The sequence below is a fragment of the Scyliorhinus canicula genome, chromosome 3, assembly GCF_902713615.1.
Source record: "Scyliorhinus canicula chromosome 3, sScyCan1.1, whole genome shotgun sequence".
Taxonomy (NCBI): Eukaryota; Metazoa; Chordata; class Chondrichthyes; order Carcharhiniformes; family Scyliorhinidae; genus Scyliorhinus; species Scyliorhinus canicula.
Genome location: NC_052148.1, coordinates 174187033 through 174475390, shown reverse-complemented (window position 1 = coordinate 174475390; position 288358 = coordinate 174187033). Strand labels below are relative to the sequence as shown.

At 48.6% G+C, this 288358-nt stretch overlaps 2 protein-coding genes across 2 annotated transcripts in view; one reads left to right on the top strand and one right to left on the bottom strand.

Annotated features, from left to right (window-relative positions):
• The window catches only part of bmp3 (bone morphogenetic protein 3), a 21074-nt gene extending 19891 nt beyond the window's left edge, over positions 1-1183 (top strand). Inside the window, exon 3 of the mRNA XM_038791781.1 lies at positions 361-1183. Coding sequence (XP_038647709.1) covers positions 361-552 — 192 coding nt within the window. The 3' untranslated portion in view covers positions 553-1183. The remainder of the gene's footprint in view (positions 1-360) is intronic.
• A 62573-nt stretch (positions 1184-63756) lies between these two features.
• prkg2 (protein kinase cGMP-dependent 2) lies at positions 63757-285382 on the bottom strand. Its single transcript, XM_038791780.1, has 19 exons — positions 285280-285382; positions 188908-189441; positions 174861-175027; positions 172943-173056; positions 171409-171514; positions 159947-160010; positions 155012-155089; positions 144504-144598; positions 141589-141657; positions 137789-137887; positions 130323-130470; positions 112057-112193; positions 94659-94748; positions 94379-94520; positions 89541-89704; positions 82396-82518; positions 76645-76707; positions 71910-71976; positions 63757-64372 (listed from the first exon to the last, which is right to left on the bottom strand). The coding sequence occupies exons 1-19, from the start codon at positions 285303-285305 to the stop codon at positions 64277-64279; spliced, it is 2382 nt and encodes a 793-aa protein (XP_038647708.1). The 5' UTR covers positions 285306-285382; the 3' UTR covers positions 63757-64276.
• Between the last annotated feature and the right edge of the window lie 2976 nt (positions 285383-288358).

The window sequence follows — 288358 nt, the reverse complement described above, 5'->3', positions numbered from 1 at the left end:
AAGCATTCGTGAGACAAGATCGGCAACATTAAACTGTGCAAATTTTCGCCAAGTTATTTGTAAATGTTGAAAAATCATGCTAAATGTTCTCTAGTACAAATTATATAGTAACTTTAAGGAGTCTGTTTTGTACAGTTAAACCCTGTGAACCTCAGGGGAGAGAATTTCTTTATCCAGAAACCTGAATCCTGAACCTGTAAAAGGATTTTGTTCAAAGGAATATGGAGTGGGCCATTCAATATTTGGAGCCTGTTCAACCATTGGGAATCAAGGAGCCAGTACACAATGCTTATTTTATTTACTAGATGCCAGCCATGAAAAAAAGTGTTTCTGTAAAATCTTTTCCCCCTCTTCTTTTAGTCGCTGAGACCTTCAAACCATGCTACGATTCAGAGTATAGTGAGAGCAGTGGGAGTTGTTCCAGGGATTCCAGAGCCTTGCTGTGTACCTGAGAAAATGTCATCATTAAGCATCCTCTTTGTCGATGAAAACAAGAATATTGTCTTGAAGGTCTACCCAAACATGACAGTGGAGTCATGTGCCTGCAGATAACCCCACTGGAGCATACACATTGATTCTGAGTTTGCACTGCTGACATCTTTGTTTTTTTCTTTTTCATTCTGAATGACAAAAGGGAAGTCTTCCATCAAATGAAAACTGAATGGTGCCTTTAAATGAAAGGAAATGAAAGATAATTTATCGTTTTATTTACAAACCCATTCACCTGCGTCCAGCATGCAGTTTTCTGAACCACAACAAGTTGAAGCAGTAGAGGTCTGTGTCTGGAATTCAGAATTCTGAGACAGAACTGCATTTATTGTAGATTTATCTTCAGTTCTTAAAGACTCATAAATATAAATTGCCATTGCACTTCAAAAGTTACTGTGTTTCATGGCTGTTTTATGACTCCCCCCCCCCTCCCCCCCCATCTTCCACCCACATCCCATCCAGCCAATCACAGCGTGTGATGAACATTTTATTTTAATCTTTGTATTTTATTGCAGTACTCGGAAATAATTAAATAATTTGAAATATAAAGCAGCTACATGAATCAATGCAAGTGCATTATTCGGAAACAATCAATTTCATAGAATCATAGAATTTACAGGGCAGAAAGAGGCCATTCGGCCCATCGAGTCTGCACTGACCCTCTCAAAGAACACCCTACCGAGGCCCACGACCCACCCTATCCCCGTAACCCAATCTAACTTTCTTGGACACTAAGGAGCAATTTAGCCTTCCACCTAACTGGCCAATCCACTTAACCTTCACATCTTTGGACTGTGGGAGGAAACCGGAGCACCCGGAGAAAACCCACACAGACACAGGGAGAAGGTGCAAACTCCACACAGACAGTTACCCGAGGCTGTAATTGAACCGGCGACCCTGGAGCTGTGAGGAAGCAGTGCTAACCACTGTGCCACCATGCCGCCCTTTATTTGCTAAAATACCTTACTACGACAGTAAAACATGTTCAGTGCACAATATTTTATTTAATGTTAATAAGCAACATTTTAAATGCAAACTGTGAAGATGTTGCATGATCTGAAACAGTCACTTCAAATAGGTAAGGGAACACAGTCTCTCGGGTTATAGAATGTTTGCTGGAGCCGTTAAATAGAAATCAGATGTAGCTACAACAAACCAGCAGATCTACAATGATTCAGAAGCACCCATTCCAGTTCCAACTGGCCAAATGAGACATCTCTGTCAGGACTGATGCAAGCACATCATTGTTAGCCCCAGGAATCAAATTGGGGACAAGTAAATGTGTGACCAACTAGTAAAAGATAAACAGATGTTCCATTTCTCTGGCCTCCTGAATTGGCCTACTTACTACCAAATCAATAAAAAAAAGAAGGGAGAGATGTAAGACTATAATTTCTAGAATACTTACTCTCCCCACTCACTGCTGTCGATGGCCTATTCAATTCATAACAAAGTACATTACAATAATGTAGTAAATCTAATTGGCTCCAAAATTAGTCAATTAACTGCTAGTCAAATCAAAACTGATACCTGTTTAGCTCAATTTATGGTTCTATTTTTCGCTGTAACCTAGAGTTTTAATATTGTTTTAAGAACGATTTATTTACAAATAAATCCCCTCCAACTTAAGCCTTTAATCAGACTACACAGACTGGAGTAGGCTCAAAAAAATCAAAATCTGTCCTTCATTAAGTATGCTTAATATATGCTGCTTTTTTCGAGTAATATACTTATTGATGTTAAGTAAGTCATTTGTGAATATGTCATACCTTTGTACGTTTTTAAAGAATAGAAAACATCTATTTTATCATTAAAATGAGATATTGAGGAAGAATTAAAAGTGGTTTAACTTTTGCGTCTGGTACAATTGGTAGACATTTGTCTATCAGGTATTATGCAGGTAAGCAGCACCATCGGTATCCGCAGGTTACCCCAGCAATGGTACTCAAATTTACCTTTCAGTGAGTACCACTTAAAAACCAGGCTACATATCCATTTTCCAGTTGTAAAAAAAATAGAAGTCCCTGAAACGGACAGTGCTTATTTTTTATTGCAAACTTTACAGTGAGCAGCAATGTATAACTTCCGTCGCCTTTTGTTTTATTTTCACTGAGTTGGACTTAAACTTGGGCTCCAATTTTGCCTGAAACCACTGTCTTATATCATTCATTTCTTTGCGCAAGGATAAATTTACGTGATAATGATCTCAAAAGTGTGAATTATTAGGATTTAATTAAACTTATTGCATTCCACTTGTCAGTCCAAATTTACAAATATTTGATGGGAGAAGTAAAGACACTTATCCAGACCTTACCTGGAACTAATTTTCTTCAAGTAAAATGAATTGAAACATCAAGCATGACTTCAGTCTCAATGGACTTGAGAGGTCTGGCTAGATCCTCTAGATGCACCAATAAACCAAGTGGAAACAACCAAAGTTGTTAACATTGACCCTTGAGCATGGTGTCTTACATGGTAATATTTTAATGAGTATGCTTATAATCCAATAGAGGTATTCTATTTCTGTTTAGATAATGTATCATTTCCAATATTATTTTATGCTAACCATCCATATTGCCTGTTATGTGGGTTTACCCCCATGTTGATCCCAAAGATGAGTTCAAGATCAAGTGTCAACTGTTTTCACCACTTTATAACAGTAAAAAATCTTTATTTCTTTATATGAGTATGCAATAATCAGACATTTGTTAGAGGAAAATATTTTATAATCATTTCAGAAAAAGTAATCACACATGTAATTTTTCAATAATTTTTTAAAATTCAAATATATTTTCGCTATTTAACTAGGTATGTATTTGAATGCATTGTGTAATTGTAATACATGTTTTGTATATAGTTCTATATTAGACTTGCTACAAAAGTGGTCATGTTTATTAAATTGCCAAAATCAATTGCCAATTGAAAAACAAGTTAATTAAATTAATGTTTCCCATTTCTCGCCTTCAGATTTAAATAGTTGATACTCGGTTAAACTAGCGTGAGACAAATTGCATGCTTTTCTCTTATAAAAAAATTAATATATATATAGTATGTAGTGTTACATAGACATCTGTGAAGAGGTTTGTGTGTCATTCTGTTTTTCAAAACTTAAGCAAATTTGCCAACTTAAAAAAGCAACTCAATTTTAAATCGTATAATTCTTCATTATTAAAAGGTTACAATTAATAATGTTAACTTTGGCCATAAGGCAGCAATATTTAAAGATTGACGAAATTAAATGGCTTTGTATTGTTTAAATGAATTTGTATGTCTATCAACATATATCACAATATATTTTCAATTTTCCTGTGATTTGGTCAATGTATTACTTTGATTTAACTCCAGCAGGTTTTAAAAAATTCAACATTTCATTAATTCGTAAAGAATTTCCTGCAAGCATTTAGTTGATATGTAATATTGTACAATATGTTTTAAAATACTACATATTTGTATATGGTAAGAAATCCTGTTGAAATGCCTTTTTAATTTATTTCATGTTTGGCTGCAGTTTACTTTCCCCTTTTTTGCAGTTTCACCATTTGGTTGCAGTAATGTTTATTAAAAAGTAATAATATGAGCTTCAGTATCCTAAACACTACAAAGCATCTGAAATGAAACTGTGAAGGGCACTTGTCACTACTGATGTCTGAGCTTTCTTGTTTAATAGTGTTTTGCTGCATTAATGGATACCTTCCTTGCAATCTTTGGAAATGAATAAATTTAGTTAAGTAACAAAAAGAAAAATCACCATTATCTCCTTGCTGTGTTTTATCAAAGCTAAGGCCTGTACACCTCAGGTATGGTTTACAAAGCTTGCTTGTTTTCTCTCTGTGGTTCTGTTCTGTTCGAGCTTTTTTTTTACATACAACTAGTTCTTATACCTTATTCCCTTCTTGTTTATTTCTCTAATTGTTTTGAAAGGTAACTTCCCATCTCCTAATGTTCTCCCCTTCTGAAGGCACTGGAGTATAGTACAAAGGGCAGATGCTACTGAGTGCCAGCAGGATAGTATTATAGTCAAAATTGAGAGATCATTGCACATCAAGAACACCAGTTGAGTCACCCTTTCGTAACTATATGGCCCCACCAATTGACCTGGCTAAAATCAGCAAATTTACAACACGGGGGATTAAATTTGAACTTTCTTGATATGCATGACTCAGTTCCATACTGGGTGGTGCATTTATCTAACTATGGCTTCAGGTTAGTCATTCAAGTCTTTTAATAGCTAACATTGTTCTGCCCTTGAGTAATCAAAAGCTGAATTAGAATGATTTTCTAGTACTTATACTTTTGGTTGATGAAGTAATTGAAAAGCCGTATTGGTCCCAGTATAGAGTAGGATATTTCTAATATTATTATAAAATGATTTGATTACACCAAAATATGTAACCAGTTGGCATGGGTTGCATTAGATGGATAGGCCTGAAGTTGATTGAAAGCGATGAGAAAAATAATGGGCTGGATTCTCCGCTGGCGCAACGCTCCGTTTTGCCGGATGCCCGGGGGTTTCCCGCTGGTGTGCGGCTGCCCCACAATGGGAAACCCCATTGACCAGCCGATGTAATGGAGCATCCCGCCGGCGCGCTGAAACAGAAATGTGGCACGGCGGGGCAGAGAATCCAGCCCAATGTTTTTTAAATTTATCCAATTAAGGGGCAATTTAGTGTGGCCAATCCACCTACCCTGCACATCTTTGAATTGTGGGAGTGAGACCCACGCAGACACAGGGACAATGTGCAGAGTCTACACGGACAGTGACCCGGGGCCAGGATTGAACCCGGGTTCTCAGCGCCATGAGGCAGCAGTGCTAACCACTGCACCACCATGCCACCCAGAGAAAAAGAATGTAGGTGTAAGGTCTTCCTCATTGACAAACACATTTGCTCACCAAGTCCGTATCGAACATTAAAAGGGAAGATATTTTACCAATGACAATTATTGACTTTACATTCAAATCTATGTAAAGATACCAGAAAAAGGGTAATCAAATATTGGAATCACCTTATGTCAACACATCAGTCATTTTAAATATGCATTATTAGTTAGTACTTGGAACTCTATTTAAAATTTGAATGTTCCATGCCTTCAAAAGGACGTTGTTATGTTGAAGAGTGCAGAGATATGCTTTGATATTCAATAACATTACCATCAATAAATTCCCCATTATCCCCATTCTGGGGGTTAACATTGACCAGAAACTGAGCTGGACCCGCCACACAAATGCAAGAGCAGGTTAGAGGCTGGAAATTCCACACTGACTAACTCACCTCCTGACTCACCAAAGCGTGTCTACAGGGTACAAGTCAGGAGTGTGATGGAATACTCTCCCAATAGTCTGGATGAGTCAAGGAATGACAGCAATCAGGAAGCTCGACACCATACAATGGGAAATCCCATTGGCCAGCGGGAGAATCCCGTTGCCAGCGGTGGATCATCGCCGAGAAATACTCAACTGCTGAGGCGGAGAATTCACCCATTGACTCGCTCCATCACCAATGCCCAGTGTCAGCAATATATACCATCTACAAAGTACACTGTTGTAACTTACAAGGATCCCTTGACAGCACCTTCTGTACTCACAACATCCACCACCTAGGACAAGGGCAGCAGATGCACGGAGACACCATCATGTAGAGGTTTTCCTCCAAGTCACACACCATTTTGACCATTGTGCCATTCCTTAACTGCCGCTGAGTCAAAATCCTAGAAATCCCTTCCCAACAGCACTATGGGTGTATCTACATCACGTGGACTACAGTAGTCCAATAAGGCGGTTCACCACCATCTTCAGAAGGCCAATTAAGGATGGGCAATAAATGCTGACTTAGCCAGCAATGCCCGCATCCCAAGAAATAATATATTTTTTAAAAGATTTGAGTGTTAAAGATTATTCCTAGAACTAGGGCTCACAAATTGCTTTCATCAAAAACAAGGTGGTTGAAATAAGGTCTATCAAACAATTCTGTAGAAGAGCAATGCATGAAATAATGCACATTAAAGGTTATTCAGAACAGCAGTAACAGAGATGCCTTGAACATTTTCATCTCCAGCATCTTCTACGCTGCCACAAGTTATATCAATCAGTCTGCAGTACATCCATGTTTCAGCTCACACCTTCATCACATTCACCATGAATTTCAAAGAACAGTAAGATAATCTTTGAAAGTTTGTGCAGTTTCCAGGATTCGCCAAAGTCCATGGTGTCACTGGCTGCATGTACAGTTGTATCCTGCCTGCTCCTGCTCATAATGCAATGGCTCTAATGATTCACAAAGTTTCCACTCGGTGATTGACCACCTCATCTATGATCATCTGCACAAGAACATGCAGGTCACTCTCTGTTTTCAGAACATCTGCAGTGCTAGACCAATGCCATAAAGGTCATAGAGGTCACAGAACAAAAAACTGTCAACCAGGGAGACAGCAACATCATCCATGTCCACTGCAAACCTACCTCTTCCTGGGCTGATAACCACAATTGGCTCCAGGAGAGGCTTGGGATGTCCAGATCCTCCATGCATCCCCTGGGGGGGGGGGGGGGGGGGGGGGTGAATAGGGTGCGAGGAGCGGCCTCCAAGGCCGTCATGAAACTCGGCCGAGTTCACGACAGCCTTCCCGATGCCGCGCAGGAGCGGAGAATTCCGCCCATTGTGTCCAATTAATTACCTGAACGTGGCCCATCAAAATCTCTACAAACCATTCTGCACCTGCCATTTTTTTGTCGTCATTCTTTTTTTCCAATTAGGGGGCAATTTACTGTGGTCAATCTACCCACCCTGCATATCTTTGGGACATGGAGGTGAGACTCACGCAGACACAGGGAAAATGTGCAAACTGCACACAGACAGTGACCCGGGGTTGGGATCGATCCTGGGTCCACGGCACCGTGAGGCAGCAGTGCTAACCACAGCGCCACCGTGCCGCCCTTTATATTCATTTATGAGCATCGCTGGCAAGGCCAGCATTTGTTCCCCATCCATAACACTCCTTGACAAGCTGGTAGTAAGTTGTCTTTTCAAATCACTGCAGTCTATGTGGTGGAGGTAGAACCATGGTGCTGTTAGGACGGAAGTTCCTGGATTTTGTCCCATTTATTCTAGGGTGTTGGTGAGCTTCTTGAGTGTACATCAAGCTGCATTCATCCATGCAATTGGAGAGTGTGTTGTCACACGCCCGACTAGTGATTTGTAGATGGTGGGCAAACTTCAGACTGTTTGGAGGTGAATTCCTCACCATAGAGTTCCAGCTAATATAAAAGCCCAAATATCTCAACAGGACACTCCCCAATCTATTTTATTTGAAAGTCTTGTAATTAGTATTTAAATGGCTGGTCCGGGTAAATTTCTGATCAATGTTAAAGCCCCAATAGTGGGGGCTAATCAATAGTAAATGCAATGGTAAAGCCCATTGAATGACAAGGGGTATTGGTTAGACTCTTGCTTTTTAAAGATCGTCATTGCCTGGCACTTGTGTGTCCCAAATGTTACTTGCCCCTTAGCAACCCAAGTCTGAATTTTGTCCAGGTCTTATTGCATTTAGGCACAGACTGATTCGGTATTTGAGGAGTCACGAATGGTACTGAACGTTATGAAATCATCAGCCAATAATCTCCAGTTTTGATCTTATGATGGAGGAAAGCAGTTGAAGATGGTTGGGCCTGGGGCACTAATCCTGAGGAACTCCAGCAGCCATGCCATGGGGCTCAGATGATTGGCCCCCAACAACGACAACCACCTTCCTTCGTGCGTGAACAGAATGCTCCGCCATTCAATCCGATCGTGGCTGATCTAATCTCAGTCTCATCTCCACCTTCCTCGCTGCTCCCCACAACCCTTTATCCCACTACTAATTAAAAACCTATCTACCTCTTCCTGGTGACTCTGCAACCACTGCGCTCTCAAGTGGAGAATTCTACAGATTCCCGACTCTTTGAGTGAAGTAATCCTTCCTCATTTCAATTTTAAATCAGCCACCCCCTCGCCGAACACTATGGCCTCTTGTTCTAGAACATCCATCAAGGGGAAAGATGGCTCTACGTTTAACCTGTCAATCCCCTTTAACATGTTATATATCTCAATTAAATCTCCTCTCATTCTTATAAACTCCAAGTGTAGGCCTGAACTACTCAATCCCTCTTCAACAGACAAGTCCTTCGTCCTTGGAATCAGTCCGGTGAATCTTCTCTGAACCATCTCAAATGCATTTATATCCTTCCTCAAGTAAGGGGACCAAAAGTGTGGGCAGTACTCTAGATGTGGTCTCACCAATCAATGTCCGATACAGTTGTAACAGCACCTCCCTACTTTTATACTCTATTCCATTGGCAATCAATGTCAAAATTCAATTTGCCTTCCTTATTTGCTGTTGCACCTGCAGACTAATTTTCTGTGATTTTTGCATGAGGGCACCCAGACCCCTCTGCACCAAAGCATTTTGAGGTTTCTAATAATAATCTTTATTAGAACAAAGAACAATACAGGACAGGAACAGGCCCTTCGGCCTTCCAAGCTTGTACCGGACATGATACCCCACTTGGCCAAAACCTTCAGCACTTTCTAGTGCCATATCCCTCTATACCCATCCTATCCATGTGTTTGTTGAGATGTCTTTTGAACGCTATTAACGTATCTGCTTCCACAACCTCCCCTGGCAACGCGTCCCAGACACTCTGTGTAAAAAGACCTGCCTCAGACATCTCCTCTAAACTTTGCCCCATGGACCTTAAACCTATGCCTCCTAGTGACTGGCCCCTTCACCCTGGGAAGGAGTGCCTGCCCATCCACTCTATCCATACCTTACATAATCTTATAGATCTCTATCAGGTCACACTTCAACCTCCGCCGTTCTAATGAAAATAGTCCAAGTCTGTTCAGCCTCTCCACGTAGCTACCACCCTCCAGACCAGGAAATATTCTGGTAAACTTCCTCTGCACCCTCGCCAAAGCTTCCACATTCTTCTTGTAGTAGGGCAACCAGAATTGTGCGCAATATTCCAAGTGTGGCCTTACCAAGGTTCTTTCCAACTGTAGCATGACTTACCAGTTTTTATACTCGATGCCCCGTCCAATGAAGGCAAGCATACCGTATACTTTCTTCACTACCTTGTCCACTTGTGTTGCCACTTTCAAAGATCTGTGGACCTGTACGCCCAGATCTCTCTGACTTTCTATATTCCTAAGAGTTTTGCCATTTACGGTATATTTCCCCTCTATGTTAGACCTACCAAAATGCATTACCTCACATTCATCCGGATTAAACTCCATTTGCCATTTCTCTGCCCAAGTCTCCAACCTATATATGTCCTGCTGTATCCTCTGACGATCCTCAACACTATCTGCTACTCCACCAACCTTAGTGTCATCCGCAAACTTACTAATCAGACCAGTTACATTTTCCTCCAACTCGTTTATGTATACTACAAACAACAGAGGCCCCAGCACAGATCCCTGTGGCACCACTAGTCACAACCTTCCATTCGGAAAAAACACCCTTCTACTGCTACCCTCTGCCTTCTGTGACCGAGCCAGTTCTGTATCCATCTTACCACCTCACCTCTGATCCGGGGCAAAATTCTCCAACCCCACGCAGGGTCGGAGAATCGCCTGGGGGCGCCTAAAATTCCGCCCCCGCCGTGGCAGATATTTTCCGCCACCCGGGAAGTGGCGGGCGGGGGCAGGAACCTCGCCCCGCCGATCGGAGAGGCCCCTGCGGCGATACAGGCAGTCTGAGCGGGGGGCCCCAATCGCGGGCCAGGCCACCGTGGGGGTACCCCCCGGGGTTCGATCGCCCCCCCCCCCGCCCCCCCAGGACCCCGGGGGCCTGCTCCCGCCGCTGGGAGGCCTCTCCCGCCGCCGAGGTTTAAACCACCTCTGGAACGGCGGGCTCAGCGGCGCGAGCAGGCCCCCGGGGTCCTGGAAGGGGGCGGGGGGCGATCGGACCCCGGGGGGGTGCCCCCACGGTGGCCTGGCCCGTGATCGGGGCCCCCCGCTCAGACTGTGGGCCAGTGCCCTGGCTGCACTCTTTCTCCTTCCGCACCGCCACGGCCTCCGCCATGGCGGAAGCGGAAGAGAACCCCGCATCGCGCATGCGCCGGCAGTGACGTCAGCGGCCAGCTGCCGCTGACATCACTGCCGGCGCATGCGCGGACCGGCAAAAGCCTTTCAGCCAGCCCCGCACCGGGGGCGCCGGTGTTTTGCGCGGGTCTTCTGGTGCTAACCACTCCGGCGCGGGGCTGGCCCCCAAAGGTGGGGAGAATTCCCCACCTTTGGGGAGGCGCGACCCCTGAGTGGTTGGCGTCACTCCCCTACTCCGGCACCCTACGTCACGCCGGGTAGGGGAGAATGCCGCCCCCGGTGTGACTTCATCTTTTGTACCAGTCTGCCATGAGGCACCTTGTCAACGGCTTTACTGAAGTCCATGTATACAACATCCACCGCCCTCCCCTCATCAATCATCTTTGTCACCGCCTCAAAAAACTCGATCAAGTTTTTGAGGCACAACCTTCACTTCACAAAACCATGCTGTCTATTGCAAATTAGTCCATTTGTTTCCAAATGAGTATATATCCTGTCCCTGAGAATTCTCTCCAATAATTAATCTACTACTGACGTGAGGCTCACCAGCCTACAGTTTCCAGATTATCCCTGCTACGTTTCTCATACAGTGGTACCACATTAGCTATTCTCCAGTCCTCTGGGATCTCACCTGTAGCCAGTGAGGATACAAAGATGTCAGTTAAGGCCCCAGTAATTTCCTCCCTCGCTTCTCTCAATATTTTGGGGTAAATCAGGCCCAGAAGACGTATTGACCTTAACGTCTTTTAAAACACCCAGTACCTCCTCTTTTTTGATGTCAACATGACTCAGACTATCCACATAACCTACCCAAGAATCATCTTCCATAAGTAATTGTCTTTGGTGAACATTGATGCAAAGTATTTATTTAGTAGCTCGCCCATTTCCTCTGGCTCAACACACAGATTCCCCCCACTGTCCTTAAATGGTCTAATCCTTTCCCTGGCCAACTTCTTGCTTTTTACATCTGAATACAAAGCTTTGGGATTCACCTTAATCCCATTTGCCAAGGACTTTTCATGACCCCTCCTAGCCCTCCTAATTTCCTGCTAAAGTACCTTTAGTGTCACAAGTTGGCTTACATTAACACTGCAATGAAGTTACTGTAAAAAATCTCCTAGTCGCCTCACTACGGAGCCTGTTCGGGTACACTGAGGGTGAATTCAGAATGTCCAATTCATCTAACAAGCACATCTTTCGGGACATGTGGCAGGAAACCGGAGCACCTGGCGGAAACCAATGCAGACACGGGGAGAACGTGCAGACTCCGCACAGACAGTGACCCAAGCGGGAATCGAACACGGGCCCCTGGAGCTGTGAAGTAACAGTGCTAACCACTGTGCTACCTCAATTTAGATAATAAGTTGCTTTTTTAATCTTTTGACCAAAATGGATAACCCCCATTATAAATTACAACTGCCAAATTTTGGCCCATGCACCTCATTTATCCATATCCATTTGTAAATTTCTGATTTCCTTCTTGCAACTTATTTCTTCATTGCAACTCGCTTTCCCACCTATTTTAGTGTCATCTGCAAACTTAGCTATAGCACCTTCCATCCTTGCATCCAAATAATTAATATAAATTGTAAATAATTGGGGGCCGAGGACCGAACCCTGTGGCAGTCCATTAGTTACAGCTTACCAACAAGAAACAGACCCATTTATCCCCACTCTCTGATTCCTGTTGGTTAACCAGTCCTCTATCCAAGCTATTATATTACCCCTAAGTTTTCCATGATTAATGTTCCGTACCCTTGTTTGATTCCATGGTGTAATATGAAGTTCACATGCTTTGTCCCTTTCTTTCATTATCTGGTAACAATTAGTCTCATCATTAACCTGTTCTCCTGTTTTAAAAAAAAAATTCCATGGAACTGAACCCGGTCCCCCACTATTTAGTTTAAAGCCCTTTCTACAATCCTAGTTATTCGGTTTTCCAGGATACCAGTCCCAGCATGATTCAAGTGCATCCCAATGGAACAGCTCCCTCTTTCCCCAGTACTGGTACCAATGACCTATGAATTCAAGCTAATTTCTCCCTCACCAATCTTTGAACCATGCATTAACCTCTTTAATCTTATTGAACCTATGCCAATTAGCTCGTGGCTCAGGTAATAATACACAGATTATTACCTTGGTGGTTCTGCATTTTAATTTAGCACCTCGCTGCTCGTATCTCTGCAGAACCTCTTTCCTCATTCTACCTGTGTCATTGGTGCCGACATAGACCACGCAACTCGATCCTGAATCTTTCCCCTCCCACTCCAAGATCCTCTGCAGCCAGATGTCCTTAACCCTGGCACCAGACAGGCAACACAGCCTTCAGAACTCTCAATACTGTCCATAGAGAACAGTGTGTATTCCCCTAACTATACTATCCCTGACTATGACTACGTTCCCCCCCACTCTCGTATTACGGTGCTAAGGTCAGCTTGTTCGTCTTTCCTGCAAATCTCCGCTCTCATCCACACAGGGTATGGTATGTCTCTAATCAGTGGAGGGTTTTTCCCTTGTTCCCATTGACTTTAATTTCACAAAGGTTCCTTGGAGCCACACTTGGTAAAATGCTGCCTCCAGAAATTAACTCTCTGTCATTACGTGGGCTATGGCTGTAACGGGGTGTGGAGCCAAGCTTTCTTAACTTCTAGAAGACATGTCATCAAAGCTGTTCAGGAGGGTGGCATGTGGCGCAGTGGTTAGCGCTGGGACTGGGCGCTGAGGACCTGGGTTCGAATACTGGCCCTGGGTCACTGTCTGTGTAGTATTAGCACATTCTACCCATGTCTGTGTGGGTTTCACCCCCGCAACCCAATAGCTGTGCAGGTTAGCTGGATTGGCCATGCTAAATTGCCCCTTAATTGGGGGGGAAAAAAAATTGTGTACTCTAAATTTATTTTAAAAGATCAAAGCTGTTCAGTATTGTTTCCCCCATTTAGCCAGGAAAAGTAAACTGTGCTTTTAAGCTGAGCTCATCCCCAGTAGATCAGCTGCTTGTCCCAGATACTCATTTGTATTTGCTACTTGGTTACAAAATACCAATGAGGCTCTACCTGGGTACTCAATGGTTTAACTCTAACTCAGGCAAACCAGTGATAATCCTGCTCCACTCACCTCTCATCCCTATTACACCTGATTAAAAAACTGTCCATTTGTTTCTAACTGTTGTTTAGTTCAAGTAAGCTGAATATTCCATTTTGTTGCATTTTGTAGCTTTAATCACATTTCTAATAAATTAAGTAGACTTTTTCTAGTCTATTTTCTTTATGTCATTAGATGCAATGCTACTTAAAATTTCCTATACAGTACCTTACTTTTCATTTCCCCCAGGTACTGATTAATCTTATAATCCTGTAAACTATTCTCACTGTAACAAATATTAATCCATGTTATACCATAAATTATTTAAAAATGTGTTGTTACCATCTCCGTAGAGACTGTAAACATTTAAAGAGAAACTCGAATTCCCAGTTATTAACTGAAATAAATTACGCCACAAGATTTTATGTTTTGAACAAAAGGTTGCAGTAAAACATTAATTAAACATTACGAGTGCTTTTAATTTAACACCATATTTCATAAACCCATAGCATTTAAGCCCCAAAACCTCAACATAACAGTCCCTGATTTATTTTATTTCCACCCACGTGTATCATGTGCATGCATGGTCACGGACCCGGCAATTCTCCATCCGTAATTGCAGGTAAAGCCGGGCTTTACGTGGCTCGGCTGCGAGCCCCCCGCCAGGCGGAGCATCGGTGTGGGGCCGCCGCCGAATTTCTGGTCATAAATCTAGACACATGCTCCGGACATAGCCTCAAAATTGGAGAATCAAGCCCATTGTGTTCAATTTAGTAAGATGGTATAGTTAAAGGGAGGAAACAGGGGCTGAAGCAGTCAGAATTGGAGTTTCAATTCAGTTTTGATGTGTCTTTGAACAGACTAACAGCTGCTCTCAATGCAGTTTACTTAAAAAGATTTTTGCCTGTGAACAGAACAGAGGCTCTGGAAAGACTGGCAGTTTATACAGTAGTTTGACACAGGCAAGAGTCTGCAAGCTATTTCCTGGAGGCTCTCAAAGTTATTTATCCAAGACATCTCTTTACAGCAGGTATTCCTAGGTTGGTTAACTATATTTAAAAATGGATATTGACCTGAGATGGGTTTTGCTTGAGTGGGGATAAAAGATCGCAGTTAGGATTTAGTGTGTCATTGTCTTTCTGAAGCATTGTTCAACGGGTAAATTTAAGCTATTTTCTTGTGTGGTGATAAAGTTATTTTAATCCTGTGTTAGTAAGAAAGTTTATTTTAAGCCTCCACCGAATTCTCTATTTGTGCATGGAATCACTATTGGAGCAAAGTATCCTTTCCTTACAGTCTTACTAATTTAAAATATTGGGGTTTCTAGTTATCCTAGCAACTGTTGGGGTCTGGGATCGCAATAATGCTCCACTGACACCCTTCTCAACCTATTATGCCACCTTCAGTAACTTATGTACTTACATACCCAGATCCTTCTGTTCTCCATCCTCTGGACTCATGTTTTCCTGCCAAAATTAATCACTTCACATTTCTCTGCATTGAACTTCAACTGCCAACTTACTATGTCCTTTTGAAATTGTAGCTATCCTCCGTCCAGTTCACAATTTTTCCCTTATTTGGATAATCTGCAAATGTTGAAATTTTGCCGTTTACACCATTAATATATATCAGGAGGAGCAGGGGTCCTTCCCCACATCGACCCCTGGGGAACCCATGTATATTCCTCCATTTTAAAATATAAGGTTGTTGTGATCCAATGAAATTGGATCTGTTACGTTAACTAAATACTTCAAAATGAAACTGGAGTTAAGATAAACCTCAACCAGGACATTCAACAGAATTATGGAGTGTCATGGTTCAGAGCATGCACCCACAAATAATGAATAATATGAGAAAGGTATATCTGGTTGAGGGTATTTTGAACTGCACTTAAATGGCACTTTTGTTGCTCGTGTTCCGTTGTCATTGTTTGGATTTAGTTTGACATTCCAAAATTTGCTTTCTTGACCCTGAGCCACTGGGCAAGTCTCACATCCAGGCCAGCTGCAGGAGGGAGCTGTACAGCAGCGAGCAGGGACAGCAGTCACACGCTTTGAGGCATCCGATCCTAATCTCACTGCACCGAAGATAAATCTCCAACAGACAATTTATCAGGCCTAGGAAATGGATATGATTGATCCCCAAAATGAGAACTGATTATGCTCTAATACTCAAATGTTTGAGGGTTTTGAATTGCAGATTGAGAACACATGTTTTATTGCAAAGAAAATATGACTTTAAGAAATCTTTATTGAATTAACAAAAGAAGCATGCCGTTGCGTACATTTCTTGGGTTTTTTTTGAGCATGAGGATTAGATCCTCTAATCTAGAAATCTGCAAAGGAAAAATGGTAAGATTACTGTCCCAAATTTTTGTAAGCAATACATTTTATCAGCAAGACTCATTACTCGGCTTATGAAATCCTTGTAACTCAGCCTTTGTGTGCTGAAGTTGTCAATACATGAAATTCTTAAGGCCTGTTCACATTCAAGGGCCGAGTGGGCCAGACTTTCCTCACCCCCAGGGTGAGGGGCTGGGAGGCACATGGACCAGCAAAATGTCCCAAAATAGATGGAAGCCTGTTATTCTCCCGCCACTGTTAATGTTTCCTGGAAAAGCCAGTATGGTGGGTACAGACGACATTTCATGGTGGCAGGCAGGTAGGCAATTGAACCTGTTAAATGCCAGTTAATGGGTCATTTCTGGCGATACATAGATTTTCTTCAGGCGCACACACGAAGAACAGAGCTTCAGATCCTCACCAGCTATGAGGAGGCTGGAGGTCATCGGCAGGTCATTGCAGGATCCTCATGGCAAACACTGGGCTGGATTCTCTGCAGCCCCGCGCCGAAATCATGTTTGGCGCGGGGGCGGAGAATCCATTTTTACGCTGAAATCAGGCCCGGCGATTCTCCGGGATCTGAGAATCGGCGTGTTCGTGGAGTACTCCGCGCGGCTGGGGACCGCCCAGCGATCTTCCACTCCCAACCGGCCGAGTTCCCGACGGCATGGCTCTAATCACCTATCGCCGTTCGGGAAGCTCACCGCACCGCACTCCCTGGGGGTCCTCACTGTTACTTCTGCGGTCAGCAGAAGCACCCCCGCTAATGCTGCCCGGCCCGCACCGCGATCTGCAAATCTTGTGGCAAGAAAGGCCACTTTGCAGCGGTGTGACAGTCCCGGACGGTTGCCGCTTTCGCGCCCCCGTTCCCCTCGCCTCAGCCGATCGCACAATGGGCCCTGCCGTCCGCTTCCCCCAACCCCACGTGCGATCAGTGGGCGCCGCCAACTTCATCCCCCACCGCCATGTGCGTTCCATGGGCACCGGCATTTTGTCCCAACCCCACAACGTGCGCTCCATGGGCGGCGCCGTTTTGTCCGCCGCCATCTTCTCCCACACAGGTACTCCAGATGCCGCCATTTTGTCCTCCCGGGACGGGGCCACGGGACACGGGTCGCTACCGCTCCTCGTCGGACTCATCTGACTCGACTGCTGATCGCCCGCTACTCGCCTCCGTTACGCTCGACCAGTCGCGTCCTCGCAACCTGGCACCCTCTTCCACATCGGTGCTGGTCAACAGCCACGTGACCCCCTGCCTCATCGACTCCGGGAGCACCAAGAGCTTCATCCACCCGGACACGTAAAGGCGCTATTCCTTTGCGGTCCATCCCGCCAACTGGCAGATCTCTCTCGCCTCCAGTTCCCACTCTGTCCTGATCCGGGGTTTCTGCCTGGTTAAACTTACTGTACAGGGCGTGGAATTCGACTGTTTCCATTCTCCCCAACCTCTGCGCGTCACTCTTACTAGGCCTGGATTTCTAATGCAATCTCCAGAGCCTCACCCTCAAATTCGGCGGACCCCTACCTCCCCTCACCTTTTGCGGCCTCACGACCCTCAAGGTTGAGCCTCCGTCCCTCTTTGCCAATCTGACCGCAGATTGCAAGCCCGTCGCCACCAGGAGCAGACGGTACAGCACCCAGGACAAGGCCTTCATCAGGTCCGAAGTCCAGCGGCTACTTCGGGAGGGTATCATAGAGGCCAGCAACAGCCCTTGGAGAGCCCAGGTGGTAGTGGTTAAGACTGGGGAGAAGCACAGGATGGTCATGGACTACAGCCAGACCATCAACCGGTACACGCAGCTCGACGCGTACCCCCTCCCCCGCATTTCTGATATGGTCAATCAGATTGCACAGTACCGGGTCTTCTCTACTATTGACCTTAAATCCGCCTACCACCAGCTCCCCATTCGTAAATCGGTCCGTCCCTACACTGCCTTCGAGGCAGACGGTCGTCTGTACCAATTTCATAGTGTCCCCTTCTTCGTCACGAATGGAGTCACGGTATTTCAACGAGAACTGGACCGAATGGTTGACCGGTACGGATTGCAGGCCACCTTCCCGTACCTCAACAATGTCACCATCTGCAGCCATGATCAGCAGGACCATGACGCCAACCTTTCTAAATTCCTCCACACCGCATCTCTCCTTAATCTCACGTACAACAAGGAGAAGTGCGTGTTCCGCACAGACCGCTTAGCCATCCTCGGCTACGTAGTCCAAAACGGACTACTGGGGCCCGACCCCGACCGCATGTGCCCCCTCATGGAGCTTCCACTCCCCCACTGCCCCAAGGCCCTCAAACGCTGCCTTGGGTTCTTTTCTTATTACGACCAGTGGGTCCCAGAATACGCGGACATGGCCCGCCCATTTATCCAGTCCACACTTTTCCCCTCACGGCCGAGGCACAACAGGCCTTCGCCCGTATCAGAGCAGACATAGCCATGGCCGGCATGCGGGTGCTTTGGTGTGGCTGTTTGGTGGTGTGGGAAGTGAAGGGATGTGGTATGGTGGTGTCCATGCCCCTGGCCAGCGTACCCCTCCCCCCAACTAGCCTGTGAAACGTGTTTTGATAAGTGTGTCCTTTGCGTCCTGGCCCTGACAATGGCATTGTGCGGCCTCCCATGCCTGGCCAGGCCCCATGTCCCACTCATTATCCCCCTCCCCATCATCCTCCTTGTCTGACAAGGCCTGTCCTTCCTCCTCATCCTCCTCCAGCACATCGCCCCTCTGCTGGGCTATATTGTGGAGGACGCAGCAGACCACAATGATGCAGGCTACCGTCCTGGACTCGTACTGTAGGGGCTGCCACCTGCCCCTCTGTAGTCCGCTCCTTGGCTGCAGTTTCGGCCTCCTCTCTGAGCCGCACAAGTGAGCCGCCCCCATTCACGCTGCCACGCTGCATGCAGGGCAGCGGTCATCGCCATGGCAGCCACACCATAGGTTGATGCCCAAAAGCCATAATTCTCTGCAGGGGGTGAAAGGCAAACATGTAATCATGGCGCATACACGCGTGCCTAACCAGGTGCCATGGGCTACATGGTGGCCTCGGTTGTCACCACACACCCCAACCACGCATGCCCCCCACACCCGCACCCCGGGCCCATCGGTGCCCCCCCGGTCTTGGCTCCCGTCCATGCTGCCAGGGGGACCATTGGATGGCACTGCTCTCACTGGGGTCTGCCGTCGGCATGGCCCTGGATGGTCCCCCGGTGGGTGCTTCCAGTTGGGTGGGGTGGTGGGGGGAGTACCCATTGTTACTGCATGCACCCAGGGGCGGGGACGGCTGGCTAGCAAGCTGACTCCGTATTGGCGGTTGGTGCCTGGGCACTGCCCTTGTCCTGTTGGGGCTCCCTGTATGCTCGTCCTGTCCCCCCCCCCCCCCATTTCCTGCCCCTCCCCTCCCCCAATCCCCCACAGCCAGCACGGCCGGTGTCCAAGCTGGGACTCCTACATCCTCTCTCAGCCATCCCAGCCAGCATGCCAGGATTACGATTTTGTTTGCCACATTAGAAACACACCCGTCAGGAAATCGGCCCATCCGATTCGCTGAATTGCTGAGATCCCGGAGAATCAGTCGTCAGGCCCGATAATGAGATGCGCACTGTGCTTCCGCACCGCACGGCAGGCACCGCAATCGCTTTTTGCGATTTCGGCGTCACCCAATGGAGAATCCAGCCCAAGGGTTGCCAGATCAGAGAACAGGGACTGGATTCTCCGCCCCGCCGCGTCACATTTCTGCCCCGGCCCGTCGGCTGGTCAATGCGGTTTCCCATTGTGGGGCAGCCCCATGGGGTCGGGATCCCCTGGGCGCCGGCAAAACGGAGAATGGCGCCGGTGGAGAATCCCGCCCCAGACTTCACTTCCAAAAGCCATCCTGCAAATACCCTGGGCGGGATTCTCTGTCAGCCGACGCTGGAATCAGGAAACACGATTGGGCGGAGAATCAGGTGTAAGGCATAAATTGTGACTGTTGCCGGGTGCCTGACAGAATGCCATGTTCTGGTGCCTTGAAGTGGCGTCATTGCGTTTTACTCGGCACATACAGTACTACAGTACAGTAAACGACTTTGGCATATTATTGGCAGGTTTGACCTGGTATTCTCCGGGGCTCCCGCAATGCGCCTCCTCCGCCAGGAGGGATTACCGATACTGAGTATTACTTGTGGCTTTAAAAATTGGGAAACAAGCACCGTGGTTGCTGCGAGCGAGGGGGTACGAAAATTGTCCAACATTGACATAGTGTGCTGACAGTTGTGCCATTGGCCGAGGGGCTTCTGGCAGTGTAGGGGCGTAGTGGGGCGTCCAGGAAGTGGGCCATGGGGTCGGGGTGGATGGTCATAGACCACTATTTCCTCAGCCTGCAAGGCAATCATGCACCTGCGCATGCTGCTGACTGCCCACTATGAACTTACTGCCAAAGGTCATATGGGTGTCTCCCCAGGCAACCCCTGAGGCAGCCTCTGGCCCCAGGTGACCCATCAACAGGATGAGCATGCTCCAGCGCAACCAGTGCCATCTTGTTGGCTGGGATGATGTGTGTGGGGAGTGAAGTGTACTTTTCTGTACAACACTAAAGGGGGGCAGCACAGTGGGTAGCACTGTTGCTTCACAGTTCCAGGGTCCCAGGTTCGATTCCCAGCTTGGGTCACTGTCTGTGCAGAGTCTGCACATTCTCCCTGTGTCTGCGTGGGTTTCCTCCGGGTACTCCGGTTTCCTCCCACAAGCCCCGAAAAATGTGCTGTTAGGTAATTTGGACATTCTGAATTCTCCCTCCGTGTACCCGAACAGGCGTACAAGAATGTGGTGACAAGCGGCTTTTCAAAGTAACTTCATTGCAGTGTTAATGTAAGCCTACTTGTGACAATAAAGATTATTTATTTTATTTTGATTTGAATTGGAAATTGTTCAAACAACAGTTCCAACACTATTTAGAAGTTAGTGACTTAAGTGCTGCACCAGATGCCAGAAGAAATGCTTTACTTCTGTCCCTGGCAGGACAGCAAGCAATCAAAATCTTCAATTCCTTTCATTTTAATGCTGGTGAAGATAAATCGAAGTTTGATCAAGTTATAGCGAAGTTCGATGGACATTGCAAGATGCAGACCAATGAAATTTTAGAAAGATTAAAATTTCACAAAAGAGTTCAAAAAGTTGGGGAACTGGTGAATAACTTCATCACAGATCTCAAACTTTTAGCTAAAACTCTTAGTTACAACTATGTAGATATCCATGATTCGCTTGTGAAAGACCAAATAGTTTATGTCATACTTGATACTGTCAGAGAAGCTGTAATTCGACAAAATGATTTAACGTTGCAAATCGCGATTGATAAGTGCATCTCCGTGGAACAGACCAAAAGTCAGTATTTCGCATTTTATCCCAAGGAAAAAAGCACTAATTTATACCACGAGTCAGAGAAAATCAAAATGGTTTTGCAGGCAAAGCAGAAGACTGTGAGGAGCGGTAGCTATCCCTCGCACGCATTTTCGGGCTCTGGACATTCTACGCACAGAAATACGAGACGTCGAAGAAGAAGTCTGCGCATGCACGTACATCACTAATACGTCACGACGACAACATGATTATGTGTCACAGGTGTGGTAACGCCCACTTAATGGGAAACTGCCCTACTTTTGGTAAACGATGTTTGAGATGTCAGAAGTTAAACCATTATACTTCTCAGTGTCAATCATCCGCAAGTTACATTCCTCCTGCACAGAAAAAATATTACAAAGTGAGAGCTGTGGACAAAAAAAGAAGAAATCAACACACAAGAAGATTTCAAAGAAGATGATGATATTTTCTTTCTTCGTTGGTATGGTTGAAGCGTCCATGAAGAATGATCTACAAGCAAGTAAAAATAATCTTCAAGCAACAAAGCCAACTCATCATAAAAATGAAAAGGATCTTCAAGCAACAAAAGATCAAAGAGTCAATGTCAATTAGCAACGAATGGATGACTACTGTGTATATTAATACAATTCTAATTTTTCAAACTTGACACAGGTGCCTCAGAGAATCTTCTGAATTCCAAGGACTTGTCAATGATCAAAAGTCATTCTGAAATAATATCTCCAGAGTGCTCATTAAAAGATTACAATGGCAATCCAATTTTCTCACATGGTTTGTGTTACCTGAGTGTCACAAACAGGGACATTCATAAGCAAATCAGATTCAAGATTGCCAATGATACTCGTTCTTCTTTACTTGGTGCACAAGCGTGTAAAGATTTACAGCTCATTTGAAGAATTTTTCTCAATACGTGTCAGTCGACTACACTCAAAGATGATATTGAACAACTCTTCCAGGAATACCCTGATGTATTTCAATGTGTAGGTACGTTAACTTTTCAGAACAAGATACAACTGAAGAAGGATGCTAAATCGGTAATCTATCTACCTAGATGTGTACCTGCTCCTCTTAAAGACAGATTAAAGGCTGAACTGTCATGATTCCAAGTTCAAGGTGTCATATCAAAAATTACTCAACATACTGACTGGGTTCGCTCCCTAGTCTGCATTAAAAAACCTACAGGTGAGATAAGAATCTGTATTGATCCCAAAGATCTCAATCGTAATATTAGAAAGAGAACATTATCCAATACCAAAGAAGGAAGACATTACTGCAGAAATGGCCAATGCCAGAATTTTTATAAACTTGATGTGTCACAAGGTTTTTGGCAGATGCAACTTGAGGACTCCAGTAAACTCCTCTGTACCTTTAACACCTTTCGGAAGGTACTGTTTCAACTGAATGCCCTTTGGAATCATATCAGCTTCAGAAATTTTTCATCGTACAATGGAAGGAATGACCGAGAACATTGAAGGTGTTCATGTTTATGTTGATGACATAATTGTTTGGTCAACCACACCTGAAGAGCATATGAAACATCTTCGGGAAGTATTCAAAAGAATACACAAATATGGTCTGAAACTAAACCAGGTTAAATGCATGTTTGCCGCCTCCTCTTTAAAATTCTTAGGTGCCAACATCACAGCTGATGGAATCAAGCCGGATGAAGATAAAGTGCAAGCCATCAACGTGATGTAAATTCCTAAATTTACATTGGATTTTTTTACGTTTGGATTTCTAGGATTTGTCAACTTTCTTGGAAAGTTCATTTCGAATCTAGCTAACAGAACAACTGCACTACATCAACTGATCAGAAAGAATACAGATTTTGTTTGGACTGAAAAACATACTGACGAATGGACAGATTTAAAACAACAATTGTTACCAGCTCCGTGGTTATCATTTTTTGATCCTACAAGACTGACTAAAATCTCAACGGATGCTAGTCAAAATGGCACAGGTGCTGTTTTACTTCAACAAGACCATTTCAATAATTGGGTTCCTATTCCTATGCGTCAAGATCCATGACTATGATTGAGTGTAGATACGCCCAAATTGAAAAGGAGTGTCTTGGGCTAGTTACTGGGATTACCAAATTCCACAATGTTTATGGTTATGGCCTACCCAAGTTCACAATAGAAACTGACCATCGCCCAATTGTACACATCATTGAAAAACATGTAAATACTATGACTCCCAGACTTCAGCATCTGATGATGAAATTGAGAAGGTATGATTTCACTCTAAAATATACCCCAGGTAAAAAGTTAGTAAATGCTGACACTTTATCTAAATCAGTCGACAGTGAAATTCTTCCAGAAGAATCGATCAAGGATATTGATTCTCAACTGCAATTATTCAGAGAGTTACTTCCAGCCGCTGATTTAAAATTACAACAAATTTGAATTGAAACACTAAAAGATACTACTTTGATGAAAGTCATATATCATCTTCAACAAGGATGGCCTCAAGGTAATTGTCCGCAATACCAAAGCATTCAGTCAGAACTGACTATTGTGGATGGTATTTTGCTGAGACAAGATTGCATTGTTATTCCACACAGCATGAGGTCTGAAATGCTTTCTAGACATCATGGGGGTCATTTAGGCATTGAGAAATGTAAACGTAGTGCCAAACAATCAATCTGGTGGCCAGGTTTCAACAATGATACCTTGGACATGACATCATCATGTTCAATGTGTTAGTCACATCAAAATCATCAATGCAAAGAACCAATGCAACCACATGATATAGTTTAATGGATTAAGGTTGGTGCTGATCCCTTTCACTTATTTGGCAAGGACTACCTCATTGCCATTGACGATTTTTCCAATTTTCCCGAACTAGTGAAATTGAGCGACATAACATCCAGTACTGTATAAAGGCATGCAAGAAAATATTTGCCAGGCATGGTATTCCTCGTATTGTCATGTCTGACAATGGTCCATGTTTTTCGAGTCATGAATGGCAAGAATTCTCATCGAATTACAATTTTGAACATGTAACTTCAAGCCCTCATTTTCCACAGTCCAATGGAAAAGCGGAGAAAGGTGTCCACATTATGAACCAGCTGCTTAGCAAATCAAAAGATTTACAATCTGATTTTTATCTAGCTTTACTCAATTACAGGACATCACCTCAATCGACAGGATTATCTCCATCTCAAATGTTATACAACAGGAATTTAAGACAATTCCACCTCAGTTAAATTTTCATGATCCTGAACAACATCGTACTGTGAAGAAAAGACAACAACAGAAAATGAAACAAAAGCAATATTTTGAACTACATTCAAAAGAATTGTCTAATCTATCTGACAATAATACTGCTAGATTAAGACTTCCTGAAGGAGGTTGGTCTGACATGGTTCACATCATTAGGCAATTTTCTCCAAGATCTTATCTGATTAAAAACTTCAGATGGAAACATTCTGAGAAGAAATCGCAGAGATCTACTTCAAGTCACAGATACTGCGAAGGTTTTTCCTAATCTTGATTTGAATCACACAATTTCAAAACAAATTGAACAGCAACTGCATTCAAATATGACGATCCATAAAAACTTCTTCATCACCTTTGACATTAAGAAGATCGACAAGGAAAAGACCCAATCATCGGAACTTGTGAACTTTTTCATAATTAAAAAAAATAAAATAAAAAATAATAAATAAAATCGCTTATTGTCACGAGTAGGCTTCAATGAAGTTACTGTGAAAAGCCCCTAGTCGCCACATTCCAGCGCCTGTCCGGGGAGGCTGATACGGGAATCGAACCATGCTGCTAACCTGCTTGGTCTGCTTTAAAAGCCAGCGATTTAGCCCAGTGAGCTAATCTAGTGATTGCTGTACATTGTATACACTGCATTTCATATATAAACTTTTCTTTAAATATTTGCAAGAAAATGTTTTAAAAAAGTGATCTCTGTACATCAATATACATGCTCAATGTATGTAAAACTAGTACAGTCATTTCAACACTAGGGGGCGTGAAATCACGCCCGGCGTGGGGGTGGAGAATAGCCGTTCACGCTGGAAATCCGGCCCAACGGCGCTTCTGCGATTCTCCGCGGATCTGCCAGTCCTGCGCGCGCGGTCGGGGGCCTTTGGAACAGGCCCCCAGGGCGATTCTCGGCGGACGACTGGCTGAACCCCCACTGGCATGGTTTACATGTGGTTCCATCCGGCGGGAGCTGGAAACCGTGGAGGTGGTCCTGGTGGGGGCGGGGGAGAATCTGACTCCGGGGGGGACCTCAACGGTGGCCAGGCCCATGATCGGGGACCACCGATCGGTGGGCCATCGCGATCTGGGAGGGACCTACCTTCCTGCGCACATGCATGGCTGTGTGGTTTGTACAGCAGGGCCCCGCCGGCAGATAGAGCCGCAGGGCGAATGGCAGGGCCCTGTTAGCCACCTGGAAAATGGAGAATCACCCCAGAACTTCGAGGTAAAAGTCCGGAGTGTTTCTCACTCATTTTACGGTGGGCATGGGGACTTGGTTCCCAAAAGGGAGAATCCCGCCACTAATGTCTCACTGTGAGGAGATACAAAAAGGACTTTCCCTCACTTTCTGAGAGATTTTGCATCAGGAGATTGAAGAGACAAGACATAGAATAGCTAGAGAGAGAAGTTAGAAGTTATTTCATTATTACATTGTATAGTTAGTTATCTTTACTATATTTTATTTCTTTACTAGTTGAGTATTAAGTAAAAAGGACTCACAAATATTATTTATGTTACTCAATAAATTAGTTTATCTTTACAAGATGACTCTTGGTCATTTGATCAACTCGGCCGGTTCAAGAGAGTAATATACTATATAACGCAAGGTAATATAACAGGAGGAGTCTTCATAAACTGAGAGCCAACCCATTGAGGTTCAAACCGAAGTTACCTCTATTGCTGAAGCACCTGTTAGTGAATTGTGTCGCTCTCAAAGGATTAAGAAGCCCCCGGACCAACTTACCTTATAAGAGAGTGTTTTGAGAGACACTTGTATATTCCTTCAAGTTATTCTTGCAATCATCAATATTCATTTCTCCCAATGTGGGCTATTTTTAATTAAGTTTTTATTTCAGGAATATTACCCCTACTAGCATGGAAAAGAAAAAGCATAAATCTGGGTCACTAAAACGCAAAGAACAAAAAGAAGCAGAAAGGAAGGAACCAGCCAAGCGATGCAGGCCTATTACAGAGTTTATAATACCACAAGCACAATCCACATCAATATCCAGTTCTGCAACAAATAATCAAGAAGCAAGAAATAATGCTCATGGTGATGATGCAATGACATGCGAGTTACAAGAACAGAGAAGAGCTACTTTGAATGTAGAGACAAATACAAGTGCATCCATTACTAATCAACCCAGGCCCAATATTTCTTCTGGCTTCCTTGTTCCAGTATCTGTACTGCCTGTAGTTGCAATATCTGAACACATAGCTTCAACTAGTGACAGGGAATCAGATATTCCTTCAAGCATAAATGACTTGGTTTCTGAAGCACATCCTGTAAATGAACCTACGCAAGAAAATGAAAGATCAATTACTGGAATCTTCCAATATCCATCACGAGCAAAGCTTAAACAGTTTTTTGCTGAACATCCACTTCAGCCACTTGATGATCTGCCATTTGATGCTCGTTTGTATGAGAGGAAAATTATGAATGACTCAGTCCCAAGAAAATAGATAACATATAACAAAGAAAATAGATGCTTATATTGTTCATACTGCTTAGCCTTTGAGTTTCCCAACACTTGTAATCCATCACCCTTTGTACGTGGCTTTAGTGACTACAGGCGTATTAGCCAGAGCTTGACTTTACATGAATCGACAACAACACATGTCAGAAATGCTCAGCAATATATCAGTGTGGTTAATGATGGCACCTTAGATCAATTTTTTACAGCATCACTAATTAAAAGGAAAGAATAAGTATTGAAGCAGAGAAGTATTGTCATGAGGATTTAAGACATCATAAGGATGTTAGGCAAGCAAGCACTTCCGTTTCGAGGTCACAGAAATGAATCGGCCTACACTCTAGATAATGAGGTTCTGAATCATGGCAATTTTTTAGCTACAGTGCAGTTGATGGCAAAATATGACCCCATTATGGCAGCTCACGTTTCTGCAGTGCAAAACAAGTCTAAACAAAGAATCAAACGATTAGAGCAACAAGGAAAGGCTCAAAGTAAAGGCCATGGTGGACTTGTTACGTACCTGAGTAAAACAACTATAAAGATGTTAATCAAAATTATGAAGAATATGATACAAGAAAGAATTAGTCATGAAGTTTCTCAAGCAAAATATTATTCTATTCAGGTTGATTCAACACAAGATAATTCATCCATTGATCAGTTTAGCATTATTATTCGGTATGTGCTTAAAGGTATTATCTGTGAGCGACTACTTTCAGTTGTGCCAAGTAACGATGGTACAGGACAGGAACTTTTTGATCTATTGATTGAAACATTACAGCATCTTAAAATTGACCCCCCCAAAATGTTTATCTGATAGCACAGATGGCGCTGCAAGCTACCATGGCCAGTATAATGGTTTACAAAGTAAAATTGCTGATGTGGCTGATCAACATGTTCATATATGGTGCTATGCCCATGTCTTGAATTTGGTGATAACTGAAACAACAAAATGTTGTGTGCCTGCAGTTTCTTTTTTCAATTTGCTCCAGAATATAGCAACTTTTGTGAAAGCATCATACAAGAGAATGGCTGTATGGATAGAAATTGTTGGAAAACATCTAGGACAAGAAAAAATGAAATGATTAAAGCTAATTGGTGAGACCAGATGGTCAGGAAAATCCAATGCAGCAATAACTATATTTGAACGTTTTGATGATGCCGCTGCCAGTACTTTCGTAAATCTATTGACATGCTTATCAATGATACAAGATTCAGAAAAGTTTGATGCAAAAACAAAACATGAAGCAAATGTTTTACTTCAAAGTCTTCTAAAGTTTGAAACCATATTGACAGCATTTACTTACTTGTATATATTTGAAACTACAACCCCGTTATCAAGTTATCTACAGACAAGTGGTTTAGATATGTTTACTGCATGGAGTTTGGTAGATTCAGCTACAACAAAGTTGAAGGAACAGACAAGAACATTTGATAACATTCACAGCAAGGCTTTGGAATTTGTAAATAAATGTAATGACAGGATTTCACAGATGAATATGGATGAAAATCAAACATGGGAAATTGATGCGTTGGAAACAGCATTGCCAGTTAAGAGGCAGAGGAAGAAGAAAAGAATGGCAGATGAGCTTATTGATGATGAAAGAAATTCCTCAGATTCTCTAGCTGATTTTCGAGTAAATGTGTTTAACCTAATAATGGATCGCATTGTCCAGTCACTAGAATCACGCTTTGTACAACACAAACAGTTGTATAGAGATTGGTCCTGCTTGGACCCAGCAAAGTTTAAAACTATTGCAGAGAAGGGCCTTGAAGATGAAGCATTGGAAGGTATTATTAAGCTGTTTCCACAAATCAGCAAAGATCAAGTAATATTGGAATTGTTTTCTTTTGCTTCAAACTTTGATGTATTAAAGCTATTGCTTAATGATGGTGAGAATATGGATTCCAGTTGCAACAATTGCAAAATTTGCAGCACTTGCCCATCGTGTGTACTAAAAATTCTGGCATCCAACAGACTTTATGACAAGGCATATGATAACCTTTATGAACTTTATAAAGTCATCTGCACACTATCAGTTACTCAAGTCCAATGTGAGAGGACATTTCAAAGCTAAAGATCATAAAGACAAGGTTAAGAAATTCGCTGTCTGAGGAGAATTTGGAATCATACATGTCGCTATCCATTGAAAAGGAATTGTTAAATGAATTGGATGCAGAAGCAATTATTGGCAGATTCGCACAATCATCTAGCGAACACAAACGATTGCTCTTAATATAGTGGACTGCGTGCAATGCTCTATTGTGCTTTTGAACTATCTGTTAATGTGTAAATTGTGCAGTAAACTATTTAAAAATATCAACCAATTACTTAAAATTAAAAAAAATAAATAAAAAATTCAATTATAACATTCTGTATTTACATTTGGTATCTACTGCCAGTAATACGTACAGCACATGTACACTGTAATTACTAAGAAATACACATTTTTCCCACAAAAAGTTTAATTTTTTCCATATGTATTTTTTGAAAATTTTATTTATTCGTTATGAAAATTAAATGATAGCATTGTAGTTGTGGGTGGGCCCCCATTGTCTCCTGACAACCAATATTTTTAGACCCAGTCCGCCACTGATTCCAACCAAGAGGATGGTTCCGAGAAGAGCAGCGCCGAGGTTCCCAGATCTGGACATCATGCTGGATGCTGTGGAGGAGCGAGGTGTGACATGCTGTTCCCCGGGAAGGAGGCTGCCACCCGCCGATGTCAACTGGACCTGTGCAAAGGTGGCCGAGTCAGTGAGCGCTGTGGGACCTATCGTGAGGAGCAGCCAAAAATGCCGAAAGAAGCTGGTCGTCCTTCTCAGGCCGGACCGGGTGAGTCACCACCTATATGCCCCTGGCACCACCCCCATCCCACACACCCCTCAACCCCCATGCGGCCCCAACTAGGCGCACAGCTAGGCAGTGCTCCATGAGGATGGGACAGTCCAGTCAGGGTGTGTCACCCCCTCCGTGCCCCTGGCATCACCCCCATCCCTCAAGGACCCCCCCCCACCCCGTGCTCCCAGAGGGAGATCAAACTCCAGCTACATGGATGCCCCTTTGCACCCCATCCTGAAGCACATCCCAACACATGTACCATTCACTATGGCCAGGTGCCCTGCACACACAGACCACCACCTGCAGACCACTTGTGCAGGCCCCGTCCTGTTGTCTCACACTGTACATCATCTGTCCCCCAAGGAGAAAAGGACCCACAGCCACCAGGAGCAAGAGAGGACAGGAGGTGACCCGCTGAACCCGCAGGTCCTCACCATCACGGAGCAGAGGGCGATAGACCTGGCGGTGAGAGAGCGGGCAATTGCTCAGGCGGAAGGCGGCATGAGACAAACAAGGCGCCTCCAATGAATTGCAATGTCCTTATGGCACATGAGTAACCCTTCTCCCCCACACCATACCTACCTGAGACCATGCATCTTGTCTTTTTCCGCGCAGTATCACCTCCCAAGGGGGGAGGGCCTTCCGGGATCCCTCGCACGCCCAAGCCGCATCCCCAGAACTCACCTGCCGATGATTCAGGACTGTCCGGGGCTCGACACCCCCAGTCACATCCCTGCAACACTCTGGAGCACCAGTCCGGTGAAGACACCGATTTCTCATTACTGCTGTCATTGGCACCCTCCACCATCCCAGAGTCACTCACCTCGGTGGGTCATTTTAGTGATGAGGCTCCTGGGGCACTATCTGGTGTGCACGGCACGCATGCTGCAGTACATTCATAGCTGGGAGCTAGGAATCCCCCAGGGGGCAGGCTAGCTGCCGTCCAGATGGATCTCAGGCGTCTGGAAAGGGCAATCTCATCAATGCTGGAGATGCAGGCGCAGAGCGAGGAACTACAGGAGGGAGTGTCCGCAACTTTCTAGCGCCTACAGGTGCAGTTGGAGCTATTCAACCACCTGCAGGAGCAGAAGGCGGTGCCAACAGTGCACGCCACCCAGGCAAACACTGCAGTGGTGGTGTCCATGGTGGAAACCTTGGGTGCAAGAGTCATGGTAATGGGTCAAGGTGTCCAAAGCCTGGGGCATGCTGTGCAGCCAGTGGCTGAGGCACAGAACAAGGTAGCCCTATCAAAGGCAGCCATGTAGCAGAGCCTCATGGACACCAGAGCATAGCCCAGTCACAACAGGCCATGATTGTGGGCAGTGAGAGCATTGGCTGGGCGCTGGCTGACCTGGGCCAGTCACAAAGGGGCACAGCACAGTGTCTGAGGATATGGCCTCTGTGCTCCATGGCCATTAGCATTGGAACCCTGGTCAAGAGAAGAGTGGGCCTCCAGGACTGCCAGTGCCAGATGATGGTGGAGCATCCCAGTCGCTGGAGATCCAATTGGCAGTGGGAAGGTCAGGGTGGCACTTCTTCACCTATGATATTCGATATTTGGGCAGGCCCATCCAGGCCCGGCTGCTCCAGAGGTCAGCTGCCAAAGGGGACCCAGGTCACAGGGCAGGATACACAGCAGGCCGCCTCCACTTCCGATGTACCACCTGGGGACCCACCTAGACAGAGCATTAGGACATGTAAGATTAGAAAGGTCGGCACCAGTTAAGTTGGCACGGGTGCAGCACACAGGATAGCGTTAGGGGCCAGGGCACAGCTATTGTACATAGTGTTGTCACCAATAAACACTTGTTCATTGACATTCTGAATTGCCCCGGTCCTCTATCTGAAGGGTGTGAGGGATGGGCTGGGTTGAAATGGTGGGGTGGGGGTAGTGGGGTAACGGTGGGAGGCCACTGGCATGGGTGGGGTCCCCGGACAGTCCGACGTGCCCCCAGGTGTCACCCTCGGAGGTGGCAGGGGGCAGGGCCAGAGATGTGGGAGTGCCATGTGGTAGTGCCTACCCAGTGACTGACCCATCACCACTCACCACCCCATGACCCCTTCTCCCCACCCACTCTGGACCCCATCCCCACCAACACAGGAGGTCTGTGGGCCCGTGACATAGAATGGCCAGCACACTTGCAGGGATCATGTAGAACGTGATACTGAAGGCAAGAGTCAGACATTGTCAGAAGTGAAGAAGTAGGCCATTCAGCCCATTGAATCTGCACCAACATTCTGAAGGGACACCCCATCTAGGGTCAGGCCCCACCCTATCCCCATAACTCATTAATCCTACCTAATCCTTTGGACACGAAGGGACAATTTAGCATGGCCAATCCACCTGCACATAGAATCATAGAATTTACAGCACAGAAGGAGGCCATTCAGCCCATCGTGTCTGCACCGGCTCTTGGAAAGAGCACCCTACCCAAGGTCAACAACTCCACCCTATCCCCATAACCCAGTAACCCCACCCAACACTAACGGGCAATTTTGGACACTAAGGGCAATTTATCATGGCCAATCCACCTAACCTGCACATCTTTGGACCTGAGGAGGAAACCGGAGCACCCGGAGGAAACCCACGCACACACGGGGAGGATGTGCAGACTCCGCACAGACAGTGACCCAAGCCGGAATCGAACCTGGGACCCTGGAGCTGTGAAGCGATTGTGCTATCCACAATGCTACCGTGCTGCCCTGCATCTTTGAACTGTGGGAGGAAATGAAGCACCTGGAGGAAACTCACGCATGCACGAAACCCACGCAGATACGGGGAGAAAGTGAAAAATATACACAGACAGTCACCCGAGGCCCCATCCCATGGACCAGATCCACTGATATTGCCAGCACAAGGCCAACAGCCTGTAGTGAAGCTGGTGGGAGGCTCGGAGGGAGGTGGAGGTACTGGGGTGAGGGGTGATGGAGTGCAGGAAGGGGGCACTGGGAGGCTGGATAGCAATACGGAAGGGGGAGATATGGGGAGGTTGGGACAGGGAGGCTGGTCTGCCAGTCACCAGGCCAACTAATCGGCAAACCTGGAGGTGATGAGGTTTCCCAAAGCGTGCCAGCCTTGGAGCACACGTTGGGCTCCCTGTGCTTGCCCGGGCCCTATGCCCTGGCCATACTCTGCATCCTCCTCATCGAAGGAAGCCTGGCATTCCTCATCCTCCCCCTCCAGCATGTCGCCCCTGTGCAACGTGATATTATGCAGGATGTAGCAGGCCAGCACGATGTGGGAAAACCTGCTGGGGCTATATTGGGGAGCCCTGCCAGGCATAAAGATCGCATCTTTGGAACGCCAATGCACCCAAAATGACACTCCTAGTCGCTGCATAGGTGTCATTGTAATGGTTCTCCATGTTGGTCTGGGGCCCCTAGGGAAGTGTCATTAGCCACGACCGCAGCAGATACCATTTGTCACCCAGGAGCCAACCCGTTACCCGAGGATGCACCTTGAAGGTGTCGGGCACCTTTGAGTGTGCCAGGATAAATGCGTTATGCAGACTACCTGGGTATCGGGCACAGACGTGCATGATGTGCAGCCAGTGGTCACACACCAGCTGCACATTCATGGAGTGGAAGCTGTTCTGATTGATGAAGGGCATCCCCTGATGTGCCAATACCCGTAGAGGGACATGTGTCTCATTGATCACCCCCTGGACCCGAGATGGCGATGAATCCCGCCTCCTGGGAAACCAGGTGTGCTCGGTCCACATTGGAGTTAATATAGTCCACTGCCTGGGCATATGGGGCATCCATGACAGCGCAGATGCACCTGTGTACCGAAGTCCATTCTCTGCAGGGGGAAAAGGGCAGACATGTTGCATGGTGAGTACTCCTGAGCCCATCTGGGTCCAACAGACTACACGATGGCCCTGGGTTGTGCCGCAGCCACAGTCTCCACTTTGCCTTCCACAATGCACCCTTGGCCCCATCGGTGCGTGGCCCCACCCCATGTCCCGGTAGGCAGGGTTACCGGTGGCTGGTGCTACCCATGTCAACTATACACTCTGTACACACTGTGTGATACCCCACCAGCAGGATGGCATTGGGTCGTGGGGTGGGGGAGTCACAGTGTGCCACCGACCGCCTCCATGTTTGGTGGCATGCATGTGAACAGGGCCCACGGATGGAGCTGGGCGAGGGGGGTTTGGCAGCTGCTGGGACTGTTGCTGTAATATGCTGTGGGTCTTGTGTGTGGCACACGGGCTGTGGCAACCATTCCGAGGGCAGGATCGAGGGGAGCAGGAGCACAGTAGGCAGGCAGGACTTGGAGACGGCTGGTGGTCCTGCAGAGTGGGTAAGCTGATAGTGTTATTGGTGGGGCCTCTGCCCTGAGACAGGCAGTGTCCTAGTGGAGATTCCAGAGGCCACAGTGGAAATATCCACTGTCTGGGATGCACTCTGCTCATCGCCTGCTTCCCCTACAGTGGGGAACCGAGGAGTGCCAGTACCTGGTGGCCACTGGGTGCACATGGCCATGCCCATCCCGTTGGTAGGTCAGCTGGGGTCTGAGGGGATGGCCTGGGAGGGCACCCATATGACCGGTGGCACTATGCACATTTACATTTCAGCAGCCACAGTGTCCGGTCCTTGTTTTCAAATACCACAAGTGAACCGCAAGCATCACTTCTGCCTGGCGGGGAGAAGCATTATGCCTGGAGAACACTGGGCCAAACCCGGTTATGATGATGTATGCAAATGCAGGTTTTGCAAGCCAATGCCGGCACGGGGCTCGGAGCACGTTGGCGCCGCAGGCGAAAGTATGGCGATCGGTTCGGTGCCCGGCGCCAGTCTCGATTTTTGCCTGATGCCCAATTCTCCACCCGACCTCGATTCACAATTCCGGCATCGCAAAGCAGGGAATCCAACCCAATGTCTTTGTTGGATAAAAGTTTAATGCTTCTGCATTGAGCTAAAGTGGAAACAGTAACATTTCACCATTAAGTTGTCTCCTTTCAAATGTGGTTCGAATTTTGTCTTTAACTTAATATTTCTAGAGGATGCCTTTATGGACTAGAAATGTTTATATGTCAGGGCAAAGGGAGGCTCAAACAAGCATTAAGCCTGTCATTTACGTCCAAGGTTTGAGGCACAGCCCCCAGAAGCCTGTAAATCCTCAGTTACAAGTAGGAGGAACAACGCTCTTCGAGTGCAGAGTGTGCTTTTTGCCACATTAACAGGATGTGCAGTGAAGTCGGAAAGATGAGGTTATTCAATCTGAGAGATCAGGGTACTCGCAGAGGATTCCACTGCACCATTCATGACAGCCAATGGTAAATAAGCTCAATGCTGTATACACTACCATGAACAGGGAACTGGTGTACAAGTGAACAGCAAACTGGCAAGAAAAGGGCAGAATGTATCTTTGGGATGGCGAAGGTTGCTTGCTGCAAAGTGTTGCCTGCTCCATGTAGCTTTAATCAATGCAAACCCCAAATTTTTAAAAGGCTGACAGTCACATCTTTCAAAGCCGTAACTTCTCAATTTGTGGTCAGTCAATTTAGCAGATTGAGGAACTGCAGACTCTTTCCCAGGTTACAATGGGCATGTGTTCCTTTAACTTCCAACCGCCCATTGCCTCTTCTCTGCTCCGAGAGGCAGAATCCCAATCTGGAAAAAATCCTCCTCTGTCAATTCTCCCCAAATATTGCACGAAGCTCTGGTGAGATGTGTAACCAGCCTATCTAGCTAGGTCAGTGCCATCTACCTATAATAGGGCAACCTTCCCTGGGAACGTCTTGTCCTCCAGCTTCCAGAGGGCAAGAAGAACCAAAAGGAATGCCCATCAGATATTAAAAATCACAGCATAATTCTCTTGACCAGTAGGTGGTGACATCTAGTACTGATATTCCCCATATCCAATGTTGCTGTCTCGTCATCATCCAGACCGATCAGCAAGAGTTTCAAACCTGAAAACCTGCCTTAAAAACCCCCAAAACAGTCGGTTTCACTGACAGTTGCTGCTAGTAGGAACTACTGCCACTGACCTCTGGGCAGTTTTGTGGCTTTCCACTGGATCTTTAACCCCAAAGCTGTTGGAAGGTCAGAAGCAGCAGTTCCCCTCCCAGCAGCAGTGAAACTGATAATTCCAGTGTTTTTTTAAAGCTGGGCAACTAAAAGGCTGCCCAGAGTACTTCCCCGCTGTCAGCCACTGCTCCAGCCACTGTACTCCAAAGGTGGCCACAGCCAGAGCAAAGGTTGGAATGAGTCGATGAGCGTTAGGGGCAGCAGGGTAGCATGGTGGTTAGTATAAATGCTTCACAGCTCCAGGGTCCCAGGTTCGATTCCCGGCTGGGTCACTGTCTGTGTGGAGTCTGCACGTTCTCCCCCTGTGTGCGTGGGTTTCCTCCGGGTGCTCCGGTTTCCTCCCACAGTCCAAAGATGTGCGGGTTAGGTGGATTGGCCATGCTAAATTGCCCATAGTGTCCTAATAAATAGTAAGGTTAAGGGGGGGTTGTTGGGTTACGGGTATAGGGTGGATACGTGGGTTTGAGTAGGGTGATCATGGCTCGGCACAACATTGAGGGCCGAAGGGCCTGTTCTGTGCTGTACTGTTCTATGTTTCTATACCTCACCATTATACAGGTACAAACATGCTGCTTAACCCAAAGTGCAGTGAAAATGTTTCCCAGTGTCTGCATTGACGAGAGTACTTAATTAAAAGCATGTTTTCCTTTCTTGATGCACCTTCTGCACATGCACACCACCAATAAGCACACTATTAGAGCAAATAGAAGGCTGGAGGAAACAGTTCTCTGTTGGCCGTCGTCAGAATCGGGAAACGCAATCTGGCGGAGACTAGCCGTCACCTCAAAATCAAGGCTGACGCCGGGTACCCATCGGAATTCCATTCTCCTGTGCCTTAACAGTGATGTCAATGCATTCTACACCACATGCATAATAAACCCTGTTGGCATATCATTAACAGGCCAGTCCCGGTGTTCTCCGGGGCTCCCGCGATGCTCCGCCTCCGCTAGGAGGAATTACCAATGGCAAAGTTCACTTGTGGTTTTAAAATTCGGGAAACAGGCACAGTGGCTGCTAAGGGGAGCGTAGGACATCTTCCCAGAGGCGTGACCGTGGGCTGCTGGTTCTGCTGCTGATAATGGATGGTTGGGGGTGGAATGACCAACGCACAGGCTGTGGCATCGGAGTGACCCCCAAGACCGGGGTATTCAGGCACGGTCCTCCATTCCGTGGCCCATGGTTTGCGTGATTTCGGAATCCAACTTGGAATGGTTGGCATCTGTCTTGGCGCCGCAGCCTGGGGGATGCACTGAGGCTGTACGAGCTGGAACTGCTTGACGAGTACCCTGCAGCAGTGGAGCCTGTCCCAGAGGCACAGTAAGTAGCCAGTGAGGATGGAGAGCCGCCTGCCCAATAGGCCGAGGAGGAGGTGGGAAGGAGGCGCCACAGCGTGCCTCGTGTGTACCGGCAGCACCTGTCATTCAAGGACGTGCCACACTGGGAGTTTTGGCAAAGACTCCAACTGAGCAGGGGCACCGTACAACATATCTTCCAGACCATGGCGCACCTGGAACTGTGGGGGTATGGGGGAGGACATTCACTCCCGGTGGCCGTAAAGATGAAGATCATCCTGAACTTCGGCATGGGGGCCTTCCCAAAATCCCGCAAACCTTGGTGCACAGGTGAGCGTCTGCGCCGTCACGGAGACCCTGTGTGCCCATTCGGCACAATATATCAATGTGGACCAAGCCCACCAGGATGCTCGGGCAGCGGCGTATGCCACCATCACTGGATATCACAGGTTCAGGGGGTGATTGACGGGATATCTATCCCCTACCAGCACCGACGCATGAGGGGGTGGTCATTACAAACCAAAAAGGGTTCCACTTCATGAATGTGCAGCTGGTGTGTGACCATGAGGTGTACATCATGCACGTCTGCGCCCAATACCCAGGTAGCGTGCATGCTGTCTTCATCCTGGCACACTCGACAGATCCCGACACCTTTGAGGCTCTCGCTCAGGTGAGGGGTTGGCTCTTGGAGGACAGTGGTTATCTGCTGCAGTCATGGCTAATGATGCCATCTGGAGGCCACAGGCCGATGCGGAGACCTGCTACAACGACGCTCAAGTGACCAGGGCCTTGATCGAGTGGTGCATCAAAGCCCTTAAGATGCAGTTCATGTGCATAGACCCTCTGGAGAGGCCCTCCATTATAGCACTAGGCGAGTCTCCCAAATCGTGGTGGCCTACTTCATCCTCCACAACATCGCGCAGCAGAGGGGGTGATGTGCTGAAGGAGGGGGATAAATGCCAGGCCTCGTCTGACAAGGAGAATGCAGGGGAGGGCCAAGATGGGCAGGGCAGGGCCGGGTACCGGCGCGGTGAACGGTGGCTGACCTGGGGCCCTGCCACGTGCCCTCCTCCAACTGCTACCCTTCCCCCACTGCATCCAGCTCAGCCCAGACCAGTCCATCCCTCACACCCTTCTGACAGAGCAGCGAGACAGATTGAAATGTTTGTGAACAGGTGTTTATTGTGAACAGGGGAACATGTATTTACAAATACTCCTCTAATTGCACCTGGAGGCGTTGGATGATTGCTGACACCCCCTCATGTCGTCCCCAGCTCTGTGTCTGCAGCTCCAACATTGACGTGACCGCCCTTTCCAGAAGCCCTTCCAGAAGCCCTTACCTCCAACCTTCTAACTCCCCGGGGTTCTTACCTCCATCTGATTCACAATAGCACGTGTGTGGCGCGCACCAGATAATGTCCCAGGAACCTCTTCACAACATGCCCAATCGAGGTGAGTGTCTCTGGGATGGTGGAGGGGGTTGGAGACAGCTGTGATGGGAGGTCAGTGTCTTCCCGGGACTGGTGTTCCGTGGTTTAATTGGCTGATGTTTTGCGGGCTCGTGCCATTGTCCATTGCCGCTTCTCCGCTTGTGTTGTGGCCAGGGGTGGGGGGCACCAGGTGGGCCCACCTCATCACCAGGTGATCCTGCAAACACAAGATGTGACCATGGTTGGATCGTGGGTTAGGGTGGTGGTATGGGGAAGGTGGAGTCCTGTGGTTGGGGTGGTGTGAGGAAGGTGGGGTGCTGGAGTTGGAGTAGTGTGGGGCTAGTGGCGTGCGTGCCATAGGGACACCGCAATTCAGCGCGGACTCACTTGGTTCCCCGATGCTGACCTCCGCCTTGGCGACTGCCCTCTCCCCAGGCCACCAACCAGGTCCAGTGCCCGCCCCTGCATGACGGTGAGGGACTGCAGGTCTGAAAGGCCCCCTCCAGTGTTCTCACTCTCCCTGCGGTATTGCGCCACCTTCTCCTGCGGGGTGGGAGCAGGGAAACATAATGCACAGTGTTAGGCAGTCTGATGTGGCAGCAGAGAGGGTGGGCATCTAGTGGCCTTTGTGAACAGGACACCTGGCCATGGCGTGTGGGAAGGGTTGGCATGTGATGCAGGGTGGGTGCGAACAGACTGTCAGCGGGTGGGATTCGGTCGCCCTCCAGGTAGGGGGTTGGAGGGATGGGGTGTGGGGGATGGGTGAGATGGAGGGTGCGGGGATGCAGGTGTATGGGGGGGGGGGGGGGGGGGGGGGGGGGAAATTGGTACTAGGGACACGGTTCTGTTTACCCATGGTGCTCATGACCTCTGGCACTAGAGTCCAGGCCCGGTGTATGGCGGCACCTTCTCAACACCGGGAAACAGGGTGCCCCGCCTCTCCTCCGCAGCATCCAGGGAACCGCGGTGCTGCTCTTCATACTGCCATCTTGTTGGCTGGAATTAATGTGTATGGGGAGCGGAAAGCTTACATGGGGCTGCAGCTTGTCAGCCTCTCAAGTGCCAATCCCGATCCCGGCAAATTGGACATCATTTTTCATTGGAATTGCTCTAGTTCCACCTGGTGCCAGTGCCAGCCAATTAACAGATCCTTAATTGCTCAGGACCAGTGCCTCTTCCGTGGTTGTGGAACACCACGGATTCAGGAGCAGACGTGCATGGTTACACACCAGCAGCACCTTTATCCAGTGGAACCCCTTTTGGTTTGCGAAGGTGAGCCTGTAATGGGCCAGTGACCGTACTTCCCATCATGCTTCCCATTGAACACCCCCTGGACTTGGGGCATCTCGGCCGTGGCAGCGAACCCCTCCTGCCCAGGCATCCCGATGGGCTTGATCCACATTGAAATTGATGGTTTGTGCCTACTGGACATACTGGGCCTCAGTGACCTCAGTGATGGTGCAGATGCACCTGTGCACCGAGCTCTGTGAGATCCCTCACAGGTCCCCACTTGGCACCTGGAAGGAACCCGTGGTGTAAACGTTCAGGGCGACCGTCACCTTGACGGCCACCGGGAGCGGGTGTCCTCCCCCATACCCTCGCGGTGTAGGTGCGCCATGATCTGGCAATTATGTTGCACTGTCCCTCTGCTCAGCCAGGCTCTTCGATGGCATGGCCGGCCCGACAGGTCCTCGAATGACAGGCACGACCAATACACTCGAGACCTCATACGGTGCCTCCTTCCCACCTACTCCTAGGCCTGCTGGGTGGCCAGCTCCCCATCTCACCGGCTGGCTCCTGTTCCTCTGGGACAGGCTCTGCTGCAACAGGGTCCCCCTCGAGCAACTCCAGCTCATAGAGCCTCAGTGCATCCCCCATGTCCCACTCCCTCCCCCATCCCCACACCCACCGCTGACCGTTCCCCTGGCACCCTGTTCCACACCACTGGCCCTGTCAGTGCCCGGAACTGTGAGGGCCTCTGGCCCTGGTGCCTGTCCCTACTGTCAGCATACCGTTAGCTGCTGCTACCCATGCCAGTGGTACACTCCATAGCCCCCATCTGGCACCCTTCTTCAGGGGCTATTGTATCCGCTGCCCTTTGGTGGATGGTAGTATGCTGCCCCGCTGGCGGGTGGTGGCCAGTTGGGGGAGGAGTTGGTGGGGCTGGGGGTGGAATGTGGGGATGGTGGAATGGGCGAACCCATACGGCAGGTGTCACACTGCACAACCACGGGCCACGGTAGGCAGTCGGTGGGATGCGCAGCAAATGGCTGACTTGCTGGCCGCGGCAATGGTGGGCCGTGCCCTGGACACCCAGGTCCCATAGGGGCTTACCCTGACTCCATGGCCCATCCCCTGGTCACCCCCGCTGTCCCCCAACCACCCCGACAGATACCCCCTTAGCCAGCCATACCAGTGGCAGATCCGGCAGCCCACGGTCAGGCCTCTGCATGTCCTGCCTCCTCTCTCTCCCTCATCGGCCTCGGCGTCTGTTTCCCAACCTTTGAAACCACAAGTGAAACATGCCTTTGGTAATTTCTACCGGTGGAGGTGAAGCATCTTAGAGGACCCGGAAAATACCGGGTCAGGCCCGCTAATGATATACGAACGGCGTTTACTGTATGTGCGGAGTAGAACGCATTGATGCCGCTGTTGAGGCACCGGAGCATGGCATTCTGGCGGGCACCTGACACCGCTACAATTTTAGATTCATGACCACTTCTCCACCCAACCTTCTTTCCCAGTTCCGAGGTCAGCCAACATCGTATTTTGTATATTCCAGATCATTGCATGGCAGTTTAGGAGGTACAGGGTGTGTGGAGGGGGTGGGGAGGCCATTGTGAGTAGAAATTGCCCTATGAGAGTATGGGAGAGGCTTGATGGATCCTTTGCTGCGTTCAGTCTTTGCGAGTTTCATATATAAAGCAACAGCAAACATTCGAGAGGGGCACATCTCTGATATCACAAAACGTTCCTTGTGTAATAGCTGTAAAATATTAATTGATCCAATTCGCTGTAAAATAATTAGCAACACCTGGACGTTTACTTGTTCCAAAGGTATCTTTTGTGGCATAAAGGAGTGTCCAGTTACCACCCACTGAATGCAGATGGTGGGCTAGTGTTAAGATGACCTTTTGTTGTTTGCTGCATGGCGCAGTCACTTACGAAACAGTTTCAGATTAACGATGTGACAGCTATATTTATTCTGACTCAAGTCAACCACTTTACTGTTTGTATGCTGGTTACTAGGGAGGGTGTTGGACAGCCTACATGCAGTTCAGTGTTTGAGTTAGAATTAGACCGAAATTAAAATGACCTCCTTTGAACAATTAATGAATTTCAAACCCCATTTTGTCCGCTCAGTGGAGGAAATGGTAACTAAACAAAATTGTTGCATGTTCTGTACCCATGATGTTGTGTTATTGTTATTCTACTGATGCAAGGAAGGGAGAGAGATATTTCTTTGACACAGTATTCTGTTTATTCTAGCGGCTGGGGTTATGCTTTAAAAAATGTTATGGAACATGTAGTACAAAACAAATTTGAAGCAGTAGATGTATTATTCTGTCCCCTGTCTCAGAGAGCTGCCAGCCAATCTAAAGGCCTACAAGTCTAAAGGCCTAAGTGAGGATCAAGGTAAATGTTGGATGGGGTTGGCATCACTGTGGGGACAGGAGGGGAGGCTCTGGAAGAGGGGTTCTTGGGTCAGTGGACGGGAGCATCCTAGAGGGCAGGCGTTGGGTGGAGGCAAATGAGAAAGGAGCCAGTAAAGGAGGGACCCCTCCCCCTTTCCCATCCAAGCACGCTAACCTGCCGGGCTTTCCCCACATTCTTCACCTCTTCCTGCTGGTGTTAAAATTGAGGCTGGGTAGCGAACCCTCCTTAAGTGGTCTCTGGTAATTTAAGGGCCTCGATTTGGGTGAGGAAGGATGGTTGGGCAGGGTGGCTGGGCTGCCCTATCCCTTACCCGTCAAACAATTGTGAACAAGTTGGAGTGGACAGTGCACGACCTACCTGAGGAGGTTTACAGGCCACCCCAGCCTGCAAGCCCACTGGATAGGGCCATTCCAACCATTGACGCAGAGGAGATGGCTGGAGTACCAAATGAATACTTTGCATACGTTTTTACAAAAGAGGATGTTGCCATACGGTCTGGAAATGTTAACTCGTTTTTCTCCCCACAGATGAAATGAAATGAAAATCGCTTATTGTCACGAGTAGGCTTCAATGAAGTTACTGTGAAAAGTCCCTAGTCGTCACATTCCGGCGCCTGTTCGGGGAGGCTGGTACGGGAATCGAACCGTGCTGCTGGCCTGCCTTGGTCTGCTTTCAAAGCCAGCAATTTAGCCCAGTGTGCTAAACCAGCCCCGCCAGACCTGCTGAGTTTTTCTAGAAACTTCTGTTTTTATTTCCAATTTCCAGCATCCTCAGTATTTTGCTTTTATATTATTATATCTTTGAAATACTACATGTGGCCATACTGGATAGGCTGACTTAATTTAAAGTTGATGGGTTACCAGAAGCGAATGGATGAATTTGAGGATGCTTTTAAAAAATTGTTTCATGCGATGTGAACTTCGCTGGCTAGGCCAGAATTTGTTGTCCATCCCTACCTACCCTGGAGAAAGTGGTGGTGAGTTGCCTTCTTGAACCACTGCAGTACATAAGTTGTAGAAGCATCCACAGTTCTATTTGGAAGGGAGTTCCAGGATTTTGACCAAGTGACAGTGAAGGAACGGCAATGTACTTCCAGGTTAGGATGGTGTAGGGCTTGGAAGGGAACCTGTCGATGACGGTGTACCCATCTTGCAATTTCTGGCCTTGCCCTTCTTGGTGGTAGATGTTGAAAGGTGCTGTTGAAGGAACCTTGGCGAGTAGCTGCAGTGCATCTTGTAGATGGTGCACACGGCTGCCACTGTACATCAGTGCTGGAGGGTGAAATGTTCAAATTGGTGGTTCGGGTGCCAATCAATTGAACTGCTTTGTCCTGGATGGTGTTGAGATAATTGAGTGTTGATGGAGCTGTTCTCATCCAGGTAAGTGGAGAGTATTCCATCGCACCCTGACTTGTGCCTTTTACATGGTGGATAAGCTTTGCTGAGTTTGGAGGTCAGTTACTCTCCACAGAATTCCCAGCCTCTTGCAGCCAATACATCTGTATGCTAGTCCAGTTCAGTTTCTGGTCAATGTTAATCCCCAGAATGTTGATAGTGGGAGATTCAGTGACGGTAATGCCATTGAATGTCAAGGGGAGATGGTTAGATTCTTTCTTGTCATAGATGGTCATTGCTTGGCACTTGTTTGGTGTGAATTTTACTTGCCACTTATTGGATTTGATTATTGTCATGTATTCCGAGGTACAGTGAAAAGTATTTTTCTGCGAGCAGCTCAACAGATCATTAAGTACATGAAAAGAAAAGGAAATAAAAGAAAATACATAATAGGGCAACACAAGGTATTCAATGTAACTACATAAGCACCGGTATCGGATGAAGCATACAGGGTGTAGTGTTAATGAGGTTGTTTAGAAGTCTGGTAACAGGGGGAGGAAGCTGTTTTTGAGTCTGTTCGTGCATGTTCTCAGACTTCTGTATCTCCTGCCCGATGGAAGAAATTGGAAGAGTGGGTAAGCCGGGTGGGAGAGGTCTTTGATTATGCTGCCCGCTTTGCCCAGGCAGCGGGATGTGTAGATGGAATCAATGGATAGGAGGCAGATTTGTGTGATGGACTGGGCTGTGTTCACGACTCTCTGAAATTTCTTGCGGTCCTGGGCCGAGCAGTTGCCATACCAGGCTGTGATGCAGCCAGATAGGATGCTTTCTCTGGTGCATCTGTAACAGTTGGCAAGAGTTAATGTGGACATGCTGAAGTTCCTTAGTTTCCTGAGGAAATGTGCTTTCTTGGTGGTAGCGTTGACGTGGGTGGACCAGGACAGATTTTTGGAGATGTGCACCCCTAGGAATTTGAAACTGCTAACCATCTCCACCTTGGCCCCGTTGATGCTGATAGGGGTGTGTACAATATTTTTCTTCCTGAGGTCAATGACCAGCTCTCTAGTTTTGTTGGCATTGAGGGAGAGATTATTGTTGCTGCACCACTCCACTAGGTTCTTTATCTCCCTCCTGTATTCGGACTCGTAATTCGAGATCCGGCCCACTATGGTCGTATTGCCACGCAGTCATGTGTGGACAGGGAGTAGAGTAGGGGGCTAAGTATGCAGCCTTGCGGGGCCCCGGTATTGAGGACTATTGTGGAGGAGGTGTTGTTGTTCATTCTTACTGATTGTGGTCTGTTGGTCAGAAAGTCGAGGGTCCAGTTGCAGAGTGAGGAGCCAAGACCTAGGTTTTGGAGCTTTGATATGAGCATGTCTGGGATTATGGTGTTGAAGACGGAGCTGTATTCAATAAATAGGAGTCTGATGTAAGAGTCCTTGCTGTCAAGATGCTCTAGGGATGAGTGCAGGGCCAGGGAAATGGCATCTGCTGTGGACCGGTTGCAGCGGTATGCAAATTGCAGTAGATCAAAGCGTTCTGGGAGTATGGAGGTGATGCGCTTCATGACCAACCTCTCGAAGCACTTCATTACGACTGAAGTCAGTGCCACCGAACGGTAGTCATTGAGGCATGTTGCCTAGTTCTTCTTTGGCACCGGTATGATGGTGGTCTGTGACTCTAGCTTGGTCTGATATTCTCTCTTGGCATCTCGGATGGCTTTGTGGAGGTCGTACCTGGATTTCTTGTATAGGTCAGGATCGTCTGACTTGAACGCCTCAGATCTGTCCTTCAGTAGGGAGTCAATCTCGCGGCTGAGCCATGGTTTCTGGTTGGGGAACGTACATCCTGCTTTCATTGGCACACAGTCGTCCACACATTTGCTGATGAAGTATGTGATGGTGGTGGCATACTCATTTAAGTTGGTTGCTGAGTTCTTAAATATTGACCACCCCACTGTTTCTAAGCAGTCACGTAAGAGCTCTTCTGTCTCCTCGGACCAACACTGCACGACCTTCTTAGCTGGATTCTCCCACTTAAGTTTCTGCTTGTATGCCGAGAGAAGGAGCGCCGCCTGATGGTCTGATTTCCCAAAGTGCGGTCGGGGGATGGAACGGTAGGCGCCCTTGATTTTTGAGTAGCAGTGGTCAAGAGTGTTGTCGCCCCTGGTGGGACAGGAGATGTGCCGGTGGAATTTTGGCAGTACGCTCTTGAGGTTGGCTTTGTTGAAGTCTCTGGCCACAATGAACAGGGCCTCCGGGTGTTCTGTTTCGTAGTTGTTTATAACTGTACAGTTCGTCCAGCGCCTTCCTCACTTCTGCCTGGGGTGTGATGTAGACCGCTCTGATAATGGCTGAAGTAAACTCACATGAAAGATAGTATGGGCGGCACTTCACAGTCAGGTATTCTAGGTCCGGGGAGCAGTAGGTCGCCAGGGTCGCCACATCCAAGCACCAGGAGGAGTTGATGAGGAGGCAAACCCCTCCACCCTTCGCTTTGCCTGATGACGCAGTGCGGTCCGCCCGGTGAATTGAGAGACCTTCAGGTTGTATGGCACAGTCCGAGGCAGGGGTGAGCCATGTCTCTGTGAAACTGAACACACAGCAGTCTCTTACTTCCCTCTGAGAGATAAGTCTAGCGTTAAGTTCATCCAGCTTGTTTTCGATCGCCTCGACGTTAGCCAGGTTATGCTGGGGAGAGGGGATATCAGCACAAGCCTGAATATTGTACAGGTCTTGCTGCATGGACACAGACTGCTTCTGTATCTGAGGAGTCACAAATGGTGCTGAAAATTGTTCTACCATCTGTGACCATCCCTACTTTGGAACTTATGATGGAGGGAAGGTCATTGATTAAGTAGCTGAAGATGATTAAGTCTAGGACATTACCCTAAGGAACTCCTGCAGTGATGTCCTGGGACGGTGATGATTGGCCTCCAAAGGCCACAGCTATCTTCCTTTATGTTAGGCATAAGATCATAAGACACAAGACATAGGAGAAGAATTAGGCCACTCGGCCCATCGAGTCTGCTCCGCCATTCAATCATGGCTGATATTTTTCTCATCCCCATTCTCTTGCCTTCTCCCCATAACCCCTGATCCCCTTATTAATCAAGAATCTATCTATCTCTGTCTTAAAAACACTCAGTGATTTGTCCTCCACAGCATTCTGCGGCAAAGGGTTCCACAGATTCACCACCCTCTGGCTGAAGAAATTCCTCCTAATCTCTGTTTGAAAGGATCGTCCCTTTATTCTGAGATGGTGTCCTCTGGTTTTAGTTTTTCCTACAAGTGGAAACATCCTCTCCACGTCCACTCTATCCAGGCCTCGCAGTATCTTGTAAGTTCCAATAAGATCCCCCCCTCATCCTTCTAAACTCCAATGAGTACAGACCCAGATACAACAGTTCCTCATACGACAAGTTCTTCATTCCAGGGATCATTCTTGTGAACCTCCTCTGGATCCTTTCCAAGGCCAGCACATCCTTTCTTAGATACGGGGCCCAAAACTGCTCACAATACTTCAAATGGGGTCTGACCAGAGCCTTATACAGCCTCAGAAGTACATCCCTGGTATTGTATTCTAGCCTTCTTGACATGAATGCGAACATTGCATTTGCCTTCCTAACTGCCGACTGAACCTGCACATTAACCTTCAGAGAATCGTGAACAAGGACTCCCAAGTCCCTTTGTGCTTCTGATTTCCTGAGCATTTCCCCATTTAGAGAATAGTCTGTGCCTAAATTCCTCCTTCCAAAGTGCATAACCTCACACCTTTCCATATTGTATTTCATCTGCCACTTCATTGCCCACTCTCCTAGCCTGTCCAAATCCGTCTGCAGCCCCCTTGCTTCCTCAATACTACCTGCCCCTCTACTTAAACCAGCGGAGAATTTTCCTCCTGAATCCCACTGCCGTCAGTTTTGATGTCACACTCAGTCAAATGTAACTGTGATGTCACGGGCAGTCAGTGTCATCTCACCTTGAGGTTAGCTCCTTTGTCCATGTTTGGATTAAGGCTGTAATGAGGTCAGGAGCTAGTGTCCCTGTTGGAATCCAAACTGAGGATTACTAAGCAGGTTATTGCTCACAGTGTAAGTCCTGTTAGATAGCACTTTAGATGACCGCTTGCATTACTATTCTGATGATCAAGAGTAGACTGAAGGGGTGGCAATTGTCTGGGTTGGATTTGTACTGCTTTTTGGTGGACAGGACATACGTGGGCAATTTTTCAATGTTGTCAGGTGAATTCCGTTTTCAGCCTTGTTATTTGTACTGACATGGGGCGGGATTCTCCCCTACCCGGCGGGGTGGGGGGTCCCGGTGTAGCGGAGTGGCGCCAACTACTCCGGCATCGGGCCTTCCCAAAGGTGCGGAATTCTCTGCACCTTTGGGGGCTAGGCCCGCGCCGGAGTGGTTGACGTCACCCCGACTAGCGCCAAAACCGGCGCCAACAGCCTTTGACGCCCGCCGGCCGGCGTCGGGGGGTGGCTGAAAGGCATTCGCCGGTTCGCGCATGCTGCCACTGACGTCACCACCGGCGCATGCGCGGTAGGGGGGTTCTCTTCCACCTCCGCCATGGTGGAGGCCGTGGCGGCGGCGGAAGAAAAAGAGTGTCCCCACGGCACTGGCTCGCCCGCCGATCGGTGGGCCCCGATCGCGGGTCTGGCCACCGTGGGGGCACCCCCCGGGGTCCGATCGCCTCGCTCCCCACCCAGGACCCCAGGGGCCCACTCGCACCATCAATCCCGCTGCCACCAGAGGTGGTTGAAACCACGGCGGCGGGATTGGCCTCTCAGCGGCGGGACTTCAGCCCATCGCGGGCCAGAGAATCGCCGCAGGGGGCTCGCCGATCGGCACGGCGCGATTCCCACCCCCGCCAATTCCCGGGTGGCGAAGAATTCCGACCACGGCGGGTGCGGGATTTTAGATGGCCCTGAGCGATTATCCGACCCTGTGGGGTGTCGGAGAATTTCGCCCATGTATTCTGATTGGAAATATTTGTGGAGCCTCCTCCTCCAATCGGTTGTATAATTGTTCATCTTTCACAACTGGATGAGGCAGGACTGCAGAGTTTTGATCTGATCCATTGGTTGTGGGATCGCTTGGTTCTGTCTATCCCTTGCTGCTTCTGCTGTTTGGTATGCAAGTAGTCCTGTGTTGTAGCTTCATCAGATGGACAGGTCACTTTTAGGTATGCCTGTGCATGCTCTCCTGCACTTTTCATTGAAGCAGGGTTGAGCCCCTGGCTTGATGGTAATGCAAGAGTAGGGATATGGCAGGCCATGAGGCTACTGATTGCTGTTATGTACTGCGGCTGCTGATGGCCCACAGAGTCTCATGGACGTCCAGTTTTGAGTTGCAAATCTGCTCGATGTAGCACTGTAGTGCCCTAAAACATGATGGAGGTTACCCTCAATGTGAAGAGGGGACCTCATTTCTACAAAAACCATGTGGTGGTCACTCCTACCCATACTGTCATGGGCAGATTTATCTGTGAAAGATAGTTGGTGAGGAAAAGGTCAGGTAGGTTTTTCCCGATTGCCCTCACCACCTGCTCTAAGCCCAGTCTAATATCCTTGCCTTCAGGACTCAATCAGCTCGGTCAGTCGTGGTACTACCGAGCCATTCTTGGCGATGAACATTTGAAGTCCCCCACCCACAGTACATTCTATGCCCTTGCCATCCTCAGTGCTTCTTCCAAATGATGTTAAATATGGAAGAGTACTGCTTCATCAGCTGAGGGGAGTAGTCGGTGGTAATCAGCAGGAGATATCTTTATGTGTGTTTGGCCTGATGCCATGAGTCTTCATGGGGTCCAGAGTCAATGTTGATATCTCCCTTCTACCTACATATCACTGTTCCTCCACCTCTGGTGGTTCTGTCCTTCTGGTGGCACAAGGAATACCCAGGGATGATGTTGGTACATTGTGTGACTATGAAAAATGAAATGAAAATCTCTTATTGTCACGAGTAGGATTCAATGAAGTTACTGTGAAAAGCCCCTAGTCGCCACATTCCGGCGCCTGTTCGGGGAGGCTGGTACGGGAATTGAACCACGCTGCTGGCCTGCCTCGGTCTGCTTTAAAAGCCAGCGATTTAGCCCAGTGTGCTAAACCAGCCCCTATGTCAGGCTGTTTAACGAATCTGTGAGGCAGCTCTCTCAATTTTGGCAAAAAGCTGCCATATGTCAATAAGGAGGACTCTCGGGCAGGGGTTGTTTTCATCATTTCTGATTCCTAGGTCAATACTGGGTAGTAAGTCCAGTTTCAAACCTTTTTCACTTTGCAGCAGTTTGGTATAACTGAAAGACTTGCTCGGCCATTTCAGAGGGCGTTTAAGAATCAACACATTGCTGTGGGTCTAGAATAGCATGCCGATCAGACCAGGTAAAGGTGGCAACATTCCTTCCCCAGAGGGCATTCAGAAAAGAAAGGTTTATGTGGCACTTTTCAAAACAACCAGATCCCTCAGTCACTGCTGTAATGAAGAGCGTCAGCTAATTTGCTCACAGAAAACTCCCCCAATCAGCGATGCAATAATGAACAGATAATTAATCTGTTGTGATGTTGATTGGCATAGAAGTATTGGCCTGAACACCAAGGATAACTTCCCCATTTTTCTGTGACATAGTGTCATGGAATCCTTTACATCCAGCCAAGCATAAACTGGGGCCCCAACTGAAAGATGGCACCTTCGATAGTGAAGCACACCCTCAGTATTGCACTGGCGCATCAGCCTTGATGATTGTGCTGAATCTTTGGAGTGGAACTTTAATTCAGAACTTGGTGACACAGAGGCGAGCATGCTACCAACAGGGCAGCATGGTAGCCACAAGTGGGTAGTGTTGTGTAATGCTTCTTCACGTAGCATAGCTGCTTCCTTGATGTATACTCTGACAAAGGAAGGTTCAGACTTGGCGATAGCTTTAACACATTTATTGAACAGTTAACAATTCTCCTACTTGAGTTCGACTCTCCTGCTGATCTTGCTAGAGTAACTCAGTCTAACTAAACAGTCTGCTCTAAGCCATGCGGTGGGTGTGATGCTTCTGACCTGCCCCTGTCTCTCTGAGTGTCGCCTATGGAAAGAGAAAGTGCATGTGTGCCCTGTCCTTTTATATGGGTAGCCCCCCCTGTGGTAGTGTCACCTCTGGGTGTGTCTTGATTGCCCATTGGTCGTGTCCTATCTTACTGACCAATTGGTTGAATGTCTGTGTGTCATGATGTCTCTGGAGCTCCCTCTAGTGTTTATTTAGTCCCAGTGTATTTACATTAACCCTTTGTGTATTTACAGTGATGCATATCACCACAGATAGCACTGTTGCTTCACAGCTCCAGGGTCCCTGGTTCGATTCCTGGCTTGGGTCAGTGTCAGTGCGGAGTCTGCACATTCTCCCTGTGTCTGCATGGGTTTCCTCCAGGTGCTACGGTTTCCTCCCACAAGTCTTGAAAGACGTGCTGTTAGGTCATTTGGATATTCTGAAATCTCCCTCCGTGTACCCGAACAGGTGCCAGAATGTGGCGACTAGGGGCTATTCATAGTAACTTCATTGCAGTGTTAATGTAAGCCTACCTGCGACAATAAAAATTATTATTGTTATCTGAGCCATAGAAAAATAAGGGTGGAAATTGTGGAGGTACGGTTTATAACCTTCCAATTCTCTTTAAATACGAGAGTGGTGTTCTAATATTGGATGCAGGCAGCTGACAGAAGCAAGATTTCATGTGGAGCTAGCTTACACAGGAGCTTGGGGTGTGCTGATCTTTGAAGCACTCCAAATATGACTCCTGATGTTGTGCGAAGGGAAGGGTGTGAGGGGAGTGGAAATTATTCAAACAGGAAAGGCCATGACCTGAAACATTATTGGCAGCATTCTCCGTGGGGCAACCCTGAAATGGGGAAAGGCCATAGGTGGAAAATCGGTCGTAAATCCAAAATCATGGTGGGCACCGGCCGTACACCAGATTGCCATGCTCCGGTGCCTCGATAGCGGCACCAATGCATTCTACTCGCACATACAGTAAACGGCACTTACATATCATCAGCGGGCCCTACCCGGTGGTTCTCCTGGGCCACCTCGATGCTCCACATTTGCTGGGAGAATTACAAATGGCGAGTTTCATTTGTGGTTTTTAAAATCGGAAAACAGGCACCATGGCTGATGAGGGAGAGAGAGGTGGTAAGACAGGCATGTTGTGTTTGGTCTTCTATACCGTACAAGGATTCCATGCCAACAGGGAGGCCCGATACGCCCAGTCGCCACAATATATCAAATTCAATGTGCTCCGAGCACATCTGGATGCCCGGGCAGCTGGGTACGCCATCATCACCTAGATGCCCCGTGTCCAGGGGTTGATGGACGGGGTGCATGTCGCCCTATGTGCACCGGCCTATAACAGGCCAGTCTTCACAGATCGAGAGGGGTTCCATTCGATGAAAGGGCAGCTTGTCTATACCCATGAGCTGCTCATCATGTGCCCGCTACCTGGGCAGTGTGTACGACACCTTCATCCTGGCACACTCAACAATCCCCCCCCCCCCCCCCCCCCCCACCCCCGGCTGAGGGGTTGGCTCCAGGTCGACAGGGGTTATCCGCTGCGGTTGTGGCCAACACCATCTATCCAGAGGCCACAGACCAACGCAGAGGCCTGCTTCAGTGATGCCTGTGCACAGGGCTATGATCGAGTGGTGTTTTGATATCTTGAAGATGCGGCTTAGGTGCCTGGACCACTGTGGAGGGGCCTTCCAGTGTATCACTAGCAAGGTATCCCACATAGGGCCAGCAGGGTAGCATGGTGGTTAGCATAAATGCTTCACAGCTCCAGGGTCCCAGGTTCGATTCCCGGCTTGGTCACTGTCTGTGTGGAGTCTGCACGTCCTCCCCCTATGTGCGTGGGTTTCCTCCGGGTGCTCCGGTTTCCTCCCACAGTCCAAAGATGTGCGGGTTAGGTGGATTGGCCATGCTAAATTGCCCGTAGTGTCCTAATAAAAGTAAGGTTAAGGGGGGGGTTGTTGGGTTACAGGTATAGGGTGGATATGTGGGTTTGAGTAGGGTGATCATGGCTCGGCACAACATTGAGGGCCGAAGAGCCTGTTCTGTGCTGTACTGTTCTATGTTCTATGTTCTATCGCGGTGGCCTGCAGAGGGGGATGAATGCCAGGCCTCATCCGACGAGCAGGCAGTGGGGGGGAGCGAGGATGGGCAGAACATGGAGCCCAGGCCAGGCAGGCAAGGGAGGCCGCACAATGTATGCACCAGGGCCGACACACACGGGACGCTCTAATCGCCTCCAGATTCAACAACTAGGGGGACTGGCCAGCAGCACGGACATCCCAACCCCATCCCCGCCCCGGCCGACCAAGCCCTCCCATGAACACCCTCCCTGCGCAACATGCCACCCTTTGCAACCCCCTCTGTGAATCGTACCTGCCTCACTACGGGATGTGGGCCCTGGGTTGACAATAACAGCGGGTCTGATCCATGTGATGGAGAATGATGACAACCCGCTCTGCGATGACCTCTGGTTCTCCGCATCATTCAACAACATCTGACTCCTGACCAAAGTAGCACTTCCCACATTCCACCTGGGTGATCATTGCATGCGAGGTGGCCATTCCACCATACGGTCCCATCAGATCCCTGGTGTGTCGGTGCTGGGGGTGGTTGGGGGGGGTGGGGGCAAGAATGAGATGAGGGTGGGTGAGCGCTGGCTGAACTACAGTCCCTGGGCCAAGCCCACCCCCCAATGTTTGCCCACCCACAACCCCTGCAGCCAACCCAGACCAGCCCATCCCTCACACCCTTCTGATAGAGCACCGAGGCAGGTTGTAACGCTGTGTAGAGGTGTTTAATGTGAACAAATATATAGCTTTGTGCCCTCGCCCCTATCATTATACTGTGCCATGCACCCGTGCCAACTTAACTGGTGTCTACCTTTTTGGCCTTATGGGCCCTAAAGCTACATCCAGGTGGATCCCCAGATGGTACATCAGGAGTGGAGGCGGCCTGCTGCGATTCCCACCCTGTGACCTGGGTCACCTTTGGCGGCCGCCTTCTGGGGCGACCGGGCCTGTATGGGGTTGGCTGCCTCTTGGGTGCCTCATGTGGCGTGGTGCCACCTTGTTCTGCCCACTGCCCATCAGATGTGCCAAGGACAGGAGGGGGCGGGGGGTGGGGGGGGGGGAATCCGAGGTGCTGTGCTGTTCCGGCACCTCCCTTGCGGGCCCCACCATCTCCGCATCCCTTGGGGTGCCCGATGGCCCCATGGACTATTCCATGGGACGGGGATGTGGGCGGAGCTAACCCCTGAGGCCTCACCGTCACCTGGCACTGCCAGTCCTGGAGGCCCACGCCCACACCAACCTTGGTCTCGATGCTCGCATCCATGGAGCACAGGGAGTGGACCACCTCCGTCTGGGACTGCACCACATCACCCATTGACTAGGCCACCACCTTCTAGGTCTGTGCCACATCAGCCAGTGACTGCACCATCTCCCTCTGGGTCTGTGCCACATGTCAGACTGCACCATCTCCCTCTGGGTCTGTGCCACATGTCAGACTGCACCATCTCCCTCTGGGTCTGTGCCATGTCAGACTGCACCATCTCCCTCTGGGTCTGTGCCATGTCAGACTGCACCATCTCCCTCTGGGTCTGTGCCATGTCAGACTGCACCATCTCCCTCTGGGTCTGTGCCATGTCAGACTGCCCCATCTCCCTCTGGGTCTGTGCCATGTCAGACTGCACCATCTCCCTCTGGGTCTGTGCCATGTCAGACTGCACCATCTCCCTCTGGGTCTGTGCAATGCTGCTGTCGCCCTTAGCCATGGCCCGCTATGACTGGGCCACGATCAGGAGAACCTCTGCAATGTCCAGGTGGCCCTGGAACATAGCTGCCTGTGATAGGGCTGCTTTGCCCTGGGCTCAGCCAGTGCCCACACTGAGTCCCCCAGGCCTTCGACATCCTGACACATGGCCAAAACCTTTGCCCCCAAGGCCTTCAACGCAGATGCTATTCGTGAGGCTTCGGCCTGCGTGGCACGCATGGTTCGCACCATCGCCTGCTCCTACAGGTGGTTCGACTCTTCCAACTGCATCTGCAGGTGCTGGATCATTCCGGATACCCCCTCATGTAGTCCCTGACTCTGCGACTGTATTTCCACTATAGACGGGACCACCCATTCCAGAAGCCCGAAACCCGTCTGGATGGCGGCTCGTGCCTGGAGTCGGGACGCCCTGCAGCCTTCCGCCCCCTCGGGGGTTCCTACCTCCACCTGCTGTACCGCACCAGATGTGCACCAGATAGTGCCCCAGATATTCATCAGATAGTGCCCCAGATGCGCACCAGATAGTGCCCCAGATAGTGCCCCAGATGTGCACCATAGTGCCCCAGATGTGCACCAGATAGTGCCCCAGATGCGCACCAGATAGTGCCCCAGATGTGCACCAGATAGTGCACCAGATGTGCACCAGCTAGTGCCCCAGATGTGCACCAGATAGCGCCCCAGGATCTTCTTCACTAAAGTGCCCAACCGAGGTCAGGGTCTTTGGGATGGTGGAGGGTGTTGGGGACAGACGGGAAGTCAGTGTCGTCCCCATCTGGTGCTCAGGGGTGTCTCGGGCTGCAGGTCGAGGGCTCCCATCCATGTCGGTGCCCTCCGCCTCCTCGCTGCTCTCCTTCTGGGATCAGGGATGGGGGGCACCAGAAGGGCCTGCCTCATTGCCAGGTGATTCTGCAAGACACAAGACAAGATGCATGTTTGAATTGCAGGTTGGGATGGTGGTGGAGGGGCAGTGTGGAGGGGGGGGGGGGTTGGTGGTGGGGGGGGTGTGGGAGTGGTGGAGGGGCACTGGGGGAGGGGTGTGTGTGGGAATGGAGTAGGGTGCAGTGTTGGGGGAGGGTGTCGGTGATGGTGGAGGGAGCCATGGGGGGGTGGCGGTGTTGGAGGGGGTCGTGGGGGGGACTGTGGGGTGGTTGGGGTGTGTGGGGAGGGTGGAGGGGTGGTGGTGGTGGCTTGGTCCAGGTTGAATGGGGATGCCGGGATATCCAGGACCTCCGTAACCTCCCAGATGCACCTGTGGGCTGTAGATTATGAGATGACACACAGATTCACACTCGAGCTCTGGAATGACCCAATGGCATAGAAGTTCAGGGTTGCGGTGCCCTTCATAGCCACCAGGAGCTGGTGTCTTCCTTCTTCATGGGGTGCAAGTCCATGAGGCCCTGGTACAGGTGCCGCACTGTCTCCCTGCTGAAACACAGTCTTCTACGGCACATGGTGTCCACCAGCTCATTGAATGACTAATGACACCTGTACACCTTAGGTCGTCGCTGGCCTCCCCTTCTGGGTCGCGACTCAGCCTGATGGGCGACAGGATCTTAAGGGCGTGTGGTGGTACTGCACATGGGGTGCCGCCTCAAGCCTGTGTCAACGCTGCTGCCTTCTCAGGCATCTGCCCACCTTGACTGTCACCAGCAACACGAGGGCAACCTCTGTGGGATGCACAACAACAAATATATTTTGATTTGGGTGGAACTAGGGAACGAGAGAGACCAACAATCAGTTCGGGTATCAATCCCGGACCCTCAAGCCCCTCAAGACCCCCTGCCCCCACACCCTTACATGTCCCGCCTTCTCCTCTCAGAGTGCCATCCAGCAAGCCAGTTGTACTGGCAAATCTTGCTCTGCACGTTCACTTCCGGCATGTCAGGAGCCCCGAGACACAGACCCCAGGCCTCTGCTGGGAATATTAGGTAGGCAGCACTCTACCCTGATCCACACACTTACCCTTTGGTCGGGAGAAGGTCCTCAGTGCTGAAGGCCTGCTCTTTAGTTTCTGATTGTTGGCAGCTGCCTCTATGATCTCGATGCTGCTAGAGTTCAGGCACAGCAGCCGGTCCGCCGGTCGGCACCACACTGGTCAGGGGTCACTCAACGCAACACCGCAGGCGATTCTCCAGGCATGATGGGCCGAGTGCCTGCCAAGTTAGGCCGAGTCCCGCCACCACCGTTCTCGTATGGTCCTCCCCGGCGGAACTTCGTCGTTCATGTTGCCGGGGGGGGCGACCTGGTTGGGGAAGGGGGGTCTGACCCCGGGGGTGGGGTGCACCACAGTGGCCTGGCCTGCAATCGGGGCCTACCGATCGGTGGACGGGTTTATCCCGGTGGGGGCCTATGTTCCTCCGGCAACCCACATCATGCGCGAACGTGCGCCGGCCGTGGTGTGTATGCGCGAACCACCTGCGTCGCCCGTGCTGACGCCCGAATCAGCAGCTGGAGCAGCGTGAGGCTCTCCATCGTTGATCCTGGGGGCCAGATGACGTTGTTGTAAAACGCATCGGCGTTTGCGACGGCGTCAACACTTAGTCCCAGGATCGGAGAATCCTGCCCCATAGGTTTTCAAAGAGAGCTGGATACATATTGAAATTGCTGAATTTAGAGAGCTACGGAGATTGGGCTGGGGAATGTGACTAGCTGGGTAGCTCTTTTGGGAGCCGGTGCAGACCTTCCGTGCTATAAATAAACAAACATCAAACTAATTCTTCATTTGAAATAGCCTTCGGCTTTGAAGCTAGAGGCTGCTCACAGTCAAACGGAGTGAAATTGACTTTCAGGATAGAAGCCATAGCAGGGCTCTGACCTCAAAGTGTTTGGTTGGACAGACAGGCTACAGCTGTGGTTGTCCTTGCTGTGGGTCGTCATAAAATTTAAGGCCTCACCGACGCAAAGACCCTCACTTCCCCCGGCCCAGGAGCAAACTAGAATATTTCAGCCTCCTGACCAAGCCCAAGCCCCCTGAGTGTCCCCCCCCCCCCCCCCCCCCCCCCCCCCCCGAGCAGGGGACAGCAGCTCAGGTGCCCTTGAGCTGCATACTGGAAAATGGAAATAGCTACTCACCTCCTCCCTTCCCCTCAGAAGCCATTGCCCTGGCTTCATGTTTTTAAAATGGAGTACTGAACGATGCCCATGTGATTCCTCACTGGGGAGTCGTGTGATTCCAGGGAGACTGCTGCATTCGACTTCAATTTCGCTAATGAGATTGAAATGAATGCAAATGAGGATTAATGATATTCTCACCACTTTTGGTCAGGTTCCGGAACTTGCCATCAGAAGCGGGCCGGGTGAATTGCAAACCGGTTCACGCCTGGCGCAAATCTCAATTTTAGCCTTTCCCGCTATTCACCTGCCAAGCCCCGACCCACGCCGGGCGCAACGCGGTGGTTAAATCGCACCCAATATTCATAGAATCTCCAAGTACTGAAGGCCATTTGGCCATTAGAGTCTACACTGACCCACTGAAAAAGTTCTCTAACTAGGTCCACTCCAATGCCCACCCACCCTTATCCCCATAACCTAACCGGCACATTCCTGGGCCCTAAGGGGCAATTTGGCATGGCCAGTCCACCTAACCTGCACATGTTTGGGCTGTGGGAGGGAACTGGAGCACCGAGAGGAAACCCACACCAACAAGGAATGTGCAAACTCCACACAGAGGCAGCCCAAATCTAACCCGGATTTGTGATGCGGTGAGGTAGCTGTGCTAACCACTGTGCCGCCCCAAATTAGCCTCCATTGGAAAAAACTAATGTGAGCTGCTGGTGCTGACTGGTTCGTGGGCAGCTAACCAATTCCTCCTTTGGCAGGTATCCAAGGTGTGCCCATTTAACAATGGATGTCCACCATTGCTATTTCTGGCCAAGTTTGTTAGCAGAATACAGTTGTGATAAAATATTATTTCACTCAGTAACAAGCTTGTATCTGATCTGTTCAGACAACCTGGCCCTAAAATTCCTGTGGAGCTATTTTACTGGTGAAGGAGAGCTGGATCCCTGCTCAGCCACATCGGAAGGACACATCAATGCTGTTCTTCCCAACTAAAAGCGGCAGAAAGGTGGAGTGGTGCCATGCCATTCCAACATAGTGGAAAAAGCATGGGAAGGGTATTTTTAGACAAAGAGCAGCCAGAACTGTGTTTGGAAGATAATTGATCGCATCTTGCATCGTTACCTTTGGGCATACAAGGGCAGAAGGGCTCATTCCCTTTGAGTTCACTTCCTTAGTTCACAGGAAGTGAACTAAGCAGTGCCTATCAGCCTGTCCCAAAACAACACTCCCAGGAAAGGCCCCAGGGAAAGCAGGTGAATATACCACTTGCATTTTCTTCATCTTCCATTTTTGAAATATGAAAGTCCATCTCTGAATAAAAATACCATCACAATTTTTTAAAATCGAAAGTTTATTAAAAATATATAAACCAAACTTCGAATACAAAAGCATAATTTTTCCTTTACGCTGACAAGAAGAAATAATTACATTTGCACTTCATTATGATATAGGAACACCAGCTAGAGTTTACCATAACAGACTTGTACCTTATTAATAACTTATTTTAGAAATAAATGTTTTGTTTTAGCAATTTTTGATCATTCAAAAATGGCAAATAGTATACCGTCTTCATACTATCTTCACTTTTATTCTTTGTTGATACTCATTTATGTGCATAATTGGATTTCATTCTTAACATTCTATCTATGTGAATTCGATAAAGAGTGGGGAATGTGCTCCATATAACCCTATTGGACCACTTGCTACATAAATTACATGTTGTACAACCTTTCTCCCCATAATGATATTATATAAAAGTCATGTTTACAAAATACGGCAGAACTTTATGTCTGTGAATCCCTTTTTGTGAACAATATTCATAAACAATATAATAAAGATCTGGGCGGGATTCTCTGAGGCCCCGCCGGGTTGGAGAATCGCCGGGGACAGCATGAATCCTCCCTGCCGCTGGCTGCCGAATTCTACGGCCCCCTACGCTGATTCTCCGGCCTGCGATGGGCCGAGCGGCTGCCCATTTTCGGCCGTTTCCGCCCGCGTAAATCAAATCAGGTCCGTACCGGCGGGACCTGGCCCTACGAGCGGCCTGCAGAGTCCTCAGGGGAGGGGGGGGAGGGGGTGCGGGTGGATCTGGCCCTGGAGTGTGCCCCCACAGTAGCCTGGCCTGCAATCGGGGCCCACCGATCCGCGGGCGGGCCTGTGCCGTGGGGGCACTCTTTCCCTCCACACCGGCTGCTGTGAACCTTCGCCATGGCCGGCGTGGAGAAGTACCCCCCTGCGCATGTGTTGGGATGACACCAGCACACGCTGGCGCTCCCACGCATGCGCCAACTCGCACCGGCCGGCGGAGGCCCTTCGGCGCCAGTTGGCGGGTTGCCAAGCCCTTCCACGCGGCTGGCACGGCGCCAACCCCGCCGGCGCATGCCGAGCCCCTGAAGGTGCGGAGGATTCCGTACCTTCCAGGCGGCCGGACGCCAGAATGGTTCACGCGACTCCTCGCCGCCGGTACAGCCTACCCCACCGGATGGAGGAGAATCCTGCCCCTGATATTTTATACATTGATGGTGGCATGATAGAACATTTTATAGGGTTGTACTTAGACATAACACACACACACCAAGTTTGATGAGTTACCACAAACAACAATGTTAAATGTGCACATGAAATACCATTGTCATATTTCAGGTAATTGATGACACAAGGAATATTTTCGTCTTTTTGGTGCTCCTGAAAATTGAGGGTAGGGGGATCATGTTTTTGAATTCCTGACACGCACACTCTAAGATGGAACCATTTACCCTACGCTTGTATCATGTAAAATCTCAGAGTCCCTGTCATGTGCCAGTTTGTAATTTCCATTCAAAAGATCACGGGCGGAATTCTCCGCAACGGCCGATGCCGTTGTGAAACCCGGAGTGTTTCACAACGGCATCTGAGGCCGCTCCTCACCACCTATTCTCTCCCCCCCCCCCCCCCCCCCCCCCCGGGGGGCTAGGAGCGGCGTTTTGTGAAACTCGGCCAGCGGGCCTGAACGCTGGTGTCAAGGCGGCGCGCCGATAATGACGCGGCCGGCGGCAGCTAATGATGTCAGCCGCGCATGCACGGTTGCCGTCTTCCCCTCTGCTGCCCCGCATGACGTGGCGGCTTGATCTTGCAGGGCGGCGGAGGGGAAAGAGTGCGTCTCTTGGAGACGCCGGCCCGACGATCAGTGGGCACCGATTGCGGGCCAGTCCCCTCCCGAGCATGGCCATGGTGCGCGATCCCCTCTCCGCCCCCCACAGGCCCCAAACTTACCTTTCGCGCTATGTTCACGCCGGCAGCGACCAGGTGTGGTTGACGCCGGCGTGAACAGGTCGGGAACGGCAGGCCGCTCGGCCCATCCGGGACGGAGAAAAAAGGGCTGGATTTTGGACCTTGTGCAGACCTTTAAAAATTACATCCGGGACCCAATTCAGAGATTCCTGGCCCCATTCCTGATGCTCCCCAATTTTCACCAGCATAGGAAAAGGGTACAAGCTAGTGTGAGTCACCAAGCTGTGTCCTGCACTCCAGTCCTGGCCGGCTCCATTGCATTCATACCCTTCATGTCAACCTCCGTTACTTTGATGCCCATTCACTCAATATAGACTTTGTACAGAAGCAGCGAACCTGATAAGCATGTGTGAAAAATCTTTTTTTTTAAATGATGGCTCATTCATAGAAAATAATTTTGCTATGGCCCTATAAAGTGTCAGCCATCAAGGTTCTTTAAAGTATCAATAAAGTAACTACTAACTCTGTGACCACCTCTAAATTCCGAATGTTGTGGTTGGGCCCTTCTCCAGTTATCACCCTTCCCCAAACGGAAATTCCATATTTACAGGCACTTTTTCCCGAGGCAGGCAAGCTAAGTCAGGAAATTTTCTGACTCCCGTTACCCGGCTCGAAGATTAAAGTTCATCCCAAAGTCTCCAGTCTGCTTAAAGGGGTAGATTCAAATGGTTATATTCCAGTCTCTGGGTTAATCCAAATTTTTGTAATTCTTTTTCATTTTCTGGGAACCTAGAATTCTGACTCTGGGTGGAAAAGCACATTATATTGTGCTTAATTGGGTAATCAGTGAGAAAGAAAGCTGTTTAGGTCACTTTAAAAACAATAACTAATCCTTTACTCTTTAGTTAACCTTGGAGGGCAATTAAAGTTGGAACGCAAAACAAAAAATAAATTAACATACTTCTGGCTAAGGTACAAATGAGCTATTTTTATAATCAGTACATCTGAACTGTGGTCAATTGCTATGTCCTTCAGCACTGGCCAAGTAGTACACAGCCTAGGTTAAAACACAAACTAAATGCCTCCCTGTCAGATCAGTGTGTCTCCATTAGCATCTGCCGAAGGCTTTAATTACCCTATCAACAGAATAATCCGTTCACAGTCACTGATGTTTTCAATTGCTGCACATGCTCCAAAAATCCACGGACCATGGTTTCAGTGACTCTCCCATTGCTGGTGTCACTGAGGTTGCGGATTCAGAGGAAAGACACTTCATATTGTTAGGGCCAATGGATACCTGCACATTCACAGCAGCCACAAGCCCCATGCAGTGAGAAACTCCGGTATGTGTCCTCCATCAGGGCAGGGAGGATTAGGTATAATGCTGTTCATAGAACATAGAACATAGAACAGTACAGCACAGAACAGCCCCTTCGGCCCTCGATGTTGTGCCGAGCCATGATCACCCTACTCAAACCCACGTATCCACCCTATACCCGTAACCCAACAACCCCCCCCCCCCCTTAACCTTACTTTTTTTTAGGACACTACGGGCAATTTAGCATGGCCAATCCACCTAACACGCACATCTTTGGACTGTGGGAGGAAACCGGAGCACCCGGAGGAAATCCACGCACACACGGGGAGGACGTGCAGACTCCGCACAGACAGTGACCCAGCCGGTCTTGTCAACTTGGATCAAGTATGACATAGATTCAATTTGAATTGGTTTTTGGAGCAAGCAATGAGATACAAGGAGGGCTTGCCCTGTCCACTCTGTGCATTGGTTTTGTAACTCTCAGAAAGGAAAAATATTTTAAAAATATATATCCTGGTGTTCTATTCCACGAGATTGCAGCCAACTCTCCTTTGGCCCCTTTGTGTAAAGGCGGCAGGCACAAATCTTCAAAATATATTTTTCCCTTTCTTTGGGTGCCCAGGCAGTTTGACCTGGACATGGACTACATCCTAAGAAAAGACCAGTAAAAGTTGGAGATGGCTGGTACTGGTCAGAACCGGAGTTCCATTTTAAGGTATACTAGACCAGTTTGAACCAGTTATTTCCCAAGTTTTACTGTTTTTCCCTTCTGATGCTACTATCACGTCTCGCAATATATCATCCTCAAAGGGAATGCTTCTCCAGTCCACAATCATTTGATGCTTTTGGCCTTTGTAAGAGGTGCACAGTGGTTCTACCCAGTTACAAAGCTGACTGGGAACCTCTGGAATTGATGTGAAACTGGCTTAACTGGATCTCTTTTCTGGTGAGTTCCCCTGAACTCCGAACTCCCAGTGAAGTCATGACTTAAAGGATTTAAGGGTAATTCATTATTCACCTGTAAATGCTTGCTGAACACTGTAAAGAGACAGTACAGAAGCTTTGGTCACATAATAAAGACTTCTTGACTATTGAGGTTATAGCCAAGTCTTTTGAATAAATTGGGCAACTTAGAATTGGTGGATTTTGTTTGCACATTTTAATTGAAATTTAATTGAAATTGCTGTACTTATGAAGATTGATCAATTGATCCTGAAGCAATGCTTTAATTCTAATAAAGGAAAGTGCTTCGGGAAGAAAATGTTAGGTCATTTTTAGAAATGTATGAGGCAATGTTAGAAGCATCGGAACAGAAATGTTATGAATGTTTAGCAAGAAGTAAAAATCTTTGTGTAACGTGTGCAAATACAGCTGGTTAGATTGGATATACGTTAGTAGAAGATAAAAATAAATACTTGTAGGATAAATGCAAGGTATTAGGAAACAATGTCTAAAGTCAGGCACAATTGTTCTAGTACCCCGCTTGCCATAAATGTACTCTGGAGGTAAAATCAGAAACATGCTTACACAGTCGGATAGGTCTTCAAACAAAGACAAAGCTGCTGCCTGATCAAGGACATGACAGAACCATAGAATCCCCACATTGCAGAAGGAGGCCATTCGGCCCATCGAGTCTGCACCGAGCCTCAGAAAGAACACCCCATCCAGGTCCCCCCATCCCCGTAACCCAATAACCCCATCTAATCTTTTGGACACGAAGGGACAATTTAGCATGGCCAATCCACCTAACCTGCACATCTTTGGACTTTGATAGCTTGGAAATTTAGGTATGTGTAAACCGGGAAGAAACATTGCATACAAATGCTACTACTGACTGCACCTGTACATCTGTTCACACTGGCTATTCAGCATTTGCATATGAGCAACCTATCCACCTGGTGAAACCATTTTGGCACAACTTGAAGAAGTGTTTGCACAAGGCGCATGTTGACTTAATGGATTTCAGCAGCTTTTTAAATAGAAATATTTTGCCAGTTAAGGTAATGCCAGAATAATGTTTATACTGATTTCTTAAATAAACTTTTTAAAGTTAATTCCTTTCTTCTTGACAACGTTCAGTGTTTACATTATTCGCAGATGCTCGTGCAGGTTGATTGATAACAACGCCACACGTTAGAAAATGCATATAATGGGAAATTGTCCAGGTTGCTTTATGAACATTGATAAGAGTCACAGCTGCTGTCTTTTTTATCCCCAATCAGTAGGGAACTTGGCACAGATCTAAAAATCCTTGTCCCAGCCTGAAAATTCATCTGGGGGAATATCTTTATCAGGAGGATAGGTGTCAAAGTATCGACAATCGGTAGGACCTGTAAGCTTGGGAAACAAGAAAGAAAAAAACTGTTACTCAGTGATGGAACCATCAATTCACCAGACACGTGTTTCCGATATGAATCTAGGCTTTAATCAACTTACTTCAGAGCCAGCCTGTTACCTGTTGATGAACTCTCTGTGAACTGCAGGCTGACTCTGGACAAGGGTATTATACAGCAGCACTAGGGGGAGGAGTCGTGGGCGGAGCCAAGGGTGGAGCCCTGTACAAGCTCCTGAGCATTCCCAGAGCTACTCCCCCTAGTGGTTGGGTAATGCTACTGCGCTTACAAATATACAGTGTGAATTTACCATGTTATATTCACCACACTCAGCACTTAACCGTCGCGAACCCCCCACCCCCGAAAAAAGCTTTTAAATAATTATGTTAGTTATCAATGATTCTCATTGGTAACTAAAAACAATGTTAGGTTTGGTCCTTTTGGTCCATAGGTTCTTTCTATTTGTACATAAAATCTCCCACTGTAACTTCAACAATTGTCGCGCTTCTGCCTTCAACAAAAATGCTGCTCTCTTGCTCAATTCATTTAAAGATAGACAAGAGGAAAAAAAATTACAACATGGAAGCACGCTATTTGACTCAATTAGTCTGCGCTGGTGTTTGTGCTCCACAACCCTCGTCCTGTTCAACTTCATCAAACTCGTCACCATATGCTTTTTTATTTTCCCCTCTGCTAATCTAGCGTCCTTTTCAATGTATCACTGTTACACCACGGGCCTAGTTTTTATGGGGTGACAGGGGGGAGATGGCGAATTGCTCACCCCACCGTTGGAAAAGTCAGTCATGAACCCGTCGACTTTATGAGAGACCATTTTGCGGCATCAAACCCTGCAGGCGGCCGTACCATGTTGAGGGTCAGATTTCCACCCCTCAGTGGGGAAAAGTCCCTGGCCGAGATTCCCCATCGGCCGAGGCTGGAATCGGGAAATTTATGGGGAGGGGAATTGGTTCCGACGCCGAAATTGTGGCGGCTGCCAATTTCATGCCAGATTGCAATTCTCCGTCCACCACGGCAGCAGCATCAATGCGTTCCACTTCGGACACACAGTAAACACTGTTGGCATATCATTAGCAGGCCTGACCCAGTATTCTCCGGGGCCTTCGTGATTCTCCTCCTCCACTGGGGCACAGTCCCAATGGCGAGTTTCACTTGTGCTTTTAAAAATTGTGAACCAGGCGTTGTGGCTGATGAGGGTGAGAGAGGAAGTAGGACATGGAGAGGCGCGACCATGGACTGCCGGGTCGGACACTGACCGGGCTAGCTGGGATGGTGACGGGGAATGGGAGTGTTGCCGGGGTGTTTCCCTCAAGGGGCTGGGGCAGTGCCCAGGCACGGACCGCCATTGCTGCAGCCTGCAAGTTAGCTACCTTGCTGCGCACCCCACTGTCCATCCACCTTGGCCTGTGGTTCTGCAGAGTGACACTGACTATTTGGGTGCCCCAGCCCTGCACTCCAGCCCCCTCCCTCCACCCCCACTAGCCCCACACCCCGGCCCCAGTCTCCCACATCCTGCACTCCACCCTCCACACCTACCAACCCCGCACCCACCCTCCCTCCACCCCACCATCCTCGCACCCACCCTTCACCCCCCCCCACCCCCATAACCCACCCTCTGCCATTCCCCCACCCCCCACAACCGGTTGCCACCTGCCAGCGGAGCATCAGGTAGCCCACCCAGGACAATGCTCACTATAGCCCCTCTGGGGGCAGGCACCGGACAGGTGAAGCAGAGCGATCCGCTGGCAAAAGCAGCATCAGCTGACGGCACCACTGGCAACAGGGTTGGGAGTCGACAGGGCCAGGGGTGCGGGAATGGGGGTAACGTGCATGAACAGGTTCCGCAGTGCCAACCAGGGCACCATGAAGCCTGTTGGACCTGGTTGGACACAGGGGTACGCACCATGTTAACACGTCAGCCATTCACCCGCTGCAGTCAACAGATATTGGAATACTACCAGCAATGATGGCCTTCCTCCTAGTTTCCGCAGCCGTGTGGGGACGCCCTGCAGCTGTACGAGCTGCTCGAGGAGAAGGAAGCTGCAGTAGCGGAGCATGCAGCAGTGGAACAGGAGGCAGCTGCTGAGGATGGAGTGCCGGCCGCCCAACAAGCCAAGGAGGAGGTGCAGCATGGGGCCTCGTGTGTACCGGCAGCACCTGATATTCAAGGACCTGCCAGACCGGGCATGCCTTCGAAGACTCTGGCTGAACATGGAGACAGTGCGACATATCTGCCAGATCATGGCATATCTGGCACTGCGGGGGAATGGAGGAGGACACCCGCCTCCGGTGGCCGTCAAGGTGACGGCCGCGCTTAGTTTTTACCGCCACTGGCTCCTTCGAGGTGCTGAGTGGGGACCTGCCTGGGATCTCACAGATCTGCGTTCATCTGTGCCATCACAGAGGCCCTAGATGCCCAGTTGGCACAATATATCCATTTCAATGTGGACCGAGTCCACCAGGATGCCCGGGCAGCGGGGTTCGCTACCATCACCGACATGCCCTGGTCCAGGGGGGTAATTGACGGGATGCATATGGTCCTACGAGCACCTGCATATGACAGGCCGCTCTACAAAAACCTAAAGGGGTTCCACTTGATGAACGTGCAGCTGATACGTGACCATCAGCTGTGCATCATGCACGTCTGCTTCCGACAACCAGGCACACTCGACGATTCCCAGCCTCTTTGAGACGCATTCTCCCCCCCCTCCTCCCCCCCCCCCTGACTGGGGGTTGGCTCCTGGGTGACAGGGGTTATCCACTGCAGTCGTGGTTTTACCCACTACAACGCCGCCCATGCAGCGACCATGGGTGTGATCAAGCAATGCTTCGGCATCCTGAAGATACAGTTCAGGTGGCCTGGTACACCCGGGAGAGACCCTCCAGTGTGGTGCTGAGAGGGTCGCCCACATCGTGGTGGCCTACTGCGTCCTCCTCAACATCGCGCAGCAGAGGGGCGACGTGCTGGAGGAGGAAGATGAATGGCAGGCCTCCTCTGATGATGACAATGTGGGGGAGGGTGAGGATGGGCACGATATGGGGACCAGTCAGGCATGGGAGTCCGCACAACGTGTGCACCAGGGCCAATGTGCACGGGACGCTCTGATCGCTTCCAGGTTCACCGACTGGGCGGGGGACTGACCAGGGGCATGGACACCACATCTCCCCACCACCTGCAACCCCCTCCATCAAATATACCTGCCGGCCTATCGGGATGTGGGACCTGGGTTAGCAGTAATAGCGGGTATGGTCCACGGGATGGAGGATGGTGACAACCCACTCTGTGGTGAGCTCTGGTGCTCCGCATCATTTGACAACGCCTTGTACTTTCCACCGTCCACCTGGGTGATCCCTGCAGGCAAGCTGGTCATTCCATCACACGGTGCCATCAAATCCCTGGGGTGGTGGAGGTAGGGAAGGTCATAGGGGGAAGATGGGGAGTCCAGATCACCCACAATGTCTGCCCATTTGCATCCCTCCCCGCGCCCCTTTTCTGGCCAGCCCAGACCAGCCCATCACTCACACCTATCTTTCAGAGCACCGAGTCAGGTTGTAACAGTGATAACAGGGGCGCGATTGTCCACTCCCACGCCGGGTGGGAGAATCACGGGAGGGCCGCTCTGGCACCCCCTGCGATTCTCCCACCCATTCCCCCCCGCGAAATGGCGTGTCGCAAAACACGACACGCCGTTCGGAGAATCGCGGGTATCCGCGATTCTCCAGCCCGGATGGGCCGAGCGGCCTGCCGTTCCCGACCTGTTCACGCCGGCGGCAGCCACACCTGGTCGCTGTCGGCGTGAACACAGCGCAAAAGGTGAGTATGGGGTCTGTGGGGGACGGAGAGGGGAGCGAGCACCTCGGCCGTGCTCGGGTGGGGACTGGCCCGCGATCGGTGCCCACCGATCGTTGGGCCGGCGTCTCCAAGAGACGCACTCTTTCCACTCCGCCGCCCCGCAAGATCAAGCGGAGGGGAAGACATCAACCGCGCATGCGCGGGTTGGAGCCGGACAACCTGCGCATGCGCGGCTGACGTCGTTAGGCACCGCCTGCCGCGTCATTCTCGGCGCGCCGTCTTGATGCCAGCATCAAGGCCCAGCAGCCAAGATTTACGGAACGCCGCTCCTAGCCCCCTGGGGGGGGGGGGGGGGGGGGGAAGAATAGGGGGCGAGGAGCGGCCTCCGACGATGTCATGAAACACTCCGGGTTTCACAACGGCACCGGCCTTTGCGGAGAATTCCGCCCCAGGTGTTTAATGCAAACAAATATATACATACACATGCCTTAGCCCCTATCGCTGTACTGTGCCCCACACCCATGCCAATCGGATTGGCTGGCAGCTTCTGTAGTCTCAGCAGCACCAGGCTTCAATAGTGGGCACTGCTGAGGCTGCAGGCAGAACCATGGAGATTGTTGCGAGATCCCAAACTAAGGCAAGTCTGGGATTTTTGGGAAGAGAGAGGTTAGACAACCTATTTGTATGTGTGTGTGTGTGGGGTGGGGGGGGTGTGTGGTTTGGAGGCTCGGCAGAGTGGCACACAGTGAGAGGCTATCACCTGCAGGTGGGATGGGGTTCCCCTGCTGTACACAAGAAACCCGCCCCCTCCCTAAAGGAGTGTAACCCCCTTCCCTCTTTTTCACCTCAGATGGTTAAAAGAAAGAACTTCCCACACCTGCCCGTCTACCCATGCTAACCAAAGTGTGGCGTGAGCAGCATAATGTTTGGGTCAATTGGTTGTTAACAAGCTCAATTTGCCACGAATGACATTTTTTAAATTGGTAGGCAGGCAGTGAATTTTGGCGCCTGTCTGTTCAGTGCATTATGGGACATCGACGCATTGACATCGGGTTCATGGTCCGATGTCATCATGCCAGATTTTTCACACGCAGTCCCAATTTGCAAATGTAAAATGCCGGACTATATATTTGCGAGTTCCACATTTCAACCACTCTCACAATGAACAAGCTTCTCTTGAAATATTTACTGGATTTATTCGCAACTGCTTTATGTTTATTATTATTGTTGGACATCCCCACAAGCTTTCTCAATATCTCCCTATCATAATTTATACTGAAACCACTTCGTCATTTTAATGATCTCTGGTCGGAAACTGGAGCAAAATGCCCTTTATATTTAGTATATGTAAATTATAATCTCTCAGTTCTGATCATAGAATTTACAGTGCAGGAGGAGGCCATTTGGCCCATCGTGTCTGCACCGGCTCTTGGAAAGAGCACCCTGCCCAAGCCACACCTCCACCCTATCCCCATAACCCAGTAACCCCACCCAACACGAAGAACAATTTTGTACACTAAGGGCAATTTAGCATGGCCAATCCACCTAACCTGCACATCTTTGGACTGTGGGTGGAAACCGGAGCACCCGGAGGAAACCCACGCAGACACAAGGAGAACGTGCAGACTCCGCACAGACAGTGACCCAAGCCGGAAATTGAACCTGGGACCCTGGAGCTGTGAAGCAATTGTGCTAACCACTGTGTGGCCGTGCTGCCCACTATTATTCTTGCAAATCTTTTATCACTGTACAGTAACCGAATTTCCAAAATATTCCCTTCATCAATCACTTTTTCTAGTGTGGTTTACATCATTAAGAAATCATTGTACAATTAAAGGTTTGAATTGTTTTCCGTAAATTTATTATTCATTACCTGGTTGTTTGTTTTGGAAAGTATGAGTGGAGACATTAGTGTTTAGAACAGGGGTGGGCAAACTTTTCCGTGCAAGGGCCACATTCAGAAATTCACAATTCACAAAGGGCCGCATAGTATATTAAGTAAAATAATTACTTCACCCGGTTATGATTCTGGGCGCCTCATATAGAACATAGAACAGTACAGCACAGAACAGGCCCTTCGGCCCTCGACGTTGTGCCGAGCAATGATCACCCTACTAAAGTCAACGTATCCACCCTATACCAGTAAGTAACCCAACAGCCCCCCCCATTAACCTTAAAAAAAATTTTTTTTTAAATAAATAAATAAATAAAAAACTTTTTTTTTTTTTTTAATGACTTGGTGGGCCGCAGAAATACCTTTGGCGGGCCGCATGCGGCCCGCGGGCCGTAGTTTGCCCACCCCTGGTTTAGAATGAGCAGTTTTATACTTTGGTTTCCAAAGCCCGGATTCGAAATTGGCCAAATCAACTTAATGATCTCAAAATGGGGTTAGTCGACTGGACGCCCCGTGAAGGCTAACGCACTGGCCATCCCTCACTCCATTTCTACTCCCCACTCAATGACTTCCTGTGGGCGGCAGAACATCCAAGCCACTTTATATTGTGTCAATCTGGACTCAACACGTTGCAATGATTCATCCGTTCGTCGGTTTACAGCTCACAAACGGCACAAAAATGATGCCCGAACAATTTCAATATAGAAATGGGAATGTGACTTTTGTGCACTCAATGGTCAACAGCCCAAAGGTTCAATCCAATCCTCCAGTGTCGGGTAATGCTGTTGGTGGTATGTTGATGGTATGGTGGAAAAGCTAGGGGCTTTTCACAGTAACTTCATTGAAGCCTACTTGTGACAATAAGCGATTATTATTATTATTATTATTATTACATTTGTCAGGGATAGAGTAGGTTACCCACTGCTGTGTTCCACCAACACACATTTACCCCGACCCAATAAATTGCCCTCTTCCCCTTCAGTCCAGGTTTTCTACCATCCTAAACATGCATTACAGCTTCCCTGAATGCGATTGCTAATTTCACTAAAATAATAGTGCCAACTTTTCACTTCTGCTCTGGTGGTGAGCAAATCAACAATATTTGCGTTTATCGACATCAATGGAATTAGAAAATGAACCCTACCATTTTTATGTTACCTGCTTGAACTGTTGCAGACTCGGAAGCTCATCCTGCCACAAGGGGTAACTATTGTTTGCAACAGTAGGAAAATTGTTCTTTACTATTACTGCCAAAATGATATTGGGTAGGAATAGGTGGATAGGCAGTTCCTCGCTGAGCTAGTTACTCCCAATTGAACACCATTTATTTTGAAGGAACAATGTAACAGAGAACAATAACCTGCAAAATCATGACTTCTTCTGAAGGGGCTGGTTTAGCACAGGGCTAAATTGCTGGCTTTGAAAGCAGGCCAACAGCATGGTTCAATTCCCGTACCAGCCTCCCCGAACAGGCGCCGTAATATGGCGACTAGGGGCTTTTCATAGTAACTTCATTTGAAGCCTACTTGTGACAATAAGCGATTTTTATTTCATTAGGGACAGCACGGCGGCACAGTGGTTAGCACTGCTGCCTACGGCGCTGGGGACTTGGGTTCAAATCCCTGCCCGGGGTCACTGTCCATGTGGAGTTTGCGCATTCTCCCCGTGTCTGTGTGGGTTCGCCCCCACAACCCAAAAAAGATGTGCAGGATAGGTGGATTGGCCACGCTAAATTGCCCCTTAATTGGAAAAAAATAATTGGGTACTCTAAATTTATTTATTTTTTTAAATCATGACTTCTTATGTCAGAAGTAAAATATTAATTTGCACAAATACCTCTCTTTTTAACGGTGATGATAATGTTCTAGCTTTCAATCCTTCCCAGTTGAAACCACTGAACCATCTGCGATGGAAGAAAATGAAATATGTTATTAGAATACAACCTTTATTTAATAAATCTAAACAATTTCTCCTTTTATTATACTCAAACTTACATTTTTGAGCTAAACTGTGTAACTTTCATGTTCCACCAACACACATAAATATACTAAATTTACTAAAAATAGTTCCAAATATTTTGGTGTAATTTTTTTATTTGTTCATGGGATGCGAGTGTCACTGGATAGACCAGCATTTGTTGCCCATCCCTAATTTCCCTTGAGAAAGTGGTGTTGATCCGACTTCTAGAACCACTGGCGTCCATGTTGTGCAGGTACATCCACATTGCTGTGAGGAAGGAAAGACCAAATTTTTGATTCAGTGATAGCGAAGGAATGGCAGATGATACAGTTTCAAGTCAGGATGGTATGTGGCTTGGAGGGAAACTTGCGGCTCGCAATGTTCCCATGCTTCTGCTGCCCTTGTCCTTCCAGGTGATAGAGGTGATGTTGACGATGGTGGTCTTGGCGATTTGCTGCAGTATGCACAGTTGGCATGTTACTCTAATGGTGCAAAGGGTGAATGTTTAACATGGTAGATGGTGTTTTGATCTAACAATCTGCTTTGTCCTGTGTTTTGCTTCTTGAGTTGCACTCATCCAAGCAAGTGGAGAGTATTCCATCATGCTCTTGACTGTACCTTGTACATGATAGACAGGCTTTAGAGAGTCAGGAGGTGAGTTCTGCACTGTAGAATTCCCAGCCCCTGGCCTGTTTTGGTTAACCACAGTGTTTATATGGCTGGACCACAAATTTCTGGTCAATGGTGACCCCCTCACCCCCCCCCCCCCTTCCAGGATATTGATGGTGGGTGATTCAGCGATGGTAATGCCATTGAGTGTCGCGAGCAGGTAGATAAATTCTCCTTTGTTGATGGCCATTGCTTGGTTCTTGCGTGGTATGAATGTTACTTGCCACTTGTCAGGACAAGTCTGAACATTGACCAAATTTTGCAGAATGTGGGTACAGATTCCATCAGTATTTGAGGAGTCACAATTGATACTACACACTGCAATTATTTTTCTCAGGTTCAAATTATGATATCTGTTTTCTATTGCCTTAACTGTGCTATTATTTCTGGTTGAAATGAGTCCATCTGAATACAGTCAGATTCTTGATGGGCTGAAACCAATCTTTTGAAATTGGTTTAAAATGATTGTTTTAGTTGAAGAAACCAGGGGATGCTCCTGCCCCCCCAGCCCAAACAAGAAGTCCCGTTTGCGTCGATTGGTGCAAGTCCTAAGAAATGGAGACCTGGTGCCTTGCACTCTGAGCAGGGACAAGGGGGTGAGTACCCTCCCTACACTTGTCTCCAGGGTGCCCAGGGTGTCTTCTGGGGAGGTTGGGATCAGAGACACTTGGACTGGGCTGCAGGGGCTCAGGTCAGGGGTCTTTCCTGGGATAGGGGTCATCTGTAGCTTTTAAAATCTTTAAACAGTCTTTCAGTTTGTCAAGATCAAATGTCTGTGAGATGAAGGTAAACGTCTTCCCATTAATGTGGTGGAAATCTTTGAAGTGTTTTTATCACAGTCAATTTCATTGCCCTGGAAGTCTAAAAGCTTTGAGCTGAATTGCTTACATTCAATTTCACGACCATTGCTGTTTAAAAGTCTCTTGATTGTCAGGGCGAGGAATTTCGAAGGCCTACCGTTATTTACTTATATGAGTTTACAGGGGTTCGGGGGGCAATTTCTCCGAGCCTCCGTGGGTCCGACGCCTTCCCGCGATTCTCCACAGACCGGAGAATCGCCACCAGTTGCGCGCATACGGTTGATGAAGCGTTAGTCAGGGGCGATTGAAAGAGGCCTCCGTGGCGATACTCCGCTGGCAACTGGCTGAGTACCCGTCGGTGTGGTTCACTTATGGTTCCACCCAGCGGGCTCTCGGAGTGGCGGCTGCAGACAGTCCGCGACTGACCTGGTGAGGGGGGTGGGGTGATCCGTCACGGGGGGGGAGGGGGGCCTCCAGGACAGTCAGGCTCGCGATCAGGGGCCACCTTTCGGCGGGCGTGCGATCGGGGGAGGGGCCTATTTTGTGGGGGCTGGCCCACTTTGTGGGTCTGTCATGTTGCGCAGACCCCCGGCTGCAGGCGGCCGCTGCGCGTATGCGCGGACCCGCGGCGGGAAGTGCAGGGACCCGTATCGGCAGCCGGAGCTGAGAAGACTATTCCGGGGTCCTGCAAGCCCCCTTTAAAATGGAGAATCACTCTGGACTTTCTAGAAAAAAGTCCAGAGTGATTCGTGCCCGTCTTCCCGTGGGCGTGGGGACATAGCTCCATTATCAGAGAATTCCGCCCATTAACTCGGAAGTGCTTCCATATGAGGTTCTTTCGAACCAAAGTTTTTTTCAAAAGGTCTCTCTTTGTTCTGAAGAGCTTCCTGGAGTGCAGCCCCTGCACCCTCTTTAGGAGGTTTTTCAGAACAAAGGTGGGGGGGGGGGGGCATTAAAACAATATTCTGAAATCGGGGCGCACTTAAAATGGTGCCACAATCTCTGCGAAGCAGGACCTGTCAGCGAGATTAGGCCCTGTTCCTCGCAGGTCCAGTGAAATCCCCGATCCTCATTAAAAAATGTCAATGTGCCACTGAATGGCACGTCAGCTTCGCTCTAAGCGCCAGAGGGAATAGGTCCTGAGAGCACTTTGCCTGAAAACGGGAAAATTGCGACCCGCGGCTGCTTCTAGCAATTACATTTTATTTTCTTGATGTAAAATAAATTGCAGATGTAGTAAAAACCATGAAAATAATTCAGTTTACCACACTGGGTGGAGCAAAAATTGTTTCCTTTCGGAACATGAATTGCTTTTTAAGATACTCAGTAATTATTTAACTGTCCATGAGTTCTGTTGCTTACTCCTGCACAAAACAAAGAAGATGAATTTGTGAATGTATAGATCTATGGGATTGTTTTTCATAACGGCACCATATTTTCCAGAAAAAACTATTTTCAATGCAGCATGCTATTGAGTTGTCTGAATACACAACTGACAGAGCCAGAATAGTGGTTGTCAGCAAAGCGCCACATGGAGACCCTTCATGTTATGGTTCAATACTGACATAAATCACTTAGGGATACTCACAGCAATAACATGACTGGTGAATCCCAGCCAATTTATATATCACTCCTCACAGCCCGGGGTACTTCAAAAAGGAAATTGTATTGATACAAAATGCATTCTGTCCCTCTTTAGTGTTTAAGCAAAAAGAAATTCCACCTCGTTTTTGATGTCATTATTTATCTCCCTGTCAACTTAATTGTGTCCGTACATCAGAGACCAGTCCACAAAATGAATGGGAAATGAATGGAACTAACCTTTTGGGCCTGTTAAAATCAATATCTCTGCTGGCAACAGAGCTCTCATATTGCTAAATAAACATGCATTTTTTTCAGCTTGCGTTAGTTACTGCCAAGGTGATTCGTCATTCACTCTCGCACTGTCCAAATTCTAGCTTCTACTATTTTATTGAATTACTTATCTTCAGGAAGCTAATGCCTTTGGTTTAATATCCTCCATCCTTAAGAGAAAATTCATAAAGAAATATGAATGTGATCACAAGGGGGCTATAGAAATGATTCTTATAAGTTCTGTGCCTTTGTTGTAATTGATTCATTATTTCAAAATAAAAATTGAAAGATCAATGAAGGGGAAAAAACTGCCAAAGGTGACATCTGGGAATTGCTTATCTAACTGCCCAACTTTCAATAGAAAATATAAAACGTGAGCTGTCCAAAATGCAAGTACATAAATACTTCACATCACACACAATGATGCAATTGCTCTCAGCACTCAAACAATAACTCTCAGTTTAGGTCAGAGATTTATCTTCACTTGGATTGGCTTCTTTGTTTGTGGTACAAGGGGCACATCCAATTTCCAATTATGCAAACTATATTGCATTCGTACCCATCTTGGAACTGCCCATGGCTTCTTTAAAATAATATTTTTCTGAGTTGATCACCAAACCGTCAATTTGCAGAGATGTTAAAACTTTAAAATCCTCTGAACCTAGCACCAAGCTGTCTCTAAACCACTGACTTCCAGGTGTAATTGAGACGAGACAAGTGATAGTCAGTCAACCAGCTCCCACGGGTTGACAACGTCAATATTTTAATGAGTTTGCAGTCTCTGATTTAACTTGTATGACGGCAGGCTGGTCTCTCAGGTCTCCAAGACCTCAGCTGAAGAGAATAACTATGCAGAGAAGGTCAGTGCTTCCGACCCTCCACAAGCTCCTAACCCATCAAATTACCTCGATCGCGAATCGCCGTACACTCCACACCTCACAGAGTCAGAGATTGGATCTTCTCCTGGGGTTGGGGAATCGGACTCCCTCCCGTGGGGTCAGGGATCTGGTTCCCCCTTCACAAGACCACGCGGAGCAGCAGGCACTTGCCCACAGCTGCAGCCTCTACCAGAGTGCTCCCACTTGAGTGGAAACCAAACCTGTCAACCGGATAACCTCTGGGCAGGGAAGATGTCTAAGCAAAACTGCAGATGCTGTGGAGTCAAAACTCCACAGTATGCAGGGACCTTCCAGGCTCCCTGTCAGAATCCCTGTCGACACAACCTGTTTTGGTCAGGGTTCAAACCAATGTCTTTAAAAGTTTGGTCATTGTTAGACGATAAAAGTTACCTGTGCTTCTTTATATCATTTATTCCATTTTTCAGATTTCCTAGACGTTCAGTTGGGTTTTGTCTGCAGTAAAAGATAGCACAGAACAATAAATAATTTATTTCTTTCAAATTTTCCCTCCCTCTACTTTTCCCACCACAGTCCCCTGGAATGGCTGTCTCGTGCTGAGCTATGGTTTCATAGGTCCTGCAGCCTTCCAGTACTTATTCTTTATGTGTGAGCATCGACAGTGAAGGTTGGCAGGGTACTTGACGTAGGGCCCACAGCCAAGCTCAATCATGTCTCCAGAACCAAGCACCCTTGTTTCTTAGCAGATGCTTGTCAGAAACAGGAACCCTAGATCCTGTTCAAAAAATCACTTAAAATGGGCATAACCCTCTGTTAAAACAGTAAACGGTGAAAGATCATAAAAGGTCGGTCCATTAATATCATTCCTGGCCTCGAGGTTGACATTTCCCTTTGACAGCCCAGGGGCCTGAGATTATTTTGGCATGCTACCATTGACTCGGGCAAAACTAGCTGTATGAGGATCTACAAATACACAGTATGCTATGCAATGCTATCGGTTATATTACTGAATCAGCAACAGAGAGCTCAAATTCCAAAACAGAAAACTAGAACATCGAATTTAATAAATCTAGTTCATTGACGGTTGGCACCATCAAATGTGTCAACGAAAATCACCATGAAACATTTCAAATTGTCATAAAACAAGTGATTCCCCAACATCCTTCAGAGAAAGGGATGTGCCTCCAATCGCACACGAAGTAACTCACCCGCGGTGGTATTTTACTGGTTCTGCAATGTGGCTTTGACAACAAGACTGGGAGTAAGGTTGGATTGGAGGGGGTTGAGTTTGCATTGAGTTCCTGTCTCAGGCCGATCCTGCAGGATCGAACAGATAAGGACTGACCGCTCAACAAAGGCAAGTAGTCCATTTCAATTTGCAAATGCCCACTTCCGGGCTGACTGGGGATGTTGCCGTGATCTCCCTGGAGATGGACTGAACCCCCACCGAGGCCAAAGTCCAGCAGATGCTTGGAGGCAACTTGCCAATTGTTGGCTGCAGGGCCCATGAGGCTTCCTTTACTTACACCCCTACCAGAGCTGCAAGAATCAGCTGACCACAGCTGCAGATGTAATCCATCCTGTGGAGGAGTCTTCCTCCTGCAGTGCAGGCCTGGCACCTTTGGTCAACATTTATTTTAAAGAAATGGAACCCTCTTTCAGATGACATTCAAGGTGGAGACACCATCATGGTCCCTCTGCTACAGAGGCAGTGCCAATGACTGCCCTTGAGGCTGCTATCCCTCCAAAGCTGTGCACCTTCTTATAAATATAAATTTACATCACCATACTCAGATTACCCTTCATAGAATCTGACTTCAAAGATCATCAAAGCAATGTTCGCTGTCAAATGCCTGCTTACCAATTATGATTCTCTCTTTAAATGAAGTTACTTTATGGTAAATCTGGGGTAGAGGCAGGATTCTCCGACCCTACGTGCCGGAATTGCGCCCGACACGGGGGCGGAGAATAGCTGTGCACGCCGGAAATCTGGCGCGATGACACTTCCTCGATTCTCCGTGGACCCACCAGTCGCGCAAGCGCGGTGGACGCAGCGCCGGTCGGAGGCCGTTAGAACAGGCTCCCGCAGCGATTCTCCGCGGTCGACGCCAGGCCCGCGTTTGGGGGCCACCGATTGGACGGCCATCGCGATCTGGGAGGGATCTACCTTACTCCGCGCGGGCCGGCTATGTAGCTCCGCCATGTCGGCGGCGCCTGCGCCGAGGTGGGCCACCGTGCATATGCGCGGAACTGCTTGCAGCCGCCGTGCGCATGCGCGGCCACACATTTGGGACAGCACGGCCCCGCTGACAGCCAGAGCCGCGGGACGCATGCCAGGGCTGTCAGCCCCCTGGAAAAAGGAGAATCACCCCGGATTTTGAGGAAAATGTCCGGAGTGATTCTCGCCTGTATTCTAGCGGGCGTGGGGACTTGGCCCCAAAAGGGAGAATCCCGCCCAGGATTTCTTCTGTGCAGTAAAATGGTAACAATATTGCCCACTTCACAATTACAATTTAGTTGCACATAGCAGAGATGAAATTTTAGTATCAGGGAAGATGTTTAGTTGCCATAAAATATATGTAGGTAGAAAATAGAAGCAGGAGGAGGCCATTCGTCCCTTCGAGCCTGCTCCACCATTACGATCATGGCTGATCATTGAGTTCAATACCCGGATCTCGCCTTCCCCCCATATCCCTTGATCCCTACTAGATACATCTTCAAAGAATTCCAATAGATTTCTCAAGCATGATTTCCCTTTCATAAATCCATGCTGACTTCATCTGATTATACCACAGCTTTTCAAATGCTGTGCTATGTAATCCTTGAAAATGGACTCTAGCGGACTTATGGTGGCGGCCATGGTGTGAGTGATCGGACAGTTGACAGCTCCCGCTAGTGGTGTTTTTTTTGTCCTTTTCCCTGATTAACGGGTGGATGTTTTGATGGAAAAAGGTGCAGGAGTGGTGGAGGAAGAGTATATGCCCGATATTCTGCTTTCAGGACCTCATGGGCTGGTTTAGCACACTGGGCTAAATAGCTGGCTTGTAATACAGAACAAGGTAGCAGCGCGGGTTCAATTCCCGTACCAGCCTCCCCGAAAAGGCGTCGGAATGTGGCGGCTAGGGGCTTTTCACAGTAACTTTCATTGAAGCCTACTTATGACAAGAGGTGATTATTATTATCCCTCTTTTATCAATGTTGATTGTACCACTGTGTACCACGGCCACTGGCTGTTCACCCTCCTTTCCAGAATGTCCTGGAACCGCTCCGAGACATCCTTGACCCCAGTACCAGGGAAGCAATCATCCTGGAATCTCGTTTTTGGCCACAGAAAGGTCTATCTATTCCCCTTGCAATTGAATCCCCTATTATCTATTGCATGCCCACAATTTTAACTCCTCCCCTCTGCAGCAGAACCGACCATGCTGCAACGTGTTTGGTTGTTGATGCTTTGCCCTGAGTGGTCATTCCCTTCAACAGTATCCCAAGTGGTATATCTGTTTTGCAGGCGAATTATTACAGGATATTCGTGCACTGCTTGCCTAGCTCTCTTGCTCGCCTGGTGGTCATCCATTTCCTGCTTGTCTGTGGAGTTTGAGAGGTGTGATCACCTCTCTACGCATGCTATCAACAATACTCCCTGCCTTGCAGATGCTCCACAGTGTTCCCAGCCGCTGTTCCAACTCTGAGACTTGGGCTTGCAGGAGCTGTAGCTGGAGACACCTGCACACATGGTGGTCCTGGGAACTGGAAATGTTCCTGGCCCCCCACATGGAGCAAGAAGAGCAAACCACGGCTTGGAGTTCTACTGCCATGTCTTATCTTTTAAATTAAATTTATCCTTTTATCCACATAATATTAACTAGTATTAACTAATATTAACTAGGGCCCTTCTTCTCTGTCCTTGTTATTCTAGAATATATATATATTTTCATAAATTTAGAGTACCCAATCATTTTTTTCCAATTAAGGGGCAATTCAGCGTGGCCAATCCACCTACCCTGCACATTTTTGGGTTGTGGGAGCAAAATCCATGCAAAAACGGGGAGAATGTGCAACTCCACACAGAGAGTGACCCAGAACCGGGATTGAACCTGGGACTTCGGCGCCATGATATTCTAGAATAGATTGACCCATCTACAGTTTAATTAAACATCTGAGGGCTGATTTTAAGCCAACTGCTTAACAGAAACTGGATGGTTCCCATACGTTGTAATTTTAACGTGCTAAAAAACAGTAGGTATTTTGTTAAACATGCGATCAGACTCTGATGACATGAGAACCAATTTTAATCTAAAGACTGCATGCAAAGGTTCCTGAGGCTCCTCCACCATACCAACCTGGGAGCAAGAGGAGCCAACAGCAGAAGAGGCCAATAAAGGTGTTTGACAGGAATGCTTCTCCTGCCCCACAAGGAAACGTTTTGCATGCACTGCCTCTAAGTTCCTTGATGTGGAGATGTCGGCGTTGGACTGGGATGAGCACAGTAAGTCTTACAACACCAGGTTAAAGTCCAACAGGTTTGTTTCAAACACGAGATTTTGGAGCACTGCTCCTTCCTCAGGTGAATGGATAGGTATGTTCCAGAAACATTTATATAGACAAAGCCAGAGATGCTAGACAATGCTTGGAATGCGAGCATTTGCAGGTAATCAAATCATTACAGATCCAGAGAGAGGGATTATCACAGGTTAAAGAGGTGTGAATTGTCTCAAGGCAGAACAGTTGGTAGGATTTTGCATGTCCAGGCCAGATGGTGGGGGGTGAATGTAATGTGACATGAATCCAAGATCCCGGTTGAGGCCGCACTCATGCGTGCGGAACTTAGCTATAAGTTTTTGCTCAGCAATTCTGCGTTGTCGCGTGTCCTGAAGACCGCCTTGGAGAACACTTACCCGGAGATCAGATGCTGAGTGCCCTTGACTGCTGAAGTGTTCCCCGACTGGAAGGGAACATTCCTGCCTGGTGACTGTCGCACGATGCCTGTTCATTCGTTGTCGCCGTGTCTGCATGGTCTCGCCAATGTACCACGCTTCGGGACATCCTTTCCTGCAGCGTATGAGGTAGACTACCAGTCGGGGAACACTTCAGCAGTCAGGGGCATTCAGCCTCTGATCTCCGGGTAAGCGTTCTCCAAGGTGGTCTTCAGGACACGCGACAACGCAGAATTCCTGAGCAAAAACCTATAGCTAAGTTCCGCACGCATGAGTGCGGCCTCAACCGGGATCTTGGATTCATGTCGCATTACATCCACCCCCTCACCAAAGTTCCTTGTCCTTCTCTTGACCAAACTACACTCCCAAACCCCCTTCGCTGTGAGCCATTCCTTCAGATCTACGAGTAGTGCCCTCCGCCTACCCAAAGTTCTGTTTCTTCCAGGTAGACAGCTGGCACTTGCAGCCAGGTTTGAGTGATTACATTTCTTGGGCCTCGCACTGCAGAAGACCTAATAGTATGTCACTTCCTTCACCCTGCACAACTCCCTGACAGAAAATCAATCCTTTGATTTGAATAAGTCCACCATATCATGAAATAGCATGCACAATTGATTCAATTTAAGTTAACATGGACATGATTTAATTAACATAGTCAGATTTTTCCTCACGTGACGCAAAAATGTTAGACATATGTTGAATGGTAGAGCACAGAGGGAGGCCATTCAGTTCATCATCATATGCCAGTCCATTAAAATAGCTATATTAAAATAGCTACCCAGTTAGTCACACTCCTGTGCTGTCACTCCATAGTCTTGTAAATTTTCAAGAACGCAGTTTGAAAATCCCTTATCTGAAATGCTGGGGGCCGAGTTTGTATAGGATTTCGGAACTTTTCCGGATTTCAGAATATACTGCGCATGCGTGGCATGCATTGGGAACTGCACATGTGCGGAATGTTAGGATCTGCGCATGAGCAGCACGTGTTGGGAACTGCGCATGCACGGAACGTTGGGAACTGCAGCATGTTCGAAAAGTACAGATTTCAGAAGTTTTCGGATAAGGGATGCTCAACCTGTATATCCAATTCTTTTTTAAAAAAATAATTTGAGAATAGATACCAGCTGACAAGTTATTTTTATAATAGTTTATGGTAATGCCTCTGGTGTTGATGAGTAGTACTTTCTGAATTATTCTCTTCATTGCTGGTTTATGAATTACACAGCACTGGAATAAATAATTTTCTTACTTGCACAGCCTACGAATAATGTCTTCAGGGCGTTTTGATATTTTCTTAGGAAAATCCAGTTTTTCTACCCCTTTAAGAATCAAGTTGTAGGTCATCATCTGGTCATAGCCAGAAAATGGTGGGCTGTTAAACAAAGGTGAAAAGGGTCATTAATGCTCAGGCAATATACTGCAGGAATCCTAAACCAAATGTATATATATAACTGAGGAATTTCCACAACCGCTCACTGGCCGAGAGAACTTCTGAAATGAATCACAATAAAAAATCCAAAATATTGAAATATTTAAGAATTTGTGACAGGAATTGTATTTTCTATGGCTCTTTATTCACTGGGGAAGAAATTCAACATTATTATGACAATTCTTTGGATATAAAATAAATACTGGGATGACAAATATCACATTGCGATTTGTTACGTCTCCCCTGGAAATGAACCCTCTGCCAAAATGGATGTCAGTGACATGGAACAGAGATCCTGCCTGAACCAGGCACTTGATGCCCATTATATGCAAATCAGAGTTTTATCATCAGTTGTAGCATCTTGATTGAAACTGGTCCAAAAAAGAGGCAGCTCCACCCAATTGATTTAGCATTGATGGCCTAATTAGCTGTCATTAAGGAGATGGTTGGCGGGCCATTAAAAGACAGCCAAAATGTTTAATAGTTAAGTTTCTACCAAGCCACGAGGAGCCGCCTCTACTGCACTCCCCTCCCAAACCAGCCCCTACACTGCCACCCAGTCCTGGGAGTTTGTCAGGTTCCAGGTAATGGGTTGCATCAGGATGTCCAATTTGTATCTTCAGCTGTCTTGTTTCATGCAACTGATTCATAAGCATAAGGCCCGAGGTCAAAATCTGATCAGACATCAGAGTGACATATTTGGGTGAAACCTCTAATCATATCACCAATTTTGGTTTGGAACCTGGCATCATTTGAAATTCTCCCCTGTTAAGGAAAAATATATTGTTCAATAAGCATGCAAAGGTCGTGTAATAATGTGGAGTGTAAGATTCCCCCCCCGTGCACTATATATAATGAAGTGGTAAAGCTGTTTATAAAGATTGAGTTTTTCATTTCACTGTACATGGAAGAATCTTTTTCTATTCCCACAATGTTCCATTGAGGAACTTCTTTTCAATATATTTCTTTTATATCACAAGAGTATACCGAGTAATGTTAATAGAAAAAAAATTGAGTCCTAGACAAATATGAGATTTTTGTTTAAATGCTCAGTTTATGGAAATGAGTGTGCACGTGAAGAAATTCTGGGCTAGTTAAAGTATCCCCCTCCCCCAATTCGGAATGGGAACATCAATCAGCTCTGGGATCAGACATCCGCCGCTCCAACATCGTATTGGGATAATGGGTCAGCACAATAGCATTGTGGATAGCACAATTGCTTCACAGCTCCAGGGTCCCAAGTTCGATTCTGTCTTGGGTCACTGTCTGTGCGGAGTCTGCACATCCTCCCCGTGTGTGTGTGGGTTTCCTCTGGCTGCTCTAGTTTCCTCCCACAGTCCAAAGATGTGCAGGTTAGGTGGATTGGCCATGATAAATTGCCCTTAGTGTCCAAAATTGCCCTTAGTGTTGGGTGGGGTTACTGGGTTATGGGGATATGGTGGAGGTGTTGACCTTGGGTAGGGTGCGCTTTCCAGGAACCGGTGCAGACTCGATGGGCCGAATGGCCACCTTCTGCACTGTAAATTCCATGATAATGCCTGGTCCTGCGACCTCGTTTGAAGAGCATCTGACCTAATTGAAGGCCAACCCTGTGAATCAGGCTTACTTCCAGGCAGGAATCCGTCAGGACCAAAAAGCATCACAGACTGCAGCCATACTCCTGGGTTTCCTGCTCAGAACTTCACTCCGTCTGAAACTGCCTACATATTACCCACCCTAGTAAATAGCCAGACTGACATATTTGATTCTGTGCTGTGTATTTTCAAAATCAAGGTCGCAACCTGTTGGTGGGTCATGGGCAGGTGTCGGGAGGATTACAGAGCAATTGATTGTGGCGTTCCCAATTGCAGGAAGAAGTGCCCAACAGCAGTGACTGGCTTTCAACAATGCCGGCCGTCCCGCGCATGCGTGCCCTCTCAACTAGATCGAGCAGTGTGCAGCCCCGGAACCCGGCAGAGCAAACCACCTCCTCCTGATGTCAGCGTGCTATCCCAGGACCAGATTTTTAAAAGATTGACGGAGTCTTTGCACCTGAAGCGGCAGCAGCGAGCAGTCAGCAGTACACTGATGTCATGTGCTCCAGGCACAAAATTGGAGGAGAGATTCCTCCATCTTATAGCTGCCAGGAAGCAAGCAACAGGACTGAAGAACTGAAAATGGACAGTTTCAGAATAAGGAAGAGAGGGCCAGAGACCCAAACAGGCCAGGATCTCACAACTGAATCTGCGGGAGATAGCTGCACAGGAGAGTCCAGGGTAGTACAAAGTAGTGGTGTGTGAGCTACTCAGGAGAATCCACAGCAGGATAAAGCAGTGGTGATGTGAGCTTCAGGGCCTCTGATGAACAACCCATTAAGAATAAGCTGAAATCAGACAAAGCAAAATAAAGATGATTTCTTGAGGTATGGCTTTATTAATTGTGCCAATGCAAATCAGAATGCGAAGCCCATGTGTGTAATGTGCAGGGAAGTACTGGCAAAACTTCAAAAGCATTGGACGACAAAGGCATGCAAGTTAGAGGACAAACCTAATGATTTTGTTCAAAGGATGCAGTGAGAACTTAAATCATTAGCTGCAGTCTTTAGCAGAAACTTAACATTGATTGACAAAGCAAGTGAGATTGTGGGGACCAAGGGGGCTCATCTGTCGTATTAAAGGTAAGCAATAATGGTGGGTCAAGATGTTTGGGTGGCATAGGTTGCGAAGGTTGGCCGACGTGGGTCATGAAGGTCGGTTGGTAAAAGTGGGTCCCAAGGGAAAAAGTTTGAAAAACACTGGTGCCAGCTATGTCGAGCCCACAGGCCAAGGAGTGATATACCGAGAGCACATTGCAAATGAAAACATTTTCTTTTTCACAGGTTTCAACTTTTAGCTGTCAGGTGACCACACATGAAATGATAGCAGATGGCACAGCTCAACACGTGCCTGTCTGTTGACCCAGACCTTGAGAAGGCTGATACCCGTGGCATTTCTGGGTGTGTCTTCCTGGGCCAGCAGAAAAGGAGCTGTTTATTTTTGGTGGATGTGGCCAAACTGGCAATTTTGGTTACTGATCATGGTGACAAACCTTTTCTGCAGTTGCATGACATGTGATCGGTGTGCTTCTACAGAACTTTCCAGAAAAAAAGCAATTAATCAGGCACGTCTTTCTCTGTGATTGCGTTTGGAGTTTCTGGAACAGGATCTATCAGGGAGAAAGGTTCCCATCAGCAGGGTGTGCGCTGCAACAAGATCATTTCACTTCCCTCTGCAGCTGAAAGGATTGGGATGCTGAAGGAATGGGACATTGGTTGGCCAGTCTGATCTGCCTAATGTTCTTCTCCACTATCCGCGGCCTTCAAAATGATTGCCTGGTTGATCACCCATTGACAAAAGTACTTGAACCAACAAAGGAATGTGGAGATAAAAAGAAATCACCAAACACTTGGTCAAGACTGGTGAATGATAAGGGTGTCATGGCACTCATTATGCCTGTGGCAGCTCTTTAATAGAACTGTCCAATGAATTCCACTTTCCTGGACCTGGGCCCTTTAAATAGGACAAGCATTATTTTGTTTTCAATGTTCTCTCCCTCAAGGTCCACCCCTTACCTTCTCTCCAGCACCCCTCTCCCGTACCAGCCTCCCCGGACAGGTGCCGGAATGTGGTGACTAGGGGCTTTTCACAGTAACTTCATTGAAGCCTACTCGTGACAATAAGCGATTTTCATTTTCATTTCATTTTTCCTTGCATCCCACGTGCACATTCTGCATACATTTCTTATGATCATCTTGAACAGAGGGTGGAATTCTCCGTTTCTGAGATTAAATGCGGTGGTGGGGGGCTCTGATGTCACCTTTCCCACTGGCAAGAATGACAGGATCCCCTGCCAGATGCTGTGCTTGGAAGCTCATTAATTATGCACAGGCGAGTACTTTTCCGAATCTCCTGGCGGGCCAGAGGCTGATTCGGCCGCCCGCCCTCAGCTGGCGGGCTCAAAGGTCCCGCCGCCATATTTAAACACCAGTCCAGCACACTCTCATCACCCTCTCTGGTATGTTATCTGTGTTGGTCTAACATCGACTGCAACTGGATGCAGTGAAACGGGAAACAGGCTTCCGACACAGGAGAAATGAAATGAAAAAATGAAAATCGCTTATTGTCACAAGTAGGCTTCAATGAAGTTACTGTGAAAAGCCCCTAGTCGCCACATTCCGGCGCCTGTCCGGGGAGGTTGGTAAGGGAATTGAACCGTGCTGCTGGCCTGCTTGGTCTGCTTTAAAAGCCAGCGATTTAGCTCAGTGAGCTAAACCAGCCCCTGGTCCAACACTGTTTTATTGAGCCTGCTGTTTGCTGTACATAATCTGCTGTGGGTTGACACTCTATTAACCTAACTGATAATCTCCTACTGGCTTGACCAGACTAGCTCTCTACCACATGGTGATGATGTTCACTGGCTTGTTCACTGTTCACTCCTTTGCCATGTCCTGTGTGAGAGGGAGAGTCTTAATGCCCTCTGGGCTTTATAGTGGTGGTGTCCTGTCTGGTGATTGGTTGTTCTGTGACATTGGTTATCCTGTGTGTCAATCACTGCCTGTCTGCATCTTATGATATACATGAGTGGATATTATGACACTCTCCAGCCCACCTGACTTCACCAGTCCATGCAGGATGTCGGCAACCCAGAGGCAAAAGGAGAGCAGCCTCAAGAAGAAGGCCGCTCCAGTTTTCAGTGTCAAGGCCCTTAAAGCCCTTATTTGGGGAGAACAGTCCCACCAGCATATGTTCTACCTCATGAATGGCACAAAGAAGCACACAAACTGATTGCACCTCTCCGCCCTGGGAGACTGCTGCCCAGGAGGTCAGTTTGGCTACTAACCGCCTGCAAAGTGCCATCCAGTACAGGGAGGGGATGAGTGATCTGGTCATTAGGATAGTCAGCAGCAGGGTAGAAAATAAGAATTACTGGAGACAAAAACACCAAACTTGATGTTTTTTGCCCTCTACAATCCTGGTAGTTGCATTACCCAATGACATTTGACTATTGCAATAAATTCCGATCAAATGATCTACAACAAACTCAGAAATAACACAAGAAAAACCCCAGTGTTGCAGAGCTTTGAGAATCGCTGGTCCAAAGCCAACTTTCAGCTTCTGAAGCACATTAGTTAACACGTGTCTCAAATGACTCATCCACCATATCCCCAAATTTTGCTTCTAAAATAAATCTAATTTGCATTTGAATGATCTTGATTCTCAATATTGTCATGGGAGGATCCCTTTCAGAAATGTTTTTGTCTTATCACAAGGCTTGTGATGTCATCGTGTGGGTGGAGCTGGGCTGTGGCTCTGGGAGTTGGTTTTATTTTCGCTTTGAGTTTTGCCTGGTTTTGTATTGCACGGGTTGAAAGAACTGTCTCTCTATCTGTATTTTAAAAGCTGTTTCCAGGTTACTTGATAACTTGAAAAGAGATAACTGCTTTCCGGAAGGAATTAAAACCTGCTGTTTGAGAAGGGAAACAGAGTATCAATGCCAAGTCTTAAAGACAGTAAGAGTGCCGTATGCTGGGCCACAACTTTGAAAAGGGGTTTCTGGTTTCTACTTGGATCTTGTTATTAAATTGGAACAGTAAAGGGGGATTCATTAAGGGTTATACATAGAGTAATGTAGCTGTGGGTCTCTATGTTTGGTAGTTGATAAAAATACTGTGTGTGTTTATAAAAATAGTAACTAAATTCATAGAATAAAGCTTATTTTTTGATTAAAAGCGCCTATGACCTCTGTTGAATAACACCTGAAAGGCAGACCCTTATATTCATCGTAACCAAAATTAATAAACAGTTGTAGGTCAGGTGAACTCCATGATATACTTTGGAGTTTTCTAAACCCTGGCCCATAACGCTATCCCTTTTTAAAATATAAATTTAGAGTTCACAATTCATTTTTTCTAATTAAGGGGCAATTTAGCGTGGCCAATCCACCTACCCTGCACATCTTTGGGTTGTGTGGGTGAAACCCACGCAAACACGGTGAGAATGTGCAAACTCCACATGGACAGTGACCCAGAGCCGGGATCGAACATGGGATCTCGACACCGTGAGACAGCAGGGCTAACCCACTGTGCCAATGTGCTACCCTCCATAACACTATCCCATGGACATATGGTCAATTATACCATCTAACAGTGACAGTGGTGGTGGGGGGGATATTTTGTGTCCATGATCACGCGAGCAGAAATGGCGATGGTGGGGGGGCACAAAATCCCCCGAGAATCGGGAAATTAGATTCTCGCTGGTGAGATCTCTATTCCTATTAATCTCCGCCCCTTGCCAATGACATAATGAGGCTCTTGCCTAGAAAGGACGGGAACCTTATTTCCATACATTTTAATAAATTTCCATCTCGGTAAAGGACTTTCCAGTCACATTATCCCCCCTCACTAATATTCAGTCACGTCGGTGACACTCACAACATATAAGAACGGGAATCAGTCGAGGGGAACCTGCCAGTGGTGCCAAGGTAAGTAGGAGAGCTCCCAATACCTCCGTTGTGGGGTTTCTCCACGTCCATGGTGGGAGTTGGGGAGTTCATTTTCAGCGCTGATTGGGGTGTCTTTTAAAGATGGGGCCCCATCTCAGTCTGCCCAGTGTCTGAGATCAGTTAATTCAGCACACACCAGGCAGCACGGTGGTACAGTGGTTAACACTGCTGACTCATGGCGCCGAGGACCCGGGTTTGATCCTGGCCCCTGGTCACTGTCCGTGTGGAGTTTGCACATTCTCCCCATGTCTCACCCCCACAACCCAAAGAGTGCAGGGTAGGTGGATTGGGCACGCTAAATTGCCCCTGAATTGGAAAAACTATAAATATTTTAAAAAATTCGGCACACACCAAGCAACTTGAAAAAAATGAACTTTCTACTTTTGTGCCTATCTCTTCATGTCCAGTGCTTGCTGATAGAATCGGTTATATAAAGGATTGTTTACCTTCCAGTAAGAAGCTCAAAGACAAGAATTCCCAGTGACCAGAAATCTACACCAAAATCATGGCCCTTATTTAGAATAATCTCAGGTGATACATATTCAGGAGTGCCACAAAACGTCCATGTTTTCTGACCTTTACCAATCTTCTTAGCGAATCCAAAGTCAACCTGGAAACAAAGAATCAGTGAAACTTATTCACCCAGTTATCTAAAACATGCATTCCACAATCATGGTGGTCATGAAGCGATGCTGACCTGTGATCCACATTGGCCACAACACTTGCCATTGACTCAATCGATTTTCTGTTATCGGGGAGGGGGAGGTTTATTATTATGTATGGCACTGACAGCTGCCCACACCTTTCAGGAACATCTGGCACACCCCAATGCTGGAAAGATAGACCAAGAATTCCGGCTCAACTTGCTGGTTTTTAAAAATGGGATTGGGGTTAAATTCCAGTTCAATTTCCTGGTATACCTGATCCGACTGATCTGAAGCTCGCTTCTTCTGTGGACTGGTAGAATCATAGAATTTACTGTGCAGAAGGAAGCCATTCAGCCCATTGAATCTGCACCAACCCACTGAAAGAGAGTTTCACGCCTCCACCGTATCCCATCTAACCCCATCTAACCTTTTGGACACTAAGGGGCAACTGAGCATGGCCAATCCACCTAACCTGCACATCTTTGGACTGTGGGAGGAAACCGGAGCACCCAGAGGAAACCCACGCAGACATGGGGAGAAAGTGCTAACTCCACAGAGACAGTGACCCGAGGTCAGAATTGAACCCGGGTCCCTGGAGCTGTGAGGCAGCAGTGCTAACCACTGTGCTACCATGCCACCCCAAATGATACAAGAACTCCCTATACAGGGAATGCCTGGTCCTGCTGTCTCCTATATCACTGGTCTTCTATTGATATCACAGTGAAAAGAATAGCGAACAATTAAAAATACCCAAATGCAAATTATTTATTCTTTAAAGGTATTCTACTTAAAATGGTCAAAATAAAATAAGCAGACTGTGATAGCCAGCAGAATGCCTGATCCTTCAGTAGCTGGGCAGTTGAACACAAAACTCAATTATCTTCTTAGTAAACTCTCAGGGCCTTGTGGTTGAGTAGTAACTTCATTGCAGTGTTAATGTCAGCCTACTTGTGACACTAATAAAGATTATTATTATTATTGTAAATTTGTTTTACACTGCCTTGATTGCTCAACCTGCTGTTGGGAAAGACCAACTGGAGGCTGGCAGCTGGCTCATTCCTCCCACAGTCCAAGGACGTGCAGGTTAGGTTGACTGGCCATGCTAAATTGCTCTTAGTGTCCAAAAAGGTCAGGAGGGGTTATTGGGTTATAGGGATGGGGTGGAAGTGAGGGCTTAGGTGGGTCGGTGTAGACTCGATGGGCCGAATGGCCTCCTTCTGCAGTGTATGTTCTATGCTGTGCTATGACTTAGTCATGAGGGTGGGTACCCGTTATGTACACTACTTACTGACTAATTGAGGAATGGTATTCTTGGGAGACTGGTGTTAGTTGTTAATGAGAACAATAGAACATAGAACATAGAACAGTACAGCACAGAACAGGCCCTTCGGCCCTCGATGTTGTGCCGAGCAATGATCACCCTACTCAAACCCACGTATCCACCCTATACCCGTAACCCAACAACACCCCCTTAACCTTACTTATTAGGACACTATGGGCAATTTAGCATGGCCAATCCACCTAACCCGCACATCTTTGGACTGTGGGAGGAAACCGGAGCACCCGGAGGAAACCCACGCACATACGGGGAGGACGTGCAGACTCCGCACAGACAGTGACCCAGCCGGGAACTGAACCTGGGACCCTGAAGCTGTGAAGCATTTATGCTAACCACCATGCTACCGTGCTGCCCCAAATAATGATGGCACACCCTGTGAACTCGGGGGCGCGATTTAATGGAAGGTTTCTAAGTGTGTTACCGAGTGGAATCTGCTGCGAGCTTCCTGACGTTCGACCTGGAGAGGCCGTCACTGGTATCAAAACGATAATTGGTCCACTTATTAGGCTGCACGCGCTTTGGGCCACAAATGGTGGTCCCGTCGGTTGGTTCACTGGGACCGGACCCGCCAGCTCCCCACCAAAAAGGGGGAGCAGCACTTCAACCGATCCTGCTGTGCAAGCCCCACTCAGCTCGCAACCAAGTCACCGAGGAGACCACCCTCACAATTCGCGGATGCCAACCTGGCCAGATTGTAGGACTTGGTTGAATGCAGATGGGATGCCCTGTTCCCACAAGGGGCTTGGAGGGTCAGCCACAGGGCAGCCAGTGTCGCCTGGGAAGAGGTGGCAGCAGCCGTCAGCTCGGGGAGCGTCACCAGGTGGACCAGCACCCAGTGCCATAAGAAGATCAATAGCCTTCACCGGGCCGCAGGTATGGGTTAGCACCGGCTACCTCTCCGATGACCATGCACCTGGCACCAACCCACCCAGCACCATACCGTGCCCCGGCCCCACCCATGTCCAGCAGTGCTCCCACCCATACCACTCCCCACTCCCTCCACAATGAACGTACAGATCACGATGCCCTCTCTGTGTCCTCACAGGAGGAGTTGGTCCACAACAGATAGGAGAGGGCCCAGCGTGGTGCCGGACATCAGAGTCCTCGCCCCCTATGAGTGATGGGCTTTGGAGTGACGGGTATGACTGTCACCAACGTAGAGGTTGGCGTATGGCACAGGGTGAGGATCCACCGGCTGCCACCCAGGTGACCTGTCACACGTGAGTTGTTAATGCCATGCAGAATGGTCCACCCCTCCCACTGACCAGATGTCCATTATCCCGTAGGATCTCCATCCGATGGTGCCAACCATCCGGGTCCCCCTCTACCTCCCATGTGGACACCTCGGAGGGGAGCTCCAAGGAGTCCACCATATTCGCGGCACAGCTGTCATCCCCACCCTCCACCAGCACAGAGACAAACACCTCGGTGGGCGACAGTAGTGGTCAGGCTTCCGGGTCACATTCTGGTGAGCACCACACAGCTGCTGATGCACATCAGGAAAGGCAGGAACCCCTAGGCGAGACAGCAGTTAGAGGTCTGCTGGATCCCAGAACCCAGCTCGGTTGCTGTCAGATGCTGAGCCTCTGGGCCAGGTTTACCAGGAGTGAATCAGTCAATAGGGTGCCACATATTCCTCCACCTCCAGCTCGTCACCGCGGGTGCCTTGCCAGGTTGTGGAGGGAACAGCAGATCATCACAAAACCAAGCAAGGTACAGAGGCCAGGGCGATCTAATATGATGGAACAAGTTCATTAGGTGGATCCACACCTAATCGCAGTAGATAGGTTGGTGGAGGTAATGGCTGTCGAATTTGATACACAGTTCGGTAAGCATTTTGAGAGGCATGGGAGGCAAATGATGGAGACCCTCAGAAAGTCGGTGGATGATGCCTTAGTGCAGCTAAAGGAGGCGTTGGAAAAGACATCGGAGACAGTGTGACAGAATGGCCAGATGTTGAAGGGGGTGGAGGAGAGGCTGCCACGACAGTGATCAGTTGGTCTCCCGTGATGCTGAGCTGTGGGGAGTGGAGGAAACAAATAAGGCCCTGAGAGCGAAGGTCGATGATCTGGAGAATAGGTCGAAGTGGCAGAACCTGAGGATCGTGGGTCTGCCTTCGCAGATGGACGGTCCAAGGCCGACTGAATACTTCGAGTTGATGTTTAGGAAGTTGATGGGGAAGGAGGATCAGGGTCCCCCCATGGAGCTAGATCAGATCCACCGTTCGCTTCGGCCGAAGCCACAGGGGATTGAACCATTGCAAACGGCGATAGTGTGTTTTCACAGCTATTTATCGAAAGAGAGGGTCCCAAAATGGGCCAAGGAGAATTGAAAGTTGCAGTGGGAAGGTAGCAGTATCCACATATACCAGGACATTGGGTGGGATTGGCAAGAAGGCGGGAGGCCTTTAACAGGGCGAAGGCGGCGCTCTACAAGAGTGGTGTTTGGTTTGGTGGTGCCTGTTGTGGTTTCTGTTATGTATATCGTTGAAAAAGCGGAATAAAAATATTTTTTAAAGAAACACTCTAAAACTGCTGAAAGTAGTCCACGGCATTTATAAATGAAAATGTGCAGTCATACATTTTGTTATTAGTGAATCATTGGCCTTACAAGGTCCAAATATAGAAACAACAGGTGGAATTGTTGAGAAAGATCACCATAGTTTGATGTAACATGGCATCATGTTCATCTACAAGACTGATTCTGATTGGTGTAGCTGTTACAATGCTGCACTGAAACATGCCTCAGAGATAGAATGAGGTTCTTTAAAAATGTTCTTTCGATATTAGGATTTCAGGACTATTTTGTTTATGACAATCCAGCAGACCTGATGGACGTCCTTCTCACAAGTTGACCAGACTTTTTGATTTAAATTTCACAAGGCTTCATGGTGATATTTAAACTCACCACTTCTGGGTTGCTAGTCCAGGACAACCAAAATCACCCTAGTGCACCCAAATTGGCGGCACGGTAGCACAGTGGTTAACACTGTTGCTTCACAGCACCAGGGTCCAAGGTTCAATTCCCAGCTTGGGTCACTGTATGTGCGGAGTCTGCACGTTCTCCCTATGTCTGCGTGCGTTTCCTCTGGGTGTTCCGGTTTCCTCCTACAAGTCCTGAAAGACGTGCTGTTAGGTGAATTGAACATTCGGAATTCTCCCTCTACGTACCCGAACAGACGCCGGAATGTGGTGACTGGGGCTTTTCACAGTAACTTCATTGCAATGTCAATATAAACCTACTTGTGACACTAATAAAGATTACTATAAATATATCTCATTCTTAAGAATCAACTCACCAATTTTATGTACCCTCCAGTATCAATCATCAGATTCTCTGGTTTCAGGTCCCTATAGATGACTCCAATGTGATGCAGGTAATCAAATGCTTCAGTCACACACGAAATACAAAACTTTGCTGTGAACTCATCAAAGGAACCTCTGCCGCAAGAAGAATGTATTGAGGCACATGGTCAGTGAGACATGTTGTATAAGATAGACTTCAATCAAAGTTCAACAAGGCTTGCTTTAGAAAGACAAGAAGTATTATATATGTACACCGATATCTGGTCAGCTCACCTGTCCCGAAGGGTGCTCCAGACCTCTCCACCAAGGCAAGCTTCCAACAGCATGTAAACATACTTGTTGTCTTTAAAACTGCGAAATAGTCTACAAGGGCAGGAAGGGAGAAACAGATGAGATGCAGCTTGCAAAGCTCGTTCAAAAACTTTACAGGAATATACTGTGCGAGTGCATTAACATCAATGCAATAGGTTTTGCACATTTGTGATCAAATTTAATTGCAAACAATTGCAGCCATATTGCAAAATTAGCATGTGAGTATTGCTGAAAAGAGAGAGACCTGTTATCGAAGCTTTTCAACTTGCACTCATCAGCACAAACACAAGAATGCCAAATTTTAAATGATCACAACCATTTATATTCCAAGGGGGAAAGGTGCTGATTGGTAGGCTGTCCAAAATACGCATTTGGGATTATTATAAAGACAAAATGACTGGCCATTTCATCCTAGAAATATTAGTTTGACAAACGTTCAAACACGTAAACAGAGCCTTAATCAGAACATTGGTGATATTTTTTAATATCAGTGAAGAACTAGACGTTCCTTTTAACGAATGTTGAAAATGTTAAATGCAGTACAAAAATCCAGAGTGTCCCCATGTGCCCCACTGAAGTATACCTAAAAAACTAAAAGATAAAATTTTATCAACAAAAATGCATAAAGGATAAGCATTATAAAGACAGCACTTAAGATTATGACATTCGTTGCACCCCTATTGTTGTGATTGTTACATTATACTTTCTCACTTATCTCCCTGTGCTGATTCAATTGTGTGAATTAACACTGTATCCAATTGTTGCCCAGAGTGTATTTGCAAAGTATTTGTTTTTAACGGTTTAGATACTATTAAAGAACAATCCATTTTTCTTCCCATTGTCTCCCTTTGAAACTCTCCCAGATGTGATACAAGGAGAACACAGTGATTGAGCCACTCTTAAACCACTGTCAGACCAGCTTTCAATTTTTCTGCTGGTAACCCAGTGAGAGCAGGCTGGCTGCTTCCCATTTTACAGTGCAAACAACGCAGTAAATTCAGTCATTAAACTTGATCTCTGTCCTATTTAATGCTGCGCACTGTTGCTTCAAAATATGATTCCACAGTCCTGTATAATCAATGGAGCTAGAAATTGTAGCTACATACGAATTAGGAGCAGGAGTAGGCCATTCAGCCCCTTGTGCCTGCTCTGCTATTCAATAAGACCATAAGACATAGGAGCAGAATTAGGCCACTTGGCCCATCGAGTCTGCTCCGCCATTCAATCATAGCTGATATTTTCTCATCCCCATTCTCCTGCCTTCTCCCCATAACCCCTGATCTCCTTATTAATCAAGAACCTATCTTTCTCTGTCTTAAAGACACTCAGTGAATTGGCCTCCACAGCCTTCTGCGGCAAAGAGTTCCACAGATTCCCCACCCTCTGGCTGAAGAAATTCCTCCTCAGCTCTGTTTTAAAGGATCGTCCCTTTAGTCTGAGATGGTGCCCTCTGGTTCTAGTTTTTCCTCTCCACGACCACTCTTTCCACGCAGTATCCTGTAAGTTTCAATAAGATCCCCTCTCATCCTTCTAAACTCCAATGAGTACAGACCCAGAATCCTCAACCGTTCCTCATACGACAAGTTCTTCATTCCAGGGATCATCCTTGTGAACCTCCTCTGGACCCTTTCCAAGGCCAGCAAATCCTTACTTAGATACGGGGCCCAAAACTGTTCACATACTCCAAATGGGTTCTGACCAGAGCCATATACAGCCTCAGAAGTAAATCCCTGGTCTTGTATTCTAGCCCTCTTGACATGAATGCTAACATTGCATTTCCCTTCTTAACTGCCGACTGAACCTGCACATTAACCTTAAGAGAATCGTGAACAAGGACTCCCAGGTCCCTTTGTGCTTCTGCTTTCCGAATCGTTTCTCCATTTAGAGAATAGTCTATGCCTTAATTTCTCCTTCCAAAGTGCATAACCTCACATCTTTCCACATTGTATTTCATGGTTGATCTGATTTTGACCCCGACTCGATCTGCTAGGAGTATTGGAGCTGCCAACCAGGAAATCTTGCTCAATTAACATCTTTGGGGGCTGCATTTCCCTCCACTTGCCATCAGGTGGTATTACAGCATAGGAAGGTGGTACATTGTGTGGGGTACCTGATGCCAGACTTTTCTGCTGGTAACCCAGTGAGAGCAGGCTGGCTGCTTCCCATTTTACAGTGCAAACAATGCAGTTAATTCAGTCATTAAACTTGATCTCTGTCCTATTTAGTGCTGTGCACTGCTGCTTCAAAACATGATTCCACAGTCCTGTATAGTCAATGGAGCTAGAAAATGTAGCTACATACGAATTAGGAGAATGCGACTGAAATTGCTGCTCTCCTGATCCCAGTACTATTAAGTAGGACATTCAGTCACTTGATCTTTGACTGCTCTGCAGATTTTAAGTGACAGTGGGTATGGACCCAGAAAACACAGACAATTTTCCGACCTCCTGCCAGTCTACAGCACACAGTCCAGGTACTGCCAGCAGATAGATAGTGCTATTTCCCACACGGCAATGAGAATCCTTTGTTGTCCTTTCTGGAGGGAGAGAGTCAGAAAGTAGCTATGTTTCAAACATACAAATGTACAAATTATGTGTACATCAGGATTTTCAAACTCAGGGTGGGGACCCGTGGGTGGGTTGCGGGCAGGTGTCGGGAGGGTTACGGAGTGATTGATCGCAGCATTCCCGATCACGGGAGAAGTGCCCAATGGCTGTGGCCAGCTTTTAAGAATGCCGGACGCGGGCAGTCCCTGATGGACTGTGGTGATTGAGGGGGTGGTAAGTGTAAGGCTGGGCGTGCATGGGGTGGGGCAGACAGGGGCTGACGGGCGGCCACATGGGCATGCGATGCTAATGATGGTGGCCCCAGCTTGCAGCTCCGCTCTGGTGCTTGCCCTCTTTGCGGTGCTTGGCTCCCCCCTCCGCCACCAATCGGCAGTATGTGACCTGCGGCTCCATGGTCAAGCTGCGCAATGGCCAGCACAACATCCACTTGCACTCCCACAGCATAAAGTACAGGTCCGGAAGTGGTCAGCAGTCTGTGACTGGGATGAATGCAGCTACTGGACAGTGAGCGAGAAGCCAGGCTAGGTTTGTCAGTGAGAAATACCGATCAAATAAGGCCAGTCAATATGGCTGACACATGTCAACATGGGAAGAAACCTGTACAGTCATCACTTTGTGTTGACACTCTCTGGAAACCAGGAAGTCAGAGCTTTTATTAAGAATGGAGAAGGAGATGACTTGGATGTTTGGATAGTGCAATTCAGTGGAACCAGGAAGAAATAGTGTGACATTGTGTGTGTTTGACAAGTTACTTCATCTCCTCTAAAGTCGTAGTTTGTAAAGTAAAAACAAGTTGGAATATTTTCTATACTTGTTTAAATTTCTAAAGAAATGGGAATATATTTAAAACAAAGTTTGTGTGTAAATGTAAGGATGCACATGTTCAACTGAAATGTTTAATTTTCAGTCGTAAAAAGTCATAAACTTGGAAAAATCGGGTATTGGAAATAAAGTTTCAAAGTTTAAAAAAAGGTGTGTGACTGGTTTTTAAGTTGAGAATGTCAGATACGACTGGTCTTTAAATATGGACGATGGACTCTTTCCACCAGAAGCGGCGCCAGAGAGAAGGTCACGCATCCGGCATGTACACTGCGCCACACACCATGTATGTCTGTGCTTTGGGTGTAAACTCATGGAGGAGAGATTCCTCCATTTTGTAGCTGACAGCAAGCAAGCAACAGGTCTGTGGGAAGAACTGAAGATGCGTTATTTTATGATAAGAAGAGAGGGCCAGAGACACAAACAGGGTAGTGTCTCACAACTGAATCTGCTGGAGAGAGCTTCTCAAGAGAGTCCACAGCAGGACAAAGCAGTGCTGGTGTGAGCTGCATACAGAGCTCATATCATAGACTTTACAATACAGAAGGAAACCATTTGGCCCATCGCGTCTGTACCGGCCCTTGGAATGAGTACCCGACCTAAGCCCACACCTCTACCCTATCCCCGTAACCCAGTAACCCCACCCAGCCCAAATGTTTTGGACACTAAGGGCAATTTAGCATGGTCAATCCACCTAACCAGCACATCCCACAGGATGGGCTACATCCTAGAGTTCTGAGGAAGGTGGCTGAAGAAATAGCAGAAGCGTTGGTTGAGATCTTTCATAAATCACTGGAGTCAGGGAAAGTCCCGGATGATTGGAAGATCGCTGTTGTAACACCCTTGTTCAAGAAAGGATCAAGACAAAAGATGGAAAATTATAGGCCAATTAGCCTAACCTCGGTCGTTGGTAAAATTCTAGAATCGATCGTTAAGGATGAGATTTCTAAATTCTTGGAAGAGCAGGGTCGGATTAGAACAAGTCAACATGGATTTAGTAAGGGGAGGTCATGCCTGACGAACCTGTTAGAATTCTTTGAAGAGGTGACAAGTAGGTTAGACCAGGGAAACCCAGCGGATGTGGTCTATCTGGATTTCCAAAAGGCCTTTGATAAGGTGCCACACAGGAGGCTGCTGAGTAAGGTGAGGGCCCATGGTGTTCGAGGTGAGCTACTGGCATGGGTTGAGGATTGGCTGTCTGACAGAAGGCAGAGAGTTGGGATAAAAGGTTCTTTTTCGGAATGGCAGCCGGTGACCAGCGGTGTCCCACAGGGTTCAGTATTGGGGCCGCAGCTGTTCACCATATATATTAATGATCTGGATGAAGGGACTGGGGGCATTCTAGCGAAGTTTGCCGATGATACGAAGTTAGGTGGTCAGGCAGGTAGTGCTGAGGAAGTGGGGAGGCTGCAGAAGGATCTAGACAGTTTGGGAGAGTGGTGCAGGAAATGGCTGATGCAATTCAACGTGAGAAAATGTGAGGTCTTGCACTTTGGAAAAAAGAATCCAAGCATAGACTACTTTCTAAACGGTGAGAAAATTCATAAAGCCAAAGTACAAAGGGATCTGGGAGTGCTAGTCGAGGATTCCCTAAAGGTAAACATGCAGGTTGAATCTGTGATTAAGAAAGCGAATGCAATGTTGTCATTTATCTCAAGAGGGTTGGAATATAAAAGCAGCGATGTGCTACTGAGCCTTTATAAGGTTCTGGTTAGGCCCCATTTGGAGTACTGTGTCCAGTTTTGGTCCCCACATCTCAGGAAGGACATACTGGCACTGGAGCGTGTCCAGCGGAGATTCACACGGATGATCCCTGGAATAGCGGGTCTAACATATGATGAATGGCTGAGGATCCTGGGATTGTATTCTTTGGAGTTTAGAAGGTTAAGGGGAGATCTAATAGAAACTTACAAGATAATACATGGCTTAGAAAGGGTGGACGCAAAGAAACTGTTTCCGTTAGGCGAGGAGACAAGGACCCGTGGGCACAGCCTTGGAATTAGAGGGGGTAAATTCAGAACAGAAATGCGGAGACATTTCTTCAGCCGCGGAGTGCAGTGGAGGCCGGGACGCTAAATGGCTTCAAGGCAGAGATAGATAAATTCTTGATGTCGTGAGGAATTAAGGGCTACGGGGAGAATGCTGGTAGGTGGAGTTGAAATGCCCATCAGCCATGATTGAATGGCGGAGTGGACTCAATGGGCCGAATGGCCTTACTTCCACTCCTATGTCTTATGGTCTTATCTTTGGACTGTGGGAGGAAATTGGAGCACACGGAAGAAACCCACACAGACACAGGGAGAACGTGCAGACTCCACACAGACAGTGACCCAAGCCAGGAATCAAACCTGGGACCCTGGAGCTGTGAAGCAACTGTGCTAACCACTGTGTTACCGTGCCACCCAGCTCCAGGGCCTGTGGTGCACAACCAATTGAGAAGAAACTGAAATCAGGAATAAAGTAGTATAAAGATGATTTTTTTTGAGGTGTGACTTTGCTAATTCTGCCAATGCAAATCAGGATGCAAAGCCCGTGTGTGTTATACGCAGGGAAGTACTAGCAAATTAAATTTTAAAACCTCTCAAGACTTCAAAGGCATCTGAAGACTAAGCATGGTGAGTTTGAGTCGAACTTCTTGTTTGTTTTCAAAGGATGCAGTGGGAACTTAAATTGTCAGCTGAAGTCCTTAGCAAAAATGTAACATTGAATGAAAAAGCACGGAAGATTGAATGAAACAAGCAGGCTCATCTGTCTCATTAAAGCTAAGCAATAATGGTGTGTCACAGAGGTCGGCCAACATTGGTCGCGAAGGTCGGCCGGCGTGGCCCCAAAGGTCAGCCAGCGTGGGTCCCGAAGGTCAGCTGGCGTGGGTCCTGAAGGTCGGCTGGCGTGGTCCTGAATGTCGGGCAGCATGGGTCCCGAAGGTCGGCCGGCGTGAGTCGTTAAGGTCAGCCAGCGTGGGTCCCGAAGGTCAGCTGGCGTGGGTCCTGAAGGTCGGCTGGCGTGGTCCTGAATGTTGGGCAGCATGGGTCCCGAAGGTCGGCCGGCGTGGGTCCTGAAGGTCGGCCGGCGTTGTCCTGAATGCCGGGCAGCATGGGTCCCGAAGGTCGGCCGGCGTGGGTCGTTAAGGTCAGCCGGCGTGGGTCCCGAAGGTCAGCCGGCATGGGTCCTGAAGGTCGGCTGGCGTGGTCCTGAATGCCGGGCAGCATGGGTCCCGAAGGTCGGCCGGCGTGGGTTGTTAAGGTCAGCCGGCATGGGTCCCGAAGGTCAGCCGGCATGGGTCCTGAAGGTCGGCTGGCGTGGTCCTGAATGTCGGGCAGCATGGGTCCCGAAGGTCGGCCGGCGTGGGTCGTTAAGGTCAGCCGGCGTGGGTCGCAAAGGTCAGCCGGCGTGAGTCCCGAAGGTTGACTGGTTGGTAAAAGTGGGTACCGGGAAAAAAGGTTTGAAAAACACTGGAGTAGGTCATTTGGCCCCTCGAGCCTGCTCCGCCATTCAGTAAGATCATGGCTAATCTGATTGTAGCTTCAACTCCACATTCCTGCCGACCCCCGATTACCTTTCACCCCCTTGTTAATCAGGAATCTATCAACTCTGCCTTGAAAATATTGAAAGACTCTGCTTTCACTGCCTTTTGTGGAAGAGTTCCAAAGACTCTGGACCATCTGAGAGAAAATATTTCTCTTCACCTGTGTCTTAAATAAACAACCCTTATTTTTAAACAGTGACCCCTAGTTCCAGATTCTCAGACAAGAGTAAACATCTTCTCCACATCCCACCCTGTCATAACCCTCAGGATTTTAAAGGTTTTGATCAAGACGTCTCTTATTCTTCTAAACTCTAGTGGATTCAAACCTAGCCTCTCCAACCTTTCCTACCTTTCCTCAGAAGACAACATGTCCATTCTTGGTATTAGTCTCGTAAATCTTCTCTGAACTACTTTGAACATATTTAAATATTTCCATAAATAAGGAGACCACTACTGTACACAATATTCCTGATGTGCTCTTGTTAATGCCCTGTACAACTGAAGCACACTCTCCTGACTTCTGTGATCAATTCTCCTCACAATAAACAGTAACATTTGATTAGCTTTCCTAAATATTTGCCGTACATTTATCCTAGCCTTTTGTGATTAATGCACTAGGACACCCAGATCCCTCTGAACCTCACTCGCCATTGAGAAAATAAGCTTCTTTTTATTCTTCCTGCCAAAATGAACAATTTCACATTTTCCCACATCATACTCCATTTGCCAGATGTCTCCATGTCCCTGTCTAGCCTTCTTAAGTCCTCTTCACAATTTACTTTCCGATTGTAGTGTCATCAACAAAAATAGCAACCATACCTTCAGTCGCTTCTTCCAAATCATTTATATAAATTGTCCCAGCACACACCCACTTGTCACATCCTGCCAACTAGAAAACGTCCGATTTATGCCAACTCTGTTTTCTGCTTGGTAGCCAATCTTCAATCCATGCCAATATGTCACCCCGACACCATGAATTTGTATTATCTGCAATAACCTTTAGTGTGGCACCTTTTCAAATACCTTCTGTAAAACTAAATACAGTATATTCACCGGTTCCCCATTATCCACAGCACATGTGATGCCTACAAAGAACTCCAATAAATTGGTTCAGCATGATTTCACTTTCACAAAATCATGTTGACTCTGCCTGATTGTCCTGATTTTTTACAAGGTCCCTGCTATAACATCTTTAATATTGATTTCTAACATTTTCACTGACAGATGTTAACTGATTGATAGTTTCCTACTTTCTTGCTTTCTGTCTCCCTCTCTATTTGATTAAAGGAGTTAATTTGCTATCTTCCAATCTAATGGAACCTTCCCTGAAATCTAGGGAAGATTGGAAAATTCAAACTAATGCAACTATCTCATCAGCCACTTCTTTGTATGGGCTGCACGGAAGCACGGTGGTTAGCACTGTTGCTTCACAGCATCAGGGTTCCAGGCTCAATTCCCGGCTTGGGTCACTGTTTGTGCGGAGTCTGCATGTTCTCCCTGTGTCTGCGTGGGTTTACTCCAGGAGCTCCGGTTTCCTCCCACAAGTCCCAAAAGACGTGCTGTTGCTGAATTGGACATTCTGAATTCTCCCTCAGTGTACCCGAACAGGCGCCGGAGTGTGGCGACTAGGGGATTTTCACAGTAACTTCATTGCAGTTTTAATGTATGCCTACTTGTGACACTAATAAAGATTATTAATATGATTATTATTATTATTCAAGACTTTAGGGTGGCCATAAGGTGGCACTATGGCACTGGTGACTCACAGTGTCAGGACCTGTGTTCAATTCCGGTCTTGGGTGACTGCCTGTGTGGAGTTTGCATGTTCCCCCCGTGTCTCCATGGATTTCCTCCGGGTGCTCCGATTTTCTCCCACAGTCCAAAGATGTGCAGGCTAGGTGGAGTGGTCATGTTAAATTGCCCCTTAAGTGTCCAAAGAAGTGCAGGTTGGTAGGCTAATCATCTTTATTATGGTCGCAAGTAAGCAGCACGGTAGCACAGTGGTTAGCACTGCTGCTTCACAGCTCCAAGATCCCGGGCTTGGGCCATTGTCTGTGCGGAGTCTGCACATTCTCCCTGTGTCTGTGTGGGTTTCCTCTGGGGGGCTCCAGTTTCCTCTCACAAGTCCTGAAAGACATGCTGTTAGGTGAATTGGACATTCTGAATTCTCCCTCTGTTTACCCGAACAGGTGCCGGAGTGTGGCGGCTAGGGGATTTTCACAGTAACTTCATTGCAGTGTTAATTTCAGCCTGCTTCTGACAATAAAGATCATTATTATTGTTATACTTTCACACCCCCAGGGGACTACCTCTACAACCTTAGTTCCTCCTGATGGATGGATTGTTGGACATTTGAGAGACTTTTGAACACTGCAACTAGGATGACAACAGCCTGAGCCTGCATGGCATCAAGCAAAAGTTTAATGGATTCAGTTAGGTGGATTGGCCATGATAAATTACCCTCAGTAACCAAAAAGGTTAGATGGGGTTACTGGGTTACGGGGATAGGGTGGAAGTGAGGGCAGCACGGTAGCATGGTGGTTAGCATAAATGCTTCACAGCTCCAGGGTCCCAGGTTCGATTCCCGGCTGGGTCACTGTCTGTGCAGAGTCTGCACGTCCTCCCCGTGTGTGCGTGGGTTTCCTCCGGGTGCTCCGGTTTCCTCCCACAGTCCAAAGATGTGCGGGTTAGGTGGACTGGCCATGCTAAATTGCCCGTAGTGTCCTAATAAGTAAGGTTAAGGAGGTGTTGTTGGGTTACGGGTATAGGGTGGATATGTGTGTTTGAGTAGGGTGATCATTGCTCGGCACAACATCGAGGGCCGAAGGGCCTGTTCTGTGCTGTACTGTTCTATGTTCTATGTAAGTGGGTCGGTGCAGACTCAATGGGCTGAATGGCCTCCTTCTGCACTCTATGTTCTATGTTCCCCAAGCCTGGAAATGGGCTGGGGTGATTTGGGAGGGGAGTGATGGAAATTAGGGTTTAATTTGGATGGCATGGTGGCAATATCTTACCCGAGGTGCCGGAGGCCCACCTATCTTTGCGCTAACTGAGGCCCACTGCCGCTGGTATTTTACTGTTTTATCAGTGGTGGGGGATGGGGTGATCATACCACATGGCAAGGCCCAATGGAGGCCCTCCCCACTGTACTGCCCACCCTAGCATGTTTCACACACACCCCCCCCCCCCCATCCACCGAACCCCACCTCCCTCACCGGAGCCTCCCTGTCCCACACACCTTCTAATCAAGCGATAATCATTATTGGGGGACTGCTGGTAATTCCAGAAGTGGCCACTTTTCCTGGTGGCGCTGAGCAGGCTAGACCAGGCATTTTCAAAGTGGGGGTCGCGACCTGCGGATGGGTCATGGGCGGGTGTCAGGAGGGTTGCAGAGCTGTCCATCGCGGCATTCCCGATCGCGGGAATTCACGCGCAACAGGAGGGGAACTGAAGAAAGGGATTAGGAGAGCTAGGAGAGGGCATGAAAAATCTTTGGTGGGTAGAATCAAGGAAAGCCCCAAGGCATTTTACACATATGTGAGAAATATGAGAATGACTAGAGCGAGGGTAGGTCCGATCAAGGACAGTAGCGGGAGATTGTGTATTGAGTCTGAAGAGATAGGAGAGGTCTTGAACGAGTACTTTTCTTCAGTATTTACGAATGACAGGGGCCATATTGTTGGAGAGGACAGTGTGAAACAGACTGGTACGCTCGAGGAGATACTTGTTAGGAAGAAAGATGTGTTGGGCATTTTGAAAAACTTGAGGATAGACAAGTCCCCCGGGCCTGACGGGATATATCCAAGGATTCTATGGGAAGCAAGAGATGAAATTGCAGAGCCGTTGGCAATGATCTTTTTGTCCTCACTGTCAACAGAGGTGGTACCAGGGGATTGGAGAGTGGCGAATGTTGTGCCCCTGTTCAAAAAAGGGAATAGGGATAACCCTGGGAATTACAGGCCAGTTAGTCTTACTTCGGTGGTAGGCAAAGTAATGGAAAGGGTACTGAGGGATAGGATTTCTGAGCATCTGGAAAGACACTGCTTGATTAGGGATAGTCAGCATGGATTTGTGAGGGGTAGGTCTTACCTTATTGAATTCTTTGAGGAGGTGATCAAGCACGTGGATGAAGGTAAATCAGTGGATGTAGTGTACATGGATTTTAGTAAGGCTTTTGGATAGGTTCCCCATGGTAAGCTTATGCAGAAAGTAAGGAGGCATGCGATACTGGGGAATTTGGCCAGTTGGATAACGAACTGGCTAACCGATAGAAGTCAGAGAGTGGTGGTGGATGGCAAATATTTAGCCTGGAGCCCAGTTACCAGTGGCGTTCCGCAGGGATCAGTTCTGGGTCCTCTGCTGTTTGTGATTTTCATTAATGACTTGGATGATGGAGTTCAAGGGTGGGTCAGTAAATTTGCAGATGATACGAAGATTGGTGGAGTTGTGGATAGTGAGGAGGGCTGTTGTCAGCTGCAAAGAGACATAGGTAGGATGCAGAGCTGGGCTGAGAAGTGGCAGATGGAGTTTAACCCTGAAAAGTGTGAGGTTGTCCATTTTGGAAGAACAAATATGAATGCGGAATACATGGTTAATGGTAGGGTTCTTGGCAATTTAGAGGAGCAGAGAGATCTTGGGGTCTCTGTTCATAGATCTTTGAAAGTTGCCACTCAAGTGGACAGAGCTGTGAAGAAGGCCTAAGGTGTGCTAGCGTTCATTAGCCGAGGGATTGAATTTAAGAGCTGTGAGGTGATGATGCAGCTGTACAAAACCTTGGTAAGGCCACATTTGGAGTACTGTGTGCAGTTCTGGTCGCCTCATTTTAGGAAGGATGTAGAAGCTTTGGAAAAGGTGCAAAGGAGATTTACCAGGATGTTGCCTGGAATGGAGAGTAGGTCTTACGAGGAAAGGTTGAGGGTGCTCGGCCTTTTCTCATTAGAACGGAGAAGGATGAGGGCGATTTGATAGAGGTTTATAAGATGATCAGGGGAATAGATAGAGTAGACAGTCAGAGACTTATTCCCCGGATGGAACAAACCATTACAAGGGGACATAAATTTAAGGTGAATGGTGGACGATATAGGGGGGAGGTCAGAGGTAGGTTCTTTGCCCAGAGAGTAGTGGGGGCATGGAATGCACTGCCTGTGGAAGTAGTTGAGTCGGAAACATTAAGGACCTTCAAGCGGCTATTGGATAGGTACATGGATTACAGTAGAATGATGGGGTGTAGATTAATTTGTTTTTAATCTAGGACAAACATTCAGCACAACATCGTGGGCCGAAGGGCCTGTTCTGTGCTGTAATTTTCTATGTTCTAACATCCGGCTTTCAACAATGCCGGCTGTGAGCGGCGTTACAAATGGTGGCCGCGAGCAGCTAAAAAGATGCGGGCATGTGTGACCACTCAGCAGTGCGCATGTGGCCCGGACGTGTTGGGACCTGAACCCGGGGTCAAAGTGCGATTACGGCATGGTGGTGGCTGACTGCATGATGATCACCGATGATGAACAAAGCTATGACCTCAATCTGTTTTGCGTCCCTCAACATTACTCAAATGATCTGGAGAGAGTATATATTACTAATGGTTTAATCATGGACAGAACTGAACGTTTGGCAAGGGATATAATGAAAGTCATGAGAAATCATCACATCATCGCCCTTGGTGTACTGAAGGGTGGCTATAAGTTCTTTTCTGACTTTTTAGACTACATTAAGCATTGAATCTAAACAGTGACCAGTCAATCCCAATGACAGTGGACTTCATCCGCTTGAAGAGTTATTGTAATGATCAGTCAACAGGGGAGCTACTCAGAGTTTACCAACTGAGGTATGAAATCCACGGTCTCCTCCTCGAGAAAGTGTCCTCTCTGGCTGATTTGTTTGCTAATGAAACTTGGATGCTAACTATGTCTTACCTTGCAGACATCCATTCAATTCTAAATTAACTGAACCTCAAATTGCAAGGGAAGGATGATGATTGCTTTTGACACTGTGAAGAAATCACAGCTTTCCAAAACTCATTAAAAGTTTGGCAATTGCGAGTGCAAAGCCAACATTACTACTTAATAATCTTTTACTGTTACAAGTAGGCTTACATTGACACTGCAATGAAGTTACTGTGAAAAGCCCCTAGTCGCCACATTCCGGCGCCTGTTCAGGCACACAGAGGGAGAATTCAGAATTCTCAGTCGGTACGGAAATTGAACACATGCTGCTGGCCTTGTTTTGCATTACAAATCAGCTGAGCTAAACCTTAATATGTTCCCCACACTGCTATGACACAGTGAAGAAAACAGCATGAGTAAGGAAACTGTAAATGGACTGGTGAGCCTGACTCCAAAATGAAGCTGACTGAACTTCTGTGCCTCAACTTTGACAGCACATTAAAAACATGGCACAATTCAATGACACTGTCAGCGTTCTGGAGTAGCGTCTCCGAGAAGTACCCGGAGCTGAGTAAAACAAGCATTTTGTTATTTTTGTCCTTCACAATGACCTACAATGTGTGAGGTTGGTTTTTACATCCTTACAAAGATGAAGACAGCACAAAGGAACCCGCTAAATCCTGCATCTGATATGTGCATAGCCCTCTCCTCCTGTGAACCTGATTGGAGTGAGATAATGAGGACCTAGCTGTCTCACACCTCTCGCGTTAAAGGTAAGAGAAAATGGTGGGTCACGAATGTTGGCCAGCGTGGGTCGTGAAGGTCAACCGGCGTGGGTCGTAAAGGTCAACCGGCGTGAGTCGCAAAGTTTGGCCGGTGTGGGTCACAAAGGTCGGCCGGTGTGGGTCCCGAAGGTTGGCCAGTTGGTAAAATGGGTCCCCGGAAAAAAAGTTTGAAAAACACTGGGCTAGAGAGTTGTTAACCATTTGGTTGGCCAGCAGCTCTCAGAGTTGGCACATCATCCTAGATAGGCATGGAAGTCACAACCTGAGCCAATTCACGGTACGGTAGCCACAAAACTGGCTTGGAGCTTCGAGCCTCCGACCTTTAAGATAGGAGGAGGTGCCACTGCCTCTGCTTAAAATTCCAGCTATTGAGTAGCTTCAACTAGTGATGTGATGAAAGTTGAGAGATTGGTTATGAGACACAACATCATGGTCATATCTACCATTGACCAGAAACTGGACTGAACTAGCCATATAAATACTGTGGCTTCAAGAGCAAGTCAGAGGCAAGAAATCCTGCAGCAACTAATTCACCTCCTGATTCCCCAAAGTCTGCTCACCATCTACAAGGCACAAGTCGGGAGTGTAATGGAATACTCTCCACTTGCTTGGATGAGTGCAGCTCCAACAACACTCAAGAAGCTCAACACCATCCAGATCAAAGCAACTCACTTGATCGGCAACACACAAACATCCAGTCTCTCCACCACCGACGCACAGTAGCAGCTGTGTGTACTACCTACAAATGCACTGCTGTAGCTCACCAAGGTTCCTTAGACAGCACCTTCCAAACTCACGATCACTACCATCTCGAAGGACAGGTCAGCAGATACATGGGCACACCACCATCTGGAAGTTCCCCTCCAAGTCACTCACCACTCTGACTTGGAAATATACTATCGTTCCTTCCTTCACCGTCGGTGGGCCAAAATCCTGGAATTCCCTTCCTAACAGCACTTTGTGTGTACCTACACCACATGGACTGCAGCGGTTCAGGAAAGCAGCTCATCATCACCTTATCAAGGGCAATTAGGAATAGGAATGGGCAATAAATGCTGGTCTAGTCAGCGAAGCCCACAGCTTGTAAATGAAAAGAAAGATGGTCCTGTATGAGTGGGAGACCTCATTCCTCTTACCCATCACCTGTACCAAGGGCTGCAGTAGTACACTAGAGATCTTTGGTACATTTTCTCTGGCCTGTTGATCCATTTTCACTGTCCTCCTGCTCAGAGACTCTCTCCCAGCCATTTCCAGCAACTGTTGCTGCCAAAGTGCATTTCCCCTTTAGGCAGTGTCGGCTACCTTCAGTGGTGCTGGCACTTCCATGAACTCTGGACTCTGCTAAGGTGTGAAGCCACTCAGCAGAGTCTTTAACACTGGGGTGCAGGCTGGAATCAATATCATCTGTAGGTGGTGCAAAGTTTCTGCATTGCAATGGAAAAGTGTCATTCACGTACAAACTGCCACAAGCGGTCTCCAGCAGACGCCATCTTCCTTGCCCTCATCACTGGAGCATCTTGATAACAAAGACTCCTATATCAGATGCCAATTCATTGACTACAGCTCCGCCTTCAACACCATGATCCAAATCAAGCTCAAAACCTCAACCGACGACTCACTCCTCTCTCTGCAACTGGATCCTCGACTTCCTGACCCATAGACCACAATCAGTAAGGATAAACAACAACACCTCCTCCATGATAGTACTTAGCTCCCTATTATACTCCCTATGCACACACAACTCTGTGGCAAAATTTGGCTCCAGCTCCATTTGCTGACGACAAAACCGTAGTGGGTCGGATCTCGAACAACGATGACTCAGAATACAGGAGGGAGATAGAGAACCTTCTGGCGTGATGTAACAACAACAATCTCTCCTTCAATGTCACCAAAACTAAGAGCTAGTCATTGACTTCAGGAAACGGAGTATCGTACACACCCCTGTCTGCATCAATGGGGCCGAGGTGGAGATGGTTAACAGTTTAAATTCCTAGATGTGCACAACACTAACAATCTGTGCTGGTCCACTCATGTCGACACTACGACCAAGAAAGCACAACGGCGCAAGGGAATTCAGCTTGTCTATATTGACTCTTGCCAATTTTTATAGATGCACCATAGAAAGCATCCTATCTGGCTGCATCACAGCCTGGTATGGCAACTGCTCAGCCCAAGTCTGTGAGAAACTACAGTGAGTCGTGAACACAGCCCAGTCCATCACGGGAAACCACTTCCCATCCGTTGACTGTCTACACCTCCTGCTGCCTTGGGAAAGCGGGCAGCATAATCAAAGACCCCACCCAACCGGGTTATTCACTCTTCCAACTTCTTCCATCGGGCAGGAGATACAAAAGTCTGAGAACACGCACTAACAGGTTCAAAAATAGCTTCTTCCTGCTGTTACCAAACTCCTGAATGACTCTCTTATGGACTGAACTGATCTCTCCATGCATCTGCTCTACTGAGTAGCACTATCCCTCTGTATGCTTCACCCGATGTCCATGTCTGTGTACTTACATTGTGTATTTATGTGTGACCTATGTATTTTTTTGATATATGGAATGATCTGGCTGGACTGTACGCAGAACAGAGCTGGCACGGTGGTCTAGTGGTTAGCACGGCTGCCTCACGATGGCCCACAACCCAAAGATGTGCAGGGTAGGTGGATTGGTCACGCTAATGGCTTGGATAGGATGGACGTAGGGAAGTTGTTTCCATTAGCAGGGGAGACTAGGATGCGGGGGCACAGCCTTAGAATAAAAGGGAGTCACTTTAGAACAGAGATGAGGAGAAATTTCTTCAGCCAGAGAGTGGTAGGTCTGTGGAATTCATTGCCACAGAGGGCGGTGGAGGCCGGGACATTGAGTGTCTTTAAGACAGAAATTGATAAATTCTTGATTTCTCGAGGAATTAAGGGCTATGGGGAGAGAGCGGGTAAATGGAGTTGAAATCAACCATGATTGAATGGTGGAGTGGACTCGATGGGCCGAATGGCCTTACTTCCACTCCTATGTCTTATGGTCTTATGGTCCTAATTTGTCGCTAAATTGGAAATATTAAAAATATATATATTTTTAAAAATGGACTGTGCACAGAACAATACTTTTCACTGTACCTCGGTGCACGTGACAATAAAACAAATCCAATCCCCACACCCGCTTTTGGGCCTCTTCCAATTTTAACCCTGTAACCTCAGGAAACGACTCTCCCACAATGTGGCCATAATTGCATTGCCTGTTGCTGCCTTTTAGTGTTCCAAAGCAGGACATGCCTTATTTTACTGAAAGCAGGATCCAGAAAAGAAATATTAAATTTATGCTCAAGTGAAAAAACATTAATCTGATTTTCTGTTCAAAAACATAAAATGTTTTCTCTCCTTGTCCCTGTTCATATATAGGAGTGCTTGTGCTGACATTATTTTAAATTACTTGTCAAAATGAAAAGAGCATTTCCATTCAAAATATAAGAGTTCTGACATTATTTGTTAATCAAATTAATACGGACATAAGATTGAAAAAAAAAATTGCGCTAGGATGCCAGGATATTATTCAATAGTGAACCCTGCAGAGGAGAGCTGAACACAAAATCTGGCACTGACAGAGTTATGCAGGAACCATGTAATGGTTGTAGATTACTTTTCAAACAGCATGTTGATAAAAAGTAAAAGAAAGTCAAATTAAACTCGATTTTTCACATAATTTATTGTCAGATTTTAAACAGAATTGTTATCAGTCTGCCTGGAATATTCTTTTAATCATCCTTCAGAAAAACACCTACCTCACAATAAACGGAGAACATGCCTCTTCTAGAATCTTCTTCTCCGAATGTATGTGCTCCTGCTGTCTTGTGTCCACTATGTGTTTTTTCTTTATGCACTTCACTGCAAAGGTCACATTTTCATTCTTCATTTTGACCTGTAAAAAAAGATAGCTAATTGTTTACTGTTTCAGGTTTAAGGATTTGTTTTACATGGTGAAGAAGCGCTCATGAAAGCACAAATTCTCACCTTCACTGCAGGAGAATGGATTGATAATTGGACAGTTCCTATAACAGGGATGCATTCTGCTCCTGCAGTGAAGATGAAAATTTATGTTGAGCTGTGCTTTTGCCACTAAGTAATCAAAATAATTATTTTCCATCACATGTTGTAAAGGGCGTTAACCAAAGCTCAAGCACAAAGTGCCCTCATAAAGAATCAAAGAGTAATGCAAAGATATTGCATAAAAAATGGACATGGATCAGGTCATTTAAGGTTTTAACTATTCTAAACTGAAGTTTACAGGACCATCAGATGTTTACAAGTTCAAATTTATTATAACCCCATTCTCAGATGTCCAAAAGCAGTCCGGGTATTTTACCTTTGTGTGCATTGACTTGAACTGCCAAATAATTTGTGGATTTATTCTTCAACCTCTCCAAAGTTCAACCAAGCAAGCACTTCACTTGGTGAGACGAGGTCATGTACGAATTATTCAGATAATTCTATAGTAAGGTGAATGTAGGGAACAATCATTATTCTGGGCTCATTTCATTCAGTCCACATTATTTAAAAGTGTGAGGGGTGATTTGATTGAAGGGGCGATTTTTAGCCCACGATCGCCTTCAGAGAGAACAGTGACATGGGCAGAAAATCTGGAGAGAATCGGGAAACCCGATTTTCTCTGGCGAGATCGTGTTTCCTGATTTTCCCCGCCTCTCGCTGGTGATGTCATGAGTTTCATGCCCTCAAAGGGCGGGAACATCAGTTAAATTGATGATAAATTTTAATATTAACGGGCCTCCTATCCACATGATCTCCTGAATAAATATTCATACCTCGCTGAGCAGCACGGTAGCACAAGTAGATAGCACTGTGGCTTCACAGCGTCAGGGTCCCAGGTTCGATTCCCCGCTGGGTCACTGTCTCTGTGGAGTCTCCACGTTTTCCCCGTGTCTGCGTGGGTTTCCTCCGGGTGCTCCGTTTCCTCCCACAGTCCAAAGATGTGCGAGTTCGGTGGATTGGCCATGATAAATTGCCCTTAGTGACCAAAAAGGATCGGGGGGGTTATTGGGTTATGGGGATAGGGTGGAAGTGAGGGCTTAAGTGGGTCGGTGCAGACTCGATGGGCCGAATGGCCCCCTTCTGCACTGTATGTTCTGTGTTCTATGACGCGATGGTTTACAACAGCCTTTTAAATATGGGATTCAATCGAGGGGATCCCTCTGGGGGCACAGAGGTAAGTGTAGCCCCTTGGGGGGGAGGGACATAGCCAGGCAGTGTCCTGGCACTGCCCCTTAACTTGGCAGTGGCACCTTGGAAGTGCCAACCTGTGCCAAGTGGCAGTGACAGGGATGGGTCCCCATCGTCGACCCATGAGGGGGGTAGGGGTTCCATTTATGTGTGGCGGTGAGGAGGGGAGGGGTACAGCGGGCAATAAGGGGGGAGATTGCAGGAACAGGAGTGAATGGCCATTGAGGGGAGGGGGTGGCATTGCCGGCAACACGTCTGTAGTTGGGGACGTTCACTGATTGTCTGGCATGTAGGAGGGGGGGGGAGCCTTTGATGATTGTCTGGTGGAGCTGCCAATGATTGGCCAAGGGTTGGGGGGGGGGGGTGAATAAACCTTCACTTATGATCAGGGCGCCCTTTAAAGAAAACGCCCCCGATCTCTGTGAGCCAAGTGCCAGCTTTATCAGGCTCCTCCCCACCAGAGTGATGGCGTTTAAACCACGCCCACTCATTTTTTTTCTTTAAAGAGGCTTAAGATCTGGAGTGAGAACTTGTCTGTACAGCTGGAGAGCTACAAGCCAATTTTCATTCTGAGCTTGACACTTTGAAACTATATGGTAAGATTCCGCCCATAATACCCTGAAAGGTATGAATAAGGTGGAGGTTGAAAGGATGTTTACTCTCGTGGGTGAGTCCAGAACGAGGGGGCACTGTTTTAAAAATAGGGATCACCCTTATCGGCCAGTGGTTTGGAGAATTTTTTGCTCCCAGAGGGTTGTGCAGCTTTGGAACTCAAGTGGGGGTCACTGAATATTTTTACGTCAGAGGCAGGTAGATAGATTTCCTGTAGGCCAGGGAATCAAATATTAGCTGTGATAGATGGGGAATGTACGACTCAACATATACAGGACAGTCATGATCTCATTGAATGGCAGAGCAGGGCTCAACGGGCTCAATGGTAGGCCATTTTGCTCCTATTTTGTATGTTCGTAAGTACATAAGTCCACTACTGTTTTTGGAAGGATTTCTCGAAGCTTCAACGGTTGACTTATACACCATGACTTATGCTATCTTTGTGCAATCATGTAAAATAAAGGAAACGCCATGTGAGCTTACATCAACAGGTCACCTTCCCTGATTTAAACAAAGGGAAACATTTTACTGGACCTATGGAGGTGGGAATGGAGGAGGGGTTTGGGGCCAGTAAAAAGGCACGGGCCTGTGTTGGGTTGGCACATTCACTGCCGACCAGTTTTTGCCAGATGCGGGCGATAGTACAGATCAATGGTAGACCGGTTAATAAGGTAGTTGAAGCAGCCAAATGTCAGATACTTTCCTACCTTTTTCTGATTTTACCAGTGACACACTAGGTGCACGGAGTCGGAGGGTGGGACTTTCTGGCCCCAACTCCAACGGGGCTGGAAATCCCAACCCCAGGTCAAGGGAATTCTGGATGCTCGCCAAATTTTAGGGTCCCGCCTGCACAGATTCCTGTTGCTGGCGCGACCGGAAAATCCCGATCTGAGGCTCACCTACTTGTGCAAGGTGAGATCTGAGCAACAGCTGAGCTGTGAAGGGAACTGACGGCCATTTTGTGGAGCCGCCTGCAGTCTGTGTATTCAAGAAGCAACAGTACTTTGGATGGAGGCACAGCAGAAGGTGGCACCAAAGTGAGGAGCTGATAGTGGAGGTGCTTCAGAGATTCACAGCAGCCACTGGCAGCGGTACAAGGTTTATAAGGGCCTCATTTCAGTGGGTTTGATTATGGGATCAAGGCTTTCAGACTTCGACTCCTCCAGTGAGGAAGTGAGTGGCACAGAGATGGGAATGCGGCAGTGGCCACCGGAGCTCCATCAGGTTGAGGAAGTCATTGGATATGGACGAGAAGGTCATACCGAGACAAGAGGCCGGCCTCATAGTTGCAGACGACACTACGCAGGTAAAAAGAGTTCATTGTCAGAGGCTCAAGGAGCTGATCTGAGGAGACTGTGAACCTCCAGGGTGGTGGTGGTGGAGCTGTGTAGTGTGCTGCAACAAGGGTTAACGCTTTGGGAAATGGTGGGCCCAATGTCTATAGCTCATCATTCTTAGCTGTGATTCATGCCAGGAATTGTCTGGAGATCGATGTGACATCTATCAGTCAGTGACGCACCGGTTGCTCAAAAGAGGTCAAAGGTGCCACGTACCATTGGGCTAGTCGACATATCAGTTTACTACCACCAAGGGACAGGTCGGCACTAAAATTGTTCAAAATGGTTGAAGGAGACTATGTACCTCTATTTTAACGATTTTTAATTTTAGTAGTCCAGGTTTACCATGGCTTGGGCTGAAAGTAGGTGAGAAGGAATGGATCCCGGGACCATCCAAAAGCAGCCACTGACCGAGGAAGCAAGAGAAAGGCAGCGATCTGCAGGTCCGACTAAAACGACGGTTTCAAATCTCCTCTCCCCAGCATACTCTGGAATACGTCCAAGCAATCGAAAACAAGCTGGATGAATTTAACGTTAGACCTACCTCTCAGAGGGACATGAGAGATTGCTGTGTGCTCTGTTTCACAGACATGGCTCACCCCTGCCTCACCAGACTGTGCCAAACAACCTGAGGGCTTCTCAATTCACCAGATAGACTGCATGGCATCCTCGGGCAAGGTGATGGGTGAAGGAGTTTGCCTCCTCGTCAACTCCTCCTGGTGCTCAGATGTGGCGACCCTGGCATACTGCTGCTCCCGGACCTGGAATACCTGACTGTGAAGTGCTGTCCATACTACCTTCCACGGGAGTTCAATTCTGCCATTATCACGGCAGTCTACATCCCACCCCTCACAGAAGTGAAGAAGGTGCTTGATGAATCGTACACCACTATAAACAAAAGTGAAACTGAACATCTGGAGGCCTTGTCCATCGCGGCCGGGGGCTTCAACCAGGCCTACCTCAAGAATGTCCTACCAAAATTCCACCACCACATCTCCTGTCCCACCAGGGGTCCTAACATCCTTGACCACTGCTACGCCAACATCAAGGGCACCTACAGCCCTATCCTCCGACCACATTACGGAAAATCAGACCATAAGTTGGTGCTCCTTCTCCCGGCATACAAGCAGAAACTTAAGCAGGCAGATGCGGTTAAGAAGGTCGTGCAATATTCGTCTGAGGCAACGGAAGGGCTCCTACGTGACTGCTTGGAGTCAGTGGACTGGTCCAGATTCAAGAAGTCAGCAGCCAACCTAGACAAGCTACCACCGTCACAGACATCATCAGTATTTGTGTCAAACACTGCGTGCCAAAGAAGGTAGTACATGTGTTCCCCAACCGGATACCACAGTTTAGCCAGGTGATCCGCTCCCTAGTCCAGGTCTGAGGCATTGAAGACGGGTGACCCAGTCCTCTACAAGAAATCTAGGTACGACAGTAGGAAGCGTGGTGGAGAACATGCCCCTGTCTACATCAATGGGAATGAAATAGAAAGGGTCGAGAGCTTCAAGTTTTTAGGTGTACCGATCACTAACAGCCTGTCTTGGTCCCCCATGCCAACACTATAGTTAAGAAAGGCCACCAACGACTCTACTTTCTCAGAAGACTAAGGAAATTTGGCATGTCAGCTACGACTCACCAACTTCTACAGATGGACCATAGAAAGCATTCTTTCTAGTTGTATCACAGCTTGGTATGGAGCCTGCTCTGCCCAAGACCGTAGGAAACTACAAAAGGTTGTGAATGTAGCCCAGTCCATCACGCAAACCAGCCTCCCATCCATTGGCTCTATCTATAATACCCGCTGCCTCAGAAAGGCAGCCAGCATAATTAAGGACCCCACGCACCCCGGGCATACTCACTTCCACCTTCTTCCGTCAGGAAAAAGATACCAAAGTTTGAGGTCACGAACCAACCGACTCAAGAACAGCTTCTTCCCTGCTGCCATCAGACTTTTGAATGGACCTACCTCGTATTGAGTTGATCTTTTCTCTACACCTTGCTATACCTGTAACATTATATTCTGCAGTCTCTCTTTCCTTCCCTATGTACGGTATGCATTGTTGGTGCAGCATGCAAGGAACAATCCTTTTCACTCTATACTAATACATGTGACTATAATAAATCAAATCAAATCAAAGTCATCAGGGATGTCAAAAGACAATACCAGCTAGAGTCGCAGACTAACGACACAAATACTCGTCGGTTGTGGCAAGGCTTAAACAATATAACAGGCGACAAAGCAAAACCGAGTAGAATCTCTGGCAACAGAGTACCCCTCCCAGATGTACACATTGCATTCTATGCTCATTTCAAGCAGGACAGCATTCGGGCAGCAGGGTAGCATGGTGGTTAGCATAAATGCTTCACAGCTCCAGGGTCCCAGGTTCGATTCCCGGCTGGGTCACTGTCTGTGTGGAGTCTGCACGTCCTCCCCCTGTGTGCGTGGGTTTCCTCCGGGTGCTCCGGTTTCCTCCCACAGTCCAAAGATGTGCGGGTTAGGTGGATTGGCCATGCTAAATTGCCCGTAGTGTCCTAATAAAAAGTAAGGTTAAGGGGGGTTGTTGGGTTACGGGTATAGAGTGGATACGTAGGTTTGAGTAGGGTGATCATGGCTCGGCACAACATTGAGGGCCGAAGGGCCTGTTCTGTGCTGTACTGTTCTATGTTCTATGTTCTAAGACAACTAACCGTTGCCAACTACCCCAGCAGCCTCAGACACACCCATACCCACTGTCACAGCCTGCAAAGTCAGATCGGCCTTCTTGAAAGTGAACCCATGGAAAGCAACGGGTCATGACGGAGTCCCTGGTCGTGCATTCAGATTCTGCGCGGACCAACAAAGAACAAAGAAAAGTACAGCACAGGAACAGGCCCTTCAGCCCTCCAAGCCTGCGCCGACCATGTTGCCCGTCTAAACTAAAATCTTCTACACTTCTGGGGTCCGTATCCCTCCATTCCCATCCTATTGATGTATTTGTCAAGATCCCCCTTAAACGTCACTATTGTCCCTGCTTCCACCACCTCCTCCAGCAGCGAGTTCCAGGCACCCACTACCCTCTGTGTAAAAACCTTGCCTCGTACATCTCCTCTAAACCTTGTCCCTCGCACCTTAAACCTATGCCCCCTAGTAATTGATCCCTTACCCTGTGAAAAAGTGATATTTGTAGACAATTACTCCGCGAATGTTTATATTGGATTGCATGTCATCACTCAAAATCACACTGCGTGACAGCATTCTGAGCTGCCTCATCCTCTGCTGCTGTCCCTTGTTGTCATCCTGTGCTTGGATCATCCTCTGCCAATTACCATCCTCCTACAGATAAGCCTCCAAAATCACTGGGTCCACGAGGCCCATCTTGTCTGCCAGAGGTGAACCATGGGCACAATGCAGATAAAGATTTTGTCAGCGCAGTCTAAATAATCCTCCTTTCTGACTTGAGCACTTTTCACCAAAGCAGGTCCCAGGACTGTGTGTCAACCTCACCCTGGTGCCCACTTACCCCACTGTAGACAAAACCCTCCTTGATCTCTACACATACCTGTTCCTGTTGTCAATGGATGTCCATGGACACTCTCATATTGACCCTGGAGCTACAAGCCATCATCTTTCACCCTCCCTCAGTCACCTTTCAGCTTCCCTTCTACACCCCCGACGCTCACTTCATCATCCTTTGGTGACACTTGACCCACTCACCATCAAGGTAGATCAATTGTATGTTAGCCTAGAGCTGGCCTCATCACCTTTGCCCTGCCCCTTGGCTCCACTAAACTGCTTGCCATTACCCTAGTCCTGCCATCCATGACCCTGGTCCTCCATACCTTTGATCTTCCCTCTGTTAATCTTAATTATGACAACCTCACCACTGACCTTCCCTCTATCATGATTCACCTCCTGTCCATGAAGATAGGCTTTCCCTACACTGTTCATCTCCACTCCTCTGCTCTCATGAGCCTTCATAGGGCCGCTGTGACCCAACCTCCCTTAATCAACCGCACCCCCACCTCAGTGGTCACCCTCCTCCCTGGGATAGCAATGCCCTGACCTCCCTGGACAACCACCAAATCCCCCCCCCCCCCATCCTTCAGTCAGCCTTGCCCTGACCTCCTTGGGCAGTCGCCACGCTCTCTCCCTCCCTCCCTCCCTCCCTTAGTAAACCGTGTCCTGACCTCCTTGGGCAGTCGCCACGCTCTCTCCCTCCCTCCCTCTCTCCCTCCCTCCCTTAGTAAACCGTGTCCTGACCTCCTTGGGCAGTCGCCACCCTCCCTCCCTCAGTCATCCATGCCCGTACCACCCTGGAGAGCTGCCACCCCCCTTCATTCAGACAGCCATATACTGACCTCCCTGGACAGCCATCAATGCAATAGCTCAGCCTCCTCCTCAACCTGGTCCAAAAAGGTGTCCCCCCCCCCCCCCCCCCCCCCCCCCCCTCCCGGGTTGCGCAGTCTTTTGGTACCTCCTCAACTATCTTGGTGTTTTAAAAAAATTCTTATTTGGTTACTCCCGACAAACTGCCCCCAAGTACCCAGGAAGCCTTCCTCTGACCCTCGGATGGCGTTCTTAATCTTCTCCAGGTGGAGAAATTCCGAGGGGTCAGCGAGCCGATCTGCCACTTTGCGTGGTGCTGCCGATCGCCAGCCGAGCAGGATTATCCGGCGGGCAATTAGGGAAGCGAAAGCAAGGGCGATAGCCCCCTTCCCCATGTGTGTACCTCTGGCTGCTCCGATACCCCGAAGATTGCCAATATTCAGCATGATTTCACCCTCACCCCCACAACCTTGGACATTGCCTCGGAGAAGGCTGACCAGAACCCAGCAAGCTTGTGGCAAGCACAAAGCATTTGGGTGTGGTTGGCCGGGTCCCTCTGGTACCGTTCACATTTGACCTCCACCTCCGGGATGAACCTGCTCATTCGGGTTCTGGTCAGGAGCGCTCTGTGCACCACTTTGAGCTGCATTAGGTTTAGCCTTGCGCAGGAGGAGATGGAGTTCACCCTGCTCAGTGCTTCGCTCCTTTGTACCCAGTTCATCCTCCCATTTTTATCTGGTCCCGTCCAGTGGAGTACGGACTCTGTCCAGTAGCTGTCCGTATATTTTCCCGCATAGCCCTCCCTTCCCGTTGCTTGTGCCTACCAGGTCCTCTAGTAATGAGGTTTCTGGGGCACCGGGTGTGGTAGTCACCACTGATGTATATATTGTATATATAGGATGTTGATATAGGTGCTTTATGGTAAGGCCCCTGTACTACAGGTACGGGGATAGATCCCTGCCTGCTGGCTCTGCCCAGTAGGCGGTGTATAAATATGTGTGCTCTCCGTACAGCAGCCATTTCGTCAGCTGCTGTAGGAGGCCACACATCTCAATGTAATAAAGCCTCGATTACATCCTACTCTCGTCTTTGCGTAATAATGCATCAATTTATTACACAGAGTTTTTAGAGATGGACCTCCGCATCAAGCCAGATCGCCAGCAGCTGCATCCTCAAGCAGACAACACCAAAAAGGACTTTGAACATTGGCTAGCCTGTTTTGAAGCGTACATCGGGTCTGCCAGACGCAATTCCAGAAGCACAGAAGCTCCAGATCTTTTACACGTGGCTGAGCTCCAATGTCATTCCACTCGTCCAGGACGCGCCAACCTACACAGAGGCCATGGCGCTACTGAAGGAAAACTACACTTAGCGGACTAACAAAATCTATGCCTGGCACCTCCTCTCCACGCGATGCCAACTTCCCGTTGAGTCTGTGGAAGATTTCTGGCGCGCCCTGCTCACCCTAGTTAGAGACTGTGACTGTCAGTCCATTTCAGCCATGGAACACTCGAATTTGCTAATGAGAGACGCATTTGTTATGGGCATAGGGTCTGACTACATCTGCCAGCGCCTCTTAGAGGGGGCCACGCTCGACCGCGCGGCGACCAAAAAACTAGTGCTCTCACTTACGCTCGCATCAAACAACATTCAGGCGTATGCCCCCGACTGCGCGGCCCACCCCCCCGCCCCGCCCCCCCCGGTGCATCGTGGACTCCACAGACGGACGCCCCATCGTGGACCCCATCAGCGACCGCCCTCAGCCAACCCCATGCCTGTGCCGCGCACCAGCCAAACAACCCTGGGGGGTCCAAATGCTACTTCTATGGGCAATCAAAACACCCCCGACAGCGCTGCCCAGCGTGGAGCGCCCTCTGCAAGGCCTGTGGCAAGAAGGGACATTTTGCTGCAGTGTGCCAGGCCCACTCAATCACCGCTATTGTCCCGGCATCCCCCACGTGCGGCCAGTGGGTGCCGCCATCTTCCCTCTTCGGACCACGTGTGGCCAGTGGACGCTGCCATCTTGCTCGACTTGCAACACGTGCGGCCGGTGGGCACCACCATCTTGTTTCTCCCGGGACCAACGCCATCTTGCCTTCCTCACGACACGTGCAGCCCCAGGGCGCCGCCACCTTGCCTCCCTCACGACATGTGCCGCTCGTGGGCGCCGACATCTTACCCGACTCAGGACCGCTGCCCATCGGGCACCTCATCAGGCCGCTCATCGCCTGCAACCGCCGACGACCAGCCGCATCGCGCCTCGGTCACGATTGACCAGTCTCGTCCACACAACCTCGCGACTCCTTCAACTAAAGTAAAGGTCAACGGACACGAGATCTCCTGCCTGCTGGACTCCGGGAGCATTGAGACCTTCATTCACCCCGATGCGGTAAGGTACTGCTCCCTCGCAGTACACCCTGCTGACCAGAGAATCTCCCTGGCCTCCGGATCCCACTCCTTGGCGATCCGGGGGTACTGCATCACCACTCTCACTGTCCAGGGCGTGGAGTTCAGCGGCTTCCACCTCTACGTCCTCCCCAACCTCTGCGCTGCCTTGCTACTTGGCCTGGACTTCCAGTGCAACCTCCAGAGCCTAACCCTGAAATTCGGCAGGCCCCTACCACCCTTTACTGTGTGCGGCCTCGCGACCCTTAAGGTCAACCCACCCTCCCTTTTTGCAAACCTAACCCTGGATTGCAAACCCGTCGCCACTCGGAGCAGACGGTACAGCACCCGGGACAGGACCTTCATCAGGTCTGAAGTCCAGCGGCTGCTTCGGGAAGGCATCATTGAAGCCAGCAACAGCCCCTGGAGAGCCCAAGTGGTAGTGGTCAAACCTGGGGAGAAAAACAGGATGGTCGTTGACTGCAGTCAGACCATCAATTGGTACACGCAGCTCGACGCGTACCCCCTCCCACGCATATCTGATATGGTCATTCAGATTGCACAGTACCGGGTCTTCTCGACAGTAGACCTGAGCTCTGCCTGCCACCAGCTCCCCATCAGCAAGGCGGACCGCCCATACAACTGCGTTCGAAGCAGATGGCCGCCTTTATCACTTTCTTATTTAGATTTAGATTTAGAACAGTACAGCACAGAACAGGCCCTTCGGCCCTCGATGTTATGCCGAGCAATGATCACCCTACTGAAGCCAATGTATCCACCCTATACCAGTAACCCCCCAATTAACCTTATTTTTCAGGACACTAAGGGCAATTTAGCATGGCCAATCCACCTAGCCCGCACATCTTTGGACTGTGGGAGGAAACTGGAGCACCCGGAGGAAGCCCACGCACACATGGGGAGGACGTGCAGACTCCGCACAGACAGTGACCCAGCCGGGAACTGAACCTGGGACCCTGGAGCTGTGAAGCATTTATGCTAACCACCATGCTACCGTGCTGCCCGGTTATGGTTCCCTTTGGCATCACCAACGGGGTCTCGGTCTTCCAACGGAAGATGGACCAAATGGTTGACCGGTACGGACTGCGGGCCACTTTCCCGTACCTGGACGATGCCACCATCTGCGGCAACGATGAGCAGGACCATGACACCAATCTTTCCAAATTCCTCCACACCGCCACTCGCCTCAACCTCACGCATAACAAGGAGGAGTGCGTATTCAGCACGAACCGCTTTGCCATCCTCGGCTATGTGGCCCAGAACGGAGTTCTGGGGCCCGATCCCGACCGCATGCGCCCCCTCATGGAACTCCCCCTCCCCCACTGCCCCAAGGCCCTCAAATGATGCCTGTGGTTCTTTTCGTACTACGCCCAGAGGGTCCCAAACAATGCGGACAAGGCCCGCCCACTCATTCAATCCACTGTTTTTCTTCTGACGGCCGAGGCTCACCAGGCCTTTAACGTATCAAGGCCGACATCGCCAAGGCCGCGATGCACGCGGCCGACGAGACGTTACCATTCCAAGTCGAGAGTGATGCATCAGACGTCGCTCTGGCCGCCACCCTCAACCAGGCAGGCAGACCTGTGGCATTCTTTTCTCGCATCCTCCATGCCTCCGAAATTCGACACTCCTCCGTCAAAAAGGAGGCCCAAGCCATCATTGAAGCTGTGCGGCATTGGAGGCATTACCTGGCCGGCAGGAGATTCACTCTCCTCACTGACCAATGGTTGGTTGCCTTCACGTTTAATATCACACAGCGGGGCAAGATCAAAAACGATAAAATCTTGAGGTGGAGGGTCACGCTCTCCACCTACAACTACGAGATTTTGTATCACCCCGGTAAGCTCAACGAGACCCCCCCCCCCCCCCGATGCCCTATCCCAAGGTACATGTGCCAGCGCACAAGTGGACTGACTCCAGACCCTGCACGACAACCTCTGTCACTCAGGGGTCACACGTTTTTACCATTTCATCAAGGCCCGCAATCTGCCCTAATCCATCGAGAAAGTCAGGGAGATCACCAGAGACTGCCAGGTCTGCTCGGAGTGTAAACCGCACTTCTACCAGTCAAACCGTGCGCGCCTGGTGAAGGCCTCCCGCACCTTTGAACGCCTCAGCATTTTCTTAGTGTGGTCGATGAATATTCCCGATTCCTCTTTGCCGTCCCAGGCCCCGACATGACGTCTGCCACTGTCATCAAAGCCCTCAACATTATCTTCGCTCTTTTCGGTTTCCCCGCCTACATCCAAAGCGACTGGGGATCCTCATTCATGAGCGATGAGCTGCGCCAGTTCCTGCTCAACAGGGGCATTGCCTTGAGCAGGATGACCAGCTACAACGCCAGGGGAAACGGGCTCGTGGAGAGGGAGACTGGGATGGTCTGGAAGGCCGTCCAGCTGACCCTGCGGTCCAGAAATCTCCCGGCCCCCCGCTGGCAGGAGGTCCTCCCCGACGCACTTCACTCCATTCGGTCGCTCCTGTGCACCGCGACTAACGAAACCCCCAATGAACGTCTCTTTGCTTTCCCTAGGAAGTCCACCTCAGGGGTTTCGCTCCTGACATGGCTGGCAGCTCCAGGACCCATTCTCCTCCGTAGACACGTTCGACTCCACAAGGCAGACCCATTGGTTGAGAGGGTACAGCTACTTCACGCCAACCTGCAATACGCTTATGTAACGTACCCCGACGGCCGCCAAGACACAGTCTCCCTCAGGGACCTGGCACCAGATGGTTCCACACACACCCCCCCCTCCGCCCCGGCACCACCCTCCCTTCCCCCGGCGCACCCCACCACAGCCCCGACTCCGGGAGCTTGTTGAAATCCTCTTCATCCCCTCCTCCCCTAGCCCACACCCGGGGATGAAGAGGATTTCGACACACTCCCTGAGTCACCGAAGACAAAGCCGACGCCTGAGTCGCCACCAGCACTACGGCGCTCTCGACGACAGATCAAGGCACCGGACCACCTGAATTTGTAATATCTGTACTTTTAAAACACAACTTTCTGTATATAGTTCTCCACCACCCCCGCCGGACTCATTTTTTAACAGGGGGTGAATGTGGTAGTCACCACTGATGTATATATTGTACATAAAGGATGGTGATATAGGTGCTTTATGGTAAGGCCCCTGTACTACAGGCACGGGGGTAGATTCCCTGCCTGCTGGCTCCGCCCAGTAGGCGGAGTATAAATATATGTGCTCCCCGTACAGCAGCCATTTCGTCAGCTGCTGTAGGAAGTCACAAATCGCAGTGTAATAAAGCCTCGATTACATCCTACTCTCGTCTTTGCGTAATTGATAGTGCATCAGCGGGGTACTCCACTGCCTCTTTGCAGAGGAAGTGTTTTATTTGGAGGTGTCTCATTTCCTGCCCTTTTGCCAGCTTCGTCACATTCGTCTCATGTCCCCAGTCTGTGCCCTACGTAGAAGTCCCCAATCGTCACTGTGCCCCTGTCCCGCCTCCATCTTTTGAAGATTGTATCTAGCATGGCTGGGGGGAATCTGTGATTGCTGCATATGGGAGCCACGGGGGACATTTTGGTTATCCCGAAGCGTTGTCTCAGCTGGTTCCACGTATTCAGCGTGGCTGCTACCACTGGGCTCGTTGTGTACCTTGTTGAGGAGGATGGGAGTGCTGCTGTAGCCAGGGCCCGGAGGGTTGTTCCTTTCCAAGATGCCTCCTCCATTTGTACCCAAACTGTGTTGGGTTCTTGTATCCATCCCCTCACTCTTTCTGCCGTTGCTGCCCAGTGGTAGGATTGGAGGTTTGGTAAGGCCAAGCCCCCTTTGAGTTTCCTTCTTTGCAGTGTCTGGGAATTCTCGGGTTCACCAGCACCCCCCCCCCCCCACACAAGCACCATGGTTAGTCTGTCTACGTTTTGGAAAATAGTCTTGGGGATGAAGATCAGAATGGATCTAAACAGGAAGAGGAACCTTGGCAGTATGTTCATCTTGATCGTCTGCACTCTCCCCGCCAGGGAGAGTGGGAGTGAGCCCCACCGTTGAAGGCGGTTACTTCCTCCACCAGGCTGGTCAGGTTCCACTTGTGGATCCGTGTCCAGTCTCTGGCTATCTGGATCCCCAGGTAATGGAATCTGTTCTGGGCCGTTTTGAATGGGAGCCCCTCCAGCTCTCTCCCTCCCTGTTTGGGTTCACTGGGAATGCCCTGCTTTTGCCCAGGTTAAGTTTGTAGCCCAAGAAGGTTCTAAACTCTTTCAGGATTTGCAGTATTGCCTTCAGTCCCTCCTGTGGCTTCGAGACATACAGAAGCAGGCCATCTGCATAGAGTGAAACTCTGTGCTCTCTGTCTCCTCTCCGGATTCCCTTCCAGCTTTTCGTGTCCCGCAGGGCTATCGCCAGGGGTTCGATCGCGAGCGTGAACAAGAGTGGGGACAGGGGACAGCCCTGTCTTGTTCCTCTCTGTAGCTGGAAGTATTCAGAGCTGGTGGTGTTCGTTCGGACACTCGCTTTGGGAGCGTTTTACAGGAGCCTTACCCAGGCGGCGAACCCTGCTCCGAGCCCAAACCATTCCAATATATCGAGGAGGTTTTTCCATTCGACCCTGTGGAAGGCCTTTTCAGCTGCCTGATGTTCGATGTGAACTGCGTACCCTTGACAAAGCGCGTTTGGTCCTCTGCGACCACCTCTGGTACACACCACTCCAGGCTTTTGGCCAGGACCTTTGTGAGTATTTTCGCATCCACGTTCAGCAGTGAAATGGGTCTGTATGATCCACATTCCATCAGGTCTTTATCTTTTTTGGGTATCAGTGAAATTGTGGCCTGCGCTAGCGTTGGGGGACAGAGTGCCCCCTGCCAGTGAGTCCGCGAACATGTCCCTTAAGTGTGGGGCCAGGACTGGTGCAGATTTTTTGTAGAAGCCCACCGGTAGCCCGTCAGGGCCCGGTGCCTTCTCCGCCTGCATGGAGTTGATGCTGTCCATGATTTCTCCCAGGTCTATTAGTGCTTCCAGCTCCCCCCGTCGTTCCCCTACAACTGGTAGTTCCAGTCCGACTAGGAACCGCTTCCTCCCCGCCCCGCCCCCCGGTGGCAGGGGGGGGGGGGGGGGGGGGGGATGCTCAGAGGCGTACAGTCCCCAATAGATGGGGGGGGGATGCTCGGAGGCATACAGTCCCCAATAGATGGTCTCAAATGCCCGATTGACCTCCTTTGGTTCTGCTACCAGTCTGCCTCTGTTGTCCTTAACCTGCACTATTTCCCTTGTGGCTGCCTGCTTTCTCAGCTGGTGAGCCAATAGGCGGCCAGCCTTGTCTCCGTGTTCATAGAAGGTCCCCCGTGTCTGGCGGAGTCAGTACACTGCTTTCCTAGTGGACAGCAGGTTAAAGTCCATTTGCAGCTTTTTCCTCTCCAAAAGCAGCTCTACAGTCGGGGCCTCGGAGTATTTTCTGTCGACTCCCAGGATGGAGTCCACCAGTTGTTGCCTGCCCACCCTCTCTTCCCTATCTCTGCTTGCCTTGTAGGCTATCATCTCTCCTCTAATCACGGCCTTCAGTGCCTCCCAGAACGTGGACGGTGAGACCTCCCCGTTTTGGTTGTTACTAACGTAGTCGCCTATGACCCACGGTGATTTTTGACAGAAGGCCTCGTCGGCCAGGAGGTCCGTGTCCAGACTCCACGTGGGGCGCTGGGCCCGGCCTGTCTCCAACCTCACATCCATATAGTGTTGAGGGAAGCTGATACTTTATCTCCCGCACAATTAAGAGCCTTGATCCGGCTCGTTTCGTGCTCCTAAGAGCAATGTGAAGTATGCACATGCTAACTTCTTTATCCGTATAGTATCTGGAACGCTTCGGGCGAAATTCTCCCAAAACGGGGGAAATCGTCAAACTGCCGTAAAACCCGGGCGGGTTTTACGGCATCGCGCCCCTTCCCGACGGGGGACCGATTCTGGTCCCCCGTCGGGGCTAGCAGCCCGACGTCGGAGGCCCCGACAAGTCGGGCTTAACGAAAATCGTTAAACCCGCTTGTCGGACTTAGCGCCGGCTGACGCGTCATATGACGTCAGCCGCGCATAGCGCAGGTGGGAAGACTCCACCCGCGCATGCGCGGGTGACGTCATCGCGTTTTTGCGCGAAACCCGCGCTATGCGCGGTCCGGGTTGCCCCTCAGCCGCCCGCGTATTGATACTGCGGGCGGCGGAAGGACAAATAGTGCGCGGGCATCGGGCCCGCTGCCCGCGATCGGTGGGCACCGATCGCGGGCCCATGGCACCCTTGGCACGGCCGTGGTACTGCCGTGCCAATCGGTGCCATGGTTATTTTTTTCCAGGTGGTCACGACGTTTTTACGAATGGCAGGACCAGGTGTGTTTTGCCGTTCGTAAAAAGGTCGTAAAGGGCTGGGACTTCGGCCCTTCTAACAGCTGTGAATCGCTGCCGGCCGTAAAAAAAACGGCGGCAGCGATTCGTGTCGGGATTTCGGCGGGGGGGGGGGAGAATAGCGGGAGGGCGTCAAAAAAGTCGGGAAGGCCCTCCCGCTATTCTCCCACCCGTCGTGGGGGGGGGAGAATTTCGCCCTTCATGTCAGAGAAGAATTTGCATACTGCAGATGTCATTTTGGGACACTAAGGAGACTTTCAGCATTCATTAAATAGACACTATCAGGTTCAACTTCAACTCCCGAGGAATGGTAATCGAATGGTGAGTTATATATGTAGCGCTTCATAACAAACTATTCAAACCACACTTAGAATGGTCCACTTTGAAAATCATTCCTTGAAAAGATATATATGCTGTGCAAAATGGATAGAAAGAGCAGCAACTGTAAATGGAGGTCCATAGAATCCCAACAGTGCAGGAGGCCATTCAGCCCATCGAGACTGCACCAACCCTCTGAAAGAGCACCTTATCTAGGCCTACTCTCCTACCCTATCCCTGTAACCCCACCTCACCTACACATCGTTGGACTGTGGGTGGAAACCGGAACACTCAGAGGAAACCCACGCACACACGGGGAGAGTGTGCAAACTCCGCACAGTCACCCGAGGCCGGAATTGAATCCGGGTCCCTGGCACGGTGAGGCAGCAATGCTAACCACAGAGCCACCATGCTGCCATGTCTAAAAGATTAGAGAAATGTAAATGTCCCAATGAAGGTGAGTTCATTAAGTGATCAAGCAAAATGAACTCCAATTATTAATTCAAATGAGGGAAGTAGGACCAAAGAACATAAATGGAAACGTGAGAAACATGAATTTAAAACAGAAATCAGGCAATACCTCACAACTTGAAGAATGATAGATGTTTGGAGTTATTTGCTGGGAATGCTACATCGGGAAAAGTCATGTACGGGCTTGGGGGAGGGGAGGAGTGGGGATTCAGATCGTGGAAAAGAGCGTTATGGAACATAATTTTTATGCTTGACATTTCTTTCTTCTCATTGTTCCTAATAATAATAATAATCTTTATTGTCACAAGTAGGCTTACATCAACACTGCAATACAGTTACTGTGAAAAGCCCCTAGTCGCCATATGACAATGCTTGTTCAGGTACACGGAGGGAGAATTCAGAATGTCCAAATTACCTACCAGCACGTCTTTCGGGACTTGTAAAGTCAATGGTCATTAGCATTAAGATAAGGATTAGGATAAGTAAGGTAACCAGTAGCTCTCGTAAAGTAACTGAGTTAAAGCATTTATCTTATTGGCTTGTGTTCTACATTCCAAAAAGAGAGGGTGCACAATATATACAAATTAATAAGTTTCTGCTGCAAATTTTACAGAAATGGAAAAGTGTGCATTATAAGCAAATGCAGCATTGTTATGAAAAACCAGAGCAGTGCTAAATCTAAGTGAGATGAAACTCTGTTGGGACAGTACTGAGTGGAATTCTGGATATCAGGAGATAGGCCCAAAAGTAGGCAAGGCTCAGTTAAAGCAGGTCACTGAAACAGTAATGGAAGTGTCTAGGTTGAATCTGGTCTTCGACTATAGTACAAAATGGGCAATAATAAATCATCTGCCTGTTTTACACCCCACCAGCTTTCCTATTCTACTCTATTTTGGCCGATAGAAAAGAAAATTGGGCAGAGTGTAAAACAGGCTGCCAATTCACTATCACCAATGTTATTCCACACATTTCTGACCACTGAAAAAGTGCAATGTCACATTTTCTATAGGAGGAAATCTCCTTACCAGCTCAACTCTCCCAAATCCACCTACTCCCAAGGTGGTGATGATCTCAAGGTTTCTGAATGGGGATGTTGACGAAAATGTGGCAACCTTCTCCTTCAACTCAATCATCTCCAAAGAGATTTCTCCTCCATATACAGGTGTGGATGTTCTATGTCGAATAAGATATTTAAATAGTAAAACCCAAGAGCAAAATCCGACAACTGTTTTAATTCTTTAATAGGTGCATTTCCACACACTGTCCTCGGAAATAATAGAATTCATAGAATTTACAGTGCAGAAGGAGGCCATTCGGCCCATCGAGTCTGCACCGGCTCCTGGAAAGAGCACCCTACCCAAGGTCAACACCTCCACCCTATCCCCATAACCCAGTAACCCCACCCAATACTAAGGGCAATTTTGGACACTAAGGGCAATTTATCATGTCCAATCCACCTAACTTGCACATCTTTGGACTGTGGGAGGAAACCGGAACACCCGGAGGAAACCCACGCACACACGGGGAGGATGTGCAGACTCCGCACAGACAGTGACCCAAGCCGGAATCGAACCTGGGACCCTGGAGCTGTGAAGCGATTGTGCTATCCACAATGCTAACGTGCTGCCCACGGTAGCATTGGAAATGTTCTGGTTAAGCCCACAGCCCCAGGAAAGAATCAAGAACTTTAATTAATCAAAGACATACTGGCAAGTGGTAAATAAGGAAAGTGACCTCTAGAGAACTGGAATCATACCAATATAACATTTCAATTCAATTAGGGAAAGGGACAAATCAGATAACTATGAACCAATAGCATCAACAGTGTGTAAGCCTCCAAGACCATACTATGGGATTAAATTAATACTAATTTTGCAAGATGTGAGATTGAACTTCACCAAGAGCATACAAAAAGATAGAACATCAGCCAGAATATCTATCAGATATTTTTATTAATCTAAGTTAATAAAAAGAGAAATTGGTCATTGATTATAATGATGTGGAGATGTCGGTGTTGGACTGGGGTGAGCACAATAAGAAGTCTTACAACACCAGGTTAAAGTCGGTTTCGAATTACTAGCTTCTGGATATTGGTCCTTCCTCAGGTGAATCACCTGAGGAAGGAGCTGCGCTCCGAAAGCTAGTGATTCAAAACAACCCTGTTGGACTTTAACCTGGTCTTGTAAGGCTTCTTACCATGGATTATAATGGACAGTCAAATCAATATTGCTTGATTAGTGTCTCTTTTGTTTGCCAAGATGTGGGAAAATAGTATAATAAATGGGTCAATATTCTTTTTTAAAAGATCTGGGTCAATGAAAGGGGCTCTGAATTTTAGGCATATTAATAGAGGTTTGATTCACGTAGGGGTGAGGGAGAATGTCTATTATTGAGGGAAAATGGAACGGGATGACTTTTCCTCATTCCTTTCCTATGTTCTTATTCCAATTGCATTCCAGAGCTGATTCATTCAAGGCTATAGATTCCATTGGAGTTCCCATGAGATAGGCACGAGCAGATACCCAACACCCTCCCTCCAAATTTCTTTCTTCCTGTAAGAACAGATCTAATTTCTGGACAACAGCACAATCCCAAAGTTCCATTGCTCAGATAAGCAGCTCAGTGTGTGAAGGAATGGGGATGCATTTCCATCATGAGTCCTTTGTGGTCTGATGCACTGAACTCTCGATTTAAAAACACACAATGGAGCTGTACCACTGGGATTTTGAGCTGCATAGTAAACTGCAGAATGTTACTGAACATTTTATCTTTCTTATGGCAATGCTAAAGTACTATAGAGACATACTAATGGGTAATGGAAACAGAATAGTGTCACATAATTACACCAATATATCACCAGCTTTAAAGTTGTCTCGTGAAACACATAGAAAAGAAGGAACAAGGTACAAGGATTTTCGATAACAAAAGTACGACAACAGAATAGTTCTGATCTCTATAGAATTTGTATACAACACAATAAATATGCGTGCTGTAAAGAGCAAAGGCAACTGTTGAATAGATGTACATTGAACTTAGATGATCATAGATACCAAGCTTTGTGAAAATCAACGGAAAGAAAAGACTAGCTACTAGAAACACACACACTGTGACTATTTGATTTCATTGTCAGGTTTAGACAGATTTACGTCAATGCTTAAATAGCCTGGGAACTCAACAACAGTGATAACAGATGTTCAAAAATGTCACTATGTCAGTGAATTGTCCTTTGCCCTTCAGGCAATTAAAGATTAAACAATGCAATTATCTGTAAAATATTACCTTGCATTAAAATTTGGCCCAATGTTATGTTTAACAAAGGATTATGCAAAGAAGCTGCACCCTAGTGTCAGTGATTACGTACATCTGTCACTGTATTACACAGCGTACAGATCAGGTTTGATGTTTGATCCACCTTGAGTTAACTAATCTCAGTGAGGAAGAATGTGGAGTCACATAATGTTCTCTCTGGGCCAAAGAGAAGAAAACTTGACAAGTATTGACTGCCTCATGTCTAGACATTCTGCAATGCTGCACCTTTGACAACAGCAAATCACATTTGTCCAGCTGATTTCAAGTTGGGTGGAATGGCGCCAGCCTGCACCCCGCCACTACCGTCCCCCCGCCCCCGTCACTACCGACCCCCTGCCCCCCGTCACTACATCCCCACTGCCCCCGTCACTATCATCCCCCCTGCACCCCGTCACTATCATCCCCCCTGCACCCCGTCACGCCCGCCCCCCATGCCCCCCGTCACTGCCTCCCCCCCTGCCCCCGTAACTACCGTCCCCACTGCCCCCTGTCACTACCGACCCCCTGCCCCCCGTCACTACCATCCCCCCTGCCCCCCCGTCACTACCGTCCCCCTGCCCCCGTCACTACCGTCCCCCCTGCCCCCTGTCACTACCGTCCCCCCTGCCCCCTGTCACTACCGACCACCTGCCCCCCGTCACTACCGTCCCCCCGCCCCCCGTCACTACCGACCCCCTGCCCCCCGTCACTACCATCCCCCCTGCCCCCCGTCACTACCGTCCCCCCGCCCCCCCGTCACGACCGTCCCCGTGACCCCCCGTCACTGCCGTCCCCCCTGCCCCCCGTCACTACCGTCCACCCTGCCCCCCGTCACTACCGTCACCCCTGCCCCCCGTCACTGCCTCCCCCCTGCCCCCGTCACTACCGTCACCCCTGCCCCCCGTCACTACCCTCCCCCCTGCCCCCATCACTGCATCCCCCCTGCACCCCATCACTGCCCCCCTGCCCCCCGTCACTGACTCCCCCTGCCCCCCGTCACTGACTCCCCCTGCCCCCGTCACTACCGACCCCCTGCACCCCGTCACTGCCTCTCCCCTGCCCCCCGTCACTGACTCCCCTGCCCCCTGTCACAGCCTCCCCCTGCCCCCTGTCACAGCCTCCCCCTGCCCCCTGTCACAGCCTCCCCCTGCCCCCTGTCACAGCCTCCCCCTGCCCCTGTCACTGCCTCCCCCTGCCCCCCCATCACTGCCTCCTCCTGCCCCTGTCACTGCCTCCCCCCCGCCCCCGTCACAGCCTCCTCCTGCCCCCTGTCACAGCCTCCTCCTGCCCCCCGTCACTGCCTCCCCCTGCCCCCCCCATCACTGCTTCCCCCTGCCCCTGTCACAGCCTCCCCCTTCCCCCTGTCACTCCCTCCCCCACCCCATCACTGCCTCCCCCCCGCCCCGTCACAGCCACCCCCTCCCCATCACTCATCCCCCCAACCCCCATCACTGCCTCCCTGCCCCCGTCACAGCCTCCCCCTGCCCCCGTCACTCCCTCCCCCCACCCCCCATCACTCCCTCCCCCCACCCCATCACTGCCTCCCGCCACCCCCATCACTCCCTCCCCCCACACCCATCACTCCCTCCCCCACCCCCATCACTGCCTCCCTGCCCCGTCACTGCCTCCCCCTGTCACAGCCTCCCCCTGCCCCCTGTCACAGCCTCCCCCCTGCCCCCCCCCCATCACTGCCTCCCCTGCCCCTGTCACAGCCTCTCCCCGCCCCCCCATCACTGCCTCCCCCTGCCCCCCGTCACTGCCTACCCGACCCCATCACTGCCTCACCCTGCCCCCCATCACTGCCTCCCCCTGCCCCCCCGTCACAGCCTCCCCTACCCCCTGTCACAGCCTCCCCCCACCCCCTGTCACAGCCTCCCCCCACCCCCCGTCACAGCATCCCCCTGCCCCCCATCACAGCCTCCCCTGCCCCCCGTCACAGCCTCCCCCTGCCCCCTGTCACTGCCTCCCCCTGCCCCCTGTCACTGTCTCCCCCTGCCCCCTGTCACAGCCTCCCCCTGCCCCCGGTCACAGCCTCCCCCTGCCCCCTGTCACTGCCTCCCCCTGCCCCCTGTCACAGCCTCCCCATGCCCCCGGTCACAGCCTCCCCCTGTCCCTGTCACAGCCTCTCCCTGCCCCCCCATCACTGCCTCCCCCTGCCCCCGTCACTGCCTCCCCCACCCCATCACTGCCTCACCCTGCCCCCCATCACTGCCTCCCCCTGCCCCCCGTCACAGCCTCCCCTACCCCCTGTCACAGCCTCCCCCCACCCCGTCACAGCCTCCCCCCACCCCCCGTCACAGCATCCCCCTGCCCCCCATCACAGCCTCCCCCTGCCCCCCATCACAGCCTCCCCCTGCCCCCCGTCACAGCCTCCCCCTGCCCCCTGTCACTGCCTCCCCCTGCCCCCTGTCACTGTCTCCCCCTGCCCCCTGCCACAGCCTCCCCCTGCCCCCGGTCACAGCCTCCCCCTGCCCCCTGTCACTGCCTCCCCCTGCCCCCCCTCACTGCCTCCCCCTGCCCCGTTACTGCCTCCCCCTGCCCCCGTCACAGCATCCCCCTGCCCCCTGTCACAGCATCTCCCTGCCCCCTGTCACAGCCTCCCACTGCCCCCATCACTGCCTCCCCCTGCCCCATTACTGCCTCCCCCTGCCCCTGTCACAGCATCCCCCTGCCCCCTGTCACAGCCTCCCCCTGCCCCCTGTCACTGCCTCCCCCTGCCCCCCATCACTGCCTCCCCCTGCCCCCCGTCAAAGCCTCCCCCTGCCCCCCATCACAGCCTCCCCCTGCCCCCTGTCACAGCCTCCCCCTACCCCCCATCACAGCCTCCCCCTGCCCCCCATCACAGCCTCCCCCTGCCCCCTGTCACTGCCTCCCCCTGCCCCCCATCACTGCCTCCCCCTGCCCCCCGTCAAAGCCTCCCCCTGCCCCCCATCACAGCCTCCCCCTGCCCCCTGTCACAGCCTCCCCCTGCCCCCGTCACAGCCTCCCCCTGCCCCCAGTCACAGCCTCCCCCTGCCCCCTGTCGCAGCCTCCCCCTGCCCCCTGTCACTGCCTCTCCCTGCCCCCTGTCACAGCCTCCCCCTGCCCCCTGTCACTGCCTCTCCCTGCCCCCTGTCACAGCCTCCCCCTGCCCCCTGTCACAGCCTCCCCCTGCCCCCTGTCACAGCCTCCCCCCGCCCCCTGTCACAGCCTCCCTCTGCCCCCTGTCACTGCCTCACCCTGCCCCCTCATCACTGCCTCACCCTGCCCCCCATCACTGCCTCACCCGGCCCCCCATCACTACCTCCCCCTGCCCCCAGTCACAGCCTCCCCCTGCCCCCTGTCACTGCCTCCCCCTGCCCCCTGTCACTGCCTTCCCCTGCCCCCTGTCACAGCCTCCCCCTGCCCCCTGTCACATCCTCCCCCTGCCCCCTGTCACAGCCTCCCCCTGCCCCCTGTCACTGCCTCCCCCTGCGCCCTGTCACTGCCTCCCCCTGCCCCCTGTCACAGCCTCCCCCTGCCCCCCGTCACAGCCTCCCCCTGCCCCCTGTCACTGCCTCCCCCTGCCCCCCGTCACAGCCTCCCCTAGCCCCCCGTCACAGCCTCCCCCTGCCCCTGTCACAGCCTCCCCCTGCCCCCTGTCACAGCCTCCCCCTGCCCTCATCACTGCCTCACCCTGCCCCCCCATCACTGCCTCCCCCTGCCCCCCCCCCCCGTCACAGCCTCCCCCTGCCCCCGTCACTGCCTCCCCCCCCGCCCCCCGTCACAGCCTCCCCCTGCCCCCCGTCACTGCCTCCCCCCGCCCCCCGTCACTGCCTCCCCCTGCCCCCTGTCACTGCCTCCCCCTGCCCCCTGTCACAGCCTCCCCCCTGCCCCCCTGTCACAACCTCCCCCTGCCCCCCGTCACTGCCTCCCCCTGCCCCGTCACAACCTCCCCTGCCCCCCGTCACTGCCTCCCCCTGCCCCCCTGTCACAACCTCCCCCTGCCCCCCGTCACTGCCTCCCTCTGCCCCCCCATCACTGCCTCCCCCTGCCCCCTGTCACTGGCTCCCCCTGCCCCCTGTCACAGCCTCCCCCTGCCCCCCTGTCACAACCTCCCCCTGCCCCCCGTCACTGCCTCCCTCTGCCCCCCCATCACTGCCTCCCCCTGCCCCCTGTCACAGCCTCCCCCTGCCCCCTGTCACAGCCTCCTCCTGCCCCCTGTCACAGCCTCCCTCTGCCCCTGTCACCGCCTCCTCCTGCCCCCGTCACAGCCTCCCCCTGCCCCTGTCACAGCCTCCCCCTGCCCCCGTCACTGCCTCCCCCCCGCCCCCCGTCACAGCCTCCCCCTGCCCCCCGTCACTGCCTCCCTCTGCCCCCTGTCACAGCCTCCCCCTGCCCCCTGTCACAGCCTCCCCCTGCCCCCTGTCACTGCCTCCCTCTGCCCCCCCATCACAGCCCTCCTCCTGCCCCCGTCACAGCCTCCCCCTGCCCCTGTCACAGCCTCCCCCTGCCCCCGTCACTGCCTCCCCCCCGCCCCCCGTCACAGCCTCCCCCTGCCCCCCGTCACTGCCTCCCCCTGCCCCCTGTCACAGCCTCCCCCTGCCCCCCGTCACAGCCTCCCTCTGCCCCCTGTCACAGCCTCCCCCTGCCCCCTGTCACAGCCTCCCCCTGCCCCCTGTCACTGCCTCCCTCTGCCCCCCATCACAGCCTCCCCTGCCCCCTGTCACTGCCTCCCTCTGCCCCCCCCATCACAGCCTCCCCCTGCCCCCTGTCACTGCCTCCCTCTGCCCCCCCATCACAGCCTCACCCTGCCCCCTGTCACAGCCTCCCCCTGCCCCCTGTCACTGCCTCCCTCTGCCCCCCCATCACAGCCTCCCCCTGCCCCCGTCACAGCCTCCCCCTGCCCCCTGTCACTGCCTCCCTCTGCCCCCCCATCACAGCCTCCCCCTGCCCCCCGTCACAGCCTCCCCCTGCCCCCTGTCACTCCCTCCCCCTGCCCCCCGTCACTGTATCTCTGCCTCACCTGATCGCTGCCTTTTGCCTTTTCGGCTGACTTCCTCTCTGCCTTCAGATCACTATTTCTGTCTGATCAGAATAATGCCAAACTATTCATCTGCCTCAGGAAATGCTAGTTACGTGGAGATATGTTGCAATGTGTCTATCCTAAATATTGAAGCAGTGCTAAATGCTGGCATCATTACATTCACCATTGCACACATTATTAAGGGCAAAAACAACTCACTTGGCATGTCTTTTCTCATCATCTCTAGCCAGCTCTGCGACATAACCCTGAAGGTAGTTCTGGAGTTCGTCAAATGTACCAACCGTTTGATTGAATGTTCTGTCACATGGAGATAAATAAAGGAATGAGTGTGCAATTCTTTTTTCAAATCATGATTAACCTCATTGCTTTGAACCTGTTTCAGTCAATCAAAAATATTGATCGTGTGACACCATAGACCGTGGGCGGAATTCTCCGCAAGGCCCGACGCCGTTGTGAAACCCGGAGCGGTTCAAAACGGCGTCAGAGGCCTCTCATTGCCCCCTATTTCCCCCCCCCCCCTGGGGGGGGCGGGGCTAGGAGGGCCGTGCCGTAAATCTCGGCCTCGGGGCCTTGTCGCTGGCGTCAAGGCCCGGCGCGCCGAGAATAAAGCTGCCGGCGCGCCTAATGACGTCAGCCGCGCATGCGCAGGTTGGCCAGCTCCAACCCGCGCATGCGCGGCTGACATCATGATGGATGACGGCTCAAATACGCGCATGCGCGGTTGCCGTCTTCCCCTCCGCTGCCCCGCAAGACGTGGCGGCTTGATCTTGTGGGGCGGCGGAGGGGAAAGAGTGCGTCCCTTTGAGACGCCGGCCCGACGATCGGTGGGCACCGATCGCGGGCCAGTCTCCTCCCGAGCACGGTCGTGGTGCTCACTCCCCTCTCCGCCCCCCCACAAGCCACAAACCAGGTATTGGCGCCATGTTCACGACGGCAGCGACCAGGTGTGGTTGCCGCCGGCGTGAACCGGTCGGGAACGGCAGGCCGCTCGGCCCATCCGGGTTGGAGAATCGCAGGCCGCCGTGAAAAACGGTGGCCCGCGATTCTCCGAGCGGCGCGTCGCGTTGGGGTGGGTGGGAGAATCGGGGGGCCCTCCCGCGATTCTCCCACCCGGCATGGGAGCGGAGAATTGCGGCCCGTGGGTGGGAGTTCCTGGCCGGTCACGCAGGTGGGATAGCGCATCTCACCGCGGTTTTCCCGGCGGTGAGAAGTGCGTTCAACGGGAAACCCCATCGACAATGGGGGGGGAAACCAGACGATCCCGCCGCTGACCAATGGCGGAATTCCCTCCGGCACTGCACAACAGGTCGCGGAGGGGCAGGAGAATCGGGCCCTGTAGTTCTGAAATATATTTTAATTAAATTTAGTGTTCCCAATTCTTTTTTTTCCAATTAAGGGGCAATTTAATGTGGCCAATTAACCCATCCTGCACATCTTTGGGTTGTCGGGGCGAAACACACACAAACACGGGGAGAATGTGCAAACTCCACACAGACATTGACCCAGAGCCGGGATCGAACCTGGGACATCGGCGCCGTGAGGCAGCAATGCTAACCACTGTGCCATCGTGCTGCCCGCTCTGAAATACGTTTGATGAGTTCCGCTGGAAGAGGTACGATTGGGAGAACTTCAGGGTGCATGAATTCCAAATAATATATAAATATAATTTTCACAGTAACTTCATTGCAGTGTTAATGTAAGCCTACTTGTGACAGTAATAAAGATTATTATTATAACACTTGTTATTAGAAAATATTGCAAATGTAACACCAGCATTCTCTTTGTCAAACAAAGGGTTAACTTCACTTATTTCAAAGAAAGCGTTGTGACCAACTGTCACAGGTTTGTGCCCATTTCATTTTGAAAATATGATTTTCAAACTTTGAAATGACTGGGGATGTTGCAATTTGAAATGATGCAGAACAAACGACTTAAAAATACAAGGCCACCTTCCAGGGTGAAGGCGGAAAAAGGGACAAGTCATCCTCAAGGGAGAGAGACCTTAAAATGCTAAATGCTGGATATTGGAACAATGGCTGAATAGGGGAAGCCAGTTCACTCCTTCTCATCTGTTGTAACACCCCCAAACACAAATGTGCACATGCTCAGGAATCAACAGGAATTCTAACAGATAGGCACTCTGAAAGCGTTAACCACTTCAGCAGAAATGGTTTCACTATTGATATGCCATGCGGCCTGTTATTTTGTTTCACCGTTTCACCGTTTCAAGGGGCTGGATTAGAACATAGAATATAGAATGGAAGGAGGCCATTCGGCCCATCGAGTCTGCACCGACTCACGTAAGTCCTCACATTCACCCTATCCCCGGAACCCAATAACCCCTCCTAACCTTTTGGTCACTAAGGGCAATTTATCATGGCCAATCCACCTAACCTGTACGTCTTTGGACTGTGGGAGGAAACCGGAGCACCCGGAGGAAACCCACGCACACACGGGGAGGATGTGCAGACTCCACACAGACAGTGACCCAAGCCGGAATCGAACCTGGGACCGTGGCTCTGTGAAGCCACAGTGTTATCCACTATGCTACCATGCTGCCCTAAATTCTTCCGCCCCGCCCGTCCTAAGAATGCCACGGGCAAGACGCAGACAATGTAAAAGTCCGTTGACCTCGGGCAGGATTCTCCAGTTGCCATGCAGATCCGGCCAGAGAATCCTGCCCAAAGTGAACAGAATTCCATTGCAAAGCCTCAACAAGTAAACAACTGATGTATCTCATTTTAAATATGTCCATCAGAAAATAACAATAGCTAATCATCTGCTTCTTTCAGTGAATTTTGCAATGAGATCCTCATGAAGCAGCCTTTCTTAGCGCAATGCTCTATTTGTTGCTGCTCACGATGGCACAGTGCTTATTCCAACCTCAGATGACTTTTTGAGTTGCACTTTCTCCCCGTGTCTGCGTGGGTTTCCTCCGGGTGCTCCAGTTTCCTCCCACAGTCCAAAGATTGCAGGTTAGGTAGATTGGCCATGGTAAATTGTCCCTTAGTGTCCAAAGGTCAGGCGGGGTTATGGGATTACTGGGATAGGGTGGAGGAGTAGGTCTAGATAGGGTGCTCTTTCAGAGGGTCGGTGTAGACTCGATGGGCTGAATGGCCTCCTTCTGCACTGTAGAGATTCTATGATTGCGAGATCACACACGATTTATTCTTTCATCTCTTCAAAATCCAGGATGAGGATTCTTTTTATGGTAATATGGCACATCATCAATTATATTATTGTGATAACTTTACCAACTTTGTCTGGGCATGTAGTAAGACCCCTCTAATGCAAGCATCTGAAGAAATGCGATAACAACCCAAATTTCTGTTCAGTTGTTGCATTGTGTCTATCATACCTCCAAGTTATTTGTCATCACTTGGAATGATTCCCTTCATGTGTTCGTTTGTGCCCTTGCACGACACTTGGGTGGCACGGTGGCACAGTAGTTAGCACTGCTTCCTCACAGCACCAGGGACCCAGGTTCAATTCTGGCCTTGGGTCAATTCTGACTGTGTGGAGTTTGGACTTTCTCCCCATGTATGCGAGGGCTTCCTCCGGGTGCTCCGGTTTCCTCTCACAGTCCAAAGATGTGTGGGTTAGGTGGATTGGCCATGCTAAATTGCCCTTAATGTCCAGATATGCTCAGGTTAGATTATGGGAATACGGGGATAGGACGAGGTGGACACTCATAAATGGGCAGAATGCTCATTTGTAGGGTCAGTGCAGACTCAATAGGCCGAATGGTCTCCTTCTGCACTGTAGGGATTCTTTACCATGTATTATGCATAATTTCGTCTCAGTGCATTCAAGAAATATTTTTTTATTCATTCTTAGGACACTGGCATAAATAGCAAGGCCAACATTTATTGCCTATTGGTGAACCTCCTAGAACCGCTGTAGTTTGTGCGGCTAAGGAGCTCCCACTTTCATTTAAACGGCAACTGGGAGCTTCCCAACAGAAAAGACCTTGGTTTACCGATTGCTGTAATACTTACTCTCTGTCTATCACAAGGCATTCCACATTGTTTTCATCAGCAATTATATTAGCTGACCTGACATCATCACTGTGAAAGATAAAAGATCAAAAATATTTCAGAAACACATCAAACAGAGCTTTGAAATACACCAAGATCTAGCGTCCTGGCAATTCAACTCCTGTGCGTTCAAAGAGAATAATGTATGCATCAAGCAAAGTGTTCCCACACACCCACAGACTTTCCTACCTGATCCAGTTTGTTGGTTTTTCTAATTAGTTTTTGTTCTCTGGGATTAATTAAAACCTCAGGCGAGCTCTCCATAGAAAGAACAAAGTGATGTATGAACTTATGTGGATAGATTTACCAATCAAACTCGCAACAGGGAACCGCATCTGAAAGAAGCTTTGGCTGAAGGCAGGGTGACAGCCCTCTCCTTGGTTTTCCAATGTGTGCTCCCTGATGGGAGGGATTTACCCTATAGAAAAGAGCTGACAAGAATACCGATTGGGACTGTTAATGTGTTGCCACCTTGCATCCTTTTCTTCTCTATTGCTTGCAGAGTGGTGGTGTTTAGGCTAGAATTGTCCCAAAAGAAAGACATCACAATCATGGAATAGGCCCAATTTGAGTCACGGGCCTGTTTGGGCAGGGGATTTAGGTATCAGCCACTGCTCCAGAAACGAGGCCAACAGTATCTTAACTCCCGGACGCCATTTAAATTTTAGTCCGGACAGGAAGTTGGCGGTAAGCAGCGGATAATCACAAGGATTGCTTGGAGAAACCAGGTCAATGGCGGAATCAGCTGTTGGAGCTGTGTCTCAATTTAGAATAGGGGAATCGAGTCCACACGGAGGAAGACGACACTCTCCCTGTGGAGCTCAGACGTGCACTCATTGATCCCACAGGGATAATACAAAAAGGTTGCCCAACAGGCTTATAGAAAATGAACACCATTGTCCTTGGGTGGGTGTACTTACTGCTTGGTTGGACAAGTTAAAATTCCAACTGGTCAGTGTCTAGCAATTCAAGGGCAGGTGAGTAACCTGCGCGATATAACTTGGGGCTGGTTTAGCTCACAAGGCTAAATCGCTGGCTTTTAAAGCAGACCGAGGCAGGCCAGCAGCACGGTTCGATTCCCGTACCAGCCTCCCCGGACAGGCGCAGGAATGTGGCGACTAGGGGCTTTTCACAGTAACTTCATTGAAGCCTACTCGTGACAATAAGCGATTTTCATTTTTTTCATTTCATATCAACTGTCCACCTGTCTGGATTCATCTGCACAGGTACGCTTAAAATTGCTCCACAAAGGTGAGGCTAGCAGAAAGCATTTCAACAATGTCGGGGTGGCACGGTGGCTTAGTGGTTAGCACTGCTGCCTCACTGCACCAGGGACCCGGGTTCGGTTCCCGGTTTGGGTCACTGTCTGTATGGAGTTTGTTGGTTCTCCCCAGTGTCGGCGTGGGTTTCCTCCGGGTGCTCCGGTTTCCTCCCACAGTCCAAAGATGGGCAGGTTAGGTGGAATGGCCATGCTAAATTGGCCCTTAATGTACAGAGATGTACAGGTTAGGTTGCGGGGTTGTGGGAATAAGGCAGGGTGGACGTGGATAGAGTGCTCAGTCGAAGGGTCGGTGCAGACTCGATGGCCCGAATGGCCTCCTTCTTCACTGTAGGGATTGTATGATTCTATGAATGTCAGAAGCACTGCTACTTGTGGACCTGCCTGACTGCAACATTTTTTCTTCCTGTCTCAAATGCTCAATCAAATAAATAAGTTCTTGCTAAAACAATTACAATATTTAACATTCTAATAGTCATTTCAAAACAATTTTAAAAAACCATAATGGGATCAAGTTTCAACTTGTCACCGAGGTATAAGATTACTATCACAAATAAACCACTCTATTAAAATAAATATAAGCAGAACATGCTGGAGATACTCAGCAGGTTGAGCAGCATCCGTGGAGAGAGAAAGTTTCTTCGGATTCTGCACCCAGTTTAGAAACCACTTGTCCTTTTATTTCCATACAGTGCAATGAAAATTAGGCAATTTCTGCAAATGGTAGTTGTGTGTCTGGGTGGCAAATTGAAAACTGGGGCGGGATTCTCCGACCCCCCCGTCGGGTCGTGAATCCTGCCCCGACCAGCTGCCAAATTCTCCAGTGCTGGAGATTTGGCGGGGGCAGTAAACGCGCCGCGGCGGACGGTGGCCTCCCCCCCGGCAATTCTCCGGCCCACGATGGGCCTAAGTACCGCCAGTTCTATGCCGATCCCGCTGGCATAAATTGGAGTTGGTCCCTTACCGGCTGGACCTGGCAGCGCGGGTGGGCTCCGGGGTCCTCGGGGGGGGGGGGATCTGGCCCTGGGGGGTGCCCCCACGGTGGCCTGGCCCGCGGTCGGGACCCACGGACCCATGGCCGGGCCTGTGCTGTGGGGGCACTCTATTCCTACGCGCCAGCCGTGTAAGCCTCCGCCATGGCTGCGTGGAGGTGAACCCCCCCGCGCATGCGCGGACCCGCGCCGGCCGGCGGAGTCCCTTCGGCCCCGGCTGGCACGGCGCCAAAGGCCTTCCACGCTGGCTGGTGGGGGGCAAACCACTCCGGCGTCATCCTCACCCCTGAAGGTGCGGAGGATTCGGCACCTTTGGGGCTGCCCGACGCCGGAGTGGTTCCCGCCACTGCACTGCGCCGTTTCTGCCCGCCCCGCTGATTCCCGGAGAATCCCGTCCCTGATCTCAATGAAACATAATTACACATGATCCAGAAGTTGCAACTTAATTGACATTTAACTGCTCTCAGAATGCTAACCGATCAATTCCTCTTCAAGAATCATCATAACAGTACCTGTTATTAATATACCGGCTATTTTAGAATAGCAAAATCTATCGTTATCAAAAATAATTGCAGAGTTAAAACATTTATTTTCAGCAGGCAAACCTGATCAGAGCTTTTTCTCCAAAGTAATCTCCTCTCTGGAGGACTTTGATCAGCTGTGGTTCTATATGGTACTCAGTGCTCTGAGTGACTTTCACCTAAAATCAAACAGAATGGTGATACACATTTAGAAAATCATTCTAACAAATCTCATTCACAAAAGCAAAGCAAGCTGCCTTTCAAAGAATTTGTGGTGATACCTGGCGGCCTTGCCATTTGGGATGGGCCCATCCACTGCTCATAAAATACCATCTCAAGGGACTCAATTGGCCCAAGAGTGGGTGAGCTGGTAAAAATGGGGGCAGAGCTCTTCAACATCTCACCCAGTTTTTTGAGCCCTCCTCACACGTCAACTTGCTACCGGATGGTGGATGGAGTGTAAAATTTGGCTGTAATGACTGTGGTATATACTTCAGGTACGCTCTACCCGAATGGGAACAAAGTCCCGAAGCCAGCGATTTCACGCAGTTCAGAGCGCAGAGAAACACAACACTATCAAACAGCCATAAGGGTAGATTGGGGCCCTCAGCGGAAACCACTCAGCCGAGGCTGCACTTAGTCCCATTTACTGCACTGAGAAGCTCCACTCACTAGAACCCTTCAGTGCATAAGCTGATCGGGATGCCTTTTTTAATTGGCATCCTGATCTCCTGATCCCCCGATATAACCTCCCCAAGCCCCAACTCATCGATAAGGGGGTCCTCAGGCCCACCCCCCGCACTCCTCTGCATCCACACAGGGCAACCCCGGGCTCGATCTGCAGCACGGGAGTAATGTCAGCCTGTCACCTTGACAGTGCCAGGGTACCACTCTGCCCAGAGGAGGACTTTGATCCCCTGGAGACCACACTTCCCATTCCATGTGGTCCCCATTTGTGGTGACGAGCAATTAATGGCGCTCACCCGAGGTCTCCAAGGCGAGGGAGTTAGATCCCGTGTCTTGCGTAGATTGTGGGAATGCGCATTTCAGTGAGACGAGCTGTTTCATTCTAATGTGCAAAGATGCTAAAAAGTAATCCCGCCCACAATTCACATTCTGATGTCTCACGAGATCGCGTTAGATCGCGCGAGGCGTGACAAGCCCAGTAGATCCTGGAAGTGGTATCTCCCGGCATTTAGCGGCCACGTTACGCCGCAGTGTCTTTCAGGCTTAATATGGTCGGTAGATCTTTTTCAAAAAATGTATTTTATCATAAACATGTATCAAAACAGCTAACAGTGAATAAACACCCTGGGAAACATGCTTCCCGACAATCAACTATACAGTCTGTACCGGTTTTTCCCCTTTTTCACTCCCCCTCCCCCGCGATGAACAGCCCCTCAAACACGGTCACAAACATCCCCCACCTTTGCTCGAACTCCCCTGCTGAGCCCCTTAACTCATACTTTATCTTCTCTAATCACAGGAAGTCGCACAGGTCACCCAACCATGCCCTGCTACCCGCTGTGGCGATGCCGACTGCCACCCCAGTAAAATTCGCCGGCGTGCAATCAGAGAGGTGACAGCCAAGACATCGGCCTTCCTCCTCTCCATGAGCTCTGGCTTCTCTGAAACCCCAAATATCGCCAGCAAAGGGTCCAGGTTTACCTCCTCCTCCAAATTCCTGGCGAAGACCACGAACACCCCCATCCAGAATCTTCCCAATTTTTCACAATCCCAAAACATGTGCGCGTGATTCGTTGGCCCCCACCCACACCTCTCACACTCATCTGCTATCTCCTGAAATAACCCACTCATTCTCACCCGAGTCATGCACCCTGTGCACCACCTTAAACTGTATCAGGCTCATCCTTGCACAAGAGGAGGTCCCGTTTACCCTACGTAGTGCCTCACTCCATATTACCCAATTGGTCTCCCCTCTCAATTCGCTTCCCATTTCTCTTCGATCTTCACCACCCGCTCACCTCCCTGCTCCCTCAGCCAATTGTATAGATCCCCAATTTTTCCCTCCCCTTCCACATCCAGAAGCATCAGTCGCTCCAGCAGGGTGTATCCCGGCAATCTAGGGAACTCCTTCCAGACCTTTCGAGCAAAGTCCCTAACCTGTAGATACCTGAACTCACTACCCCTCGGCAGCTCTACCCTCTCCCTTAGCTCCTCCAGACTGGCAAACACTTCCTCCAAATACAAACCCCTCACCTTGACCAGCCTCACTTCCCAACACCTTCTGTCTACACTATCCATCCACCCCGGCTCAAACCCATGATTCTCGCACAGCGGCGTTAGCACCGACATCCCTTCCACCCTAAAATGCCTCCTCAGCTGATTCCATATCTTCACCATGGACTGCACCACTGGGCTCCCTGAATACCTACTCGGAGCCATTGGCAATGCTGCCGTCACCATAGCCCTCAAACTAGACCCTTTACAAGATTTCTCCTCCATCCTAACTCACTCTACCCCTTCTCCTTCCCACCACCGCACCTTGTCCACATTCGGCGCCCAATAATAACGAAGCAAGTTTGGCAACGCCAACCCCCCCTGCTGCCTATGCCTCTGTAGCAGGGCCCTCCCCACCCTCAGCACCTTCACCGCCCATACAAAGTCAGAAATGATAATGTCCACTGTCCGAAAAAGGCCTTTGCTATAAAGAGTGGGAGAGCTTGAAAGGTAAACAAGAAACTCGGCAGAATACTCAGTTTCACCACTTGGACCCTCCCCGCCAACGTTAAGTGCAGTGTATCACACCTCTTAAGATCCTTCCTGGCCTCCTCCACCAGCTTTGTTAAGTTCCACTTATGGAGCCCCGTACATTCCCTCACTGCATCAATCCCCAAATACCTAAACCTATCCCTCGCTACCGTAAATGGCATCCCCCCTAAATTAGCCCGCTGTGCCAGCTCATTCACTGGGAATACCTTCCTTTTCCCTACATTCAGCTTGTACCCTGAGAAGCCTCCAAAGCTCCCCAGCAGGCTTATAATCCTTCCCATACTCTCCAATGGAACAGTCGGTAGATCTTGCCTTTCATGTTCAAATTACATAGCTCCAAAAGGATAAAACGGATAAACTCTTTAAAAATACTTTTTAAAAGGGCACAAGGTATATTTTTGTTAGTTATAACTGAACTGTTCTACACTTGTTGAGTGTGATTCATTGAAGTAATTGGTTGAATCAAAAGAGGATCTTGCTTCCACTGGTTATTGTCCTTTGTCCCATTCACATGTGTAAGCCAAATTAATATTTTGGAATCATCACGGGCGGGATTCTCCGACCCCCCGCCAGGCCGGAGAATCGCCGGGCGGCAGCGTGAATCCCGACCCGCCGCTCCACCGCCGGCTGCCGAATTCTCCGGCATTGGTTTTTTGGCAGGGGCGGGAATCGCGTCCCACCTGTCGGAGGCCGTTGGTAGCGGCCCCCCAAGCGATTCTCCGCTCCGCGATGGGACGAGCAGCCGCCCGTTTTCGGCCAGTTCCGCCGGCGTAAATTACACAAGGTTTGTACCGCCGGGACCTAGCTCTGCGGGCGGCCTGCGGAGTCCTTGGGGGGCGCGGGGAGACCTGGCCCCGGGAGGGGGGGGGGGGGGGGCACGGTGGCCTGGCCCACGATTGGGGTCCACCTATGTCCTATGTTCCTAGATGTTTTATTCACTGCTCTCTCCACCTGTCCTGCCACCGTTAATGACTTATGCACAGATACACCCACGTCCCTCTGTCCCTGCATCCGCTTAAGAATTTTACCTCTTATTTTATATTTTCTCCCCATGTTAGTCTTACCAAAATTGCTTCACAAATCTCTGTTTTGAAATTCATCTGCCACCTATCTGCCCACTCTACCAATATACTTAGGTCCTTTTGAAGTTCTACACTGTCCTCTCCACAGTTTATAATACTTCCAAGCTTTGTGTCATCCACAAACTTTGAAATTGTCCCCTGTGGCATTTGCGACTCCTCAGATACCAAAGGGGTCCCCTGCCTGGACAACATTCAAGCCCAGGTTGATGAGTGGCAAGTAACATTTACGCCACACAAGAGCCAGGCAATGGCCAAATCCAAGAAGAGAAAATCTAACCATCTCCCCTTGACATTCAATGGCTTTACCATTGCTGAATCCCCCACCATCAACAACCTGGTGGTTACCATTGATCAGAAACTGAACTCACCCTGCCACTGTGACTACAAGAGCAGTTCAAAGGCTCGGATTCTTCAGCAAATCACTCATCTCCTGAATCCCCAAAGTTTGTCCAACTTCTACAAAGCACAAGTCAGGAGTGTGATGGAATACTCCTGGACGAGTACAGCTCCAACAACACTCAAGAAGCTCAAGAGCTTACAAACTAGTGGGCTCTAACACCTAGAAGGACAAGAGGAGCATTTGCCTGGGAATACCACCAAGTTCCTTTCCAAGTCACACAGTAACCTGACTTTGAATTACAATTACCGCTTCTTCTCAGTCTCAGTTGTTCATTGCACTGGTACTTACACACAGACTTTCTACGGGCTTTTATATTAGAACCTGCAGTGATTAGAAATCCATTTTTGCACAGTGCTCTCTATATGAGATCTGTTACCCAGCTCTGGAAACGGGGCAAGCTGTTCTACATCTTTTTAACCAATCAGATTGAAAGTTATTACCGAGCAGTGCAAATTGTGAAGCAGGAGGTGTAATTTAAAATAAAGTGAAATAAAGACAGGGAAAGAATGATGGAATTAAGATAAACAACATAGAAAGAAAGGAGCTTTATAAAATTCGATACTTTTGATTTTAAAAACCTCCAAGAATAATTTAAATCTGTAGTTATGAGACTACACTCCAATACATGTTACTTTTCACGTACCAGAGATTAATTAGTGAGTTTTTAACTCTTTCAGAATCCAACCACTAAAACAGAGTTAAAATTAGGACCTAAATTTAATCCAGGCAAGCTCTAAGGAGGTTTTCAAAACAGACGCACTGGGAAACTATTGAACCAAATTGAAGAAAATGACAAACTGTAACGGAAGTGGCGACTGCTAACTATCAGCCCCTCAGCACTGCCTGACTAAATCAATGTATTAGTGACTCACAGAATGTGCGTCGTGATGATCAGATGGCCTTGCTTCTTGCCTGAGGTGGAACAGCTGCCAAAGCAGTTTTAAAACAAAACACCGTATCGGATGGCATCGCTGTCAATCCCAAGAGGACGATTATTAGCTAAAGGGATGTTTGGTGACAGAATGACCTAAATGCCCGAGCTTAAGAAAATCGGAAATCGTTCATGTAAATTCTACCTCTTCTGATGAATGTGAATTATTTGATATTCATCCTTATCCCAGTTTGGTGACACTACTGAGCTGGGTCCTTCATGTTCTGTTTCTGCTCTTCTATTACATTCCCCCAATTATCTTTTCTGCTTGAAGCAGTAACGAATGACTTTAAGCCCACTCTCCACAATCAGAATTCAGTAAGCTCTGGGGCAAAATTCTCCGACCCCCCGCAGGGTCGGAGAATCGCCCGGGGCCGCCGAAAGTCCCGCCCCCGCCGTGGCAGAAATTCTTCGCCACCCAGGAATTGGCGGGGGCGGGAATCACGCCACGTCGAGCGGCAAACCCCCTGCGGCGAATCTCCGGCCCACGATGGGTCGACGTCCCGCCGCTGGGAGGCCTCTCCCGCCTCCGAGGTTTGAACCACCTCTGGTGGCGGCGGGATCGGCGGCGCGAGCGGGCCCCCGGGGTCCTGGGGGGGCGATCGGACCCCGGGGGGTGCCCCCACGATGGCCAGGCCCGCGATCGGGGCCCACTGATCGGTGAGCGGGCCAGTGCCGTGGGGGCACTCTTTCTCTTCCGCCGCCGCCACGGCCTCCGCCATGGCGGAGGCAGAAGAGAATCCCCCAGCGCACATGCGCCGGTGGTGATGTCAGCGGCAGCTGACGCTGACATCACCACCGGCGCATGCGCGAACCGGCGAAGGCCTTTCGGCCAGCCCCGGCACCGGGCGGCGGGCATGAAAGGCCGCTGGTGACGGTTTTGGCGTTCCGACGGCGTTCCGACGGCGTGCGCGCGCAGCATTGTAACAGCAGCTCCGCCCATGATTTCGGTGCCAACAGGGATTTTTCCGGCCGATTGCCGAATGTGATTTCGGCTTCGGAGACCGGAGAATCCTGCCCATGGTTACATAGTAACTATTTGTTCAGAGACCATGAAGGTGCTGGAATCATGGTGCTGAATTTGCCAAAAGGTGTCAAGAACCCAATGTCAGGACCACACACGTGTCCCAACAATGGTGTCCAAGTTCTTGCCTATCTGCTTCATCTCTCAGGAAGCAGCCAATAAATCAGATGGGCAAATTGGAGCACGCAGGGTCGTGGGTGGAAAGAGGCCCCACCAGATGCGATGGGTGCTGCTGATGTAGGTGAGAGATCATGAGGGTGCCTCAAGATGGATGTTCAAGATTTCTTCATTTGTTAAAAATCTGTGGTGACACCCCACCCCACCCCAGGCCATAACTGGGGAGGGGGATGACTCCATAGAATGACATGTGTCTGTGGAAGTAGGGTAGAATTAGAGGAAGCATTGATGATCCTCTGGCCTGCTGTATGGAGATCACCTCTGGACATATGTAGGCTCTGTCCACAGGGGTGGATGAGGGAAGGGGCAGGTTAGTGGGCAGCTCCAATGACAGGATGATCCCAGCCAGATTTATACAACAGGTAGGAAACCAGCACAGCCAGAACCAAAAGCAGGACCCAGGCCTACGCAGGCAGACAGCACTACCCTGGGTGGACATTACCAGTGGTGACAAAGTGAGAGGCCAACAATTGAGTACAGTAATCGCCTCCCAGAGCTGCTGTCCCAATTAGAGGGCTGACAGCTTGGAAACTTGGGCTCTGCCACCAATAGAGATGGCCGCTGCTGAGGCTACAGGGAGAGGAAGGTGTGTCCATGTTGCCGCAGCCTCAAAGGCCAAGTAAGTTTTTTTTTGTACTGTGTCAGGACTAGGCAGGACAGCCACAGCCATCAAATGGACCCTGTCTTGATTGGCTATTAAGGAGGCCCTCCCTGCCCTGAAACCCGCTTGGAGGCTGCCACAATTTACCTGCCGGTCTCCTCATGTAGCAGTGGCCAATCCCGACACCAGTAAAATGCTGGATGGGGCAGGAAGTGGCTGTTAACTGGCCAATTGATTGATTTAAAGTTGGGTAGCTGCACTACTGAGGTTATCACCGTGAGAATACCCAGTGGCATCTGGGAAACGTGGCCTCCCATCCCGACATCTTCTGCTGCTATTTTCCAAGGCATTCCACCCGCAGCCCAACTTCAAAGGGCTGCTGAGATCCAGTCCGTCTCCATTGGAAAATGGCTCCCAATTGGTCCTAAAGTAACTTAATTTGCTGCCTGCCTCTTTGATCAGTGGTCGGGGGGGCCCAACCGACCCCAGGCCTTGAAGACTGGATACACGGTCCTCCATCAAACCTGATAGGCCCAGCCCCTAGATCAAGGCTGCCAAAGCATGGAAGTCATTTTCCAAACTCATGCTCATCATGGGGAGTTGGAGGTGGCCGATCGTATCGCGTCATTCACCCGACGGGGCGTAGGCTATTGATTGTTTGGGCGTCAGCATGGTGTAGTGAAGGTGTTTCATTCGTTGGAATCCTCGAGAGATTCTGAAGAGCGTTTGATGCTCCTATCCTGGCTTTGGCCTTTTCGAGCAACATGGATGATGTAATTATCCTGCAATTCTTCAATAATCGTGGATGATACCCCCTTGTGACTATGTTGTTGATTATTTTCTCCTGCTATGGTCCAAGGTGTGAGCACGAGGGTGAGAGTCGCCTGTTATCCTGTTCTTGCAAAAGTCATAGTTAGTCAATTATGTGAAATATGGTCTGTGCACAGTTTTACTTCTTTTTGTCAGTGTGTGTTGTAATCCTGGTGGTTATGGGAAGGGGGTTTGACATCCCTTATCTCGTTTATAATGAAGGTGAGTGGAGCCAAGTCAGGTTGGTGGGTGGATGGTTGGGGTAGAGTTGGATGATAGGGTTAGTTAAGTTCTAACTGAGATTGAGGACATCCCCCCCCAGTTACAGCTAACTGAACCAGGTCTTTATTTTATTTTTCGTTATTTTGAATTTAAGAATCTATGGCAACATCTTTCGATGGCCCAGACAGACTATGTGTCCTGGGGAAGACTGGGTTGTTTCTGATCTTTCCATGGAACTACAGAACCAATGAATCCCTACAGTGCAGAAGGAGGTTTCCTTGAGGTTGGAGTTTTTTTCTTTGGTTCTTTCTGAAGTCTACACAGGACTTTTTGCATGGTGGGATTTCCTGCCTCATCACCCGGAGCATTAGCGGGGAATAAACTTCACTGGTCATAGCAGTCCCATTGGCAGTTGGTTAATGCTCTGTGGACTGTTAATTGTCTGGAGATGTGCCTCTGCATCAGAAAACTGACTAGTTGGCAGCTCCATAGACCCAGCAGAGCCAGCAGCAGCAATGGCCATGACTGAGACTATAATCAGTTCCCAGATTCCAAGTCAAAGTCTGAGTCCAAGACCAGGTAAACGCAGGGAGGGGAGGCAAGCCTCGGGTGGAGGGTGGCATGGGTGTCTTGATGGGAGAGGCTAGGGGGAGGGAACACCCACAGGGGGCATTTGAGGGGGGAGGGGGGGTTTGTGTCCCGATATGACAAGTGGATCTTTGAGGGAATCACCTTCCTCCTTCCGGCCCCAGCAGGATAACCTGCCGGGCTTCCTGTCTACTCCCCATCTCTGAATCCCTCTCACGAGCCTGAAAAATCAGGCTTGGTGGGAAGCGGTTCTTTAGTGACCAATTAATGGTCCCTTACTGTCCTCAACTGGAGTGAAGATCGGTTGTCCGGGGGCCGGCACCCCTGTAAAATTGCCAACAGGTTGGGGGCAGGCAGGAAGGCCACCCAGGGAATTTTACAGGCCTGTGCCTGCCTGCAAACCCACCAGCAGGAAACTGTAAAATTCTGCCCATTGGGTGAGACATTTATATTAGAAATATAAATTGTTTACTTCCTGATGCTTCTTCAAAGAAATGCACCACCACTTAGAAAAGATTTGTTGCGTTTGAAGATGTTAATGAATTTCCTGCACTATTGCTCATGAGTAAATTGGAGTGGGAGCACAGGAGTAAAATTAGCTGCTACGATTGTGGGCAGAACTTTCAAAATAGTCAAGGGTGTAACGCAGACCATTTAGGAAAGGCTGCCTATTTTTTTATTCATTTACGGGATGTGGGCGTCGCTGGTTAGGCCAGCATTTATTGCCCATCCCCAGTTGCCCTTCAGAAGGTGGTGGTGAGCTGCCTTCTTGAACCGTTGCAGTCCCTGAGGTGTAGGTACACCCACTGTGCTGTTATGGAGCGAGTTCCAGGATGTTGCCCCAGCGACAGTGAAGGAACAGTGATATATTTCCAAATCAGGGTGGTGAGTGACTTGGAGAGGAACCTCCAGGTGGTGTGGTTCCCATGTATCTGCTGCTCTTGTCCTTCTAGATTGGAGTGGTCATAGGTTTGGAAGGTGCTGTCTAAGGAACCTTCGTGAGTTACTGCAGTGCATCTTGTATGACACACCCTACCCCATTTTCCTTTCCATAAAACTCAGGAAAAGCGTATAATTAGTGACTGAGTCAACATCACCTGTTTTGCACCCTCACCTCAGCTGAAAGTTCTCATTTGTGCAATGCTTAACAGTCCTGTCCCACGAAAACCAAATGCTCATGTATTTCCTGCAAGGAAGAGGCCCAATGAGGTCAATTTGTTTCTGTTTTGTCAATGGGCAGATATAGCCACTTACAAACTCCTCGTTCCAAATCAGCAGCATGCAGCAAAACAACTCTTTTTTTTTAGGGTAAGGTTATTTATTGCCTGTGTCCCATACAGTGAAGATGGGATTTCTATGGGGCCACCCCTCTAATAAGGGGCTAAATAAAATCAGAGCAGAATCCTACTGGTCCAAAAAGCTTAAGGTCCTTTTAAATACATTAACTACGTAAATACAAGTTGCTGTTCAGAGGCCAAAGGTGTAGGTTGAAGGAAACAAGTTGCAAATTGATTGCAACTGAACTCATAAAAGTAAATGTGTCAAAATGATTTGATTAGTGTATTGCTTTCTCTACCAAAATAAAAATAAAGGGTTGCTCAAAGTTCAAGTGAAATAAGGCTGTAAATGCGCAGCAGACTGTTCAATATCATAAAGATAAATTGAGACTTCAAGGGGAAGCCTTTGTCAGAACGTGTTTTGAGGTAGAAAGATTCAATACAGAAATATGTTTTCACTCTTCGTGCTCGAGACTGACAAATTTGTAATTTGAGATTTACAATCCTGTCCATTAAATTGAGGCAATTCTGCTTGCAAAATATATATAACCTTTCTCTATCCTGATGTTTGAATCCCCTATCAGCAATAAAAGACCACACAAGAGAGCACTAATCTGAGGCTATCGGGTTACCAGAAAAATACATTGGTCTGAGTAATGCTACAGTGTATGCAAAATGCATTTGTAAATGTTGGAATAGGGTATATTATTTCTGACTGAATGCATCTAAAAACATTGACAATCTTACCTTTCCCTTTGCCAAGATGAAGAATGTACTTCCTTCCTCTCCTTGCCGGATAATGTAGTCTCCTTTATCATAGTATTCCTGCGAGACATCAAAAGCTTTTGTTAGAAGCTCCAGGTTGGACTAACTTTCAACTTTCGTGTTTGGATGTAGAACTGTGGGCGCGATTTAATGCAAATGAAACAGTGTCCTGTGTCGAGCGCATTTAGCCGGGTGTTTCCTGGCGCTCGCAAAGTCGAGAAAGACCCCGTTATCTATCGGAACTCTGTTTCATTTCGGGGCCTCAGAGGGGAACATCCTTTCTTGCCATCCGATTTTACACTCCAAGTCACCTGCTGACCCACTGCAAGGGACCCACAAAATTTCACCCATGAAGCTCATCCCATCACAGCTAAGTCTCAGCTGATGCAACACACCTCCACGTAAAGCCAGAATCCTGCAAACAATGCAGGCAGCCACAATATCATGTACGTGAGGTGCACAGCCAATGGGGGACTCTGGAAATGAAGGGAACAGATAACATGTGGATTTTGTTTTGATTTTTACAGCGAGAACTATGGGGAGCAATTTTACATGGCTACTTTAGGCGCTAAAGAGCCTCCGGAGTGACCAAGATCGGGTTGGCTCGGGTAGGGGGAGTCCGAGGTCTGCAGGATAAATGTGAGGGATCGTGAGGCCAGGATGAACATCTCCAGCTGCTGCTGCGGGCAGGAGAGTGAGGTGTGAAACTTTGTCCCTCTGTTTTTTCAGGACATGCCCCCCCCCCCTTCCCTTCTGGATTTCCTCCCCCAGGACCTCCAATATAATGTTCAAGGACTTGTACACCCTCTCAGCATCACGTGGGCAGCATGGAAGCACAAGTGGCTAGCACTGTGGCTTCACAGCACCAGGGTCACAGGTTCGATTCCCCGCTGGGTCACAGTCTGTGTGGTGTCTGCGCGGGTTTCCTCTGGGTGCTCCGGTTTCCTCCCACAGTCCAAAGACGTGCAGGTTAGGTGGATTGGCCGTGCTAAATTTCCCTTAGTGTCCAAAAAGGTTAATAATAATAATTGCTTATTGTGGGCAGCACGGTGGCCTAGTGGTTAGCACAACCGCCTCACGGCGCTGAGGTCCCAGGTTCGATCCCGGCTCTGGGTCACTGTCCGTGTGGAGTTTGCACATTCTCCCCGTGTCTGCGTGGGTTTCGCCCCCACAACCCAAAAATGTGCAGACTAGGTGGATTGGCCACGCTAAATTGCCCCTTAATTGGAAAAAATAATTGGGTAATCTAAATTTAAAAAAAATAAAAATAAAAATAATTGCTTATTGTCAAGTAGGCTTCAATGAAGTTACTGTGAAAAGCCCCTAGATGCCTGTTCGGGGAGGCCGGTACGGGAATTGAACCCGCGCTGCTGGCCTTGTTCTGCATTACAAGTCAGCTATTTAGCCCACTGTGCTAAACCAGTCCCAGCTGGTTAGGAAGGTTTATTGAGTTACAGGGATAGGATGGAAGTGAGAGCTTAAGTGGGTCGGTGCAGACCCGATGGGCCGAATGGCCTCCTTCTGCACTGTATGCTCTATGTTCTATGTTCTCCCGCGATCCCAGAGTTATCCTGTAATGTGCCAAGCTGTACAAGTCAGTGAGTGAGAGGAGCCCATACAGATAGCCCAATGAAAATTCAATCTAATTGACATTTGAGTGTGAAATGTGCAGGTGTCTGTCTTGTTCAGCACCTCCAGGCGAGTCTATCGAACAATGGTAATCAGCAATTAGGACCAGAGTTGTGCGCTGAATGCGATTTTCAAACAGCCTTTGCTTATAAACATAACTCAATTTAGTGCCTGTTTTCACCCTTTGGCCAAAACAACCTCTCACTGTTTGTATTTTCGGAAGTTTATCACAAAACGTCATATAACCATTTCTTTCACAAATCCTGCGCTTGTGTGTTTTTCTCTTTCAGAGGAAAATCATTAATCTAAATGAAATTCAACAGTCTGTAATCATCCATTATTATGTACTGCCTAAACGCAGTTAGGTTTGTGTCTAACAGCTGACCCCATTCCATTAAAACATTTCTAATTGAGGGGAAGGAAATACATTCTCAATAAGGTCACGAGTCGATTAGGGTCCAACAGGAAATGTGAGCGAGTTTATACCTCAAGTCCCATGTCCCTATAGGATACTATACTCAGGTTATCTTCACAAGTTACCACTGTTAAAATGGAAGCAAATTGATTTTAATTTTTAAAAAGTCAAACATTTTTTTCATGGTATGGGCTATTTACAATGCATACATTTTAAACTTTACATTTTACTTGCGAAAAATAGTAAATCTTTGAGGCTAATTTTTCAGGGTGGGTGGGGGGAGGAATGTCGGTGTCGCACCAATCAACGTTCAACTAGGACATCCTGCAACAATAACATGCTGTGGGTGACCTGAGGGGGTGGGGGTCAGACTTTCACCCCTTGGTGGGAGGAAGTCCTGCCCTCGGAAGAGTTGCTACCCAATCTGACCGTTCAGCAGCTTTAGCAGGCTCAGGAGCACTACAGCTCAATAGTGGATGCTGCTGGGACTGTATTCAGACCCTGGGATGAAGAGAGCAATGGATCCTGAAGGACCCGGATGGACAAAAGTAAGTCCCAAGCTTTAAAGTCGGGATGGGATCAAGGAACCTCGGGAGAGGTGAGGGGGTAGGTATTGGAGGCCAGGAAGGGAGTCACAATGTGTGTGCATCATCCTGGGAGGGGTATTTCTGATGCTCACAGGGGCACCCCCAAAAAGATGACACCCAACTTCTGCTTTTTCCACAAGGGGCGGGATTCTCCGACCCCCCGGGGCATTGGAGAATCGTCCGGGGCCAGCGTCAATCCTGCCCCCGCCGTGTCCCGAATTCTCCGCCCCCCGAGATTTGGCGGGAGTGGGAATTGTGCCGCGCCAGTTGGCGGGCCCCCCGTGGCGATTCTACTGCCCGCGGTGGGCCGAGGACCCGCCGCTGACAGGCCTCTCCTACCGTCGTGGATTAAACCACCTACCTGACCGGCGGAATTGGCAGCGCAGGCGGGCTCTGGGGTCCTGGGGGGGGGGGGGGGGGGGGGTGGTGATCTGACCCCGGGGGGTGCCCCCACAGTGGCCTGGCCCGCGATCGGGGCCCACCGATCGGCGGGCGGGCCTGTGCAGTGGGGGCACTTGTTTTCTTCCGCCTTCGCCATAGTCTTCACCATGGCGGAGGCGGAAGAGACCCCCTCCCCTGCGCATACACCGGTATGATGTCAGCAGCCGCTGACGCGTGACTCCGACACGCCGGGACCCCCCGCCCCGCCAGGTAGGGGAGAAACCCGGCCCTAGTTACTGAAAAAAACAGCTTTCTGAATCTCGTCTGCCTGCCCATGCAAACTGCATTATGGCGTGGGCAGCATAGTATTCAGGTCAATTGGCTTGTCAACAAACTCAATTGCCATTAATTGTTCTTAAAAAAATTGAGGGCAGGGAATCGATTTTGCCGCTCACCTACTATATTATGGAGACCATGTTGGGGCCTGAACAGGAAGGTGGTGGGCCAGCCAAGCCTCATATTTCATGCACGCTACAGCCTTCCGGTCTCATAATCAAATTAAACAACTTCAGATGATTAGCTGTACCCCACCTCAACCCCTTTTTTTTCATTGCATTTCATTTTAACTGTTGTTTACATTTTCTTTCTTCCTATTTTTATTTATGTATATATCCCCCATCTTATTCCCCCCCCCCCCCTTTCATTACCTTTTATCGCCTTTGCTTCCCCCTCCCCTACATCTGTCACAGTTTACCCTCTGATTTTAGTTTCTCTGCTGTTTGGTCTTTCACACCTTTTGTTCTCTCTGGGGATTGCCATTAGGACTCTTTCCCCGTGGTTTCTGTGGCTATGATTCTTCTTTCATTCCCTCACCTTACAGTACAAATACCTCCCATTTTCTATGCATTTTAGCATGGACAAAGGGTCATCTGGACTCAAAACATTAGTTCTTTTCTCTCCGCTGCCAGGCCTGCTGAGATTTTCCAGCATTTTCTCTTTTGGTTTCAGATTCCGGCATTGGCAGTAATTTGCTTTCATCTCATATTTCATGTGCTTACCTCCCCCTTCCACCCCCCCCCCCCCCCCCCCCCCCCCCCCACCCCAACCTCCCAGCCCACCCCACTCCATCAAAAATACGGGGTAGGGGGCCATCAAATCCAGCCCTTGGTTTTCCTTGGAATCTTTTAGAAAATAAACAATGGCCAGGATTTCCCAACCCAACTGCGGTGTGCTTTCCAACAGCGGAGCCGGTTCACCAATGGCAGTCAACGGTATTTTCCATTCTCACCGAGGCCTCATGGGCGGCACGGCGGCACAGTGGTTAGCACTGCTGTCTCACAGCGCCAAGGACCCGGGTTCAATTCTGGCCTTGGGTCACTGTGCGGAGTCTGCACGTTCTCCCCGTGTCTGCGTGGGTTTCCTCCGGGTGCTCCAGTTTCCTCCCACAGTCCAAAGATGGGCAGGTTAGGTGGTTATTTTGACACTAATTTGCCCCTTCGTGTCAAAAAAACATGTATAGGTTAGTTTAAAGGATTATTGGGTATAGGACGGGGGAGTGAGCTTGGGTGGAGTACTCTTTCAGAGGGTCAGTGCAGAGGCTGAATGGCCTCCTTCCACTGTTGGGATTCTATGATTCTACGGCATTTTGTATGGCTCACTTACCCTGCTGCCGGGGAACCACCATGGAAGATCACCTTGACGGGAACAGAAGATCCTGCCAGCAGAAAGGGCTGGAAAATCCCGCCCTGTATGTATTTACATTTCTAAACGCTGGTGTGATGAATTTAATCCTGCTCAGATTTTAAACTACTTCTCCCATTATCGTGCTGCAAAAATGGGAAGTGGAGAGGCTTACTGATGCACTGCAAGATATTTCCATTATTTAAATCATAATGAACAACTTACTACTTCCAAGCAGTCCACTATCTTTGCGAGTTTATCTTCTGGTAGATTCTTAAGCAGAGAAACACTAGAGAAATGTGTGAAACATAAATCATTTAAAAACACTCTCGTCTCCAATGAACTTGTCATGCAATTATTACTGAATAAAGTTTGATGTAAGCCATTGAGTTAAAGGTTTGTCTGATCCTGTGAGCCCCATGTGTTACTGTTCAAGATTAATTTGCTTACATTAAAAATATAGTTCAGCTGCTAATATTTACAGAAGCACAAAACAGAGGCAAGGACAGTACAACTTGATAGTTCAGGATGGGTGGGGAAGCAGAAAGGAAATGTGGTTTTAATTTCTCTGGGGAACCTGTTTAGATTCTTTTCTTTGACAAGGGAGAGTAAGGCAAGTACTTCTCAGAACAAAACAAGGCCTTAACTTGCTGCAGGTGAAACATAAATTGAAAGGTTAAAAATTATTCAGATGAAACCGATAGCATCGACAGGTTTGAGTTACAGGTTATAAATGATAACGGTGAAGGTCATGTTCTCTGAAATTATGGGCATGATTCTCTGGCCTCGTTCCGCTCTCTCGCTCAAGTGAAATGAGGCCAGTGAATAGCGGGAGAGGCCAAAAATGAGAACCTGGTGCCAAACAGTTTGCGATGCAACTGGCTCACTCCCGTAGGCGAAATCGGGATCTCGCCATAGTCTGGCGAGAAACCTCTTATTACCACTTGAGTCCCATTTGTGTGCAATTAACAAGAGCCGCCCCTTCTCCAATGGCCTCCTGTCATTCATCGGCCACCCCAGCAAGTGGTCACGCTGGCACCGATTATTACTCCTTGTGAAAAACGTGAATCTGGCGGTCGGGCTTCTGTGGGAAGCCGAGGAGGGGAGTAGCCATCTTTGCTCACAGGCAAAGAGTCCAGGGATGCTGGGCTTGCCACCCCAGTGCTTGCCCCCCCCCCACCCCCAGCACAACCTCCCACTCTACCGTGACGGCCAACCCCTATGCAGGGTCCCCCATCCGAGGGTGTGGGCCATGTAGCATGTGGGAGTCGTTGCCTCGCATCCCAATCACACCCTGATGCCTGCACACTGTGTCTGGACACTGAGGGAGGCAACACCACACACGCAGCAACCAACATTCGAACACCCAGGGGATGGGACACAGCTCCAGAGACATGTCCACAGTCGGAGGGTGGGTGCGTGCCACGGGAAGGGGGAGATGCTTGGAGAGACGGGCCAAGGGTTTTGAGGTCAGCCCCATTGTAGAAGAAAGTGACAAAGGCATCATACTGGTTGTGCACAAACTGTTTGTTGTGTTTGACAATTCCCCATCCTCCTGATAGTGCTGCCCTCTCCCCCACCCCAGCCAGCCCCCTCCCCCAGTGCCCTCCGTGATCCTCGATGTGCTTTGCTCTCCTAGCTCAACTAATATGTCTAGGTATGTCCCCAGGATGCACATCTGAGGTGGAGGCAGCCAGCTGCTTACCTCACCCTGTGGCCTTCCATGCCTCAGGTGGGCATCCTCTCAGGGCACTGGGGGGGAAGGGCCCTGGCTCACTTGTCGGCGGCACATGCAAAACCGTACCGTCCTGTCCCGTGTGCTGGCTGCGAGATGCGACCTCATCAGAGGGGTGGAACTCGGAGGAACTGCCACCATCCCACTGCAGGGGACGGGCCAGGTTAGCACTAAGTGCCCCCTCCTCCCGGTCGGTGCCCATAGGGCCCTTGAGATTACCTAGGGGGGGAGGTTTTGAGCCCCGGCTGCTCTTGCATCATCTGGCTCTGCCAGATCTGGTGGTTCCCTATGATCCACACCATGGTGTCGACACCCTCGGTGATGCTCCTCAGTGACTGGGCCATGCTCTGCAGCACCTAGGCAATGCCCACTTGCCCTGGGACACGCTCTGCAGCGCCCCAGCCACTCCCATCTGAAAGTGGGACATGTCCCACAGAACCTTATCAAGTTCAGCCAGATACTGGGTGACATCCCTCAGCGAAGCAGACATTCTATCGAACCCACAGCCATGGCCGTCACAGACTGCGCAACGGCTTGGACACCTCATTAATGGTGCTGACATCGTGCACCAGGCTCTCCACTGAGGGGGCCGCCCGGGATGGGCCGGCGCCGTCAGCTGGAGGTCCTGTGGGACAATGGACATGTGGATTGTGGGAGTGACGGGGGAGTGAAGGAGGGCTGTGTGGTTGTGGGGGAGTGGGTGAAGGAAGGGTGGGGGGGGATTGAAGGGGGAGGGGGAGTAGACACTCCTGTGGGGGTGGAAAGATCTTGGGGGCTGGCGGGGAGGGGGGATGGCGATGGTGTCTACTCACTCGTGCTGCCCAGTTTAGTTTATTGACCTCCTTCCTGCTGGTTTAGCTCACAAGACTAAATCGCTGGCTTTTAAAGCAGACCAAGCAGGCCAGCAGCACGGTTCGATTCCCGTACCAGCCTCCCCGGACAGGCGCCGGAATGTGGCGACTAGGGGCTTTTCACAGTAACTTCATTGAAGCCGACTTGTGACAATAAGCGATTTTCATTTTTTCATTTTTTCACTGAAGGCCAGTCCTCCTAGCCACACTCCTGATGCTCACAGCTGCCGCCATCTCACCACAGGCAGCACTGGCTGCCATCCGTCCTGGCCTCCACTGCGTCCAGCAGCCCCCCCAGATCTGCACCCCCAAATCTTGGGGCTGGGCTCCTCGGCGCCATTGTTGCTAGCCAGCTGGTGTTGGCTGGGCAAGTGCAGCTTAAGGGCTGCTCAACCTTGTTAGCGGGGGGCTGGCGAGCGCAGTGCTGGCGAACCAGCTGGCGAGTCTTCATTTGTAACGAGAAGCCCATGAGGCCTCATTAAGTGGACCGATTAATGTTGAATAGCGTTGCCGGCCTCACTGGGCTGAGTGCCGGAAGCTTGCAGCAATTCCCGCTGGCTACAACACTTAGAAATCTTTCCGGAGAATCGCGCCTCATGTTCGAACTACAGAATTAGACTCTGAATTTTAGGATGGGCTGTCCTGATCACAGATTAAATTTATAAACTGTGGAAACTACAGAGTGCTGGTCAATATTTATTTCTCAATCAACACAAAAAGCAGGTCAGCTGCTCTTCTTCCTACATTATGACAGTTGTGAGGAAAATAAATATAGTTTAAGGGATTTATATTTGTATTGGTAAACATTAGTTTAAGGTGGATTAATTTAATGTTTCAGTGCCTGGAAAGGTAAAGCCTGCAGTTAGACTCATGCTAGACAAAGGTGTTTGAATGTGTGGGGGTTGATTAAATTCTAACTATGTTTCGATGGACTATGGTTTTAAGCATAACCAAGAGTGGTTGCTGAGCAACTGGGGTGCTGTAAAGCACAGAAGCTATTAAGTTTTAGTTTTGTTAATTTGATTGCAGTTGGAGACAGTGAGAAAAATGGCAGCTCTCACAGCTGTGCTAGAAACAGTTGGTTTTAGAAGAGGAAACATTAATTTCAGCCTTGCTGTAAGAAAATCCATACTATGAAGTAATGGTTAAGAAAACATGTTGGAAACCTAACGTTTAGCTAGTTAAGGAAACTGGAGAAATGAAGAGACGTTTCCAAGAAGACTGAAGTTAATGGAACAGAGGAAACTGGGAACCAGAACAGATTCCTGTTCTGTAAAGTTACAGAGTTGAAAGACGTTGGATCGTGAGAGGCCAGAATGATATCTGCAGTAGTGCCAAGGTTTGAGAAAAATGACTACAGTTTGGGAGACATTGGGCACGATCTTCCCAAAAGGGAACAAAGTCACTAGTGAGCTCGTTTAACCGCGTGTTTCCCAGCACTCGCAGTGTTGAATAAGGAGCCTGACTGGGGAACGCATGGCCGAAGCCGCACATAGTCCTGTTTTTACAATGGGGAGCTCCTCTCGTTGGAAATGCCCATTTAAAAATGACATCCCAATCTACGAGGCCCACAAAAAAAATCTACACAACCCCCAACCTGAATGCAACATGGAAGGATCCCCCGCACCCTCTAACACCCACAGTGGGCAACCCCAGCCCATTCACACGTGCGCAAAAAATCCATCTTATTACCTTGGCAGTGCCAACATGACACTCTCACAGTGCCCCTGGCAGTGCCCCTGCCAGCTGGCAGTGCTACCTGTCGCCTTCGCTGGGTGAGATCCAGATTAACATTTTTAAGTAAGTGATTAAGCTCCTTTAAATATGTCTGTGCTCGATTCTCCTGAGGCTTGGGAGACCAGGCGTAACGGCCCCTGGGGAGGGCGTCTCCCAGGCCATTGCAGGCCCACTTGTGGTCGGGCCCTGGACAGGGCGGTACCCTGGCACTCCAGCTGGCCCCAGGCACTCTGGCAGGGCCACCTGGGCCCCCTGGCAGGTCCATCCGGACACTGGCAGGGTGCACAGTGGCACTGCCAGGGTGCCAGGCTGGCAGTCCAAGGTGCCCAGGTGCCAGGTTGTCCGTGCCAGGAATCAGGCCTAGGGGTGCCCTGCCCTTAAGAAGTGGGACGATGGGGTGCTCGAGGACCTCCTAAGAGGTAAGTAGAGGCGGGGGGGGGGGTCCCAGAAGCTGAGGTGGGGTGTCTGAGGGGGGAGTCGAGAGATTGAGGTGGCATTTGAAAATGGTGTGCTGAGCTCGTCAGTGCAGGAAATTAGGTGGTGCGGCCTTGTCGAGGCTTTCCTGACCAAGGCAAGAAAAAAATGACAGGGTCCCGTTTTATACGGCGGATGTTCTTGGCACTGCAAGTGCCAACTAAGGTAACACTATACATGCACAAAACAGGGACTCTGTTTTCCGTGCGTCAATCACACCCACGGTCTTCTGAGCCAGAGTTTCGTTCTGGGATGTTCCCGTCTAGTTAAAACAGCAACTGGTATCGTGACACAGTGACTTCACCTCTATCGTTATCGGTTGTATAGCACTTTAGAACATCATGAGGTGCTATGCAAGTCTTTTTCTTTACTCCTTCTATCCTCCCGCAACACATCCACAGTTACAATGACCTTTACAGTATCACACAGAATAATACCGTGCTGAAGAGGCCCTTCAGTCTGCCCTGATGATGAGAAACACCTGACCTGCCTAATCCCATTTGCCGGCACTTGGTCCGTAGCCTTGAATGTTATGGCGTGCCAAGTGCTCATCCAGGTACATCTTGAAGGATGTGAGGCAATCCGCCTCCATCACCCTCCCAGGCAGTGCATTCCAGACCACCACCACCTTCTGGGTAAAAATGTTTTCCTCAAATCCCTCCTGAACCTCCTGCACCTCACTTTGAACTTGTGCCCCCTCATAACCGACTCTTTAACTAAGGGGAACAGCTGTTCCCTATCCACCCTTTCCATGCCCCTCACAATCTTGTACACCTCGATCACATCGCCCCTCAGTCTTCTCTGGTCCAGCAAAAACAAACCAAGCCTATCCAACCTCTCTTCATAACTTCAGTGTTCCATTCCAGGCAACATCCTGGTGAATCGTCTCTGCACCCCCTCCAGTGCAATCACATCCTTCCTATAATGTGGCAACCAGAATTGCACACAGTACTCCAGCTGTGGCCTCACCAAAATTCTATACAGCTCCATCATGACCTCCCTGCTTCTGTAATCTATGCCTCGATTGGTAAAGGCAAGTGTCCTGTTGTGGTGAATGTAATATGATAATTCACACTATGTCTTTGTAAGCGCAGTAGCGTTATCCGACCACTAGGGGGAGTAGCTCTGGGAATGCTCAGGAGCTTGTACAGGGCTCCACCCTTGGCTCCGCCCATGACTCCTCCCCCTAGTGCTGCTGTATAAATACCCTTGTCCAGAGTCAGCGTGCAGTTCACTGAGAGTTCATCAATGGGTAACAGGCTGGCTCTGTAGTAAGTCGATTAAAGCCTAGATTCATATCGGAAACACGTGTCTGGTGAATTGATGGTTCCATCAATTTAATCGACTTAAGAACAATCAAGATCGATCATGGAATCAGCCCTCAAGCCTGGGCGCCTGGAATTCGAGCCGCAGGATGCAGAGGCTAAAGAAATCTTCTCCCACTGGCTGTGGTGCTTCAAGGCCTACCTGGCAGAAGCGAGCACAGCCGAAATGACAGAGGAACAGAAGTTGAGTCTACTGCACGCGAGGGTGAGCCACAGAATCTCTACACAACTAAACTCGGCCGGTTCATATACTGCAGCGCTCGCAGTACTCGATAAGATATATGTGACGCCCATTAATGAAGTTTACGCACGCCATGTGTTCACGACTCGCCGCCAGCGGCCTACCGAATCACTCGCCGAATTTCTAAGAGAACTCAATAATTTGTCCAATGACTGTAATTATCAAGCGGTTACCGTGGCTGAACACAGAGAATTTGCTGTACGAGATGTTTTTGTAGCGGGCCTCAGGTCTAATTATGTGCGCCAACGATTACTGGAAAAGGGTGCCCAAGGCTTAGAAACGACTGTGGAAGCTGCTACCACGATGGAGGTCTCCTTCCACAGCCTTAACCCGTTCCCCGCGGACCCCGCGACCCAATCATGGGCCCCCGACCAGCGACGCCCCCAGGCCTGTGCTACGCGGCCGCCCAGCCACCATGCTGCCCCAGCCAGCCACTATGCTGCTCCAGCCTACCATTTCTGCGGCCAGACGAAGCACCCGCGGCAGCACTGCCCGGCCCGCAACGCGACCTGCAGCAGCTGCGGGCGGAAAGGTCATTACGCAAGAGTGTGCCTCGCTAAAAGGGCCCCTGCTTCCAGCTCCCCAGCGGCACGAAGTAATCGCTCCTCTCACCCGCAGGCCCGCAGGGCCCAAAACGCTGCGGCCTATGCCCCGACTCCGCCCCCTCCAGCCACGTGCGATCCATGGGGGCCGCCATCTTGGCAAACCTCCACCACGCGGCCAGCCACGTGCGACTCATGGGGGCCGCCATCTTGGACGCCATCTTCCTCGCCGCCCGCCACGTGCGATCCACGGGCCCGACCTGCATCTCCGCGCTCGGACAACTCATCGGAAGAATACGACTATGAACTGAGAGGGCAGTCATCACGGGGCCACTCCAGCACAGCTGATTGAGCCGCCGACTACCCGCAACTCAGAGCCGTAATTCTGGACCAATCACGCCCGAAGCACCTGCGGAATTCGATGGCAGAGGTCCATATCAACGGGTACAAAACGCCATGCCTCTTCGACTCCGGGAACACTGAGAGCTTCATACATCCAGGCCTGGTAAGACGCTGTTCGCTCCCCGTTTTCCCCGTGCAGCAAACTATCTCGCTTGCTTCAGGCTCCCATTCCATCCAGATCCAGGGGCGCACCGTCGCGACACTCACAATTCGAGGCGCTAGCTACTCTAAATTCAAACTCTACATTTTGCCCGAACTCTGCGCGCCACTCTTATTAGGCCTAGACTTCCAATGTAACCTCAAGAGCCTCACCCTCAGCTTCGGCGGGCCCCTGCCCCCACTCACTATCTGCAGCCTCGCTACACTGCGAATCCCCCCCCCCCTCATCTCTCCGCCAATCTCACAAAGGACTGTAAACCCGTGGCCACTCGTAGCAGGCGGTATAGCCTGCAGGATAGGGTATTTATCAGAGCAGAGGTCCGAAGGATACTCAGTGAGGGGGTTATAGAGGCCAGCAATAGTCCCTGGAGAGCTCAGGTGGTGGTCGTTAAGACCGGGGAAAAATTCCACATGGTTGTCGACTACAGTCAGACCATAAATAGATTTACGCTCCTCGACGCGTATCCCCTCCCCAGAATTGCAGACATGGTAAACCATATCGCCCAGTACTGGCTCTTTTCCACGGTGGATCTGAAGTCTGCATACCACCAGCTCCCAATCCGCCCGGAGGACCGCCACTACACGGCATTCGAGGCCGATGGCCGCCTCTTCCATTTCCTCCGGGTTCCTTTCGGCATCACTAATGGGGTCTCGGTGTACCAACGAGCAATGGACCGAATGGTGGACCAGTACGGGCTGCGAGCCACGTTTCCGTACTTGGACAATGTCACCATCTGCGGCTATGACCAGCAGGACCATGACGCCAACCTCCACCGTTTTCTCCAGACGGCACAGAAACTGAATCTCACGTATAATAAGGAGAAATACGTTTTCCGCACAGACTAGCCATCCTCGGCTATGTCGTGGAAAACGGAGTCCTGGGCCCAGACCCGGACCGTAGGCGCCCCCTCTTAGAACTCCCCCTCCCCCATTGCCCCAAGGCCCTCAAACGGTGCTTGGGTTTCTTTTCCTACTACGCCCAGTGGGTCCCTCAATATGCGGACAAAGCCCGCCCACTCTTTAGGGCCACACGATTTCCCGTCAGCCAAGGCACGCCAGGCCTTCGACGGCATCAAGGAGGACATCGCCAAAGCGGTCATGCGGGCGGTGGATGAATCCACTCCATTTCAGGTAGAGAGCGACGCCTCAGAGGTAGCTCTTGCAGCCACTTTAAATCAGGCAGGGAGACCAGTCGCATTTTTCTCCCGTACCCTCTCCGACACTCCTCAGTCGAGAAAGAAGCACAAGCCATTGTGGAGGCTATCTGTTACTGGAGGCAGTACCTCGCAGGTAGGAGGTTCACCCTCATCACCGACCAAAGATCGGTTGCCTTCATGTTCGACAACTCGCAAAGGGGCAAAATTAAAACGACAAAATTCTGAGGTGGAGGATCGAACTCTCCACCTACAATTACGACAATAAGTATCGACCCGGGAAGCTCAACGAGCCGCCGGATGCCCTATCCCGCGGGACATGCGCTCGCGCGCAGATTGACCGATTGAAAGTCATCCACAATGACCTCTGCCACCTGGGGGTCACCCGACTCGCCCACTACATCAGGGCCCAAAACCTACCTTTCTCCAACGAGGAGATAGACCAGACAGGGCCCACCTGGTCAAGGTTTCTAGGCCCTTTGAATGCCTCGCGATTGATTTCAAAGGGCTACTCCCCTCAACTAACAAGAACATTTACTTTTTAAACGTCGTAGACAAGTTCGCCCATTTCCCATTCGCTATCCCGTGCCCCGACATGACCCCCCACACAGTCATTAGGGCCCTGCATAGCATCTTCACCCTGTTTGGTTTCCCCAGCTACGTACACAGCGACCGGGGTACTACCATGGGGGTCTCACTTCCGGCATGGCTGAGGACACCGGGCCCCGTACTTCTGAGGAAACACGTCAGGGCACACAAAACCGACCCCCTTGTTGAAAAGGTGCGCCTGCTCCACTCCAACCCCCAGTACCCATTCGTTGAGTTCCCTGACGGCCGTCAGGACACGGTATCCCTCCGGGATCTGGCACCTGCCGGATCCAGCCCCCCCCTCTACCCCCACAGAAGGACCACTCACCCTACACCCCATGCTGCCGCCCCCTCGCGCTCCCGAGCCCGCGGGCTCGCTCAACCAGTTCCGCACACCCGCTCCGGCCAGCCCCCAGTGCCCCCAGTCGAACCAGGGGAGTATGAAGCTCGGATACAACCCTCCCTGGAGTCTGCCATCGTACCCCAGCACACAACACCCATCCAGCCACCGCAAGAGGCTGCAACCTCGGTGCTCCGCAGATCACAGCGGACAATTCGACCACCGGACAGACTGACGTTGTAGACCACCACCCCCGCCAGACTTGATTTTTTTGCAGGGGGTGAATGTGGCGAATGTCATATGATAATTCACACTATGTCTTTGTAAGCGCAGTAGCGTTATCCGACCACTAGGGGGAGTAGCTCTGGGAATGCTCAGGAGCTTGTACAGGGCTCCACCCTTGGCTCCGCCCATGACTCCTCCCCCTAGTGCTGCTGTATAAATGCCCTTGTCCAGAGTCAGCCTGCAGTTCACTGAGAGTTCATCAATGGGTAACAGGCTGGCTCTGTAGTAAGTCGATTAAAGCCTAGATTCATATCGGAAACACGTGTCTGGTGAATTGATGGTTCCATCACCCGTATGCCTTTTTCACCACCGATTAACCTGCCCTCTTGCCTTCAGAGGTCTATTTACAAACATGCCAAGGTATCTTTGTTCCTTGGAACTTCCCAGTGTCAGGCCATTCATTGGATACTTCATTACTCCTTCCAAAGTGTATCACCTCACACTTCGCAGGGTTAATTTCCATCTGCCACTTTTCTGTCCATTTGACCATCCCATCTATATCTTCCTGTAACCCAAGACACTCAAACTCACTGTTAACCAGCCGGCCAATCCTTGTGTCATCCGTAAATTTACTGATCCTACCCCCCACATAGTCAGCTATGTGATTTATATAAATGACCAGCAATAGGGACCCGGCACAGATCCCTGTGATACACCACTGGACACTGACTTCCAGTCACTAAAGCAGCCGTCTGTCATCACCTTCTGTCACCTACAGCAAAGCCAATTTTGAATCCACCTTATTAAGTTACCCTGTATCTCATATGCATTTGCCTTCTTTATAACTCTTCCATGTGTAATTGTACTCCCCTCATCTACACACGTGTTCACATGGTCAAAACATTCAAGCAGATTTGTAAGACATGACCTCCCTCTGACAAAGCCATGCTGACTATTCCTGATCAAACCTTGCCTTTCCAAGTGGAGATAGATTCACTCCTTCAGAATTTTCTCCAATAGTTCCCCTACTTTTGATGTGAGACTCACTGGTCTGTAGTTCCCTGGCTTATCCTCTACAACATTTCTTAAATAGTGGCACCACATTAGCTGTTCTCCAGTCCTCTGGCACCTCCCCCGAGGCCAGAGAAGAATTAAAAATTTGGGTCAGAGCCCCTGCAATCACTTCCCGCAGCATCCTGGGACACAATTCATCCGAACCTGGAGATTTGTCCACTTTTAATCCTGCCAATACCTCCAAAACCTTGTCACCCCCTATGACAATTTGCTCCAGAATCTCACAATCTCTCTCTCTGAGTTCTATATCTCCCTCCTCGTTCTCTTGGGTGACAATAGATATGAAGTATTCGTTCAACACCCACTGGCTCCACTCACAGATTTCCTTGTTGGTCTCCATTTGGCCCAACCTGTTTATCTTTTTCCCGTTGCTATACTTACAGAAAATCTTGGGATTTCCCTTACTTTTACCAGCCAGAGCTTTCTCATGTCTTCTCTTTGCTCGCCTAATTACTTTCTTAAGCTCCATCCTGCACTTTCTGTATTCCACTAATGCCGCCGTTGATTTTCTTTCCTTGCAATTGCTAAAAGCCTCTCTTTTCCTTCTCATCATACCTTGAATGTCTCTGGTCTTCCATGGTTCTCTCGGCTTGTTACTCCTTCCTATTATCCGAGAGGATAATGGGGCCTGTACCCTCCCCATTTCCTTTCAAATGCCCCCCCCCCCCCCCCCCCCCCCACCCCCCACTACTTTTCTGTAGATTTCTCTGCAAGTAATTCTTTACAGTCGACTTTGGCTAGATCCTGCCTTATTTTACTAAAATCTGCTCTCCCCCAATCCACAACCTCTTTTTGCAACTTGTCCATTTCTTTGTCCATAACAAACTTAAATTAACTTACCTTCTGAGGAAGTTTCTGTACTGCTCATGTCTGGCCTGAGTTGTTCCTTTCATAATATTGCGGAAAACGTTTTGATCCAATACCCAGGTTTTAACACTGCTTGTAGCTTTAAGAGGACAATCACAAGTAATGATGCAAGTAATTACAATCAACTTCCATTCTTCTCACATCTAACAACCTGAATAAACCTGTTGCTGTGGATTTGTCTGATAACTCAAGTTTTTCCAGTGGAGCATGAGGGCACCGTACGTTGAGAGGTGACTGGGGTTGCCTGATCCATTTTCATGGCCAGGCCATTTAAACGGCCATGAAAATGGATCGGGCAACCGCAGCCACCTCTCAACATTGATGCTGATTGGTGGCTATGTAAAATGACCATCTAGATGTAGCTCACCCAGGGTGGCTGGTGAAAACCAGGCTGCTGAAGGGCATGAAATGAAATGAAAATCGTTTATTGTCAAGAGTAGGCTTCAATGAAGTTACTGTGAAAAGCCCCTAGTCGCCACATTCCGGCGCCTGTCCGGGGAGGCTGGTACGGGAATCGAATCGTGCTGCTGGCCTGCTTTAAAAGCCAGCGATTTAGCCCAGTGAGCTAAACCAGCTCCATAGCTAAACCAGCCCCATGCAGCTGTCATCGAGCTAAATCACTAGAGCAGTTTCATAGGTTAAGCCAACATGTGTGTGTGGGGGTGGGGGGGGGGGGGGGGGGGGGGGGGGGGCAATCTTGTGGTCTTGCCGCTATCAATGGGATTTCCCATTGAATCCACCCCCTACTGCCGGGCAACCCACAACCAAAGGATCCCGCCAGCGTGAAGAGCCGGAAGATCGCGCCCATAGCCCTTTACAGGGAAGTTGTCAACAGAATGTACACCAGATTCACTGCTGTAATTATGCCATAGAACTATCAATGAACCAGCTCTTAAAGGAACTCCTGATAATATTTCAGAATCAAATCACTTATCCTTTTATTCAAAAGGATAAATGTTGTTGCATAGCATAATCTAACTCCAGTAAATGCTCACATTTAATTGAAACATTATTCAGGGAGGCCAAGGTGCAATTTATGATTGTCATCTAATTTTGGCATCAAACAATGGCTATGAATTGATTTTGCTTTGTTGTCATGGTTTGTGACATCATCTGAGCCCAAGGTTAGCTTTGTGTCTTTTAGTCAATAGCGATTCATTATTCTCCATTTAAAATTCTTTTCAATTGCCTCAAGAGACAGTTAGTAAAGGAAGCTATATTGTTATTTCTAATATAGTTTCTGAATCAATCTCTTAAGTGCTGCTGCTTCACATATAAGCTTATAGTTAATAGATACAATGGTTGTACTTATTTATCCCTCAATTACACTAATCCAGTATAAATACATTGAACAACGGAGGCTGCTTGGAAAATAACTACCATAAACTAGAAAAGGATGCTAATTGGAGGTTCCATAGTCTAAAACAAAATGTTCAAACACATAATAAACAGACTGAATTGCTAAACAATTATTTTTTTGCACTATTGAGTCATCGACGAGCTGTACCTTTCACAGAGGCTGTCCTTGTGCAGTTATATAAAATAGCAAGTTCACCAAATGCTGTCCATATGCTGATAGATGTTAGAATTTTGCTGTTTTGAAGGACCTCCAGTTTGCCCTCTGTCAATAGGCACAAAAGAAAGGGCTTTAAAATACAGAAAATATCCCAAGGTGAATAAGATCTGATGCAGGAAAATGCTTTCCAGCGCAGATATTTTACCCACGGCAAAATATTTGATCCTAAAAATATTTGAGAACTTGAAATGGTCTTAATCTTTTTGCAATGAAAAACACTTGCATTTATGTAGCCCTGACCCTCCCCTTTCACAACCTTACAATGTCCCAAAGAGGTTCAGTCAACGAAGTACATTTGAAGTTGTGCCCATTGCCTGGGTACCTGCAGCGAGCGAGGTGTTGGTTAACCTGTCTGTCCTTAGACCACCTGACGGCCTGACTGTGAGCTCGGGGATGCGAGATCACGCTTCTTCTGTGCCCAAGAAGCGGGTCCCCCAGTGGAAAGGGCAGCCCAAGCTTGCTCCGCACTCCTCCTCTGCAGTACTAATGCTCACCCTCCCAACTTGCTGGGGCCTGCCTGATGTTATCTAAATGTAGAAGCCATAGCTCAGTTGATAGGACACTTGCCTTTAAGTTGGCAGGTTGTGGATTCAAGCCCCAGTCCCAGGGCTCGATCGTAAAATTCAGGCTCCAGTGTAGTACTGATGGAGCGGTGCACTGTCATAGAGGCTCTGTTCTTCAGATGAGATATTAAACTGAGATCCTATCTGCTCTCCCAGGTGGATAGAAAAGATTCTGGGACATCCTTATGAAGATACACTATTATGAAGAAGAGTAGGGAGTTCTCCAGTTGTCCTGGCCAACAATTATCCTGCAACTAACATATAAAAACAGATGATCTGATCACTTATTTCATTTCTATTAGTGAGAGTTCACTGTTTACAATTGGCCATCAGCTTTGCTACATTGCAGGAGTGACTACATTGCAACAAGTACTTCATTGGTTGTAAAACGCTTTGGGAGATCATGCGAAAGGCAACATATAAATTCAAGTCTTTTTTTTTAGTTTTTATGAATTAAGGAGATTATTAATTCTTCACCCTGATACTCCTGACTTTAATTTTACATGATTATTACATTTTAGCTCATTGAAAACTGATAGTGTGGAATAATAACTCTATTCACCATGTACAGTAAAGAGACTAGTTTATAATTTTTTACAAATACTGACTAAATGATAGCCTCACAGATATTTAGTGGAGGTTTTCCTTTCTCCTTTTCTTTCATAAAAAAGGCAGCAGTGCAGCAAAAGGGCAGGAAATGGGCCTGCTGTCGCTGTGACTATCTAATGTTCCCCTGGGGCTACCTGCCTGAGGCAAGTGGTCAAGTTAGCTTTTCCCGTGACATATTCAAGGCTCCAATTAGCATTTTAGGAACGCACTGGTGGAAAAAAGAATTCAAAAAATAACATTTCCGGATTTGTGGGGATACGAGGAACGTGGGCACTTTCCCAGATCCCACGAACCAAATTGGGCACTGCTGCTCTAGTTTTCCCCTCGAATTTACCGTTCTTGAGACCAGCCAAGACTCCCTCACCCTACTCCTCCCCCAAAGCTCCACAGACCTACCTTTTTTTTTGCCGGGAGGCTGACGGAGCTGGGCGATAATGCAGTGGCTGCGTCTCAGCAGCCCATCGCGCACATTTTTACCTGTGGCTTGTGGACTGAGCAGGAACGGGTCCCTGGCCCTCAAAATGGACTCACTGCAGGGCTAATGGATGCTCTGCTGATTGGTCACACAAAGTCTGCCCACATGATGATATGACATTCGGTGACTAGAATAATTCCTCCCCCGCTGTAAATTCAAGAGTAAATTCCAAAATGTTACAAAATTCCACAATGGAGAGTACCTGCCAACACGAAAAGATGGTTGCCTGGTTCCCCTTGCTTAATAACATAGTCGCCGTGTTGATAGTTTTTCTCGTACATACACTCCACCATGTCTCTGACATGCTGTGTCTCCAGCCGCTTCAGAAACTGATTCTTGTTGAGGGCCTCTGTTATAAGCTTCTTCATTCTGTCATGGAAACAATATAGCCTGTTACACCAGAAAGTGTCCTTCACGAAGCATAATTTATCCTATTATTTTTATGCAAAAGACTGAAACAAACTATCAGTTTTAGTTGGACGTGGAGCTCAGCGGCTGAAGGCAGTAGGTAAGTAGTTGCATCAGCTATCATTATTACTTCAGCCACAACAATAAGCCCATTGAAATGAAATGAAAATCGCTTATTGTCACGAGTAGGCTTCAATGAAGTTACTGTGAAAAACCCTTAGTCGCCACATTCCGGCGCCTGTCCAGGGAGGCTGGTACAGGAATTCGAACCGTGCTGCTGGCCTGCTTGGTCTGCTTTAAAAGCCAGTGATTTAGCCCAGTGAGCTAAACCAGCCCATTCATATAGCATCTTCAATATGGACCTAAAATGGGAACAATGTGGGCCAACTTCAATGACCAATATCCTGTGCTCCAAGGATATTTGAAAGACACTTTACCTAACAATAGGTTGCACCATTTTTCATGCATCCCACGCAACCATCTAAAACAGGCATTGGAGCCCTAACATACGTAAATATATAATGCTCCTCCTTCTGCCCCTCCTCAGAATTGGATTGCGTTCTGCTGAGTAGGCACTGAGCCTGCCTTTTTTTCCACAGTCCTGGATCTTCTTTTTTTTTCCAATTAAGGGCCAATTTAGCGTGGCCACTCCACCTAACCTCCACTTCTTTTGGGGTGCGGAGGTGAAACCCACGCAGACACGGAGAGAATGTGCAAACTCCACACGGACAGTGACCCAGGGCCGGGATTCGAATCCGGGTCCTTGGCGCTGCAGTCCCAGTGCTAATCGCTGCGCCACCTCCCTCCCATTGGGTGGCGTCCAGGTAGTCAGCATTGGGTGGCGTCCAGTCAAGCTGTGAACCTCTGCCAAAGGCTAGTGTCTTGTTCCAGGGAAATAAAATTACTATGGGAACAGATGAAAGGCTACCTTGAGCACCACTAGCTGTGGGAAGTGAAACAACATTAATCTCATAAGCAAACCCTGGTGTATTTACTTATGGACCCCGACTCTGTTGGGGGGAGGGGTGTGGGGTGTTGAGGTGGGGGAGGTCCCTTGTTCAAAAGCACTCAGTGCGTGATTAAGGCACCCTGCATCGTCCGGTTGCGGAAGGGGGGGGGGGGTGTTTCTTCTTGCCTGCTCTTGCTGTTAAATTCTACCATCTCTCCCAACACACCTCACCCCTCGACTCCCTTCCCACCAACACTCACCTGTGTGCTTGGATGCCCGCTGTATCCCTTGGATGGGTACCACACTGGCAGCTGTCACTGCTTCCCCTGTGACGCTGCTGAGTACAGAAGAGCTGTCAGCCTCTGACTGCCTATCCTCAGCCAGCGGGACCTCCACCCCTGAGGTTCTTGTTCCTGGGGGAAAGGACGCAGCTGGCCTGTCAATTGCCAAAGAGGCACAAAATATAGTGGGCGTTCCCGAAAAGAGGCAACACGGGGTTCTCACCAGTTCACCAGCCGGAAGCTGAGACCCGCTCGCTTCCAGAATATTCCACCTATTGTCAATGTATCAATGCTAACAAAACCTCTCAGAATTTTAAAGATCTTTCTTAGTCACCCCTCAGCTACCTTTTTTCCAAGTGACCATAGTCCCAGCCTGTCAGTCCACTGAGGTGCAAAGAAGATTTTCCAGAATAATGCCAGAACGGAGAAGTCAAACCAATCAGGAATGATTGAACAGGCCGGCACTTTCATCTCTAGAAAGGAATAACAAAGTGGGTACCAAGTGGCTGCCCAGATCTTCAGGCATTCCCACTGGCCCTCCTGGCTGTGGAGCCCGTCTGCCATCCAAAACTGAGAGGGTTCCTGAAGCCTCTTAACTTGCCGCCGCCTTCAAAATTTCCCTCAGGATCCAGTGGCTGGTATTTCCAGGCTCCCAACCCACATTTCAGCTCAATGGCAACATCAGGAGCAGTGAATGAAAATCCAGCCCTGAGGGCCAGAGAGAAAGACATAAATAGTTCATAAGATATAGGAGCAGAATTAGGCCATTTGGCCCATCAAGTCTGCTCCACCATTCGATCATGACTGATCTCATCCTGGCCTTGACTCCCCTGTCCTGCCCGTTCTCCATAACTCTTCAACCCATTACTAATTACAAATCTGTCTAATTCCTCCTTAAATTTACTCACTGTCCCAGCATCCACCGCACTCTGGGTAGTGAATTCCACAGATTTGCTACTTCTTATCCTGAGACTACGGGACTAAATTCTCCGATTTTGCGGCTATGTCCGGAGGACGTGGATGGTCTTACGCCCAAAAGGTTAGTGGCTCCCCCGCACCGATGCTCCACCCGGTGGGCAGCAAGCAGCCACGCCATGTAAAGCCCCAGGCTTTACCTACAGATACGGACACAGAATGGCCGCGTCCGTGGCCGTGCATACGCCTGGCGGGGGCCAGCGGCGGTCACGCCTTACAACATGGCGCCGGTCTACCGTGGACCCGGCCAGCTAGATAGTATTCCCCTGTAACCCCCTCCCCACCTCCGGACCATCCCTCCACCAGACCCCGCCAAAGCCCCCCCTGCCAGCGAAACGGCCCTCCCCCCCCCCCCCCCCCCCCCCCCCACAACTGTGGCCCTGCTGGACACAGTCTGCAGCCGCCACTCCAGGTTCATGAAAGTTGAGAGGACACGTGTCCCACACCGTCGGTAAGGCGGCCCATCGGGGGTGGAACATCAGGGGAGGGCCTCAGTTGATGTCCTAAGGCCGTCCCAATGGCGTGAAATGTACTCAAGGAGGTTTTGAGGGGGCGAAGCATCCGAAAAACAGCGCCACCCCTGATTTCGGCAAAAAATGGATTCTCCGGCCGATTGTCGAACATGATTTTGGCGTCGGCAATCGGAGAATCCAGTCTTCTATCTCTTGTTCTAGAGTGCCCCACAAGAGTAAGCATCCATTCCACGTCTACTTTATCCATATCTTTTATCATCTTGTGTACCTCAATTTGATCTCCCGTCATTCTTCCAAACAGTCGAGAGTATTGGCCTAAACTGTTCAATCTCTGTTTATACGGCAGTATTCTCCATTCCTGAGACTATATATTGATGCCAGGACAGTACTCGCAGACTTCTACAACAGCAAAACTGCTGCCACACCTGGACTGATTCAGCGACCATTGAAGGGCTAGCACCAGCACCACATGGAACACAGTAAATTCCAATGAGAAGTGGTGTGGGATTAGCCGGATTCATGGTTGACGCTCAGGAGGCCAGTCCTTGCCCTAGTCGGTGAACCTGGAGGCGATCAGAGCATCCCGTGCGCATTGGCCCAGACGCACACATTGTGCGGCCTCCCATGCCTGCTTGGGGTCCATGTCCTGACCATCTTTCCCCTCCCCCGCATCCTCCTCATTGGAGGAGACCTGGTGTTCATCCTCCTTCTCCAGCACGTCACCGCTCTGCTGCGTGATGTTGTGGAGGACGCAGCAGACCGCCATGTTGAGGGCGACCCTCCCAGCACCATACTGGATGGCCCCTCCAGAGCGGTCCAGGCACCTGAACCGTATCTTCAGGATGCTGAACTACCGCTCAATCACGCCCTAGTCGCTGCATGGGCATCATTGTAGCGGGTCTCCACATAAGTCGTCCTCCGGATAGGCCTCATCAGCCACGACTGCAGTGGATAACACCTCTCGCCCAGGAGTCAATCCCCCAGCCATGGCGCACCTTGAAGAGGCCGGGAATCGTCGTGTGTGCCAGGATAAAGGCGTCGTGCACACTGCCCAGGTATCAGGCGCAGACGTACATGATGCACATCTGATTGTCACACACCAGCTGCTGGTTCATCAAATGGATCCCCTTTTTGTTTGTGAAGAGCAGCCTGTCATCTGCGGATGCTCATAGGACAACATCGATCAACCCCTGTACCTGGGCCATGTTGGCAATGATGAGAACCCTGCTGCCCTGGCATCCTTGAAGTGGATGTATTAATCTGCCTGGGCATTTAGGTCTCCGTGACATTGTGGACGCACCTGTGCACCGAGCTCAGTGAGATCCTGGTGAGGTTCCCACTCAGCACCTGGAAGGACCTCACGGCCACACTAATTCTGGTGACAGGTCAGCTGCGGTCTGCGGGGTTCCAGAGGGGTGGTCTGGGTGTGCTCCCAAATGACCAGATGCTCTGTGAACATTTACAGGACACAGTGAACAGTCATCAGAGTAAGCAGCCAGGGGTGTAACTTGAACGCAATGGTGTCTTTTTAAAGAAATACTGTAGCAATGGCAGTCCACGCCCGGCTACCCAGATCATGAGAGGGAGACCCCGAGTCCACTACGCCATCTCCAGGTTGATCCACGTTATTCCCCCAGATCTGGCAGCAACACACCAGCAAGCGATACAATTTTTAACGATTTATAACACTCTAAATATTTTTCTTACCTTCTCTCTCCCCCTCAAAAACCCAGTCCCCGTTTTTAAATACCTGTTGTAAACCGTGCTCATGGGACGTCCGACTGACAGGGGCAGAGCATCACTGAGGCCTGGAGAATACTGAGTCAAATCCGGTAATTGTATGTTAACGCATATATGCCAGTTTTGCATGCCAACGCTGGCACTGGAGCCACAAGCGGGACTCTGGAGCATGGAGTCAAGTTCAGCGCTGAACGCGAATCTTGTTTTTCGGTGGACGCCCGATTCTCTGCTCGATCTCGTTCCGCTTTTCTGGTGTCACGGGGCGGAGAATCCAGCCCAACGCTTCTTTCAGCAAATCCATGGAAAGGTTGGGTAGAAAATGTTTTGAGGGTAATGAGGTCTTCAGTATGTTGCCATGTTTCCTTTGGAACTGAGTAGGAGGGCGAGGGGTGTGATTGTAATAGGAATGAGTAGGGATGTAAAGTAAGAGTGAGGGCTTGGTGAGAAGTGCAAGTGATTGGGAAGAGAAGTGAAGAATATTGCTGAGGACCACATTTTCCTCATAATTCCCACTCGAAATGCAGACTGCAGCAGTTGCTATTTTCTTTCCCTGGCATATCAAGCCTTCCACCCCCCCCCCACCCCCACTCCCCTGCCAACCGGCTCCCCAACCACTTCCATTCAAGAGAAAAAGTACAGACAGAAAGTAATAGATTAGGATCGAACAGGAAGCAAAGGTTTTGTTCAGAAGAGAAAGAGGCAGACGAAAGGAGGACAGAGAGAAGGAGCTGTGTGACAGGACACAGAATGTAGTGGTTCATGGAAGTTTTTTGTGCTGGAGAAAGGTATGTAGTGGAGCTCCCTCGGGGTCAGTTCTAGGGTTCCCGCTCTTAGTGACCGGTACCTTGGTGTACAGGACATAATGTCAAAATTTGCGGTTGATACGAAACCTGGAAGCATTAGCAGAGGATGGTGTAGAACCTCAAAAAGACACAGATTGGTGGAATGGGTGGACAAGTGCCAGATGGAATTGAAGGCAGGGGAGTGTGAAGTGATTCATTTTGGTGGCAAGAATGCAAAGAGACAAAATAAAATAAAGGGTACAAATGTAAAGGGCTTGCAGGAACAGAGGTGCCTGCATGTACATTTACATGAATCATTGATGGTGGCTGGGCAGATTGAGAGAGCAAGGTTAATGAAGAATACAGTGTTCTAGGCTTCATTAATAAGGCACAGACTATAAAAACAAGGGAGTTATGTCAACTGGAATATTGCAGCCAGTTCTGGGTACCACATAGGTGGTAGAGACAGAGTACGGAGAGAGTACAGAAATGGTTCACGAGAATTCCTCATCCCAGAGATGAGGAACTTCAGTTCTGTCGAAAAATTGGAGAAGTTGAGAATATTTTGCTTGGAGAAGAGATGATTGATAAAGGTATTTAAAATCATGATTGGTCTGGACAGAGTTGGGGAAATAATGATCCCACTGATAGAAGGATCAAGAACAAGTGGGCACAGATTTAAGGTAATTGGCAAAAGATGCAATAATGGCAACACAAGGAAAACCTTCTTCAGGCAGCAAGTGGATCTGGGAAGCACTGCCTGAGAGTTTGGTGGAGGCAGACTCAATCAAGGCGCTCAGGAGGAAATTGGATTGTTGTCTGAAAAGGAGGAATGTGCAGAGCTTCAGGGAGAAGCTCCAGGTAAATGACTCCCCAGAGAGCAGGGAAGACACAATGGGCCAAATGGCCTCCTTCAATACTGTAACAATTCTATGATATTCAGCAACACTGTGTGTGACTCTGCGAGTAATATATTTAAAACCTATATCTGTACACACTTCACAATATGTTTCTCCAATATGTTTGTGTCAATTATTTCGTATTTTAAATTCTTATGTCCACAGTTATGGTAAGAATTGCCATAATTCTTATAATTGCAATTGGTATAATTGCAACCTTTTACCAGTCGTAGCAAAGTAGTGATTTTATATCATCCAGCTCCTCGGCCTATATTGTATAGAAACTCAAATATTCTAATACATTTGATTTTGAAAATCAAAGCCTTATATAAAAATGAAGACTGAATATATATAGATTTAAAATGGGGGAATATTATATATTAAATACTTGCATGGCACATTTCATGGTAGTGTATAAACCACTTGTTACTGGAAACACTGGGCGCGATTCTCCGCTCCCACGCTGGGTGGGAGAATAGCGGGATTCTCCCACCCCCCCCCCCCCCCCCCAAATGGCATGTCGCGTTTTGCGACACGCCGGCTCAGAGAATCGCGGGCCGCCGTTTTTCACGGCGACCCGCGGTTCTCCGACCCAGATGGGCCGAGCGGCCTGCCGTTCCCGACCGGTTCACGCCGGCGGCAACCACACTTGGTCGCTGCTGGCGTGAAAAGCACGCCAAAGGTGAGTATGGGGCTTGTGGGGGGCGGAGATGGGAGTGAGCACCACGACCGTGCTCAGGAGGGGACTGGCCCGCGATCGGTGCCCATCGATCGTCGGGCCGGCGTCTCAAAGGGTCGCACTCTTTCCCCTCCGCCGCCCCGCAAGATCAAGCCGCCACGTCTTGCGGGGCAGCAGAGGGGAAGACGGCAACTGCGCATGCGCGGGTTTGAGCTGTCAGCCTTCGTGACGTCAGCCGCGCATGCGCAGATTGGAGCCGGCCAACCTGCGCATGCGCGGCTGACGTCATTAGGCGCGCCGTCCGCGTCATTCTCGGTGCGCCGGGCCTTGACGTCAGCGACAAGGCCCGTGGCCGAGATTTAAGGCACGCCCCTCCTAACCCCCGGGGGGGGGGGAGAATAGGGGGCAAGGAGCGGCCTCCGACGCCGTTGTGAACCTCTCCGGGTTTCATGACGGCGTCGGGCCTTGCAGAGAATTCCACCCACTAGCTCATATTCTGACAGATTTTCCTTACCAGACATGTCACACCTTGTCATATCACAGGGTGCTCATATATATTTTCCCCAAAAATGAATCCAAATGCTTTCTGTCAGTAACTAAAATGAAAAGCCGCTAAACAAAACTGGAATTCTAAACAATAGCATATTCTGCACTCACATGATTAGATTTACCCGATGTTTATGATGATGTAACTCCCCTGAAAGGTTAAGGCGTCTTTGCTGTTCCTCAGTGACCTGCTGCACTTTGTGTTTTAATTTTTTAAATAATAATCTTCATTGTCACAAGTAGGCTTACATTAACACTGCAATGAAGTAACTGTGAAAGGCCCCGAGTCACCACATTCCGGCGCCTGTTTGGGTACACAGAGGGAGAATTCAGAATGTCCAATATGTCCAATGTCCAACAGCACGTCTTTTGAGGACTTGTGGGAGGAAACCGGAGCACCCAGAGGAAACCCACGCAGACACGGGGAGAGCGTGCAGACTCAAGACAGACAGTGACCCAAGCTGTGAAGCAACAGTCCTGACCACTGTGCTTCTGTGCCGCCCATGGTATACTCATACAAATGTTCGCCCGCTAAATCTCTCACAATTGTTTCAAAATAATTCCCCACAAATAATATCAAATTTACTAGTTTGTTGTGTCTGGGATTATCTCTTTTCTTTTCAGATAATTTTATCTCCTCCCTTCCTCTCGTTTCACCTTTTTGTAATGGAGGTAGATTAACCACTGTTCAATTGACCGGGCCTGGTACGTCACCTATTTTAAGAGCGTGGAACACTTTTGCTATATCTATTGTTATTTGCATACTGCCCAGCAGAATATTGATAGAACAATGAGCGGTCTGGAAATCTATGTCCTCAGTGTGGGTTGTCTCACAGTCCTGGCTACCAGCTGTTAGGACTAAATTGCTCTTCACAGATATGTGCTAATGTCACGTAGGCATTGGTCCTTGATCATTTTATTAGGTTTATTTATGCATATCCCTGTACTGATAATAAACGAAAAGGAACAATTAACAAACACATTCAAAATTGAACTAATATGGGATATTCAGTGGTTTACAACCAATAAATACCCAGTGTCCTCAGTTTAATATATATTTATCAGAATAGAATTTCACAAGAATAAATTAATAATCCAGGATGTAACTAAATCCGGTAAACATTACTCTCGATAATCAGAGATTGTGGAAATCTGCTGCTCAATAAAATGCAATGCACACAGGGGAGGCTACATTCTTTCCCGAGTCTGTGATGAACGTTGATATTTATATCTGTTCCAGTAAGGTTTTCAAAACCTAGGTTATGGTGTATTTTTGCTGCAATAATATTGGGCTGGATTTGAGCCCATTTGCATTTGATTAACGGTCTGGACACCAGATTCTCTGCACCTCTGTGATGCCTGGCCCGCTCGGCCAGGATTCACGTGGCCGTGGATTGGCATAAGCATTTTCCAGCATTGCCCTGATGCATTGGACCTCACAGTGGGTCAATAGGATAAGTATTCAAGGTTGGTGCCCCAAAAGTTCATCAGAGGCCACCCCCCACAATGCAAATCCTGCCTACCCCACCCTCAGCCACCCTCATCAATGACCCCATCCAAAACAGGTAACAGGATTTGAAATGGAATCCCAGGAGCTCGCCATCATGCATAAATTAGCATGACAAGGGAGAGTGAATCGCTCTTTGGTGAAATCCCTAGCTCCAGCACAGACCAGGAGCGATTCTACTCTGGCAGGAGAACACACTCTCCCAAACGGAGAATCCTGCCCATTATTAAAGAACCTGGGTTATGGCATCCAGACTGTGTGTACTAAAGCTGAGCGGCCTGGTAGGACAGTAGATAGCATTGTTGCTTCTCGGCTCTAGGGTCCCAGGTTCGATTCCCGGCTTGGGTCACTGTGCGGAGTCTGCACGTTCTCCGTGTGTCTGCGTGGGTTTACTCTGGGAGCTCCAGTTTCCTCCCACAGTCCAAAGATGTGCAGATTAGGTGGATTGGCCATGATAAATTGCCCTTAGGGTCCAAAGGGATTGGATGGGGTTGCTGGGTTAGGTATGGGACAGAGATGTGGGCTTAAGCGGGGTGCTCTTTCAACGGGCCGGTGCAGTCTCGATGGGCCTAATGGTCTCCTTCTGCACTGTAAATTCTATGTCCATTTTATGTCTATGTAATTAAGAAGTTGTTTAAAAGTGAGCTCACCATGGTTTCTAATAATTTACTTGTTTACATGTAGAGGGCTAATGGAACATTGTTATGATTGCTGGAGATTGCCTGGAGTGTAAATAATTCATGGGGGAATGGTGCCACAGGTCATGTGGCATCTTAGTGTAATATAGATGATGTAATTAATGGGAAGAGCCAGGTCTGACTGTAGTTTTTGCAGTTTACCACAGGATTTCAGTCTGACAAGGGAGAAGGATTTTAAGTTGAACTGCAGTTTTGCCAAATGCTGCTGGGTTGAGCAGAAGTGTATTGGTTCAGCTCTTGAAAGGGTCGCTCTCCCCAAAGTTATCTCCACAACTAAGCAAGTAATCTGTTTGTTAACTTTATTTATAAATGGGCAGCAAGGTGGCACACTGGTTAGCATTGCTGCTTCACCAAGCCGAGGACCCGGGTCCAATCCCGGCCCTGGGTCATTAGCAGTGTGGAGTTTGCACATTCTCCCTGTGTTTGCGTGGACCTCACCCCACTATCCAAAGATGTGCAGGGTAGGTGAATTGGCCACGCTAAATTTGCCCCTTAATTGGAAAAAAATAATTGGGTACTCTAAATACATTTTTTAAAACTTTATTTATAAGTGCCATTTGAATTGTATGGGTTTCTTAATTGGAGTTAGTAGCAGGTATAGATAGCAAGTTCAAGTTTTTCCTTGTGTTTAAGAACTGTCTAACTGCTCATTGTAAAACTATTTCTTTGATGTTAATGTGATTAATTCTGTGTTTAAATTAAAGTTTATTTTAACATAAAAGACGCGTGTTGGTCAAAGTCACCATTCCTGGGGTGAAGTGTCCTTTCCTCAGTTTACTAATTTTAAAAAAATTGTTTGGGGTTCTTGCCTGGCATCCTAACAAATGTTAGGGTCTGATCTAGCATCCTAATAATTCCTTAATATATTTGGAGATGGACTGACTAGTTAAAGTCAATAAATGCTCAATTGAATCTTAACATTTTCCTGTTACATTTAGTTATACCTACAATCAGGAATTTTTAAAAAATCAGATGGCTTGCATTGCAGTATGTGTGCAGCAATAATGCTACTGAATCAGATGCTAAGATTAGCAATAATTTTGTCCTTAGCACTCAAAGGACAGAGCTGGACATGTCAGTGGATCAGAGACACTATTGTTTTCACTGATCAATCACAAGAGGGCCTGAAGAAAGGGGCCTGCAAAATATTTTCCAGTTTTTTCTGTCAGTACTTCAGAATTCTAGCACCTGCAGTATTTTGTTCGTGTCTCCTCATAAGGGGATGCATTTAAATTATTTTTGACTTTCCTCCTTCCGGGGTTCAGATCACAATCCTTGCCTGGTCGATTAGGTAACGCCCACGACACAATGTACAGCCAAACCATTGCCAGACAAACCTCTGCCAATGAGATTGAACAGGATGCCAAGGTTATACAGAGACTTTTAAAACTGGAGTGAAAGCTCAGGGATGGGAAGTAAGTCAACGTTAAGGGCAAAGTTTGTGGTGAGCATAACAATCCATGTGAGTCTGGGAATAATGGTGTCTGGGAAGTGTTCCAAGGCTACTCTGGGAATTCTACCCGTCTTGCCCATTGACCCAGTGAATCCCAAATCTGCTGACATGAGAGCAGACATGTGTTCCCTCATGAACCTCGTAAAGTGCCCACAAAATTACAGAGCAAATGCTACCCTATATTTAGAATTGTTATTTTTCTGCTTCAACCCGCACTGTGACAGTGCGCTGTGTCGTGTCTCTGACAGCATTACAGGCCAGGTGCCCATTCCATCTCCAAGGTGTGGCCACGAGCTCCATGAATGGAAACTACCTTGAGCCTGCATTTGGAGGTGGTGTCAACAGCAGAGTAAACCACCAAATGAGAATCTGAGCCACACAATTTCAGGACCTTGAGTATGAGTCGGCACGCTGATGCTGCTCTACTACTGGTCAAAACGGTGTAGAGATAGAGCTGATTATCATCAGCATCCCATACCACATGCCTACAGATGCTGTCATCAAGAGGTAGCATGTGGATTTGGAGAAGGAGATGAAGTATAACCCTTTGGGGGTCCTCTTGAGATGAGAGTTCAAAGAAGTGAAGTACCAGGATGTGCTCAGATAGATATTAGTGAAATGATATACAAGCAAACCTTGCTGGACATCAGAGAGGTAGTGGAGGAGTACCGTATGAGCAGGAGGTGAGGGCAGGATAAGGGTATGTATGGTACTCTAGTGGTTATGCTACAGGACTAATAATACAGAAAATGTGAGTTTGAATCTAACAATGGAAGGTTCAGAATTTTAATTTACCTCCAATTGTAAACGAGGAAACTTTGTCCCAAAACGTTAAATCTGATAGTAATACAGAGAGTATAGGTTTAAGGACGCAGACGCAGCACATAAGGTTTACGTGGCGCTTATTTTCCAAGATTTCTTAGCATTGATGCTCGATTTGTGAATTCAGTAACTTTAATCCAGTGAATAATTTCAACCAGTTTTGTGATTAATGTCATAATGGCTCAATATCAGAACCACTAAATCTCCAGCTGGCTGGACTGAAAATTGCTCACTTACCTGTATAAATTTGTTTTGGTTTGGAGGGGGAGTGGGGTGTGTAGGTAGTCAGGTGCTATTCGGGTCAGGTCAGAACTTTAGTTAAGTAGTTAGGGGGTAGTTGGGTGATCAGGGGAGTAGCTGGGTCAGCTTGAGGGCATAGGCAGGACCAGCCTGGGAGTCAGGGGTTTGGGGAGGGGGTATTAGTCAAGTTGGGCTGGGGGTGGCGGGTAATTGGGTGATCAATTGTGCAGTTACCCAGATGTTAGACCAGCTTTTAATCTGTCAAACATTTCCTGGGTAACCATCAAGGCAAGTCCTGCGAATCTTTCCCAAGTTTCAGACTCCAGCTCAGGGTTGGAGGCACTTGTGCAGGTTTCCCAGCAGGGAAATTGTCCAACATAAGTATAAGCTTCCAGGGCAATTCCCACATAGGTCTGCATATCAGGATTTCCACAAGGTCCTGACGTACATCTTCAGACATATATCCGGTCTCCGACGATCACGATATCAGGAGATTTGGGGCAAAGTTTCTTCACTGTGAATTTCTCAGGTATTAGCACAAAGTCCAATGAGTGTCACATTGGTGTTGACAACCACTTGCAAAGAAAGAATCACCTCAAATAAACAGAATCGCAGAATTCTACAGTGCACAAGAGGCCCTTCGGCCCATCCAGTCTGCACTGGCGCATGAAAGGCCCTGGCCTGTCCACTTAATCCCACTTGTCAGCACTTGGCTCATTGCCTTGAATGTTATGATGTGCCAAGTACTCATCCAGGCACTTTTTGAAGGATGTGAGGCCTTCAGCCACTACCACCCTCCCAGGCAGTGTATTCCAGACCGTCACCACTCTCTGAGTAAAAAAGGATTTTCTTTAAATCCACCCTAAATCTCCCACCCCTCACTTTGAACTTGAGCCCCCTTATAAAGACCCTTCAACTAAGGGGAACAGCTGCGCCCTATCCACCATGTCCATGCCCCTTATAATCTTGTACACCTCGATCAGGTCACCCCTCAGTCTTCTCTGCTCCAGAGAAAACAACCCAAGCCTATCCAATCTATCTTCATAACTTAAATGTTCCATCCCAGGCAACGTCCTGGTGAATCTTCTCTGCACGCCCTCCAGTAATGTGGCGACCAGAATTGCACACAGTGCTCGAGCTGTGGCCTCACCAAAGTTCTATACAGCTCCATCATGAACTCCCTGCTTTTGGAATCTATGCCCCGATAGATAAAAGCAAATGTCCCATATGCCTTTCCTATTAACCTGCCCTTCTTCTTTCAGAGATCTATGGACAAACACGCCAAGGTCCCTTTGTTCTTCAGAACTTCCCAATATCAGACCTTTCACAGTATACTTCCTTGTCAAATTGCTCCTTCCAAAGTGTATCACCTCATACTTTTCAGGGTTAAGTTCCATCTGACACGTATCCACCCATTTGGCCATCCTGTCTATAACTTCCTGCAACTCAAGACACTCAACCTCACTGTTAACTATCTGGCAGGGAAATTGCCCATCAAAAAACAACTTCACTAAGTTCATAGTACATGAAGAAAATAGGACTTGGATTGATGTTGAAGCTATAAATAATGATAATCTTGGGATCTGGCAAAGATCAAAAACTGCTTGAGCTTAATTTTTGGCATTTTACGATTTCATCTGAATCTCAGAATTAGAATGCCTCTCAATCGCTCTCAATACTTAATCTTCGAGGTTTACACATATGCTGTATGATCAAAATATTAATAAACAAAAATACTTTAATATGTGCTTGTCACGTTGCAAAAAAAGCAGAGCAATGTGGAAGGCAGGCCATTACCCTGAATCTTTTCGAAACCTGGCTCTTTCCAAAGAGAACTCTGGCAGTTTGTTGGAGTCATATGTTCTGGTACTGGGTTCTGCAGACACACCGTCCTTAGCGCCTCGCCTTCTGTTACCAATGTCTTTGAACAAACCTGTGCACTGATTCATAATCCTATTCGCAGATCTAAGCGGTGATGGTGAGGACTGAAGAAGGATTCCACACTGAGTTTTAACTACATCCTGCAGTTTGTTCAGCTGAATGCATTTGGCTTGTAATTCCGCCGTGATTTCAGCAATTACCCGGGTTTGCTTTATAATTTGGTTTTCCAGTTCTTGTATCCTGCACTCATTCTCGTTCAATTGGTCACCTTTGCTTTTATTTTCCAGTTCAAGTTCTAATAATCTGTTTTGCAGGATTTCTGCTGTGGCTTTAACATTTGCACCAGAGTCCCTCCAAAGCTTTGAGTTGTTGGAAAGGTTCACCATGTGGTTCTCCGGCTCTCGTGGTTGCTTGGATTTCACTAAGCCATTTCCCATTATGACTGGGGATCTGCAAACATACAAACAACAATTTTCATGAGCTCTAAATCCATGCAATCTCAATGCCTGAATCAGTACATGTAGAGAGGACAATAAATGACTCATATTGATCTTATTGGTTTGCCTTTCACAATGGTAATAAGTCAATTGATAGTAACGTAATGCATGTGGCTTTACCGTGGCTTTACTGTTCAGGTACACAGGGGGAGAATTCAGAATGTCCAATTCACCTAACAAGCAAGTCTTTCGGGACTTGTGGGAGGAAACTGGAGCACCCAGGGAAAATCCACGCAGACACGGGGAGAATGTGATGACTCCCCACAGACAGTGACCGAAGGCGGGAATCGAACCTGGGTCCCTGGCGCTGTGATGCAACAGTGCTAAGCACTGTGCTACCATGCCGCCTCACAAAAGAGTAGCTACAATTATGCTCTTTGCCTTTTTCCAGCTCCCTCTATCCTCCACAATCAGTTATTCATCAGTCAGAATCTCAACATGCCCCAGTGAATCAGTGAGTACTTTTTAAGCACTTTTGCATGGAAAATGTGATTGTTACATACTTCAGCTTATGGCATCTTTGATTTTGCTACTAAGATAGCAAGCTACTAAGATGGATGGCATGGTAGCACAGTGATTAGCACTGTTGCTTTATAGCGCCAGGGTCCCAGGTTCTGTGTGTTTACTAAAGCTGAGCGGCCTGGTAGCACAGTAGATAGCACTGTTGCTTCTCAGCTCCAGGGTCCCAGGTTCGATACCCGGCTTGGGTCACTGTCTGTGCTGAGTCTGCACCTTCTCCCCATCCCGGTGTGGGTTTCTTCCGGGTGCTCCGGTTTCCTCCCACAGTCCCGAAAGTTGTGCTGTTAGGTAATTTGGACATTCTGAAATCTCCCTCCGTGTATCCGAACAGGCGCCGGAATGTGGCGACGAGGGGAAAAACTTGTGACAATAAAGATTATTATATGATCAAGGGATCAACAATAGTTATGACTGGAAAACTTCAAATTGACTCCTGGGCCTCAATTTTATGCGTTCAGTAAAATCAATGCAAAGCCAACTAGGAACATGGCGAATTGAATCTATGCAGTCTCACAGGGTTGAATCATCTGAATAATGAGCATAAGCTCTGAGCACATTGTTACCCTTGTCACACCATTAAGTGCAAGAGGACAGGCAGAGACAATCGAGCTAGCAACTCAAATTCAAAGGGATATAGCTCATGAATGGCAAGCAAGTGGCTACAAATGTGGACAATCATTGTTGTAAGGGTCCAAGATCGATTATGCTTGCCATTCTTTGTGATGACAACTGTGTGGATAAAGATGTGCCAAGCACAGGTTAATTGAAAACCACTGAGAAGAAAAATTATGGTTGTGGTGCAGCAACCAATTTACTTAGCACAGTGGGCTAAACAGCTGGCTAACCACTGTGCTACCTTGCCGCCCAGTGCTGCCAGACAGGAAATGTACAAATCTGTGAATCGCTGCTTGAAGTGAATCATAGAATCATAGAATTTACAGTGCAGAAGGAGGCCATTCGACTTGAGTCTGCACCGGCCCTCGGAAAGAGCACCCTACTTCAGCCCATACCTCCACCTTAGGGGCAGCACGGTAGCATTGTGGATAGCACAATTGCTTCACAGCTCCAGGGTCCCAGGTCCGATTCCGGCTTGGGTCACTGTCTGTACGGAGTCTGCACATCCTCCCTGTGTGTGCGTGGGTTTTCTCCGGGTGCTCCGGTTGTCCGGCTCCGGTGTCCAAAATTGCCCTTAGTGTTGGATGGGGTTACTGGGTTATGGGGATAGGTTGGAGGTGCGGCCCTGAGTAGGGTGCTCTTTCCAAGAGCCGGTGCAGACTCGATGGGCCAAATGGCCTCCTTCTGCACTGTAAATTCTATGATAATCTATGATTATCTTCCTAACCCAGTAACCCCACCTAGACTTTTTGGACACTAAGGGCAATTTAGCATGGACAATCCACCTAACCTGCACATCTTTGGACTGTGGGAGGAACCGGAGCAGCCGGAGGAAACCCACGCCGACACGGGGAGAACGTGCAGACTGCACACAGACAGTGACCCAAGCCAGAAATCAAACCTGGGACCTTCCAGTGCACTACAATGCCGCCCGTGGGGCAACATGAAATCATCTTTTCCCCATATTGCTTACCAGATGATTTAATTTTGCAGGACCAACTAATGTTCTTGCTCCATTAACAGTGGCTGTAGCTCTCTGAGACGTAAGAGTATGTAATAGCAGGTCTGTAAATAACTACCCTCTCTCTGCAAGTGAACATTTTATGTTGAAACTGACCGTTGCTGTCGGCTCTGTCTCTTCAAAATTTTAGAGGTTCCTACTTTAAAATACTTTCCATTCAAACAAACAAGGCTAATGGTAAAAGTGACTACAATATAAAGAAAAATCAAGAGAGCTGTGAAGTATAAGGCTTAAGGACAGCCTAATTCACCCTTTCCGTAGAAATTCTTCCTCAGAGTGCCTCAATTCAGAACACATCATAAACCAAAAGAGCAAAGATCAAGTGATTTATAACCATAGTCCTCACGCTTACAATTAGTTTAGTACCACATGTTCCCAGGCATTTAATGGCAATAATAAAAGCAAAAGACTGTGGGCGCTGGGAAACTGAAATAAAAACAAAGTGCAGTTCTGGCAGCATCAGTGGAGGAGAAACAGAGTTAACATTTCGAATATGACTGATCGTAACAAGAAAAAGAGCCATATTTGACTCAAAATATTAACTCTCCATAGATGCTGCCAGACTTGCTGTATTTTGCCAGCTCTTTCTGTTTTTTAATTTAAAGGTAAATTCTGGCTTTTCCAGAGCTGAAGTGGATAAAAGAAGCCTTTGGTGCACTGCTAAGCTAATTGGTCTGAAAGATTCCAGATCCAATCCCTATTCTGACCTCCACCTGGACAACACTGTGGGTGTCAGTATTAGTGTCATTAAAATTGATTTTAAGGCATTCCAAGTGTGAACATCAACCTCTCGGCCCCGCGGTCAGTCATTCCAGCTCCAGCAGCTGTGATAACGGAGGAAGCTTCTGAATCTATACATACGGCCATCAGTATGCCGTGGCCCTCCAGACCCCAAGCAGTCAAATGATGGCTGCCAAGGTCATCCCAAGCTGCAGGGATGCCCGATAAGCAGCCTTTCTCCAGCTAAGCCCAAGGGCTGCACCTCGTATGAGCACATGTAAGCAGATTAATAAAATAAACTGTCCACCAAATACATGGCACAAGTCAGGAATGTGAGGGAAAACTCCCCACTTGCCTGGATGAGTGCAGCTTCAACAACACTCAAGAGGTTCAACACCATCCAGGACAAAGTGGCCCACTTGATTTGTATCCTATCCACAAACATTCACTCTCTCCACCACCGATGCACTGTAACAGCAGTGTTTATCATTTACAAGATCAATTGCAGCAATTCACTCCTGAGGCAGTCTCTTCCAAACCTGATAGCTACTACCGAGGACAGGGGCAGCAGATATATTGATATTGATATTTATTGCCACATGCACCAAAGTACAGTGAAAAGTATCTTTCTGCGGCCAAGGGAACGTACACAGTACGTATATGGTAGCCAAAAGAATAATTGACAGAGTACATTGACAAATGGTACGTCAACAAATAGTGATTCGCACATTGCGAAACAAAGGCCATAACAAGCGATGCATGGGAAACACCACCATCTGGAAGTTCCCTTCCAAGCCAAAAACCATCCTGATGAGGAAATATATCACTGTTCCATCACTCTCGCTGGGTCAAAATGCTGAACTCCCTCCCTAACAGCACTGTGTGTGTACCTACACCTAGTGGAGTACAGTGGTTCAAGAGGGCTGCTCACCACCACCTTCTGGAGGGCAATTCACAATGGGCAGTAAAAATGCTAGCCAAGTCAGCGATGCCCACATCCCATGAACAAAGAAAAATGGAAAGATTTTAAATGGATCTGCATGATGAGTACAATCCTTGCATTTATATCACACCTCTCAGAAGCTTCCTAAAGTACTTCAGAAAAAATGAATCACACTGTAGTGTAGCAGCCATCTATTTTGCCCAATGCCACCAGAACAAAATACCTCTACAACTGTTCCCCCTCCCCAAAAGGATGGAACTGAAATGGAAGACCAAACCCAAAAGCTTAAACTGTGTGACATGTATTAAGTAAAATGTAAAGGAGTCTGCAAAACAAAAGAGAATCAAATGCATACACCTGCTGCATGGTGCAGGAAAGAATCAAAATGCTTGAACAGTGGCACATCAGCCTGATTTCCATTACTGTAGTGGTATAAATTGGGATCAGTTGCAGAAAAATAGATGGGACTTCTGATTCATGCAGCCCCAACCACCTAAGCACCTGCAACACATGCTGACATTGTTCCGACACATCTGCCTCCATCTGTACAAAAAACACAACATGAGTTAATCTGAGACTCTAGAGTTCATCTTGTGAAGGTGGGTTGTCCAGATCTCATGTTGCTTTTTCAAAGTAAAATGTCTACCTCCCAATAAGCTTAGTGGGTACTTACTGTAGTTGCAACAAACAAATTGGGCTGAATTTTCCCAGTTGGGTTAGAATCCTGTTTTTGGCCTCAGCTGCTAGTTGGGAAATGAATGTGGTTGTGACAGGACGTCGTTCATGATCGTGCTAGAAGGTGGCATGTGGCACAGTGGTTAGCACTGGGACTGCGGGTCTGAGGATCCGGCCCTGGGTCACTGTCCGTGTGGAGTTTGCACATTCTCCCCGTGTCTGCGTGGGTTTCACCCCCACATCCCAAAGATGTGCAGGTTAGTTGGATTGGCTACGCTTAATTGGGAAAAAAACATAATTGGGTACTTTAAATTTATTTTTAAAAAATGATTGTGCTAGAAGCTGCCAATTAAGAAGCTGGATTTAGAAGCCACATTCAATTATGGATGGCGAGTCGGCCAGGGTAACAGGATGCCCAGAGAAAGGTGTTATGGGCCAGGGTTTAGAGAACCCCAAAGTGTATCATGGAGTTCACCTGACCCACAACTTTTACTGGATTGTGGTATGGGGAGCACACGACCCACTCTACAGGTGTGATACAGCAGAAATGGAAAAGTATTTTCTAAAGCAAAACAATGTTTATTCTATGAACTCAAGTGAACCTTATTAAAACATACAGTGAACATCTTAGCTACCATTAATTCAAATACAACCCCAAAGACTACAACACTAAGTAAACCTTTAAGCTTTCCTTTTTAACATCCATACAACTTAAAAACAAAACCTTTATCAGAAGCACATCAGGTTAAAGTTACTACTGAAAACATTTAGAATTCTGAATTCACCAAATGATCAAGAGATAGTCTTTTGATGGCAGAGAGAACAGCAGTACACCTGCTTGGTCTGGCTTCAGCTTCAACACTGAAAACGAAACTAAAACATATCCTGCAGCCTGCTCAAAAACAAAAGGAAAAAGCTGACAGCCCAGCTCCGCCCACTCTCTGACATCACTACAATAATAAACACCCATTTCTTAAACGTACTCTCACTACAGATATTTATATACACACCCATTTATAAACACCCATTTCTTGGTACTCTCACATGACAAAGGCCCAAAGCAATGCCCGGCTGGCAGCTCCTCCAGGAATGATGGGTGCTGCTGAGACACTTGGAAAACCGTAATGATGCCTCATAATGGAGGTGCACTCTTCAGCATTGTGAAAAATTAAAAATACATGCACGACCACGACCGTCAGCCATTCTTCTGACAGAGGGACCTTTCCGTAGAATAGTTAGTGGCTGAGGAAATGGCCATCGCATCTCAAATAGTCCGTGCTTACATGATTGAGAGGAAGCTTCAATGGCACTAACCCCTACCTCTGCCTGCTGCCAGGAGGCTGCTTCCAGTTACTTGCCAGGTTCTGGTTCATGGTGGGCCTCATCCACCGTCAGGAAAATCTGGGCAGCACCATCACCTTTCTCCCAATAGGTCTATTAATCTGCTTAAATGACCATAGGTAGGCAGGTAGGCACTGTCATAGTGACCTGCATCCGCAATATCACTCAGAGGTAGGAATGTGTTCGATAGCAGACCCGGGATATAATTATCTAACTTTGCTTTTGGTCCTGCCTGCTATTCCGGCTGCACGGCCCTCGGAAAATACAGCCTGTTCTTTAAAGGGAAGATTGTGAAAATGAATCCTCACCCTCACCCCACCACCCTCCGGACCTGCTGGTGATGAGGCGGGTCCATCCGGTGACCCCCACCCCCAGCCAGTGCCACAGCCGGAGACCCCACTGTGAGCCGAGCAGCACTGAGGAGAGCAACCCAGAGGCAGCCCTCACCCCAAGACCCAGGACACCCCAAAGCTCGAGTCCGCGGATGACACAGATTTCTTGTCACAGCTTCTTCCAACACCTCCACCATCCCAGAGACACTTACCTCGGTTGGGCACTTTAGTGAAGGGGCTCCTGGGACACTCTCTGGTGCGCACCATACATCTGATCCGGTACATCAGGTGGAGGTAGGAACACCCGAGGCGGCGGTCAGTCAGAGAGCAGGCCGACCCCAGGGACTAGCTGTCATCCAGATGGATTTTGACTTCTGTAATGGAAGTCCCATCGTGGAGATGCAGTCGCAGAGCCAGGGACTACATGAGGGGTTGTCGGCGAGCATCCAGCACCTGCAGGTGCAATTGGGGGGGTCCAACCATGTGCAGAGCAGGAGGTGGTGCTAACCATGCCTATCACCCAGGCCAATGCCGCATGGGTGACATACGCAGTGGAGACATTGGAGTGAGCGCTTTGGCTATGGATCAGTATGTCCAAGGCCTGGGGCATTCTGTGCAGGCGTTGGCTGTAGCCCAGTACAGGGTTGCTGCCTCATAGGCAGCCATGTGCGATAGCCACCTGGGAGTTGCAGCGGCACTTCTGAGCGTGGCCCAGTGACAGTGAGCCATGATTGAGAACGTCGGTGGCATTGCCCAAGCGCTGGCCGACGTGGCACAGACCCAGACAAGGTGGACCAGTCCCAGAGGGAGATGGCTCAGTCACTGGCTGATGTGACACAGACCCAGAAGGTGGTGGCACAGTCAATTGGTGATGTTGTGCAGTCCCAGTCAGCGATAATCCACTCCCTGTGCTCCAGAGCATCCCGTCGAACAGCCTGTTGCTCGGTCATCCTGGCGAGCTCGGCTTTCACTGACGTGGATATATTGTGCAAACTGGGCATATAGGGCCTCCGCGACGGCGCGGATGCACCTGTGCACCGAAGTCTGTCAGATCCCGGACAGGTCCCCACTCGGTGCCTGGAAGGACCCTGTGGCATAAAAGGTCAGAGCGACCATCACCTTGACGGCGACCAGGAGCGGGTGGCCTCCTCATACCCCTGCGATGCCAGGTGTGCCATGATCTGGCAGATATGTCTCACCATCACTGCTCAGCGGAGTCTTCAACAACATGCCTGGTCTGTTAGGTCCTGTAGCCACGTCCCGATTACAAAATGGACACTTTGCAACGAATGAAGGGAAAATGGACAATACTGAGAAAGCAAGCAGGTGCAAGGTTTGTCTGTTGATTGGAGCTGTAGCTCTCAGACAAGTCCGATACTGCAAAGCCATTACCATACTAATGAGCCATCTCCGGGGACAAAAGAGAAACATTTAGGTAAACGATACTAACGGCGCCAGAGGAGACTAGAACAAAGCAGGCCAACGGACACCTAGGGCCCGCCCAGCAATCAGGGCAGCCACCCCTTTATTGGAGGAAATCGATACCAATGATCAGGATACGGTCCAATTAATTGTGACCAAGTTCAAGGCCCGCCCAAAAGCGCGCGAAGCTCCCTTTGGGTATAAGAAGAAGCCCCCAAGAGAGAATCGTTCTTCTTGGCCTTGGCTCTCAGCGACGAGAGGCCTGCCTAGCAGCTGCACCAGAACAAGTAAGTCCAAAGTCAACGCACGCTACGAGATAGATGCTCCTAGCTACTATTCCATACCAGTTCGACCCTAGCAGCCTCAGAACCGGACAACGGCCATTGTTCCTCTGACTGAGTGGGTGCCCGAAGCTAAGGCTTTAGTAGTAGTGATAGTTTAGTTAGTAGAGTTTTGTGCATGAGTATATTTGACTGTGTGTATAAATAAATGAGCATTGATTTCGAACTTACTAACTGGTGTATCGAGTCTTTGATCAGTATTCGGTTTTGAAACTTGTGGCGGTATCTGGCGACTCTTGAGCAAACGTAATTAGAATTAAGGAAGGCGACCATATTAACCTCCATAAACAGAGCCAATTAAAGAGAGAACACAACGAGCAACAGTCCTCAAATGACGGGCACTGCTGGTACACACGCGGCCTCATGCAGCGCCTCCTTGGCACCTCCTCCCCCTCGGCCTATGGGGGGCCGGTTCTCCATCTTGGGCGGCTGCGTCCTCTTCCTCTGGAGCAGGCTCCACTGCTGCAGCTTCCTCTTCCTCTTTGAGCAGCTCCTGCTGGTACAGCCGCAGGGCATTGCCCAGGACTGCGGTGACCAGCAAAAATAGGCCACCATTGCTGTTTGAATTCCAATATCCATTGTCTACAGAGGGTGAAAGGCCGACATGTTAGGATGGTGCGTATTCCCGTGCCCAACCAGGTCCAATGGGCTATATGGTGGCCCCAGTTGGCACTGCGAGCTCTGCCCCCCCCCATGCCCCCCCATCTCCACACCCATGGCCCCATCATTGCCTGGCACCATGCGGGCCTCTGGCTCTGGCGCCCGTTCCTGCTACCAGGTGCACCGTCTGTTGGCGCTGCCCTTGCTAGTGGTCCCATAGGGTTTACAGTGGGTGTTGCCCTTGAGTGGGCCACGTGATGCCCCATTGGCGGCTGGCGGCTGGTAGTATGGCAGAGAGTGGGGCACCCATGTGGCTAGACAACCAGACAACAAGAAATTTTCGGAGAAACAAGTTCATGCTCTAGATTTAAAAGATGGATTTTTAAAAAACATAAAATTTACCACTCTATATACTTACTCTATATACCTAAATATACCTAAACTCTACATTGGAAAGACTAAACGCAGTCTGGGTAACCACTTTGCAGAACACCTTTGACCCAGCCGCAAGCAGGACCCAGACCTTCCTGTTATTTCTCATTTCAACTCACCATCCTGCTCTCACGCCCACATGTCCGTCCTTGGCCTACTGCAATGCTCCAGTGAATCTCAATGCAAACTGGAGGAACAGCATCTCATCTTCTGACAAGGCCCGTTACATCCTTCCAGACTTAACATTGAGTTCGACAACTGTGAACTCCCTCCTCCACCTTCACCCATTTTTATTTCTATCAATTTATTTTCATTTCTTCCATTGACCTGTTTTTCCCTCACCATTGCCCCTCTCCCCCAAACCCCCACCCCACTTGGCCACCTGTTCCCTGTTCCTAGTTGTTCTTCAAAAAACCTGCCTACCTGTGTTCTGCCATTAACACATTCTAATCTCGTAATGTGCCACTATGGGCGACACGGTAGCACAGTGGTTAGCACTGTTGCTTCACAGCACCAGGGTCCCAAGTTTGATTCCTGGCTTGGGTCACTATCTGTGCGGAGTCTGCGCGTTCTCCCTGTGCCTGCATGGGTTTCCTCCGGGTGCTCCAGTTTCCTCCCAAAAGTCCCGAAAGACATGGGGCGTGATTCTACGAACCTGGGAGAAATCGTGAGGCTGGCGTCAAAAACGGGCGGGTTTAACGCCAGCCTCCGCCCCCCCAACCGGGAACCGATTCTGGTCCCCGGTCGGGGCTAGCATCCCGCGGCCGTGAACGCCGGCATCGCGGGCTTAACGAATTTCGTTAAGCCCGCTTGCCAGAGTTTGCGACGGCTGACGCGTCACATGACGTCAGCCGCGCATGCGCGGATTGGAAGACTCCAACCCGCGCATGCGCGGATGATGCCATCATGCATTTGCATGAAACCCGCGCATGCGCGGGCCGGTATGCCCCTCAGCCGCCCCGCGAATGGATACAGTGGGGCGGCGGAAGGATAAAGAGTGCGCGGGGTAAGTACCCGCTGCCCGCGATCGGTGCCCACCGATCACGGGCCCATGGCACCCTTGGCATGGCCGTGGTACTGCCGTGCCAATCGGTGCCATGGTTCCCCAGATCGCGACTTTACGGCCGTTTTTACGAACGGTCAGACCAGGTGTGTTTGACGTTCCTAAAAACGGTCGTAAAGGGCTTGGAATTCGGCCCATCGGCCAGCTGAGAATCGCTGCTCGCCGTAAAAAAACGGCGGGCAGCGATCCGTGTCGGGAGGCGGGCGTGGGGGGGGAGAATAGCGGGAGGGCGTCAGACCAGCATGGCCGTCAAAATTTACGACCCCCGCTATTCTCCGCACCGTCGTGAGTGCGGAGAATCGCCCCATGTTGTTCGGTAATTTGGACATTCTGAATTCTCCCTCTGTGTACCCAAACAGGCGCCAGAGTGTGGCGACTATGGGATTTTCACAGTAACTTTATTGCATTGTTAATGTAAGCCTACTTGTGACAATAATGATAATTATAATCACCCCCATTTACATTTCCATTCACTTTCTGTCCATGACACCTTTGTCAATCTCCACCTATCGTTGCCCCTCTATCCAACCCCACTGCTCCACGCACCTCCCCCCCCCCCCCCCCCCCCCCCACAACAGTATAAATTTGACCCTATCGTGTTCTCTTTAGCTTTGACAAAGGGTCATTTAGACTCGAAACGTTAGCTCCTTTCTCTCTCCACAGATGCTTCAGACAGCTGAGATTGTCCAGTATTTTCTGTTTTTGTCTCGGATTCCAGCATCCGCAGTAATTTGCTTTAATAAAATAAACTACTTTCATATTCACTGCAATAAATTCGAACACATTTTTTTGAAGCTATCAGTGGGCTACAAACAGCTCAAGCACTGGGCTCAGACAATGACGACGTCTAATAGACAGGAGTTGCCAAAGAGCACCTTAAAATACTGTGATATCTCAACTTGAGAAATCTTACCAAAATGCCAGACAAAGCTGATTGCTGGGACCGTATGTAATCTTAGCCAAATGCCATCCAGAAAAATGACAAATGAAACAAGTAATAGACCACCCAGAACGCTTTTTATGAGAATAACATTTACTGAAGTGCCCATTCCGAAGATTGGGATCTTATCCTCACAAGAGTTTGCCTCAGGGATTAGTGTATTTTCTCTTGACAGGAATGTGCACGCCACGTTGTTGTCTTGTACAGGAAAGTGTGCTTTAACCCATTTGCAGCCATTCTTATTCACAATTCTACACTGCGCATGATTAAACAAATGTCCGTCCAGGATGTAAGCAGTTCAGAGGAAGTTTAGCAGACTAATACCTGAGATGGGTGAATTATCTTATGAGGAAAGATTGGACAGGCGAAGCTTGTATCCATTAGAGTTCAGAAGGTGGATGTGGACAGCGGGATGTTTCCTCTTGTGGGAGAATTTAAAACTAGGGATTACTGTTTAAAAATAAGGGGCGGCCCATATAGAATGGAGATGAGGCAATCTTTTTCCTCTAAGCGGGTTGTGAATCATTGAAACTCTTCTCCTAAAAAAGGTGGTGGAAGCAGAGCCTTTAAACGTTTAATGCAGAGTGGATAGATTGATAAGCAAAGGGGTGGTAAGTTATTGGGGTATATATAGGTTGGATGCAGATTTGAGGTTACTATCAAATCATGGAGGGACAGAGTGGTCTGCTCGCATGAAGCAAAATAGTTGACCCACTGCACCTCTGGTGTTGCAAGATCTGCAACTGGGGCTGTTTGCTAACCCTATTCCCACGCTCCTTTTTTTAATCTTATTTTAAATATTTATACAGTCCTCTTTTCTAATAAGATTTGCCAGAGTCTGCCTCAAATGACTGCTTGTAAAAAAATAATTCCTTCATCATTCATACAAAAACGGGATGCTTTCCTTTCTAAAGCTACTTTATCTTTTACAGAAGTGCTGAATTTGCACTGAAGCATGTTTCTTACCTCATACACAGCATTATGCCATTCGTAATACAGAGTGATCATTCTCCCCTAAGATTGTAATATCTTAAAGTGCATCTAACGGAGGTTTTGCAAGAGAATACATCTTAACTGCATCTTACCCCGTGTCGGAAGAGTCTGCCTTGAAGGACAATTTATTCAATATTTCAGCAGATAGGAAAATTGCACGTCGCATAGAGGTGCCAATCCAGGGGTGCATTGCACCCAAAGAGAGTTAGAGGTGCTTAGCTTACAACAGGGTGTATTATCATGCAGTGACAGATGCTTCTTACCCGGTACAGATGATCTCCCTTTATCCCGAATGCTCGACAACAGAACGGTAACTCGGGTCACACACACACAGTGCGAATCGCTGTGCTCCCTCCTGTTCCTCTGCTGGGGACTGTCTGCACGGTGCAAAGCTCGGAACTCCAGTCCTCTGGCAAACAGCAGCGCCCCGCCCTAAACATGCACACCGACTCTTGTGATCAGCCTGAGCTGCAAACTGTTCAGCAGCGTGCCCTGCTCACACTTCTTGGCGGCAAGAAAGGTACCAGGACTGATCCATCACAATGAAAGGCTTCATCGAGCCGTCCTGACTAACCGGACCTCTGAATCCGCTTCCAGCAGGAACACTTCATGGAACGGTTCCAGATCTGAAAGGCGTCCAGAAATACCTGAGGCGCTTGTTTAATTTCACTCGCGCCAGGGTGTTCCAAAATCTGCGAGCAACTTCGAAACATTCGCGGTGCTTGCGTTTGCTGCTTTGTTAAATCGTTCAATGTAATTCTATCAGAGGCCGCATTGATGGCAGAACAGTTGCTGGATGTGTTGAGGTGGCTGATGATGAAGAGACGATGGCCTGAGCACCGTTCCTATCAGGACACTGGGGATGGTGTTGGGTGCTGTCCATTTCCCCTGGAGAAGGTTGGGCGAAATAGACTTTTTGCAGTTCCCCCTCATAGCAGTCAGGTCTACTGAAACTGCCCTACGGTTGCAGCCCTGTAAGAATGACATTTTGCTATTGGAAGTTTAAAAAAAAAACTAATTTCCACCCACTTCTATGCAAGCATTGGGAATAATTTCTCCATTCCAATTGTGGGTAATCATAAGCAATGGGAAGTCTTTGACACAATGGTGGGTTGCAGTTTTTCAATATATGCGGTTCACTAGCCAAGGTTCCGGACAACAGGGTGTTATGGGCCAGGGTTTAGAGAACCCCAAAGTGTATCATGGAGTTCACCTGACCCACAACTGTTACTAGTTTGTGGTATGGGGAGCACATGGTCCACTCTACAGGTGTGGTACAGCAGAAATGGAAAAGTATTTTTCAAAGCAAAACAATGTTTATTCTATGAACTCAAGTTAACCTTTTTAAAACATACAGTGAACATCTTAGCAACCATTAATTCGAATACAACCCAAAGACTACAACACTAAGTAATACTTAAAGCTTTCCTTTTAACATCCATACAACTTAAAACACCTTTTATTAGAAGCACATCAGGTTAAAGTCACTACAGAAAACATTTATAATTCTGAATTCACCAGATGATCAAGAGATAGTCTTTTGATGGCAGAGAGACCAGCCGTGCACCAGCTTGGTCTAGCTTCAGCTCCAACACTGAAAATGAAACTAAAACACAACCTGCAGCCTGCTCAAAAACGAAAGTAAAAAGCTGACAGACAGCCCAGCTCCACCCACTCTCTGACATCACTGCAGTAGTAAACACCCATTTCTTAAAGGTACTCTCACTACAGATATTTATATACACACTCATTTCTTAAAGGTACTCTCACATGACACCTCCCTCAGGAAAAAAAAATAAACCATCAACTTCAAGATGGCTTAATTTTTCACCATTCTTTAAGAAATGCACAGTAAATATACTTTTTCGTTTCAAAAAACAACACACACAAACTGGTACAATAATATAGTCCATTTCTCTTTTCGTTCTTCTTCCAACTTTTCGATTGACAGTCTCTTTCAACAAGAAGGTCTCTGCACGATCCGTCCATTGCTCTACGCCTCGGCATTTATCTTTAAAGTCTGATATTTTAGTTCAATCTGATCACAGAGTCCCTTGTAATTCTCCAACACAGGAACATTGGTTATCACAGCTTTCAAGCAGTGAAATGCCTGTTGAAACTCCGCTGTCCACTGAAATTTGTGATGTTTCTTCAGCAAGTCCATCAGTGGAGCAATCACGGTACAAAACTTTTGCACAAATGTTCGATCAAATCCATTCATGCCAAGAAATTGCATTATTTCCCTTCTTCTTGAGGGTATTGGAAACTCCTCAATAACTGTTGGTTTCACATCCCGTGTGACCATTCGACCCTGTCTGATTGTATGACCAAGGAAAGTGACTTGGGCTCTTCCAAATTCACTTTTGGCTAGGTTTATCACCAAACCCGCCTCCTGAAGTCGATCAAATAACTCCATCAGATGTGTTAAATGATCCGTCCATGTCTGGCTGAAAATTACCAGATCGTCGATGTATACCGCACAATTGGGTAATCCTGAAACAACTTTGTTAGTTAACCGTTGAAATGTGACTGGTGCATTTTTCATGCCAAATGGCATAACTTTAAATTGGTATATACCATCTGGAGTCACAAAAGCTGAAATCTCCTTCGCCCTTTCAGATAAAGGTACCTGCCAGTAACCTTTAAGTAAATCCAGTGTGGAAATAAAAGCTGATTGTCCCAATTTCTCAATGCAATCCTCCAAACGTACGATAGGATAAGAGTCTTTCTTGTAACTGCATTAACCTTTCTATAGTCCATACATAATCGTTGGGTACCATCTGGCTTAGTTACCATCACTATGGGTGAGCTCCATTGGCTGCAACCCACTTCAATTATGCCATTTTTAAGCATACTCTCAATCTCTTTGTTAACCTGTGCCAATTTTAAAGGGTTAAATCTGTATGGATGTTGTTTGATCGGAACAGCTTTTCCCACATCTACATCATGTGTAGCCATTTTAGTACTTCCCAATTTATCTCTACAAACCTGCCCACGTGATATCAATAACTCTTTCAGGTCAGGTCGTTTTTGCTCAAGAAGGTAACTCAACAATTTATCCCAATTTTTAAGAACATCCTCGTTTTCCAATTTAATTTGAGGTATGTCAAATTCACAGTCATCTGGATTTGGTTCGTCACAGAGTTAGAATCATTAAAACTTCCTTATTCTCTCCTTCCCTTTCAAAGTACCTTTTAAGCATATTCACATGACACACTCGGTTAGTCTTCCTCATAATTCACCTCACTTAATGTACTTTCAAACTGATAATGTCCACAAAACCTTGCTTTTAAAGGTTCACCTACCACTGGTAACAACACTAAAACTTTATCTTCACTCGGCAAAACTACAAACTTTGGATTTCTTGTCCGCTACCCGTTTCACCACATTTTGTGCAACTTTTAAATGCTGTCTAGCCAATTCACCTGCTCTATTTAATCGTACCCTAAAATTTGACAAGCAATCCAATAATGTAATTTCTGATTTCTCACTCACCAATTTTTCCTTAATCAATTTAAGTGGTCCTCTTACCTCATGACCAAAAATTTGTTCAAAAGGACTAAATTTGGTTGACTCATTAGGTGCATCCCTAATTGCAAACAGTACGAATGGAATTCTTTTATCCCAATCCTCTAGATAATCCGTCTGATCAAAAATAGTTTCTGATAACTTCAATTTCAACTTCACTCTTTGATTTCTCCTCTTGTTTCAACCTGTGACTTTGTGACCTTGCTACTACACAATCCAGAAAAATCCCAGGATATTCGTCCTTCAACACTTCAGTTGTCTGATTTTCTACTGGCTTATCCACCACAGTAGGCATCACTCCCACCTGCGATCCAGCTATATCACTACCCAAGATAAACTGTATTCCTGGACAAGATAGTTTCTCTATTACTCCTACTACCACTTCACCACTCTTCACTGGACTTTCCAACCTTACCTTATATAATTGAACACTACTCCTCTCACCCTGAATTCCCATATTACCATATAGGGTGGATACGTGGGTTTGAGTAGGGTGATCATTGCTCGGCACAACATCGAGGGCCGAAGGGCCTGTTCTGTGCTGTACTGTTCTATGTTCTATGTTCTATAACTACTATAATTTAGTAGGCTTACATTAACACTGCAATGATGTTACTGTGAAAAGCCCCAAGTTGACACCTGTTTGGGTACACAGAGGGAGAATTCAGAATGTCCAATTCATCTAACGAGCACGTCTTCGGGATTTGTGGGAGGAAACCAGGGCACCCGGAGGGAACCCACGCAGACACGGGGAGAACATGTAGACTCCGCACAGACAGTGACTCAAGCCGGGAATCGAACCAGAAGATGCTGGAAATATGTAGCAGGTTTAGCAGCATCTGTGGAGAGAGAGAACAGGGTTCATTTTTCAGCTCAAGGACCTGTCTTCAGGACTGAAGGAAGATACAAACGTAATAGGTTATGTGAAAATGAAAGTGGGAAGTGGGAGGATGAAGAAAAGGGGATGTCTGTGGTAGGGTACGGGTGGGAGAGATTAAATGACAATCGATGGCTGAAAAGGAAAAGGAAGTGCTAATGATTGTACTAAAACAAAAGAATTGTCCAGCGTGTGTGTGAATGGCATTTGTACGATATCCTCATGGCTATTTCTAAATAATTTAAAAGCTGGGCAAAGACCTTTAAAAATGGTTGAACTGTTGTCTGTCTGTGAACCCAAACAAAACAAGCTATCGAGTCGTTGTGTCAAGGAATCTTACACATAGTTATCTCTGGGGAGCCACTAGTGATCACAAGACAGGCACTGTCTTTCTCAATCTCACTACAGCCTATGACATGGCCTGGCACACTGGTCTGCTTGTCAAAATCTAAAGAGTCCCGTCTCCGTGGGTTACTGATGTCATCAAACTATTACTCCGAGATAGACGGGTGATGTGAAAAGCAGCTGGAGGAAACAGGCTTCCTGAGGGATCTGTTCTAACCCCAACCCTTTTCAATGTCCATATCAACAATTTGCCTCCAACCCTGTCTTAGAAGTTCATCCAAACCCTTTTCTTTCAAATTTGTTTCAATCAATAACTTCAGTAGTCAGCCGCATATGGCACATCCCTCACATAGAATCCTTAATTCTCAATGGAATATATATATATATCAGATCAGCATTAGGAACTATTTCTTGTCTGCTATTGTTACTCTACTGCCTCATCTTTTGACCTATTTTCCAAGTCGACTTTAGCCAACTCTGTTTTTGTGACCTTGTCATTGCCTTTCTTTAAGCTTAAAGCTCGAGTTTCAGACCCACAGTTCTCATCTTCAAACTGAATATGAAATTCTATTATTAATTAGCCATCTCTCATTTCAATATTGTCTGATGTAAAATACTCTGTTCCTGGTTGGTTCTAGAACATATTATTTTAAGAAACTGCCCCAAATTCACTTTATGAACCCATCCTCCAGGCCTTCCTTTGGCAATTCAATTTGTCTAATCTTTATGAAGATTAAAATCACACATGATTATTGCACTACCTTCCTTACAAGCCCCCAATATTACTGGAGTTTAGTCCTATAGTTTAGCTACTTTCAGGTGGCCTATGTACTACTCCTGTCCTGCCAATGAGTTATTTCCTTTGCTGTTTTATATCTCCACCCAAACTTATTCTGCATCTTGATTTTCCAAACATAGAACATAGAACGATACAGCGCAGTACAGGCCCTTCGGCCCTCGATGTTGCACCGACATGGAAAAAATCTAAAGGCCATCTAACCTACACTATGCCCTTATCATCCATATGCTTATCCAATAAATTTTTAAATGCCCTCAATGTTGGCGAGTTCACTACTGTTGCAGGTAGGGCATTCCACGGCCTCACCACTCTTTGCGTAAAAAACCCACCTCTGACCTCTGTCCTATATCTATTACCCCTCAATTTAAGGCTATGTCCCCTCGTGCTAGCCACCTCCATCCGCGGGAGAAGGCTCTCGCTGTCCACCCTATCTAACCCTCTGATCATTTTGTATGCCTCTATTAAGTCACCTCTTAACCTTCTTCTCTCTAACGAAAACAACCTCAAGTCCATCAGCCTTTCCTCATAAGATTTTCCCTCCATACCAGGCAACATCCTGGTAAATCTCCTCTGCACCCGTTCCAAAGCTTCCACGTCCTTCCTATAATGAGGCGACCAGAACTGTACGCAATACTCCAAATGCGGCCGTACTAGAGTTTTGTACAACTGCAACATGACCTCATGGCTCCGGAACTCAATCCCTCTACCAATAAAGGCCAACACACCATAGGCCTTCTTCACAACCCTATCAACCTGGGTGGCAACTTTCAGGGATCTATGTACATGGACACCGAGATCCCTCTGCTCATCCACACTACCAAGAATTTTACCATTAGCCAAATATTCCGCATTTCTGTTATTCTTTCCAAAGTGAATCACCTCACACTTCTCCACATTAAACTCCATTTGCCACCTCTCAGCCCAGCTCTGCAGCTTATCTATGTCCCTCTGTAACCTGCAACATCCTTCCGCACTGTCTACAACTCCACCGACTTTAGTGTCGTCTGCAAATTTACTCACCCATCCTTCTGCGCCCTCCTCTAGGTCATTTATAAAAATGACAAACAGCAACGGCCCCAGAACAGATCCTTGTGGTACGCCACTCGTAACTGAACTCCATTCTGAACATTTCCCATCAACTACCACTCTCTGTCTTCTTTCAACTAGCCAATTTCTGATCCACATCTCTAAATCACCCTCAATCCCCAGCCTCCGTATTTTCTGCAATAGACGACCGTGGGGAACCTTATCAAACGCAAACTGAGATCATTTCTCACTACTGTACTGATTCCATCCTTTATTAACAGCCATGCCGCCTCCTTTGCCTTACTTCCTGTCTGAATATTCAATCCCAGCTGTGGTCACTTCACAACCATGACCCTGTGAAGACTATCATATCATATAGGGGCTTTTCAAAGTAACTTCATTGCAGTGTTAATGCAAGCCTACTTGTGTCAATAATAAAGATTATTATTATTCTGTCTTTGTACAATTTTCACTGCTCTCACCTTACTTACATGTGCACCGTTATGTTTGTAAGCTCCGTTCCTTCCTGTCACACTCTGCTTACCATTATCTGGTATTGCTACCTTGCACTGTTACTTTATCCTTCCTGCTCAACATTCTGTCCCTCCCTCCCATTAATGGGTTTAAGGACCTTTCTATTGGCCTACTTACATGATTCATCAGTACACTGGTCCCAGCACAGTTTAGGTGAAGACTGACCCAGCAGGTCAGCTCCCAATTTCCCCAGAACTGGTGCCAGTGCCCCATGAGTCAGAACCCATTTCTCTCATACCAATCTTTGTGCCATGCGGTCAATTCTCTGATCTTATTTACCCTACGCCAATTTGCTCACAGCTCAGGTAGCAATCCAGAGATGATTACCTTTGTGGATCTGCTTTTTATTTTAGCACCTGCTTGCTAAGAACAGTGGCTATCCCCAAACTATACTGTCCTCAACTACAACTACATTTATTTTTGCTCCCACTTGAATGGCCTCCTGCACCATGATGCTGTGATCAGTTCGTTCATCCATCCCTGCTTTCGTCCACACAAGCTGCCAGAACATTAGGGGCGGGATTCTCCCTTCTGGGGACTAAGTCCCCGGCCCACCGGAAAACGGGCGGGAATCACTCCGGCCTTTTTCCCAGAAAGTCTGTGGTGATTCTCTGTCTTCAAGGGGGCTAGCAGGGCCCCGGCATTCATCCCGCAGCTACAGCTGCCGGCGGCACACTGCAGTTACGCCTGCATGGCCGCGCATGCACACGATGGCTGGCCGCGGGTCCGCGCAAAATGCCGGAGCCCTACAGGGGCCCGGCGCGGAGGAACATAGACTCCCCCCCAGAATGAGCAAGCCAGACGATCGATAGCCACCAATCGCAGGCCTGGCCACCGTGGCAGCTCCCCGCCCCCCGAGTCAGATCTCTCTGCCCCCCCCCCCCTCCCCCCCACCGAAGCCAGAAAGGCGAGGTCCCGCTGAATGTGACCACACGTGAACCACGCCACCGGGATGAGGCGGAACGCGGCAGGCACTCTGCCCATCGATCGCGGAGAATCGCCGCGAGGGGCGCTTTCAACGGCCCCCAACCGGCATCGTGTCAATCACGCGTGTGCGACTGGCGGCTATTCTCCGGTCGCCGGAGAATCGTGTGCAGGCGTGTGAGCCTATTTTGCATAATTCTACCACCCCGCCGAGCACGATTTCGGCACGGAGGGTCGGAGAATCCTGCCCCAGATTTGTTTGGCAATTTCATTTGCTCCATTACCAAAATTCTTCATAAACACTGGACCCTCTCTCGAATGCTCTTGCACTTTTCAACAAATCACTGTTCCTCTTCTGGTTCTTCTGGTTTGTCTCCACCTGCCTCTCTATGTTTGGGAACACCGGACTTAACCTGGTCCTCAATCGATGATCCATCATCAGCTCAGCTGGAGAGACTCCAGTGGTATTTTGCGGGCTGATCCTATACGATAGCAGGAACCTAATCAACTTGGTGTTTAAAGATACGGTGATTGCTTCTTCAAGCAGTCCAGACGAAGGATTGTACGGTGTGGTTCTGATACATTTTATTGTTAGAAGTCATAAACTTCTGAAACCTGGCACCATTAAGAGCCGTTCCATTGTCCAAAACAAAAACCTCTGGTATCCTGTGGATTGCAAAGCTCCGGCACAACTTCTCAACTGTGGCGTAAGCAGTTATGGATCTCATCTCAAACACCCCCATCCACTTTGAATGGCTATTCACTAACAACATAAACATCATGTCTCAAACAATCCCACATAGTCGACGTGGACCCTAAACCATGGTTGACCAGGCTACTCCCATTGATGTAGTGGAGCTGCGGCAGGTAACCTCTGCTGACATTGGCACTGACCTCAGTGCTTTACCACTCTTTCAACTACAGTGTTGCTGCCAGACCACCACAAGTAGCTTCTCACTAGCATCTTCATTTTAGACATGCCTGAATGGGCACTATGTAACTCCTCCTGTCACGGGGACAATGTGCACACTCCGCACAGACAGTGACCCAGCAAGGACCCTGGCGCTATCCACGTCTGCTACCGTGCTGCCCGCATAACTTTCTACTCTGCCTCAGGACCATCTTCCATACAATATACTGATGCTGTACTGTTCAAGCTACTAGTGCAAGGCACGCTCTGCTTATACTGTCCGTGTTTACTGGTACAACCAATTATGGGTCTTTTTGTAACATATTCCCTCAAGGCGTCACCCAGCTCCAGCTGCTGGTAGGTATGGTTCACGTTGACCTTAGTCAACGTTTTACTTCCAACTAGTTTCACATATAGATCTTTGATTTTGGGAACGGGGTACTGTTTCGCTGCCGAGTTCAACGTCAGCTTGTAATCCCCCCAGATGTGAATGGTTTTATCCAGTTTCACGGCAGACACAATGGGTGCTGCCCATTCTGCAAACCGCACTGGGTGACTGATGCCTCAGTCTTCCAGCCTTTTCAGCTCGGCTTCCCCAATAATGCACAGGGCACAGGTCTAGCCCTGAAAAATGTTGGGGTGACTTCCAGGTTCACATGAATTCTCGCTTTGAATTTTTTTATTTTTCACAGTTCTTCCTGGAAAAAATCTTGGTACTTGCTGATGATTTTCAGAGGGCCCCCTTCTTTGATGCTAAAAATCTCTAGCCAAATTAATTTGTTCTCCTGGAGCGAGTCACACCCCATTCAGCTCGGTCTCTGACTAGCCACCATGACTAAAGGCAGCTGAGCGGACTGCTGTTGAGAGGTCACTGGGGTCATCGTTGTGCCAATCATCTTTATGGCCTCCCCCGCAATATCTGTCAGCCTAGTCCCAGTGTTCTTCAGCCTCAGGGGTGGATCCCTTCTTGAAGGTACCAGTAGGTCTACTGCCCCACCATGGTGGCTGCAACCCCAGTGCATACTTTCATCCGTAATGCCCTTCCATCTACTAAAAACCCCACTGTGATTGGGGCCACTTTTCCCGCTTTTATGTTATTGACAGCCATAACTTTCTACTCCGCCTCAGGACCATCTTCCATACGGTATACTGATGCTGTACTGTCTAAGCTACGAGTGCTAGGCACGCTCTGCTTATAATGTTCTTATGTCTCAAATGTGCTTTTTCCTGCACCTAAATGCTACAACACCCTGGGCGAGTGTGGTCAATTCCAGCCACACAGACCCCGGACTCCCAAAACAAGTGAATTAACCAACAATTTGTGTATTATCCAAGATCTTTAACCCTTAACTGTTCCAATGAGTTACAAGCTCCAGATTTATAAAAACATTTAAAAACTGTTTTATTTATAACAAGGAAAAAGATGAATATATAATAGCAAGAATGGAACAATGGTCTGCTAATCGAACTGTTCCCCAAACCCCATCCCACCCTCCATCCAGACAACACAGGACAAACATATGGTGGGGGTAAGGAAAGCATTAAAAATGACAGGGATTAAAAGGTGTGAGATGGTTCTTTGCTGCCGAGGTAATGGTCAGCGATCTTCCAATGGTGGTCTTCAACTAGAATCGACAGGCTATAAAATTTTCTCTGAGGAATCACTTCCACTTGACTGACCTCAGTCTCACACTGACAGCCCTCCTCAAGGCTGTGCAATTCCAGCTTGCGGCCACCAGATGGACCAGCAGCCTCACTGAGTTGAAACTACAGGGGCGGGATTCTCCTGCTGGCTGCCGAAATCTCCGGCACCGGGGTTTTGGTAGGGGCGGGAGTCGCGCCTAACCAGTCAGCAGCCGCTGGCAGCAGCCCCCCCCCCCACCCCGGCAATTCTCCGGCCCGCGATGGGCCGAAGTCCCGCTCGTTCTTTGCCGGTCCCGCCGGCATAAATTGGAGTTGGTCCCTTACCGGCGGGACCTGGCAGCGCGGGCAGGCTCCAGGATTCTCCGGGGATCTGACTCCGGGCGGTGGCCCCACGGTAGCCTGGCCCGCAGTCGGGGCCCACCGATCCGCGGGCTGGCCTGTGCCGTGGGGGCACTCTATTCCTACGTGCTGACCGTGTATGCCTCCGCAATGGCCGGCGCGAAGATGAACCCCCCTGCGCATGCCAGGGATGACGTCAGCAGATGCTGACGCTCCTGCGCATGCGCGGACCCGCGCTGGCCGGCGAAGTCTCTTCAGCCCCGGCTGGCATGGTGCCAAAGGCCTTCTACACCGGCCGGTGAGGCACAAACCACTCCGGCGTCGGCCTAGCCCCTGAAGGTCCGGAGGATTCCGCACCTTAGGGGCGGCCTGATGCCAGAGTGGTTCCCGCCACTCCACTGCGCCGTTTCTGCCCACCCAGCCGATTCCCGGAGAATCCCGCCCCAGTTCTCAGCATAAGGATTTTAGGTGGGCTTTTAAATAGTCTCTCTTTTTGTTCTGAACCCTCAGGAGGAATCCGATAGGGGAGAGAGAATTTGGAGCACTGGTTTCACAGTTCTTCATCAGGATAGAAATCTCTACATGCTCACAGTTCCTCTCCTAGGTCACTTTCACCGGTTATCTGGAAACATTTAAAATCACCAGGCCTTTCAAACAGAGTTTTACACTTTCACCGACCTGGCTAGAGACATTTATGGCAGAAATTGCTTCCCCAGGCTGGTTGGAAGCATTCAAATCACTATGCTGAAAGCTGATAGACAGAGAGAGAGTGAGAGAGAGAGTCTGGCTATGTGCTACTTTTCAAGTCTGCACAGAACTGAGGAACAAAATGAAGCTGACCTGGGTTCTCAGAATCTCCCAGCAGCTCTCTGACTAGCTCGACCAATCCCAAACGAGAACAGACAATGTCCCAGAATCTCAGAGGCACTGACTGCCTGCTTGCCAAGTCCATCAAAATGACATCATGGGCTCTGCCACAGAGCATCAATGGAGAGGCCTGGGCCAGAGCATGAGACCAGCGGTATTTTCAGTTTGACCAAAGTCTGCAGTTTAAAACAAAATCTGCAATATTGCAGGACAGAAATTTTAAAAAAGAAACATGGAACAGACAAGGATTTAACAAGTTCCTTACGTGAAGCATTCAGCTTCACTAAATGTGCATACATCCCCACACCTGTAAGACTTTGTGTCCATCTACGTCCATCCTAGACTGGGGATTTAATCTTCTATACCTTCTGGCTCTTCCAGTTCCTCTATTAGTTTTGTTGCTTGGAAAAATGCATTCACTCCTGGTGTCACTGCTGCTTGTAAGTTTCCACCCAAACGTGTGGATTACACTGCTCAGAGTGCTTTGTAACTCTGGGGGGCCTTCTCCACGCTCTCCATGCAATCTCAAAGCAATCTCCAGCCCCTTTTTAAAACCTACTTCCCATTCTGCCAAAAACATTTTTTGTATGGCTTCATCGTAATGCCACATACTAAACAATCTCTTAGCATCTCATTTAATGTGGTTCAAAAATCACAAGGCTCTGCAACCTTCTTGAGCCTTGCCACAAAGTCTGCAATGGTCTCCCCTGGGGCTTTCCTGGTCGAATTCAACTTGCAAAACTATAGAATTAAAAATGGCTTGGGGTGGTAGTGTCCTTTGAGTAACTCTACAATCTCTGCAAATGTTTTGGTATCGGGGCATCCGGGAATGTTAAGCTTTGAATCGGACTGTATAGAATGTCCTACACACAGTTAACAAAATTACTCTCTGCTTTTCCTCCCCCCCCTATTTAATTTGCACGGAAATATAATTTTAAGTGTTCCACATACAGAACCCAATCTTCTGTAGCAGGATTGACCAGCTTTCATTTTCCAAAAAGGAGCATGTCGACTGTTCTCTTCCTTGCAGACTGGACCCCTCTGGACTTGTTCTGCAACTCTTGCAATTGTACTTTTCCCATAAATTCTTGCAATCTGAGTCACTGGTCGCCAATGTAATAACTTCAAGAATTGACTCCATCAGTTAACTTTAAGAAGCAATAATTTATTCCAAATATAAACAACTATTAACAACGTGCTTTAAAATGATCTTCCCATACTCAGTTCTAGGGCTCAACTACTGGGACAAGTACCAACACGTCCCAGTGAAATCCAAACTCCATCCCTGATTGACGAGCAGGTCATATGACCTCTCCCTCTGGGAACGTCCCTTAAAGGGGCGAGCTACAACATTGACAAAGGGCAGTCTTTCAACAGGCTCATCAGCAAGATGTAGAATACAGTAGCTAGGGATTGTCTAATGTAAGTAAAGCAAGGCCCCCCTGTGGCACATAAGTTGTACTGACTGAGTGAGTCCAATCCTAACCATTGCTCTCTATGTTCTCTTGCTGAAATATTTCCTCTGTTTATCCTCAAAAAGATTGCAGAAAACCACACCCAAAATATATGAACAGCCAGTTCAAAAAACAAGACAATATATTTTTTACAGCGCTGGGTAATGGCAGTAAAATAAAGTTGCCATAATCCCGGTTGATCATAAACTACTTTCCTCTTTGATGGGGAGAGCTGACTGGTAGTGATTTAAGCTGAGGATCACCACACCTCAGATAAGGGGCAATGGTGAGGGCGGGTCCTTCATGAATAACCTCAGCCGGCATGGGAACGGAACCTAGCTCTGCATCACGGACCAGCCGTCAGCCAACTGAGCTAAACCAAGGTACTGACTCTCCTCCTCTCTCTTCCGTGATTCCAATCCCATAATCCCCATCCCACCCTCACTCAATTTTGGCGTTAGGCCCTTGGTTGATCCTGGGCCTCTGATAGGTGCATTGCCGGCACCACTCCTGTAGCAATGACAGCAATAGAAAACTACCAGCCACTATTTGGCCGGCAGTTACCAGGAGGAGGGACTTCCACGTCTTGGGTCTTTAATCCTGGGCAAGGCCTGACGCCAATCATGTAAATGCCTGATGGGCGTTTAATACCACCAGGCCTTATCCAATGGAGTCAAAGTGGGGACTCCAGGTAGTTCCCCAGCCAGCAGGCAAGGCCCCTGTCACAAACATTGAATTCCCAACAATATGTTGTTTTTTCACATAATATGTATTTGTTACCTGTGGTTCATTAGATTGCACTCTAACCTTTGAGTTGAAAGGTTGTGGGTTCAAATCCCACTCTCAAGACTTGAACCAGTCCAGTACAGAGAGAGCGCTGTGCTGTCTTTGAAATGAGATGTTAAACTGAAGCCTGTCTGTTATTATGTGTCCTGCAATCAATGTCCTTAAAAATAGATTTTTAAAAATAAAATTATTTTTTTACCAATTAAGGAGAATTTAGCGCAGCCAATCCACCTACCCTGCACATCTTTGAGTGGAGGGGGTGAAAAACATGCAGACACGGGGAGAATGTGCAAACTCCACACAGTCACCCGGGACCGGGATCGAATCCGGGTCCTTAGCGCCATGAGGTGGCAGTGCTAACCACTGCACCACCGTGTTGCCCGTCATTAAAAATAGATAGTCTGGTTATGATCGTGTTGTTATTTGTCAGAGCTTGCTGTGCACAAATTGCCACGTTCTCTACATTGCAACAGTGGCTGCTGCACTTCAAAAGTGCTTCATTGATTGTAAAGCACTTCCCAACATCCTGAGATGCGGCCAAATAAATGCAATTTCTTCTTTCTTGTTAGGAAACTATCACTGAGCAACCTGCAGATTTATAAGATACATATGCTTCCTTCATTGTAATAAGTCCTCCATTTACAGCTTGTGTTGACCTATCAGAGGGATCGATTAACAGAACAAAAATCCTCCTGAACGCATTAATTTGTGTGATTTCCAACAAACACTGCAGTAGAAAGTTAGAAGACCGAACTTATTAATTAAAAGAAGAATTTTGTGGTGAACTTTGCAACATTGGATTCATACCAATGGATTCCTTATAATACATTAGATGTAACATATGACTTGCGTCTGTAGTTTATGCTGCGCAACATTGTTGAATTTGATACATGTCTGCAAATGCTAAAGCTGTGAAGGAGGAGTAGATACAATTAAAGCAGGGGACCGGAACTTGGGATGTTTGACATGATAGAAGATGGACATATACCAAGGACTTAGTGCTGCTTGATCCTGCATTTACTATTGTGAATATGCCATCTGACCTAATCTAGGTGAGGAACAGTGTGTAAAGAGGCAGCAACATCAGTGGATGCAATCCAGATGAGTACCAGCGAATGTAACCACACCGCTGCATCATTCAGACTGCCATCTCAGTGAATGTCAATATGACCATGCTGTAAACCTTTGAACCATTGAGTGTTTCCAGGCATTCTCACAAGGTAGGGTGCAGTGCGCTGCAGGCCCATTCGGGTAACAGATTTCTTCCCCATCAAACATCAACCTCAAAAGTGATATGCAACACTTAACATCATTCAGACAAAATTTTACTTGAAATGTACAAAAACCCATTGATAAACTTCACTTTCAAAATACCTGTGGTAAACACCACTAGTGATATATTGTATGTATTACGGCACTGACCGTGTATTACAAGTACTACGGTAAATCCCTGCCTGCTGGCTCCACCCAGCAGGCGGTGTATAAAGTGTATGCTCTCCTGGACTGCCCCCATTCTGGTTCCAGCTGCAGGGGGCACAACATCTTGTGAAATAAATTGATGTACCGTCAATTACCACGAGACGAGAATGGTGAAACAATCAAGGCTTTATTGCACAAGATGTTGCGATTCAGAAAACCTCAGCAGCAACCAAGGTTTGAGTAACACATATTACACTCATTAGTATATCAAAACATACAAAGAAGTGAAATGAAATGTGCAAATCCGACAGTCAGATTACGACACTGAACATTGGGCGCGATTCTCCGCTCCCGGGAAAAATCGGGAGGGCCGTCGTGAACTCGGCCGAGTTTCACGACGGCCTCAGAGGCCGCTCCTCGCCCCCTATTCTCCCCTCCCGGCGGGGCTAGGAGCAGCGCTCCGTAACTCTCAGCCGCCGGGCGGCGCGCCGAGAGTGATGCGACTGCGGCGCCTATGTGATGTCAGCCGCGCATGCGCAGGTTGGTCGGCTCCAACCCGCGCATGCGCGGCTGACGTCACGACGGCTGACAGCTCGAACCCGCGCATGCGGGTGGCCTTCTTTCCCCTCAGCTGCCCTGCAAGACGTGGCGGGTATATCTTGCGGGGCGGCGGAGGGGAAATTGTGCGTCCAATTGAGACGCTGGCCTGACAATCAGGCACCGATCGCGGGCCTGACCCCACCCGAGCACATTCGTGGTGCTCATTCCCCACCAGGCCCCCTACAAACCCCAAAACGGGCATATCATGGCGATTTCACGACGGCAGCGACCAGGTGTGGTTGCCGCCGCGCGAAACGGTCGCGAACGGCAGGCCGCTCGGACCATCCGGGTCGGAGAATCGGCGGTCGCCGTGAAAAACGGCGAGCGGCAATTCTTCCGAGCGGGGGGGTGGGAGAATCGCGGGGGGTGCCAGGGAGTCGTGAAATTAGTCGGGGGGGCCCTCCCGCGATTCCCCCACCCGGCGTGGGGAGCGGAGAATCGTGCCCATTATCTTCGGCACTTCCATGTGTATTAAGTTGGTTAATGAGAGATTAAGGCTGATTTTTGACGTTTTTACAGCCTGGCTGATCAGATTCTTTGACAAAGCATCATTGAGACTCGAAACATTAGCTCCCTTCTCTTTCTACAGATGCTGTCAGACTTGCTGAGATTGTCCAGTATTTTCTGTTTTTGTTTCAGTTAACAACCCTCGCTCCAGAAAGGGCCAGGAGAAAATTCCTGCACACCTGAAGTATAAGGAAATTATGGGAACAAAAAAAAAATGCTCTCACTCAGCATGCACAAACAACAATTTAAAATCCCTGCTAATAAGCAATAACTTGCATTTTTTAGCAACTTTTGCAACATCAGGTGCTCTCACAGCATTTAATGAAGAACTTTTGAAATGTTACTGTTGTATTGTAAGGAAATTGGATTGGATTGGATTGGATTGGATTTGTTTATTGTCACGTGTACCGAGGTACAGTGAAAAGTATTTTTCTGCAAGCAGCTCAACAGATCATTAGAAAAGGGAATTAAACAAAATTCAAGGAAATACATGAGAATACATAATAGGGCAACACAAGATATACAATGAAACATGGGGAAGGATTTTTCTGAGGACGAGGATTCCAGCCACTTGGGGACTGGTGGCGGGTAGGGCGGGGGGCAGCTCCACCGTGCTGGTTCTGAAGAGCATTGTATGGCTGGAGGCAGGACTTCCCCTCCCTCACTTGGGAGCTCTGTCATGCAGTGGTGGCTACTGCTGAGACTACAAGCAGTCATACCAGCCTGAGTACCAGAGTCCACAGGACCAGCTACTTGAGGGGATGGGAGGGAAGAACATTTCAGATGAGGGGAGTGGGGGTCATGATGGTAGGGCCAGGTGGGGATGGGCCACCCGTGGGCGTTGAAGACACTCAGTTTGGGCTGGTGAAGGAGGTGCCCCAAAACCAGCCCCTCTACCCCCCGGGGCAGGGTGACCAGTCAAGCTTCCACCGACTGCTAAATTCCTTTTGCCAGCCTTAAATTTAAAGCTGGGGTGAGTAGCTGCCCTTAAATGGCCAATAATTGGCCTGAATTGGGGCTACGGTGGGAGAGCCGATCTTGGTTTTGTATAATATCCACTCATGTATATAATGAGATGCAGACAGGCAGTGATTGACACATAGGATGACCAATTAACACACAACACAGAACAACCAATCACCAGACAGGACACCACCACTATAAAGCCCACAAGGCATTAAGACTCCCGCTCTTTCGGGACCCAGACACTGAAGACAGTCAGAGTGCACAAGTCAGTGGACATTTTTGCCATGTGGTAGCTCGTAGGACTGGTCGAACCAGTAAGAGGTCATCAGTAGGATTAGTAGAGTGTCAACCCACAGCTGAACATGTACAGCAGTTCATAGTTTAAATAAAACCGTATTGGATCATCTCTGGTGTTAGACGTTTGTTTCTAGCTTCCCTACATCCAGTTGCAGTCAACGTCGAACCAACCTGCCTAACACATCATGGTGCCAGAGAGCTATTAACCCTGCCGAACCTACCTCGAGTGAATCTGCAACGACCAGCAAGCGGCCATCCAGCGACATGGAAAACATCTAGCCTCCTCCGCAGCTCCTCATCTCCGGCAACCTCGCCGCCAATTGGAAGATCTTCAGGCAAAAGTTCCTCCTGTATATCGAGGCCTCCGACCTCGAGGCAGCATCAGATGCCAGGAAGATTGCGCTATTTCTCTCGACTGCGGGGGATCACGCCATCCATATCTACAACTCGCTTACATTTGCCAATGGCAAAGACAAGACGAAGTTCAAAACGGTCCTGCTAAAATCCGACAGCCACTGTGACATTGAAGTGAATGAGAGCTTTGAATGGTACATCTTTCAACAGATACTTCAGGGTAAGGATGAACCTTTTCAGGCCTTCCTGACCCAGCTCCGCATCCTGGCGCAGTCATGTAATTACGGCTTGGCGGCTGATTCCATGATCCGGGATCAGATCGTTTTTGGGGTCCACTCCGATTCCCTGCGGCAGCAGCTCCTCAAAATAAAACAGCTAACCCTCTGCGTCGCTTTTGAGGCGTGCGTGGTCTGTGAGCATGCCAAGAATCGTTACTCTCACATCAGGGCGGCGGAAACTGCAAAACTGGCCTCCCACGAGGCATAACGGGTGCAGGCCATTGAAAAAATGCAAGGCCTGAGTATCGAGGAGAGTGGCTGTTTTGCGCGCTTTTCCCGGGTCTCTACGCATGCGCGCCATGACCGGGTGGACGACGAGGCCTAAAACCCTAATGCGCAGGTGCGTGCGTCGGCCGACTGCACTGTGCATGCGTGTCGGCGCACGGAACGCGCTGACGTCAGCGTTATGACGTATCCGAATTGTGGCTCCGCCCATTTAAAGCGGCAATGTCCAGCCAAAGGACGGCGATGCCTACAGTGTGGGAAGCCTGGCCATTACGCAGCCTGCTGCAGGTCCGCTCCACTGATTATCAGCCAGCGGTTCCAGATACGGCGCAGAAGTATCCACTCGGTACAACAAGACATGCAGGATGCTGATCCCGACAGCCCAACGGATCCCGATGCTGATTGCCTCGAATCTCCATATCGGGTGGGCATCATCACTACACGTGGGCTGGTCCCCACTGCACCAGCAACCCGCCTTTCGATCCTCAGTGTGGTTCCCGACAATGAGTGGTGTGCTATCCTCACAGTCAACCAGGCTCGCATCCGATTTAAACTGGACACCAGCGCGTCTGCGAACCTCATATCGCAGTCGGATCTCGACAGCATCCGTGACCGACCTAGTATTCTTCCACCAGCCTGCCAACTCCTCGACTACAATGGCAATGCCATAGCTGTCAGTGGATCGTGTCAGCTAGGGGTATCTCACAAGGAATTCAAGGCAACTTTACGATTCAAGATCGTTCGGCCTGACAGGGCGTCCCTGCTCAGTGCTCGCGACTGCAAGCTCCTGAATCTGGTCCAGCGAGTCCACACCATGTCCTCGACACCGGCGACTGCCTCGCCCAATGTAAATCTCCAGGCCGAGATAGACGACATCCTCACACAATACCACAACCTGTTTGATGGAATGGGCATGCTCCCATATCGCTACAAATGTCTTCTAAAGCCGAACGCCACCCAGTGACCCATGCACCACGCCGGGTGCCGGCTCCTCTCAAGGATCACCTAAAAAAGCAGCTGCAAGACCTCCAAGACCAGGGCATCATCTCAAAGGCCACGGAACCAACAGACTGGGTCAGCTCCATGGTCTGCGTCAAGAAGCCCTCTGGTGAACTCCACATTCGCATTGATCCCAAAGACCTGAACCGCAACATCATGCGAGAGCACTACCTGATCCCAAAGCGTGAAGAGTTAACCAGTGAGATGGCCCATGCTAGATTCTTCCCCAAGCTGGACGCCTCCCGGGGTTTCTGACAAATACAGCTGGATGCGTCCAGTCGGAAGCTGTGCACGTTTAACACTCCGTTCGGCCGCTATTGCTACAACCGCATGCCTTTTGGTATCATATCCGCTTCCGAAGTATTTAATTGCATCATGGAGCAAATGATGGAGGGCATCGAGGGGGTTCGAGTCTATGTGAATGACGTGATCATCTGGTCCACAATGCCAGAGGATCACATTGCCCGCCTCAAACAGGTCTTCCAGCGGATTCATGAAAATGGCCTCCAACTCAACAGGGCCAAATGCTCATCTGGTCAATCCGCTATCAAGTTTCTGGGTGACCATATTTCACAGCACGGGGTGCAACCTGACGCCGACAAGGTGCTGGCGATCAACGCCATGAAGACCCCGGAGGAGAAGAAGGTGGTCCTCCTCTTCCTCGGGATGATAAATCTTCTCGGGAAATTCATTCCCAATTTGGCAGCCCACACCATGGCCCTCCGGCATCTCGTAAAGAAGTCGGCAGTGTTCCAGTGGCTGCCCGCACATGAAAAGGAGTGGCTCGAGCAAAAGGTGAAGCTCACCACAGCCCCAGTACTGGCATTCTTTGACCCAACCAAGGATACCAAGATAGCCACAGATGCTAGCCAGGACGGCATTGGGGCGGTGCTCCTCCAGCGAGACGACTCCTCGCCCTGGGCTCCAGTGGCATATGCCTCCAGGGCCATGACGCCGACGGAGCAACGGTATGCCCAGATCGAGAAGGAGTGCTTGGGCCTCCTGACAGGAATAGTCAAGTTTCATGACTACGTATTCGGCCAGCCGAAGTTCACGGTGGAAACAGACCATAGGCCTTTAGTCCACATAATCCAGCAGGATGTAAATGATATGACGCCTCAGCTACAGCGCATTCTTCTTCTTCTCCGCCGATATGACTTTAAACTCGTCTACACACCGGGTAAGGAGCTGATCATCACGGATGCCATATCTTGGTCCATCACTACGCCGTGTGAACAGTGCGACTTCATCTGCCACATAGAGGCACAGGTGCAGTTGTGTGCCAGCAACCTACCAGCCACTGATGAACGAGTGGTCCAAATACGTGAAGAAACTGCCAAGGATCCTCTACTGCAGCACGTGATGCAACACCTCGCCCATGGCTGGCAAAAGGGGCAGTAAGGATGAGTGAACCGTTATTGAGGGAATCCTTCTTAAACTGGACAGGATCGTCATTCCTCAAAGCATGCGAGCTATAGTGCTCGGGCAGATCCATGAGGGTCACCTTGGGGTCGAAAAATGTCGACGCAGAGCTCGGGAGGCAATTTATTGGCCGGGTATTAACCAGGACATTGCCGACACGGTCCTCAACTGCCCAACCTGCCAGAAGTTTCAACCAGCTCAGCCCAAAGAAACACTGCATCAGCATGAGCTTGTGACATCTCCGTGGTCTAAAGTGGGGACAGACCTATTTCACATCAATGGGCGTGACTACGTGCTCTTGGTCGACTACTTCTCCAGCTACCCGGAAGTGGTGAAATTGTCGCATCTCACATCTAGGTCCATCATCAAAGCTTGCAAAGAGACGTTTGCCAGGCACGGGATACCACTCACAGTAATGAGCGACAACGGTCCATGTTTTTACAGCCAGGAGTGGTCTGATTTTGCACGATCCTACAATTTCAGACACATCACTTCCAGTCCCCATTACCCGCAATCAAACGGGAAGGCCGAGAAAGGGGTCCATATCGTCAAGTGGTTGTTGTGCAAGGCAGCAGGCTCAGCATCCAATTTCAACTTGGCGCTGCTGGCCTACAGGGCAGCCCCTCTGTCGACTGGTTTGTCTCCGGCGCAGATGCTCATGAACCGCAACCTGAGGACGACTGTTCCAGCTATTCACATTCCAGACCTTGACCACCTCACGGTGCATCGGTCCAGGGACCAGCAGAGGATCGCGTATGATGCTCATGCCACGGATCTGCCTGCACTCGCTCCCGCAGATGTTGTTCGCGTCCAGTTGCCTGAGGGAGGGTGGTCGGCCCCAGCTGTTGTTATCAGGAAGGCCGCCCCAAGGTCTTTCATTTACCAATTGGCTGACGGCTCCATTCTCCGGCGCAACAGGAGGGCACTGCGGGGAGAGTTCCCCGCCCACCACTTAATTGCATTGCTCCGCCGGCTATCATGCCTCCACTGGACGTTTCCTGCCACGAGGACTCCGCCGCAACGCCAGCAATCCCGCCTGTCCAAGTGCCGGCGTCTCCTGCTCCACCTCTGCGGCGATTGACCAGAAATAGTCGCCCGCCTCAAAGACTGAATCTATAGACTTTACTTTTGTAAATTTTGTTCAGTTAGCTCTGTATCTGCACAATAGACACCTTCCCGTGTACATATGTTCATTAACTCACCACTTGTACATACTCACCACATGTATATACCTTCACGTTCCATAACGTATTTTTTTTAAAAAGGGGGAGATGTCATAATATCCACTCATGTATATAATGAGATGCAGACAGGCAGTGATTGACACACAGAATGACCAATGAACACACAACACAGAACAACAATCACCAGCCAAGACACCACCACTATAAAGCCCACAGGGCATTAAGACTCCCGCTGTTTCGGGACCCAGACACTGAAGACAGTCAGAGTGCACAGGTCAGTGGACATTATTGCCATGTGGTAGCTCGTAAGTCTGGTCGAACCAGTAAGAGGTTGTCAGTAGGATTAGTAGAGTGTCAACCCACAGCTGAACATGTACAGCAGTTCATAGTTTAAATAAAACCGTATTGGATCATCTCCGGTGTTAGACATTTGTTTCTAGCTTCCCTGCATCCAGTTGCAGTCAAAGTCGAACCAACCTGCCTAACACATGAGGTTTCACACAATTGAAGAATCACAGTCAGGCTGGGGAGAGTGGGAGGATGGGCAAATTCTGCCAACCGTAATTATTTGTATCTTAATAATTAAAAATGTAAAGTTTACCAATGACAATAGATTTGCAGAACACAAATAATGGCAGAGAAACTACTCCCAGGCTGTGAACATTTCCTATTTCTATATGACAATGATTCGTCACATTACAGCCACAGATGTTGCAACTTTAATTTCTGTCTTCTCATAATCCTCTTGCAACGCCACTCATTTTTCTTTTGGTGTGTTCAAATTGCATTTTAGACCTGTAGTCGCCTTACACATTAATTAAATATGAATTAACTGTGCATTTGGCAACAGTTTCTGACATAAAAATAAAAATTTACTGACAGCGTAATATCCAGAAACTTCGGGATTATGATCTAGCCTATTGAAGCCATTATATTAATCATGAATATTTTAGCAGCATGTTGGCGTTTTCAGCTTTATGGATCAGAATGAAAAGATAAAATCCCTTTCTCGCATGTATTCTGTGTCATTGACACCCAGGCATCAACTAGTAAAAATCCAGTCCAAAATTGGGTTACAATCTCCCATGTCCAATTAACCTTGAAATACACTTCACACAAAATTGAATCCAGTAACTTTTATTTCCCACCTCCGCCATTGAAAAATGGTGGAAAACAGATTTACTCATTTAAGTCAGGTTGTTTGTTGGACTATGAAGTGGAATTGGATGCAATTATGTGGGATGTGCAATATGCAAACCACTACTAATTCTTTTAGCTCCAGTTATTGTTGCAACAGGATCCAATGGCAATTGTTATAAGGAGGCCTTTTGATCACTTTTTGTATAGGGAGAGCAGGAGTGCTTCTCCTGGTTCCACAAAATAACTACCAGGACTTACCTGAGGGGCACTACTGAGCAGGCTTGCACCTTCTGAGCATAGCTTTATCCCTTCTCCTCCCCTACAGAGCCAACCTGAGGGTCGCTGAGAGTGTTAAACCAAGTCCAAATTGCTCCCAGTTTGTGGACACCCAGCATGTGCCCATTGTTTGCAGATTGCGCCATAATTCCTGTGCCGCCAAGTCGAGCAATTAATCTGCTGCTTTGCTGCCTGTTTCGTGTACAAGTCTAATTTCTCCCTCCCTGGTACTGGAACTTTTAATGAATGTCACACATATATTGCACATTATGGATTAACAGCCATAACACGCTGTGGGTGGGATAAATTGGCTTGCAGTGGGATTTCTGCATTTAACTGGGGAGGAGGTTCTGCCCTTGGGAGCTGCCGGCCAATCTGACTGACCGGCGGCTCCAACAGCCCCAGCAGTGCCAAGAGCTCTGTAGTGGACGCTACTGGGACTGCACCCATGGATCATGTAGTGAGGTGCTGCTTATTGGCAGGAAAGGTTTGGACAGTTTGAGGGGGAGGTTGAGGGAGGTGGGGTGCTGTTTTGGAGAGCAGGTGAGTACGAATGGAGGGGGCATGCTATCTTGGGGGATATGCTTCCAGACACACAAATGGCACCCCCATAGCTAGTAACCCCCTTCCTCCTGTGATGAATGTAGAAATTGTTATATATTGTATTTTATATTTGTGACAGTAGTTTTATTTAAAGCCTGAATTAAAGTAAATAATTGAACATTCTGAATTTTCCCTTTGTGTACCCGAACAGACGCTGGAATGTGGCGACTAGGGGCTTTTCACAGTAACTTCAATGCAGTGTGAATGTAAGACTACTTGTGACACTAAAGATTATTATTATTGTATTTGTTTCAGTAATATCATTAAATAATCTATGTTAAGGATCCAGACCATGTGTCCATTAAAGCCATAATCAAGAAATCATAAAATGGTCATGATTGATTCTGACTATTTACTTGTTTACATATAGAGGGCTAATCGAGCATTGTTATGATTGTTGGAGATTCCCTGGAGGGTAGATAATTTATGGGGGAGTGGTGTTTAGTCCTAGCCAAGCAGGTCATGGATTTTCGTGGGCTACAGATGATGTAGTTAATGAGAGGAGCCAGGGTTGTCTATAGTTTTGCAGTTTGCCACAGGATTTGGGTCTGACAAGACAGAAGGATTTTAAATTGAACTGCAGTTTTGCCAAATGCTGCTGTGTTGAGCAGAAGTGGATTGGTTCTGCTCCTGAAAGAGTTTCTCTCTCCAAAGTTCTACACAACTAAGCAAGTAATCTGTTTGTTAACCTTATTTATAAGTGGCATTTGAACTGTATTGGTTTGCTTAATTAGAGTTAGTAGCAGGTACAGCCAATAAGTTTCAATTTTTCTTTTGGCTTAAGAACTGTTTAACTGATAATTCTAAAGCTATTTTCTTGATGTTATGTGGTTAATTCTGTCTTTGAATTAAAATTGGTTGTAACATTAAATATTGGTCAGAGTTGTCACTCCTGGGGTAAAGTTTATTTTCCTCACGGTTTTACAACTTAAAAAAACATGTTTGGGGTTCTAATCTGGTATCCTGCCAAATGTTGGGGTCTGGTCTGCAATCTTAATACTCCTTGCCCTTTTAAAAATATTTATTAAAAAGGCCCTCTGGGCTGTGCACCTGCCCTACTTTACATGCAACTACCCCCATCCCGGCTGAAAACCTTCCTGGCAGGGGTTACAGAAAATCATGTCCTTTGTTGCTGCAAATGAAGGTTCACTAACTCTTCAGGAAGATTGGATGTTCATTGGAAATGAACTTCCAAAGGGATCTCGGCTAAAAAGTCTCATAGGAGCCTTTGCCTTGGTTCATTAACTTTTGATGTCGGCACCTCCTTACATTTGGAATATATTTGCTGCACTGTGTCACCAAATTATAGGGGCGGGGGGGATGAAGGTTCTGGGCTGTAATTAACAGAGGCTGTATTGCCCTCTGCTGGAATCAAAGAGATTTTGTTAAAGAGGGAGCCCATTGATTAAAATAAATGTTCCATGGTGTTTATTGTATAATTTGATTTAAATTCTTAGGTTTGGAATAGGTATCTCCTGGCAAGTGTGAAGTACTGGGTGATGCACTCTTATTTTTATACTCTTTTTGCAGGTAGTTTTGCTACATTTAGCCTAAGTACGTACACCTGTATCAACACAACTAACAACTTTGGACAAATATTTGTAACTTTTGACCAATGGGGAAAGTGTTTCGAGCTTCCCCACAACTAATTCAGCTCATCAGTTTCTTAGACCTGGTGGCCCTTCTAACTGCTGACATGACCTTGAATACCTGGCCTCAGAGCATCTTCCTTGAGCCAAGCCGCTTCACAGCCATGGTGTCCCTTCTAACTCCTAAGGGTAACTTGTATCTTTCTGACCGGAGGTCACAGACCTGAATTCTTCATCTGTCGGGTTCTTGTTTCTTGCAATGCAAAGAGTCTATAGGGAACATATCCCTGCCAACTCCGACATATCGCTAGGCCAATGAACTTTCCCATGAGCATTGATTGGCTGCAGACACCTCACTCGGCAGGATTGGCTGGCAACTCTCCAGACAACAGAGCTGCAGTGGACAGAAAAGGAAGTTCAGGAAGTCTTCGGAGACCAAATCCAGGTCCTGGAGGCCCAGCAATGTTCAATGGTTCCCAGTGCAGGGAGGGTTAGGAAGACCTGGCACGGCTGCAAAAGGAACAGTCAGAGTCTCGGAAGAGGCCTGGATGGAGGGAGGTCCAGAGGCTACCACACCTTAATGGGGAGGAGGAGGCAGCCAACTTCCGAAGGGGGTTCTTGATGGAGCCATTGTCCTCCCCCCTTCCTGCCTGAGAGGTAACTTAATTGTATTTCAGGCTTTTCCAACAGAGGTCCGTTCTTTCCACCTATCTAAGAATTGAGGCGGGGCCAGAAACGGCTCTCAAGTTGTCATTAATTGGTCACTTAAGGCCCTCATTTGAGCTTCCCATCAGACGCCTTGCCCACCTCGGCATAAGGTCAGGATGGTCGGGAACCCAGAGGGAATCCTGCCCCTTCAGTTTCGTGCTCCTTGCAATAAAAATCTACCAATGGGGGAGTGTATAATTCTAGACCGGGAATACTTGGTGCTCTGATCACTTTCCTGACCATAACTTCAGTTTTCATCTTCCAGCCACATCACAGTATTTGACACTTAAAGGTACGGTAACTTTAAGACTTTTTAATAACATATCCCAAAATTCATGAATTTCTCCAAATACATACAAATTAAGACTTTCCACCACTTACCTTACAGACAATACTAAACAAGAAATCTGGGATGCATGCAGTAAGGGCACAACTTTAATCATGGGTGACATTAATTTGCACATAGATTGATAGTAATTGTATAGTGGAGGATGAGTTCTTGGAGTGTGTATGTGATAGCTTTTTAGAACAATACATTGAGGAACCAACCAGAGAACAGATTATTCTAGACTGGATACTGTGCAATGAGAAAGGATTAATTCACAATCTTGTTGTGGGGTTTCTCTCCGAGGAAGATCTGACATAATATGCTAGAATTTTTCATTCAGGTGAAGAGTGAAGTAGTTGAATCCGAAACAGGGGTCCTGGATCTAAATAAAGGAAACAATGAAGGTATCAGGCGCGAATTAGCAAGGATAAATTGAGGAACATTATTAAAGGGGTTGACGCTGGATCGGTAATGGTTCATATTTAAAGAGTGTGTGCATAAATTACAACAATTATTCATTTTTGCCAGGTGCAAAAATACAAGTGGAAAGGTGGCTCAACCATGGCTTACAAATTAAATTTGGGCTAATGTTAAATCCAAAGAGGAGACATAAAATTGCCAGAAAAAGCAACAAACCTGAGGACAGAGAGAATTCAGCAAAAGAGGACAGAAAATTTGATCGAGAGGGAAAATAATGCATGAGAGTAGAATTATAGGGAACATAGAAACTGACCATAAAAGCTTCTATAAATATGTGAGGCAAAAAATATGAGTAAAGACTATTGTAGCTCCCTTATAACCAGAAGCCGAGAAAATTATAATGGGGAACAAAGATATGCTGGATTCTCTGTTGGAGGGATCCTCCATTTCGCTGGCAGCGCACTCACACCTGCGGATTTCCCACAATGGGAATCCCTATTGGCTGGCTGCCAGGCCGGAGAATCCCGCTGCCAGTAGGGGTGTGCCACACCAGAAAACTGGTGCAGTGGGGCAGAGGATCCCGCCCATGGTAGAAGAATTGAACACATACTTTAGTTCTATCTTCACAAAAGAGGGCACAAATAACCTCCCAGAAATGTTAGCGAACCAAGGATCTAGTGAGAGGGTGGAATTGATGGAAATCAGTATTAGTAAGAAAATGGTGCTGGGAAAATGTCCAGCGCTCGATAATCTACATCCCAGAGTGTTAAAGGAAATGACTCTGGAAATATTGGATGCATCTTCCAAAATTCTCTCAACTCTGGAGCAGTTCCTACAGATTGGAGGGGGGAAATGTAACCCCACTGTTTGAAAAGAGAGGGAGATGTAAAAAAAGGGAGAATTACATACCAGTTAGCCTAACAGTTGTGGGGGAGATGTTACAGCAGTCAAAGGCAATCTACAGCCCGAGAACCACATGTGGCCTATCTGGGCACTGAGTGCGGCCCGCAAGACATTTTGTTGGCTGTTGTTTATGCATAAGGTTGCCACATTCCGCTGATTTCTATCTGAATCATTTTTTTCCTACTGTCCTAATCACAATGGTATGCAGGTAAAGCAGGGGCAAGTAACGTGTGGTACTTGCTGATTGCACACAACATTGACAGTGACAGCTGTGCGCTCCCTCCGCGTCCAAAGTATAAATATTTACTTTGTTCTTACCATTTGAAGTTGATTATAGTTCTATTTATATATAAATAAATTAGCATTTTCTATTACTTGTTATGAAATATTCGGCCAGTATTAAATGTATTTCAATTTATTCATAGGGTCAGTGAACAAACTTGACTGCAATCGTGTGGCTCACTGAGATCAAGGGGGGGGGGCCACAATGTGGAACCAAATGTTTGCTGAGGCCACAAAACTGGGCAAAATTGTGAGGAGGATGCAATGAGGTTTTGTGATTTCGGCATGTTGAGTGAGTGGGCAAACACATGGCAGATGCAGTACATGACAAAATGTGAAGTTAGGTTTCCTGACCTAAGAAAATATATACTTTCCACAGGGGGAGAGCAACAGATGTTGACTAGGCTGATACCGGGATTAGTGGGACTGAGGAGAGATTGGCTCAACTGTGCCTGTATTCGCTAGAAGGGTGAAAGGAAATCTGATTGAAATGTATAAAATTCTAACAGGCCCGGACAGTTAGATGCAGGGAGAATGTTTTCTCTAGTCAGTGTCATGGGAGTGTCCCTTTAAGAAATGTTTTGTCTTATCACATGGCTTCAGTGATGTCATTATGCAGGTGGAGCTGGGCTATAGCTCTGAGTTGTACTTTCGCTTTGGTTTGGGGCTTGTTTGTGGCTCTGAGATTTCTTTTTCTTTTGTTTTTACTTTTGGCTGCTGGATTCAGACAGAGAAGTCTTGTCCTGTCTCTCTCTGTATTTTAAAAGCTGTTTCCAGATTACTCGATAACTTGGAAAGAAATAATTGTTTTCTGGACAAAATTCAAACCCGCTGTTTTGGAAAGGATACGAGCATCTAAACCAGGTCTTGAATGCTGTGTGCTGGGCCACACCTCTGAAAAGGGTTTTCTGGCTAATGGAATCTTGTTATTAAATTGGAACACTTTAAGGGGGAAATGAATTAAGGGTTAGGTATAGAATACTGTGGCTGTGTGGGTATTCATGTTTCTAGTTGATAAAAATGCCTACTGTGTGTGTTTATCAAAATTTTAACTAAATTTGTGGAATAAACTTTGTTTTTGATTAAAAGTGCTTTAGGCCTCTTTTGAATAACACCTGAAAAGTAGGCCCTTGTGCCCCCATAACCAAAAGTAATAAACAGTTGTTGGTCAGGTGAATTCCATGATATACTTTGGAGTTTTCTAAACCCTGGCCCATAACATTAGGGAATATAGAACCAGCGGACACAGTCTCAGCGTACATGGTAGATCATTTAGGACTGAGATGAGGAACGATTTCTTCACTCAAAGGATAACGAATTTGTGGCATTCTCTACCACTGAAGACTGTGGAAGCTAAGTCACTGAATGTATTCAAGAAAGAGATAGATAATTTTATTTTAACGGCAGCCAAAGCAGGAATATAGCATTGCGAGAGAGGATCAGCCGTGATAATATCGGATGTCCTACTCCTGTTCCTAGTTTTCAGATGTAGAGGTGAAGAGTTTCAAGGAGGGGAATTTAGCGAGTAGGGTGCATGCAGCTAAAGATTTTATCACAAACGGAGATGGATGCTGCGTTTCTGAGGCGAAGTGCTGGCGCCAACGAAGAATCCGTGGTGTTCCAGAATGGGAAAATCAGCGCAAAACCCTCATCGATTTTGGTACTGGTGAGGGGCTAGCACCGGCACCGTGTAGAACACCTGTAGATTGCGTGGAAAATGACCAGAGAATTGCCGGGTCCCCGGTCGCACAAGCTGCAGCCGCGCACGCCTACACCCACACCGGTCGCAGCGGAAAACATGGCGCCGGCCGTGCTGGACCGCATACCCGCCCACCCCGACCCCGCAGCCCACCTGCTGGCCATCCCCACCACTCCCCCCAGCCCTGGCAGAAGCCCCCGGCCAGCGGCACGGATCTCGGCTGAGTGTGGCGCCGCTGGACACAGTCCGCAGCCGGCATGCCAGGCTCCCGACGGCTGGGACCAGACGTGGAGCGTGCCGTTGGGAACTTGGTCCATGGGAGATGGATCATCACGGATGGGCCGGCTGATGATGCGCCACGGCATTGCAACTGTGCGTGGTACACGTCCCGATGACGCCGATTTGGAGGGGGACAAGAATCGCCAACTGGCATCAAACTGGCGCCTGCCTCAATTTCGGTATCGGGAGCCATTCTACAGCCAATCGTTGTTCTTAATTTCAGCATTGGGCTACGGAGAATCCTGCCCATGATCTCTGTCTGATTGAAATGGAATGGGCGCGTAAAAAACTGGAATCAGAGGAACAGAGTGTTTGTGGGAGGAGAAATTAGAAGGCGAAAGGAACTTGTGAAAACAAGATAAAGTAGCCACTTTGAGAATTTTTTTAAAAGACGGGAATTTTATGTGTATGGAAATGGGAACCAAACTAGTAGAGTGAGGACAATGATGATGGGAGAGCAGGAGTAATATGGAGTGGATACTTTCAGAAGCATATCAAACAATTTGGATCTAATGGAGCGAATAAAGAGGGGCATAAAACAAATCAAGGAGATCACTTAAATAATCAAATCTGAAGGTGGCAAAGGTGTGTATGACAATTCAGCAGCGGAGGGGCTGGGAGGTAAGGACAAGGGTTGATTGTGATAGGAAGGTGAAAGTAAACAATCTTAGTGCTTGAAAGTATGTGTTCTAAAGCTTAGATCAGGGTCACATATTCTGGCTCTGGAGAGGGTAGCTGTTGGTAGTACGAAGAGTGGCCGTGGCAGAGGTCGGAGACAGTGATTTTGAATTTCCTAATATTAAAATAATGAAGGCTATGACTCATTCAGAAGTTAATGTCAGACAAAGGGTGGGATTGTCCAGTGTGTGTCCCCACTCCTCCCGGCTACTGGTGGAATTTTGCATTGCCGCTGAAATAGGTATTTAAAATGCATTGCCACGTACGCTGCGGAAAGAAATCGGCATGGTGGGACCAGAACGTCTCGACACAAATGTGGGAAAGCGTGGAAGTAGATAAAGGTTCCAATCTTCGCGCTGGCCCACTGTGTGGCTCTGCCAAGCCGCCACCGTGCACATGCGCGGACCCGCAGCCGGCAATGCAGGGCCGTGTATCAGCACCTGGAGAAGCGCGGAGCACTCCGACTGCGTACTGGCCCCCTGTGGGCAACAGAATCGCTAGGCCGGTGTTTACACCAGCGTCAACACTTAGCCACGTTTTCAGTGAATCCCGGCCTGAGTATCATTTTATATCTATTTTCATCAGCTTAATCAGAGAAAGTCCAACTCTTTACCAGGACAGAATCATGATCGGAGAAATTAAACATTTGGGTGCGGGACTCAATGGACGGGTATAGGAAATTGAAGATATTCAGATGAACACAAAAATTAGCATAATATATTTATGCCTGTATTTCCTTAATCTTTCAGTGGAAATTGAATTTGCGTATCGATTCTACCTATCCTTGGGTGCAAATCTATCGGAAAATCAGGCCCTAGTAATCAGCTCTCTTCATTATTCTGCACATATAGCCAATATCTCCACATTTGATTTAATAAGGATTCGCTTATTTGTGACTGCTTGTAAATTGCTTTTGATGTTTTTTAAAAAATCATACATGCACCTGTAATAAAGCCCAAGCTTGAAAGATTTGTAAGCCAGTGACTTCGTAAATACATTCATTTGAAGAATTATCAGCCACAAAAAGGCTGATTTTCTCATCTCCCTTTTGTTCCTTGAAATGCCAATTTTTTTAGATTGCTGACTTTTCAAACTAACAGCACTAACACTAACCTGGAATCATACAATCCCCATAGTGCAGAGGGAGGCCATTCGGCCCATCGATTCTGCAGTGACCTTCTGAAAGAGCACCCAAGCTTATGCTTCGCCCTACCCCACAACCCCATAATCTTATGGATACCAAGGTGCAATTTAGCATGGCCAATACAGCCAACCTGCACATGTTTGGATTGTGGGGGGAAACCGGAACACCCGGAGGAAACCCACGCAGTCACGGGGAGAAAGTGCAGACTTCGCAGACAGTGACTAAAGGTCGGAATTGAACCCGGTCTCTGGCGCTGTGAGGCAGCAGTGCTAACCACTGTGTCACCATGCCTCTAATGTAATAAAACATTCCTAACTGCTTCACAGGAGCGTTATAAAGCCACATTTTACATTGAGCCCCATGAGGAGTTGGTTAGGCAGCCAAAGACGGAGCTTTTAAGGAGCATCTTAAAGGGGAATAAACAACGGGGGCGATTCTCCAATATGGAGCCCAAATGTTCGCGCCGTCGTGAACGGCGTCACGTTTCACGACGGCGCGAACAGGGCCCGGGTACGACCGATTCTGGCCCCCACAGGCGCTGGAGCAGTTCACGCCATTCCAGCCTCCTGACGCGGTGCCAAATGGGCGCTGCGCCAACCCGCACATGCGCAGTTGGGCAGCACCAAACTGCGCATGCATGAGGGATTTCTTTAGCGCACCGTCCCCGATCAACATGGCGTCGGTGTTCAGGGGCCCGCCGTGCCAGAAAGTAGGCCCGGGGGGGAGAGGCCGGCCCGCCGATCGGTGGGCCCCGATCGCAGGTCAGACCCCATCGGAGGCCCCTCCCAGTGAAGGAGCCCCTCTCTCCCCCCCCCCACAGGTCGCGCCCCCCCCCCCCAACCGTTCGCGCAAAGTTCTCGCTGGCAGCGACCAGGGGTGAACGGCGCTGGCGGGACTCTGTCGTATCGGCGCGGCCGCTCGGCCCATCCAGGCCGGAGAATCGGCAGCCCCGCCGATTCCGGCGGCCCCACCGATTCCAGCGGCCCGCGGCCAGCGCCGCGCCAAACGCGCCGGCGCAAATGGTGCCGATTCTCCGCACCTCGGAGAGTCGCGCACCGGCGTCTAGGCGTCGTGGCCCGTTTGCGGCAATTCTCCGGCCCGGTGCGGGGCTCGGAGAATCGCCAAGTATAGAGGAAGAGATGTTTAGAGCAGGATATGTCCAGATTTGAAATGGGAATATGCTAAATGGTGGCCTTCCCTTCCTTCTAGATGAGGGTCATTGTAACAATGGACGATAATGCAAACTAATAGAATCTTAGAATAGTTACAGCATAGACAGAGGCCTTTCAACCTGTGATATCAGTTTTGGCCCTTTGCAAAAGCCATTTAGCTGATCACCCCTTTCCCTATAGCTTGCACATTTTCCCTTTTCAGCTGCTTCTCCAAATCCCTGTTGAAAGTTACCTCCACCACATTCTCAGATATCCTAACCACTCACAGTGTGAAAGTGATCCCTCAAAGGCAACAGGAAGCTGCCACCATTAAACACCATGACCAAATTTCTGTTCAAATAACTAAAATTACCCCTTAATTGTGTTGAAAATGGATCATTTTCCATGTTTAGTACCACTATTTGGATTGTCTCTGTCCATCCATGCAGAGGAGATAAACCAGGATGTTGCCTGGGCTGGAGAGTTTTAGTTATGAAGAGATGTTGGCCAGACTGGGTTGATTTCCTTGGAGCAGAAGAGACTGAGGAGGACTTGATTGAGATGTATAAAGTTATAAAGGGCATAGCTAGACAGGAAGAAACTTTTCCACTTGGTGGAGGGATCGATGACCAGGGGGCATAGATTTAAGATAAGGGGCAGGAGCTTTTGAGGGAATGTGAGGAAAAGTCTTTTCACGCAGAGGGTGATGGGAGTTTGGAACTCACTGCCTGAAAGGGTGGTGGAAGCAGAGACTTTCATAATATTTAAGAAGTATTTTGATGTGCAAGGCATACAAAGATATAGGCCAGGTGCTGGAAAATGGGAGTGAAAGGGGGCAGGGAACCCTAAACTATATACAGCTAAAATTCTGCATAAAGCCAGCCAATTTGGGTACCAACACAGAGGGGAGGCCTGGCTGGAATATTTTGTGCCATGAAAATAATCGTTATAGTAATAAAACTTTATTTCTTTCCACAAGTCGGTGTGAACTCCCTTCATGGTGTACTATGTGAATAATCGTTATTGCATTAAAACTTTATTTCTTTCTACAACTCGGTGTGGACTCCCTTCGTGGTGTACTAAACTGACGATGAGGATCGGATTACTCATCCAAAATGTCCGAATTTAGAGTACAGGATTGTGTCTTGTTTTCGGGTATGCATGTCACCATCCCGGAAAAGGGCGACAGCTTGATCCTGTGGCACCTCCACAACGGACACCTGGAGGTGTCAAAAATGAAAATATAAGCGCGCATCTCTGTTTGGTGGCTAGGCCTGAATGCTGACACAGAACGATTAGCCCAACAATGTTCTGCCTGTCAGGATCACCAATTGTTCCTGTCAGCCACGCTCCTCCAGCCTTGGGAATGGCCAGGGCGGCCATGGGCATGGTTGTATGTGGATTTTGCTGGGCCGTTTCAGGGGTTAATATTCCTCCTCTTAATTGACGCTCATTACAAATGGCTGGAGGCCTACAAGATGAGGACGGCTACCTCCAGGGCTATTATTGAAAACCTGAGTTTATCTTTTTGTACCATGGCATAACCGAGGTGTTAGTTACAGACAATGGTATACCTTTTATTCGCGAAGTGTTCTTGGGGTTTCTGAAGACCAACGCGGTACAACATATTCGGACTGCCCCACACCACCCAGCTTCAAGTGGGATAGCAGAGAGGGCAATCCAGACATTCAAACATGGATTACGAAGCAGTCTTCCGGGTCAATGCACTCTCGGCTGGTCCGGTTTCTGATTTGTTACATTACCACCCCGCACGCCATGACTAGGGTGGCCCCGGCTGAGATGCTGATAGAGACTTCAGGCCTGCCTTAGCATAGTCTTCCCTGACATCGGCGGGAAGGTGCGCTACAACCAACACCTGTGTCGACCGCCCGGACTCTTCGTACCAGGGTGACGCAGTGTAAGTCCGACATTTTGCAGATGGCACACCATGTATCTCTGGGACCATAATCCACCAGGCAGAGCCAGTTTCCTACCAAACACAAGTCCAGGGTCGAATAATTCTTAAGCCCATGGATCACATTAGGTCCAGTCGACCAATTCTTTGTAAAATTCCTCATGAATAAAAAATTCTCGCCCAGCCGAATCTGATGCCTGAGCGGGCCAGATAAAAACCCCAAGGGCGCCAGGACGCCAATATTAGAGAGGTCACCGACACCAAGGGAAGTTAGAAACAGACGTCTAACACTGGAGAAGATCCAACACTGTTTTATTCAACTATAGAACTGCTATACATATTCAGCTGTGGGTTGACACTATACTGATCTGACTGGTGACCTTGTAGTAAGCCTGACCAGACTTACTAGCTACCTGATGGGTTTGCACTTGCTAGCTCATGGACTTGGACTGTCTCAGTAGCTGGGTCCCCAGAGAGCGGGAAACCTAGTGCCCTCTGGCTTTATAGTACGTCCAGGTTGGGCATGTGCCCGGCCATGATTTCTTCATGTTTTTTGCCTTGTGGCTTCTCCCTGTGGGTGGGTGCCATTTTTGCTCTTCTCTGTTGGATGGAACAAGACATGAAGGACAAGCAGCGGATGCAACCTCAGCAACCATGGTAACCTACACACTGATGGCTCTACTGGTGATTGGCTGTACTGTGTTGTATGTTTACTGGTCATCCTGTGTGTCAATCACTGCCTGTCTGCATCTCATTATATACATGAGTGGATATTATGACATGGGGAACCCTAAACCATGCATAGCTAATCTTCAGTACACCACTTTTGGTACCAACATAGACGAAAAACCCAACGAGGATCTTTTGTGCCGTGTAAATAATTGTTATTGTAATAAAACTTTATTTCTTTCTACAACTCATGTGTGGACTCCCTTTGTGCTCTACTGAACCCTGTGTGGGAGGGATGCCAGCCACTGCTGCAAAGCCATGAACTCAGTCCTATTGACTGCTGTGGTCAGTGGGGAAGGTGGCGTATGGTTCCCATCCTGATACGTAGCTGTTTAGCCACCTGCTCATTGCAGTAATGGGCTGCAGATGGCGCGAGCTGGTTGCACCGTATTTCGTAGTTGAACCCCGTACCTGATTCCCTGTCGGGAGGGAAGCCCCGTACCCCCCGTCGGACACACGCAGCACCGACCGGCGACTCCGAGCCGGTGTGTCCCGAGGCTCTTGGCAGCTTGACCACCACGATCGTGTTCACGTCCTACTTCAGAAGGCTGCACGTCCTACTTCAGAAGGCTGCAGAGGCCACAAACAGACTGGCTGGAGAGGTAACCCTCCTCCTGCACTGAACCTGGGTCAGCTATAGGAAGGGTCGTCTTGGTCTCTTAAGACCCTGCCTGCTGGCAGAGCCATCAGTGTGTAGGTTACCATGGGTACTGAGGTTGCATCCGCTGCTTGTCCTTCATGTCTTGTTCCATCCAACAGAGAAGAGCAAAAATGGCACCCACCCACAGGGGAGAAGCTACAAGGCAAAAAACATGAAGAAATCATGGCCGGGCACATGCCCAACCTGGACGTACATGAAACTGCGCGAATGGATGTTGGGTGTATGTCACAACGCCATTACGGTTTTCAAGCAAGCGCGTCCGCCAACAATTAAGAGAGAAATTAAGGAAGCAATTGCTGCAATTTTATGTGGCACATCTGCTTTTGTGGTTGGCGGACAGCCAATCAGCCACAAGCCTTCACATTTATGCTACAACTTCGATCCAGGGCGGGATGAAATGTCCGGAGCGAAATACAGTAAAAAAAGATGTTGGAGCTGGGGTTTGATGTGTTGGGTATGCTGGGTCTGTGATGACTGCGTTTACCGGAGCAGTAGAAGAGACAGGCAACACTTGTAGAAGTACAACTCTATTTTATTTAACTATGAGCTGTTAAACATACTTGCACTTTGGGTCGACACTATGTTAGGTTGACTGAAGACTTACGGCTAACCTGACCAGACTATACTGCTAGCACATGGCAGATGTTTATGCTACTGACTACGGGCTCTGGCTGTCTCAGAGGCTGCATCCCGAATGAGTGGGAAAACTAGTTCCCTCTGGCTTTATAGTGATCGTGCCCTAACTGGTGATTGGCTGCTGTGTTCTGTGTGTTGATTGGTCTTTCAGTGTGTCAGTCAGTTTGTGTCTCTGCACCATCACATACTTGTGTGTATATTATGACAGGGTTTTCTGTGTTCTGTCAGGTGATTGAATGTGCTGCACAAACAGTTCACTGCATTCTCTTCATCTCAGTTCATTTGTACAGATCTTCCGCTCCCTGAGGCAGCTCCGCAGCAGCTGTCTGCGTTCAGGGAGCTCATTAGAACCACGCGCCCTCATCCTTACTTATCTCCGCACCTGCCCTCTTCCCACCCCTCCCTTACCCTTCCCCGGCAGCGCTGAGCATTTCTCAGCCCCTGTTTCTTGCTGGCTGGTCGTTAATTGGCTGATTAAAATCGCGGTTGGAGTCCATTAGCATGCTTGATAAGCACAAGATTCAGCCCATGATCCAGGAGCTGGAAACACTCCTGATGGCACAGAGCAGAACATCCTGTGCTACAGTGAGCTGTAGCTGAGAGCTCCCTTTATATTTCGTCAAGAGCTCTCAGACACAAATTCTACTTGGTTTTGCTAGTTGGTTTGAGAATGCAGAGGCCAGTGCAGCTGAAAATGGCAGGATCAGAGAACAACCTTTAAAGATCGTGTTTGCATGCAGCAGAAATTCAATACGCAACCTGAAGGGAGTCAGTTAAATTGCAATGAGGTGGTGGGAAGGATACGGTGCAAGAAGGATACTGGGAAGCCAGCTGCAAATTCAACATCCTGAACTATTCCCACCAGGAGGGAAAGGGGCTTAAATTGTCCTTTCAATAACTGAACAATACAGCATTTGCAGACTGTTTGTAAAAGCCACATTGGGTAGTGGAGAGCCTTCTGGTTTATTAACCAGGGGACAGTATATGTAAGTAGAAGTTACTTCTTGTTCTGGAAAATCTTTTGTTAAATTCGTTCAGAGGATGTGAGCATGGATGGTCAGGCCAGAATTTATTGCCCATCCCTAATTACCCCCGGAGAAGGTGGTGGTTAGCTGACTGATTGAACTGTTGCACTCTGCATGGCATCGGCCACCCACAGCGCTGTAAGGAAGGGATTAGATTGATTTTCAGTTGCCTTTCACTGGTGCACTGCAAATTAATATTGGTGTAAAAGTCTTAAGGTTGTGGTTCTTCCATCCTACTGCGCTTCCTGATGCAAGTCTGTTTCATTTCTTTCAAAAACACGAATGAATGAACAGTCCAGTCTCCCTTCTATAGAGAGCCACCTACTGCTTGTATGTAGTAAAAAAGATTCAGTTCCATTTTTTCAGTTACTTGTTATCAAAAAGACATTTAAACTTTTAGAATATAGGGTGCGATTTGACAGAAACATTTCTAAGTGTCATTTTGGGCTCAATTGGCGGGGTGTTTCTCCATGGCCATGTTGACGAGTTTGTGGCCCGTATTTAATGGCACTTTGGAGCCCCCACAAGACTCTCGCCATTACTGGCTGTCTCGATGTCTGATTCTCCAGACTCGAGCCTCTGCAGCTGGCCACTAACCAAGAGGGAGCTGCTCTTAAATGCTCCCTCACCAATCACTCCAGTCATCACACAAGCATGGCAGCGTGCAGACCTGCTCCATACTTTGGCGATGCCCACCTGACCAGCTTGGGAACGCAGTAGAGGTGAGATGGGACATCCTGTTCCCCTGAGGGAGTTGGAGGATCTGCAGCAGGGTCAGCAATGCTGCCTGGGAGGCAGTGGAAGTGGCTGTCAGTTTGGGCAGCATGACCAGGAGGACCGCTGCACAATGTAGGAAGAAGACCAATGACCTCAACCGAGCTGCGAGGGTATGTTACCACCTCTCGACATGAGTTCCGTCTGCCATCCCTCAAATTTCCAACATCCCCCCCCCACAAATCACTGGCTGACACCTCAAGCCTCCCACATCTGACCTTTGTGCTTGTTCCTCAGCACCCCACCAGCACAATCTCTTCATGTCCAGTTGCAGTGCCCACATCTGCCATGGACTCCCTGATCCATCAAGTGTGTGGCTCACAATGCCCTCTCTTTCTCCCCACAGGGGAGAGCCCATAATAGGTGGGAAAGGGCCAAGCTGGGGAGGGTGGGGAGGGGGTGTACCTGAGATCCGAGTCCTCACCCACAATGAGGAACAGGTTGGAGGTTGACCAAGAGACAGCAGTCACCAACATTAAAGTTGGCCTGCCCTGCAGAGGTGAGGATCCACTGCTCCTTCACCCAGATCACCTGTCTCAAGTGAATTGTTCATGTCAGACAAAATGATCCTTCCCTCTCACTGACTAAATGTCCATTCTCTCGCAGGATCTCCATCTGATGAGACTGCCATCCGGAGTCATCCCATCCCATGCCACCCAGGAGAACACCTCAGAGGAGAGCTCCGAGGAGACCACCGGTGATACGTCACAGAAATCATCCTCACATTCCACCAGCGCAGACACATATCTTGGCGAGTGACGTTAGTGAATAGGTTTCTGGGACACCATCTGGTGAGCATCACACAGTTGCTGATGCACATCAGGTGAAGGCAGGAACATCCAAGGGAATCAGCAGTCAGAGATCTGCTGGACCCCAGGGCTCAATTGGGTCCCAGCCAGGTGCCGAGCTTCTGGACAAGGTTATCCCAGAGCTGATGCAGATGTTAGGACACCTGAGATTCAGGAGGAAATGGTGGCAACATTCCTTTGAGTGCAATGCTGATTGGAGGAGCCCCAAAGACGACAGGTGCAGGAGATGATGCCAACAATGTGTGGCACCGAGGCCAACACTACTAGGGTGGTGACCGCAGTGGAAAGCCTGCAGCATGAGGTCAACGTCTTGAGTGTAGGTGTCCAAGCCTTCTCTCAGTCTGTGACGACCATGGCTGAGGGCCTCTACATCATGTCCCGGTTGCTCAGGGATGTGTCCCCAATGCTGGAGCACTGCAGAACGTGGCCCTGTCACTGAGCAGCATCGCTGAAGATCTTGACATTGTGATAAAGACAATGGGGAGCCACCAGGACTGGCAGCGCCAGATGTTGCAGAGGTGTCTGGAGCTCACTCCAGCTGCCCCTCCATCCCATGGACACTACGGGTACTGTCAGGGGGGAGGAAGCACTGGAGGCCAACCTGGGGCCTGCCATTAAGGAGACAACAGCAGTCTCCAGTTCTTTCGAACCGCCCCTTCCTGACACCGACACACCTCGGGGGCAGCGGGCAGAACAGGGTGGCATGGCAATGCCAGCGATACCCGTAAGTCGGCCGGGCCCTCCGGCTCCAGGCCCTCCGGAGTACAATTGCAAAGGCATTGAAGACCATAGAGCGTGAAAAGCAGCAGACAGCCTCCAGACTGATGTGCATCCTGGGGACACATCTCGACACAGCAGTAGACCACAAAAGGTCATGAACTGGGGGATGGGTGGGCCACTATCTATAGCTAGGGGAAATGGAAATATCAAATGTTCATAGTTAAATCATGTTACACCTGATGCATGTGAAGCCTCTGTTGCGTTAATCTTCACAGCGGGCCTGCTTCCACCTCCACCGCCTGTTGCCCTCCGCTCCCCCCCCCCCCCCCCACCCTCTCTTGCTACGGGCACAGTAGTCCAAGATCAAACGCCCCCAATGCAGACCCCATTCTGAGGATGGATGTGAGCGTGCTTTCAGCAGAAAGACAGGGTCAGACTTTAGAAGAAACTGAGAAGCATCAGAGCTTTCCTCACAGCGAGTGATCATTACTCTCCTGCGTCGCATGTTGACCCGTTGACAGTGCTGACACAGGCCCATCATCCTGGGGTGATGTTATACAGACCCTGGGAGAGTGGGACGGGGTAGTCAGGATGGGTGGGTGGGAAGGTTCGGAAATAGGGGAAGTTTTGGGAATGCGGGGGTGGGGGGTGAGGGAATGGGGTGGGGGGGATGATCTGATGGACAAAGCCTATGAGAACCGGGCAGTGATGATGGCCTTCCTGGTCTTCTGGGCATGCTGGAGCCTTGCCACCACCTGTCCTCCACCCTCTGGCACTTCCTGTGGGTCTGCCCCAGGCTTGTCCTCCATCCCTTCCTTGCTGCCCCCTCCTCCTCTTCAGACAAAGCCGCATGTCCCCCACCTCTAGCATGTCACCCCGCTGCTGCACCAGGTTGTGGAGGACACAGTACACCACCACAAAGCTGGAGACCCTCTGAGGGTGTAATGCAGGTCATCACCAGGGTGATCCAGGCATCAGAACCGCATTTTGAGTGACATGGGCCTTTTTATATCAGGTCTCCGCCTTTGTCTCCACATTGGCGCCATCAGCCTGTACCTCTGTACCCCTTATCCCCCAAGAGTCAATCTGTCATCGTGGGGTGGTCCTTGAAGACACCTGGGATCTCTTGAGTGTCCCAGGATAGCTGTCATGCATGCTCCCTGGGAAGCATGCACACACATGGATGATCCGGAGGTGGTGGTCGCACACAAGGTCAACATTCAGGAAGTGGAATCCCTTCCCGTTAATGAAAGCCACTCCCTGATGCCCCAGTGTGCACAAGGCAACTGGACCTGGACCTGGGCATAACAGGGATTGGCAGAAAATCCTTCGGCCCAGACATCTTGGTGGGCTTGGTCCAGCTCAAAGTTGATATTGTCTGCTGCTCGGGCATACAGGGCTACTGTGACCTGGCGGACGCACTTGTTGGCTGCAGCTTGTGATATGCCGCACAAGATCCTGCTTGAGCCTTGGAATGAACTGGCTGCATAAAGGTTAAGGGCTGCGGTGACCTTCATGACCAATGGGAGTCCTCCTCCTCCATGGTGTGCCAAGTCTGTGAGGTGCCACACTGTCTCTTTGTTGAGATGAAGCCTTGCGGAGGGCCAGGGGGGCAGTGTATGAGTAGGGGGAGAAATTGAGATGGATGTTGGTCCATTAGTTGAGGTGAGGGAGATTGGAGGAGTGAGGGATGGTAAGGGTAAGGTGGTGTCAGACCCGGAGGGGGTGAATGGCATGTTTGAGACGTTTAATAGAAGTTTATATGAGTTGGAGCCTCCGGCCAAGGGGAGAGGAAACGACGGTTTCTGGACAGGCCGGTGTCATAATATACATCCAGGTATATGATAGTGTGCAGACAGGCAGTGATTGACACACAGGATGACTAATGAACACACAGAACACAGCAGCCAATCACCAGACAGGACACAACCACTATAAAGCCAGAGGACACTAGTTTTCCCGCTCTCCCGGGATCCAGCCTCTGAGACAGTCAGTGCTCGTGAGCAGCAACTAGAACAAACACCATGTGGTAGTAAGATAGTCTGGTCAGGTTAGCCTCAGGTCTCCAGTCAACTCAGCATAGTGTCAACCCACAGTTAAAGTATGTATTGTAGTTGAGTGTTCAATAAAATCGAGTTGCATTTCTTCAAGTTTGGGGGCCTCACGGTAGCATGGTGGTTAGCATCAATGCTTCACAGCTCCAGGGTCCCAGGTTCGGTTCCCGGCTGGGTCACTGTCTGTGTGGAGTCTGCACGTCCTCCCCGTGTGTGCGTGGGTTTCCTCCGGGTGCTCCGGTTTCCTCCCACAGTCCAAAGATGTGCGGGTTAGGTGGATTGGCCATTCTAAATTGCCCGTAGTGTAAGGTTAATGGGGGGATTGTTGGGTTACGGGTATACGGGTTACGTGGGTTTAAGTAGGGTGATCATTGCTCGGCACAACATTGAGGGCCGAAGGGCCTGTTCTGTGCTGTGCTGTACTGTTCTATGTTCTATGTTCTAAGTGTTGGAAGCCTGTCTCTCTCACTACTGCAATAAATGCAGTCCTCGCAGACCCAGCTTACCCAACACATCAGCCGGAGTTTCCCAAAGTAGAAGAGGGACTAGTTCAGGGACTGGGGGCTCCAATTGGGTTGAGAGAAGTGCTGAAGAGTATGGGGGCGATGCAGGCAGGGAAGGCCCCAGGGCCAGATAGGTTCCTAGTGGAGTTTTATAAAAGGTTTGGGGCAGACCTGGGATCACTGCTGGCGATGCAGGCAGGGAAGGCCCCAGGGCCAGATAGGTTCCTAGTGGAGTTTTATAAAAGGTTTGGGGCAGACCTGGGATCACTGCTGGTGAGGGTGTATAATGAAGGGAGAGGGGGCAACTCCTCCATACACTGTCGCAGGCTTCCATATCCCTGACTTTAAAGAAGGAGAAGGATCCGTGCAGTGCAGGTCGTACCACCCAACATCACTACTGAATGAAGATGGCAAGCTGTTGGCGAAGGTGTAGGCCTTGCAATTCAAAGGCTGCATCCTGGGGGTGATAGGCGAAGATCAAACTGGTTTACATAGTTCTGCATCTAGCTCCATCTAGTGGTTAATTATGATATGACATTAACCCTTTGTATTCTGAACATTCCCATAATGTCACATGGTGCGCTGGGTTCACAGTCTCTGGAGGCCTGATGTCCACAAGCTGCCCCAGGTCTTTTTCAGCTAAATCCCAAAATGTCCATGCCACATTGGCCCAGATGTGTTCTGGACCAGCATGAAATCCCGCTGGTGGTGCAGATGGTTGGGCAGGGGAAGGGGAATTTTCCAGCCAGACTTTAACCTGCATCCAATTACTGGGATGCAGAATGGTTTCATGTTGGCTTCTGATGGGAATGGTGACCCACCACGATGGGTAGAAGTGCACATTCCCATCGTCATTTTACGTCGGCAGAGAACCAATTTCTGAACTCCCGCCACATTGACCCCCGGTCTCCTCCCTGCAGTCATTAAACCCGCCACAATGAGGAGTGGAAGATTCTGCCCTTAGCACTGCTTAAGCCTCACATCCACATGTTGCACACTGCCGCCTATTCAACCATTTTTTTAAAACGTTTTTTATTACAAACTTGTATCAAAGCAGAATACAGCAAGTAGACACCCCGGGAAACATACTTCCCAACAATCAACTACAAAGTCTGTCCAGATTTTTCCTCTTTTTCACCCCCCCTCTCCCCATCACCCACCAACCCCCCCCCCCCCCCCCCCCCCCCCCCCCCGCCGCGACAAATAGCTCCTCAAAAACAGTCACAAACATCCCCCACCATTTCTCAAACTCCCCTGCTGAGCCCTTTAACTCATACTTTATCTTCTCTAACCGCAGGAAGTCGTGCAGGTCACCCAACCATGCTGCTACCCCCGGTGGCGATACCGACCGCCACGCCAGCAAAATTTGTCACCATGCAACCAGAGAGGCAAAGGCCACGACATTGGCCTTCCTCCTCTCCATGAGCTCCGGCTTCTCTGAAACCCCAAATATCGTCACCAAAGGGTCCAGGTCCACCTCCTCCTCCTCCACTATCCTGGCTAAGACTGCGAACACTCCCGCCCAGCACCTTCCCAATTCTTGCAACGCCAAAACATGTGCGCATGATTCGCTGGCCCCCACCCACATCTCTCACACTCACCTGCTACCCCCTGAAAGAACCCGCTCATTCTCACCCGAGTCGTATGCACCCTGTGCACCACCTTAAACTGTATCAGGCTCATCCTTGCACAAGAGGAGGTCCCGTTTACCCTTCGTAGTGCCTCACTCCATACTCCCCAATTGATCTCCGTTCCCAACTCCTCTTCCCATTTCTCCTTGATCTTCGACACCCGCTCACCTCCCTGCTCCCCCAGCCACTTACATATATCCCCAATTTTTCCCTCCCCTTCCACATCCTGAAGCAGCAGTCGGTACAGCAGGGTGTATCCCGGCAATCTAGGGAACCCCCTCCAGACCTTCGCGCAAAGTCCCCAACCTGCAGGTACCTGAACCCACTCCCCATCGGCAGCTCTACCCTCTCCCTTAGCTCCTCCAGACTGGCAAACCCTTCCTCCAAATACAAATCCCTCACTTGACCAGCCCCACTTCCCTCCACCTCCTGTATACACTATCCATCCCCTCCGACTCAAACCCATGATTCTCACACAGCGGCGTTAGCACCGACATCCCTTCCACCCTAAAATGCCTCCTCAGCCAATTCCATATCTTCATCATGGACTGCACCACTGGGCTCCCTGAATACCTACTCGGAGCCATTGGCAATGCTGCTATCATCATAGCCCTCAAACTAGACCCCTTACAAGATTCCGCCTCCATCCTAACCCACTCTACCCCTTCTCCTTCCCACCACCGCCGCACCTTGTCCACATTCCGGGTATTCAACCATGACAGCCACATCACCCAAAATATTGCAGTGACAAACTTCGCCTTAGTTTTGCAGGATAAGGTGCCGCATTTGTCTGCAGTCAGGTGCAGCTGCATGACCTCACCACATGGAGGAGATGTTGTCTGCTATCATTGGAGCAGCCATCATTGAGGCATTGGCCAATAGTGGGCTGAATCCATAAAGTTGACGGTATCCTTGTACCTGACCTCTTCTGATTTACAGATTGGGTAAGAGTGTACCCCTTACATTCCCCTCCCCCTCACCTTGACCCTATCCTTGAGCCTTTCGCCTTTCAGACACCCCAAAATGCAGCCTGGCCAGGCAACTGTTGAAGAGTGAGAGATGGAAGAACAGGAAGTCGGTGATGAAAAAGAAACACCGACAGTCACTGTCACATTTGGAGACATCCAGTTAAGTACTGGGCAGGATCTTGCGGCTCCAGCCTGGAAGGATCCAGATGCATAAAGATTCATGATCAGCTTAATCTCCACAGCCAATGGCAATGTTGTCCTTTCCCTTATCTGAGGTGCAGTAGCTGGCAAATTTCAGTGGTGACATTCATGGTGATGCGGAGACATCAGGAAGACTTCCTCATTGAGAATCAGTTCGGAGGAAGTGTCATAATATCCACTCATGTATATCATTAGATGCAGACAGGCAGTGATTGACACACAGGATAACCAATGAACACACACGACACAAAACAACCAATCACCAGGCAGGACACCACCACTATAAAGCCCACAGGGCATTAAGGCTCTCTCTCTCTCACAGGACACGGCTCGGGAGATAGTCGCAGTGCACAGGCCAATGAACATCATCGCCATGTGATAGAGAGCTAGTCTGGTCAAGCCAGTAGGAGGTTATCAGTTAGGTTAATAGAGTGTCAACCCACAGCTGATTATGTACAGCAATCAACAGGTTCAATAAAACAGTGTTGGACCATCTCCTGTGTCAGAAGCCTGTTTCTCGATTTACTGCATCCAGTTGCAGTCGATGTTAGACCAACACAGATAACACATCTTGGTACCAGAGAGCTATTAACTCTAACGAACCTACCTCGAGTGAATCTGCAACAACCAGCACGCAGCCATCCAGCGGCATGGAAAAGATCCAACCTCCTCCGCAACTCCGGATCTCCGGCAACCTCGGCGCCAACTGGAAAGTCTTCAAACAGAAGTTCCTCCTGTATATCGAGGCCTCCGAACTTGAGGCAGCATCGGATGCCCGAAAGATCACGCTGTTCCTGTCGACTGCGGGGGACCACGCCATCCAAATCTATAACTCGCTCACGTTTGCCGATGGCGAAGACAAGACGAAGTTCAAGACGGTTCTGCTGAAATTCAACAACCACGGTGACATTGAGGTGAATGAGAGCTTTGAACGGTACATCTTCCAACAGAGGCTTCAGGGCAAGGATGAACCTTTTTCGTCCTTCTTGACCCATCTAAGCATCCTAGAGCAGTCATGTAATTATGACTCGACGGCTGATTCCATGATCCGGGATCAGATCGTTTTCGGGGTCCAGTCCGACTCCCTGCGGGAGCAGCTCCTCAAAATCAAACAGTTGACCCTCTCTGTCGCCATCGAAACGTGCGTTGTCCATGAGCATGCCAGGAATCGTTACTCCTGCATCAGGGCGGCAGAAAATGCAAAACTAGCCACCGACAAAGCAGAAAGGATGCAGGCCATCGCAAAAATGCAAGGCCTGAGCATCGAGGAGAGTGGCCATTTCACGCACTTTTCCCGGTTCCTACGAATGAGCGCCACGTCCGGGTGGACGACGAGGCCGAAGACCCCGATGCGCATGTATGAACGTGGGCCGACCGCACTGCGAATGCGCGATGGCACACGGAACGCGCTGACATCAGCATCATGATGTGTCGAAGTTGTGGTTCCGCCCATTTCAAGCGGCAATGTCCAACCAAAGGAAGGTGATGTCTACAGTGTGGAAGCCTAGACATTACGCGGCCTTATGCAGGTCCGCTCCACTGATCTGGCAGCGATCCCATCTGTCCACAAGGCCACCGAGATGGCAGCCATCCCACCTGTCCAGGAGCTGGCGTCCCCCCTCCACCTCTGCGGCGATCGACAAGAATTTGTCGCCCACCACAAAGACTGAATCTATAGACTTAAATCTTGTAAATTTTGTTCAGTTTGCTCTGTACCTGCACAATAGACACCTTCCCATGTACATATGTTCATTCATTCCCCACTTGTACATAGTTATGCATGCATCTACAGCCACGTTCCAAAATTTATTTTAAAAGGGGGAGATGTCATAATATCCACTCATGTATATCATTAGATGCAGACAGGCAGTGATTGACACACAGGATAACCAATGAACACACACGACACATAACAACCAATCACCAGACAGGACACCACCACTATAAAGCCCACAGGGCATTAAGGCTCTCTCTCTCTCACACAAGACACGGCTTGGGAGATAGTCGCAGTGCACAGGCCAATGAACATCATCACCATGTGGTAGAGAGCTAGTCTGGTCAAGCCAGTAGGAGGTTATCAGTTAGGTTAATAGAGTGTCAACCCACAGCTGATTATGTACAGCAATCAACAGGTTCAATAAAACAGTGTTGGACCATCTCCTGTGTCAGAAGCCTGTTTCTCGATTTACTGCATCCAGTTGCAGTCGATGTTAGACCAACACAGATAACACATCTTGGTACCAGAGAGCTATTAACTCTAACGAACCTACCTCGAGTGAATCTGCAACAACCAGCACGCAGCCATCCAGCGGCATGGAAAAGATCCAACCTCCTCCGCAACTCCGGATCTCCGGCAACCTCGGCGCCAACTGGAAAGTCTTCAAACAGAAGTTCCTCCTGTATATCGAGGCCTCCGAACTTGAGGCAGCATCGGATGCCCGAAAGATCACGCTGTTCCTGTCGACTGCGGGGGACCACGCCATCCAAATCTATAACTCGCTCACGTTTGCCGATGGCGAAGACAAGACGAAGTTCAAGACGGTTCTGCTGAAATTCAACAACCACGGTGACATTGAGGTGAATGAGAGCTTTGAACGGTACATCTTCCAACAGAGGCTTCAGGGCAAGGATGAACCTTTTTCGTCCTTCTTGACCCATCTAAGCATCCTAGAGCAGTCATGTAATTATGACTCGACGGCTGATTCCATGATCCGGGATCAGATCGTTTTCGGGGTCCAGTCCGACTCCCTGCGGGAGCAGCTCCTCAAAATCAAACAGTTGACCCTCTCTGTCGCCATCGAAACGTGCGTTGTCCATGAGCATGCCAGGAATCGTTACTCCTGCATCAGGGCGGCAGAAAATGCAAAACTAGCCACCGACAAAGCAGAAAGGATGCAGGCCATCGCAAAAATGCAAGGCCTGAGCATCGAGGAGAGTGGCCATTTCACGCACTTTTCCCGGTTCCTACGAATGAGCGCCACGTCCGGGTGGACGACGAGGCCGAAGACCCCGATGCGCATGTATGAACGTGGGCCGACCGCACTGCGAATGCGCGATGGCACACGGAACGCGCTGACATCAGCATCATGATGTGTCCAAGTTGTGGTTCCGCCCATTTCAAGCGGCAATGTCCAACCAAAGGAAGGTGATGTCTACAGTGTGGAAGCCTAGACATTACGCGGCCTTATGCAGGTCCGCTCCACTGATCTGGCAGCGATCCCATCTGTCCACAAGGCCACCGAGATGGCAGCCATCCCACCTGTCCAGGAGCTGGCGTCCCCCCTCCACCTCTGCGGCGATCGACAAGAATTTGTCGCCCACCACAAAGACTGAATCTATAGACTTAAATCTTGTAAATTTTGTTCAGTTTGCTCTGTACCTGCACAATAGACACCTTCCCATGTACATATGTTCATTCATTCCCCACTTGTACATAGTTATGCATGCATCTACAGCCACGTTCCAAAATTTATTTTAAAAGGGGGAGATGTCATAATATCCACTCATGTATATCATTAGATGCAGACAGGCAGTGATTGACACACAGGATAACCAATGAACACACACGACACATAACAACCAATCACCAGACAGGACACCACCACTATAAAGCCCACAGGGCATTAAGGCTCTCTCTCTCTCACACAAGACACGGCTTGGGAGATAGTCGCAGTGCACAGGCCAATGAACATCATCACCATGTGGTAGAGAGCTAGTCTGGTCAAGCCAGTAGGAGGTTATCAGTTAGGTTAATAGAGTGTCAACACACAGCAGATTATGTACAGCAATCAACAGGTTCAATAAAACAGTGTTGGACCATCTCCTGTGTCGGAAGCCTGTTTCTCGTTTTACTGCATCCAGTTGCAGTTGATGTTAGACCAACACAGATAACACATCAGGAAGGTCCCCTCTCGCTCCACCTCGTTGTGTTTCTGTCAGCAGCCGGTCCTGCTCTCTTGGGCCTTGCTCTTTCTCCCTGTGCTGACAAGAGGAACAAACATTTTGTGTAAAGTCCTTAAGGATTGGACAATCTCCTTAGGCACCTGCCTCCCCATTCACTGTGGCTTTTAACAACTTTAAATCATTTTTAAAACCACCAAATGCATCTTCGATTGCAGTAACCACTCAGCAAAATCAATCAGCAACCAATGTTAAAGTGATTGATGATCTCTCCAGATTGATGAGGTTGAGGGCTGGGTAGGGGTTGTCCTGCTGCTCAATGTGCACTCAGCTGTTCAATGTGAAGGGAGGGTATTAGCTGGAGTGTGGTGCTACAGAATGGCAGCACTGTCATCGAATCTGTGACACTTGCATATAAACAATGTGCAAGGGTGCAGGGGAATGGCGCAAAGTCATGCTGCTCATTTGGAGAGCTGGTGCAGACACGTGGGGCCAAATGGCCTCCTTCTGCACCATAACAATTCTGTGATTACACAATGACTGACATTACCATCTGCTTATTCTGCATACTTCTGGTAGACGCTCTGTAGCCATCTGGGATGGCCACTTCCAGAATACAAAATGGATGGTCGCAATGACTGTGGGGAAATATGGATGATGTTAAGAAAGAAAGCAGGCACAGAGCCTGTATGCGTATTGAGAAGGCAACTCCCAGACGAGACTAAAACTGTAGGTCAATTAACATATTGATGGCCCATCTCCGGGAATAAAGGAAAGATACTCAAGCAACCGATCTAGCTCCAGACACCCCGGCGCCAGTTCTCCAAACCAAAAGCATAAAGAAAGCAAGGCCAACGACCACCTAAGACACGCCCAGCCAGCAGGGTACCCAATCCTTTATTGGTTAAGATCAATACCGGTGGTCAAGATGCGGCCCAATTAAGTGGGGCCAAGTTAAAGGCCCACCCAAAAGCGCGCAAAGCCCCTTCAGGTATAAGAAGAAGCCCCCGAGAGAGAATCGCTCTCTTGGACTCGGCTTTCGAAGCGGAGAGACCCGTCCACCAGCTGCACCGGGAGCAAGTAAGTCCAAGGTCAACCCTCGCCATCAGACAGACGACCTTAGCTGTTCTCCTGTTACCTCTTCGTACCCAACAGCCTCAGATCAGAACAACGGCCATTGTTCCTCTGACTGAGTGGGCACCCAAAGTTAAGTATAGGCGTTAGCGTTAGAGATAGTTTACTTTGTTAGAGATATTTTGTGCATGAGTAGATATTATTGTGTGTGTAAATAAATAGTATTGACTTTGAACTAACTAACTGGTGCATTGGTTCTTTGATCAGTATTCGGGTTTGAACCCTGTGGCGGTATCGAAAGATACCTGGCGACTCCAGAGCAAACATAATTAGGATTAAGAAAGGCGACCATATTGACTGCCATATTTATAACCAGATAAATATAGCAACATTTACTGGCGACTCTGGTGGGACTCGACCTAGAAGTGGCCTAGTCACTCCGAGAGAACCCAAATTTGAATTAGAATCCAATTGGAAAAAGAAAAACCGCAAGTGTAAGACCAATACTGATCAAACCATCAAGATTCGGAAGGGTGTTATTTGCATGCGTACTAACAGGGATATAAGGTAAACCTGAGAGATTTTGTTGCGTAAAACTGTCGGGAGTTTTGTAGGCCGGAAATTAGCATAAGCCGTTCCCGTGTTTACATTAGCACTTTATCACCACCTGTTCCAAATTCAGTAGAGACCCCAGAGATAGAGAGAAAAATGGCAATGAAGGCAATGGAACGCCTTATGAACCCCCAAGAATTTGAGGCCGCCACGACCAATAGAGTAGGAGAGTGTCCCGTATGGGAAGAGGAAATCAGAAAGTACCTCAAAGGGAAAGGATGGCCCCTTTGGAGCGAATTCTGCGCGAATGATGAAACAGGTCCCGGAAGTATAGGGCATACTTGGTGGGAGAACCTGTCAGAGATTCATAAGAAGAGCTTAGGGAAAGCTCGCAAGCCGATGTCAATTGTGTCCTGCTTGGCACAATTTCGAGGCACAGAGGAGGTCGTTAGGACGCTCCATAGAGAGATTGAGGAGAGAGACAGGAACAGTGAAGGAGATGTGAGCGAATATGAGAGAGAGAACAGGGAACTGAGAGAGCAGTTAGCGGTGAGGGACAAAGAGGTGGCTGATGCCAAGCGGGCACACCAATCTTGTCTCGCCCATTTGAGCAGCTTTCAGTCCCAATACGACAAAGCCTACCAAGACACGCAACGCGCGGTCTTCGTGAGACAGGAAACAGAAGAACAAGTTGAGCAGTTACAAAAACAGTGTAACGATTTAAAAGCAGCCCTACGAGCACTTCACACTTCCACGACGGAACAAAGGCAGAGCTCGGTAGATCACGCAAAGTGCCGGAAGCAAATTGCAGAATTGCAATCTCTGCTTTCTGTCCAGAATGGGTTCCAGAGCACGTTTGGACCCCAATTAGACCAAGAAAATGGCCCCGACTGGCAGGAGTTAAACGAGACTGCCCATAGATATGTACATGGCACATGTACACAGGAAAAACCCCGGAAATGAAAAGCATCCCAACCCCCGACTGCACAGGCAGAACACACCCCTATGAACCCTGTAACCACACAGCGCAGGGCCACAATAGACGGAGACCCAGATTTCCTATGCACCACCCCATTAACCGTCACTCAATTAAGGGACGCGTGTGAGAAGATTATACCGTTCCTACCCACATCGGACCCCCACCAGTTCTTTGCAAGAGTAAAACAGCAGGCGACCATGACCGGCCTGGATGAAAAAGAGCAAGTGAAGCTCACAGTTTTAAGCCTCGACCCCTCAGTCGTAGCAGCCCTTCCTGAGCCACAAAATGTAGGAGGAGGCACACTCCAAGAAATGCACACAGCGATCCTGGACGCAATCGGCTATAACAAAGGAGACCCCGTAGAAGGTCTAAACAAGTGTAGGCAAAAGAAGACAGAGCACCCCACAGCATTTGCTGGACGCTGGTGGATACATTTTACTGCGGTGTTTGGAGAGTTAGCACACGCCCATTTGTCCCCAGATAATATGGCCAAATGGACCCGCATCCTAGTCTCTCATGCGACAGAGGCAGGACAGAGAGCTTGCGCAAATTACGACCCCTCAGACGAGGCCCACAACGAGAAATGGATTTTGAAAAGATTGTACCGCGCTTGGGAACAGTCCATCCAAGGTAAAACAGCGTATGGTAAAGCAGAGGAAGAGCAGGCAGATATGCATCCAGTTCGGACGCACCAGAACCCCGCATGGGTAAATGAGGGACGGAACAGCCCACAGCAGACCAAATCCCAAGAATGTTACAATTGCGGCCAATTAGAACAGTTCGCACGAGAATGTCAAGCACCCCAGAAGCAGCAGCGAAACCAGCAGACAGGCACCCTAAATAGGAATAGGGTAGAGTAAATTCACAGCGTTAGCGCCCGTTCTGATACCCCAGATATAAATGGCACCGATTGACGGTGTTCGGACTTCCCAACTTGGGTCTGCAACACCCTTTGGAACAAGTCCAGGAGACCGGTAGTGGCAGGCACGGGGACACCCCGTGGAATTTCTTCGGGAGACAGGAGACACGATAAATTCCTCCACAATGTTTCAGCGAGACACATGGCCCACCACGGACACCATTACTCTCAGCGGTTTTACAGGGCACTTACAGCAGGGACACATCACAGCTATTCAGATAGGGAACATTAAAACTAAACACCCCATAGGTCTGGTCAACCTTCCCCAGACAGCCGAACACATTTTAGGAATTGATTTTATACATGCAATATACATGGATGTGCCTTCCACAAGGCTTCCACAACTCCCCCTCCATTTTCCACCGACAGCTGGCAAATGGTTTAGCAAAATTTTCCCGACCCGATTGTCTGGTCCATTATGTAGATGACGTGCTTCTGCAGACAGACACTAAGAAAGAGCACATTTTGCTTCTTGACAAACTATTAGGACTCCGACAACAAATTGGCTGTAAATTGAACCACAAGAAGGCCCAGATTTTACAGGAAAAAGTGATTTACTTAGGTACAGTAATCACGCATGGCAAACACGAGATCGAGCAGAAAAGAATTGACTCGATCGTCAAATTACCCCTGCCCCATAACGTCACAGCCCTCCGGTAATTTCTAGGACTGGTTGACTACTGTAGGAACCACATCGATGGTTTCGCCAAAAAGGCAGCGCCCCTATCTGACCTTCTCAAGAACCTTGGGAATGGCTTCCACAGCATACGGATGCCGTGGATGCATTAAAAAGAGCCCTCAGCACAGCCCCCGCATTACAGGTCCCAGATCCCCTATCCACGTATGCAATTGAGGTTGCAGCTACCGACCGAACCCTTTAGGCCGTGCTCCTCCAAGAACAACATGATCGGTTAGGCCCCGTGGCATACGCCTCACGTGTATTAGATCCAGTCGAGCAAGGATTTTCTGCCTGCGAAAGGCACCTGCTCGCAGTTTTCTGGGCAGTACAATACTTTGCCTACATTACAGAACTCAACCCCATCACCATTCTAACTGAACACACCCCAACACAACTCCTACTTGATGGTAGACGTAAGGATGGCACAGTCAGTCAAATCCACGAAGCCTGTTGGACCCTTCTTTTACAGGGATGGGACATAACAGTTTAGAGGACAAAGACCCACACTTTCCTCGCTGATAATTTACAATATGCAGGCACCCCACATGAATGTGAAATAATAGCTACTAGGCACAATACAGGACCCTTTATACCTAAGTCAGCTCCCCTGAAACCAGGTACTACACTCCAGAGACCGTAGCCCACCAACACATGCGCACCCCTTAGAATCTATGTGGATGGCTCCTCCACAGTTTTAAACGGCAAAAGGATTACCGGTTGCCGTATTTATGTAGAGGATGCGCAGGGACGTGCGTTAGAAGAGATTTCTTTAAAATTGCCAGGACATTTAGGCTCGCAGGCAGCAGAACTAGCAGCCGTAGCTTACATTGTAGACCACCCCGACTCGTTCCCGACCCCAGCCGACATATATTCTGACAGTTTATATGTCTGTAACAGTTTAACAGAATTCCTACCCCTGTGGGAAACTAGAGGATTTGTTTCCGCAGATGGAAAGCCCCTACCCACAGCCCCATTACTCAGGCATATTCTGAAAACGACCAAAGATAGAAAATATGGAATTATTAAAGTCCGTAGCCATCATCGTTCTGCCCCCACTGGTAACGTTAAGGCAGACGCCCTAGCAAAGGCAGGTTCCAGATACGGTCACTTTTGGAAACCACCCCCCCCCCCCCCCCCCCGAGTACACGCGGTTCAGATCTCACAGACCAACATTCAAGATCTAGCACAGGCCCAAAAAGAAGATGAGAAGCTCAGTGAAGTTTTAAAAGGCAACTTCCCAGCCCCTTTGATAAGTATAAAAACGCGTTAACCACAAATGACGGTGTGATTTTAAAAGACGGAATTTATGTAGTCCCCAGCCAGGACAGGAATCAAATTATTTGTCAATTCCATGACAACCATGGACATCAAGGCATAGAAGCCACCCGTGCCCACCTCAGACCTCTCTGCTGGTGGCCTGATTTAAGGACAAATGTTACACATTACATTGAGAATTGCTTATTCTGTGCCCAGAACAATCCAGACAGATACACAAGAAAAGGTCACACCCTCCCCGTTAATGGCCCCTGGACGAATTTGCAAATCGATTACATAGGACCCCTCACCCCCTGCAGGAATGGTTTCGAGTATGTGTTGGTGGTCATCGACACCTTCACAAAATGGGTGGAAGCTTTTCCATCCAGAACAAACAAGGTAAAAACTACAGCTAAAATCCTCACTCAGCGCATCTTTAATAGATGGGGACTTCCAGGCAGTATAGAGTCAGACCAAGGCTCCCAATGTACAGGACAAGTGATGAAAAACACCCTTACAATTTTCGGAATAAAACAAAAGTTCCACATCACATACCAGCCAAGTGGCATAGTAGAAAGAATGAACAGAACTTTTAAAACAACCCTCAGAAAAATGGTGCAACAGCACAACAGCACCTGGGACACAGTTCTCCCATTTGCATTAATGTTCATACGAAACGCGGTATCCACATCCACAGGATACACCCCCCACACCCTCATGACCAGATGTCCCATGAAAGGGACAGAACATTTATTAGGACTGGATTTGGCCAGCCCCACAGTCACCGCCCTCACCCATGAGAAAGCCGTTCAACACATTGTAGAAAATGTAAAGGCAGCCCAGCTTGCAGCAGCCATTAGGCTTGGGACACGCAAGAAACAAAGCAAAGTTTGCTTTGATAAGACAGTACATGCCACAGAATTTGTAGTAGGGTAGCAAGTCATGCTCGCCCTATACAACCCCAGTTCATTCCTTTCCCCCAAATTTGCAGGACCATACTCCATTTCTGATAAAGTCAGCCCCTCCATATATAAAATCACATATCCCAATGGCAAGTCTGAGTGGTTCCACATAAACCAGTTTAAGGCTCATGGCTCGCAGAACAACTATTCACACCACATCTTGCTCGCAGCAGCAGATGAGCACGCCCCGCCCATGAACAACCATTTCCTACCCTCCCCCAACCTGTCCAGCACTTCCTCAGACACGTATTCGACTCTACCCCCAGAGGTACGACTCCGCCTCTCCCTTCCTCCAACCAGCAGTGACAGCGACAACGACAGCCCCAGCACACCACGCTACGATTACACCCCTGCACCAGGCTCCACTCCCAGCGACTCCGAACATGATTCCAGCGACCCCTTTGAAATAACATATATTAAAGCCCCTGATCCAGACTCACCGCCCGCGATTATGGATTGACCCCTCGCACCTCCAACCTCGATACGAAATACTGGCACCGAGACAATGCATTCAGGCTCATCCGGAATGATGAGATGGACCCCAGTTCGCCCTAAGCAGCTTTAGCACGACTACTCCAGTCAAGAGTATGGCAACCAGGAGAAGATGATGACTTAGAGTCTGACTCCCACCAAACTAATCCCGTTACAACTCTGTTCGCTTTAGAGCACTGAGGTGTCCAGATGATGGTAAAAAGGAACCGATGGCGATTTATGGTGTCCTTTCTGATGGAACCTGCACACTTTTGTTACGTTAGTTTGTTGTTTAAATGTTTGTTACTGTCAATGTTGAATGTTGTTTGTTCACTTAATGTTTTCATAGCTCCACGCCACCACTCCTTTGACACCCACTGGCAGTTAAAGGAACAATTTGGTCCGCAGCCAACCGTTCATAACTGCTCTTCTGATTCGAAGGCAGGAGATGGCATAAATGCTACCACCATGATGACCACACTCTTACCCGTTCTTGTCCGGTCACTCAGGCAGTGGAGTAACGGCACTGGTCCCCGCCCTGCCTGAGGACCCCCTGGTCAGCTATGCTCGGGTAGAGCACATACGGCACTGGTCACCGTCCTACCCGGGGGATTCCACCCATTCTTACCCGCCGTAGCCCATACGCACCCCATTTTGGCACTTTTCGTTCAAAACCCTTCTGTTTGTTTATGGCAACCCTTAGGTTGCTTCCAAATGGTATTTACATCCTCGAACACTGGGATAGTAGATCGCACAGGCAGCGAGACGGCTCGCACTGCGTCAGTTTTTTCTCGGATGTCTTGTCCCAACGATTTGGTTTAAAAAAAAATGAGGGAGTCATAGATGGTGCCAATTATAACGGGTAATTGGCAATAAAAGGACAGACAGACAGACATATGAGATCTTAAACAAGATAATAACAGAAATTATGCTTGTGTCCATAGAACCACAGAAGCCTCAAGAGGAAGAAAGAAAGAAGAAAAGATGAAGACAACCATCATACTCTACAGTTGGATCTTCACGGGATCCCTCCAGTTGCATGTGGACGCTACCCCCTGACCCCAACAACGCAGGCCGTGAATGTTTCCCACCCCTGCCATACACTGTACCCCGAGATAGTAACCAATACACCAACCTGGTGTGACAAGTTCATAATTTGGTATTCCCTGTCCTACGTTGGAGAAGCACTATTAGTACTTGCGATACTCTGCAGTGTCGTTCAGACCTAAGACTCAGGAAATGGCGGAGGAAAACCTCCCGCACTCCGGTATACACATTCAGATCCCCTATTTTCGGACTTCAACAAACCCCCCCCCCCCCCCCCCCCAACCCCTTTAAGTGAAGTAAAGTGCATCCGTTTTTTTTGTGTGTTCGTTCGTTCTAATAAAAAAGTGTAAAACTCTGTGCTTGACTGCCAAGCCAGAGAGACCTGTGTTGCTGCTATTGTACGGTTTAAAATGTTGTAAATTCTTTTGATTGATTAAGGATAGTTTAGTTAAGGATGGTTAGAGGTTCCAGTTTTTTTTATTTTGTAATGCATGCCTGAATGTAATAGTACCCCATAGAATTTTATAATGATGTATGTACATAAAGTGATTTAGGTAAAAGTTTCAATTCATAGGACAGAGAAGTGTAGGGCCTGTCCTTACTTATGGGTGCCTGACTTAGGAGGAGAACGAAGAAGATGCAGTAATTTGACCCTTCACGCTTTGCATTGAGGATCACAAGGAGGTACTGTAGCCATCTGGGAAGGACACTTCCAGAATACAAAATGGATGATCGCAATGACTGTAGGGAAATATGGACAATGTTAAGAAAGCAAGTAGGCGCAGAGCCTGTATGCGTATTGAGAAGGCAGCTCCCAGACAAGACTAAAACTGTAGGTCAATTAACATATTGGTGGCCCATCTCAGGGAACAAAGGAAAGACATTCAAGCAACCGATCTAGCTTCAGACAGCCCAGCACCAGTTCCCCAAACTGAAAGCATAAACAAAGCAAGGCCAACGGCCACCTAGGACATGCCCAGCCATCAGGGCACCCACCCCTTTATTGGTCAAAATCAATACCAGTGATCAAGATACGGCCCAATTAATTGGGGCCAAGTTCAAGGCCCACCCAAAAGCGCGCAAAGCCCCTTCAGGTATAAGAAGAAGCCCCCTCGAGAGAATCGCTCTCTTGGACTCGGCTCTCAAAGCAGAGAGACCCATCCACCAGCTGCGCCAGAAGCAAGTAAGTCCAAGGTCAACGCTCGCTACCAGACGGACGACCATAGCTGTTCTTCTGTTACATCTTCGAACCCAACAACCTCAGATCCGAACAACGGCCATTGTTCCTCTGACTGAGTGGGCACCCAAAGTTAAGTATAGGCGTTAGCATTAGAGATAGTTTAGTTTGTGGTATTTTGTGCATGAGTAGATATTACTGTGTGTGTAAATAAATAGTATTGACTTTGAACTAACTGGTGCATTGGCTCTTTGATCAGTATTCAGGTTTGAACCTTGTGGCGGTATCGAAAGATACCTGGCGACTCTAGAGCAAACGTAATTAGGATTAAGGAAGGCGACCATATTGACTGCCATATTTATAACCAGATAAATGCAGCAACAGCTCCCAGTGTGCATGCTGGAGCACCAAGATGGCAACTGGTGTGTATACCACGAGAAGTGTAGACATCATTCTGGCGTCAAAACAGTACTCGGGAGTGCCAAAGAAAAGGGGGCTAAGGAGCTGAACTTTGCAGCCAAATTTTCTTGTGTGTAATAGCTCTTGAAAAGTGTACGGGCGGGATTCTCCCGTACCCGGCGGGGCACGGGGTCTAGGCAGGACAGAGTGGCGTGAACCACTCCGGCGTCGTGCCGGACCAAAGGTGAGGAATTCTCTGCACCTTCAGGGGCTACGCCTGCCCCGGAGTGGTTGGCACCCCACAGGCCGGCGGGATAGGGGCTTGGGGCTACACCAACCAGTGCCAAAGGGCCTCTGCCGGCCGGCGCGAATTGGCGAATGCGCAGGAGCGCCAGCGCGTGCTGGCGTCATCCCCGCGCATGCGCGGGAGGGTCCGTCTCTGCATCGGCCATCGCGGAGGACCACAGCGGCCGATGAGGAGAAATAGAGTGCCCCCACGGCACAGGCCCGTCCACGGACCGGTGGGCTCCGACCATGGGCCAGGCCACCGTGGGGGCACCTCCCGGGGCCAGAACGCCCCGCAACCCCACCCAAGGAACCCCGGAGCCTGCCCGCGCCACTAGGTCCCGCCGGTAAGGGACCTACTCTGATTTATGCCGGTGGGACTGGCTACAGACGGGCGGGACTTCAGCTTACTACGGGCCGGAGAATTTGGGCGGCCCCGGCGCCCATCGAGTTGCCCTGGACCCCGCCATTCTCCGATGCGGGTGGCGCGACTCACGCGAGGCCAGTTTTTGGGAAGCGGGAGAATTGGGAGGACGGCGGGGGCAGGATTCATGCCGACCCCCGCCGATTCTCCCACCCGCTGGGGAGTCGGAGAATCCCGCCCTAAATGTTTTTAAAGTTAGAATTTGTTTGTATTTTTGCTCCATTGTATAACCACTTGATGGCATGAGAGAGCTCAATATCAGCTTGTATATAATTGGCTGATCTGTCAGAGAGAGTAGGTAATCAAACACATTTAGCAGCAATTTGTCAATGTTGCTATTTCTGCCAGCCACAAACAATATTTTTATGGCAAACTATTTTGAAAAACATGTTAACAAATTCTCAGCACTATGTTTTCTATTTTAGTTGATTTGCTGATGATTAATCCTAAGCATAACATTGTTGAAATATCTTTACAGGTTTTGTGGAATTTAATGGATAACAATGTTATGCTTAACCTTCATAAATCTTATAATGCCCAACTCTGGACACCACACTGGAATTATGTCAAGGCCTTCTGGTGTTTGCTGTGGAGACTGACTAAAACAAAACCAGTGATGGAGAACTTTGGTTAATGTGGTGAGACTGAAGAAGCTATAATTATACAATTGGAACAGAATAGGTTAAGGGAACATTTATTAATTCTGAATGGTTTTGATACAGTAAAAAAGGAGAAACTATTTCCACTATTTCCCGTACCAGCCTCCCCGGACAGGCGCCGGAATGTGGCGACTAGGGGCTTTTCACAGTAACTTCATTCAAGCCTACTCGTGACAATAAGCGATTTTAATTTCATTTCATTTTCATTTCACTGGCAGAAGTGGCGGTAACCAGAGAACAAGGGAGTAGTTTAATTTCCACTTGAAATAGTTGTTTGATGTCTCATCTGATAACATATGGCCTACACAGTTTCATAGAATCATTGAATTATAGAATCCCTAGAGTACAGAAAGAGGCCATTCGGCCCATCGGGTCTGCACTGTCCCTTTGAAAGACTACCGACCTAGACCCTATAACCTCAACCTAAGGGGCAATTTGGCATGTCCACTCCACCTAAGCTACATACCTTTGGACCTTGGGAGGAAACCAGAATACCCGGAAGAAACCCACTTAAAGAAAGTTTCCCTCTACTTAATCGTGACTTTGGTCGGACTCAGCTTTCTTCTTAACTCCTTTACTAACACTTTATACCAATAGCTTGTAGATAAGTACATCTCTCTTGTGTGCGTAGACTATTCCATCTTTCTTCACAGTCTCCTTCACAAGACTGTTGAAGTCACTGTTAAATCATGATTTACATTACTATCTCGTTACCGTTAATATATATATTTAAATGTTCCCAATTAAGGGGCAATTTAGTGTGGCCAATCTACCTACTCTCCACATCTTTGGGTTGTGGGGGTGAGACCCACACAGGCATGGGGAGAATGTGCAAACTCCACACGGACAGTGATCCGGGGCCGGGATCGAACCCGAGTCCTTGGCGCCGTGAGGCAGCAGTGCTAACCACCACGCCCCCATGCTGCCCTCGTAACTATTAATATTAATCCATTATTCTACAGAGACGCACTATGAGTTTTATGCAGCACATTGTGATCTTGAACACTTTGCCTGAAAGGGTGGTAGGAGCAAAGGTAATAGTAACTGACAGAAAAACATTCATATACTTGAAAATCAAAACATATTGCATGGCTATGGGGTAAGAGCAAGGCACGGCACTAATTGATAACTGACATAATCACGATGGACTGAATTGCCTCATTCTGCGCTGTAAGATTCTATAAAGAATATTATGTGAAGGGATGAGAGATAATTCTGAAAGATGCCTCTCACTCCAGGGAAATAAGTTTTAAGTCTGCCCTCTGGTGGTGCAGAAGGAAGTGATGTTCATGCTTGAGAAGTGATGGCTGTTTCCCGTACAGCGACATTGTGATGAATATAAATTTAGACAGTGTGTGTCCCATTATCAGTTTTCTAAATATTTCATCACCTAACAGCATAGCGGGTAATACTGTGACCATCTGACTCTAATTTGGTTTAAAGTTATGTATAATTGAAGAGTGCCGTAGGCTTGTTGGGTTGAGTCGAGGAAGCAGTGACCTGCATCAAAAGCATATTCAGGATCCCTAACATTGTGTGACATCTCAAAGCAAATCCTGCGGCAAGTGCAACAAATTCTACAGCGAGAAAATGTAGATTGTGTGGTCGGCCTATCTGGATGGGGGGATGTCAAATTTGTTTGTGTTTATTGTACTGGATTAAATATATAATGCCATGTAGTAAGCGGTGCATTTGGATTAAGTGCATACTCAACTCTAAACCCATAGCATTGTGATGTGTTACACTACAGTACCAAAGAGCTAGCACAATAAAACTTGAAATACTTGATGCAGTGCTCCAACCAAACACTCAGGTCTAAAAATTGGTCCATGTCATTTTTTTTGGGCACAGGTCTAATGATCTGCCTATTGCTCGTAGCTGTTTCCATGGAGGTAAGCAGCACACAAATTTGATTCTGCCCCCTCTTTTACACGTTTGTAGCGTTGGGATTAAATGAGGGCTTTATTGTTTGCTGACTGAACACTCAGCAGGGGGCTGGGCAGCATATAGCAGATGATGCTCCTCCTAAAGGCAGTCTGTTCCTTTTAAAGTGAAGCTGAACGGAATCCCAGGAGGCTGCTGCTCAATGGTGTTGCTGCAGTTTGAAGAAGGAGGTTGCAACACCAGGTCAGAGAGAGGTCTCCCAGGCCTTAGTCATGTAGGTGGGAAAGAAGAGAAACACCATTATTCCATGGCGAGGTGGGGTGGAGGGGAGGGGTAGTGGTGTAGGCAGTGGGCAGGTGGCCGTCAGAGATCATGGTGTGAAAAGCTTGCCCAGGAAGATCAATTCCTGGCATCCAGACCCGAGGTGCTGTCAACAGCATTAAAAGAATTCCAATGACCACATGTGGACGGTCAAGGTCAATGAATGCCTCTTCACAGGACACCTCCTACCCACTGCTCCACTAGCCACCACACTACTCAATGAACCACATCCCCATCACACCCTTCTTGAGCCCGTGCAGTAATCACCAAGCCAGGTATTAGCTTCCACAGTGGTTCAATGGAGCTCTCTGAGACCTCCGCTGTACTTTGTCAGAGGTAGTCTTCCAGGATGTGAGACATTGATTGGCATGCACCAGAGCTGCAGTCCGACTCCCTGAAAGGCCCCACTTGTGCTAATTTACTGCACAAAGGCCCGGCCCACTGCGGAAATGGTTGAGGACTGCCCAATGTTGGCACCCATCACTCACCCAGCAGCATTCGCTGACACTCAATAACTCATGCCTAACATCCAGATATACGGTAGCATTATGGATAGCACAATTGCTTCACAGCTCCAGGGTCCCAGGTTCGATTCCGGCTTGGGTCACTGTCTGTGCGGAGTCTGCACATCCTCCCCGTGTGTGCTTGGGTTTCCTCCGGGTGCTCCGGTTTCCTCCCACAGTCCAAAGATGTGCAGGTTAGGTGGATTGGCCATGATAAATTGCCCATAGTGTCCAAAATTGCCCTTAGTGTTGGGTGGGGTTACTGGGTTATGGGGATAGGGTGGAGGTGTTGATCTTGGGTAGGGTGCTCTTTCCAAGAGCCGGTGCAGACTTGATGGGCCGAATGGCCTCCTTCTGCACTGTAAATTCTATGATATGATATACCACTTCCTCTTGAAACCCTGGCCAATACTGCCAGCCTCACAACCACCTCTTGGAGGTTTCATCTAAGAAGTCCAGCTATTCAGCCAAACACAATCACTGACATTCTGCCCTCTCTCTTACAGGACAAGGTGACACGCAATAGAAGAGAGCAGAGCAGAATCCATGGAGGTCAATGACCCCAGCATTCCTGAATCCTATGGAGGAGACGACTTTCAGCATCAAGAGGCTGCAATGGGACCTATTGCTCCAATTATGCTTCTTCTGAACTCCCAGTACCCCCTCATCCTGTTTGCTGTCACGATGAGCAAGCTTGTGATGATGTGAACATGAACATCTTGCGTCCCACCCAATCATCCACCATCTCCCGAACTTTCCCTTCCGCTTTTCTATTTCCAGACATTAAAGAACTGCTGCCCATCCAGCCACTGCAGCCACAAGAGGAATCAGCATAACACTGACAAAGAGGCCTGCTCTTGATCTCACCCTCACAGGTACTAGCTCTGGTATTGACTCAGCATATATCTTAGAGGCTAATATAGAATTGGAGTCTGTATGTGTGTGTCACTTGGCAGGTGTTGGGCAAGAATAGCCCATGTGACAGCTCATTAGATGACAAGTTTGCAGATGAGCCTTGTTCTCGGGCTCTCAGAAGCAGCGCTCGATGGGGCAGCATACAGGAGACCTCTGACAAGGATCCATATCCAGTTGCTGGGTTCACTGGCTGGCCTCCTGTCACTGTCAAGGAGCTTGGAAGTGACTATGCCTTCAGTTGCTGAGGCCACACGCTGTGGAATTCTGTCCCTGCTTTAAGACACTCCTTAAAATCTACCACTTTGATCAACGTTCGGTCATGTGACCAAATACCCCCTAATGTGGCTTAGTGCCATAATTTGTTTTTGAAAGCTTCATGAAGCACCTTGGGACATTTAACTATGTTAAAGGCACTATATAAGTGTAAGTTGTTGTTTTCTGGCACCCAGTATCTCAGTGTGGCCCATCATAAGCTTTTTCCTGATTGAGGTCCTCATCCGAAACCCCTGCAGCAGAACCCATTTGTGACCTCGCCCTCCGGAGAACTGGTATATGAGCTGCCCTTTCCCCAGCCTGGCTGCAGCCCACTCATGCCCAGCAATTCAACATGTATTCATTCTGATTCTATGATATCCTGCAAGGTCCCTGTGGTGTCAGTATTGAGTTGGTGGCTGCTAATGTAAGATCAAGTGACTGTACTTCTTCAACACCTCCTACTCCTGCCTCTGTAAAGGCAGTCCAGGATCTCAATACACGAACAAGAGGGAGCGATTGGGATGAGGAGAAGTTAGGTTTGGGAAGGTGGGGTGGAAATCAAGAGTTCCTTGGTGGCACCATCTTTATCACCCACTGGATGCTACATTGTAGGATGCGGCTGAGGAGAGTGTGGAAAAGGAGCACAAGGCTGTCACTCAACACCACCTTGGAGAGCATCTCCTGTGCCAGATGCCATGGGTAGCTGGCCTGGTGTTGCAGAGTGCCTTCTCCTTCAGGGAGTTCAGGGATGGATCTGTGGAGTCCCCATCCTGTCCTCTATCCCTTCCTGGTGTTAAGGACAAACTGGCTTGGGTCACTGTCTGTGCGGAGTCTGCACATCCTCCCCATGTGTGTGTGGGTTTCCTCCGGATGCTCCGGTTTCCTCCCACAGTCCAAAGATGTGCAAGTTAGGTGGATTGGACATAATAAATTGCCCTTCTGCACTGTAAATTCTATAAACTTCTATGAAAACAACAGTGCCAGGCCCTCCTGCTGTGCACAAAGGCAACAGGCAGCTTTGAGATCAGAAGTATAGCCCAAAACAGCAAGGCAATTGTTCCACCAATGCCGTAATCAAAGAAGTGAGGTGGGCATGCCAAAATTGCAGCATACTCACCTTGATTTCAGCTAACATGGACAGGTTGTAAGCCATCTTCCTGCTTGAAAAATGGGGCACATGAATTTCTAGCTCCTGGTATTCAAAATGATAGTGCTTTATATCCGGCATTAATATGATTTCAATTGAAACATAAAAGTTTACCAAAAAGAAAAAAAAACGACAAAGTTTATAAAAGCTATCAGCTGAAACAAATTTATTTGTGATGTGGAGATGCCGGCGTTGGACTGGGGTGAGCACAGTAAGAAGTCTTACAACACCAGATTAAAGTCCAACAGGTTTGTTTGGAATCACTAGCTTGCGGCACGTAGCTCCTTCATCAGGTTATTTATTACTGTGTATCTGTCTATTACATAAAATCATAGAATCCCTACATTGCAGAAGGAAGCCATTCAGCCCATCGTGTCTGCACTGACACTCCAAAATAGCACCCTACCTGGTCCCATGCCGCCTCCCTATCCCCATAACCCCATCTAACCCTTTGGACACTAAAGGACAATTTATTATGGCTAATCCACCTAACCTGCACATCTTTGGACTGTGGAGGAAATTGGAGCACTCGGCGTAAACCCACGCAGACACGGGGAGAAAGTGCAAACTCCGCACAGTAACCCAAGGTCGGAATTGAACATAGAACATACAGTGCAGAAGGAGGCCATTCGGCCCATCGAGTCTGCACCGACCCATCTAAGCCCTCACCTCCACCCTAACCCCGTAACCCAATAGCCCCATCTAACCTTTTTGGACACGAAGAGCAATTAGACATGGCCAGTCCACCTAACCTGCGGTCTTTGGAGAAAACCGGAGCACCCAGAGGAAACCCACGCAGGGAGAACATGCAGACTCCACACAGACAGTGACCCAGCGGGGAATCGAACCTGGGACCCTGGCGCTGTGAAGCCACAGTGCTATCCACTTGTGCTACCGTGCTGCCCGAGCCACTCGTGCTACCGTACTGCCCTAGGAACCCGGGTCCTTGGCGCTGTAAGTCAGCAGTGCTAACCACTGTGCCACAGTGCCGCCCCCATCTTGGCCTAAGGACTGTCTTTGATGTACGAAAAGAAGTTGAAGGTTTCATCTTCCACCAATATTATTTTTTCGGCTTTTATATTTCAATTCCTGTATGTTAGATGTCGCTTCAAAGATATGCTCCAGGATAAATCTGTTTAATTGCCCTATCTCAGAGCTGTCTCAGGTGGACATTTCTGATTGATCAGAACATACACCAGTAATTGAAAGTGATCTTGTACCAGCTAAAACTCACTTTTTTGTGTGGTGAGTTACAGATAAGTTCTGTAAGTTCTATTGGATCTGCAATGAAATTATATCTTCAATGTTATGGTCCTGTGCTGAGTTACAGGAGAGCTGCATTGGCTAAAGATGTTCACCATCAGACAGAAGGGGAAACGGGAAACCCTAGACTGCATAGAATGACAAACAGGAAAATGTTGCTTCTGAGCAGCCCCCAAAAAGGCTGCATTTCCATTTCAAAGGGTTCAAGTAACCTTTCAAAACAATCCCCAAAATATTAGCTAAGATAAAGGGAAGCCGACAAATGCGACTTTAGTTTCTTCAAAGAACTTTCTCCTCAGACAAAATATTCATCAGTGAAGTCTAATTAACTGAGTTTAATCTTTCGTGAAGAGCGTTTTCTGTAATTAGTATTTTCAAGAGTGGGACACGCAGATTCTGTTGGCAATTGCCTCAAACGTTTATCAAATAAAATTTGAGGTCTTGATATGTACAAAAATTTACCTGATGCGTGTCAGACAGAAATGTGCAAAGTGTCATAGAAACTTGGAGAAGAAAAACAATCTTTCGGCAGGTGATTTCCTTGCTCTGGCAGACAGCAGGGTGACTTTAATGATTTCTTGCTGTAATAACCACAGAGAACAATCTTGACTTCAGTGCTCCCAGAAGTCATGCAATGTCTGTGTTTGTAAAGGTTATGGCAGCATTATTCTTTATTGCTCCAGGCACCTTTCTGATAAATAAAAGACACATCTGTTATCAGTTAAGCTTCCACATTGCATCGTATGTCTCAGGCGACAACTGCTATTGTTAAGCAAACAAGTAATTATGCTGGTTTCCAGTGACTAGCTGAGCAGAAACAGCATATCAATAAAGAGTTCTAGCAGATGGCAGCCTTTGAGACTTTCTTGTCACCATATAATGGCACACTACTTTGAGAGTTCAGTTTATGTTGGCCTTTTTGCAAGACACAGGTCTATACAGTGGCGGACTGGCCAGGGTGTCAGCTTGCCCGATGGCAAGTGGGCCCCTGATGAAGTGGGCCCCCTATATCAAATAAAAATGCAATAAAGAAACAAACACAGACAACTGTTTTAGTAATAAAAAGGAATAAGAAAAAAAAAGAACAGGACACAAATAAGCAGTGCATGAAAAGGAACGAAGCAGGGGAGGTAGTGGAAGGATGTGGAATAGGGGGGCCCGGGTCTGGCATAATTAAGGAAGTTCCATGTTTTCAGCAAGAGTGTGTGAATTTAAAGATAAAGTTACAATTCGTGATTTGAGATGGTCGGCAACTTCAAAGGATATCAAGCAGTAGTCTTGGTTCAGCCGGTACATCGGTCCGGGGCCCGGAGAGCCAAGAAGTGAATCTCTGACGGGCCCTTAAAAATTATAATTAATTAGATAAATAAATCTCCAACTTCTTTCCTGAGATTTGTATTCTAACTTAATAAAATATAATTGTTTTTAAAAAGAGCAACACCAAATAAAAATGCAATAAAGAAACAAACAAATAATCACTCAGTGTATGAAGGAATGAAGCAGTGTTAAACGGATGTGAAAAGGAGTGGAGGGGGTGGGGGGGGGGGGTGGGGGGGGGGGGGGGGGGGGGTGGTTCACCCGGGCCGGACATAGTTGGAAATCCACGTTTTCAGCAAAAGTGTGTGAATTTAAAGATAAAGTTACAGTTCGTGATTTGAGATGGTCGGAAAGTTGAAAGGATATCAAGCAGTACATAGGGTCATGAGGTCACCGAAAAGGAGAAGCGGTACCTTTGACCATGAATCATGAGGTCAAAGATATTGAAGTGATAAGCCATGATCGGTAAACTCAAAGGGTTGCAACTTGTAACACTACACTGGTATCAAACTGGACATGTTAACTTTGGTCGCGGGACCATTCTTAATATCTTACTATAGTCGGACCAAACTTCTAAGTTTCAACAGTTGTCTCAGTTGCTTGCTGGTGTGAACATTGGACAGTGGATTGTCTCCTCTTCTGAAGCTGCATAGGCCACAGTAGTATTGACCAATGAACATAGCCTATTGAAATGTAAATACGTTATTTTATAATTTTTATCAAGTAGGGGTTTATCTGGCGTTCCTTCAAGTTATTCTTGCAATCATCAATATTCATTTTTCCCCATGTGGGCTTTTTTAATTAAGTTTTTATTTCCGGAATATTACCCCTGCCAGCATGGAAAAGAAAAAGCATAAATCTGGGTCACTAAAACGCATTGAACAAAAAGAAGTAGAAAGGAAGGAATCAGCCAAGCGATGCAGGCCTATTACAGAGTTTATAATACTACAAGCACAATCCACATCAATATCCAGTTCTGCAACAAATAATCAAGAAGCAAGAAACAATGCTCATGGTGATGATGCAATGACATGCGAGTTACAAGAACAGAGAAGAGCTACTTTGAATGTAGAGACAAATACAAGTGCATCTATTACTAATCAACCCAGGCCCAATATTTCTTCTGGCTTCCTTGTTCCGGTATCTGTACTGCCTGTAGTTGCAACATCTGAACACATAGCTTCAACTAGTGACAGGGAATCAGATATTCCTTCAAGCATAAATGACTTGGTTTCTGAAGCACATACTGTAAATGAACCTCCCCAAGAAAATGAAAGATTCATTACTGGAATCTTCCAATATCCATCACGAGCAAAGCTAAAACAGTTTTTTGCTGAACATCCACTTCAGCCACTTGATGATCTGCCATTTGATGATCGTTTGTATGAGAGGAAAATTATGAATGACTCAGTCCCAAGAAAATGGCTAACATATAACCAAGAAAATAGATGCTTATATTGTTCATACTGCTTATCCTTTGAGTTTCCGAACACTTGTAATCCATCACCCTTTGTACGTGGCTTTAGTGACTACAGGCGTATTAGCCAGAGCTTGACTTTACATGAATCGACAACAACACATGTCAGAAATGCTCAGCAATATATCAGTGTGGTTAATGATGGCACCTTAGATAAATTTTTTGCAGCATCACTAATTAAAAGGAAAGAAGAAGTGTTGAAACAGAGAAGTATTGTCATGAGGATTATAGACATCATAAAGATGTTAGGTAAGCAAGCACTTCCTTTTCGAGGTCACAGAAATGAATCGGCCTACACTCTAGATAATGAGGTTCTGAATCATGGCAATTGTTTAGCTACAGTTGATGGCACAATATGATCCCATTATGGCAGCTCACATTTCTGCAGTTCAAAACAAGTCTAAACAAAGAATCAAACGATTAGAGCAACAAGGAAAGGCTCAAAGTAAAGGCCATGGTGGACTTGTTACATACCTGAGTAAAATAACTATAAACATGTTAATCAAAATTATGAAGAATATGATACAAGAAAGAATTAGTCATGAAGTTTCTCAAGCAAAATATTATTCTATTCAGGTTGATTCAACACAAGATAATTCATCCATCGATCACTTTAGCATTATTATTCGGTATGTGCTTAAAGGTATTATCTGTGAGCGACTACTTTCAGTTGTGCCAAGTAATGATGGTACAGGACAGGGACTTTTTGATCTATTGATTGAAACATTACAGCATCTTAAAATTGACCCCCCAAAATGTTTATCTGATAGCACAAATGGTGCTGCAAGCTACCATGGCCAGTATAATGGTTTACAAAGTAAAATTGCTGATGTGGCTGATCAACATGTTCATATATGGTGCTATGCCCATGTCTTGAATTTGGTGATAACTGAAACAACAAAATGTTGTGTGCCTGCAGTTTCTTTTTTCAATTTGCTCCAGAATATAGCAACTTTTGTGAAAGCATCATACAAGAGAATGGCTGTATGGATAGAAGTTGTTGGAAAACATCTAGGGCAAGAAAAAATGAAACGATTAAAGCTAATTGGTGAGACCAGATGGTCAGGAAAATCTAATGCAGCAACAACTATATTTGGACGTTTTGATGATGTTGCTGCCAGTACTTTCATAAATCTATTGACGTGCTTATCAATGATACAAGATTCAGAAACGTTTGATGCAAAAACAAAACATGAAGCAAATGTTTTACTTCAAAGTCTTCTAAAGTTTGAAACCATATTAACAGCATTTACTTACTTGTATATATTTGAAACTACAACCCCGTTATCAAGTTATCTACAGACAAGTGGTTTAGATATGTTTACTGCATGGAGTTTGGTAGATTCAGCTACAACAAAGTTGGAGGAACAGACAAGAACATTTGATAACGTTCACAGCAATGCTTTGGAATTTGTAAATAAATGTAATGACATGATTTCACAGATGAATATGGATGAAAATCAAACATTGGAAATTGATGCGTTGGAAACAGCATTGCCAGTTAAGAGGCAGAGGAAGAAGAAAAGAATGGCAGATGAGCTTATTGATGATGAAAGAAATTCCTCAGATTCTCTAGCTGATTTTTGAGTAAATGTGTTTAACCTAATAATGGATCGCATTGTCCAGTCACTAGAATCACGCTTTGTACAACACAAACATTTGTATAAAGATTTGTCCTGCTTGGACCCAGCAAAGTTTAAAACTATTGCAGAGAAGGGCCTTGAAGATGAAGCATTGGAAGGTATTATTAAGCTGTTTCCACAAATCAGCAAAGATCAAGTAATATTGGAATTGTTTTCTTTTGCTTCAAACTTTGATGTATTAAAGCTATTGCTTAATGATGGTGAGAATATGGATTCCAGTTGCAACAATTGTAAAATTTGCAGCACTTGCCCATCATGTGTACTAAAAATTCTGGCATCCAACAGACTTCATGACAAGGCATATGATAACCTTTATGAACTTTATAAAGTCATCTGCACACTATCAGTTACTCAAGTCCAATGTGAGACGACATTTTCAAAGCTAAAGATCATAAAGACAAGGTTAAGAAATTCGCTGTCTGAGGAGAATTTGGAATCATACATGTTGCTATCCATTGAAAAGGAATTAGAACATAGAACAGTACAGCACAGAACAGGCCCTTCGGCCCTCAATGTTGTGCCGAGCCATGATCACCCTACTCAAACCCACGTATCCACCCTATACCCATAACCCAACAACCCCCCCATTAACCTTACTTTTTTTTTTAGGACACTACGGGCAATTTAGCATGGCCAATCCATCTAACCCGCACATCTTTGGACTGTGGGAGGAAACCGGAGCACCCGGAGGAAACCCACGCACACAGAGGGAGGACGTGCAGACTCCACACAGACAGTGACCCAGCCGGGAATCGAACCTGGGACCCTGGAGCTGTGAAGCATTTATGCTAACCACCATGCTACCCTGCTGCCCAAGATTGTTTACCCTGCTTGTTAGATGAATTGGATGCAGAAGCAATTATTGGCAGATTCGCACAATCATCTAGCGAAAACAAACGATTGCTCTTAATATAGTGGACTGCGTGCAATGCTCTATTGTGCTTTTGAACTATCTGTTAATGTGTAAATTGTGATATTTAAAAATATCAAACAATTACTTAAAATTAAAAAAATAAATAAAAAATTCAATTATAACATTCTGTATTTACATTTGGTATCTACTGCCAGTAATATGTACAGTACATGTACACTGTAATTACTAAGAAATACACATTTTTTCCACAAAAATTTTAATTGTACCCTTTTTTCCATATGTATTTTTTGAAAATTTTATTTATTCGTTATGAAAATTAAATGATAGCATTGTAGTTGTGGGTGGGCCCCCTTTGTCTCCTGGCAACCAATATTTTTAGACCCAGTCCGCCAGTGGGTCTATATTACGAATGTGAACTCGTAGCGTCATCTGAAGTAAATCACTAGAATAAAGCCTGTAGTAAGTTTGCTTTTGCTATAATTCTGCATTCCAGCAATTTGACACACACCCTCCTAAATGTCAAATGGCAGAACAAAGTAGCCATTGCTGCAATTCTGGCACAGGAAAAAGCTTGGAGATGATGCAAATGGAAGTACATTTACAACTGGGTCGAACTTGCGGTCACAACGGGTGAGTAACAGGTGGCAAAATGCATCTTTATTTTTTTTAGAAATTTAAAGTACCCGATTATTTTTTTCCAATTAAGGAACAATTTAGCGTGGCCAATTCATCTAACCTGCACATCTTTGGGTTGTGGGGGTGAAACCCATGCAGACACGAGGAGAATGTGCAAACTCCACACAGACAGTGATCCAGGGCCGGGATTCAAACCCGGGTCCTCAGTTCCGTAGGCAGCAATGCTAACCACTGTGCCATGTGCCGCCCCCAAAATGCAAATTTTATGATGGACACAAACAAAGTTAGGTAGCATAATTAGTTCAGCAACATGCACAATCAAAACCTGATTAACTGTATAGTGCAAGTGAAAGATAAGTTGCGGGATTCTCCAATCTAGCGGCTAAGTGTTGACGCTAGTTGTAAAATCCAGAGAGTTTTACGACGACGTGAACGGGCCGCAGTCCGTAGCAAAAGGGGCCAGCATGGGCGTGGCGAGAAGCGGGGTGGGAGTGGCCCCAGACCGGCAGTGGTTAGGCACGACGCGTCAATGACGCCGGGACGCATTGCTAAAGGTGCCCGAGTGGCGTGGAGCCCCAAGACTCGCAAAATGGGCGCCGCCCGCCACGCCACCCCAAGATTCCGGGACCACGACCTTGATACGCTGCTGGACACGGTTGAGGCAAGGAGGGCGATCCTGTGCCCCAGACTTCGACACCACCACCTGCGCAGCACCATCCGGCGTCTGTGGAGGGAGGTGGGCAATGCCGTCAGCGCCGTGGGACACACCCCATGTACCGGCGACCAGTGCTGGAAGAAGATGCATGATCTCACGAGAGCAGGTAGGGTGAGTACACAGTGACATGCCCCTGGCACAACCCCCGCATACCACCCACAGATGTGAAAGGTTCCCCCCCAACCCCCTACTTGACGCACATGTGCTGCATCCACCCGTGCCAGGCGCATCAGTCGGGTGCCCTGTCCTGCCATGCCATCATATACCCAACATCTGCACTGCCTGCGTTGGACCGCCTAACACTGATGTTTATTCCCCCCCCTCCCCAGGAGAAGAGTGCCCACAACAACAGGGTGCGGGAGAGAACCGGAAGGGGTCCACCCGTACTGCACCCGCTCACCGTCCATGAGCAGAGGGCATTGGACCTCGTAGGCGGAGCCAAGGACGGGAGGTTGCCGGCTGTCAGGTCGGAAGCGAACCAGCAAGTGAGACTCCCCCTGCCTGACTCCAACCCGCACACCCCATCCCCCCATGCCCCACTGTATCCCCTCACCCCATACCCACTGCACCCCTTCACCCCATGCCCACTGCACCCCTTCACCCCATACCCACTGCACCCTCTCACCCCATACCCACTGCACCCCTTCACCCCATACCCACTGCACCCTCTCACCCCATGCCCACTGCACCCTCTCACCCCATGCCCACTGCACCCCTGCACCTCATGCCCACTGCACCCCATGCCCACTGCACGCCCCTCCCTGCCATCCACCTGTCTAATGATACATGCTGTCCTGTGTCTTACAGGAGCAGCCGCCGGTGGTTCCGGCCCATCTGGCGTTCCACGGCCAGTGCCAGGCCCAGTGGCTCCCATGGACGCAGGCCATGGCAGGGAGGGCAGACACCATGGAACCCGTCAACTGACACAGAGACCCAGGAGACAGCGACTCAGAGGACAGACACCCTGGACACCGAAATCCAGGACCCAGACACCCAGGACACTGACACACAGAGGATTGACATCCAGGACACTGACTCCCAGGATACTGACTCCCAGGATATTGACTCCCAGAGGATTGACAGCCAGGACACTGACTCCCAGGATATTGACTCCCAGAGGACTGACACCCAGGACACTGACACACAGAGGACCGACACACAGAGGATGGCAACCCAGAGGACTGACAGACCGGATAGTGACACGCAGATGGGTGCGACTCAGGGTCCATCTGGCCATGGGTCGACGCAGGAGACCCCAAACTTTGGCTCCGACGACGACCTTGACTTCTCATTACTGCTATCTCCCACACTCTCCACCATCGCAGAGACTATCACCTCGGTTGGGCACTTTAGTGATGAGGCTTCTGGGACACTGACTTGTGCGCACCACACAGCCGTACCGATACAGCAGGTGGAGGTAGGAGCAGCCGAGGGGCTGGACAGACGGAGGGAAGACCAGCCCCAGCAACCAGATGCCGCCCAGAGGGTCCCTGGGTTCCTGGATGTACCAGACCCACCCATACACCCGATGCACTTAGACACCCAGGAATTGACAACGGGATGACGGCCGGCTTCTGCAGCTGCTGCAGACGCAGGTGGAGGAGTCCATCCGTGTCCAGGAGCAGGGAATGGTGCCGGTCATGGCTGCCACCCAGGTTGACATCGCACAGTTGGCATCCGTGGTGGAGGCAATGGGGGCAACGGTGTCGGCCATGGGTCAGGTTATGCAAGGCGTGGGGCTTCACGTGCATGCGTCATCCATGGCCCAGGACAGGGCTGCCTCTCACAGGCAGCCATGTGCCAGAGCCAGCTGGACATTGCAGCCACGCTCCGCAGTCTGGCCGAGTCTCAGCAGGCCATGGCCCAGTCCCAGCAGGCCATGGCCCAGTCCCAGCAGGCCATGGCCCAGTCTCAGCAGGCCAAGGTCCAGTCCCAGCAGGCCAAGGCCCAGTTTCAGCAGGTCAAGGCCCAGTTTCAGCAGGCCATTGCGGAGAGCATCGGCGGTCTTGCCCACGTGCTGGCTGATGTCGCACAGGCCCAGAGGGAGGTGGCGCAGTCCCAGATGGGGATGGCCCACTCCCTGAGCTCCATTGCTGTTGACGTTTGGACCCTGGTCGATACCACAGCGGGCCTCCAGGACTGGCAGCGGCAGATGTCGGTGGTACCTCGGGGCTTGTCTCCACTCACACCACCGTCCCATAGAGAGGCCTGAGGCCAACGGGCACCCTGAGGGAGGAGGAGGGGTTGGGGCCTGTGCCAGTGACTCTTGCAAGGGAGTTCCCGGAACACCGCAGCACCTCGAACACCCCCCATTCCGTCCTTTGTGCATTTGGTGGGCAGCGGGCAGAACAGGGGGCACCATGCCATCCAGGACGCCCGAGGAGCAGCCTGGCCAATCCAGGCCTGGCCGACCCAAGAAACGAGTGCCAGCGGGGAGCCAAGTCACAGGGCAGGAGTCTCAGAAGTCCGCCTCCACTCCTGCTGTACCGTCTAGGAAAGAGACGTAGTGGTAGGGCCCGTATGGCCAGGAAGTTAGACACCTAGTAAGTTGGCACTGATGCAGGGCACAGTTTGGTTTCGGGGCTAGGACATGTGTATATAACCTTTCTAATTAAACTCACTGTTACACCAATGCAAGCTGCCTCTGTGCTCTGTCCGATGCCTGTGGGGTCGGGTAGGGGACTGAGTGCCACTGTGGTCAAGGGGTTAGGGAACTTAAGCTCCGGTGGGTGTAGTGTGCCCCCCTCCCCCCCCACCCACCCCCCCCCCCCCCCCCCGCCCCTGCCCCCCTTCCTCGAACATGGTGGGGATGAACGATTGTGCCAGGATAAACGCATCATGTACACTGCCTGGGTACCGGGCACAGACGTGCAGGATCGTCATCCGGTGGTCGCAGACCACCTGAATGTTCATGGAGTAGGCCCCCTTCCTGTACATGAACATGTCCCTGTTCTCCGCTAGTGGCCGCATGGTGACGTGCACCCCATCGATCACCCCCTGTACCATGGGTATCCTGGCCACGGCAGTGAAGCCCGCTGCCCGGGCATCCTGGTGGGCGCGGTCCACAGGGAACTGGATGTAGCGGTCAGCAATTTCATACAGGACGCCAGTCACTGCTCGGATGCACCGGTGCACCGATGTCTGGGAGATGCCGGACAGGTCCCACTCGGCGACTGGAACGGCCCCGTCGCGTAGAGGTTCAGGGCCACCGTAACCTTGACGGCCACCGGGATAGCATGTCCTCCCCCAGTTCCACGCGGTGGCAGATGTGCGCAACGGTCTCCCGGCTCATCCTCCTGCATGCCCTGTCCGGCAGGTTATCGAAAGGCATGCGGCGCCGGTAGACACGAGGCCTCATCAGCCCCTCCGGCGTCATGGCACCTCCTCTACCACCTCTTCCTCCTCCGCTTCATCCTCCTCCCCCCTATCCACTTTGGTAGACTCACCCTGTGCCTCGCCCCGTCGTTGTCCTCCTCCTCCTCCTGCGCCTGTCGGGTGGGCGGCCCTGCAGCCTCAGCAGCTGCCACCTCGCCCTCTGCTGCCAGCAGCCGCCGACCGGCGCGCTGCGATTCCTGCCCGTGCCAAAACCCTGTTGCCGGAGAATTCGACAGCCGGCATGGACGGGATTCATGCCGCCCCCCAGCAATTCTCCGACCGGCGGGGGGTCGGAGAATCCCGTCCGTGCTATCATAAATCAATCAGGCTGGAATGCTGCGTTGCAAACTGCAAAACCCAATATGTGGTGGCAGAAAATAAAAGCATAACCTTTTTTCACAGAAAGCATCAATCTCACTAGCCTTTTATGTGTACACAGCAGAGTGAATATACAAACAGGATCTGAAATGCCCATTCGAAATGTTATCAAAATTAACATTAAGCTGGAGACGAAAAATAAGGGCAGAAAGAAGTTAACCAAGACAGATGTGACTGGGGAATAGTTACAATGAGCTCGGGGGAAATGGAATTGTAAGCTTTAGAATAGTAGTGACACATAGCTACAGACTTGATTGATTTAAAGGTTGAGACCTGATCAATTTGTGACCTGACTAATCTGAGGTTTGGACTTGATTAATTTAAAGGTTAAAGACCTGATTAGTTTTAACACTGTTTTGAAGAGCCCTTTGTTTATAGAACATAGAACTGAACAGCACAGTACAGGCCCTTCAGTCCACGGTGCTGTGTCGACCATTTATCCTAATCTGAGATCAACCTAACCTACACCCCTTCAATTTACTGCTGTCCATGTGCCTGTCCAAGAGTTGCTTAAATGTCCCTAATGACTCTGACCCCACCACCTCTGCTGGCAGTGCATTCCACACACACACACCACTCTCTGTGTAAAGAACCCACCTCTGACATCTCCCCTATACCTTCCTCCAATCACCTTAAAATTATGTCCCCTCATTGAGCCTTTGGTCATCGCATTAAGAGGTTTGGGGGTATGGAAAGGGATAAGGCGGGGGGGGGGGGGGGGGGGGGGGGGGGGGGGGGGATAGAGCACAAGGTGTCCTTATATTCCGATGACTTGTTCTTGTACGTGTCAGAACCAAGTGTGTCAATAGGGGGAATACTGGAGCTGCTTCGGGTGTTTGGGTCTTTCTCAGGGTACAAATTAAATCTGGACAAGAGTGAAGATTTTGTGGTGTCTCGGCCAGGCGTGGGGGCAGGAGTGGGGGGCGGGGGCGGCATTCCGTAAGGCAGGGACTCATTTTAGATACCTGGGGGTGTAGGTTGCCCGGGAGTAGTGGGGGGGTGGGGGGGGGGGGGTACACCATTTCTCGTTTGGTGGGCATAGTGAAAGCTGATTTGGCAAGGTGGGATGGTCTCCCTCAGTCATTAGCGGGTCGGATGCAGGCGGTTAAAATGAATGCGCTGCCTCGATTCCTGTTTATTTTTCAATGCCTGCCGATTTTCCTGCCAAAGGCATTTTTAGAGAGATTGAAGGGATGGCTACCTCGTTCATATGGTGGGGGGGGGGGGGCGAATGTGGAGAAGGTACGGAGCTGGGTCAGAGGTGTTGACTCCCAATGGGTCAGGATGGAGGAGGGTTTGTGTAGGGGGTCGGGATTGAAGGTGCTCGCGACAGCCCCGCAAACCACGTTCATATGTTTTGGTCCTGTCCAAAGCTGGAGGATTACTGGAAGAAGGTGTTTAGGGTAATCTCTAAAGTGGTGCACGGAAACTGGACCCGGGCCCTCGGGAGGCCATATTCGGGGTGTCGGACCAGCCGGGGTTGGAAACGGGCGCGGAGGCAGATGTCTTTGCCACGTTGATCGCCCAAAGACAGATCCTGATAGGGTGGAGATCAACCTCTCCACCCTGTGCCCTGGCGTGGTGGGGGGACCTGCTGGAATTCTTAACGCTTGAAAAGGTCAAATTTGAACTGAGGGGAAGGATGGAGGGGTTCTACAATTCATGGGCGTTATTCAGTATGCATTTTCGAGAATTGGATCACATTGAACACTCGTGGGGTTGGGGGGTGGGAGGGTTGGGGGGGAGGGGGACTGTATGTGTTAATGGTGACTATGGGTGATTCCTGATTCCTTTTTGTCATTTGTTTATGTTAACATGCGGGCTAATGTCTGGGGTTTGGTGGGAGGATGGGATTGTTGTTATCGATATGGGGATTGAAATTACATTCGTTGCTAATTATTGTTTATTGTTGGGTGCAAATTTGGGAGAAAATTTGAAAATGGAGGAGAATTTTTAAAAATTACAAAATAATTATGTCCCCTTGTGACAGCCATTTCCACCTGGGGAAAAGTCTCTGGCTATCCACTACATCCCTGCCTCTCATCACCTTGTACATCTCTATCAAGTCACCTCTCTTCCTTCTTCGCTCCAGTGAGAAAAGCCTTAACTCCCTCAATTTTTCTTCATAAGACATGCCCTCCAGTCCAGGCAGCATCCTGGTAAATCTCCTCTGTACCCTCTCCAAAGCATCCATATCCTTCCAATAATGAAGCGACCAGAACTGGACACAATATTCCAAGTGTGGTCTGACCAGGGTTTTACAAGAAGAAGTCTTACAACACCAGGTTAGTCCAACATGTTTGTTTCAAACACTAGCTTTCGGAGCACTGCTCCTTCCTCAGGTGAATTGCCATTAGGTGAATTGCCATCACCTGAGGAAGGAGCAGTGCTCCGAAAGCTAGTGTTTGAAACAAACCTGTTGGACTTTAACCTGGTGTTGTAAGACCTCTTACTGTGCTCACCCCAGTCCACGCCGGTATCTCCACATCAGGGTTTTACAAAGCTGCAGAAAAGCCTCACGGCTCTTAAACTCAATCCCCGTTAATGAAAGCCAACACACCATACGCCTTCTTAACAACCCTATCAACCTGGGTGGCAACTTTGAGGGATCTATGTACGTGGACCCCAAGATCCCTCTGTTCCTCCACACTTCCAAGAATCCTGCCTGTAACCCTGTATTCAAGCATTCAAATTCGACTTTCCAAAATGAATCACTTCACATTTGTCTAGGTTGAACTCCATCTGCCACTTCTCAGCCCAGCTCTGCATCCTGTCAATGTTCTGTTGTAACCTGCAACAGCCCTCGACACTATCCACAACACCACCAACCTTCGTGTCATCGGCAAACTTACTAACCCACCCTTCCACTTCCTCATCCGAGTCATTTATAAAAACCACAAAGAGCAGAGGTCCCAGAACAGATCCTTGCGGGACACCACTGGTCACTGACCTCCAGGCAGAATACTTTCCATCCACGATCACTCGCTGTCTTCTTTCGGCCAGCCAATTCTGTATCCAGACAGCCAAATTTCCCTGTATCCCATGCTCCCTAACATTCTGAATGAGCCTACCATGGGGAACCTTATCAAATTTATCATATAATCATGTGATAATCAGGATACATGTCTACTGGCACATGGGAACAGCTGTAAATACATACAGAATAATTTACTTATTGAACAGTCTCTTCAGGGTTGCATTCCCGAATGCAAACTGACTGAGGCAACTAAAGCGGAGACAAGGGCACAGATTCATAAAAGATTCCACAATTTCACAGGGTCTGGCCTCAGACCTTTCTTGGTTCAACAAAGTGGAGGAGGGACAGTGATGGATATCCATAGCAGAGTTTCTGCCAAAATGTCACTGTGCAGGGAAATGGCAGAGTGGCAACTGTATCGCCCCACAAGACTGTAAACCATCACCACGATAAGTTCAATGACCTAACAAACCCAGGCTAGATAACAAATAACAAACTGGGCTCTAATGCTTTTCTTCCCTGGGAATGCTGGGAATACATATTTTAACTCCTTAAAATTAATAGCTGTGCAACTAATCCTTCATGATACTAATGGTAGGGGGAGTGGTGGGAGGGGGGATACTACCTCAAGATCTTGAAGTATGGCTACTCATCTCACCTAATGGCAATTACTTGTGATGTACACCCAAAAACCTATTCCGCTACTTGATCAAGTTGGTTTATTTACCATAACTCTTACATCAGTTCTCACTTTGCATTTGGCACGCACTCCTCAACTATTAGCTATTGTCTAATTTATTCAATCTTTCCGGAAGAGAAAAGTATCAAAATACCCACAAGAGGTCGGTCACTTGTAGAGGGAACCCCCTATCTAAATCACCTCATGTCCTTGGAGGAGGAAGGTCATGATCTGTATTTTGGCATTCCACTCTTGCCGTGAGCAATGGTGAGTTTGGGTCATATTGCCAGGTTACCGACTGAACATCAACTGTCACTGTGACATTCCCGTGAAGCACCACACCAAAAGCTTCCAACTCCTTTGTTACTTTAATCCCAAGGAGATAATGCAGTTTTCTTTGCATCATCATTTTCTGTATACCCACCTGAGCAAGGGGACACAGGAGAAAGATGATAATGATAAATAGGAGGAATAGGGACAGAATTACCTTGTTGTGAACTATAAAGAAAAAATAAAGGACGGTGCATGACTTGGAGGGGATCTTGGAGGTGGTGGTGTTCACATGTTTTTATAAGTGGCAGAGGTTGCATGTTTTGGAGGTTCTTTTGAAGCTGCCTTGGTGAATTGGTGCAAAACATCTTGGTGCACACTGCAGCTAGAGTGTGACACTGGCAGAGGGAGTGAATGTTTAAGATGGTGACTAGGGTGCCAATGGGGGGGGGGGGGGGGGGGGGGGATTCAGAAGGGCTGAGGTGTTCCAGCACCTCCCCTGAGGGTGGCGCCGCAATGGGCCCGATAATCTTGTTCTCCCTCAGGCTGCTCGCTGACCCCGGGGCTACTCCATGGGATGGAGCAAAGGCCAGAGTGAACTCCGGAAGCCTCACTGTCACCTGGTTCTGCCTGGAGGCCCGCTCTTGTCTTAACCATGATCTCGATGCTCTCAGCCATGGCGCTCTGAGAATGTGACATGTTCCTCAGCAACTCGCCATGTCCCTCAGTGCCTCAGACAGGTCTCTCTGTGTCTGGTTCTGGTCCCTCGGCATCCGACCAATGCTCTTGATGCCCTCAACCATGATCCTTTGTGAATGGGTCAAGCTCTGGAGCGCCGCAGCATTGTCCATTTGCGCCCAGGACATATCCATCTGTAGCTGGGTTCTCCTGTCCTATGCCTCCGCCGTGCACATCATAGTCTGCACCAAGCCTTGGATGTCCTGAGTCATGACATCTTGCCACAGGCCTTCCACTGTGGACCCCACCCTTTCAGCATTTTCCTGAATGCCGGCATTGAACACTTTTGTCTTAGACAGCATATGTTAAGAAAAGGTAAGTGAAATTGCAGTTGATTTTCACCCTACTGCTCTTCAGCTTTCAGACAGACGTCTCTGGGGGGAGGGGGGGGGTGTCATAATATACATCTATGTATATAATGGAGTGCAGATAGGCAGTGATTGACACACAGGATGACCAGTAAGCGCACAGAACAGATCAGCCAATCACCAGACAGGACACAACCACTATAAAGCCAGATGGCACCAGTTTTCCCGCTCTCTCGGGATCCAGCCTCTGAGACAGTCAGAGCTTCAGAGCTCGTGAGCTACCAAGTGCAAACACCATGTGATAGCTAGTAAGTCTGGTCAGGCTAGCACCAGGTCTCCAGTCAAGTCAGCATAGTGTCAACCCACAGTTGAACATGTATTATAGTTTAGATGTTAAATAAAATCGTGTTGCATCTCATCAAGTGTTGGAAGTCTGTCTCTCGCTACACTGCATCAAGTGCAGTCCACATCAACCCAGCCAGCCCAACACATCAGGGGGGAGGTGGGGGGGGGGTCTGATGGGGGTGTCTGTTCGGGGTCTAATGAGGGTTTCTGATGGGGGCACTGTTGAGGATGTCTGATGAGGTACCTGATGGGGGGTCAGTTGGGGAGCCTGATTGGTACTGAACACTGAGTAATCCCACTTCTGACTTTATGATGGAGGGTAGGTCATGATCATATCATAGAATTTACAGTGCAGCAGGAGGCCTTTCGGCCCATTGAGTCTGCACCGGCTCCTGGACAGAGCATCCTACCCAAGGTTAACACCTCCACCCTATCCCCATAACCCAGTAACCCGACCCAACACTTAGGGCAATTTTGGACACTAAGGGCAATTTATCATGTCCAATCCACCTAACTTGCACATCTTTGGACTGTGGGAGGAAACCGGAGCACCCGGAGGAAACCCACGCACACACGGGGAGGATGTGCAGACTCCACAGACAGTGGCCCAAGCCGGAATCGAACCTGGGACTCTGGAGCTGTGAAGCGATTGTGCTATCCACAATGCTACCGTGCTGCCCCTGATGAAGCAGATGAAGGTAATTGGGTCTAATACACTACCCTGAGGAACTCCTGCAGCCATGTCTTGGGGGATGAGATGCTTTGACTCACGACAATCATAACCATCTTCCTGTATGCGAGGTATGACTCCAACCAGTGGAGGGTATTACCCCATTCCCATTAAGTTAAATTTTGCTGGAGCTCCTTGATGCTGCACTTGGTCACATTCTGCCTTGATGTCAAGGGCAGTCACTCTCACTCACCTCTGAAATTCAGTGCTTCTGTCCATGCTTGGGCCAAGTCTGTAAGATGTGGAGCTGACAGGCCCTGGCTGGAACCCAGCTCTTTCTCTTCCATAGCACGCAGGATTGCCATATTTAATGTGACATCTGAAAAATCAGGTCACAGAAAGACTCCTCCCTTTGGCAGTCTCTCCTGATCTGCAGCTCACTGGGAGTGCTGGTTCCCTCAGTGTTTTAAATGGGAAAAATTAGCTTAGCGTGGGAATGAAGTAAATTTATTTCATTCTTTACTGCAGAAAAACAAAAATAGCATTGACACTGAGTCAGTGTATTAATGCATAAACAAAATATTTACTCCCACTAGCAAGAGTATTCATGTGGGAAAGGTTTATGCCCTCAATTAACAGCAAATCACAAAATTACAACTCCTTAAAGTACAATTAATCTGCGTCATAGCTTTAACCGAATAAATTAACTCCCTTGGGAGAAAGGTAACCTTTTTGAATCATTTTTATTGCTACAATTTGAATCGTGATAAATATGGTAAATAACTGTTCACCCTTGTTCCATTCTGTTCAACCATGATGATGAACATCCAGTTGTGCATACACTTAGAAGGTTAATTTAACTTTTGTTGACTCGAGTATAATGAGCAATCGTTTGTCTGTTAAATACATTCCCTGATCACCAAAAGCTAAAATGATTCCCATCACCCCACCACACCTCCCCTTGCAGATTAGTTGAAGCCAACACTCCAATATCGGGCTGAATGCTCCAGTTCCCCAGCCGTGCGCGTGATTCTCGGCTGCAAGCCGTTCACTGACAGCGGGATCCTGCCGCTTGTCAATGAGATTTCAGATTGAAGCTACCCCATGCCATTTGGAAAGCATGGGGGTGCGCTGCCGGCAGGAACAGAGAATCCCAATGGCTCGTGCATTCCAGCCACGATCTCTCGTTTTGATCATGTCCATCGCATTACCCTCATCCCTCTGAACTAATTGCTGATCTTTCCCATCATTTCAATTCTTCTTCTTGCAAGCCACTTTTCCCTTTTCTTCAACACCTGCTTAAAAGGGTGACAGATCATATCCACCTTCAGTGTGGTTGGTTAGTTCAGTTGGCTGGATAGCTGGTTTGTGATGCGAAGAGATGCCAACAGTGTGGGTTCAATTCTCATACAGGCTGAGGTGATTGATGAAGGCCCTGTCTTCACAGCCTGAGGTGCGGTGACCCTCAGGTTACGTCACCACCTGTCAACTCTCAAAGGGGAGAGCAGCCTCTGTGGCTGCATTTAATTTTGTTTTACTTTTAGTTTCTTAAAATTGCACTTCCTAATATTGTTAACTCTACAAAAGCTATTTCAACCTATCCAAGACCATTATTGTGGTTTTTCGTTTAAGCATTCCACCTGTGCACTTGTTGGCCTATGTAATCTGTCCCTGGAGCTCTGTTATGGAACAATTTGCAAATTAACTGTAATTAACCATCGACATCTCTGAAACATTTAACATGGTTTAGCATTGTGCTTATATTTATAAGTTAACAAGGAATTAAAACTAGGTTCATAAGCATCCACTGTCCGCTGAACTGAATCTATGTTATTGTTGAATTTATCACCGATGTAATTTGCTCTTCATGTCAATTCATTCCATCTACTCATCAACCAACTCCACTATTCTTTTATGAATTATTCCATTGTACATTTGTGAGCCTGTATCAAGTCATACACCCTCAGTGTTAATCTCCAGCTCTCTGTCAGTGCCGGCATAGTTTTATCAGAAGACCTTAATCCCCATATCTTCCCATCCATTGACTGTCTACATCTCCCGCTGCCTTGGGAAAGTGGGCCGCATAATCAAAGACCCTCCCACCTGGATTATTCTCTCTTCCAACCTCTTCCATTGGGCTGGAGATACAAAAGTCTGAGAACAAACACTAACAAGATTCAAAAAGAGCTTCTTCCCCGCTGTTAGCAGACTCCTGAATGACCCTCTTATGGACTGAACTGGTCTCTCCATGCATCTGCTCTGCTGAGTAGTACCTGTGTCTATATACTTCCATTGTGTATCTATCGTATGTCCTATGTTTTTCATGTATAGAAAGATCTGTCTGGACTGTATATAGAACAATACTTTTCACTGTACCTCGGTACATGTGACAATAAACCCAAAACAAATCTTTCAATGGAGCCGTGAAAATCATGTTTCTTTTCATCTTTTACAGATAGGGGTAGATTTTCCTTACCACCTGAGCAATAAGCATTGGCCAGGGTGTGAAAAGTAGAATATATTCAGAATCGGATGCCATTTGCAGGACCCAATTACTTTTTCTTTCCTAAATTCAATTACCAGTCCGACTCTCCTTTAGCATTTTATGCCGAGGAGGCTTAAAGGCAGATAATGTAATTGAAAATCTCACCCAAAGATTGTTTTCACAAATCTAATCAACATCACCAATTCATACTTTGTCATTTGTTAAAATTCTTGGTCTACTCCTCACTCTAATCTCAAATGGAATATCCACTCACTATTCCAAATACAATTGCTTCTACAAAGCTTGGTTTCCTTGTACATGCCATATCTTTACTCTTGAATAACTCTTCAAAACATTTAATACCACATAAAGCCTCAGTCTGTCCAATCTCATAGTCTTTCTTTCTGCCACAGCCATGCCATCCCCACTGATCTTATGCCTTCGCACCCACCTTTTGGTCAGCTCCTGGGGCCTCACTGTTAAATTAAGCCCATTGTGGGCAATGTTTTTTAAATAAATTTAGAATACCCAATTCGTTTTTTCCAATTAAGGGGCAATTTAGCCTGGCCAATCCATCTACCCTGCAGATCTTTGTGTTGTGGGGGCAAAACCCACTCAGACACGGGGAGAATGTGCAAACTCCACACAGACAGTGACCCAGAGCCGGGATCGAACCTGGGACCTCGGCACCGTGAGGCAGCAGTGCTAACCATTGCACCACCGTGCTGCCTCAATGCTTTTAAAAAATTTTTTTTAGAGTACCCAATTATTTTGTTTTTCCAATTAAGGGGCAATTTAGTGCAGCCAATCCACCTACCCTGCACATCTTTGGGTTGTGGGGGTGAAA

Bases quoted from the DNA above. Each gene is read 5' to 3' on its own strand.
- prkg2 (XM_038791780.1), bottom strand. From the start codon at position 285,305: ATGGACAGAAGCACTGAATTTCAGAG. The intron at 130,471-137,788 runs GTGAGTTGTTTT...TATTCGACATAG, and splicing joins GATGAGAAAAGACATGCCAA to AACATCCACACCTGTATATG. The intron at 94,749-112,056 runs GTAGGTGTTTTT...CTGCCCTTGTAG, and splicing joins TGTTCTCCGTTTATTGTGAG to ACTATTTCGCAGTTTTAAAG.